General features: G+C 56.2%; 2 protein-coding genes and 1 long non-coding RNA gene across 4 annotated transcripts; 2 read left to right on the top strand and 1 right to left on the bottom strand.

The window, feature by feature from the left end:
* Positions 1 to 74077: 74077 nt before the first annotated feature.
* Tafa5 (TAFA chemokine like family member 5) lies at positions 74078 to 219860 on the bottom strand. 2 transcript variants are annotated; one of them, XM_063243895.1, is made up of 4 exons: positions 219655 to 219860; positions 121687 to 121836; positions 101857 to 101984; positions 74078 to 75100 (listed from the first exon to the last, which is right to left on the bottom strand). In XM_063243895.1, exons 1-4 carry the CDS (start codon positions 219764 to 219766, stop codon positions 75092 to 75094), a joined length of 399 nt encoding a protein of 132 aa, XP_063099965.1. In that variant the 5' UTR covers positions 219767 to 219860; the 3' UTR covers positions 74078 to 75091. The 2 variants fall into 2 exon arrangements, with proteins under 2 accessions (XP_063099965.1, XP_003461991.1); XM_003461943.4 differs by lacking the exon at positions 219655 to 219860 and adding an exon at positions 166252 to 166384.
* A 34112-nt stretch (positions 219861 to 253972) lies between these two features.
* On the top strand, positions 253973 to 268053 carry LOC111758443 (uncharacterized). The gene is made up of 3 exons (XM_063243774.1): positions 253973 to 254309; positions 264531 to 264758; positions 267488 to 268053. Exons 1-3 carry the CDS (start codon positions 254187 to 254189, stop codon positions 268019 to 268021), a joined length of 885 nt encoding a protein of 294 aa, XP_063099844.1. The 5' UTR covers positions 253973 to 254186; the 3' UTR covers positions 268022 to 268053.
* Positions 268054 to 276519: 8466 nt separating this feature from the next.
* On the top strand, positions 276520 to 282698 carry LOC134474842 (uncharacterized). Its single transcript, XR_010045719.1, has 3 exons — positions 276520 to 276722; positions 278941 to 280294; positions 280394 to 282698. It is a non-coding gene; the product is annotated as an uncharacterized LOC134474842 (long non-coding RNA).
* Positions 282699 to 284263: the final 1565 nt, after the last annotated feature.

Genomic DNA, 284263 nt, shown 5'->3' on the forward strand with positions numbered 1-284263 from the left:
TGCAGGGTGGGTCAACAATGCCATGAGAGCTGAATGGGCCCAGATAGACACTGATGGTCCTCACTGCGGCTGCCTGGTCAGTGCTAGGGCAGGAAGCAGGCTTTGTGTTTGACCCTGGCTCAATGCTCTGCACACGTGGGTGCCCCACAGAAGGCTGCACACAGCACGAGGCCCAGCAATGCCACCTCTAAGGACCCTACTGTGCTGCTCTCCTGGGCCCGTGGCAACCCCGGGCCACTCTGGTCTCGCCCTGCCCCCACGCAGCACCACTGGTGGCCTGCAGCCCCAGCCTCTGCTCACCCTAGGGGTCTCCTGAGGACCAGCTGCAGATCCTCCCCACTCACAGGCCCCACGGGCTCTGCACCAGCCCAGCCTCCTCAGCAGGACCACAGAGGCCTTCACGTTGGCTGCCCCATCCACCTCTGGCCACTCCCTCTGCTGCCTCTGACCATGAGTCCAGGCTCCAGGTCCTGGTGGCCTCATTCCAGAGAATTCCCTGCCCTTTACAGACTCCGACCCAACAAGGCAGGAGCCAAGGGGCAGTGTATTGGGCTCCCTGCTCCCACAAGTGTATTGGGCCCATAGTGAATGACAGCTCCCAGGAAGGTAAGCAGCAGAGCCAGAGCCCTGGGTGAGCTCTGAGCAGGGGAGTCTGCAGCCAGGCATACCCAGCACCCTGTCCCTCTGCCTCTCCTCTGGGCCCTGCTCCGCCTGGTACCCACTGGACTCACCTCCCTAGGGAGAGGGAGACCTCTGAGCCTCCATTCTGTTCTTGAAGAAGCAGGCCATGGATAGCAGCAGCCCAGAGCATGGCCAAGCAGACCATAACTGCCCCCCGCTCCCCACACATTTCTGTCTACCCAGGGTAGCTTTCCTCCCTGGCCTTCTGGGAACCATGATCTTGCAGGCTCCTCTCAAATATTCTCTGGTGTCAGAGGCTGGGCAGCCCCATGCCTGAGTAGGCATGAAGTTGACCAGGCCCAGCCACCTGGGGCTCTCCTGAGATCCTGGGAGGATGTGTGCTTGCTGGAATGAAGGGCCCAGCACAGGCGGGAGCATTGGGCAGCAGCTGCAAGGCAGTGCCCACATCATCTCCAATGCCCTGTGCTGTGGACATTACTCACGGTTAGTGGACTGCTGAGAGGCCATTCTGGCCCCTGTGGTGGTCTGTCCAGGTGGGCCATCCTCCTGGCGAGCACCAGTGGGCTCCCCTGGGCACACGGGCTTGGACAGCAAGTCCCTCCATGCCTACATGACCAAGGTAGAAAGATGGGTGCAATGAGGCTCAAGGATCCCTCATCTCCAAGCATCCTGGAGGGTTCGGGCTGTGGGACATCTCAGGTCAGGGCTGTGTTCCCATCTGGCTTCGGAGGCTATGGACAAGAGGCAGACCTTTGCTACTGCCCACTCCTCAGAAGAAGCTGCTGGCTGTGGATCTGGGTCGGCTTGGCCGTGGGTTGGGGGGAGGAGTGTTTCTGGGACCCCACACTGCACTCCAACACGCCAGGATCCCCACTCACCTCTGCTCTCATGTGTGGTGATGCTCACACAGGCGAAGCCAGGCCAGGCTGCTTCCATCACAGTCTCTGGCTGGCGAGGCCTCCCTCTGCCCTGGCTATGCGGTGACCCCGAAGGCAGAGCAGACAGCATCCCACCAGCAGCGAGAACCCCGCCTTCCATGCAGGGTCTGTCTTCCCTCTCGGAGCACAGGTCTCCTCCACACAGGAGGCAGGGATCCCCCATCGGAAGGACGGGTGGGAATGTGGGTGTCTCCTCCGTCTCTCTCACTAGCTTCCCCAGGCTCTCCGCTCAGCTCAAGCAGGAGGGCTGAGGGGTCTGGAGAACTTTCCCACAATGAGGGCCTGGGACAGCCCCTTCCCTCCTGCCCTGCATCACAGGAAGGATCATGATGGAAGGGACGCATTGATTTCTGTGAAAAGGAACACTGAGACTTATTGACCCAGGATTTCCTACCGGAGGTCAGTGTGCGCCCCCCGGGGTAACGGCCACTCGGGGGTCAGTCAATATTTGCTCTTTTCAGGGTGTCAATCAGGCTGTCCATGCTCAAGGTTAATCCAGTCCACAGCCATGGGGAGAACGGAGTCACACAGAAGACAGCACAGTGCTGGCTGTGAGCCTGCAGGGTGAGTTGAGGACAGCACCTGGTCAGCACCCAGGACAGTGCCGTCCACAGGGCCTCCGAGGGCAGGCGCCGCTCTCCTAGGGCCCATGGAGCCCCATCGTCCTGGCTGTGCTCCGCATCCCTGCAGTCCAGCTGCGCGTGCCTCCCGGAAACTCACCCTCCCTGTTCCCATTTTCCTCTGGGGGTCCAAGGCCCCCTGCATCCTTCCTCCTGCTTGGTCTTTGCGGCATCTTCCCGGGACCACTCTTCCCATGGGCAGCCTCGAGAACTGCCCTGACCACGGCCTGGCGAGCTGTGTGCCCAGGGAGCCCCTTGCTTGGCACAGCCCACGCCTCCTCTCCTGGTCTCCTACCCTAGATTTCTTCCATCTTTTTCACCATGACAAAGACTCATCTGCCCCACAGAGGCCACACGCACCTGGACACTGGTCCCGGCTCTCTGTCCCTCCCTGCTTCCTCCTCGATCCCTCCCCGCCTCCTCCTCGATCCCTCCCCCAGGTATCTCCCTCCCTCCGCCTGCTCAGAGGCTCCCCATGGCTCCTTCCTCCTCCCCTTCCAGCCCTGCCTCTCCCCTCTCTCTGCCCAGCGCTCTTTACAACCCAATGCAACATCACGACTGCCCTGCAGGGCAGGCACCATCCTGCTGAAAAGATCCATGGGCAGCTGTGACACATCCGCTCCCCGGTCCCGTCCCTGACCTGACTGCGTGGGATGTGGGCCCTTCGAAGGACCCCAAAGTCCACCCTGGCTTTGGCACAGCCAGGTCTCAGTGCTGACACCGTGGCCTACTGACATCTGCCTGAAGACCCAGTTCCACCAGTGAATTGTGTCACATAGGTCACCGTGGCCCTGATCCCAATGCCTGCCCTGGAGAGGTGGGGCTGCTGGGACCCCACCTGCAGGACCAGCTGTTACAGACCCTCCAAGCAGGGCTCAGCACTGGTGGCTTAATTAATGGACCAGTGACCGAGGTAGCTGCTCAGATCCCCAGAGGGGGCCTGGGTTGGGGCTTCTGCTTGTTTATTATTTACATTTTTTAGAGTAGTTTAGGTTCACAGCAAAGTTGAGAGGCGGTGCAGAGTCTCCCATGCACCTCCAACCCTACACACCCATAAGCGCACCTTCACCAAGCAGCATCCCCCCAAGAGTGGCATGCTCCTCAGTGTCTGAACTACTTCACTGTCACCAGAGCCCATGGCGTGCACGAGAGTCCATGCATGGTTCTCAGAGTGCGTGGTGAGGGTCTGCATGAGTTACAATGGCACAGGTCCCTTTAGCAGGTCACACTGAGCAGTTTCCCAAACCTAAGCACCCTCTGTGTCGCATCTGTTCATCCTGTGTCCCTGTAATTTCTGAAACTGAAACGGTTTTAGTGTCCATGATTTTACCTTGTCCCAAATACTACATTCTGTGGCCTTTTTCGATTAGCTTCTTTCACTTAGGAAGATGCACTTAAGGCTTCTCCCTGTCCTCCCACGGCCTGACAGCCCTTTCTGTGCAGGGCATCTGGATGCATCACCTCACCCACGCCCCTACTGAAGGCCGCTTTCCGGTGCTGACAATCATGGAGAAAGCTGTGTGCAGTCTCATGCATTTTTGACACAAGCTTTCGGCTTCTCTGCATTAGCACTCCGGAGCGTGATTGCTGGGTCACACAGTAAGAAGGTTCTGGGTTTTGTAAGGAATCATCTGCTAAAGTGGCCATACCTGTCGCATTCCCACCAGCCATGCATGAGAGCTCCGGCTGCCCAGGTTCTCACCAGGGTCTGCCGTGGTCTGCATCCCAGACATGACGGATGTTGTGTTTCAGATGTTGCTGCTTTGACCAGCGTTTCAGAGCACACCAGGAAACCTGGTACAGAGTGAGGGTGATGCTCCCATTCTGAAGCCCTAGTGTCTCTGACAGACAGAGAGGTGCTCAGACAGCCGTCATGCTCCATCCTCACCCTTTACCATCATCACCAAGGCCTGTCTGTGACGATTCCTTCATCCTTTGCGTCATGTCTGGCTGTGAAGGAAAAAATTACAAGGCACACTGAAAGGCAAAAAAAGAAAAAAAAAAAAGGAGGACACAGAGCAAATATCAGAACCAGACACCTCAAAGTGGTGAGAATATCAGGAACTGGGTAAGAGGGATTTATCAGATCAAACGGAAATTTAAAACAGTGCTTAACACTCCAAGGACCTAATGGACACAAAAGGGGACTGTGTGGAAGAACAGACAGGTGATGTTATCAGAAAGACAGAAATCTCATGAAAGAGCCAAAAGGAAATTCTAGAAACTGAAATGCCATGACAGACGTGCCGATGAGCCCATCCGTAGCCCGAGTCTGCTTTAGAGAGAACCTGTGAACTCGAAGGTATCTAAATAGAATTCCTCAAATCTTGTTTTCTTAAAAGGAGGAAAGACAAAAAATAGATCAGAATGTCCAAGAGGTAAACATATATGATGGTAAATCCAGGAGAAAAAAATGAAAGTAAAGAACAAGAAATTGTTTGAAATAATATTGAGTATAAAATTCCCCCAAATTAATGGCAGACATCAGTCCACAAATCCAGGAATTTCAAAGACCACCAAGCAGAATAAGTGCTCTGAGATTCCCCCAGAGCACCACACCTAAGAGTACCCAAATGTTATACAACCAGAAAGCAAGCCAGATGTGAGGGCTAGTTTCCTTGTCACCAGGACACAGTCCCCCACACCTGCACCTTGCAGAAGAGGCATGGGGGAAGGGTGTGGAGGGGCAGCACCCTGCTCACCTCACAGCGCCAGCAGGCAAAGAGGGAGGGGAGGGCTGAGGAGGGAGACAGAGCCTCCTGGGCACACCCAGGGACCCGCCCCTCCCAACCAGGTGCTGCCTTCCCCAGCCCCAGTAACCCGACGCATTCCAAACACATGAGGCCCTTTTGGGTCTAAACCCTAACACCAAACGAGAACACAGCTCACCTCGGGGGAAAAGGGGATTACGCCGAGTTCCTCCTCAGGAGCCCTGCAAGCAGGCAGAGCCTGGAGTGAAATAGCATGAGGAGGAAAAAGCCCACAAATCTGGAGCTCTCCACTCTGCAAAGCTATCTTTCAAGAGAGAAAAGATACATGTCATTAAAATAATTTGTGTCGATTCTTCTAAGACTTCTCTTGCCATCCCCCAAAAAACACAAAATGATGATATTTCTTGACCCATTCTCTGAGGACAGCTTTATCAGAAATAGAGAGGCAGGCCCCCACCAGAAAAGGAAATTGCATCCCAGTATTCCTCATGAACACTGGAATAAAAACCCTCAACCAAACACCAGCAAACAGAATTCAGCAGCGGATTGAGAGACAGACACCCTCCGGCCCAGTGGGATTTATTCCCGGCACTCCAGGATAGTGCAGGGTCTGGGAACCAGTCACTGCCCTGTATCACCCAACAGGCTGGAGGGAACACACACACACACACACACACACACACACACACACACACACAGGTGGGCCACGCAGGAAAAGCATTTGGTAGAATTCAGCACGCTCACAGTAAAGACACTCAGCAAACTAGAAATGGGAAGACACCAGTGCTGTGTGATAAAACAATGTGCCAGGGGCCTGCAGAGGGCATCACAGCTGGCAGTGAAACGCTGCGCTGTCCCCTAAGGTCGGAGTGAGGGAGGAGCCCGCCTCCCCACGTCCCTCAGAGCTGTTCTGGGTGATCTGGCCAAAGCTGTTGGGCACGAAAATGAAATAATAGGCAGATCATTGTGAAGGAAGAATTAAAGTTGTCTCTGTTCCCAGATTTACAGCACGATGTGTAGAGAATTTTAAAATCCCACCCTCCCAAAAGCTCTCATGCTGAAAAGTGAATTTGTCAATAGGATACAAAATCAATAGATGATATTTAGTTGTGTTTGCAAACACTAATAATGAACAATCTAAAAAAGGTGGTTATGAAATAATTCCAATTATGATAGCAAGAAGAGGAACCCTGAAGAGGAAGAGGAAGAGGAAAATACTTGGAAATTAATTTAAACAAAGAGGTAAAAGACTTGTAAAATGAAAACTACGAAATGATACTTAGGGTAACTAGAGTAGCCTGTAAGAGATGGAAGCACACCCCACGTACATGGGCTCAGGACTCAACGTCAGTGTGTTTTCCAGTATCGCCCCTAAGCAACTACAGAGTCAGTGTGATCGCTATCAAAATCTCAAAGGGTTTATTGCATAAGCAGAAAATCCACCCTAAAATTCACATGGAATGACCTGCATAGCCAAAATCTCCATCAAAAAGAGGAAAGTTACTGTAAAACGCAATACGAAGCCACACCACTGAAACTCACATAAAGAGAGTGCAGATGAAGGGAACAGAACGGCAGGCCTGGAGCAAAGCCCCGCAGAACCTTCAAGGGATCTTCAGGAAAGGCCGCTGCCCCTCAGTGGGCCGTGCTTGGTCTGCATGGAAAGGACGCCAGGAAATCAGCAGACCGCACGCAGAGGAAACGGTCCGGGCCTGTCTAACGGCGTCTGTGAAATGTCACAAACTTAACAACACGCAAACTCTAAAGCCAGAAAAGAAGATGATGAAACGGTTTCTTAAAGGAAGGAAAAATAAAAGCTCCTCACATGAAAAAAGCCTGAGAGGTTTTGTTGTTAGTCGACTTGTCTTAAAAGAAATGTTTCAGGGAATCCTTTAAGAGAAGGGAATGGTGAACTCAGCGCTCTGACCCATACGAGGGAAGGAGAAACCTCAGAGAAGGAACTGGCCAGGGCCAAATGGAAGGACTGCCTTTTATCATTCTTAATTAACCTGATAATGATGCTCAAAAGATGAGTGGCGGGCAGGCATTCAAAGGCAGGCAGAGACAGGCAGCTGGCGTGTGATGGAGGCATGGTGGGTAGATAGATGATGGGTGGGTAGATAGATGATGGGTGGATACGTGTTAGTGGACACAGACAATAAATACATTCTAGAGAGATAGATAAGTGGCACATGACAATAGAAAGATGGACAGATAGAAGACAAATACATAGACGATAGACAACAAAAATAGGTGAGTAAATGGTAGACAGCAGATTAATAAAGCACAGGCAATAGGAAAATAGGTGATAGATTAGACAGACAGGTACATAGGTACGGACAGACGATAAACAGATGGCAGACAGGTGATTCATAGCTAGACAGGTGATAGATACATGGACAGACAGACAGATAGATAGATAGACAGGTATGCACAGCCCAGCCCTGCCTGGAGTAGGAGCTGGAGAGCAGAACGCTGCCCTGTACCCTCGTTTTTAAGGCTGCCGATGTGGGTGGGCAGGACCAGCTTGGAGACAGCACTGAGGCCATGCTGTGGGCACCTTCTCTCTCCTCCCCACCCACGTCCAAGTGTCAGACAGAGACGGGTTTGCAGATGGCATGGGAGTGGCAGGCCGTCTGGGGGAACATGTCAGAGTGCATGGAAACCTTCAGGGTTCCTGTGTAAGAATAACATGTTCTAGGCGGGGCTTCCGCACCCAACGACCGACACAGGGGAGCTGCAGCCTGACGGGGGAGCAGGGACACCGGGAGGAATGATGGGAGGGACGGAGGTGACACAGAGGACTTCAGGGGGAACCGGGAAGCACCCATGAGGAGGGGAGAGAGCTGCCTGCATCCTCTGTTCTTCTCTGAGTGCTCTGCATCTTGGGGAGATCTTGGTGACAGCAGTGGGAGTGGAGGCCACCCAAACTGGCAGTCCCAGGGTGTGCCCGAGCCCGGGGTGTCACAGCCCACCTTCTCAGAGCCCCACTGCAGCAGGCAAAGTCCCTGTACCCCAGCACCTCAGAACCATCACAGGAACTCAGCCAGGACCTGGCTCTGTGCTGGGGATGGGGCTGTGATGCAGCCCCTCCAAAGTCAGGCCAGAGCCCCTGCCTTGGTGAACCTCATAGCTCAGGGCTGTCACCATAGCTCCCTCTGTCCTCCATCTTTTAACCTCAAAGGACAGGGCGCAGAGGGCTCCAAGAAAGTACATGTCTGACCCCAGACAGAGCAGGGGTGCAGAGGTGAGTGGCCACCATGGAGAGGCTGGATGGTGGTGACCTGTGACCCACCTCTCTGTGACTTCTTTTAGAGGTAAGGCCTGATGCCCACACTACTCTAGGGGACATCAGTGCACAGGGGCCCAGGGGCAGGGGGTGGGGGTCCCAGCAGTCCTGGGGGAGCCCTGCCCATTGTCAGCCTCCAGGAGGAGGGTGTGGAGGAAATGCTGAGACACTTCCATCCTTCCATCAGGATCGAAGGCCATTCACACCTCGGAATCAGGCTACTGGGGCTTCCTGGGCACGGGCACCCAAACAAACCCACCCAAGCTGGGGAGCCGTGGACTGCAGCTCTGGGAGGGGAAGATCAGGCGGCACCACTTGGGGTGTGAGGGCTGCTCCTGGGAAACAGGAGGCCAGATGTGGGCAATAGGGATGGAGCTGACTGGTCAGGCTTCGGGACCTGAAATGAATGGGAACACAGAGCCGCCCGGGGCGGGGCACGGTCGGTGATGAATGGGGTTCCTGGGCCCCATCCATCTCCCAGGAAGCCGGCGGCCAGCAAGGAGAGGCCGGAGGGAAATGGGCCAGAATTGAATTTTCTGCTGGTGCTTACTCTTGAGCAAAGAAACAGGCCGTGGAGAATGCATGATGGACTGCACTGGACAGGAAGCAGAGGACTCGGGAGCATCAGGGGTTGAGTGGGATAAATAACTCCCGTTTCCCTGCAGCTGTTCAGTCCCATGCTGGAGGGCAGAACCGGAACTGCAGAGGCCAAGCCACCCACAGCCATCCTGCTCGCTTGGAGGTGGGGGAGGGGGAGGGCCTGCAGCACGCTGATGCGAAGCTGGCACTGCACGGAGGCTCTGTGCCCATAAGGGGATGGGGCCCACCATGGCTTCCCAGGCTCCACTCCAGCTGGACACTGGACATGGGCCACTGAAGCAGTACGTCCCAATTCTGGGTCTTCAGAGGGCCAGGAGGCAACACCTCGGGTCCCTCAGCTCATCCCCGGATGGTGTGAATCCCTCTGGGGCCAACACCATGGAGGCTACAGCAAGAGACCACAGGAGCAAATGTGGTGGTCAAAGAGCTGATGGCCACTGCCCTGGTGACAGTATTACATTCCCTGACCATCCACCAAGCGCCTGGCTCCAGGCATTTACTGAATGTGCTGTTGTCATCTGTCTGCCCAGCCCCCTCCCGCCCAGCCCACTGGTCCCAGGGGCCTCCACGGCCAGCTCTCATCTCCCAGGATGTGGAGGGGGTGCAGGAGGCTGTGGAAGAGGACTGAATGAGAGGCCACAGCTTGGCCACCCTCAGAGGTGGAGCCCCTCAAGCATACATATACACAGCACTTGGCACACGCATAACCAGATGTACCCACACAGGGGCACGCACACAGGCGTGAGTATACACCTACAGTGCACACGCACTCACATGCACCCACGTGAACAGGCGCGCACATGTACGCACATGCAAACACTCAGTTATGAGCACACGTGTGTGCACACAAGGCTGAATCACGTAGGAGGAGAAGGGTGGGCAGGGTCAGCCCTGGAGGGGAGAGGCTGCCAAGGCACGTGGTCCTGGCCCATCCAGGGACGACCTGAGGCCCTGGGGACCCTCTGAGTCCTTCTGTGACCCAGTTCCATTTCCTCCTGGGAAAAGTGGACATGCTGACCTGTCTCATGGATGGGGTGCCCAGCAGGAGAAAGCAGGAGGGGCAGGGAGCTGCCCACAGCTTACCCCAGCCTCTCTCTGTCTTGAGATGCCGGAGCTGCAGGGACGGTCACACAGGGGCCACAGAGCAGGCTACAGTGCCCCCACTTCCTGGCACACAGCCCTGCCTCTGCTCCATTGGATTCAGAGCAGAAACCCCACAGGAGCCAGGTCAGAGAAGGGACTCTGCTGAGCCCTTGCTCTGTCACTCTGTCCCCTGTGAATCTGAGAACTGGCCGCTGTCCAGGGTCCAAGCAGGCTGAGCCTTCAGCCTCCACCCTGAGCCAGGGCTCCACCTTGTCCCTCCCCGCAGGTCCCTCAGGGAGCCCCATGCCCACCTGTGTGCCCGGCACGACTTACACCCAGCTGTGTCAGCGGCCGGCAGGCGGCGAGCACGGGCTCTGAATCTACCTGGAGAACTGGCGGGTTCCGGCCTGCTATCCAAGACCCACACTCTAGTCCTAATCCACTTCCAAAGTGATTTCCTCTATTAAGGGCAGGACTTTCAGCCAGACACCAGGAGGATTTGGAAAGGAGGGAGCCGGGTCTCTGTCGTTTAAAGAAATCTAATCTCCAGGCTGAATGGGTCCACGCCGGAGAGGGAGGCGATGATGCCCCACAGCCCTCGGGGACACAATGGGAGGCCAGATCCATTCACAGTGGCCACAAAAGAGACAAAATGCCCGTGAATAAATTGACAGGAAGTGTGCGAGACCTGCATGAGGACGGCTTTCAGGCGCACAGGAGGAAAACTCAGAGTATATTCGAGCAAATGAGGTTCTCACGGCCGGGGAGCAGCACCCAGTCACAATAGGGTGCACACGGTTGCCTGAGGTGGGACAAGGCGATTTCAGATTCAAACAGAAAATCAAGTGCAAAGGGAGCCGGAAGTGTGGGAGAGGGGGCAGCCGCTCACTCCTGCCCACGGGTCAGCGCTCCTGCCCCCGGGCCTGGCACCTCTGGACATGCAGGAAGGCTGGAGGAGCCACGGCGAGGTGGGAGCGGACTGCAGGGGAGGCCTGGGCTAGCCACAGCCAGGTGGAGCTCTCTGTGCAGCTTGGCGGGCTGCCGGGGAGAGACGGCCATCCCTGCTGCCCCCAAGGGCTGGACAGGCACTCTCCACAGCTGTCCAGTAGGGCCCAGCAGGAGGCCCCGCTGACTGAGAAGAGCCCCTGGCCCCCAGGAAGGCACAGATCCTTGGGCCAGGGGTGCTGGGCTGGGGGTGCTGAGGATCCTTGGGCTGGGGGTGTTGAGGAGGGGGCTACCGAGGCAGGAAGGATTTTGGGGCTTTCAGTAAAAGGCGCTTCCTGGGACCTCCTGAGGCCTGACCCTTAGGGAGGTCCACAAGTCTGCACATGGACTCCGCCCTGGTGAAGCTTCCACCCCTGGGGATGTGAACATCATGACTGTACCCCAGATCTGCACTCCAGAGCCTGGACAGTTGTGGAGGCACATCGGCCTCTGAGGGCTTCTGGTGGGGGATTCCCATCTCTGCCAACTCCTGGGGATCTCAGGTGCTCCTGGGCTTGGAGATAAGACACTCTGTCTGTCTTCATGTGGCTCCTCTCTGTCTCCTCTCTTAAGAGGATGTGGGCCCCCCAGGAAAGCCAGGGGAATCCTTTCCTCCTGAGATTTGCTTTTTGTTTTGAGTTTTTTGTTTATTTGTTTGTTTGCTTTTTTGATTTTGTTTTATGTAGGTCAGGCTGGCCTTGAGCTCTTTGCAGCCCAGGCGGGGAGCTTGCAGGGATCCTCTTGCCTCTGTTTCCCAAGTGCTAGGATCACAGGTGTAATCTCCATGCCTGACCCTCCTGAGATCCTTAAGTTACATCAGCAAAGATCTTTGTGCCCGCCAAGTGCCCACTCAAGGATTTCCAATTAGGACTCGGGTAAGTCTAGAGCCACCAACCAGGCCATGGGCCGGGTCAGGGGCTGCTGATGGAAAGTCTGTCCCGGGGGCACGAACCGGAAACCACAGGGTCCCAGGAGATCAGAGAAGCTCGTGTCCATGGAGCAGGTACAGAGTAAGGGACCCTTCTCAGGGGTCACAAGGGATCAACCAGAGAGTGAGCCCATGAGTGCCCCAAAAGGGAGAGCCCCGGGACGGAGAGGTACAAGGACCCTGAGCATGGAGGTGAGAGGCGGGGGTCAGAGTGCCCCATGAATCACCCCGAGGTGCACCTAGGAGGAAGCCAGTGAGGAGCTGCTGCTGGGGAGGCAGATTGCCCATGGCCCATGGGCCCCCGGGTGTGCATCCCAGGTGGGGGGTCAGGAGTCACTGGGGAGTGCACACCCCACCTTCTTGCAGCACGATGTGGGATCAGCCAAGTGCATACCTGCAGGGTGACAGGAGAGAAACATGTGCCCAGGTGCCAGGCACTGAGCCGCCCAGAGACGACAGTGCATCTGTGACAGGAAACAAGCCAGGCCCAGAGCCCAGGCAGTGTACGCTGTCACTCACACATGGCATGGCCTGTAGTTCTGCCACCTGTGGGAGCCGAGAGCACCACTGTGACCCATCCACGCCCCGCTCTCTGCCTGCTGCACTTGGAACAGGTGCCATCCCAGCTTCGGAGGTTCATGCCAAGGCACTAGGGCTGAATCAGGACTCGGCTGGGAGCCAGGTGGAGCCCCGCCCGGTCATTTCCCTCCCTGGGTCCTTCTGATGCACACAGCGGTCACCGGAGGTTCTGCGCCCTGGTGATCACTGACTCTCTTTTAGTCACCTGTCTGAAAGAAGGGAGAGGTCCTGAACCTCCCAGAGAACGCTGGGCAGAACCCCAGTCTGCAGACACCCACTGCCCACACGACCCATGTTCTGAGTCATGGAGAACAGGGGAGAAGAGGTGACCTGTTCTCCACTGGGCCTTCTATTCTGGAGGAAATAATTCGTCGTTACTCTTCATCTGTTCTACTCCAGCTGAGTCCTCTGTCCGAGGAGTAGCTGGCAAGAGCTCTTCCCGCTGCTCTCCAGATTGTCTCTCATTCCGTTGGTTGTTAACTTTGCTTTTTAATTCAGTGCGATCCTGTTCACTGATTCTTGATGTTAATTTTTGTGCAACTGGTGTTCTGCCCAGAGAGTCCTTGCCTGTGCCTGTGAGCTCAGGAATTTCACCCATTTTCTTTTCCACCAGGCCAAGGGTTTCTGTTTCCACATCGCAGGGAAACAGATCTTTTGCAGACAGGAAGGGGACCGAGGGATGTGGGGGCAGAGAGGAATGTGACGCAGAGAATTCAGATGTGTTACACACACGGGCCAACTGGCCACCATGGGTATAATCAGGGTGTACTGCAGACATGCACAATAAAAATTAAAATGATCATAAAAGAAGAGAGAGAAGCTGTGCTGCAGCCAGGCCTGAAGAGAGGAGCAGGCCGAGCTGGGTTTCTGGGGGCCCTGGAGGTCCCTCTGTGGAGGCCCCTGCTGATGCTGAGGTGGAGCCAGCCACGGGCGCCACGGCTTCTGGCCTGGCCACTCTGACCGCAGTGGCTGCTCTGTCCTTTCCCACGAGCTCAGCCTCCTGCTGCCTTTGCCGCAGCTGCCGCCCCCTGAATGTCCTGCGAGGATGTGGAGCTCCAGAGAAGCCCTCTCCTGCCCACAGCTGTGTTTTGAACAGTCCCGGCGAGGCGGTGTTTGAATGCGGGCGTGCGTCCCTGGTAATTGGCCCTCACGCTTTGTCCTTCACTGTGTGTGTGCAAACCGGGGAGGGGCTGATGAGACTTCTCTTTAAAGGGTCTCGCGGAGGGGACACAGCACCCTTGTTTGTGGCGGGGAATTAATATCTCGCTGATAGTGTTTGCTATTGTGTATCTGTCTCTCTCAATCTAGCCGCAGGAGGTGACCTCCAAATAAAGTTAATTTAATCTGCAGAAATAACCCCGCAATTGACTTTCCCGAAACTGATATTAGATGAAATCTCTGTTCCGCTGAGTCTGCCTGTCATTAGCTATTCCCCGTGAAAGGCCTAATGTACAGCATTTAAAAACCTCCTCTGATGTTGTCAGGTTTCATAAACACACTCTTTTATTAAGGAATTAGCGGCAGTGTGGGGTGCTGGCTTGGTCATTCCGGGCAGAGAAGCAGGACCTGCCCTGAGCACAAAGGACTCCCCCGGATGGCCTCAGCAGAAACACCAACACCCCACCCTGGGGCCCCAGGAGAGAGAAGGGAAGAGTCACCTCCCTTAACCTGCAGTACATGCTTCTGTGTCAGGTTCCGATGGGGGTCAGGCTGCCACAGCCCTGAACACCTGTCCCCTAGGAGCACAGGACACACACGACCTGCTTCAGCCTGTCCACTGCCATCTCGCTGCTGCCCCAGCCTCACCTACAGTGAGGCACAGTGTGGCAGCAGGCACCTGCACCTCCCGGCTACCCTCTGCTTCTGTCCTGGAGAGCCAGGCTGCTCTGTGCCACTCTCGGAAGACTCTGGACATGTCTGTCTCCAGTTCCAGGCACGAGTTTACCTTTGAATCCCAGCTCACATGTCCCTCTCCCTCTGTGGCCCTGGAGCGACTGAGGGGGCCTAGGGCAGGGCTGGCTTTGGGCATTGTTCTGTCCCCTCCTCCTGCCCCAACCTTGGGACAGCAGCTCCCCAGTGTCTCCTATCTCAGTAAAACATGTTGCATCTATAAAATGGGCATGACAACTCCATGAGACCATGAGGATTCCATGAAGCCATGCTGCAAAAAGCTGAGCCACAGGACACGTGAGGAAGGCTCCCCACCGAGGTGGGACTGAGGTGTGAGCCCCGGGGGCCCCTGCTGCCCTCTCCTTGTCTTATCCACTGGCTGTGCAAAGCGATTGCTTGTCCAGGGCCCTGCATGGACACCTGAGGGGACTTGACGGGAGCCCCTGGCTTCCGGTCCAGCCATTGCCCAAGATAATTCCCACCCACACTTGAACTGTACCCCTACATCAATCCCCACAATCTGGAAGGAAAACAGAAAGATATTCCAGTCTTCAGGGTGTCCTGTTACACTTCACCAGCAGGACAGTAACGGAGAGCTTTCTGCTTTTCCTAAGACATTTCCGTATTCGAGTTATATGCAATGTAAACATTAAATTCTTGTGACTTTTATCAGCACTTCTGTATCCTTGTAAAATACGAGGCCCACAGAGAAAACCTCTGCACTCTGGAGCCAGGTAAAGAAGTGTGTGCCTGTCGGCGGTCAAATGCATCCTTAAGAGACATGTGGGTGGGGTGACATAAAACAGGACCCCAGTCTGTGCTGGCTGCAGGAAAATCACTTGAGATGCAGAGAAACGTGGTCAAGAGTGAAGGGTGGAAAAAGATCTGCCGAGCAATTCACACTGACCAGAACAGACCTGGGGCAAGGCCATTAGCAGCCACGGCCAGGCCACTCCGTACAATCCTGATGGTCAGCTTCACCAGGTGAGGCGTCACCTGTGACCCAGAAGAGCACCTCTGGGTGTGTCTGAGCACCCCCTGGTGCACTATACCCGATCCCTGACCCTTCCCCTCTGGTCTCTTCGCCCTGAGGGCTGCTTCCTGGCCACTGTGAAGTCATCAGTTTGGCTCCACCATCCCCAGCCCTAGGATGCGTCTGCTTTGCCGCTGGCTGCTCATGAACTGAGACCACTGACACTGTGAGCTAAAATGTGCTTCCGCTCCTAGAGCTGTGGGTGCTGGGCATTTTTTCCCAGCAACCAGAAAGCCAAGCAACAAACAGTCCGGGAGACACAACTTTGTACATGCAATATTCAAAAATCAGTCAAAGAAATCTGTCCCATCAACAGGCAGAAGAAGAAAGATGTTACAGTCATAACCCTGGATGCAGAAATTGCCTGAAAAACTCCAGCCCCTCATTGTGATAAAACCTCTCAGCAAACGGGGAATCAGGAGAGCTTCAAATTGATAACAAACGTCAAAATATGCACAATTAATGCTATGCTTCATTATGAGGAACGTGAAGGTTTTCTACTGAGATCATGAGCAGGACAAAGATGTCCCCTCCCACCACGGCTTTGCAAAATACCAGAAGTCCTAATTACAGGCCAGGAAAAGGAAATTTAAAAATAAACTGTGGCATAAGAAATAAAACTGTCGGTGTTTGCAAATCATGCGTTTGTATGTGTAGAAAATTTGAGAGAATTAAAAACAGATAAAAAAATCTTCTAGAACTAGTAAGTCACTATGCAGAGTTGTGTTGGATGAGGTTACTCTCCAAAAGCCAACCTTTTCCCACGTATCAGTCGTAAGCAAGTGGAATTTGAAATTTAAAACAATATCCTTTACTTTAGCAGTCCAAAAATGAAACGTTTAGATATGAATCTAACAAAATATCTGTGAGAGTCATATGAAGAAAGTTCCAGAAGTCTGCTGAAAGATAAAGAAGTGCAAGTTATCCCCTGTTCATGGATGGTAAGGCTCGGCATTGTCCAGTTCCTGATCTCTCCCCCTCGATCTAGTCCGTGGGATCCTAACTACAATCGCAGAAATCGTAAGTGTGAGAAATTGACTAACACTTATATGAAGAAGAAAACAAACTCAGAGAACCCCACTCCGTACTGAGGAGGGACAAAGTTGGAGGACTTGCTGTAAAGCTGTGGTAACCCGGGAACCATAGTGTCCGTGAGAAAAAAGACAAGTGGACCAGGGGGCCTAACCGCGTGCTCACAGCGAACCCACAGGAGCACAATCAGCCGATCTTTGACAAAGGAGCAAAGCTGACACAACTGAGCAGGGGCCGGCTTTTCATTGAGCAGAGCTGGGACAGCTGCACACCCACACAGAAAAGCATGGATGCAAACAGAGTTACCACGTCATGGAGCCAACTCCCAGGCAATCGGGCATGTAGAGATGCAGAACTGCGGAACTCTTCAGACACCCGTCGGAGGAAATCCAGGTCACCTCAAGTGTGCCGATGACCTTTTAGGTATTCTGACCTCCAGGGTGCACTCCATGTAAGAATTTATGATCAACGTTATTAAATTCTAAAAATAATTTGTTCTCTGAAAGACGCTGCCATGAGAAAGAAAGGATGAGAGCACTTGGAGGGATGGTGTGGTTGCTTCTGGCCACTTCCAGACCGGCCACTTTCATCACACCCTGCAGCAGCTGTGTCCCTGTTACCCGCCTCCCGAAACGGAAGCTGCTGTGTCGCTGACAACTTTCTAATGATGGTTAAAACTTGGAAGCAACCCAAATCATTACATGAGTGGGGAGCTGTGGGACATCTAGATAGGGAATATTAACTAGTACTGTGAGTGAGCTACTGAACCACGAAAAGCCACGGCAGAAGCTTGAATCACATATTATACAGTGAAAGAAGTCAGCGTGCAGAGTCCAGGCACTGAAGTGTCCCAACCATGTGGCATCTGGAAAGACAAAACTACAGAAGCTGAAAATCTAGCACTGCCCAGGAGTGGGGAGAGGAACTGCGGGGCACAGCAGGCTGAGGGCAGAGGACAGCTCCGAGTGACCCCACAGTGGGAGTCACTACGTGCTACCACGCTCGTGTATGAAGCCAGGGAATGCGCAGCACCCAGAGCGGACCCAGCGGGAGCCATGGATTCTGGCTGAGGATGGCACAGTAGGGCAGGTCGGTCACCCGTGGCAACACCCCCTGTGCCGGGCAGCGGCAGGAGGAGGCTGTGTGTGGGAGGGGACAGGAGACAGTGGGAAGCCTCTGTGCCTTCCAATCCATTGTGCTGGGAGCCTAAAGCTGCTCTAAAAATAAAAATTTAAACAGGAAAATGCGAGACATATCCCATGATTGTCAAAGCCAATCCACGGATTGAAGGAGGAGATGAGTCCAAGGCGTCCTGTGACGAGAGATTTAAACCTGGACACACAAAAGTAGAAACTGCTGACAACCAGAGGCGCTGAAGAAACATGGATTGTTAGAGAAAAATGACAGCTGACCTTTAAAAATAGTGACAAAACCCTGCTGGCTCGCAGCAGAGCGAGGACGAGGAGGAGGCCCTGGGCTGGCGGATTCAGAGTGGCTCAGGAGCACGGGTTTGTGCACCCGGGAGAAGTGTCCCTGGAGAACAAGAAAGCATGAGTCATATTCAGACAAAGAGAAGAGTGAGGAAGCGACACTTTAGCAGAAAGGTATTTTGTTCCCTTGTCACTTGTCAGCTCATTTAAAAAATGAGCCTTGGAGGAGGCTGGAGACAGAGAAGCAGCGAGGAGCCCTGAAAAGTGCAGACCCGAAGGCAAACCCGCAAGGTATTCACCTCACAGGACGCCACAGAAGCTCTGGGCGGTCTACACAAGCGCTCAGACACACGGCAAGCAGACCTGGAAGCCGCGCACGGTTGGGGCTCAGACTCCTGAGCCCCGCACGCTTAGAGACGGGGTAGGATAGGAGCAGTGTCCTGGCAGGCAGCCGGGAGCTCGCTCGCAGGATGATAGGAAAAGAGGCTGTAAGTCTCACAGGAGAGGGGAAAACTGGAGTAATTAGCCAACCCTAAGAAACCAAGAAACGCACAGAAGCAGGGACACAGAGCAGGTGAGTCACTGATGGGACAGTGCAGTGAATCCCTGGTGCCCCGACTCACAGCAGCGAGAGGAGTCAAACGCTCCACCTGCCAGGCAGCTAGTTTTCCAACAGGGAAAACAGTGACTTCCGTATGTGGAGTGTTTACAAGATAGAGATCTAAAATGAGACTAATGTTTGAAGGAAAAAAAGTGGGAAACAATAAGCCACATAAGACACTCAGCAAAACAAAGCTGGAGGGGTTCTGCTGGCGTTTATAAAAGAAGACTTTTGACAAAAAGATGCGCTAGATACAGAGGCGGCTCTCACCAAGACAAGAGACTCCACTCACTGGAGGATGCAAAATGTCCAGCTTTTCTGCATCTGCCAGTCAAACGGTGCAAATTCCTGCAGCCCTAACATCAGGGAGGGGATCACGGCGTCATCCCAACGCTGTGAAGAAAGAAAGCTTACGAGAAACTCAGAGCAGAAGAAAACCTTCTCGGGATGACCCATGATGCCTTCCTCAGCGGGGAAGCATGAAATAAGCAGGTCAAGGCAGCGAACGGCAGGCAGGGTCGGGGTGGGGATGTTTCAAGGGCTTTCTCTCTGCAGCTGGAGACACAGCAAGGGGACTGCTCGTCACTCTCCTCGTCACGCCCGTCCACATCACTGGAGGACCAACAGCAACAAGTCAAGAAAAATAAAATCCATAAGGGTTAAAAAGGAAAGAATAAAACTCACTACATGCACAGGATATGATCCTATACCTAGAACTTAATAAATAAGGCAAATGCTCCTTAGAAGCAATGTGTAAATTTAGCAAGGTTGTTGGATACAAAGTAAATACACATTAAATCAATTATATTTCTCCATGCTATATTCACAAAATATCTAAAAACATAAAATTTGCAAACAGTGAGTCCCCAAGATAACAGAGAAGCACAGTAGCTTCATGACTTCACAGAGTGAGACTTTACAGACACAAAAGCCAAAGAGCATTGACGGACGGAATGAGGTAACCGGTGCTGGCATCCAGCAGCCAGATCTCCCTGCTGGAACCTCACATCTGGGGACCTCACAGACACAAGGCGGTGAAAAGCAGACCCAGGATGTGCCAGCCCTGGAGACATCCTGTGATGGCCTGCACAGGTGGAGAAGGCCGTGGCTCTGCATGAGAGCATGGGACTTCCGGTGAAGCCATGCTGGGTGGGGACCCGGGGGCATTGGGGCAGGAGCCAGGTCCTCTGGGGCTTGGTGCTAGTGCTCATTTGACGAAATTTAGTTCTGAGATATACTGTATTTTATGTTTTGTGGCTTTGGACATTTTAGTCTTCACAATAAAATATCTAAATGGTACCATGTAAACTGTAGCATAGTTGGAAACATGTGATTTCCTGTGCATCACAAATATTGAAACAAAACTATTATGTCATTATTTAAAATGTTTGCAGTGAAAGCAAGCACCCTGATGCCGAGCCACACCCTTAGCCCCTGCATCACCTCGTTCTCTTATTTGTTTTACAACTGAAGTTGAAGCCAACATACTCATTTTTAAACTTAAGCTCATATATATATATATATATATATATATATATATATATATATATTTTTTTTTTTTTTAACAGAGAATGGAACTCAGGACCTTGTGTTTGTCAGGCAGGTGTTTATGCTGCTGAGCTACATCCCTGGCCCCAGTGCTGGATTTGAACCTGGTTCCCTAAAATCACAGTGCAGTTCTTACTCACTGTGCTATGAAGCTTATGTCTTAAGCTCATATTTCTATTGCAACCCTCCACAAACTTCTACCCTGAGATAACAGAATTTACGTTTCAAAGCCTTTTATACATAGTCTCTGCGTAATTCCTTATCACGGGGTGCACAAATGTATACAAATTGATATGTCATTAATTTCCAGCTTCTATTGAGCTTTCGCTGCTAAAAGAGATTTCTGCTAGGCTGAGTTATTATTTCAATTTTCATTAGCAACATTAGATTAAAACCGCAGGAATGTATTATACATTCTAATGACTAATTAGTAAGCAGAAGTTATTTTAATGCATCTGATAGTATGATGAATGAGATCCCTCACGCTGAAACCGTGTCTCCTCAGATGCATGTAATAGCTAAAGTGAGATGGCATTTAGACCGGTTTTAGTCCTAATTTTCATTTATGTTTTAGACTACCAGACTGAGCAGTGTCCCTGTCCCATCAGTCCTGGCCAGGGGGAGTCACTCGGCCTTACTGAGGAGACAGGACACACTGCCACCACACGGTGACCCTGAAAGACACAGGGCTGTGCCTTTGAAAGCAGCCCATACAAAGGACCCCCCACGGGACCCCACTAGCCTGAGGTGCCTGGGCACTGAGCTTCAGGGGCAGCCAGAGGGATGTGGTCAGTGGGCAGGAGGGGTGCTGTGCAGGGCTGGGCCTTGGTGTGGAGGCAGGGCATCCAGAGGTGACGGCCACAGAGGTGTGACTGTGCCACTGTGTGCCCAGTGACACGGTGGGGTTTATCTTATGTGTTTTCATCTGCAGTTAAACTATAAATCTTAAATAAAAATGTTTAAAACCGTGTTGGTCACTTTTCTCTCATTGCTGGAACAAAACACCCGACACCCAAAATGAAGGAAGGGAGGGTTTATTTAGCTCGCTGCTTGTGGAGGTTTCAGCCCCTAATCAGCTGGCTCCAAGGCAGGGTGGTGCGGCCACACCAGGACCTGGGGACAGCCCAGCTGCCACTGTCGGTCACCAGCCCAGCCTGTGAGAACAGCCTGGGGGCACAGGCTGTGAGAGACGTGACAGGACCGTGGGCGCGGCTGGCAGGATTTCAATGACTGCGATTCAAAACCTGAGCTAGATTGTTACCACAGAGCTGTGAAATGTTTGTAATGAACAGGACTCTGGGATTTGTTGACGGGGAATAGTTTTTTAATTAATTAAGTTTATTGGTCACTCCAGGCTACATGACAGTCACGTCCATCACAGGGCACTCGTCCCTGCGCGTGATACACCTCGGTTCTTTATTGTCCCCGCTCCCCTCCCCTCCCTTCCCCTCCTTACTCATCGAAGAGCTTTTCCATCTTTCCTTCTTTCCTCATTTTTCTTCTCCTTCATGCCTCTCCCTCTCCCCCTTCCCTCGTCCCCTTCCCCTCTGCACATTTCCTCCCTGTACCTGTTAGACATTTTGGTCCTCATTGACACTTCTGGTTTCTCACACTACAGAAGCATTGGGACACATTTGCACCTGCTGAAAGGGACAGTTTGGACCTCACCTGAATCTGCAAGGCGTCTGTTACCTACTCCGTGGACATTCTTCCTCTCCTTCCCAATCTACAATATTTTGAATCCTGCCCAAGTTTGAACCTCAGCATCTTAGAACAGGTGTTAGAAAACAAGTCTGCCTTTCTGTGGCTGGCCAGGGGGAAATGCACTTCACATTTTAAAGCATTTTGTCTACAACAACAGCACAGGTGAGGAGGCTGTGAGACCTGCAAACCCCAAACGTCCGAGGCCTGGCCCTGACGGAGCCTCTGCCTGGCACCCCCGGCCAGATCCATGCCAGGACCTCTGCTCAGCCCGGTCAGGCCCCTTCTGCTCTTCACCTCGAAGGCTGCTGATCCCTGCATCGCCCTCCCTGTCCAGCACAGTGACCCTGGGCGTCTCTCTCTCACCCTGGTGTGGCTGGCATCCTGTGTCCTGCTCGTTCCTTGGGGATGAGGTGGCTTTTCTCTCCGGCTGCTCTGAGCCCCTGCCTGTGGCTGGCACCTGAGTCCTCAGGGCGGAGCTCTCCTCTATACTCCGCTGTCCCAACTGTCCTGGGCCTGGGCATCCACATCTGTCCCCCAAGTGCACATGTCACCTTTTGGCCACTGCCTGACCTCTCAGTCCCTCAGCTTCACTGCTGGAACCCCAGCACCATGAGGGCCCTGGGCACTGGCCGGCTGTGTCTCCTGTCTCCCTGGGGATGCAGAGCTGGCCCTCACTGCTGTCCCTGCCCACTCTCTCTTCTGCAGCGGTTTGTCCAGCATCTTGGCTCTGTCTCTGCTGGTCAGCCATGCCAGGCTCTTCTGCTGCCACTGTCTTTCTGGGTCTGCAGTGGTGCTTCTGCATCGTCCTATAACCTGCCTGGCCTACGGTGGGCAGGGCCACTTCTTCCTGTTGATGCCCCAGTAGGACTCCACCCCTGCACCTGCTCCTGTCCCTGGGTCTGAGCTGAGGCCACCCTTTGAGCTCAGCCAACCTGGGGTGTTAGAAGGCCCTCACCCACCCAGCTGGGGGGAAACAGGCAGTGCAGGGGACCTTGGGTGGAGTAGATGATATTGGGGAAGATGTGCTGACCCCAAGGCCCTGCTCTTGTGGACCCCACTCCTCCACGCTCACCCCATCTTCCCACACACCTTCGAATCCAGGGCCCACACCGCAGAGGCTTGAAAGAGTCCAGCCCGTGGGGAACCATCAGGTGGCAATGAGGGTTTGGGGAAGCTGGATCCGCCACCTGCCCCTTCCCAGGCTGTGCTGGGCTGAGATTCAATCTCCCAGAGTCCCTCCCAGAAAGCAATCCTACCTGCTAATCCCTCCATGCTGTGGAGGAAGCTCAGGCGGGACAGTAGTCTACTGCCTGGAATTCACTCAGACACCACAGATGCTCTTCAGACAGCCGGTAAAGAACAAGGGACTCGAGGGGGGTGACGATGGGGACCAGAGACTCTGCTCTTCCCAAGATTCTCCAGCCCAGGCAGCTCAGTGGACACAGCCAATTTTGGCGACCTGTGGCCCTCAGAGGACACACATACGTGAGAAGAATCCCGAGGTCACAGTAGGGCTGCTAAAACAGCCTGCTCACACCTTCTTCCCTTGACCCCTTCCAAAGCTCTTTCCGGACTCTGGGGCCCAGTTGCAGGCAGTGTGATTGCTGACCCCTTAAGCTCCAGTGTTTAGGCCCCAGCCAAGCTGGCTCCAGCTGAGCAGAAGCAGCTGCAGGTGCAGACGAGGTAGAAATGGCCCCGAGCCCGGGCGGGCTCTATTCCAGAGCAGCCCCGTGCACCCCAATCTGCTCACTGATGCGGACTCCTCTGGGATTTGGAGCCCCAGGGACTGAGATGCTGAGAAGAGGAGAGGGCACCCAAACACCTGGGCCCGGCCTCTGACCTTGGTGGCACCTGTGGCAGGTCCTGCCCACTACTACTCGCTTTCCCTCCTCCAGTAACAGCTCACTGTCCACCCCTGCCAGGTGCGGGAGGCCAGGCAAGAAAGCTGCTGCCCACTGCCCTGAGGGTGTCCAGCCGTGCAGAACCACCAGGGAGGGGTCCCGTGGTGCTTGCACCTGCAGCCTGGCAGCAGTCTGCCAGCCCTGCCCAGTGCAGCTAAGCCTTGCCCTCCCCGTAGTTCCCAGCAGGCAGCTTCGAGGCTCCATTAAACACCTCATTGGTGTCTGAGTTCAAGCTGGGGCAGCACTTGGGAAGTGGGGTCACCGTGAGCACCCCAGCCAGGACTAGCAGTGCTTTGCAACCCAGGGATGGAAGCCCAGCACCCCCAACCCAGCCTCAGGACCCCTTTCTTCCCCACCCGCACTCTCCAGGCTGGAGGTCTCCTTGCCTGGGAAGCAGCGAGCCCGGAAGCCCAGGGCATTGTCCTGGGGCAGCTCTCAGCCCCGTCACCGACCAGCTCCCTATTCCCCTCTGGACTCCCCTGGGCCTCCCTCACCACACCCAGTGCCCTCTTCAGACGCTGTCTCTGTGGCACTTGTCACAACCTATCCCTTGGTTGTCCCTGCCTGCGTGGTCCCCTGCCCCCTCTCTGCCCTGTGTTCTGCAGAACAGAGCCAATGTCAGCTGTATGTGCAACCGGGCGGAAGTGTGCCTGCTGACTTCCTGAGTGGGGGAACTTCCCAGGCTGGTGTCAGGTTGCTCCCATGCACTCACTCTTGGCAGGAACCCTGAGCCCTTGCTGCCTCTCTCTGCCCCTGAGCGCTAGTGGCACGGTTGCCTGGGAGCCACCCCTCCCCGCACAGGCCTGGAAGACTCAGGACCGGTGGGAGGCGGGGGAGGCAGGAGCCGTGGGCCGGCCGTGGGGCCGCCTGGCAGCGCATCTGTCTTTGTGTCACTTTGCCTCTGACAGCAGCCCCAGCACCCACCATGTCAATACTGGGAGGACCGGAATGCAAACGCAGCGCCATGCTGTAATTGCTGCCTGAAATCAGTGTCCGCTGCCTGACATGCGTTTTAACCCCTCGACTAATCATTAACCGATAGTTTGCTGCACGGAGATAATATTTCTAATATGTAATGCAATTTGCAGAGTATAGAAAGTGCTTACGGCACGGAGCTGCTCCGAGAGGTCGGTGACCTGGAGAGAGATGGATGGGGATGGCACCCAGTGCAGCAAGCGGGGTCCACCGCGCCAGCGCCCACGGAGGTGTTTGTCTATGCAGGGGACGTATTTGTAAATCAAGGGGAAGAGAAAATCAATGAATTTGCATCTTTTCTCTCTCAAAAGCCCATTAGATGTACTTTATCTAATGTGAGGCTCATTTGCCGTCCATCACTTAGGGTGGTTGCCCGGGTCAGGACCTACCGATAACTTCAATTCCTAAAAGCACATTTCTATGCTAATTTTTAATTACAATTAGTGCCAATGTCAGCTGTTAGCTTTGGTGGCTGACTTAATGATCGGCCTGAGTTCCACCTCTGGTGTGAGACGGGGAGAGGTTGTCGGGGCGAGGATCGAAGTGAGGAGCAGGAACAGCGTCTGGGACCGCGCTGTCGGGGCCTGAGTACAGTGAGGACCACTTGGAGGAACCCGTGGGGGTCCGTGTGCCTTCTCCACGCTGCACCGTGGGCACTGACCCTCACCTCTGCCCTCTACCCTTGAGCCGGCCTTCCTGGTCCACCTGCAGGAGCTTGCAGCCCCCGATGTGGGAGCAGACTTGGCAACACGGACTGAGGTAGACTCAGCTGGGCCTCGGCAGCTTTGCTCCAGCCTCTGGGGTTCGGGTGCACCCAAGGCACCTCGATTCATCCTGGGCCAAGGCCTTGATCAGCCCTGGTGGTCTCTGCAGCCAGGTCAGGAAGGTAGAGGACCGGGCCTGAGCTGCTCTTCACAAAGAGAAGTCCAGAAACGAATCTGCTCATGGCTGCCAAGACCTGGACTGGAAGCCCCGGCCTGATGGTGCTGAGGACCTGTGAATCAACACAGAGCTGGTGGCCTTCACTGGACTTCCTGTTAGGCAGACTGGAAGAGCCAGACCCCCCAGGCAGGGGAAGCCGGGGCTCCAGCAGCAGGTGGCTGTCCCGTAGCAACCCTGCCCTGGCAAGTGACATGTTGTGACTTGGGGCCTTTGCGGACCCTGTAAGAGTCACTCTTTCAAAAGCGCCTCTGAGAGCAGTGTTTCAGGGGTGGCGTCCAGAGCCAGCAGGAGGCTCTGCAGAGTGAGCTTTGGCCAGCCATTCGCTGAGCGCCTGAGGGTTCCTACCCACTGCCAGGGATGAGACCCTGGGGCAGGCCTGCAGAGACAGCAGGGACATCAGCAGGTGGCGTCCAGGGCCAGGACAGAGCTGCACACTGCTGGCCACTAGCCTGGGACAGCAGTGGCTGGGCTCAGTCTGTGAAGTCCCGGCAGGAAATGTGTTAGGCCTTGATGGCCACGGGGCTCTGTCACAGCTGTGAACGCTGCCTGTGTGTCATCCAAGCAACTGTGTTCCAATAAAACTTTATTTATAAAACAGGCAGACAGCCAGACTGGACTGGGGCAATCACCGGCTGACCACTGGGTTAAAGGACTCATGGAGAGAAAAGAACTAGACCCAATACATCCCTGGAGTCTGGCTGACTTAGACACGGTATGGTTGTGTCTGGGTGTCACCCCAGCCTTGTGTGCCCATGGTGACTGGGTTAGGTAGAGGCAGACCTTGTGGGAGGAGGCAGAGCTAGGAGGTTGTGACCCAGAAGTTTCTCCCCTTCCTGTCCACCATGCTGTGAGCAATATCCCTCTGCCACCGATCCTCATACAAAGCTGAATGTTCTAAAAAGTGAGGGACGCCCACCTTTCCTCTATGCCATGGGTGTCAGGCATTGTGTCCAACCGACTGAGCAAAGGCACAGTGACACTGTGGTGGCTTGGCCACCACTGCCCCGCTGGGCCCATCTGGCATCTTCTGTGGCTGGCATGCAGACAGTGCTGGACCGAGAGCAGCCACGAGACCCCAGAGCAGGAGCCAATCCCATGACTAAGGAGACTCTGGGGCTGATTGGAGGATGCCACCCAGCTGGTTCTCCCCCAGATGGTGGCCTGTCATGCGTCTCTCCACCCTCAGAGCCCCTCTCCCGGCATCAGGAGTGGTCTGTGACTTGACTGCCTGCCAAAGAGGGGAGGGACAGAGGCCTTGGGTGTCCAGGAACTGAGCTGTCCAAAGCTGACCACAGGCTGGTAGGGCGACTCCATGGCCTCAGAAGGTGGAGGCACACGGGAGATAAGAGCCCTCATCCTCTCTCTGGTGGTCAGTGGGCAATGCCCCACCCTAGTGGGTAAACTTCTTGGGTGTATCCAATGGGCCCCACTGAGATGGGGTGCAGGGATATGGACGAAGACCGCAGAGGAACCCTAAGAGATCTGCCCAGCAGGAGAACGGCGGGTCCAGTCTGGGCACAGGTTGGAGTCTGCTTTGTCATCCAGTCATAGGGACAGGAGGGACAGGGCCTGAGTGTGGCCTTGTGCCCGGGGCTTCACTTGCCCCAGGCCCCTGCTGAAATGGGCAGGAAACCCCATGAGAGGAGAAGCTCCTGGACAGTGGGACAAGGAGGAGACCAGCTCCCTTCTTCACTGGCCCTGGGAATGGGGGCTGAGGCTGGGCAGTAGCAGAGAGAGGGGTCCTTCAGAGCGCAGAGAGGCTCGGGTGCCAGAGCCTCCCGCCTCCCGCCAGGCCGTGGGCCTCCCGCCCCTGCCCATCCCTTCAGCGTGGGCAGCTCCCCTTCGTAATAGAAGCTGACAGAATGCAAATGAGCTTCTGAGAGAACCAGCAAAAGTGGCAATTTTTCTCATTTAATGTTCAGATGAGATGTCTGTCTCCTGGGCACACGGTCTCATTAGAATTCGGAGACTAATTTTGTCCATCAACATGAGATTATTGGTTTGAGTCAGGTTTAGGGGTGTCTCTAGAGGGGGAAGAACTCACACACCAGGGCCGCCCTGGGTGCTCAGGTCTGCAGAGGCCCTGGATGCAGCTCGGCCAATTCTGCTGCTGCTGCTACAGAGAGCTGGCCCCCGGCATCCTCTCCAGTGTCCTCTCCAGCGACTTCAGACAGCTGGCTGCCCCCAGTGGTCCAAAAGCCACCAGAGAGAAGAGAAAGCTCTGTGTCCCTTCTGGCCAACCCGAGGCTCCCAGGAACATCCTGGGACCTCCTAGCATCCGGAGCAGGGTGGGTGGCAGCAGCCATTGGTGCTGCATGTCCTCCTCCATGATGTCTGTGTCCATCCTCACAAATCCTTCCAAAGATAAACCCTCTTCCAAAGATAGCTCCATCTCACAGCGGCAGACGTGAAGCCCCATGGTGATCACCCCAAACCAATCTGAAACACGCTTGGAACCCAGATCTGTTGGGATGTGGGGTCCCACAGCCCCAGGCCGCCTGGTGCACTGTTTAGGGCACCGCCTGGCAGGGGGGATCAGGCGTGAGTGTGAGCTTGTGGAGTGGTGGGCGAGCTGATTCCTCCTCCTCCTCCTCCTCCTCCTCCTCTTCCTCCTCCTCCTCGCTCACCTGTCTGTATTCCTGCCTCATGGAGCTCCACTGACAAAAACAACACAGGGGAGCCAGGTGAGTGTGAGCCAGGTTCCCCTCCCTGGGGTTCCCTGCACCTTGTCCCCCCCCCCCGCATCAACCTGAGCCCTCCCCTCTCCGCCTCCACCTGTGAATCTGGTGGAGCTGCACCTGCGCCCTGGCTGTGCCGAGTCGTAGGCAGTGACGCCGACAGGTGTCTCCCACCTGGAGGTGCGTAGGAGAGCAGGCGCGGATGCCGTGAAAGCCACAGCCCAGGGAAGCAGCCAGCGCCAGAAAGGCTCCAAGAGGCGATGCTGAAAGAGGCAGAAGCAACCTGCAGGGCGCTGGAGGGGGACTGGTGAGGGGTGCTGGCTGTGTGCCCCCAGCATAGGAATCTCCTCAAGCCACCTTGGGTCCCTCTACCAGAGGCTGATACCAAGTGCTCGCCTGACTCTACAGAGAGAAAAGACCCAAAAGCTGCTCCCTGCTAAGGGGCCACGCCCAGCAGAAAAGGCAGTCTTCCTCAGTGGGGTGCTGTGGAGCAGTGGAACCCGGGTCATTGAGGGGAGTCAGCAGGTCACACTGGGGACAGAACCTCCCTTTTCATGAGCATGGGGAGCCAAACACCCACCGAGTCTCGCTCTGTGTCCCAGGCTCGCTGGAGGAGCCGGCCATCCAGACCAGAGCAGCAGAGAGCTCCAAGGCTCCACTGCGGCCACCGGGCGTGGCACTGTTTGTCGTCTCCCTGGGCAGCATCTTCTGTCCCAGGCTCAGAGCACAGGCGGTGGGTGGAGGGCCACATGGACCCTGGAGGTTGAGGCCATGTGGACAAGGAGGGAGGAAAGGGCACCCATGTCTGCTAAGAGGAGCCTGAGGAAACTCCCACTCAGACTGGGCACCTCAGCGAGGCCACCTGAGGACTCTGGAACACGGGCTCTGTGGCTACAAGTGACTGCAGGGCCATGGGAAACAGGTAGGGAACTGGGCCAGCCCAAGTGTCTCCACCAAGGTCACCTCCAGAAGGACAGGCACATATCACAAGAAACACCACCTAGGAGAGGCTCCCAGGCACAAATGGCCAGAACCCGGTGCGGAGCAGAGAGCAGACAGGTGCGGGACCAGCTCGCAGCTGCATGCCTAGCTGTAGGGTGGCAGGACCCAGGGCAGCTTCAGCCATGCTTCGACGACAGCAGAGGAAGTGACCCTGTTCCACGAGTCAGGGGGCTGGGAAAACCACCCTGCCCACCGGCACACACACACACCTGCAGCTCACAGGATGCAGGTCTCTTTCAACAGCGAGCAAGAGGCAGTGTGAGACTTGGACAAAAACACACGTGGAGTCACTCACAGCTGTGCACAGCTCTGGGAAGCACAGCGTCAGGGAAGGTGCCCAGAGGACTCAGAGCTGGATGGCAGCACGGGGCCAGGGAAGGGCAGCAAAGCACCCAGCAGGTGGCTAGCAGGTGGAGTGTACAGACCACAGGAAGGGCCCAAGCAACTTCAATACAGAAAAAGCTGATTCCAAAAGGGAGGCTCCCACTAGCACAAACGGTAGACAAAGATTAGCCACATAACTGGGAGAAAGATTAGAGAGAGTGGGAGAGATTTTAAAAATAGAGAAGCTAGAGGGAAGTGTAGCCACAGGGTAGAAGCAGAGAGGATGCAGGAGAGTGACGCGATCCCAACACGCCAGGGACGTTTGCAGTTTTCAGAATCCACCACAGCAAAGGACATGGCGAGGAATCCCCCGCGAAACCTCCCTTCGCCCCAAGCACGCTCATCCAGGGGCCGAGCCACTTTCTGAAGCAGCTCTGAAACCCGCTTTCCTGCCTTCAGTCGAGCCGTCCTGGCTGCCTCAGTGTCCTGAACTGATCCGAAACATTTCCCTTTCACAGTCCCTTTGACTTTGGGGAAGAGTCAGAAGTCACACGTGCCAGATCCGGTGGGAGGTGGGCGAGGACACGGTGTCCTGTGGCCATGAGCCTGCCTTTCCTTTGGATGGCACTCGGCTGCAGCGTTCACCTGCTTGTTTTTAATCACATCTTGTAAAGACCCTCAGGAAAGAGACCTCCAGTCCTGCAGGAGATTGGGACACTTACCTGCAACCCTAGCTGTGAGGAGGCAGAGGGAGGAGGATTGCCCCAAGTTTAAGGACAGCCTGGGCTACACAGTGAGTTCAAGGCCAGCCTGAACTGCAAGGTGAGATTCGTCTCAAAAAAAAAAAAAAAAAAAAAAAAAAAAAAGGAGAAATAAAAAAAAAGCGACAGAATGATGGGATGAGCGTGTCTGAGTGAGGGGAGGCTTTTGAGGGCATTAATGACAATGTGTCTTTTACTGAAATTAAGCTTTTGTTTCTATTTGGCATTGACTCTATTTTGATTGCTTGCTGCATCTATGAACAGAATCCAGAAGAATGGGGCCAGAAGGAGCAGCGCTGAGCCCAGGCTGCCTGTCCTAGGACAGCAACCAACCGGAAACCAAGCGAGACTTGCTGAGGTGGCCCTCGGCGAATCCAGTCCGTCACCCCGGAGGCTGTGTCTAGGCTTGAAGGAAAGCGGCTGCCAGGAGAGCATGGGCAGTGGGGCAAGCCCACTTGTTAGCGGGGTGGCGATGATGGATCCTGCGGGGAGGGAGATTTCTGCGGACAGGGGACACTGTGTGTCTGGAAGTGCGTGGGCCACAGGCTCTGCAGACTCACCTCGGGTGGGTGAGGACACACAGCCACTGCACAGACGTGGAGGAGATGGTGCAACCCCCCCGCCCCCCCAGCCAAGCTGTGCAGGACCCTCCTCTGTGTGACCACAGGCAGCAACAGCCGAAGAAACCAGTGGCCTTTGGTGTCCGGGCCCCAGGAGGCGGTGGGACAGGTGCGAGCCACAGCCCTGCCTCTCCTGTGCATCCTCCCTGGGGACCAGCACCGGGCAGGCGGGTCTGCAGGTGGGTGGCAGCCAGCAAGGCACAGGGCACCCTGCACAGCGCAGCACCGGAAGAGGGCGTGTTTATAGATCCAATGCAGAGCCGACCCTCCGTGACAAGCGTGTGGTAACAGTGTGCTGTGACAAAATAAGTGTAGTGCACTAGTCTGGGGGAAAGTCAGAACAGGGGGGCTGACAGGAAGTGGGGACAAGGGGCTGACACAAATGCCAAAGAAAAGGAGGCAAGAGGAGCCACTGCCGGCTGATTCCACCACGGCTCGCTGGTGAGCGTGAGGATTGGGAAGAACAAATGAATGCTTCTCCGCAAACCCCGGGCTTGTGCAAAGACTCCAGCTGTCCACCATGTCCCTCGTGGTGGACAGAGACCTACTGTCCGGTCCACACCGATGTGTGGATTGAGGGCTACACCCACCACACGGGTCAACAAGGGCGTCCTCACCCGTCACCCAGGGTGGAGTGTGCGTGAGATGGAGGGACACACAGGGACGCACAGGGCACAGGGAGCCAGAGCAGGCATGGGCTGACTTTCAGGATGAGAAAGTAAACAAAGGCATTGAACTAGGCAGGGACAGAAGCAACGAGGGGAGGGTGACATTTCTGCCAGCACTGCGTCCAAAGGCACATCAGAAACCCTAATAGAGAAGCCACAAAGGCTAAAAACTTTGACAAACACAAATCACAACTCTGATGAGGCCGCAAAATATAAAAACACCAGTGAGGACAAAATGCAAGTCTTTGCTGCGGAGAAACGGAATGAGGAGCACGCACTGTGCAGAGGTAGAGAGCCACGGTCAGCGCATTGCAGGTGACAGGGGCTTTAAGCCGCACGGAAACAGCAAGAGAGCCCCAGCCGGCTCGAGCTTGGACCCAGAACTGCTGTATACCAAGTGCACCCCCTCAGGGATGGCCCCTGGGGCCTCCTAACACCAGGAGGAGACGGTCCCCCAGTCTTGGCTGAAGGATGGGCCCGAGCTATGGGCCGCACAGGGTCATGGTGACCCCTGGGGAACAGCACAGACCTCCACAGGGGTCCTCGGCGCCCACCCACAGGCCGGGCCTGGGCACAGGCTGCCAGAGCGGCCCCTCCTCCTGGGTCTGCTGCCTTCGCCACTGACCGGGTTTTGTTTTCTTCTTCTTAATGGTGCGGGGCCTCTTTCCCGACAGCCACCCGTGGCTGCATCAACAGTGCTGAAGGGCGTAATGGGCATGGCGAGGGGGAGATAATCCTTTAATGTTTCCCAGAGGCTTGGTGGACGCAGGCTTGGAGAGCACACCTGAGCGCCAAATCCCGGCTTAGCCTCCACTTAGCAGGCGCTGATGAGGCGGCTTTGTGGTGGCTCAGGCAGGGTTGGGAGGGGTGGCTGAATCCAGCCCTGGTGACTGTTAACTCTGAAGCCAAGGCCCCCACCTGAGCAGAGGATTCCCTGGAGTGGGGAGGGGCTCAGAGTCCAGGCTTTAGAGAATCATCAGGGTGAGGACCCAAGGCTGCCCCTGGACTGGCCCCCACAGCCTCTATGTCCCTGCCCTTCCTTCTTCGGCCTGCAGACCTTCCCAACCCACTTTAGGAGTGTGGGGGTGTGGGTGACCTCCTGGGGAGACACCAGGTGACACATGTGAATCCCTGTGTGACCACAGCTGTACCAGTCACCAGCACCATCACGACAGGACCTCCTGTGGGTGCTGTGCTCCCCAGCCACAAAGGCACTGGTGTCCTAGTGGACGGTGCTGGGAGAGGGTCCAGCGGGAGGAGGTGGATGCTGGCTAGTACCTTTAGAGAGTCTGCCTGGTATCCAGAGGCCACGAAGTGATTAGCCTTGCTCCACTCGGGCATCCACCATGATCCTCCCTCCCACTGTGGGGCCAGTGAACATGGACTGAACCCCTTCATCCACGAACCAGCCTAAACCTCTCACCCTTCAAGTGGTGAGTGTCAGGCATTGTGTGTCAGTGATGGAAAACTGACTGATGCACAGGCTTTGTCTGGCCCCTGGATAACCGGGGCCCAGGACTCAGAGCACTGTGACATCCCTGAAGGTGTCTGTGCAGGGTTTCAAAGCCCATGTGTCCCAGAATAATGAGTTCCTACTGCCAGTCCCATTTCTTTTTCCCAGCAGAGGGAGGATAGTCTGCCAGCTCCCTGAGCCTGTTCATGGCTGTCTCATCTGGAATGGGCAGAGGAGGGCAGTGGACACCTGTGCTTGGCACCGTTTGCTTGTCCCTTGGAGGCGCCACCCACTCTGTGTGTCCCCAGGCTTAGGGCACGGTGTCTCTTCTAGGGAGACAGCATCCTTGCCATGCAAGGTGATCTCAGAGGAGCACCCGGTGGTGTGAGGAAGGGTGCCAGGAGCCCAGGCAAGGCCCCAGCACCAGGCTCACCCCACTTCAGCCCTGGGGCCACACTTCAGTGAGCAGAACTCCATACCTCCCCTAGGGGGCTCATGGGGAAGCTGAGAGGTCAGGGACTGGTCCCCAAGGTGGGTCCCCGAGGATGGCACTGACCTTGAGTGCCCACACCTAGCCCTGGAGGAGATGGCGCTGCTCAGTCTGGTCTTCATGGGCTCAAGAGGTAAACCCTAACTTTCCTGAGAGCACACTCCACTGCACTGTCACTGTTTCTTTTAAACGTCAACATGAAGAACTTCATAAGGAACATTTTCATATCATCAGAGGCCAGGATGGTGGCCATGGGTTCCCAAAGGTCAAGACTGCCAGGCAGGCTTCCATCTGCTCTCCTTTTGCAATGTGATGCTGCCATGTCGGGATGACTCTGGGGACACTGCATGGAGGAAATACCTGCCTCAGTGGCGACTTAGAAAGGAGGTTCGTGGCCCCATCAGGCTGGTGTCTAAGAAACGGCAGCACAGTGGGGCCAGAGACCCACAGCCAGACCTCCACAGCTGCCTGGGTATGGTGCCAGGTGCTGTGCCATGTCAGGACTCTGACAGGCTGCTGTGAGCACTAACCAAACTCATGGGTGGGGCCCTGCGGGTCTGTCCAGAGCACCTGAGCTGTCTGCCCCTTGGAGGACACACCCAATGGGCTCCTGCTGGCCTCCAGCTCCCCATATGGCAGTGAAGATGGGCATAGGGGATCAGCCCCTGGGCTGGACAAATCCCTGCAGCCTTTGCAGTGAGTCCCTGTGATGCAGATGATAGCCCGGATGGAGCCCGTGGAAGGTGTGGGCCAACTGGACACCCACAGGCCTACTGTGGACATGCATGGGGTGAGTCTACACTCACTACCCGACCCCACTCTCCCCTCCCTCACATCAGCAGGGTCTGTGCACTGCTTTGGGTGCCCTGGGTATCAGCACTGAAGTTCCCCATGTGCAAGAGTCACCTGGCTCCATGAACACTGTTTCCTGGAGCCCCCACCTAGCTCAGGCAGGCCCCTGAACCCTGGGCCTCCACATGGATAACCCCGAAGTCCCCCCTCACACCTGCTCCACACGTGGCCTCCAGGCCTGGACACTTGTCCCCAACCCCCATCAAGCAGACTGCCCCTGTTTCAACAGGCCAGTCCTTCCCTGGGTATGGGATCACTCAGGGAAAGGCTCGGTCCTGGGGTGGACACATACTGCCCTTGAAGCAGGGCTTCTGTGTCCCATTTAATCCAGCTGAGTCCTGGCCTTTCAGTCTAGGAGAGGATAGTAAAGTGAGCCCCTAATTCTCTGGGGTCCCAATGCCCCAGCTGGGTGCTCCCATGTTCTGAGGGGAAAGGGAGGCAGGCCTTCTGCTCCCAGGCACCCTTCATGGGGTGCACTGGCTTCCCTTCTTCACGTCAAGCCTTCCCCAAGGCGTCTGCATTCTCCAAGGTCCCTCACCATCCTTGTGCCATGGAGGTGACGCCCAACAGCCGTGGGGCCCCTCCTCAGCAGCCTCATGCCCTGCATTCCCAGCAGCCTTTCCGATCCTTCCCACGGTTTCCTGACCTCCTGGTGCAGTGCGATGCCGCTGATCCCTCCCGCCCCACAGCCGGAGTCCAGGTCCCTAATCCACTCAACCCTCTCCCCAGATTCCCAGCAGAGTGGCACAGACGCACACACAGCCATCTGTCGGCGGCTGGCAACTGTGGAGAAGCGATTACCAGAAACCGCTCAGAACACAGAGCCCAGCGCCCTCCCTAATGGCACTAGAGGGGCAGGGACAGCAGTTTCCCACCACAGGGCAGCCTGCAGCGGGCTCTACACTGGCTCTGCCCACGCAGAGGTCCAGACAGTGGTCATAGGGGGCAGTGGTCATAGGAGCATGTGTGCTTGGCCCCCCAGGCAGAGTGACATGTCCCAGTGGGCGTCTCAGATGACAGACAGAAGGACCTGGGTTCCCCGTGTCCTGGGGGATTCCTCCTGTCTCCCATCCCCTTAGTAGCCTGGGGTGCTCCTGGAGATAGGGGCTGTGACAGGTACACAGTGACCCTGTACTGGGGCTGCTGGACTTTGCTTAGGAGCTTACGGGCACCCGTCCAGCTGTGCCCAGCTGGTGTACATTCAGACAAAGGCTAAGTGAAGTCCCTCCCCCTGGCCCGGTGCAGCTTGGAGCACAGTGCACACTGGGTCTCACCCAGCAGGACCTGGGAAAGTGCTGGCTTCCTACAGAATTGGGAGCCGTGACGGGCTTTTCTTTGGCAGGAGCCACAAAATGAGAAGAATCTTTGTCCCTGGGACATCTCAAGGCAATTATGCAGCTGCCCATAGCTGACATGTGTGGCGCTTAATCCAGACACTGTGTAGTACAGCAGCTCTGGCCCCACATCGAGAAGTAGTGATCGGTCGGCTGGGCAACCGTGGGACCCACGCTGGGCTTCCAGGGAAGACAAAGCCACAGGGCCCAGGAGAAGCCACCCGGCCCCTCACTGCCAACTCCTCACAGCACCAAGGCCACGGGACAGCCCTGAGGGGTAGCCTGGCTGCACATGGAGCATGAGGTGTGCCTTGCGGGTTGGGATGGCTGGGGACATGTGTGGCCACCCACGGGGCATGTGTTGCCACCCACAGGGCCACTAGACTGGCTTCCCTCCCACAGGTGGGCAGGCCAGCCATGAGGGCGTGCAGGGCTGGTGTGTGCGCACATGTGTCCCCCCAGAAAACAGCCCGGCAGTGGTTAATTGCTTGTCCTCTATGTCCCCTTAATGTATTGCCATGTTTTCTGAAGAGAAAAATAAACATTTGCCCTACCTCATGGAGCGCAGCGGCGGCGACAATAACAGATTAGAAGCTCTTTGCAGTAACATACTCCAGCGCATTTATTCCATTAATATACGGTTTAATAGTCTCTCATGGGCAGGAGAGGCACAAGAACAGCCCTTACGGCTGCGGCCCATCCATTCCTGGACAGCCCCAGGAGTGGCCCGCTCCCTTCTGCCCCACCCGGAGCCAGCCCCCAGCGCTGCCTGTGCGTCCCCACCTGGGCTCCTGCTGGCCCAGTTCCCTGGTCCTCCCCACCTGGGGTGTCTTTGCCTGGCGTAGCATCCTGCTTGGCCAGCCCGCAGCTTCTCCTGTGCACTGAGCTCCACTCCTCACAGGAAAGACCTGGGCCAGGTGCTGAGGCAGGCCCTGCCGGGCTATCGACTCCCTGCATCCCTGCAGGGGGGCCGCACAGAAGCAAAGCGTGTCCCTCCCGAATCCCCTAAAACCTGATGCCTCCTGTTGAGAGCTTTGCTGGTTTCCAGTGCCCTTGTACATGTTGAAATTCCAGTCCCAGGAGCTTGCTTGGAAATAGAGTCTGCGCAGATGTAATTAATGAAGACCCTGGAGTGGGACTGGACCCCATGTAAGGACAGGTGCCCACAGAAAATGACACTGTGGACACAGGCACATGTACCATGAGGAGGACAGGTGCAAATGAAGATGGAGACCAGGACAGCTCTGCCACCCACTAAGGGATGCTGCAGGCCACAGACTCACCGGACACATAAGAAGCCTGGGGCAGACCCTGCCTCTTGCCTCAGAGGGAACCGGTCCTGCCAGCACCCTGACCTCAGCCCTGCTGTCCCCATCCTGGAGGAAATAAGTTTCTGTCGGTGAATCTGCTTGGTTCCCCTGCACCTCCTCATGGCAGCTTTGGGAAGCTGATAGACACATTTCTCTGCAGGGGGCAGAGGGAGCCCAGGGCTCAGCTCCGGCGAGGAGTACGGCTATGGTCTCCTTGAAGGACCCCAGTCCCAGCAGCACAAAGCGACACGTTCCCTCCGGAGTCCTCTGCAGTCTGCCTTGAGGTTCCAGCACCGGCTGTAGTACTTGTCCAGAACACAGTCACCGATTCCCGACCAGGGTCAGTGTGTCACTCCCTCGGGACAGCTGCAAGGGAGCCAGGGAAATGGAGCTGGGGTGACAGAGAGACCACCTGCTGGCACAGACGGGCAGACAGATAAGGCAGATGGACGCGGAGACACGTAGGTGATAGATGACACAGACAGTGATAAATAGAGGGTGGACAGTAGATCCCGAGATGATGGGTGAATGACAGATAAATGGATAACAGATAAGACAGAATTAAGCAGATAACACAGTTAATGATATAGAAAACCCAGTTCCGGGAGCCTCCTCAGAAGCCTCCACCATGTGGACGCCACCTCCTCCCCTCTCTGCTTCTGTGGTTTGGACTCCGAGCCTGGGCTGCAGATCTGGTGTCTGGGGCACACTCGGATGCACAGCCCGTGGTCCTGACCGCAGATGTAGGCGGATGCACGCTCCACCCTGTTGCTCTGGCCCTGTTTCTTGCTGAGACCTCTTGGGCACTGCCATGTTGTCCCAAAACAGGTGTTTCCCAGTCTAAATGTATTCCCAGGAGGATGAGCTGGGCTGAGGCTTTGGAATCTTGAGCGAAGGAAAGAACCCGCCTGCCATTTCTGCTGGAAAGAGGTGAATTCAGGTCTTCGGCCTTCCACACGGTGAGCGCAAGTAGAGGACTTCAGCAGAAGCCGGGGTCTCAAGGAAGTCCCACCCAGGCTCTCCCTGTCTAGCTGAGGCCTCCTGGTGCCTTCTCCAGGGAGTATGCAAGGGAGGGGAGTGGTCACTGCCGGGGCGAGGCACGGGCTTCTGGACTGCACGGGGTGGGAGCTGGCTCACATCAGACAGACCTCCCCTCTCACCCACTTCTCTGAATCAAGGACTGCCTGGGCTTCTCTCCCAAGCTCCAGAATATTTTTAATTACGTTAAAAAGATAATAAAATGACACTCTAAGAATGCTGCAACAATAATTTTAATGATCTGGATGACATGGAAAAATTTCTCGGATAATAAATTATAAAATTTGACACAGTATGAGATGGAAAATCCAAATTATCTTGTATCTCTTAAATAGATTAAATCCATAAGGACAAAATTATTCTGCAAACACATTTCAGGGTTTGCTCATAAAATAGGTCACAAATAAGGAAGAACCCCCTGGGGTCTCAGAGTCTCCTCCAGGGAACAGAGCAAGAAGGCACGAGGGCTGGTGCGGGGTGCAGACTCCTAGATGCAGGGCACACATTCTGTCTCCTCATGCCAGGCTCTTACTCACGACATCTCTTAGAAATCCAACCAAAATGTAAAGTGAAAATTTAGAAAACTTCTAGAAGAAAACACAGGTTAGAGGGTTCTGTGTCTGAGGTTAGACACGATCCATAAAGGAAAGTCAGTGGATGGGATTCAGATTAAAATTTCTTTACAAAAGATGCTGATGAGAGGCATAAAGGCAAGCTGTGCCCCGAGAGGAAAGGTTTAAAAGCACAGATCTGAGAGCGAGCACCTGCCTACAAAGGGTATCTGCAATTCTTCCGTAAGAAGACAGCCTGATGAGACAGCAGTGAGCGAAAGACCTCCAGCCACCTCAGCAGAGATGGGTACAGCTGGCAAAGAAGGTTCTGGAAAGATGTCCAACGTCATCAAGACAGATGTGATCTGTGATGTACGTGTAATCGTAAATTAATTGAAGCAGCAGTGTGCTAGTGCCCACTTGCCCAGGAGGAGGAGGAGGCTAAAATCCGAAGCACCAGGACAGCAGTGCCAGCCAGGACACTGGAGCAACAGGAACTTGCCCGGCGCTGGCACAAATCGAAGATGGTGCCACCACTGGGGAAGGAGGTGTGGCTATCTCTTACAAAGCTAAAGATAGGCTCAGTGATGTGGGAAAATTCCCAAGTCAAACCGAAAGGAAGACTTCACACCAAGAGATAAGAAGTCAGCGTTTAATATTTATTCTTCATGCCAGTGGTCTCTTGTGGGATGGTTCCCATAGGCAACAGCCCTAAGTTTGCAGAGAGCTTAGTTTATATAGAATTTAGAAGCAGAGGTACAGAGCACGTGATGAAACCTCACATAACTGGTTACACTCATTGAGTCACATACAGACAGGCAGGCTGGACAGATTTGTTAAAACAAAGGAATTGTTTTTCATAACTAAAGACATTCTAGGGACAAGGGAGGGGCCCTTGCAGGGCCAGCCCAGGGTGCCCTAAGGCACGGACAATTACTCTGACGCAGTGCCCATCAGCGGTGAGAGCCAGGCTGCAGACACTGTGAAGGGCAACTGAGTTCAGCAGGAACTTGGTCAGAGACCTCTAATTGCTCTCTCATTGAATCATGAAATACCTAGAGGTCTGCTATTTTATAAATGTGTTCTTAGGTAACAGCTGTGCCCCAGCCTCCTGTGTGACCCAGCTGCACCCTACGGTGCACTCACCCAAATGTCTCCAATGGTTATGTCCCCACAAACACCAGTGTGCAGACACTTGTCGCAGCTTTCTACATCATCTCTCCAGATGCAAAACTACCAAAATGTCACAGGAAAGGGGCTGGTCCCCAGAGACTGGAAGGGACAGGAGGAGGGCGAGCATACTACAGACAGCTAAGCTACTTAGCAAGATGTCTGGCAGTCAGGTAGGGCTGGCCCTCAAAGGGTCAGTGCAGAATGCAGCTGTGGTTGGAGGCACAGCCACTGGAGGCCAGACTTCAAGAAAGCAGGAGCCACCCCACTTCCTACCCCTCAGGACAGCAGCAGTGACACACTGTAGCATACGCTCTGGATCAAAGGGATCAGCACTGAGGACTGTGTGGGGCAGGGAACTGTGATGTGGGACATGGTGTGGTGCACCTTTAAAATCCTGGTGACTTCACAGTCCCGGAGGGAACCTTTGTATATGCAATTGTAAGCTTTGTATTCTATTGAATATAAACAAGTTGAAATTGCATGCAGTTACAAGGGTGTAGCCTTGATACACACATGCTGGAATCACTAAATCAATCTAATCGATGTATCTTGTTCTGAATATTGTTATTTATGATTTGTTTCTCACTGGGACTTTCTACTTTCTGACCATCATCTCCCCTGGTCCCCTGCCCCAGCCCCTGGCAACCTCATTCCTGGTCTCGGCATCTACGGTTGGATCTCTTCCAATTCCACTGGCCAGTGGGAGAGGTGCTGTTTGCTTTCTGTGTCCGGCTACCATTGGCACAAATGGTAGCGTTTCCTCTCCTTAAGGCTTCGTGGGTCCCCTTACAGATACCCCAGGGCAGAGACCACAGGCTTCCACCCATGCATCCACAGACACACGGGTAACTTGACTCCATAACTTGGCCACTGTGAATAATGCTACCAAAAAAATCAAAACAAACAAGCAAAGAAAAAAAAAAAAGGAAAGAGAAACAAAAACAAATGGGATTACTTCAAATTAAAAAGTCATCTGCACAGCAAAAGAAACAAGAGTGAAGCCAGAACCCATGGACGGGGAGAAAGCACTGGCCCGGCTTAAACCCGACAAGAGGTGAGTATCCGACCCTGCAAAAACCCAGCTTCGTTGCAAGAAAACAATTCGCCTGATCTAAGAATGAGCCTTCAATTCATTTCTTAAGTCATGCAAAGAGGCAACACAGATGTGAAGAAAACTTTCCATAGCTCCATAAACATTAGAGAAGCATAAATTCAGACCACGTTGAGGTATTACCTTACTTCTGTGAGAACGGCTCGCACCAAACAGACAAAAGGTAACAAGTGTGGGAGTGTGGAGAAAAGACTCTTGTGTTCTGTGGTGGGAACGTAAGCTCCACATCCACTGGGGAATGTATGGAGACTCCTCCGAAACCTGAAAATAGAGCCACCATATGATCCAGCACTCCCACTCCTGGGTGCGCATCCAAAGGGTTTTAAATCAACACGTTAAACAAATGTATGCAAAACTTGAAAACCCCACTGAAGTGATCTGAGGACTTCAGGGTGCAAAGCAGACTGTGAGGAGAGAAGTGGACTGGGGACTGACCGGAAGCCACATCCGTGCCCCAGGTAGATGGAGTGTGGGGGTGGGGCTAGGTAACCGGAAATGGGTGGCGTCCACAGACAGAGGCAAAGGAACAGCAGAACCCACAGAGCGCTTGCCTGATGGGGAGCTGAGTGGGTTTCCCCTGCTAGATGTGCTCTGTGGCTGACCAGCTGAGTGTGCATGGCTGACGGAGGGGTCAGTTCTCACTGCTGGCATGGCAGAGGGGTCAGCAAAGGGAGAGCAATGGCTCAGAGCCAGAGAGTCAGTGGGACACTGGCTGGGCCTGAAGCCACACGGAGACACATGTGTCCATCCTTGGGACAGACAGCCCTCAACTCCCCATAGAACCAGCAGCTCTGCCTGATGAGAGCTGGGGCGCACCTGAGGAGCCCCCTGAGGCCGGGTGAGGGGCTCCACTCTGCACTCAGACTCAGGCTGCTGCTGTGTGGTGCAGCTGGTCTGCCTCCAGCTACGGAGCGCGTGGGGAGGGTACCAAGTGAATCTCGAGCAATGGCCACCTACATGGTACTGCCCTGTACACCGGAGGACTGTCAGGGCCACCGAGGACAGCAGAGCCCGAGCACTGGGGAGCCCGAGCTAGAGGAGTCCAAGAAGACCAAAGGTGGCAGAGCCAGGCTGGGGCCAGGGACAGGGGAAGGAGCTCAGGTAAAGCTCGGGAGAGTCGGGGATGCTGAGCCCACCCAGCTGCTTCTGGACAGTGCGGGTCCCTGCAGGGGCTGATGGAACGCCTTGGTATCCCAAGGTTTTCCGTAAATTGGAAAACTGTTCTAACAGCTAAGATTACATTACAAATCAGAGCAAAGACCCAGCATAGCAGCCACGTGTGGAATCCGCCTGCCAGGTGCTGCCGTGGCCGTGGCTTCACAGGGCTTTGCAGGTACTGTGTCACCAGGCTGCACCTGGCATCCCAGCCCTGCCCATCCGTGATGGCCCAGGCACTGCACCCCGACAGGGAGCTGGGGCAGCCCGCTGAGCTGCCTCTTCTCTGGGGCTCAGGCCCCTGCCGGTTCTGAATTTGCCTCCCACTCTGCCCCACCTTGCCCCTCACCTTGCTCCGAGGCCTTGAGGGTTTGGATCTCCGGCCTCAGCATTCTCACTCCTCCAGTTCTTCCTTCTGTGGCCTCTCGTCCTGTCCCCGACTCCTGAGCTGACTCTGCCTCACCCCGGTCAGCCCAGGCCTCCCCTCCACTGGGCACATCTCCTGCTCCCACACCTTGGTGTCCGGCCACCAAAACCCAGGTGTCCTGTCCCAAGGACAGTGAAGCCCACTGTCCCACCCACAGGGCAACCCCAGGCCCTGTACCAGCAAGGTGAGTATGCTGTCCAGTAGTGGGAGTGGGCAGCCAGCGTGACAGAGGGTCCTGGAAGGCCCTTGGCCTGGGGTGGCAGCCTGCGGCATGAACAGAAATGTACCATGAGCGCCCAGAATCTCCATGGCGCTGCTCCCAGCGGGGACCACAGCCGGCTCCTCAGCGCCCCGCAACTGCTGTTGCTCACACAGTGCCCAGCTGTCCACAGGGGAGCACCGGGTCCTCAGGGGACCTGAGAATATGAGGAGCTGTCCTGCCCCAGCCTCTCATCCCATTACACCGGGTCCTCCCCAGAGGGAAGGCGCCACACAGATGCCTGCTAGGTGAGGTGAAGTCCAGGGGAGCCGCAGACAGGAGCTTTACAAGAGAGGATCTGGGAGACGCTCAGCCTTGGGGCCCCCAAACCCTTGGCCTCTGCACCCTAGGTGCAGCCTGGGGCAGGAGGGGAGCTGCAGGCTGGGGAGGCTGAGGCACAGGACATGGTGGTTATGAGTGACCAGGACGTGGCCTGTGTGTGACCTTCCAGGCCCCACCCCACCCCTCCCCACCCCAGGTCCTGGCATGGGTGAAGCTTGGACCCTGCCCTGGCCTGGACACTGGGGGAGGAGTATTCCCACCAGCCTGACAGCACAGATTCGGGTCAGAACTTAGACTGCACTGCAGAGAGTGACAGCTGTGTCACAGAAAGCCTGACTCTGTGGTCTGAGACCTATAGCCACCGCAAGTCCCAGCTGCATATGTGCTGCGTGTGTGTGTGTGTGTGTGTGTGTGTGTGTGTGTGCATGTGCGTGGCTCTCGCCCCCACCCAGACATGCCAGGAGCGAGCTCTGAGACAGCCACATCCTCCAGGGGCAGGGGAGGCCTCGGACAGCAGGGGTCTCGGGTTCTGCACAGGTGCTCTCAGCGTGCCTCAGTCTCCCCCTGAAGTGTGTGGTCAGCTGCCTCCTGGGCTTAAGGACAGCAAGGACGAGCCTTCCCCTCCCTGCTCAGAGCCCTGCCCAGCACACAGCACCCTTTCCCTGGTGGCCAGAGCCCCTTGACTGCCACCTAGAAAACCTCCAGGGACTTCTCGGCTTTGACCTTGGGCCAGAGCTTCGTCCTTGGTCCCGCTAATTCTGCAGCTTCCATCTTCTTGGAGTGGGTGGTCCTGGGTCCTCCAGCTCTGGACTCCCTGGCCTCTGGTCCCAGGAGCTTCCTCATCAACCCTCTGTGTAATCACAGGCATGCTTTCTATTGATCTGCTCCTCCAGAGAACCCTACCGAATGCTCTGTGCGTGGGTTCAGAGCATCCAGAAGACATCACCTAGCAGCGGCCAGTCCCTGGCAAAGAGAGGTCCTGTCACCCTCGCAGGCCTACAGACCACCCCTGCCTCCTGTCCCGGGGGTAGGTCAGACCCTGCCACTGGGGCTGTGATCCTGGCTGCCCAGCACAGCAAAGTTACACTGGCCGTTGAGGTTGCTAAGTGACCCCCAGAGGCAGGGGACAGAGAAGATGACTCTGGTGCAGGGACCTGGTGGGGCCCCCGTACCCACCTGCCTGGCTGCGGTTGGTGAGGAGGCCCTCTCTGCTTTGAGCACCCAGCTGCCCCGCGCCTCTCCTCGCCCCAGGCTGGTCCCAAAGGCAGAGCCCAGAGCCCAGAGCCCAGAGCCCAGAGCCCAGAGCTGCGGCCGCAGCCAGCTTGTCTCCCTCCACAGCGTTGGCCTTTCTTCCAGTAGTGCGTGCTGTACTGGACGACGTGTGCATGGTGGGAGCTGCTGTGTGGACACAACACTTCCTAATCCTTTTCCCATCTCTTCCTCCCCCCTCTCTCCTCCCCTTCCGGTTTGCGCAGGACCTGGCTCCTTGCTTCCTGTCACCTGGCCCTTGTCTTATTCTTTATCCACGCTTTGGGGTTCTCATTTCAGAGTCACCCCGTGCTGCTGAAGCTCCTGTGTCTGGTTCACCTCACTAATTCGGGCTCAGTGTGCACCCGTCTTCCTGCACAGAGCTCCCGTCTGTCCTTCACGGCACAGCAGTGCTCCAGTGTGCAAATACTGCGCTTTCTGTACCCACTCGTCTGCAGATGGCATCACAGCTGCTCCGAGACTTAGCCAGTGTGGGCTGCATGCTGTCCATGAGGCCCTGTCCCAGGCCCACGGCTCTCCAACTCTGAGTGGACAGGGTGCTACCTGCCTTCCCACCCTCATTCCTCACCTGAGGCCAGTCGGGCAGCTGGGAGCTGGGAGCCCTACTCCACAGACCTCAGTGCCCTTCAGTCCCTAGGTCAGCCCAAGGGGAGGACACTCAGAGGGCCTGGATGGCACAGAGGAGCCCAAAGCACAAATCAGGGGCACCCAGGGTCAGTGGGTCAGGCCCCGCACTATGGAGCTGTCACAGAAGCTGGTGTCCTGCGTGACCCTCAGCACCCCTGTCCTCCCCTGCCCTCCCAGAGCCGGAGGGCTGCCTGGTCACATAGCCTGGAGTGATGGCGTCCGCCTGAGCCAGAAGCTCCAGCCTGGCTTGCTCTGTGAATGAAGGCAGAAGTGGGTCCTTTTCCCTGGCTCTCCAGGCATCACCAATGCTGCAGGCCCCTCCGGCAGGTGGCATGAAGGCTTCAGGGGCCAAACGCTGAAGAATTCCTGACTGCCTGGCACCCGAGCCCTGTGCTTAAGTGCTATGTGCGGCCCCTGAGGACAGGGCTCTGCCGCGCAGCTGGCCTATTGCTTCTCTTGGATGCCCAGACCCCGAGGCCCATTCTGACCACACTCTGATCTGCTTGCATCACCTCCAGGGGCTAAAAACCCCACCGTGGTCCTGGCGCAGGCAGAGGCCCCGTCTTGCTGTTTGCCTGATTGTGTTTGCTTCCCGGCTTCCCTACGTGCAGTTGCAGTAAATGAGCTCCTCGGTGCCTCCTTTCTGACTGCCCCAGCTGCCTGCAGTGTGGACGTGGCCAGGAATCCGCAAATCCACAGAAGAGTCCCGGAATCTGCATATGTCGGGCCCCTTTGATTCCCCTGCTTGGGGGATTTGACGGACAGCGTCTGTGACCCCAGCTTTGGTCTGACCCTGGGGTGAAGCTGGCACCTTGTTGTCTTAGTCCCATTTCTTGATGCTGAGATAAAATACCTGGTGCCCACAGTTAGGGGAGGAAAGGTTATTGGGCTCACAATTCATAGAGGTTTCAGTCCACAGTCTGCTGGCTCTAATGCAGGGGAGAACAGGAGATAGGAGAAACAGTTGATGGTGGGCAGGGGTACCAAAGCAGCAAGGGATGACCACGGCTCTTTCTGTCCCTTATGCCCTGTCCCGGCCACTCAGGGTGGGCAGCACGCACATCCTAGTGTCCTTGGTGCTAGCATTGTGCTGTGAATCAATCCCAGCACCACACACTCTAGATCCGGCCACCTCCGAAACAGCCCCACCTATGTCCGAGTGAAACTTTTGGGGACATCTAGACACAGCTGTACCACTGGTGCTCACTGCCATCCCCTGCCCACCGCCTGTACCCTCACCCTGCGAGTCTGCTTTTCTGGTCCCTTGGCAGCTTCCTACCCAGGGCAGCCCATGGTCGGATGATTACTGGGTCAGGTCCTGCGGGATGGAGTCTGAGCTCCAAGTGCTCCTGGTGTGAAATCTCCATTGTTAGGCACTTGATGAGTTTTATGAACAGACAATGCATGTCTTCACCAAGATGATTATTTTCTTAATTTTGAAGTTAATAAGCCAAGATTCCTCTACATATTTTATGAAAAACTCTATCTTCCATTTAATGAGCTAATCAAAAAATAAAGCGTGTAAGGGGGACGGTTTGGCTGGTAACGTGAGGAACAGACGTGAAGGTGAATCCTGCTGGTGCCGACCAGACCATGGGGTTCCTAGGATGGGCTCAGGAGGGCAGGGGGGCCCCAACGCTGGCCCAGATGCCCCGTGGCAGCACACCTCCGAGATGGGTGGCAAGCAACTGGCCTTACCCCGGAGCAGTATGCCCAGCGATCAGCCACTTCATCCACTTACGGGTCCGTGCACTTCAAAGACCTGCACCAAACACAGCGATGGGCTCCGAGTCTCACCGCACCCCAGTACAGGGTGCGCGCTCCTGTGGAGGAGACCAGCACGGGCAGAGTGGACCACACTGACCAAGCTCACTCACCAAGCTCCTGCCTCCTCGTTTGTTGATCACCCATTTAACATCGAGGGCTGCAGAACCAAAAATGTGCCTTCAGCGTGGAGCCTTTTATTCCTTAGCCTGGAGCAGATATTCCTATGGAAATGCAAATTTCTGGGAGCAAGGTCTCCCAAGCAGCCCCCCTATATCCTGCCTGAGAACTGAGAGGGGGTCACACCTGGCAGGGGGAACCAGGCAGCCAGGGTGTCCTGGGAGGGCTGTTGGCAGCTGCCCTGAGCCTGGGCCCAGCGTCCTCCAGGCCCCACCATGGGTGCACTGCTAGCCACAGGGGCAGCCGGGCATTTTAAATGGCCCCATAATGTGCAGGGCCTATTTGCATAAATGGCCCATAAACATAGGAAACCGTGTTCAAAGGCAATAGTGATCAAAGACACGTGAACTAAAAACCACAGAGAGAGTGATGCACTTTTCTGTTTAGCAAAACGGCAAAGATAACAGAGGATCACCATCCCTGCCTGGATGCCCCGCAGGAGTCAGCTGGGAGCCTGCCAAGGTGCGCCCCTGCCTAGAAGGAGCCCCGGCGGCCTGCAGCTGGGTTAGAAGGCGTGGGCCTTTGTGTTTCCACCCAGAAATGCCACCGCTGGGGGCCACTGTGTCCTGAGGAGCCACTGTATGTCCCAGAGTCACCCTAGCTCAGAACCTGCTGGAGGCTTTGCACCCTGCAGTTCACTCTCAGCCTCTCCAGAGGCGGTGGGGAGTCTGGGATGAAGGGGTCCCCAGGGCCATACACCCCAAGGCCCTCAGGTTCTGTCACCTCTGGGACCCCGCATTTCCTCCATCCTCAGCAGGTGGCTATGTTATACCTGCCACAGCCTCCTCCCTCCGTCACCCTGTCTCCAAGTGCCCCTCTCCTAAGACACCAGTATGGGCCTCAGGGTCCACCCTAATTGAGTGTGACTGTGCCCTAACCGAGGGTCATCTGCAAAGACCCCGTTTCCCATCCAGGCCACAATCAAGGTGGTCAACTGCAGAACGTCCTTGACGCTTCCAAACTCCTGCTCTGTGTGTGGGGATCCCGGCCACACGTCACCACCATCTGTGGGGACAGCAGGGCCCCAGTCTCCCTTCAGAGACAGGGTGCTGGACAGAAGGCCCTGAGTCACCCCCACCATGCAGAGCCAACAGCAGGTGGGCAGGGGACTCTAGCCCGACACTAGCGGGGGTTCACCACGGACTCACCCCCTCTTCACCCTCCATGCACTCTGACCTGGCGGGGACCGGCTCCCCTCTTTCCAGCCAGAATCGCCTTGGTTTACCTCACAGTTTCATTGCCCAGGTCAGGAAGCCTGGATGGTAAAGCGTGGCTTCCTCTCGCCCTGACTTTCTAAGGACAGCAGCGTTGCCCGCGCCCCAAGGCTCGGCCTCCTCTCTCCCTGGATCCATGCCAATGCCTCTCCATTGCTGGATGCCAGGGGCCCTCCTCAGCCTGCTCCCAGCTGGGGGTGAGATGGCTGTGGTGTGGCCCACAGCAGGCACAGCCCCCTGTCTGGGTCAGGCCGGGCTGGGTACGGGGGTCCCTCCAGTGGCCCCCACTTTTCTGTGCACTGTCATAGGATTGCGTCTGAGCCTCACTGGTTCTGCCCAGGAGCCCCAGCCCATCCAGGTTTGGCTTGTTTTGTTTTAGCTCACCGTGGTCAAGCCTCATCTCAAAAGGTTAAGTGGAAACTTGCAGAAATAAAAATTCATATTTTAAATAACTTTATGCCAGTGTATCGCTGCTGATCCGTCTTATTATTGGTGTTACTGCTCCTAGCTGCACCTCGTGTGTAAACTAAAGCTATTCACAGGCATGCAAGGGTAGGAGAGGCACAGGACCTTCTGTCCAGCACCCTGACTCTGAAGGGACCTCAGGCAGGGCTCACATCCCCTGGGGGCCTGGGGACAATCCCATGCATTCCGACTTCAATCTTGTCAGTTCAGACTGAGCTAAGACAGAGGAAAACCAGAGAGGAGTATGAGGCCAGGCCAGGCCACTCAGACCCATGGGCAGACACAGTCCAGCCCCAGGACCTTGGGCCACACAGTCACCTGTAAGCCCCACGTCGCCCAGGGCCTGCACACGAGCAGGAGTGGTGGTGGGAGCCTGGTGCTGGCTGTGGGTCTCCTGCCGCTGCCAGGGAAACAAAGGCTCTTGTTCTGGAAGAACAATAGCGAAAGCAGATGGACAGAGGACCCCTCAGGGGACAGCCATGATCCTTCACCCCAATCTCAGGCAGGGCACAGGATGTGACAAGTGAAGCAGGCCATGGTGGCCACGTGACCAGAGTCAGGGGAGCCCCTTCATAGTGAGCCCCCGGGAGGCCGACAGAGACAGAGTCCTGTCTGTCCTTCATACCCGCCTGCTGCCAGGCTGCCCACTTCCTGACCTCAGCGCCTGGAGAAGAGAGAGGACGGGGCCCCTCAGGCAGCCACTCCCACCAGGCAGGACTGTGACCTCCTGGGAGAGGAAATGAGACGGCCATGCAGAAGGATGCCAGAGAGAACACAGGGAGAAGGCAGACTGGACGCCCAGGAGACGCCCCAGGGAGCCTCACTGAGAGGACATAAACGTGACCTGGGGTGGCGGCAGCCCTGCCACTGGGACACTCACACCAGCAGGAACCTCCCGTGCAGCTCAGCCGGCCGCGGTAAATTGTTCCTCCATCAGTCAGACAAGGTGTATTCTTCCCAGTTTCCTCTTTTTTCTTTCTTTGGAACTCCAGGCTCGAGCCATCCTCCTGCCTCCGCCTCCCCAAGAGCTGTGGCTTCAGGCTCCACCAGCCCTGCTCTGGCTTTCTCATTTCCTGCTCTTTCTCTTCCTATTTGTCCCAGGTGCCCTGTGCAGGTGCAAGCTGGAGCTTTGTCCCAGGGGCTGCCAGGGGCTGCAGGCCTCAGGATCAGCTCAGCAGGCGCCAGACGCGACCCCCTGCCAGGTAGCTGACTGGGCACCATGCAGTACCCCACGTACACCTTGCTACCTGTCCACCCGGCCCTAGGAAGAGCCTGTCAGTGGCTTCTGCTCCATGGAAGGGACAGAATGGCTCCTGGTCTCAGTGAAGTCAGCATAAGCCATTCGGAACGCGCAGGGACACGACCACCCAGGGAAGGTCTCCCGCACCTTAGAAGCCAGGTGCAGCCATGGGGCCCCTCCCAGGCTGGCACCACAGGGATCCGCAGCCACAGCTCCCTGGTGCAAAGAGCCCGACTGGACCCACAGGGTCATTGGCATCCGCTGAGCCAGACACTTTGCTGATGCTCAGTTCAATTCCAAGCAAGTTGTGCAGAGTTCTACAACACCCAAGGTTACAGGAAGATAAAGCCAAATGGTCCGATTTATGATTTTACACCAGCCACTACTTCTCTGGCAACGGCACTAGCCACGACAGGCGGATTCACACATCTCCCGGTCAGAGCCCTGCCCTGTCTGTTCCCTTCCGGACCCTCTGGGGGCTGGAGACCTTGGCACTGGTCCTGCGAGTGAGTCTCCAGGGGCCCTGGGCCCAGCCTCAGCCTCTTCCGCGGCTGAGCCCCACAGCAGCCACAGGGCCCATGGTCCTTGCTTAGGGTGTGTCCCTTCTGTGCCGAGCCCAGTGCGGTCCTCTCTGCCAAGCCATGCAGCAGTCCCAGTATCCGAGTCTCTGCTGGGCAGAGCCTGGAAACCCCTCCGGGCCTGTGCTCTGGTCTCTGGCCTCTGTGGCCCTCAGGGTCCAGCCTCTTGCTCTCCTCTGGTCTGAAGCTTCCTAATCCTACAGCAGAGTTCTCAGGGCCGCCCACCTTGGTGTGGGGAGCAGCTCCCTCAGCTCTCACTTCTGGGGTCTCAGAGGCCGAGGGCCCCACTGCTCACTTCTGTGGGAAAAGCTGGCTTCTGGATGCAAAGTTGCAGCTTGAGTCAGGAAGCCATGGGCGGGGGGCAGGGGGCAGAAGGTTTGGGATCCTATAGTCTCTTTCCAGGAAGGGCACATTCCCTGGTGGCACAAAGACTTTCCACAAAGCCCTGCTTCTCCGGGGTCCCCTCGATTCCTCCAAGTGTAACCATGGGAACCAAGTGTTCACTGTGGGCTTCAGGGAAGCACATGTCCAATGCACAGCAGGGATTAAATGTCCCCTCTGGGGGCCTTCCCAAGCTTCCTATCACCCATAGCGCGCAGCCCTGGCACCCACTGCTAACTGAGCACATCTCTTGTTACAGCCCCCAGGCCCCAATATCCTAACCCAGCACCCCAACCCCACACCTGCACACCAGTGCCCCATCCCCGGACACCATCCTCCAAGTCCAGCCCAGCATCTGCACCCAGCACCTTTGTTGTTTTCCTTCTCTACGGTGCTGTTTGCCACCAAACACACTGAAGGATGGAAGCTTCCAGAAAGAGTGGGTCTGGGCATGTTTACTCTATGCTGCATCCTGATCAGGCATGAAAGACCTAGAGGATGCCAGTCCACAGTGAAGTGGGTTCGTGAACAATACAGGAATCCAAGCAGCCAAACTGGTAAATTTGAAATTTAAAGAGCTGAGCTTAGGACTACTCGCATAGAGGCCCCTGTTACAGAGTCCCACTGAGTGGCACTGAACTGGAAAGTTACAGAGTTTTTAAAACAGAAAGCCACAAAAAAAAGATATCCTGTCGGAAATAATTCAGCTAGAATCTTACATTAACTTTTGGTTGACACCTGTATCCTGCTTCTTTTGTTGAGCGGGTTAAGTCTCCTGTAGGTACAGCTTGTTCTGCTTTTCTCTTGGGATTTGTACCCTGAGTATTTTTCCATCCTCTTGAGTCAAATGACAGGGTACTAGTCAAATGCAGGGCTCAAGATGGCATCAGTTATGCCAAACTACAACACGTAGGTGATAGAACAAATGGAAACTGGGTGAGAATCGTCTCTGCATGAACCAAAAGCACAAGAGGAAGCCGAGCTCTGATCAATGTCACATCAACATCATGGGCACTGTGCCCAGACACACACACCTAGGAACACAGCTACAGACACATGGACACACACACAGACACACGGATACATACACAGACACACACGGGTACACAGAGAGCCAACCACAGACATATAGAGACACACACAGATGCATACTCAAACCCAAGAAAGACATATGGAGATGCACATGTAGACACATACACACACACACACACACACACACACACACATTCTAACACACTCACTGACCCTTTAACAACCATGAGCCAGAGGGAAAAGAGGAGCTATTAGCTGAGCACACACAGTGGACCCCTTTCCCACTTTGTCTTTTTGAACACCTGGCCTGAAAATAACTCTCCTCATCCAAACAAAAATAAAAATGACAACACAAATGGTAGCAATATGAAAGAGTAAACAAAGCATATATAACAGAAAATTTTGTCCAGAAAAAGAATGAAGAGTAGAATCACATGGATTTAAAGATCCTCACCTTAAAAAATATTACAGTGAATCAGGAAACCAGGATCTTAAAAACCGGGATATGTAGATACACCAATAGCCCCTGCAAAGCAGTGACAAGGCCCCCAAAATTGTAACAGAGGAGGGTATATTGACGTATCATAAGGATAAACAGTGCAGCCAAGAGGGAAGTCAGCATGAAAGACTCGGGGAAAATAAAATTATTTAATTTTTTATCTCAAATACAACAAACAATGCAATAGCTATTAAAGACAAAGATTTTATACACACACATATTTCTGGATCTACTCCCCTATCTATAGAAAATGTAGTCACTATCAAAGGACAATATTGAGCCGGCTTAATACTTTTATACCCAGCGAAACTATCCTCCCAGTGCAATGTAAGGGATAGGTCTCCTCTCATAGGCAAGAACTCCGTGACTTTTCTGAAGACAACATGCATAGGTAAAATTTACCCGGTTAAGAGCTTTACAGCAAAAGAACCGAGAACAGGCTTCGTATGAAGCCTCCTGAACTAACACTAAGGCTGTAAATTGAGGCAAACCGTAGAAATGATGGATAAGGAGGGCAGCAATTATCCTAAGCTAGAATGGTGTGGAGGTTGCACAATTGAATAATAAGTGGGGGAAAGGAAGCGGAGGAGGGAGGCACACTGAGCTCATCACGGTTCTCAACACGGCAGGCAGGTCAACAGGTGTGTGAAGCTCAAGAATCAAATGGAGACATAATCATATTACCTAGGCATTAATGTGATTGGTGGAATACACGAGAATAATCCTGTCACAGCGATGTTAAGCACATTCTGTTTGCTTCCCAGGCTCCCAGCCCTCTGATTTGCAATTCATTTTGGCCAAGAGGGAAGGGAATGCAGGAGAAGTCAGAGGTGGAGGAGAGAGCGCCTGGGTGCTGACCCCAGCCAGTCTCTCCTGAGAGGTCCCCCAGCTCCTGGCCTTGGTCAGAAGGTCACGGCACCTCCCAAGGGGACTGCCGGACCCGCCATTCTTAACCTCCAGGTTCCAGTGATGCATTTGGACTTAGTGTTGACATCTTTCTGCATGAAATTCAGAGAGAGAGAGACAGAGAGACAGAGACAGATAGACAAAGAGACCGAGACAGAGACCAGAGCCAGAAAGGAGGGAGGAAAACACAGAATCTCATATAATGTAGAGAAAGCCATGCATAAAGTGGCATGTAGAGTGGAACACACAGAATGTTCAAGTGCAACGAGTAACAGCAAATGTAATTTTTCTTAAAAAGGTGTACGCCAAACACGAGACAGATCTGCAGGGTCAGAGAACACTGTTTCAGAGCAAAGGAAAGGACAGTCTTGGAAATGAAGCACAGTGGAGCTGTGGTAGGAGCAGAAGCAAAGCTCTGGGGGGCGAGGGGGGTCCCCTCACAGCGGGAGCCCGATTCCGGGGGCTGTTCTGTGTGCCCACGACATAGCTCCGACTCCTGAGGTTTTCACAGCACTTTCTCAATACATCAAAATGGCAAAACTGGCTTTAAACATATAGAAGATTGAAACAACAATTACAAATCGCACACGTGAAATACAGACTGTAGCATCTCGTGTCTCCAAGTTTCAGGATGTTCTTACTAATGAGGCGTAGACACTTAAGAGAATTGACCTGCACAAACCTGTAAGACAAATCTCAGCCTAAGAAAAATACTATCCGTGGAGCAGAACATATTTTGTGAACGTGACATTGCAATTAGTGGTGAAACACCTTCAAGGTCCCCGTACACAGATGCCCACACCATGCTATGCCCATCCATGGGATGCCACTCTGCAGTCAAAAGGGACAATGATGGAGGTGCCAACTCACATAAATCTCCACAAAAAGCCAGTCCCAAAAGGTGACAGACCATAGGATCGCATTTGTGTATGCATTCATAAGCATATAGATTTTATTGGGTACTATATTTATTTTTTGGGTCCTAGGAATCGAACTCAGGACCTCACACTTGCCAGGCAGGCAGTTAGGCTGCTGAGCTATATCCTTGGCTCTGTATATATTTTTTAGATGACAAAGTTTCAGAAAGAGAAGAAGACAGGTGAGTGGTTGCCAAGGGCTGGGAGAAAGGGTGGCCCAGTGGCTGTGAGAGAGCACACGGTGGTAGAGATCTTTGCGACTGGAACCACTTGGTCTGTGCACTGCATGACTGGACCTGGGAATGCACACAAAGAGTGCAATTATGTAGAACTTGGTCCATGTGTTTCTGTGCCCCTGCCCTCCCCCAGGACAGTGCAAATTGAGCTGGAGATGACTGAGTCACAGCAGCAGATTACATCACTCGGTGTGGTCCTGGAGGAGGTTCTGCAGAACACTTGCACTGAGGGAAAGTGGGCCGGGACTTGGGGGCACCCTCCGTGCCACTTCTCACAGCTGCATTTGGAACCACAATCGTCCTCACAAAAATTCAGTCACGATCCCTTAGTCAAAACAGTGGAAACACACTTTAAGGTGGCACGTGGGTTAAAAAATCAACCCCACCTTAGCAAGAGGTGGAAGGGTGAGCAGTGCAGGACGCCCGGCCCCTGTCAGGCGGACAGGAGTGCTCTGGGAGGAGCAGGGGCTGCAGGGCTTCCTGAGTCCCAGCGCCCCCTTTAGAGCCATTGCCTTGGGATCTAGGCTCCAGCATACAGATTGGGAGGAACCTGTCACGTTGCAACCACAGCAGATGGGAAGAAAATGCCCAAGATTTCGAAGCTGAGAAGCGTAGTGATGATCCAGCCCCAGGCAGCGAGCTGGAAGAGTGTGAGTCTCCAGCTGTCGTCAGCAGTGTGAGGACAAAAGTGGTTTCTCTCAGGGAATTGAAAGTAGGGAATTAACGGAGAGGAGAAAGGAAGGGAGGAAAATAAGCAGGAGGGGTGGGAGAGTGGGAGGGAGGGAGGAAGAGGGGCGAGAAAGGAGGACCTGGCAGCCGGAGGTGCTGCCCTGGCCAGGGTGAGGCTGGAGGCTCTGGCTGGAGCTGCCGAAGCCCGGTGCAGAAGTCAGGTTCCAGCCTTTCTCCCGTGCCCACAGTTTCTCCTCCACAGGTGGATCTGCTGAGGTCTGAGCTGGGGTGTCATTGATGGCACAAGTGACACGTGGGTGCGATGTGCCCACTAAAGGTCACTTCTGGGGAAGCCGATGACTCCCAGAAGTAATGCCTAGAGAAACTGATGGGGGAGGAGGTAAGGGAGGAATTCCCCAAAAAGGGCTCAGGGAAGCATCCTGGGGTTAACGTTCGATCAGCGACCAGCAAATTTTTGCCCAAATTGCCAGGGCTCCCAACAGGTCTGCAGAGCCCTGCTGCTAACTACCAGCCACCTCCCCGAGACTGTCAGCGTAGAGACAGAGTCCAGCACAGAGGACAGGAGCCCGCCATGCAAACAGAGAGGGTCACTTGGAGGAAAGCCACAGGGCAGGGGAAGCAACTCCCCAGACGGCCTTGCCACTCCAGAGGGAGAAGGAAATGGTACAGGCACAGAGCAAGAACAAGACGCTCTACAAAACCAGAGGAGCACTGATAACCCCACAGCTGCTGGGAAGGGAACACCTCTGCGGACAGTCTGTCAGGCAGAGCTGAGCTGTCACAGGGAGCTGATTCTCCAGAAAAGCAGCAGAGAAAAGACAGGAAGCACGGGAAACAGGCAAAAGCAGAAAGAGAAGACCATGGAGAGGCCTCGGGCAGCCCGGGGATCAGGATCAGGAGAGAACCCCGAGGCGGAGGTGAGGGGCTCACGGTACGGGCACCAGTTATTCAACCCAGAATGGCCCACGGGAAGCTCACAGTGGAGAACTTCAAACCAGAGCACAGCAAGACATTCCCGGCCTCTGCCTGTGGAAAATGTCAGGCACGAGGACCGAGGCTCCTGGGCTTGGCTTCTCCACAGCAGCACAGGGACCACAGTTCACGGGAGCGCTCCCCCAAGAGGGACGGAAACGATGTCCAGCCAAAGGTTCTATCCCCAAGAAGACCCCCAGACGTGCACCGCAGGAAACAAAACACTGGAGAAACAGGGTCCCTGAAATGGCCTCCCTGCACTCTTCCTCCAGAAACCCAGTCAATCCTGAGGAGGCCAGGCCAGGCCTCGGGCCCCCAGGGTCCCCATGCGGTGATGGGATGGCCAAGGGACGTCCCACAGGGACAGTTTCTCCAGTGTCCACTCATCACCACTGGCACACGTCTGAGATGCAGATATTTTATAGGCACAGAGTAAGAATGAGACGCTCTACAAAACCAAAAAATAAAAGATGAGGGCATCCTAGGGTCAGCCATGTGCCCGGCCAGGCCCTTCCTGTGGGGTGCTATGGCAGCGTGCTCACGGGTCCCCTTCCTCTCCATGACCAGAGGTTCAGATCAGCTGAGTGGATGCTGCCTGTGAGCTGGCGGACAAGCCCACTGTCCATCCTGTCACTCCTGATCGGCAGACAGCTCCTGCTCAGATGGACTCCCAGCGGTGGGTCCAGGCTGTACTGGCCAGCTCTCCGGCCTGCCTTGCTCGGCTCTGGCAACTGCACAGACCTGTATGGCTTTGCTCTGTGGAGCTACTTATGTGCCTGAGGCTCTCATTTCAAACCAAATGACGACCTATCGGTGTCAAATCTGTGCGTGCATCCCTAGACCTCAACACTGGAAAGACACGCCAAGAAACAATTTGTGAAAATTCAGGACAATTTTACCTCTGGAGAGAGGGAGTCCAAAGATGAGATTGGTATCAGGACATGGGACTTCTAAGCTGATGTTGGGGTCCCTGCTTCATGCGGGGCCGGTGGGGAGAGGAGTACTTCATTCCTTTCTCTTTTTACAACTGTTCGTGTATGATTCTGAACGGATGATAAATTTTATAAGGAAGACCGTAAAGATAAGAGAACTAATTCTACAAGAAAATTTGTACCAATACATGGAAAAACTTCATTAAACTAGAAATAGTCTTGGAAAATTATAACTTAAAATGACCCAAAAAGAAATACCGAGCCTGAATAGACCTATTACCATCAGAGCAAGAGGACCGGCGTGGCGAAGCCCTCGGTGTCATATCTTGAATTTCCGAAGGCATGGGTGGTTTTATAGGCGAGTTCCACCAGTCGGCGCCGAGATCATCCCATTTCATAAGAAATTTTCCAGACAATAAAAAATAAAAGAACTCATTTTATGACAGGAGTCTAATGTGGATTCCAAGCCAGGCAAAGACAGTATAAAAAAGGGAAATTGTAGGTCAGTATAATTTGTGAGCATAGACTTAAAAAAATCATAACACTAAGACTTCAAATGCAGTAACGTACTGAAAAGATTACCCATCATCAAATTATGTTTTCTTACAAGGATGTGCTAACACCAGGACTCTAACTCACTCTAAATACCGCACAATTGCTGGGCTATGAACCATTGAGTTATTGATATGAATTATTGGGACTGAAAATACTTTGTAAAAATTTTATACCATTTTTAGTAAAAGTTTTGAGAAAGCTATGAGGAGATAACTTTCTTAACCTGATACAGGTCATTGTCAAAATTTACAGCAAGCATCAAGCTCCAGGATAACGCTCCAGGCACTTTCTCTTTAGAATTTGGCACGAGTTGAGGATGTTCCAACCCAGTGGAGTAAGACAAGAAAAATAAATGGAACCTGAAAGAAAATCATTGGCATTTTATGGCTATCAGCATATTTAAATTAATAAAGCATTCCAGTGTTCCTTTGTTTAAAAACAAAGTGAACAAAACCTCCAGATGTGGATGTCTGTAGTGGAGAAGATCCACCTGAAGGAAGAGATGCACCACCGTGCCACATTTCCTGTGTCCAGGATGGAATCCAAAGCCAAGCTCGTATGTAAAGAACTACAAAAAACAGCAAGAAGGTGGGAGTTCTGTGTACGCCTCACCTACCAGTGGCTGAGCCTGAGATCAACTGTTATACCCCGAGTTAAAGGCAACAGAAAGTGCATTCGAATTAAACAAAAAGGTAGGAAATCTCAGAAGATAAATAGAAAACATTCTTAAAAGGATAAAGCCTACCACCAAAAAACCTCTGAAATAAAACCTCACTGGATTACAACAGAATAAAGGCAATAACACAGGAAACTGTCAAGATAAATCAACAAAATTAAGAAGAGAGATGTAGAAAGTGAACAGAGCCTCAGATAATTGAAAGCAATATGAGAACCTCTAGCACCCATTCTCTTGGAATTCCAGGAGAATAGAGGGAAATTTGGACAGAAGCTCGTACTTGAACACTCAGAGGGCAATAACTTCTTAACTACAGTATTTGAAAGACTCAAATTTACGGATTCAAGAATCTCAGCAAATTGTAAAAGCTGAATTTATTAATTCAAAGAAAACTGGGTGTAAATGCATCAATAAAATTTCTGAAAATTAAACACAGATTCAAAGAAAGTCTTGAAACTAACTAGAGAAAAGTGATGGATTGAGTCAGGGGAAAAAAAGTAGATGTAATAACACGCTTTCATCAGAGTCGACAGCAGCCCGGAAACTGCGTCTTATCATCTTTGGAGTGAGAAAAACAGGGAAAGAATCTCAACCTGCAAACCGCTGGCCTTCAGCAGTGGCCTCCAAGAGAAAAAGCAAGCTCAGGGTTTTCAGACACAGACAAAGGAGAACGCACCATCCCTGCACCCTCCCCTAGGACAGGGCGAAGAGCTGAGATGAAATAGGATGGGGATTCAGGTTCTCCAGGGGCAAATGATGAGCATTTGAAGTGACAGATGCTGGGTAAATATTAAGACTCTGTCCCCTTTTTTTTCTTTAAAGTGAATATATAGGATCATATAAAGTCAAAATTATTGTATTTGCCTTAAGGGGTCCGTGATAGTCAACGATGTAGTACATAAGTCAGCTATAACCCAAAATTCTGTGCTGAGGGAAACAGAACGTAAATCTGCAGGAGCCCTGGTTCTCCAAGAGCTCGATCTGGAGCAGACTGTGAGGCAGGAAACAGATTGACTCTGATCAGCAACCTAAGAACACAGCGATGCCCTCAGAAGCAAAGGGTAACGGGAATTAAACCCTAAAAGTGCTTTTCAAAACAGAAGAGAATGCAGGACCAGAGAGCAAAGTAACAGTGAATAGACCAAAGGAAAAGGGACAGTGATAGACTGACGTCACTAGCTGTGTGTCGGGGACACGCTGACCGTCAAGGTGGGGCGGCAGGAGCGGGACCCAGGCCGGCGTCCTGCCTGCAGAGACACTCTGTCCTACGGCGTCGGACAGTGGGCAGAAAACGGATGAAGAAAACACAGCCTCTAAAGGATGACAAAGGGAAACGGGCGCGGCTGTGCCAAGCAGGCAGACTGACTTCGTTCACGGCATGACTGGAGAGGAACACGGGTAACAGCAAAGGGTCCGAGGCCAGGAGGAGGTGGCCCTGACCCACCGCAACAGGATGCTCAGCTCCGTGAGACCAACGGTAATAAAATGACCAGCGTAAATGCACAGCCCTACCACGGGAGCAGGGGACTTCGGGACCCGATCCTCGGCGATCCGTATGTCAGAAAAGGAAGATGCATCAAGTCAAACAATCAGGCAAAATGTTTTACCTACTTGACATTCAGAAGCATTCACAAAAATTGGAAAAACCACATCAAAATGGTCAGTTTTTCAGTCCCAATAGGTCTTATCATTTTTCAGAAATGCAGTAAAGACAGAATATTTGAAGAGTGTTATCAGCCGCCCTACCGGACTTGACATTCATAAGACACTACCGTTCACAATTAAAAATACGCATGCATCCGTGGTTCTCCACGATCATACAGTGGGCTGTGCGACACTTAGCCAATACACGTTTTAAAATATTAACACGAAATACTTTCTCTGATCACAGTGGAATCAATTTAAACATTGCTGACTTTACATACCTGGAAAATGTCCCAGTGCTTGAGATTAAATGACAATTCAAGGACCACAAAGAAAAAGAAATGAGAAAATTAGAAAACCTTTTGTTTTATTTTGTTTTGCTTTTGAGACAGGATCTCGCTGTGCAGTTCAGGCTGGCCTTGAGCTTACTTCGTAGCCTGGCTGCTCTTGAACTTGCAAAGATCCTCCTGCCTCAGCCTCCCGAGTGCTGGGGTTACAGGTGTGAGCCACCAGGCCTGAGCATTTGTTTCTCTATGTTTCGAGGCTTCAAGTTCTTCTCTTCTAACTCGTCAGAAAATAAACGGTAGCTTATTGGGAGCAGGGCTCACCCCGCTGCGCTGTGCACCGGGAGGGCTCGGTCCCCCATCTGACTGTGCTCTTCTCCAGCAATCTCTGTTCTACATTTCAATAGGCCAGGTTGTAGCTTCCAAATATTCGAGAGAACACATGGTATTTATCTTTTTGTGTCTGGCTTCTTTCACTTACCATAATGCCCTGCAGCTCCACCCGTGTTGCTGAGAATGACGACATTTTATTCTTTGGAGGCTGGATAATATTCCCAGGTGGGTAACAAACGCTCATTTTCCTTCGCACCCAGACTGGCTCCGTATCCTGGCTATGCAGTGTGGCGCTGCCATCGTGCAGGTGAGCAGGTAGCAGTCTGAGGTGCTGGCTCGCTCCTCGGGAGTCACAGCCGGCAGTGGGGGAGCTGGATCACGTGTAGAGCTATGTTTAGCTTTTAGGGGAAACTCCACACGTCCTCCAGAATGTGCTGATTTACATTCCTCCCAGCAGTGACACACGCTGTTCCCTTTTTTCTCCACTTCCTCAGCAACATTGTTCTTTGAAACAGCCATTCCGCTCCAACCGGGGAGCAGCACGTGCCCACGGTGGGACAGATTTGCGGTTCCCTGATGGGGAAAGACGCCAAGCACTTCCTCACTATTTCAGCCTCCTGTGTTTCTTCTTTCAGGAGACACCTGTTCAGATTGTTTACCTGCTTACTGTTTACTGCTTACTGTTTACTGTTCGGCTTTCGGTTGGATTATGTGGGAGGTTTTTGTTGATGTTTTGAGTCCCTTGCACATTCTGGATCCTAGTCCTTTACCAGTGAAGTAGCTAGAAAACAGTTTCTTCTTTCCTGTGTGCTAGGGATTAAAAACTGTGAGCAACTTAATGCCAGCTGAATTAAATCGGCATGGTGCTGCGTGTAGATGGCCCAGATGAGGCAAGTTCCAGCACAGAGATACGGAGAGGAAGAGCGGGGCGCTGTGGGTTCTCCTAAGTGGTGCTGTTTGAGCCGTCGGTTCTCCTGGAGGAACTTGTCATGTTGGCTTCTCCAGTGTGAATTTGACAATTTGTCATTGGAGGAGCTCAGGACCTTGTGGTGAGAGTGACTGCTGTTCACTTTGGAGGAGCTCTGGTCCTCACATTGAGCATCGCTTCCTGGCTCCAGAGGGGAAGATCTGTGCTGTTTAATCTCCAGGAGAAACTCGTCACGCTGGCTTCCTGGCATGTACTCGACTGTTCTCATCGTCAGAGGAGCTTGGGGCCTCCGTGTCACTGAGGATGGCTGTGGTGCTTTTCAGGGCAGCCCTGGTTCTTACTTGGAGCATGACTTCTTGGCTCCAGCATAGAACCCTCATCCCACCAGCACAGCTCCTTCACCCCACTGGCCATAGACTTTCTGTCTTCCACGGCTGACCTTTGGGCCTTCCGAGCACAGATCCTTAAAACAGACTGGTGTGAGTCCTTCTTATGGGCTCTAGACCCCCAGTTGGACTCGTGAGAGGCATATTCATGGGCTCTAGGTCTTCATCTGGACACATGCAGGGCATTGCTGTGGGATCCAGGCCCTGGGCTGAATATTCTGGGTCTGTAGTGCTGTGGACAGATTTCGCGCACTTTCTTGTGTTAACTCTGGGTGACTATCATAAATAACACTATAAACCCTGTGCCCTGATTGTGACTGCCCTCACAACCCCTGAGTACCGCACTGTGTGGGGTCTTTTCATCTGGAGCTCGTGTCCTTGCTCTGCAAAGCTTGGTGCTCAGTGCCGTACCTTGGTCTGTGTTTGTCTTTGCCAAAGATTTCCTAGAAATCATCGTTTGGGCTGATGTCTGGAAGTGTTCCCTGTTTTCTTCTAGTAGTCCCATGACTTCGGGTCTTGCGTTTTAGGTCTTTGATCCATCGTGGGTTGATTTCCCTACAGGGGAGGGAAGGCAGTAGTTTCCATCTTTTCTCTTGGTTATTGGGATTGTTCAGCACAAGCTGATGAAAACTCTGACCTTTCTCCCCTTCGTTTCTGGAATCACTGTTGAAAATCAGTTTGCTGCACATGCAGAGGCTGTTTCCTTGATGTCCACTGAGTCCACTCGGTCTCCTTTTTATGCCAGTCCCACATTACTTAGAGAGTGCAAATCTGCTCCGTTTTGAAGTGAGGTGTTGTGATGGCACCAGGTGTTATTTTTGCTCTGCCCGCCGGGAGGTTTTGTGTTCTGGGATGAAGGTAGTGCGTGAAGAATGTCCTTGGTATTCAAAGGAATCGCAGTGGAAGTTCACGTCCTTTGGGAGTAAGATCTTCCAATTCACAGATGCGGGAGGTTCCATTATTCTTGCGTATTCTTCAATTTCTTTCATCAGTGTTTTGTAGAAGCCTTTCACTTCCTTGGTTAAATGTATTCTGAGCTATTTAAATTTTTTGTAGCTATTGCTAATGGGATTGCTTTCAAGATTTTTTTCTCAGCAAGCTGTGGATTACAAAAGGCTACTCATTTCTGCATGTTGATTGTGTACCCTGCAATCTTATTGAATTGCAGTTTATCAGTTCTGATCATCCTTTGATGGAGTTTTTGGTCTTTTCAATCATGGAGTTGTGTCCCCGGCAATCTAGGATAGCTCGGATTCTCTGCCTTTCTTCCTGTGGCCCAGTTGTTCTGGCTAATAATTCCCACGAGAGCAGTAATGGTAAACAGCCTTATCTTGGTCCAGATCTAAGCAGAAATGTTTTTGGCTTTTCTCTGTTCCATAAGATGCATGTCACGGGCTTGTTACACATGACATTTGTCATGTTGAGGTTCTATCCTTCCACACCCAATGAGCTCAGCGTTTTTATCTCGAGGGTGTTGACTTGTATCAAATGCTTTATCTGCAGCTGTTGTGGTGATCATTTGATTGTTATTCTTCCTTCTGTTGATGTGATAGATTACATTTATTGATTGTCATAGATTAAATTATCCTTAAATCCCTAGAATGAATCCGCCCTGATCATGGTAAATCTTTTCAGTCTGCCATTGGCTTTGACTTGCTGGGGTTGTGTTGAAAACTTTTGCATGTACGTAGCAGGGTAATGCTGGTCTCATTGAATGAACTTGGTAGTTACTTACGTATCAGTATTTTAATAACTTGAGAAGAATTTGGTGTTAACTCTTCCTTGAAATTTAGTAGCATTCAGTGGTAAAGTTACCTGGTTCTAAGGCAGACTTTTTTTCTTTTTTTGAGGGGATACTGGGAATCGAACTCAGGACCTTGCACTTGCCAGGCAGGGGCTGTGCCGCTGAGCTATAGCCCAGGCTCTGGTTCTAAGATTTTCTTGGTTGAGATACTTTTTATCATGGCTTCATTTTGTTATGTATTATTGGTCTATTCAGGTTGTGCAAATCTTCACGGCTTCATTTTGATAGGTTACATGTGCACAGAAATTTATCCACCTCTTCTAGGATTTCCGATTTATCGGCACGGAGCTGTCCCTAAAGACTGCCTGCTCCCAAGGGCGACGCTTCTTTCCATCCTCGGATTTTGTGTCATCCTCGTTAGCTAGCTAAGCTTTGTGTGTCTCCTCACTTGTTTGCAGTCCTGGGGCCTGAAGCCAGGGGCTCTGGACTGCACTGTACCCAGGCCTGTTTCTTTCATTTGAGGAACGGTCTTGCTAAGTTGCTTGGGTTGGGCTTGAACTTCCAATTCTGCCTCAGCCTCCCAGAGGCTGGGATTGCAAGTGTGAGCCACTGAACCTGATTACATTTTTAAGAAGTTTTTTTGTCAATCTTTTTTCTAAAAACCCTCTTCACTTCATCAACTCTCATTTATTTTACCTCTATTTCATTTCTACTCTGATCTTTGTCCTTTCTTTCCTTTAGCAATTTGGATTTGTCTTCCCCTCCTTTTTCTAAATCCTTGGAGATAAACAGGGTGCTTGAAATCTCCCATTTTTTTGACGAAGGTGCTTACTGCTATCAAGCTCCCCCTTAACACTGCCTTTGCTGTGCTCCTAAGGTTTGGCTTGCGGTGTTCTCGTTTGCAAGGTTTCTGAACAGTTTACCAAGCTCCTGTGAAGAGGAGTGTTTGCTTCTTTCTCAATGTGTTCACTGTTAGTGCACAGGATGCTACTGATTTTTAATTTGGTATCTGCCACTTCGGTGAATTTGTTCACCAGCTCTAAAAGTCTTCTGATGGTGTTTTTTGGGTTTCCCACGTAAAGGATTATGTCTTCCACCCAGCAGGACAGTCTGATTCTTTTCCAGGCCCTTCTATTCTTCTCCCTTGCTGACTGCTCTGGTTAAAACCTCAAGTCTCTCATGCAGCAGAAGTGGGGGCAGCCCACACCCTTGCCAGGCTCCTGATTTTAGAGGGAAGGCTTTCAGCTTTTCCCTATTTAGTGCAATCTTGGCAGCGGTTTTGTCACCAACAGATTTCATCAAATTTCCCCTCTGATTTCAGCACAATCGGGCAAGATGAAAGCTGTTTTGATTTTTTGAGTTTTGCAGTGCATTACATGGAAAATTCCCTTGCGCCCATGAGAGGAGTGTGAATTCTGCAGCGTTTGGACAGCATGTTCTGTTCAGAAGGGCCTCTGCGGTCCAGCTGGTCTGCCATACAGTTTAACTCTGAGGGCTCTGCTGATTTCTTGTCTAGACACTCTGTCCACGATGCAGATGGGGTGCTGACATCTCCGACCGTTACTCTTTTGGAACCTGTGCTTCTCTTTAGATCTATCGATACTTGCTTTGTAAAAGTGGGTGCTTCAGCACTGCGTACATTTCCGATTGTTCTACCTTCATGTGGAACTGACCTTTCTCGTATCTCTTTGAAATTTTTGCCTCGAGCTTATTTCCTTATGGAAGCACAGCTCCGCCTGATCATCGCTCGCTTCCCCTTGTGTAGAACGCCTTGGACCAGCCTTTCCTTTATCTGCCTAGGTTTCAGATCTTGTGCAATTATTCAAATTGAAGTATTTTAATTCATTTAATTGGTTATATAGAATTTAAATTTTTATTAAAATTTTGTTTAGAAAGTATTTACAAATTTAAGGGTTTCCCCGATATCACTGTCTTTGATTTCTTGTTTAATTCTCTTCAGTTCTCATACAGAGAATGTACACTATGTGAACTTCATTGTTGCACTGAGATATGTCTTTTTGACGACCATGTTGACTATTTTAATTCATCTTCAACATGACTTGAACAGGATACATACAGAGTTAACACCCTAAACCCATTGAGATGACGAAAAATAATAAAATCTGCTCAGACAGACTTGTCATCACCACTTTGGAAGAAAACTGGCTTGTGTCTGTGTGTCTCTACCATGGAATCCCGGCTCCCACCCTGATGTTTTCTACCATAGCTCGTAGCAAGCTGCAGGCATAAACTTAGCACCTCAGTGGACGCTGTCCACGTCATGTACTCCCTGGCCTCTGACCCTTCTTTCCAGGGATCCTCCCAGGGGAACAAGGAACCCTCTGTTTTCAAGGACAGGCCATCCGGTCTTCCTTCCCACCTGTCAGCTTTGATTCCAGTGTTCTGGAGCTCTGTTGTTGGGTACACACACATGTATTACTTTTATGTGCTTGAGCTTTATTGTGGTTGAATGCTCCTCCTCCCTGTAGTGACATTCCCTATGTGAAAGTCTATTTTGCCTGATATTAACAGCTGACCTAGATTTCTTATGCTTATCATACGCACGGTAGCTTGTTTACCCGCTGTCATTCTGAGGCATGTTATGCTCTTGCTCTTTAGCCTGTCCTTCGATCCTGATGTTTTTGCTGAGGGGTCCATCACCTTCTAGCATGCAGCTGATGAGGCGCTGGGATGTGTGTGCTGTCTTGCTGCTTATTTTCATTTGTGTTGGTTTGCACACTCAGTTCTTTCTTTCTGCCTTGTTTTGCTGTCATCCAATATTTTTAGGTAGTTTTTGGAATCATTTTCTAATGCTATGGATTGTAGTGCATGATCTCAATCAATTTAAAGTTAAATTCAATTAAGTCTAGTAAAGAACAAGACACTTGCAGGGGAATATTTTTTCTTGACTCACCTATCATTTGGGTTGCATGCTTTTGCTCCAAACAGTGGTGTGTTCTGAAGAAATTACGAGACTACACGTGGACATACATTTGTATTATTATGTATGTTTTATATTTATAGTTACATCATCCTTCAGCGTTGCTTGCAGTTCAGTATTACCGGCTGCAAATGTTGTCAGCTTCATTTCACTGGAATGTCTTTGTCCCCTGCTCATTCAGAGGATACAGCATTTTGGGCTGATGTCCCCCACAGCCCTTTCTGTGTGTCCCTCCAAGTCTCTGAGAAGTCTTGCATCGTGCTGTCTTTCCCCTTGGGGACGTGCATCACTTCTTCCTTGCTGTTTCCAAGAGCTCATCTTCCTCTTTGTCTTTTGGAGATCTGACTCCGTGGGGATGGATCTGAATGGTCTTCCGTTATGTTCTCGTTGTGTGGGAGGCCTTTGTCCTGTATTTCTTCAATTATTTTTTCCATGTTGTATCTTCCCTGCACTCTTTCTGGGTATCTGATTACCCCATGTTGGACCTCTTGCTGTCCCAAAAGTTTCTGAACTTTTAAAATTTTTCTTCAATCACTTTTCCGTCACTGTCTCAGACTGAACAATTGTGCTGATATATATTTGGGTCTACTGACTGCTGTCTTCAATCTACGGTTGAACTCATCAGGTAATTTTTCAATTTATTTTATGATATTGTGTTTGTTCAGCTGTAGAACTACTATTCTTTTGCTATAGTTTTTATTTCTCTGTTGAAATTCTCTGCCTACTTGCTCATGAACAACACATTCTCCTTGAATAATTTGGCCTAGCTTGCTAATAGTGTGCAGACTCTCATAGCTTTGAGCCTCTGGCTAAACCCAGCAGGAAGCTGACTCACTGGGTTTCTTTCCGATGTTTCCCCTCGGGAGCAGCAGGTGAGGGCTCTGCCGAGGGTGCTGCCACCAAGGGCTGTTGTTTGGGCCCTTGAGCTAATCTCACAGCGGTGCTGACTGTGGGGCGGTGCTTTTACTCAGATATTGGGGCTCTCAAGGTGTCTCCTTCTGAGACGGCCCCTGCGTTTCCCAGTGGTTTCTCCTCTGATGCCTCAGCCTCCCCTCTCTGCGTGGACTGCACAGGTTGCAGAGTGAGTGTGGCGGCCAGAGACCAGGACTCCTGCAAGCAGAGACCTGCCTCCCTCCTCCCTACCCCACGCTTACCTGTGTGTTGTTCAGCGGTCAGCTGCGCAAAGTTGCACTCCGAGCACACTCTCAGCCTATCTGTAAGCCTCGCTTACAAGGTCCCCTTATATTTCCAGCTTTTCTGGGTTCTGTAAGGCTGCACCAAAGCCGGGAGGGCCGAGTCTCCCCGTCACCACAGGTGGGGTGTAAGGAGCAACCTCAGCCGAAAGCCCAGAGTGGCAGCTCTTCAAGCTGCAGCGGCAGAGGAGCATGTTCCTCTGTGTCCTCGGCCTCTGCTCACTTTCCAGTGCCTTCACGCAGTGGCTCTGAAGGGCCGCATTTGGACGGCACGGTTGTTGCCCAGCGATTCCTTCCTGGCCCCCAACATTCACTGCGCCTGGGTCAGCCTTTAGTGTTTCCTAGGGTGAGTGTTTTCATTTATTTTTCTGCAAGCATCTTTACCCTCATCTAAAAAGCATCTCTTTGCTAGATGTAGAATTTTTAATGGGAGAGGAGAGACTTTTCTTCTGCAGAACTTTTAAGACACGCAGCTGCCATCTGGCCTCAATAGCACCCCAGTCCCTGCCCACGGTCGCGTGTCCAGCCTCCGCCCCCAGTCTTCAGCGTGGGCTGGGCTGCGTGCCTGGCCGTCAGCGGGCTGCCTGGCTGGAAACCGGCTGGCTAGGGAGATGGGGCAGGGTTCTTTCCTTTGCTCCCCACAGCACTGCCTGGGCTGGTACACGGGGTGTGGGTGAGTGCATATCATGGCAGGGAACTCCCTGGCAAGCTGGGATCCTCAGGCCTGGCCCACGTCAAGCTTGCGCCATTGGCTCAGCCTGAGGAGGTCTTACAGTCCGGTTACCTCCTCGTAGGCCGGGTCAGTGCCATTCACTTGTGCCCAGGACCCTGCTGGCCTGCCCCATGGCCAGCGCTCTGCTGTCCCATCATATGTGCACTGAAACCTTCCAGAGCCCACAGTCTGAGCAGAGGCAGGTAAACCCACGTAGTGCACAGGGAGGAGGCCTCCCCCTGCACCAGAGCCCTGCAGGGCCCACGCACCCCTCCTGTGGCCATGGTCACTCCACTCTACTCCCACCTGCTCCTGGGCAGCTCGACTTCGTGTCCTCAGTGATTTACTCTGTGTTACTGCTGCACCCCAGGAGAGTACACGGGCACCTGACCACTCTGCCAAAGCCGCCCACCCCATACACTGAAACCCACCCATTCCTTCTGCCGCTTCCCCTCCCTCCCCACCTGTCCAGGCTGCAGGGACAGCAGGGGACATGTAAGGTTTCTGGAAGAGCCCTGCCCATGCCCCTCCGCCTGACCCTCCAACCTTGTCCAGTGGGCCCACCTGAGCCCCGAGGGCCATACCACCAAGGACAGGAACAGCGTCCTGAGCGTGGTACACAGCCACTTCCTGAGGACGAGAGCTTGGACCAGACAGTGCAAGGCAAAGTTCCTCTGCAGGCTAGGACTGACACGCAGAAATGCACACTCGTGTGTACACAGGCATGAGACACAGACTCGCGGTGCACATGGAGACACACGCAGGAACACACACGCAGACACGGAGACACAGCAGACACACACCGACAGAGGTGCACACACGTGGAAACACATGTGCACACACGCACGCATGCAGCCTTTGAAGCCAGTGTGGAAAGTGAAGGCGCCCTCTCATGATTGCAGAGGGAGATGCTGCTCTCAGCAGGCCTCACTCAGTGGCCCCGCAGGACTCCTTGACCTGCGCTTTCCCGCTGTCCTGGGCCTGATGCCCGGGCGGTCTCCCGAAAGATCTGTGCGTACTGTGCTGGGAAGACCCAGCCCCACTGGCTGACCATGATGGCACCTCTCCTCACAGCGGGGCTGCCCTAAGTCCACCCCACACCCACATCGGAAAGTGGCTGTCCTTCAGGACCCCACGGAGGGAGGCTCAGAGAGGAGCGAGGCTCTGTGCTGGGCCCTGGGCCCTGCAGGGTCCCTGACACACTGGCCAGGCCCTGCTGGGTTGCTGTGGCTTCCTCAGGGAGCAGGACCGGTGTCACCTCCCAGCAGGGCTCTTCTTCCCCTAAGCTCCAGGACTCCATGGTCCTCCAGACACAGGTCAGAGGCTCACAGGGGACACTGCCGTCTTGGCCATGCTTTGGTCAGGCCTGGGACGTGCCTGAGAGTCCCTCTCTTACACTCCTCCCCACACCATGCATCCCTGCCCTCCCCAGTGGCTGAAGTTATGCATCAGAATCCTTTGTCCCTGGCCTGCACACCTGTCACAGAAAGATCTCCTTGTGGACCCCCCAGTCAGGATGACTCTCCGTCCACACTCACCTCTCAGAAGAGGACAGTGCTCCCTCAGGTCACTGTCCCCGAGACTGCTGGCCCATGAATGGTGAATGCGCCCATCTGCGCTGGCCTGGGAGGAAGCCACATGGGGGAGAAGGGCAGTGCCGGCAGGTCCACCTGACCGCCTGGCTGCTGGGGAAATTGCTCTCCGACAGTGCCAGGGAAGGGGTGAGCCAGTGGAACTCGACAGTGGACAGATGTTATTCCAGACTGCTTCCCTGTGCGAGAAGGAAGAAATTCGCTACATTTAGGGTGCGGGATCCCTTAAAGGAGCTGCAGAGACCAGCCAGCCACCGAGGGGCCAGCGGGGACTCCTGGGCCACTGAGCTGAAATGGGTGCCTGCAACCAGCAAGAGGGCAGAGCCAAGCTGTGACAGGCATCCCGCAAACCACTGCAGACTGCTCCAGCCTGGGGCCAAGACGCAGCTCTATGGGAAGCAGCCTGTGTGCATCTGCCCCAGGGGCCTAGAGCCAGGGACAGCTCTGGGAGACAGTGTGGCACAGGGCAGCACCAGCCTGTGTGCCACTCGAGCCTGTGGCCCAGGCACACCTTGGTGGTGTGTCCCCTCTTCCACCGGCAGGGGTGTCCCCGGGCCAGAAGGAGCTGGAAGGAGCCGTGAGCTGCATGGCTTGTGCAGGCTGGGGGCAGGTAAGAAGGAGAGGGCTGAGGGGGCAGCAGGGCTGGGTGCAGGGCTGTCCTGGTCACCCGAGTCCTGGTACTTGCTGAGCAGACTCCTCTCCTGGCACCCCTGAACCCTGAGCAGGTTCCTCTTCTCTCCATACTGTGGCTCTGCTCTCCAAGACTGAGGGAGGGCAGTGGCCAGGGCCCTGAGGGTGGGCCTGAGGAGCTGGACCTCTGTCCAGCCCAGCTTCAGCCCGGTGACCCCAACAAGCTCAGAGTGGGTCCTCCCTCACCACACAGCCCTGAGGGAGCCATGACCTGGCCTCTTCTTGCTGGGCCAGGCACTCAGGGCCCGAGGTCTCAGCTCTGCACAATCAAGGGGCAGAGCTGAGAGATGCAGCTGCCCACACGCCCAGACAGCGCCAAGAACAGGGCAGCCGTGAATCGCCTCACAGTGGGCCTGGAACAGGGAGAGCCGGGGAGAGGGGGAGCAGGGGCTCACGATGTCCCCGGGTGACAGTGATGTCTCCTGTGCTCATCATCTCTGCCACTGTGTGATGGAAGCCTTGGGTGTGACCAGGGGCCACACCGCACGGGGGCATCTTGAGACAAGGTTCCCTGAGAAAGGCACTGGGCACTCCAGGGCGAGTGTGCATGCTCACACTCATACAGGGTCACACACACACTGATACACACGAAAGCATGCAACCACACATGCACGCGGTCACATTCACATGCACCTACATTCACACACGTGTGCAGAGACACCCATACACACAGACACACTTCTACACTCACACAGACATCTGTGATCACAGGACCACACGGTCCTCTGCAGCTGCTTCCGGCATGGGTGGCCTCTCCCTGCATGCCCCCCTCACCGCGTGCCCTCACCGCCCCGGCATCCTCTGCACACTGAGCTCATCTCCAGCCCAGAGGGGGCCTCCAGGTGTAACAAGGCCCACAGGCTCCATGTGGGAACTCCTGCCCTGGCTCTTCAAGCAGGCAGACACACCCCTCAGCAGGTATGGTCACCCCACCGGGGCCAGGTGTGTCCCTCAAGACGTGCGGTCACCTTGCAGGCCGACACTCCTGTGACCCTCTTGAGACGTGAAGCTGAAGCTCAGTGAAGCGAGTTGTCAGGTCCCAGCCCGGCAGGTGACATCCAGATGCCCCTACAGCCAGGATTCGAGGTGGCAAGGGCAGGGCCGCAGGTTTACCTGTGCGCCCTCCCTTCACGTGCCGCATGCCCTGCATGCCCTCTGTCTCCAGAGAAGCCTCCTGACCTCCGCTCAGTCCTGTTCCACTGCACAGACTGAGGCCCATGGCGGAAGTGTGGTTCAGTGCATCCCGCCATGGAAAACAGCGGAGCGGGGCCTGAGCAACTCTGTACCACGATGGTCCACACCACGGGCCCAGGTGGAGTGGATGGAACTGGAGTCCTTTTCACTGGACTGCAGAGCTGGCCACCCGAGGACAACACCTCCAGCTGCTGTGTGGCCCTGGCACCTGAGGGATAGAAGGGCTTACCTGGCCCCTGCAGAGCCCCAGAGGGGGTGCCGTGGTGACTGCCCACCCCTGGGCAAGGACACTGAGGACCACAAGCTGGAGCCGTGAGCAACAAGATGAAGACGGTGCCCCCCTCTCCTTCCCGTTAACACCTGGGACAGAACAGGCTTGCAGCTGGTGCTGGACCCCGAGATCCTGCAGGAAGCCTCCTGGGGACCTGTCCCAAGAGCAGCACCCCAGGCCCCCTCTGTGGCCAGCCCTGCTCATTACACAGCAGAACCTAGGCCATCCTGATCGGCGGGGACCTGCTTTCTCTTCACCAGCTGCTGGATCCTAGATTCAGTCAGAGGAAGGAGGCGGACCCGCCACCCCACCCTGCCTGACTTGGTCCTGACCGGAGCCCTGGGTAACTCACCAAGGCAGAGCTTCTGCAGAGGGGCCCTGGGTGGACAGACAGGCCATGCCTGGGCTCTCGGGACAGCTACAGCACACTTGGGCTGCCCCTCTGCAGGTCTTGTCCACCTGCTCCCATTGCCCAAACACCAGTGATGTCTCTGAATCAACCACAGGCCACAGCTGTCCAGGTCAGTGCTTCTAAAGAGTATCTGGACTGTGACCTCCTGGGGAGGGCCATACGTGGGGACCTGGCAGCACAATGCTCTGGACCTCAAGGTCCTTCAGTCTCCCCTGGGAGCCCCAGGGCCCTGAGGGGGGTTCCAGCTCCATGTCCTGAGCTGCATATGGTCAGCTTGCAGCCCCAGGGCACAGGTGGCAACACCCAGCATCTACCCTCCCTTGGGCTGCCTGGCCACAGGAGAGAAATGAAGTGCCACCTTCTGCCCAGCCAAGGCACTCTGAGGTGTGGGGTTCACACCAGGGACGTGGGCACCCCATCCTGTCCACTTGCTTCAGAGGTTCCCCTGTGGCTCCGTCCTTGCACTGCGGAGGGATCTCTGTGGCCAGGAGGCTCTGAACCTGTGAAACTGGGTCTGTGTCACCTGCTGTCCCCACCGGCCACTCGGGCTGTGGCCCTCTCCCAGGAAGCCACGGCCAGGGAACAAAAGCCATGCTTATCAAAGGACTTTTTCTTTATTTTTATAATTTAGCTGAATCAACACAAAATTGAATACTGTAAAACAAGGGAAAATATGCTGTCACATCTTAAGTCTCCCGGTCTGTGCCCCAGCGGGGTCTACACCTGCTTTCCGTAGAACAGCGGGGAGGCGGTGGAGACCCTGGCAGGTGGGCATGTGGGGACCTCGAATCCTGTCTCTGGAACAGGAGCAAGGCCGGCCGATGGAGTGGCACACAGCGGGCAGTTTGCTTCAGTCACCTCTTCTGCGGTGATACCCACTCGCCACCTCCCCTCTGTCCAGCACAAATCCCTTCACCATGCGGTCACTGCGCTGAGCAGGGCCGCAGTGTGGCCAGCACTTAGAGGAGTGGGCCTGCTCCCCCGGGGCCTAGCCTGTGGGTGCTGGGACAGCGTCTACACACATAGTTTATGGTTCTTGTTACTTTTTATTAGCATAGGTCTAGCATATACTCGTGTTAATTGGACTCATAGGTAGTATACTTCAGCAGACGTCAGGAAAAGGGAGAAAGGAAGCCAGGGACCATCAGTGGGGTGGGGGATCAGGCCTGCCCCTTCCCCTCGGCCAGCCCCGCAGTCAGTGCCCGCCTTGCAAGACGAACACAGCGGATGGTGTCTGGGCCCCCGTACCCTGCTTCTGTGCGTCCTGACGCGGACACAGAGGACTCTGGGCCCCCGCAGGAGGAGCAACAGGCTGCAGTGGGCCTCGAGACCTCTGAGTGGCAAAGGAGTGTGGGAAAGGGAAAGAGGACCTCCCAGAAGGGGCACAACTAGATTACTGTACGCGCACTGCCTCCCAACACACAGGGCACGGCGGGGCCACACCGCCACCCCAACCGCGTAGAGAAACCGCTCTCCTGGGCAGTGGCCGGGAGCCCACAGGACACGGCCGTGGTCCTTGGCTGCCTCTCCTGCAGCCCTGCCCTTGTCTGCCGGAGCCCTGGGTGCCATGCAGCTCACCACAGTGTCTCTGCAGACACCAGGGTCCAGCCCCCAAGCTGGGGACCGCTGGGGCTCCCACATTAATGGTTAAATAGGATTTTTCTACAAATATACAACATATAAAAACTGTTAAATATATAACTTTAGGCTTTGCAAAATACATTTAATGATCTCTTTCAAACAAGTGTTACTTCAGTTTCCTTTAATTTGCTTTCTGGAGCTAAATGGCGTATCGGATGAGACAGCAGTCACGGGAGACCCAACATGCTCTTGGCGAATACTGGATTATCCAACTATCAAAAATGGAGCTGTAGAAGAGGCATGTTTAACTGTTAAAACAGAAAGTGATTTTAGTATGATCAAGTCGGTAAGCACGGAGGAGGTGGAGGCGGAGGCGGAGGAGCAGCAGGCCCGTGTGCCCAGGAGTCTGCGCTGTCCGCGTGGTGGCTGTCGCCGGCGGTGCTCTGGCCGGGTCCAGCAGGGTCTCCGCGGCGCTGTCCTCCCGGCCTCGCCATCCTCCTGGGGCGATGCCGCATTCGTGAGAGGGGGCCTCGCCTCGGCCACGGCACCCTCTCCTCTGCGGTGATGCCCGCCAAGAGCCGCCCCAAGAGCCGCTGCAGGTCTCTGCCCGTGCCCGCCCCGCCCGCCCTAGGACTCTGACAGTAAGGGCGCGTCCACGTTAAAATAGATTTTGCTCTTTGGTCTATTGAGTATACTGAAAGTATAAGAAAATAAAAGCAATTCAGACAGTCTGGGGCCCAAGGAGGGCGGCTCCGGCGCCAGACAGTCCCGGCCCGCGTCGCGGCTCCGCTGGCTGTACCGTGGCTTCCTCCGGGTCCCGGTCCTCTGGTCCTCGTCCTCCTGCTCCGAGGTCAGCAGGGCTGCTGCAGGGCGGGCGCGGCCAGGCGCCACAGGCCGAGTATTGCTGATGCCCAGCGCTGCCCTCACCTGAGTGTCCAAGTCCTGACCTCCTGGGTGCGGCCGGGTAGCCCAGGGTGCCGCGTGAGTGCCAGGAATGAGGCTGTGTGGCACGGGTCGCAGGAGCCAGTGGGCGGGCGGCAGAGGATGGGTGACATCCGCGGAGGAGGGGGCCTTGGCCGAGATGCGGCTCTCTGGGGAATGGAGACCACTGCTGGGCCCGCAGGGGCTGCGTGTGTCAGGAGACCTGGGGAACAAGGAGAAGAGCATCAGCCTCAGAGGACACTATGGGCCTGGAGACTGGCCCCAGGGACAAACGCTACTGGGAGGCTGTCCTCGGTGGGGACAGTGTCCTTGCACAGGGCTGGCCTCTGTCCTGTGGGGAGTGCAGCGGTGTCACAGCAGCCCGCCTTCCCGAGGTGCCTGCATGGGCCCTGCCATAGCAGCTGCAGCCCAGCGCTCACAGAGCTGGGAAGAGGTCTGCCCAGGGACCAGCACCTCCTTTGAGTGGCAGCTGGGCCCTCAGCAGCTGAGTTCCAGATCCCAGGGGGACAACAAGGGCCAGCAGGCCGGGTCCTGCTGCCACAGCAGGTCTTTGCGTGGGGGCTATCACTGCAGATCCGAGGGAGGCTGAGGCCCTCCTGGCTGGAGGCCACACCTTGGACTCTGTCTTTGCAGGTCCTTGTGCCCAACCAGCCATAGACCAGATGGAAAGGGTCTGGATGACCGTGTGTCTGCGTGCCGAACACGCATGGCCTTTTCCTCTCTTGTCATCGTGCCTGTAGCGACACAGGATGGCCAGCACCTGCAGGGCAGGCTCACTGTGTCACACCCTGGGGCGACTCCCAGCGGGTGGAGGAAGTGTGCGGGTGGACCCTGCACCACCTGTGGGAGGGATGTTAAGTGCCCTGGGGCCTGGCATCCAGGGCCCCGCAACGGGGCCCTGTGGACCCTGGGGTACTGTGCACACCACCGAACATGCACAGGGTGCCCACTTGCTGCCCAGAGCAAGGGGTCACAACTCATTTCCTGTCTTCATCCAGGGCCACTGAAGCACCAGGGTGAAGGGACTGTAGGTGCTGAGCAGACCCCCAGGGGGGCCCGGGATCCCACCTAGGAGCTGGCCCATTCCTTGTCCAGGACCACTGCGCTCGTGAGCCAGATGGCCCATCCCTGGTCCCTGGAGGGCGCTGCAGGCTTGGCAGCTGCAGCAAATGGGCAGGGAGGCCCCGTGGTCCCCACAACGTAAACCTCAGCCAAGAGCCACAGGAACAGGCTGGGTCCTTCTGGAAGGTGTTTTGTCAGGAACACGGCTGGGCTGGGTGGGGCACTGTCTGAGGTGCCCAGAAAGCAGCCGGAGCTGTATAGGTGGGGAAAATACGTTGGTTTACTCCTCAGGAACTTGCTCTTCCTCAGCTCTGTCCTGAGGCTCCCCCACCACCCCCATCACCCTGCACTTTTTGAATGTGCACGGTGAGTGGATCCCAGAGACTTGTGCTGCAGACACGCCTCCACTCACAGCTCCCCAGCTCAAGAGCTGCCCCAGGCCCTACCCAGTTCAGTTCCAAGTGCTCCCAGTGCCCTGAGGCCACTCCATGCTGAGGGGCTTTGCCCTGGCTGGGCCACTGGCCTCACCCACTCTCTGCTTCCTGTGGCCTGGCCATGGCCACTCCTCCAACAGCCACCAGAACTCTCCACCTGCCTGGACCCCGTGTCTGTGCCACAGAGCAGGGCCACACAGCCTGGTCCACGCAAGCCAGGGGCCTGCACGCACAGCTTGGACACGCCATGCCGTACCATGGAGTCAGCCATGGCCTGGCTACCACTGGTGGGGCTTCTTAGGCCCAAGTGCCCTGGGGCTGCTGCAGGTGAGAGGCACACGCAAGGCACTGCTGTACAGTGCGGTTCTGTGGGCAGAGGTCTGGCCTCAGGCAGGCAGGGTCATCCAGGCCTCTCTGAGCTCGGGTTGGCCATGGTCACCTGGCAGCTCTGTGGCCTGAAGCTGCGTCCCCCGATAGCCTTCTCCCTGGGTCTTGGTCCCTCTGGCTCTTTGGCTCTGTCTCTCCTTGGGAGCCTTAATGATATTACATCTGCAGAGACCTCATTTCCATGCAAGGCCCCCACTGGCCTGGTGGGCTTACCTTTGGGGTCCTTACCCAGCATACCATGGGTCCTGCCTGCCCTTCCTTCCTTACCCCCAGAATGGCTGAGCTGTCCCATTTGCTCCTGTTTCTCACCACCGGCGCTGACACTGATCTCCACAGCTCACCCTCTGCCTCCTGCTCCCTGGGCACAGCCTGGAGAGCAGCGCTGCCCCCGTCCCTGTTCCATCCCCCGGCCACACTGCCTCCCTCTGAGGTGGGCACTGGTACACTCACATGCACTCCTGTGGCCCATGGGCTTCAGGAGTTACCGATTTGCCTTTGATCTGCACAGTTGTAGAACTGCTCCTTTACAGAACTACGGAAATACGGAAGCGTACACACACACACAACCAATGTCCACACATCTCCACACCTACGGTGCAGCCGACCACGCACTACTCCTCCCCCGTCAACATGACTGTGTGTGTCAGGAGAGGGCCAGCAGCCGGGCCCTGGGACCAGAGGATGGGGTGGATTCGGGCGGCCTGCAGACCGCACCCTGGGCAGTGGCTCAGCGTGAGCGCTCGGTCAGTCAGCACTAGCACTGCGCAGTCTGCCAGATGCACAGCGTCCTCCGGCTGCACAACCGCGTTTTCCTGTTGCTCCCTCTTTGTGTGTGCATGTGTGAAGACAAAAGCACAGTAATTGTCCAGCCACATTTCCAGCCACTGCCACGTGGCTCCAAGTCTGTGTCGTGCACTCGAGGGAGTCCTGCCTGTCTCCCTGAGGTGGCCCACAGAATGTCAGGCCACCCCGCTTGTGCCTCGAGTGTCTCCTGAGGATGCTGCAGGCCTGTGTCCAGCCTCTTGTGTTTGTTCACGCGACACAGGATGTGGTGACGCCTTTGTGTTGTGCAGCCACCAGTCTCTCATGTGGCTTTCCCCCCTGTGGACAATCACTCGATGTGTGTGTTCTGGTCATCTCCCACTCGGCCTGGCTCCACCTGGAATCTCTTGCTTCCCCCAGCAGCTGCCAAACCTCAGCCACGCTGGGGTCACCCCACCCACCTCGGCCTCTCGCCCCTCCTCAGCCTGTGAGCCTGCCCTCCTGCTCCGGGATGTCCCGTGGAGGGATAGCCACCAGACATGGGGTGAGTGACCCCAGGTTTTAGCTACTTAGGTCGGCTAAGCCTGGAGTTGAGGGTCAGTGGGATCTGGGTCTGTCTTCTCAGGCCGGCTACCACTGAATGTCCCACCCAGCTGGACAGAGACGCCACCTCGAGTCTGGCTGCATGGGGACAGGCATGGTGCCACCGGCATCCTCCTGCAGGCTACAGGGCAGGGAGGACCAAGAGCCTCAGGAGAGGGTGGGCTGCACTGGCCAGCAAGGCTGGGAGCATGAGGACCATTCATGCTTACATCCTGGAGTCCCCCAAATGGGACCTCAATGTCCACAAGGCAGCTTGGAGTGAACAAATGGGGGAGAGACCAAGGAAGAGAGGGACTGGCAGAAAAGCTCGGCAGACACTGAGTATCATCCCCAGAAACCTGCCCTCTGCCCTGCTGTCCTTGCCGGGGTGGTGGCTGCCTGCTGTCTCAGGCTTCCCCTGCCCATGTGCACGCTGGGCAGGGCCAGCTGAAGCTCAGCGGCCGCCTGACACCAGCTGCCTCGAGGCCCTGCACTCAACCTGGCAGGAAGTCCGCCCTGGAGCCCAGCACTGCCGAGCCTCGGTTCACGGCAGGCCTAACCAGGGTAGTAGGGAGGCTCTGCAGAGGCCAAGTGTTTCCAAAACCCTTGGGTACCCTCAGGGCCCACGGGTCTCTGCACCCGGTGCCAGGGGCAGCTCTACTTGTGGGCCCACTCAGTCGGCAGCTAAGCCCTGAACTCCCACTTTCATGCCAAGGCAGAGCATCCCTCTGAGGCTGACCTTTTCGGGCTACCTCCAGCCTTCCCGCTCTCTGGTTTCATGGGTGGGGTCCTGGGCACAGTCCCTGTGACACTTTCCAGCTGGTCCACTAAGACACCGAGTGCCCAGTGACCCAGGCCCTCAGTTTATGGGCTGTGTCCTCCCCATCTGTGGCTGGTACTTCGACCTACACTGTGGTGCTGGTCAGAACTGGTCCAGATCTGCACACTTGGCTGCGGTCTCCTGACACAAACCCTTCTACCATGATGGCTAGCGGTGTGGTGCTGGGTGACATAGACAAGAAGGTGCATTTGGGGAACTTTCCTAGCTGTGAGTTCTGTATGGGTCACTCAGCGACCTCACTGAGGTGGACGACAGTGGTCCTTGTGCCTGGATGTGGCAGAGTGCCACCCAGGTGCTCCTGCCTGTCCTGTGCATCCCTTGTTAGATGCCCCCTTGATCCTGAGGTCAGCTGCACTGAGGCACAAACTGCTCTGCACCAAATGTTGGCCAGGGAATCCCCACATCAGTAGGACAGATGAGCACCAGGGCAGTGAGGACCCCGTGGTCCACCTGGGCAGGGTGGGGTATGGGACCGGAAGTGCTATCCCAGGGAGAAAGCAAGCAAAGGCAGGAGCCTTGGGGACCTTTGCAGTGGTCACTGTCTGGCGATCTGAGCCCATCTCTGCAGGTATGGGGACATACAGGCCACCCTGTGTGGACCCTGAATTCAGTGCACCAACCAGGGCTGGGCTGATCATGCTTTGGGGCACTGCTGTGAGGACACGAGACACCAGCCTGCTTCCCAGTGTGTCCCAGTGGAGGTGCAGGAACTCCCACGCCTCAGCCCCGTGCCTTTGCTCCCCTCGCTGGTGCTCTCAGGGACAGACAGCATGCAGCCACTCTGGCTTCTCCAGACCCAGCTGCCCTGGGCACTGCTGACCTGAGCTCCAGCCCTTGGCCGTAGCTGTGACGTGCACCAGCTTCCCCCCGATCCTGCCCCCTGCTCACAAAGACCATAACGGGCACAAGGCGCATCAGCCACCAGACAGTCTCTGTCCCAGTAAGACACCTGCTGATACAAAAACCTGAGGCAACTTCCCTGGTCATTTCCTTGGCTACACTGAAGGCAGGATCTGCAAATATGGTGATGCACACAGCTCATGGAGCCTGGTGACCAGGGGCCCATGGGCACGTGGGTCACCCCCTTATTGTGGAGCCCAGCGATCAGAGGAGCATCAGCCAGATGGGTCAGCGGAAGGCATTTTCCCCGGTGCTGAGCTTGTGCCTTAAGAAACTGGACTTGCAGACTTGGTTCAGTGACCTGGGAACTCTATAGGAGGATGCTCCTAGAGAGCACTGGACCCCACCATGCCCTCTGGCCACAAGAGAACTGAGCAAGCCGAGTTAGGGGCTCACAAACTCCAGTCTATGGGCACATGGGTGTGCGCAGGACGCAGAAGCCGCAGGTGTGTTTAGGACACCTCTCTCCAATCCTCAGGGCTCTGTCTGCAGAGGGCTTGGCCTGGAACCCCCAAGGGTAGTTCCCCAAAGCCCAGCAGTAGGGAGGAGTCATGCGGGGGGGGGGCTGGTTAACACCAGGCCTCAGGCCTGAAGTCCACACTTGGCATGGCCCAGGGACGGCACCTTGGGGACCTCTACCGTGGTCAGGCACTTCCAAGGCTCAGGTGTGAGCTCCACCTGCTCCTCCAGAGATGATGCTGCCCCACAGCTGGCCTCAGGCTGGAGCCGTGGGGAGCAGCAGCCCCACTCTAACATCTGGAATCAGCAGCCTAACCTAGGGCACAGGGCTCCCCTCAGTTTTTTGATGCCACCAAAAAGCATCAGGGACTAAGAGACACCACAGGGCAGCCCCTGCCCGAGGCCAAGGACCTGGATTCCGAAAGTGCACCTGGCCCAGGGTGGCCTTGCTGCAGGGCAGGATGGGGCTTTTGCTGCAGACAGGACCTGTGTCCACAAGCTGCCTGCTGGCAAATGCCAGCCCTCGTACACAAAACTGCCCCCAAAATCAGCGTGCAAAATACTCCCAACTAATCAAAACGAGTGCTGTGTCTGGTAAGATGGAGCACACTGCGGGGAAAGCCTGCTTGGCGGCTGAAGAGGCACTGAGGTGGCGGTGTTGGCTGAGGGCCACCCCCAGGATCCCTCTTCAACCATCAAAGCGGCATCAATCTCCCTCATGCTCCGCTCCCGCACGGAACAGTGAGCTTGGGCAATGCCCGCTGCAGGAGGGGGTCTGCCAGGCTCCCTCCAGGTGACTCTTCCTGTGGGCCCACAGGCGCCAACTGTTGCATTCTCCCCAGTACCCCTCGGACGACTGGACTGGGCTTCATTCTCTCTCTGGACCGGAGGACAGGACGTTACTTGGAGGCAGTCCTCACCGGTATAATCAGGTTAGGATGCAGTCATAGCAGATTGTGGGGGGCACTAATCCAGCAACTGGCATCCTTATGTGAAGCGAAGACCTGACACAGAGCCAGACAGGGTGTCCGGGTGCAGGTGAAAATGATGCAGTCCTCACCAAGGGGCATCTGGAGCCACCAGAAACTGGAAGAGGCAGAGGGACCCCTCCCAGGAACCTACAGAAGGAGCCGTGCTCCATCTCACTGTCCTGTCCTGCCTGGACCACCACGCCTCAGGCTGAGACTTTCTGGTCCCAGGACTTACAAGAGAGGAGTTTGTGGCTCAGGCCGAGGTGTCAGGCAACCTCAGGGAACACATGACCTCCACCTCCACCTTGCACGCCCTGCTGGAGTTGGCTGGGATTCATGCTGACAGATCCTGCATCTGGGGCTTGACACAGGAGTCTTTCGAAGCTTTTCTTGACTCTAGGCACAGAGCTTGCACAGACGATGGTGTGAGCAGGGAGCACGGAGCCCACCCAGCCCCCAGCTCCCAACACTGCAGCTGGGTGGGGCGCAGGGAAGCAGGGGTCTCCTGTGTCCCGCGGAGGTAGCTGTCCATAGGAGGTGTCTGCAGGCCCTGACCCTGCTGCCTCGCTGCCTGTCCTGCTGGAGCCCCGGCTCCCCACCCATCTGCTGGACATGACGGAATGCTCTACTTCTTGAGTGTTTGAGGGGAACTGGCAGTCAGGAAGAGGCAGACCCCGAAGAACCAGAGCAGGTAGGGTGTCTCCATCTGTACCTGGGGGCACAGCCAGGCGAGTCCTTAACCCTTCCCTGTACCTGCGACCCTCAGCCCTCGCTGCCCAGCCTCTGCCCCCAAGGGACCCCCACTGTGGCATCTGGGGTCCCACAGTTGTGTCCAGCAGATGAGCAGGCAGCCCTGAGCTGGCCTAGCTGTCTGTGGGGCCAACACCTGCTCGTCCCAGCTCAGTGAAGGGCTGAGAGCCGCTCTCTCCCAGGGAGGCTGAGGGCCCTGCAGCTTCCTCCATGGAGGGGACCTGGGGACAGGGCCAGGCCTCTAGGCTGAGGCTGTGCCCTTGTCACTTCTCTTCACCCTTCACGTGGTTGTTCCCCTGGTTCAGTGCCACCCGGCTGGGGAGGCCCCACCGTCCTGCAGCCTGGGGCTGCCTGCATCAGGGCTGCTCTGCTGGGGATCCATCTGCCGGCCCAGCAGCTGCCCCCAGGAGTCTCGACACAGGAACAAGGAAGGACACAGCTTTGTAGCTCCAGGTTGCTTCCCTTTCTGTCCTCTGCCCTGATGCTGCTTTGAAGTCCCAGTTGCTTTACAGGCACTAATCCTGCCCAGCCTGTGGCCCCTCTGCCAGCCGTGATCTCAGGCCCGGCTGGCACCCCTGACAATGACTCCGGGGGTCTGGCCAGCAGCAGCAGCTGCCTCTCACATCCCCAAGTTCACAGGCGGCTGTGGTCAGGGGACTTGAGAAGGCAGAGACAGCAGAGAGCTGCGTCCTGCTGTGGTTTTCTGCCGCCCTTCAGATAGAGCTGCGTCCTGTTAGGGCCTCTGGGCTTCTGAAAGCAGCGCCAGCCTCTGCCTTCCCAGGCTGCTCCTCGTGTCCAGGTCCACTCTCAGGACACACGGACACTCTACATGGTCATCATCACCATGTGGCTGGGCTCTGCGGGGAGGCCCAGGCAGTAGAGAGGGCACATTGCGATGGACCCGCCAGGCTGCCCATCAGTGACAGCAAGATCCTGAGTCCCAGCCTGCAAGATTCCAGCCAAACTTAACACACAGCAGGGCCTACACATTGCATAGGCAGCTGTGCTGAGGTGCAGCTCACAAGCTGCACAACTCAAACTGTCCCACCTGTGGGGCAGTGTGCTCACAGCAGGGCCTCTGTTACTGTCCTCATGGGACACGCCGTGCCGTGGGCGGCTGCCCAGCCTCTCCCAGCCTCTGGCAGCCCTGCCTGCTCCATCTCTCCAGATGTGCCCCTTCGGGGCCTTGCATGGAAGCAGCCTCACAGCCCACACCTGGGTCTGCTTCCTCCATTCTGCATGATGTGCTCCAGCACACCTGTGGCAGGTGGTCGGCACTCCACTCTGCCCAGGTGTAGGCTGCTCAGGGCTGGTGCCTGCTGTGAGCATCTCCACCCACTCTCTGGGCATCAGTGCTGGCGCAGGCGTCAGGTTCATGGTCTTGCTGGGCAGAACTGAGAGTGGCGGGGCTGGGATGTTGTAACCTGAAGTCTCAAAGTAGCCTGCACATGCCCCCTGATGCCACTGCCGGCCACTGCTGAGAGGCCGCCGGGAGGAATGAGATGAAGTTAACCACAGTGGGACCTGAAGGGCAGCCCCTTGCCGCCTTGCGGTGACTCCATTTTGCATTTAGGAATCTGCATCAAGCTTTGCCACCCGGCCTTGTGCAGAGTCCTCGCAGCAGGCAAGAGCCCGGCTTCCATCTGTGCCCAAGTCCCCCTCCTCCTCACGCCGGATCCCTGGATACCTGTGGCGCTGGGAAAGGCGGGATGTATTCAGTGGAGGAACACATACTTGGCATCTCCTCTCTAGGGTTCTGGGGGTCAACCTAGGGCCTGTGGGTGCCAGGCCGTGCTCTGCCTGAGCTACTACAGATTTCTGTGCTCTGCTCTTTGCCTGGGACCATTACGAACCGCTCCACATCTTGGTGCCACAGCTCCCGGCCAGCCTTGTGGTCTCGGGGACACAGTACGCTTTGCTCTGCCCTGCTCTGCGCTGAGTGGGGGCATTCGGGGCCGGGGCACCCAGCACACTTCCCACCTGGGGCATCTTCCGTTTTCCAGGAGACCTGTGCCTGGTGTTGTCAGCATCAGCCGTTGGCTTCTCGGGCTGAGTTTTGCTCACTGACTTATGGCCTTGTTAAATATTCACCTCTGCTTCCTGCTTCCTCTCCCTCAAGTCTCACCATCAGGTTCCGGTCTGTAACCTCTAAGGAATTTAATCTGGACCTTGCAGAGGTAAGGACCTGGCTTGTAGTTTCCCCGAACACAGACTGGTTTCCCCCAGCACCTTCTACTGGTCTGAAAAACACCTGCATTTCAATCGATTCTCATGCCCATCAGGGCACACTCCAGAGCTTCCCAGCCCACCTGTGGGTCAACAGGCAGAAGACTACAGGCACAAGAGCGGAGTCTGTCCTGTTTCATTTCTGTGCTCCGCATGACCTCCACCTCCGGAGGAGCACAAGGGCAGGGCAGAGAGCTCAGGCCTGGCGCAGCCGCTCCCGACACCCCTGCTGCAGGTGGACACGTCTACACCGTGGGGCCGGACACAGGTTACACTCCCTGCAGTCTGCTCTGGGAGGAAAGTCCCTGAGCTCCTTTGAAACCCGAGGAAATGCAGTTTAGTTTCCATGGTATTAGCAGGCTGCTGAGCTCCATCCTTTTCTCAAGCTTTTACTGTGACCGGGGTCTCTTGAGTTGCCAGTGCTGGCCGTGAACTCACGATCAGCCTCAGCCTCCCGAGCAGCTGGAGTTACAGGTGTGCACCGCCAGCACCTCTGGAAGCACAGACACCCTCAGGACAGTTAACCAGGCCCCGTCTTGTGGTGTGGCATCCTTTCATCTATTTGCTCGAGTTTTTTTTTTTTTTTCTTCAGTTCTCCGGGTAAGGCTTTGTGTCTTGCAGAGCTGCCGGCCACTTCTTACTCACGTCAAGCTTCTTGTGCGTTTTCCGTTGCTGTGAACAGTGCTCTGTCTCCTCTCTCTCTCTCACTTTTATTTTGCCCATGTATTTTAGATGAAGCGGTACATTTCCATCCCGTCTGCCTGCAGCGGTTCCTCCGTGGTGGACGTTAGCATCCTCCTAAAGCCGCCTGTGGAATCTCTGGTTCTCGTATCCAGCACCACCGTGACTGTGCAGAGTGGTCAGTGGGCTTCAGCTCTGGTCCTGCAGCACCATGACACCTGCAGGGGATGCTGGGGGAACAATGGGCAAGGCCACCCCAGGAGGCTTTGGCTACCAAACAGCTACGGGATCCTGCTGATGTTGGCTGGGGGCAAACACCGCTGCAGAGTGCAGGCCGTGGCCATCTATGAGAACCTTCAGTGCACTAGGAGGAGACAAGCCTCCACGGCCATTACTGGCCAATCAATTCTTTTATTAGCATCTGGGGCATTTCCACTGAGTTTCCGGGGCTCTGCACACCTGTCTGCCTCATCTGTGACTAGTAACAGATCATTTTCTTAGAGTAAACACTCACGTTTTGCAATCACCCAGAGGGCCCAGCAGCAGTGATGACCACAGCACTGCCCCGGGCTGGACCCCAGGAGCACGCTGCTTTGGCTCCAGATGGATACTGGTCTCCGGGAAAGGCTGCCCTGGCCTTTGAATCAGGTGAGGACAGCAGCTGCTGGCCTGCCACATGTCTCTGTTTAAGGACGAAGTATTCTGCCGGCCTGCTACCTTCTCCGGCATGTGTCCAATCTGACTTTTGAACTTGCACAGTGTGTCACATCACCCTCACTGTTTGGGAAGATTAAAAGGTGCTCCATCTCCTATGTGGATGGTGGCCCTGACATTCTTCTTCTGAAGGAAGGTAGGGTTCAGGGTGCGTTGTTTCCTGCAGGGTGACTTGTGTCCCAATCACTACCCACCAGGAGAGTGCGCTGGGGACAGGGCCCCAGGGATCTGTGGCCCTTGAGATAAGGCAAAGAGCAAGGCCTGGGGGACACTGGGTGGACTCAGCACAGGGCCTGAGACACAAAAGTCCCTGTGGAAGGAAATGACCTTGCGGGTGCTTGTTACCTCTGTGGACACTTCTGACATCGGGCTGCACCAGCTCCCCAGAATGGGGTGACTTTCCACACTTCCTGCTCCTTGGGAAGAGACACTCTCCAACTGAATCTGCCCAGAATGTGCCTATCGAGTCACCTGACTCTGGAGATTTGATGGGAGGATATTAACAACTTCCCACTTTGTCAGTTGTTTTTGGTAATTTTCCCCTTAGGAAAATCACATATTTAACCAAAATGTTCGGCAATTGCACCAGCTATGTACGTATTTCAAATAGTTCCAGACCCGTGGTACGCTGTGATTTTTCCTTTCTCCTCTCAGATTTATTTTCTGACCTTAAAATAATGACAAGAAGCAGAGGTTCAAAAAAAAAAAAAAAAAAAAAAGCCCACATTTTACAGAACCATCGAAGAGGCAATGGTAAATTCTAGAGATTTCTTCTGCAAATGTATTAATACCGCAGTTTGTTTCATCCTTACTTGCTATTTTGTCTCCTCCTTGGAGAGTGGCTTTGCCCTAATTTAGGATCATTATTTTTGTTTCGGATTTAAAGACTGGGCACGTAAAGACACACAGGCGCCGGGCGTGGCACCTTTTCCCGTCTGTCAGATGCACGGTGCCTCATTCCTGCTTCCTGCCAGCCAAACAGCTGAGCTGTCTGTTCCAAACCCTGCCACTTTCTGCCCACTTGGTCCCTGCAGCAGCCCCCGTAGGCGATGTGGGGACCACTTTATCCATGGAGAAACCAAGGCATAGATAGCTCAGGTCACTAAGCCAGGAGCAGTTGCTCTCCCAGAAGTGGACCCCAGCAGATGGACTCCAGACCCTCATGTGACCCCGAATGGGTGTGGCTCACTTTAACCCAGGGGTTGACAACCATCAGGTGAAGGTTCATGGCGTGAGAGGAACTGGGCCATGCAGCACCCTTCATCCAGCTGCTTCCCATGGCCAGCATCGTGCTCTGTCCAGATCAGCACTGGCATCGGTCTCTTTGTTCGTTCATTCCTGTGAGAAGCTAATTCCTGAGGGTCTGAGGTGGAGCTGAGGCTGGGATGCTAGAGATGGGAAGCGGCTGCAGAAATGGAGCAGCAAAAGGAGATTGCAGAGCAGACCAGGCACAGCAACCCACTTGGTCAAAAAAAAAAAATTCCATCAATTCCAGACAGGACCATCTAGCTGCAGAAAAATGTGTGGCAGGGCTCCCACTGATTCTGCCCTGTGGTGAGTTGTATTTATTTCATTATATTGCAATGTAACAATAGTAGAAATAAATGCACAATAAATGCAATCCCCCAATCCATGGAAAAACTGTCTTCCCTGAAACCTGTCCCTGGTGCCAAAATGGTTGGGGATCGTGTTCTACCCAACACATTCTAAGTGCTAGCTTCTAAGCCTGCACTTGTCATTACAGTCTGGATATGTGTATAGGGTGGACTAGAAAGTCACACACTGATTCTTTAGGAAGGTTTAACTCATGACTTGGTGTACAGATATTTTTGTAGAGATTTCAAACGTGGCAGAAAATTAGAAGCAGTCTTGTTTGCCATCGTTTCAACCGATGACTGCAACTTCACTCTCAGGGAGTTTAATAATCACAGTCTTTTTATTACTGCTACTGGTAGTGTTTACTTGATCTTCACACACATTTGAGAGTTAACTTTCAAACTAAAAGTCGTGTTTCTGATCACATGATTTGGCACTGCCTGGGTAATCTACGCTCATCTGAGCTAATCTGCGCATGCAGGCGCTCACTGCGACACTTCATTACTCTGGCTTAATAGTTCAAGGTAATGCATAAATATGTAAATAGTAAGTGTCAATACGTGATGTCACATTGTGCTCCAGAATAAACACATGCCAGTTACTGTATCAATGTGTGACAGCCCATGTAACAAATTAACGTGTTTTCTCCTGACTTCCTTTCCATTACTTCTGCCTGGTATCTCTCCCTCTCTCTTTTGCTTGCTTGCTTTTAACCTCTTTATGTGTAGAGTGTCCTTAGAACACGACTATTCTAAGGCTATTCTGCACACCCGCTCTGTTAGTCTTTGCCTTTTGGTGACAGCAGCTAGCCCGTTGCATTTATTGTGGTCAGTGATACTGAAATCTTGTCCTGCACACCGTGTTCCCCCCTGATTTCTGGCTGTGCTCCTTTCCTGGTTTATCTCATCTCTTCCCAGGTGCATGGATTCTATCTGCCTTTTTGACTGCAGTGGTTAGTGTGAATCACGCCTGTTCCCGCACACTGCTGCTGCAAGGCCACTGCTCTGAGGATGGAGCCCGTTATGGGTCCTTCTGACTGTGCAGAGGTGAGGTGTGGCGTGGTCTGTTTCACCCTGATGCTGCTGTCCCCTCCACCCAGCCCTTGTTAATTCCACCAGAGGGTACGAACCAGGGCATTATTGCAAAAGATCTGCTTTTTACAAAGTGCAGAATTTATTAAAAAGCGATGCTGTGCATTTCGTATTCACTTTTGTAGTCATAGCTACGGGAATTATTTATATCCAGCCGCCTGCACTTAATTGGTATCAGCAGTGACCATTAATCTTCTTACGTGTGACCTTTTCCATCTTTGGCTTTCGCGACTGATGCCTGTCTTTGTTGACTTGAGTGCATCTTTTCTTTCCCTTTTCGGGGCCGGTATGTGGGTGGCATACTTTCTAAATCCTTGCAAATCTGCTCTGTTCCCTTTTATCAAAACAACTAGGAACAGGGCTCAATTCCCCGGCAAAACTACTTTTCCATCAGACCCCTGGAGGGGGTCCTTCCTGTCCCTCCTGAGCTCAGAGGACTGCGTGTGGTGGGAGGGTCTGCAGATCCTCCTTCGAGTATCTTCTGTATTCTCCCCACCCCAGCTGGGTGCAGCCGCCCACAGCTGCATCCCTGATGTCTGAAGACGCCACGTGAGACACGGGGCCAGGAGGACTGGATATTTCCCACTGGCGTCCCTGCGGCTCGGCAGACAAGAGAGACGCTCTCCCGCCCGTCTTCCAGCCCTGCACTTAGCCTGCCTCGGCCACGCGGCCTCATGAGCGCCCACATGCTTGGGCCGGACATCCACCCCGTGTCCTTGAAAGCGCCTGCTTTCCTCCCTGGGTTCCATTTCTCTGCTGTTTCCGACCAATTATCTCCTGGTTTTAAGATTGGTCTCACGTCACTTCTGTGATTTTCCGCATGACAGCTCTGTTATGTGTAACCTCCAGGACATATTTAAATTCTTCTCCTCTGTTTTCAGCACCCTCATAGTGTCTCCTGCTTCCCCTGGCAGGCCTTCGGGCCCGTCCTGTGTCCAGGCTCTGCATCACTGCAGCTCCCTCAGCCACTGGGGCACCCAGAAGCTGCAGCGTCCCAGAGGCCGCAGGGTCACCATCGGTGTGAGGGACGTCTTCAGGGCCAGGCTCCTTCCTGTCAGCAGTGTCCTTTGTCTCCGGCTCTTGGCTCAGTTTCAACTTCGACACCAGCCTGGAATCCAGGAGGCTGGGGAGCACTGAATGCTTCCACCCTTGGGCCTGTGGTTGGGGAGGGCTGACCTGGGAGCTGGGGTGTCTTCAGGGACCCCAACAGGTTTCCACCCGTGGGAGAAGCCCTTGCTGCACTCTCTTGGTGAGGCTTCTGTCCCCCTGTGGGGATTTATGCTCTCCAGGGAGTCATGCAGGTGAGGGAAGAGGCTCTGGCTGACCACGCCCCTTCCAGCCACGCTCACCAGCTCTCCTCCCCGCCAGCACCCAGCGTCTGCAGGATCTCCTCTGCCTGCCCGTACGCTGCCCACGCAGTCACCAGGTCCCACAGCCAGGCATAGACACAAGGAGGGAGCAGAGACGTGGGCAGGACTGAAGGTCACTGTCACAGCCACACTCCGGGACACCCACTGCTATCGGGCCCAGGGGCATCTACCCATACCTTAGCCCGTGTGTGTGCCTCTTTTCAAGTCCGATGGGAATGGTGACCATCGTTTCCAAAGCACACCGGCACCTGGAAGCCGGCAGAGGCTGGGAGGCAGCACTGTCACTCCTGTGAGCAGGGGACCATGGGCTCTGACTGGCAAGTGCCACCTGTCTGTGGTGCAGCCCTGGAACAGGCACCTCATCCCATGAGGTGAGCCAGGCTGCGGTGGGGTGGGGTAGGGGGGGGGGACACCCAGGGGACTTGGCTGCCGACCTGTGATGTCCGAGAGTGGGTGAGTGCATGGCTTGGGTGCCCTATCACCTGCTTAAGCTCTGGTGTAATGGGGAGTCGACATTTACTGTGACAACCTTTCCATTTCATTTTTAAAGACTGGTCCTTAACACGCATCTCTGCCAAATGATGTGTCTCACCCCACTGCAGCACACAGGGGCCATCGCGCTGGTAGCTGGCAAAGCCCACAGCTGGGCACACCAGCCACAGACACAACGACACGAGGTCTGCCGGCTTAGCAAGGAGCAGCCTGGGTGCAAGGATGCCAGCCCTGGCCCAGGGTCACAGCCTCCGGCGGGTCAGGAAGTGGCTGTGGACCCTACTTCCACCACGTGGACACTCGTGTCCCCACCTGACACACACGACCTTATTTTTCCAGCACAGCTAAGGATGGAGTTTACTTTTATCCTTCGTGAGAAAATAAATCACTGAGCAATTTCACCTCAGTTATAAGGACATCCTAAGCCAAAGGAGTGAAATGTATCTCAAACATCTGGCCAACTCCACCATCACGATGGGGCTTCCCAGCCTCCCAGACCGGCAGCCACTCATAGGTAGACACAGCTGGTACAGACACCTGGACAGACACAGCTGGAAGCTGCACCTGGGCAGACACACCTGACCTGGGCCTGGCCAGCAGATGGCAACAACCACAGGGTTCCTTGCAGAGATCTTCACATAGGTGCTGACTTTGCTGCAGAAGGTGACTGAGCCCACGGGACTTGAGCAGCATCCTCTTTAGGCAAATGGAACATCACCTCCCATCTGTCTAGGGAACACTTCAGATCTCTGCCCCACGCAACCACGCAGCCCTGCAGCATCAACTGGACCCACCAAGATCTAAAGCTGCCCCCCCAGGGACCCTTTTGGGGTTCAGCCATTCCCTGCGATCAACAGCCATCTGCCTCAGCCCTGGTGCCAGCGTACACCAGCCCGGCCACCAATCCACAGAGAGCAATCACGCTGCACGGAGGTGGGAGAGACTCAGCACACGACCCAGGCCCTGTCCACCCAGCCCTGGCCCTGACCTCAGGGCCATGTCCAGGAACAAGGCTGCTGGGGACCTCTGTGGCCCCAGGGACACCCTTCCCACACACCCTGAATGACACGGCAGCCTCTGACTCCCACGCCCCACTAGGTCAGCTTCCCTGAATGTCAACTATTTGCCGTTTATGTATTTAAAATGACTGGAAGAACAACTGCCTTAAGGAAAATTGAGACTAATGCAGCATGATTACTGCAAACAGCGAGCAGCTCAGAATGTCGCCATTACTAAAAGTGGCTGCAGAAACACCGTGGGCTTGGCCAACCGGCCCTGTTGTTTCTGGGCTCACTTCTGCCGAGAATGTGAAGGATGCTCCTGCTCGCAGGGCGGCTGTGTGGTGCCGCACACACGGCTTTGTTTACTCACCGAATCTATTAAAGTGTCCCGCTATTATTGTGGTGATGAATAGCAGCGATTCAAAAGAACACAAAATGGATTGCAGACAGGGATCAGAGTAATGACTTAGTGTTTTTCATTGTTTGTGCGGAACAAAGATTAGTCTGGGAGCAGGTCTGGGCTCCCGGGGACGGGGCACCCCTCGCCTGCCTTGTCTTTCTCGTGTGGCTCTCTAATCCTCCGCTGCTTTGTTCTTGGGACGTCACATTTGGAGACAGTCTCCATCGATCCGCAGGGCCAGGTCATAGGTGCAGTGCCAGCCCTGGTCCGCTGGGGACCAGAAGGGACGGTCCTCCCCCTGTGCCTGGCGGTGTCTTCCCGTGAGGTTTTCTGCCCCGTGAGCTGCCGCTGCTCCCAGTCAGTGTGCTGTGCCGTGGACGAGAGGTGTCCTGTTTACCCTGGGAGCAGCTTCCTCTGGGCCTCAGCTGGGGCCCCTCCTCAGGTCCCGGAGGACAGGCAGCCGAGCAGGTTCAGGAATCCTGGTTCCCAGGTGTGTGTTCAGGCCAGACTGGAAGCTTAGGGGCCACGTCTACCTCCTTCCCCACAGGGGGTTCCCATGCGAAGTCCCCAGGTGGTGCCCACCTATTCACATAAGGAGCATCGCTGCCCTCTCCTGCCTATGCCAGAAGCACAGTGACATGTACCGTGCCCTCGGGGGCCATGGCTCAGTACAGGGACTGCTCCTCACATTGTCATCCCACAAGCTGCCTGGAGATGGTTCCAGGGTGCTCCTTCCTGCCCGGCTCCTCCTTGGGTTCTGCAGAACTTCCAGAGCCCAGCTCTGTCACCTGTGTCCCTCTGCTGGGCCCCAGGAAGAGGCCAGTGTTAAGTGACTGGATTGGCCCCTCGGTTACCTGGACGTCTGAGAGCCCAGACCTGTGCTCTGCCACCCTCTCCTGGCTGCAGAAAACTCCCTGGAAGGCAGTGCAGCTAGAACCCTGCTCACAAATCCACGCTGGCTCAAATGTCACAGAGAAAGCAGTCCAGGGACTGGTGCTTGGTGTGGGGTGCTCGGTGTTCCCCATCTGCTTCTGCTGTCTGCTGTACCCAGGGCCATGGCCTGAGTGGTGGGGACTCTGCCAGGGGTGGAGACACCTGCCTGGCAGGACAAAGGACATCTCAGAGATCTTCAAAGATGCTAAGCACAAAGGACTGGGCGGCGGATGCTGCAGGTTTCAGCCCAGCGAGCCCCGGTCCACCTCGCTGGGCCAGAATCAGCTCCCTATCACTGGTGCTTCAGGGTAGACCACGCTGGAGTCTGCAACACAGGCTGGGGCAGCTCCCTGAGAGCAGAGTGCGCATCGCCACACCCCAGGACTCTTGGCCGGGTTGCCATCTGCAGGGCTCACAGCAGAACAGGACCGCACGTCTTCCTTGCTGGGAACACAGCCACCAGTCCCAGCCTTCAGGCATCTGGCAGAGGCCAGGCATGGGGAGCACGAGGCTCACCATGATGAGTCTGAGGAGTCCGAGTTGCCATGAACAGGAAACAGGCTACAGCGTCCCTGACCACAGCAGAGGGAGGAGAGCCACCTGGGGACTGAGGAGTGGGGGGTGGGGGTGCACAGCAATCCCATCCATTGAGAAGCCATTGGCCTCCACTTCTGGGGTGGCCCGCAGGGCTGGGAGGGCACCTGTCTAGGGCTGGGGCCAGCAAGGTGGGGAGGAGGAGAGCCCGGCAGGGCGGACGCTGGGGTGTGGTTGGGTTCAGCAGTGGCCGGGGTGCTTGCCAGTCTTTTTCATGTCCTCCCCAAGGGTCCTATTCATCCTTGGGAGCCCTGGACCTGCCAGCTGTGTGGGGACTGGATGTGACTTCGGGTGGCCTGGGGAGGATTTAGTACAGGCCCTCACACAAGCCCACCCTGGCACCTGCCTGTGGCATGGCCTTGTCACCGAGTCCAGATGCCCTGTTCTCTCTGATGCAGCGCCCTCTGCAGTCAGAGGACACATGCTCCTCAGCCTGGCTGGACTCCCGAGGACTCAGCTCTCCACAGCATGCAGGCCCACTATGCTCCAGTCGCCAGCACCTTCCTCCCAGCCGTGTGCCCCGCTGGCTGGAGCCTGGCTCATTCCCGGCAATGCCCTGGGCCCCCAAGCTCCTAGGAAGCCAGCTCTCTTAGGCACGGGGTCAGAGAACAGGGCCTGTGTGTGCACCCGCTTTCCTGTGTATAGCCCGCAGCCCTGCTGAGGACCCATGTGGGGCTCAAGAGTGAGGACTGCGCACCTGGGAGTGGAGAGAAGCCAGGCTGAAGCCAGGCGCGCTGTACACATTCCCAGGCAGTTCAGGGACCGACTTGCACTTTCCTGGGAAATCGTGCATTTCCCTCCGTGACCTCTCAGGCAGTTGGAGTTCATGCACAAACTCCTGATAGGAGAATGCACAGGGAGCCTTTTCGCTGGCCCTGGGCTGTTCCATGAGCCTGGGGGATGCCCTCTGGTCCCGGGCCCGTTTGTCTTTAACTCTGCCCCGTTCTTCTGGAGGGACACCAGAGCCTATCATGGGACTCCGGGAGTGAAGCCTATGATGCCTTCACCCAAAGGACCTTTCCAGGGGCTAGGCATTCCCACACAGGAACTGTACCTGAGTGCTGCAGGACCTGGGCCTGGAGCCCTGCAGCTGCAGCCCCTGCAGCTGGTCCTGGTGGGGCAGGTCCCGGAGACACTGTTGCATGCTGAAGTCTATGTCTTTGTGACCTACTTTTTGCTTCTGAGCTTTAGGACATTTTCCCATCCCTAGCGGCCTGAGACTTCACGCAGAAGCTTTTGCAGGACTCTTTTCATTCCCTTGGGCCCGAAGTGCGTGCTTTCTCTCGGGAAACCCACGGCTTTCAGAGCTGGGATTATTTTTAGAAAATATTTCTTTGATAGGTTTTTCCTTTCTTTTTCAATTTTTCTCTATTTTTGGATTTTATATCCTCCAGACCTCCCAAATCTATCTATTTTTTTCCTTTTTCTTCATTTCTTTTTTAAAATAATCTACTGTCAGATTTCTTCAGTTTCATGTCCAAAGATTCAACAGGAGTTTTAAAAATTCTGCTGTTCTGCACACTCCTATAAGTGTACCACAGGTACACACATATGTGTGCATGTGTGTATACACACAAACACACACAGATACACTTCCCAAAAGTGCTTCCCAAGGCTCCTTCCAACAGTGCCCTGCGCCAGGCATGTTCTGCCATAAACTGTGGCCTCACACAATCCAGGACTTGGGCAGAGCTTGGGAGGCCACCTGGGACCTGGGGCGCAGGGCTGGGCCGGGCTGACTTGGGCAGCTGGGCAGGATGGAGAGGGTGGGCCAGCGGCAGAGCTCTCTGCAGCCTCCAGCACGGCAGCCTTTGGTAACCCCACTTCCCCTCTTGGTGCAGCGGTCCCAGAGGCAGCATCCAGACACCTGTCCACCGGTCCGGCAGGTTGCAGAGGCAGCTGAGTCACAAGGAGGGGAAACAGGTGCCAGCACTGCAGGCAGAAGGGCAAGGGCTCTGTGGCACCCTCAGTCTCTGTCCTCCTCTTGTCCTGGACTTTCTCCTCCCACCTTTCCAGGGGCTGCGGCGCTGGTGTAACTTCCTGAGCTGGTCCGAGCCATCTTTTCTCCTGCTTCCTGCTGCCTCCTCTGCTCCTGAGCTCCTGCTATCTTGTCTCATTGTCTTCCTAACCAGGCACCCTTGGCTCGCCCTCCATGTTCAGGACATGGCACTAAAGGGCCAATGGGTGGCAGCCAGGCAGCACAGGAGGGCCCGTTGGTCCCCAGCTCACAGCACCACAGGTGTGGGCGTGAGTTTGGTGGGCGGAACAGTGTCCCCCACAATTTGCATCCACACGGAACCCAAAATGCTGACCCCATCTGGAAAGAGGGTCCTTTGGATGTCATCAAGGGAGAGGACCCTGTCCTGGACTTAGAAGGACCCTGAATCCAGCCACCAGCAACTTAGCAAGAAAAGGTGATGATATCTGGCACACAGGAGGCCATGTGGAGATGGCAAAAGAGGCTCAAGAGACGTGGCCACCAGCCACATCCTTTGAGGCCACCAGCTCCATACCCCGGGAGCAGGCACACAGAAGGTCCCTGCCTAACCCACTCTTGGGATGGGCCTGTGGACCTCCAGAACTGCATAAATCCTTTATGGGAAGCCACTCAGCAGGTGGCCATCACTCACAGCAGGCCCAGAACAGGACACTCACACAGGAAAGTGTGCAGCACTAACCAAGGCTGCATCTTCTGGTTGCTGAGTGCCTCTTGCATCCCGGAAATCCATTTTCACTTGAGGCCTTGGTTTCGAGACCCCTTCCAGGCCCTCTGTGTCGGTGTCTCAGGGGCTCACGCTTAAACTCAGGCTGCCAGATTCAGCCTCTGTGGCTCAAGGTGGGAAGGGCCAGGTCTGTGCACAGGGACTGGCCACCTGGGCGTCGGTCACCCACTCCTCCCTTCAGACCAAGCCACTGGTGTTCCATCTGCTGATGCAAGCAGATGTCTGTCACTTCCCCATGAGGTGTTCCCATCACCTCACAGGCAGCTTCTGAAGGCAGGTGAGGGCGAAGTGAGGACCCCGAACCCTCACCGGGGCCTGGTGCGAGCGTGCCACGACGGCTCTGACAGGCAGTGTTCCTGGCTCAGGCCCAGTGGGCTCTGGCACCTCCAGCCAGTAGGTGGACAGAGTCAGAGCACCTGCTGGGTGTTCTGGAGCAGAGGTGCCCAGCCTGTCTCCACAAGTGGAGAGCGCCCGAGGCTCCACGTTCCTTCCTGTGTCTTTCCTGGGACCGGCCCGCCCCTGCTCTGAGGAAGCTGCAGGAATCACTACAGCTATTGTCCGCTGGAACTGCTGGACAGGGCAGGGCCCTCCCTACTCCAGCCGGGCTCTTAGCTCCCACCCAGGCAGGGAGCCATGGACGTGGATGGGTGCTGGGCAGTGCTGGCAGTGCTGTCCAGGCAGGTCCAGGACAAACGTGGTTTTGCCAGCTGATTATTCCTCAGCTGGCCTGACCTTAGGGAGCCCTCTACGCTGGCAGGCCGGGGCTTGACTAGCACACAGATCAGCAGCTGGCTTAAGGTGCAGTGGGGGCAGAGGGCAGAGGGCAGAGGGCTGGCTGGGCCAGGGCATTTCGGGGTCCAACATGTCCTCAGGACAAAGCCACAAGTGGCACCCCAGTGCACTCTGGGACCTTGGTTGGGCCACAACACAGATATCCAAGCTCAGGCTTCCTAGGGGCCATTGGGGGCTGCATGTACCCCAGCACCTGCCCAGGAAATGTGATTGCACCTTGACATGCGAGATGATACCTGATCCTGAACCAGACTCCCCAGAAACCCTGCTCCCCAAGACTGTTGTTTCCGGTCATGTGGAACTTAAGTTGGGCTTTATAGCCTATGGGAAAAGCAGATGCCAGTCTAGCTCGTTTCTTCTGAGTCGCAAGATCGAGTGGCTCTCAGTCGAGCACTTTGCGGTCCGCAGCACTGCAGAAATGTGCATGGCAAATACGATGGGGTATCTAAAGGCCCCCCAGGGAGCCCCTTCACTGACCTCCCAATGGCCAGGCACATGGGACCGCAGTGCACCTGGGCTGCCAGCCCTGCTACCAGGACCAGCAGCGGCCAGAGCAGAGTGGACTACGACAGAAGCAAGTGTAGGGGCCCGAGGACCATCCCCGGGACTGGGAGCTGCCACAGTGCAAGGAGGGGAGCTGCTCCCGCCCTGGTCACCAGGGTCACATCAGACAGTGCAGAGATGTCCCCAGGACTGTGGCTTCCCATCTCCCATGTGATCCCAGGCATGTGCACCCCGCTCATTAGAGGGACTCCCCCGTGACCTGACTCACTGGGCTTTAATCCATTTCCCCTCCTTTCAAATGCTGATCACGAGTCGCTGAATTACTTTCACGACCCACTAATGGGGTGAGGACCTGCACTCGCAGAGAAGCAGTGATCTCGGAAATACAGACGTCAGCGTGTGCCCGTCGGGTTAATCAGTGAGTCCATTCATCACGCTACTTATGCGGGCCGGGAGGGACAGGGTAGGGGGCTCCGAGGCACAGGCAGGCCTGCCCTTGAGGGGTGCCCCCTCCGGGGACACATAGAAATGATGGGGTGACAGGAGGAGGTCTGGAGTGTCACAGCAGTGGGCTCCCTATGGGTGGTCACAGCCAGGATGGGGAGCAGTGGTGGCCGGAGCGGGGTTCTGACCCAAGCCCTGGGCACTGCAGGGCACTGGGACGGAATCACCAGGCTTCTTAGAACCAATTTATGAGAAAACCATCAACTCTCGGAAACCCAATTTATGAGGACAGGGAAGTCCCTCAGCCCTCATTTACTCAGTCTAAGGGGTCAGGAGGTGACCGTGGCGTGGGATGGTGAGTTTCAGCTCTACGTGGCCTGGCTCCAGAGTTCAACCTGGCTTTTAGAGAGCTGGCGAGCAGGGCAAGAGGCCCAAAATCTGTGTGAGCCGGGTCCTGCAGCCCCTGAGACAACTACACTGCCCATGCCCCTGGCCCCAGGGTAAGCCCACTTGGGGACACATCGCCAACAGTGCTTGGGGGCCAGACTGCAGCAGGAGGGCCAGGGTGCAGGAAGGAAGTCCTGTCCTCTGAGGATTCCCTGCCAATGCGAACCCCGCCTTCCTGGCCTTCCAAACAACTGGCCATCATGGTCACTCAAACTGACTGGCTGCAGCTTCCATGGCTGGACTTAGCAGGCCTGAGAGGCCACGGGAAGTTGCCCAGCAAGTGTCCACAAGGTATTCTGGAAGTCAGGCCCTGGACAATCACAGCTACTGCCACCACCCTCCGGGGTGCCTCCTGGAGGCTCGCAGTGCATCCAGGATCCCGGGTGGCAGCCAGCCTTGGCCTCACACCCCTAAGAGCAGGAGCAGGCCCAGGAGCTCCTGAGGCAGGGAGATGGGCCAGTGGTCCTTTTCTTCCCCTTGATTGGTTAGGAGGAAGACTCGGTTAAAGGACTCACACAGCCAGAGAAGAGGCCACAGGCACGGGGAGAAGACAGGGGTAGGGGGAGGCCGAGTCCCCATCCCGGTGTGCAGCAGTGTGAACTTGATGGTGCCTGTGGCATCCACTGGGCTGCACCAGGATGCCCGAGCCTTGTGTAAAACAGTGCTGTGTCTGCACAGGACCCTCCACACCCTGCCACAGCAGCACAGCTGGGCAACAACACTGCTGACTCTGAGGACATAAAGGGCTAGCTGCCACTGGAGCCCACTGACCATCTTTCTCTGGTGGCCCGGGAAAGCCGCTTCCCATCCCTGCACTTTTGGGGAGGCCTCTGTACCCTGGAGGTACCCGATTGCCAGTCTGGAGGTGAACCTGGATTAGGGTCGGGAAGAATGAGCTCCTGCCTATCAGGCTGGCTGGGAAGCAGTGACTTCAGCGAGGACCCGAGTGGCGGTCACCTGCCCTGTGAACGCACAGAAGCCAGCTCACTTTACGACGGGGCTTTGAAGCATGGGGACCTTGGCATGGAAACTGGACAGGGGACCCCAGCAGCCTGAGTCACATTGCCGTCTGTCTTGGGAGTGGAGCTGGGCTGGGCCGAGGGGTGTGACAGGTCCTGGCCCTCTGGTACTCCAGCAGGGCCCGCATCCAGCTAATGACAGCTCGTGTGGCAAGTGGAGGACGTCGGTGCCCTGGGAGTGAGACCTCTGCAGTCCTGGGAAAAGGCTCAACAAGCAGTGAGACAGAAGTGCCTCCCTCCCTAGGTCTCCAGCTGGTGGCCGGGCTCAGGGACACAGGAGCCAAGGTTGTGCTCGATGGGGTCCACGGCGCTGCGGGCAGACTCGGGGCAGAAGTGTCTGACCACGGTCCCTGGCTGCGTGCGGCCCTGGACAGCTGGTCACACAGCCTTGGGACGGCAGGAAACTGCTGCCTTCCCTCCCTATGTGACCTGGGAGGTATTTTTCACAACTCCATCACCCCGTGCTTGAGCGTGGACTGCAGAGGCCATGGCAGAACCTGTCTGAGAGGACACAGCCCCACATACACCCCTGAGTCCGAACCCCTCTGGATCAGTCCTTACACATGCGTATGTGATTGCACGGGTAAAAAGTGGGGTGACCGTAGCCGGCTTCACCCTGCCTACACCTCTGCGCCTAGCTGCTGCTAACAGGCGGACCGTGAGGCTTCTAATTTGATGATTAAACTCAGACCGGCAGCATTAAAATGACAATGCTGCGTAGAAGTGTAATGGGCCAAGTAAGCACAGCTCCCTGGATGGTCCTGGTACTACAGATTTTATGGTGGCCACAACAACTCCCCTTCCCTCAGCTGGCCCAGGCCAGGCAAGAGGGCGGACACATCACAGAGCCCCGGGACACCAGGAGGGGACAGGGCCCGGAGGACAGCATGCTCCTGTGTGGGCCCTGGCCTGCCCCCTGCAGTCCACCGTCACGACCCTCTGCCCCCACGGTCCCTGGGCACAGCAGAGCGAGACCAGGCAGCAGGACAAGAAGAGGTGTGGGGCCCCGCCCACCCACTGCCACACACACAGGGGGCTGCTGAGGACGACTTCATGCCCTCTGTCCCAGCCTGACCTGCCACCTGGCTGCTGGCCTTGCGACAGTCCCAAGCCTGGCTGAGAAGGCTGGGGAGACCCCTCACCGTGACGCCTTACTTCAGGGCACGGAAGCATGGCCCACGTTCTTGGAGGGGCCAGAGGTCATCCAGGCTTGTGATGCCTTTATTGCTCACCGGGTTCCCACCATGGAGGGTACAGCCTTTCCACAGGGGCTGCAGGGACCTCCCTATAGGGGCCACAGGGGTCCAGGGTCCTCTCGAGTCTCACCTCCTCTACGAATGAATTTGGGGGCTGCACTGACTTAGCAGAGAGGCCGGCTGCAGTCATGGTCCCTGTGTGTCCAGATGCAGACCCCTGGGCCCTCTCTCAGGACGGGCCTCCCACTGTCTGGGGCTGCTTCTCACTGGTCCCTGTCTTTCTGGAAGTACTTGCATGGGCAACCCTGGCCTGAGAACCCAGATGCTCTGGAGGTTACCACCTACCTCGGGAGCTGCCAGCCAGGAGTGCCAGGGTGGGAAGGAAGCAGGAGGAAGCCTGGATGCAGCACTGCCCCGGGGGCAGGGAGACCCTGGATTCGGCACTGGTGTGCACTGGACCCGGCATGGAGCCAGCTTTGCTCACACTGTTGTGCGGGAGACCCAGGAGCCTAGTGGGCTGCGCCACTCCCAGACAGCCACAGTTAGGGAGGAACTCCCGGCTGGCACGGGCTGAGGGAATTGCCCCCACAGCAGGATTCGGGACAACCCACTGGACCTGAGGCTGCAGCCCTGACCTCCAGCTGCGGTGGGGACACATGCTGTGGCTTCACAGCCCCATTCCGAAGTGTGCTCAGAGCCAGGTGGTTGTGGCCCTGCCTGGGTACCTGCAGCTAGAGTAGCCTCTGGGGTACGCGGCTAGGACAGGCCACGTGGGTCTCACACAGGACTAGGCAGAAGGGGTGGCCTTAGCAGTGGGCTGCAGCCCCAGCCTGTGCAGTCCCTGAAGAGGACTCGGGTGCTTTCTGGCCCCTTCCTAGGGCTCTAGGGCTCTTGCCACCACAGAGACTGATCTGGCAGGGGGACGGGGGTCCAGTCTCACCTTCTCCTGAGGGGAGAGCCAGACTGGGGTGGCATTAGCCACTAGAAGAGGTCAGCCCCGCAGCCTGGCACTGGAGCACCCAGAGGCACCCATTGGATATCACAAGGGAGAACAGCTCACAGCATCCGGGGAAGGAATGTTCGAGAAAGGCCCCAGAAAAGGACCCCAAGCCAGCCACGGGGGAAGAGTGCTTCCGGGGACCCAGTCAGCCACAGTTTCTTTAGAGGAGCTAACAGCACCTGGCCAGTGGGATGAAGAGGGACTAAGTGTCCTTATGGTCAGCAGACAGCCACCACACCACACCTGGAGAGCAGAATCCTGCAGAGCCCAACCCAGTCCTGGTGCTTTAGAAAGGTCTAGAAGCTCCTTCTCAGGTCGGGGGAACCTGACAGGTCCCCCACGTGAACCCTGATACCAGATACCCTCCCCAACATGACAGCAGCCCTCCTGATGGTTCTGGGTCCGCTGCCCTGTCCCTGAGGTCACCAAATGATGACCGTCTGATCTGGGTCAGGCTGCTGGGGCCACAGTCCTAGGGCAAGGCAGGGAGCAGAGGAGATGATGGTTCTGCCTGATGCGTGGCCACTGCTGCCGCCTGCCCGTCACAGGCCCCTCCCAGCACCCACAGCCAACAGCGGGCCACGTACCGTGGTGGTCTTTATCCGCCCTCCAGGCTGTGTGCACGTCCAGCCGGACCGGTTGATGAGCAGGTCGCAGCCCTCCCCCTCCAGGCAGGGGAGCATGTCACACCACTGCTTGGTTCTGATGATGCGGGCTGCGGAGAGAGGAAGGACACAGCAGTCAGCATGCTGCCCGCCTGCACACACGGACGGCCTCGAGGGCCTGAGTCCCGGCACCGGCTCTCAGCACTGGACATCTCCGGAAGCCCTGGGCAGCTCCTGGTGCGGCCTCATATGCCAGGTTCAGTGACTCCAGGGACAGGCAGTGGGAAGCTGGCCTGATACTCTGTCCTCTAGATAGGGGATGGTCTCCCAAGCTGGACTTTGCTGCCCTGTCACCACCAGCACGGAGCAACCAAAGGTCATGGCAACGTTTTCAAGGAGCAGCTCCAAGGGCCCTTCCCTGAGGGTGCCAGGGCTCGATGCCAGGAGCCAGGCGGGCAGGACCTGGTTGAGTTCACAGTGACTGTGTCCCTACCCTGCAGCCATGCACTGACCCTAAGGCGTGGTCCTTGGGGCCACAGGGCAGGGTGGAACTGGGCATTGGTGAGAGACAGGTCTGTGGGAGGTGACCACTGACTTGTTAAGCCCAGGGACCCTGAAGCCCAAACCGACTTCTTCCCTGGGCCTCCTGGCCCAGGCACAGGAAGGCCAGAGATCAGGTTGGGAAAGGAAGCCCGGAACGAGGAGCCCACAGCGCGGCCACTGATGGCTTCACTGTAACCTTCTGTCCAGAACCTCCCAAGAGCACTAGGGAACTCCTCACACAGGGAAAAACATCACCTCCATCTGAATGGGCCTCTAACCACCTCCCCGCATGATTCCCAAAGCAAGACCCACAGAGGCACACTGGACCCTAGAGGGACGCATGCCAGGGCTGCTTCTGCCCAGGGTTAACTCAGACACGCGTGCCTGCACTCTTTGGCTTCTGCCCCCAACTTCAACTGCCAGGTCAGAGAAGGGAGAACACAGGAAAATAACAAACCATGAAAGCCTGAGACTGATGCCACGTCAGAGGAGGTGAGGGTGGCGGCACTGGTGGCCACCATGGCTCACTGTATCTGGTAGGCATCCCCGTGTGGAAGGGCTGTGAGCTCCCACGGCTGGGGCTCACCTGTTTCTAGCGCACACTTGAAATTCCTCTCCTCTGGATGCCGGTAACTCAGGAGCTGAGAACTTCCCGCCCCCGCTTTTGAGTTCCTCCTTCTTGGGGTTTCCTGGCCCTGGCCTGGTGGTGCACAGAGCCCTGGGAGGCTCCTGGGCCCCACAACTGCCCACCCTGCGGAGACTCTGCTCAGGAGAGAGGGGACCAGAGCCCCTCACTGCCTGGCTCCAGCCCGGTCCTCTGGCAACTTCCCAGGCTCCTGGGATCCCACCCCTCTGGGATGCTCTTTTCTGCTTCACTTTTTCCTTAAAATAAAATAATAAAAGCCACAGGACTCTCCATTTGCATAAACTAGAGCTGCAGTTCCGCAGGACAGGTGGTTACTAAAATTTCTTCTTTGATTTCTCCCAGCAGGAGAGGGAGGGTCGCTACACAAATGCCTGCAACAGTGTGTGAACCCTGCAGACACCAGGCATTTGAGCAGCTGTACAGGGCTCCACTCATGAGGAGATCCCCACTGTCCCTGTGCCTGGGAAGCCTTCATTTCAACCAGCAACCCTGGGGTTCCACTTTACACCAGGTCCTGCCTCTGGCCCCTGACTCAGGGACCGCCCCGGAGGAGCAGTGGGCTATGGGTGACAAGAACAGGGACAGGCCTGCGTCATCAGGTGACATCGCCCAGCAAAGGCCTGGAGTTCTTATGGGGGATGGGGTCTGGGAAGTTGCAGATCAGCCTGGGTGGTGGAGGGAGGGACCTGGCGGCCTCGCCTGGGCCCCAGGAGCAGCTGCAGATGCGTGCAGAGCACGGGCACCTCGGGGTGGGTTAGCTACGCCTGCTAGGTGCAGCATAGAACCTGAGGACTGTGTCACCCACCCCACCTTGGCACCTTCACATCCATGTCCAGCCAGCTGGGCCCTTCACAGGCCCCTGCTACGCACGGGTGCAGGTGTGTACACGGGTACCTGTTGTGTGCACGTTTATGTGTGCACACACGAGCCTGTAGGTAGGGCGCCATATGTGGCCATGCATCCTGGCTGCAGCATTGTGGCTCAATTCATCCCTGACCCACGGCCCCAGACCCTACCCTGGTTCTGCCCTCTCAGGCCCAGGCCTTGGCACTGCCCTGCTCAGCCCCAGCCAGGCTGACTAGACAACCAGGCCCGCTCTGTGAGTAGCAGGCTCAGCATACACCCTCCCTCACACACGCAAGCAGCTCTCATGATGGGACGGACAGGAAGGACCACTGGCCTTGCCCAGCCTCCAGACAGGGGTGCGCCGGAGACCAGGCCTAGGGGATGCTGGCCGCAGTGCCCAGCACTCAGGTCCTCTGTTAACCTTGGGGTGCTGTGCCCTGCCTGGCCACTTCCTGCTGGAGGCAACAGGAGGCACAGCACTGGGCCACCAGGTCCCTGGGACAAAGGGCCTTTCATGCCCACGCCTCACAAAGCCATGTCATGTGAGGACAGCAGAGCAGGCCCCCAAAGTAGCAGCGAAACTCAGAGCAGGCCGAGCTTCCTGAGGACAGGCGGGAAAAGCTGATGGCAGGCTGATGGCAGGGCTCTGTGGAGACACTGTCACATGTGACAGCCACCACAGCTCCTGCGTGGACAGTGTCAGGAATGGGTGTCTCCCATGTCTTGCGTTCTCTCCACTGGTCCTCAGCCTGGGCACAGCAGCGCCCAGCACCTGGAGGACAGAAAGAAGGGAGCCCCATCCTCAGAGGAAAGGAGGCTGCAGGCGAGTGTTCCGGCTGGCCTCCGGGGCAAAGCGCATGGGTTCTGCCAGGCCTGTGTCCACCAGCCCTAAAGGCACCGCCAGGTGCGCTGCACAGGCCTCTACGATCTGGCCACAGTCGGCAGGGAGCAGGAACACACACATATTGTGCACACAACACCCACCACACACAGACTATATATATACCACTCCCAAAGGCGCGCACACACAAGTAGAGCACATACACAATTGCACAGCAATGCACACGTCCACACGTGTTCTCAGCCATCCACACGTGTTCTCAGCATGTACTTTTGCAGGCAGCAGCTGACTAGATGTGAGACCCTGCCCGGCCTGCATGGCACACCCTCGGGGCACAGTTGCTGTCAGCGACCACAGGGCAGGGAGAACTGGCCGGAGTTGCGATCTGAGGCCTGTCCTCAAGGGAGGGGCAACCCACAAGATACACTGGCAATGGCCACTGAGGAGGGCTGCCCTGCACCCGGGGTGGGGCCCTGCTTCTTCTTTCCTCCGATACTGGAAGCCTGGTGACTTTGTCCTCCACCCTGGTTGGTTCCATCACAGGAGAAGGCCAAGCTCCATGTCGGGCTGTGAACTTCCTTCCGAGTTTTCTCCAGCGAACTCAGGGCCTGCCGTGGCCTGGAGGTTCTGCCCTGGGGCCAGTGCTCTAGGCGAGAGATCCTCCCCACCTGCCCTTCCGGAGAGTGTGTGGCCCACAGCAGTGACCAGAGCAAAGCAGGTGTCTCCTGTATGGTCCATAGTGGGCCCCTGCCCCTCCAAAGCTGTGCACACCACCTGTGCAAGCAGAGGATGTGCCTGTGCACACAGGTGTGCCTGGGGCAGAGGTGTGTTTAATCCCAGTAAGTGGGGACCCACCCATTCCTGGGACCTGAGGTGAATTCCAGCAGGATGAGGGGGGCCCAGCTACACTGCTCCAGGGGAGGCCTGGGTCACAGTACCCAGCATGACATGCAGCTATCTCTCCCTCCTCCCTCCGCGCCCAGGGCAGTTCATTAGCAGTAAGTGTGCAGTAAACGTGCAATGAAATTTCTTTCTGTTCGCAGCCCCTGCAATAATTGGATTATTCCCGTTCAAAGCAGCGCCTGATCCTGCTACAAGGCGAAGCTGTCCTCACACAAATACACAGGCCAGTAAGCAAGTTATCAGAAAGCGCCACAAAACATGCCTTGTGGGCTGGCCCTGAGTTAAATACAGACACAGCCACAGAACGATTAACATGCTTTCAGGCCACACCCTCCGAACGTGAGCCAGGCGTGAGCTGGGACATCCACACCGCAAGGCAGCAGGTACTCCTGCACCCTGGGGCCCAATCCCGGGGCCTGGGTCTCTGAGAAACATCTGCCTTGTAAAATTAATGCTGCAAATTTAAATTTTATTGGTTTCGCTGTTTTGTTTGTGTTTAATTTGTAAATGGGTTTCAGTTCATTCCGGTTTTATGGTCTGGGAGGGCTCCGATCTGCATTCGTTCATATTTGCAAGGTTATAATCAAGACAATGTAGGTCAGCAGTGGCTGCAGGGCAGGGAGGGACTGCGCTCTGAGGGGCCTGCACACTGCCTGAGTCCCAGGCTCTGGGCACCTGCCTGCTACCAGGTCACAGCAGGCTGGTCAGTGGCATGGGGCACCGCTGGTGTCTGCTGCTCGCTGGAGAAGCCTGGCCTGCTGCAGGTGGGGCACAACCCTGCCGGCCCAGGCCCGCAGGAGCCCAGCTGGGAGGCAGCCTGGGCTGCAAAGGAATACACAGGAGCCACCTGCCTGGCACGAGGAAAACTCTGGAAGGCCCACATCTCTGTCCCCACCCGGGGAGAACACTGGCATCCGGGGACAGTTCTTTCGGGCTCACACTGCTGATTCCCTGCGGCAGAAGCACAGGAATTGGAGAGCAGGCATTTGGACAAGGGTGAGGTGCGGGCAGACAAAAGACACTTGGTTTCCTATGGAGAAGCGGTGGCATCTCCACCCCTGGACTCAGGACTTGTAGTGGGTGCCATGGGTAAACACCCTGTCACCTGCAGCCTCCTGCAGTGAGTAGACCTGGGTCCCAGGCAATCAGAGCACAGAAATGGGTTCTGCACGGTTTTCCGCCTGTTCACAGCTGGAGTTGGTCAGCTGCCTCTGTGTCCTTCAGCCAAGTGGGGCCCGAGAGGACACAGATGGGCAGAGGCTCAGGAGGGCACTGAGCCCAGAGCTGCTCTGCCTGCCCCGCTCCACAGAATGTATTCCTGAGGCCTCAAAGCCTGAGGATCAGGTTGCAAAGTCGCCTCTGCTTCCCATTCTGTGTAGAATCCCTGTGTAGGTCCCAATAGGACCAATCCAGCTGCTTCCTCTGCAGCAGCCAACTAAGCCTACAGATGCTCTCCCCTCATTACCATCACCACCCTCATCACCACCTCATGGTCACCCTCACCCTCACCAGCATCACCACCACCATCGTGACCATCATCACCGTCACCACCAGCATCACCACTGTCTTCACCGGGGTCAGCAGCAGCTCTCTGGATGGGCTGCTTGCTTATGCCAGGTAGGTGGGCTTCCTTTTTTTCTCCACACTCCAAGGCGGCCCTCATAGTGTCTGCAGTGCTTTGGTTTCTAGGTTTTGGGGCACTTTGCTGGCATCTTGCCACCATCCTCAGGACCAACCTCAGGATCTGCCTACACACAGGGGCCAGGCTCCCACTGACCTGTCAACACCAGGAAATGCAGTGGCTTCTTCCTGTCTCTCCAGGGAGCACAGTCCTAGACTGCACCCCTGACCCAATTTGCCTCAGGTGCTGCAGGCTTTGCCCTGGGCTTCGGAGGTTTGAGGCAGCCCGTGGTAACCAGGGGCAAGGGAGGGCCCCTGGGCTGGGCCACAGCCTCAGGGCTCAGTATCTGTCCCGGACCTTCAAGGAGGGGGGAACCTCTGCACACGACACATGGGGCCACACAAACTGACCCTGGGCGCTGGGGCAGGTGCTGTGCCATGTTTCCAGCTCTGAGGGTCTCAGCTGGCCTTGACCTGGCCAGACCTCCCAGGCCCAAAACCCTGGAGATGAGACACAGGGAGAGGGATGGGGAGCCTCGTTCAGATGGGCTCCAGATGTGGGGTTCCTATGTGTGGGCCCAGGGAGGAGTTCGCACTTGTCTCTCAAGCCTGGGCTTCTACACTGAGGACCTCCTGGGGGTCAGCCCTGCAGGAGGCAGGCAATATGCAAGGTTCCAGCCTCCAGGTCTCCTCAGGTCCAGCAGGGTCCTGCCTGACAGGACACGGCTCTTTCCTGAGGCTCAAGCCTCTCCCTCAGCATCACCCAGAGAGCCACATCCCCAGGGCGAGGGAAGAGCCACAACTCTCCCCACCGTAGGTGCCACACGGAGGCCACCACGACTCGAGGACCAGGAAAGCCAGCAGAACAGGGCAGCCTTCTCTGATTCTTGAAACTCAATGCTCAGTTTTTTAATCACTTAAGAAAAGAAAAATCTTCAAAACCCGGATTACATCTTAAAATTAGACAGCATTTTCTTTCTACAACTTCTAGACAGCATAATTTAGTGAGAACAGTCCCGATAATTATTTTTTCTTTAAATAGTTACAGTAGAATGTATTAATTTTCAAGATGGTTCTCTGATTACAGTGATTCATTAGCTGCCTAGAACTGTCCCCACCAGCCCTCAAGAACGGGGCCTGCTTTGTGATTAGCACAGCGCAAAACACTCCAAATTCGGGTAATCAAATTAGATGAGAGAAGGAGAAAACCCAGCCCTGCTGCTGTCACGAGCTACCTGTTTCATTATTTCATTAGAACGGAGACACGCAAGAGGCAGGAGGAAAAGACTCTAATCATCTTTCTCCAGCAAATTCCTCAGAACTGACAGCGGCGGGTGAAGAGCGAAGACAGGAGAGACAGCAGTTTTCAGTCTGACATTCACGCAGAGAAGCCGCTCCGGCTGGTTCCGGGGCCCCAAGCCCATGGCTCGCGGAGCTGATCTGTGGGAGGGTGGTCTCCACGGTGTGGCCCACACAGTCACGTGTCCCCCACGCAGACAGGACACTCTGCCTTTAAAGACACAGCCTAGGCCAAGCCAGGTGCGTAGAGGGCTGGTGCTAGGTGTCTTTGGGAAGGGAAGAGGACAAGACCCAGAGTGAGGACCTGCTTGCAGGAGGATGGCCAGTTCCTCTGGGAGACACAGGCAATGGACACTGAGGCTCAGAGTTCTGCCTGCTCCCGAGGGAAGCGGGAGCCCTCACTAGGACTTAAGACTTGTCATGTTTATGGGAGCTTCAATGGCAGGTGTGTGAAATATCCATCCACCCATCCATCCATGCATCTATCATCCATGCATCCATCATCCACCCGTTTACTCATCTGGTAATCCATCATCCATTCAACCACCCGTTCACCCATGCCTCCATCAGCTGTCTGTGCATCCACCGAGCCTCCCGTTCAGCTTTCTCTGTCTTCCATCCATCCATCCATCCCCATCCATCCATCACCCTTCTACTCATCATCCAGTTCTCTCCCACCATCCACCCACGTTACCCAACATTGATTGATCCTCGGGTGGGCACTGTTCCTGGGACAGGGACGGATGAGACAGTGGGTCTATGTCCTGACCCCCCGGCTCTGGCCCAGATGTTACTCTGTAGGAAGTCACTTCTGCAAACTAAGCCTGAGCTCCTACTCTGGGAACGAGGCTGTTAAAAGCCCCTACTGAGAGTAAGCTGAGGCCGAGGAAGAGGGCTCTAGGGCAGGCTACCATGGAGCTGTCACCCGGGGCCAGCAGGTGCTGCTGTCTGGTGCTCTCCCAGTGCTGACCACCTGGTTAACTTTCCAGGTGACCATCAGCCAGCACACTTGCCCATCTGTGTGTCTCAATGACAACCTGGCATAAGGCAGCTACACCCATGGCCTGTCCATGATCACTTATGATCTCAAGAGCTCAATGTCCTCACACCTCGGGCTGCCCACGACAGCTGGTAGGGTCACTGCCCATGAAAGGCTGAATTATAACTGCCCACAGTCCCAAGGGATGGTACAGGGGGGAAGGTGAGAAGCAAAGAGATGACACGGCAGGTCCAAGTGGACTGGAACTGTCAGGGCTGCGCCCCCCAGGTGTCTCCACACCAATGATGTAGCCATGTCACATCTGAGTCCAGCGGTCTGGAGAGAGGTGAGTGTTCTGCAGGTCACCATGAGGAGAGGGGTGGGCACGGCGTCAGCAGGAGCAGGACTGAGTGGCTGTGACACAACCTGGAGGCACAGCTCTGCATTCCAGAGGAAAACAGACTGCCCCAAAATTCTATACCCAGCTGAGGTGTCCTCTGCCAGGTGATTTCCACACACCGACTTCTCCACCAGCTTTGGGGGAGGGGCTGTCATTGTCTGGTGACCAGGGCTGGGGATGCCCTGAACCCACCTCAGATATCAGAGCCACTGCTGCCCTGTGTCCACCTCTCTGGATCTGGGTTAGCTGCAGTGTGGGCCGGAATGGCCGGTTCCCCTCCAGGAACAGCTGTGGTAATGCCTCCATGACACAGGCATCCAGAGGTGCTGCTTCTCTAGAAAGGCTGAGCAGGGATGAGGATGTCAGGACACCATGATGCCTCAGAGAGAAGCAGCCACTGGAGTTTCAAGCCACCCAGATAAGTACCTCTGAGCACCTCAGGGGGCCTTCAGGTTGGGATCACCCTGAAGTGAAGGAACGGTTGGCCAGGCTCCGGATCAGGGGAAAGTGTCACCCTGGGCACCAGCGGGCACTGGCTGAGGCCCTGCCCTCCCGGGCTGCTGGCTGCAGTTCTTGCTGCTGGGGAGCCCCACACGGCGTGTGTTTGCAGGGACTCAGTGCTTGCTGCTACGGGCTTCCTGAGTCCCTGGGGTGAGCAGGGGCCTCTGGTGTTTCCTCATCAATCCCCAGGGTGACACACCCCCCCCAATTTATGGGTCATGGCAGCGACGGTTTGACTCAGCAAGTTTTAGGGTTCTTGTGCCAGCAGCTGAATGAGTGCGCCCCGTCACAGCTTCTGGAAACGCTGTTTCCTGGACGCATTCATCACACAGAGCCGGGTCACCAGAGGCCCATAAAGCCTGCTGCGAAGACACTGCATTTCCTAACAGCCTCCATCACATGAAATGGCCCTCATACAACTCAGGAGATGCTGCTGCGTCAGGGCCCTGACAGAAGCCTCCGCCCAGCGCTTCCCTGCATGCCGATGAGGCGGCAGAATCCTCAGGCCATTAAGCAGCTGCTCCTAAGTCCTCTGCTGTCGGCAGCCCCGACCTTGGGTTCCTCTCTGCTCGGGCCACACTGGCTGCTGTCCTCTCCCTGTCCCTGTCAGCAGAGGGCTCATCATGGGTGGTGGCTTGGGCAGGGACTGGCACGATGCAGGCCACCAAAAAGCAATGCGAGTGTGTGCTGACCAAGTGCCCCAACCTGTCCCCAGCACCTCTTAAGGAGTCAACATGCAGCACGCTCCCCCGGCGGGAGCCTGAGCTGAACGGCACACTCCAAGTTCACTCTGTAACCAAATCACAGTGACCTCTTCTGAGCAAAACTGCCCTAGGTGAAGGAGTTGTAACAAATACTGCATTTATTTACTATAAAAACCACTATTAAGGATGGCCAACTTGCACAGCGCACACAGTGATTATCGGCCAATTACAAGATTACGGGCGGCCGGAGCCAGCCCTGAGCTGTCCCCAGGGCCAGCCCGGAGCTCTCACGAGCTCCTGCCCCTGCCCCCCACTACACGGTGCCCACACTTGTTCTCAGCTTTGCCCTTTGCCCTCCTGCAGAAGGGGCTCCTGCTGGCTTCATGGCCGGTGGGGTTACTTGCTTTGTGCCATGTCACCAAGACATGGCCAAGGACATGGAGGTGGGGCCAGAGGACAGGGTTTGGTTTTTCTGCTTCCAACTGACTGACTGGAAAAGCCAGCTCAGGCCCTGACCCAGCCTGGCCTGGGTCTCCAAGACCTTGGCTCTCGATGAGGAGTCCTGAGATTACTGCCGGGCTCTGGGCTTTGGCTGCTCCTGTATGAAGCAGGAGACACAGGGCTGGAGGATTCTGGGAGAAGGTGGCCTGCCTGTGTCGGGGATGCTGCCAAAGGGACTACTGCCCTGCTGGCACCTGGCTCTGGGCCACTTGGGGCAACACTGTACAGGGAGAAAGGACACTGCTCACCTGGGTGGGAAAGGAGGGCCCCTTTCTTGTGACAAACCCAAGAAGCTACAAAGGCAGGGTGCTCTGGTCCTGTGGACAGCTCTACGGGAGGACTTTCTGCCTCACGACTGGACACCTGTGGGCCAGCGATGCGTGGTCAGGAGGTGTCCCTGTCCTCCCCAGGGCTGCAGCATCACATGAAGGTTAGGGTTAGGGTTAGGCTTAGGGTTATGAGACCTGGCAAGACAGGAAGGCGGCTGCCTGGGCTTGCGAGGAGGGGGGGAATGTGGCCGAGCCTTCCTCCAAGTGGGTCTCCCCACCTCCAGCAGGTGAACCCTGCGGCCAGGCCGACCTGCAGCTGCACCTCATTCCTAAGCACCCTAAGTTGAGGCCATGCCCGTCTCAGCCCACTCACACTGCTGGACAAACACTGCCGTCTGTGTCTCACGGGTCTGAGCACCGGAAGTCCAGGGTCTGGGCACTAGCAGAGCTGGAGTCTGTTTCCCAGAATGCTCCTTCGGACCACATCCTCGCATGGCAGAAGGCTGAAGGGACTGTGCCCTCTTCTGTAGGGTGTTGCTCCCCTGGCCCAGGCCCCCTCCTAAGGCCCCACCTTCTGCACCATCTTTTGGGAGGCCAGGGTCTCAGCAGGTGCATTTTGGGAGGAAACAGACATGCAGGCCACTGTGACGCCCACCTGGATGGTGAGGTCTTTTTCTCGCTGTGACCGATCTGTAAACTGGGAAGGAGTTAACCCAGCAGCAGGCTGGGCTGGGGATCACTCCCCCAGGATGGAGCTGGAGACCGGAACGCAGCAGCCCTGGCAGCGGGAAGCCGATTACTTCTGTCAGGGGACTTGGAATGGAGGAGAAATTGAATTAAGCGGGCGGCGAGCCACAGTGCAGTGTGGGGTCCTGAGCGGCATCGATATTCAAGTGAAGCCTTGAGATAAATAAATATCAACAGGAGAGAGGCGCGCGGGCGGGCAGGGGTGCGAGGAGGGGAGACTGCCGGTCTCTAAGGCGCTGTGGCCGTGTCAGGACCAATAAGGCGGCAAATGCATCACGGTCACAGTTACAGCTATTTCAGGAAATGTAATTCTATGAGAAGTTTTGCAATCTTTCCTCTCTTCTTCCCGGCCCTTCCTCTCACCCTGGACAGCGGCCCTTCCAGGACAGGATGCTCCCTTCTTGTGGGTGAAAGCAGCAGGCAGGTGGACAATCACGCATTAGGCAGCAGTAACCAAGCCGACAGCCGCGGCTGCCAGCCTGCCTCAGCAGGCTGCTCCCAGGCCGTAGCCGCCAGATCTTTGCTGCCCGGCTTCCGGTCCCTGTGCCCTGCCGGCCTGGCCACGCACCATTTCCAATGAAATCTTTCATGCCACTGAAGCTTTCCAGAGGAGAGGGGTCCCTTGCAAGACTGCTCCCTGAATTCCTCCTTCTCACTCCTTGTGGGGTGGGATGGGTGGACCCAGATGCGTGGCTGGGTCCTCCTTCCAGGAAAGGCTCAGCCGAGGTGGAGCTCTGGGGCTCTGGGTGACGCCACCCTGGTGACTTGCAATGCTGCATGAGTGGCGAAGCCCAGAGCACTCACTGCACTGAGGACCCTGTGTGAACTGTGACCTCAGCTCGTCAATAACACGAGGGTTCCAGCCCTCCGTGCCTCTCCTAACGGAAAGCACAACTTCTCAGGAATGCAAGGTTCTGAAGCACACAAATGCACAGCTCAGCTCCAGGTGGACACTACACAGCCAACCGCATGGCCAGGAGCTGCTCCTGGACTGTAGAGAGAGCTCAGTACCCTTCCCTTTGAGGGGGGCATAGCCCCTGGGGTCCTCCCCTGGCTGCTCACTCACATTTGATGGGGACAAATCTCCTGGACAGTTCCTGGGATGTTGTGGGCTCTGCCTCCCCAGGGGCACAGTGGTCCCTGAACTTTCTCCCACAAGGCCACAAGAAAGGCCAGCAGGCCAGATGACCCTCGAGATTGTGGCAGTCCCACGCCCTGTGGAACTAGCCATGCTTCCCAAGATGGGGTGGGAGGTCAGGGCTGAAGGGACAAAGCAGGGGACGGGAAAGTGGGAGCAAGGCCACCTCCCCGCAACAGTCCCACCTTGGGAAATGAAGCGGAAGCAGAATCCCATAGTCTCGCTGTTAGCATGGGGCGGGGGTATACATAGCAGTCAACGTGAGCTCAGCCCCAGCTCCAGCTGATTAGACAGGGCGGAATGATTAGCTAATTAGCCGGAATAGAATCGGCGAGCAGTCCCATCTCCATTCTGCCTCAAAAAAGCGTTTCAGACCTCACATAAAATCACCATGAGTAACGGCTGGAACTTTGCAGTAAATGCTGCTGGGTCTGTGGGATGCCTGCATGCAGAGCAAAGGAAACTGGAGAGTGGTCTCGGACCCCTGAAACACGAAGCCCACACAGAGCAGGGGCGAGAGCTCGGAGGAGGGCAGGAGGGGTGCACGGCCTTGGGGTGATGCAGCTCAGGACTCTAAGACATGGGTGTTGGGGCTGGACCTGCGGGGGTTAAGGACTTCTGCTTGCTCCATGCACCTCACTCTGCAAAGGAAAAGGGAGCACAGAGCAGGTGTGGATCCAGGTGGCGGGGCTCAGAGGCAGAGGACGGCGAACTCCTGCCACTTCTAGCAAAGCGATGGCAGTGGCAGGGACCCAACCGGCAGGACACCAGCTTGGTCACTGGCTCTGTGTTCAGGATCACGACACCGTGAGGGATGGGCGCCCAGCAAGGTGCGAGGAGCTCAGCCTGCTCCCCAGCCCTGTGCAGCACAGGGCACGCACACCTTGGCAGCGTCGATGGAGGCTGATGCACAGCTCTGCCGTATGCAGACGCCACAGGTCACCGTGCAAGGCAGTGCGAATGCCCTCTGCATGGCTGAGGGAAGCCACGGGAGGAAGCTCTCAGACCGGGGAATCTGCAGGGCATGGCGGGACCAGCCAGCGGCACGGAGCTTTGACGTCGCCCTGTGTGTGCCCAGTGCACGTCAAAAGTCACAGGTCTGTAAGAACAGACCCTCCCTCATTTTGGATTCAGTGTAGATCACCCTTGGCTGACTTGTCCATCACAATACAGGAAAGGAATGCATTGATTATGGGTCACAGTGAGAAAAGCGTCTACCCGGATGCATACTGATGCAAACTGCCATAACAGTATTTTTGATCTGAAGTTGGCAGAATCCAGGGCTGTGGGGTCGAGGACAGGTGGTTAAGCTGTCTCTTAGACAACAGGTGGTGAGGCCTTCATCTTCCAGGGCAAAGCAAGCCCGGGCCAGCCCAGGGTTGCTAGGGCAGGGATCTCCACGTCCACAGCCCCATGTGGCTTCATCACACTGGGGGAGTCTGGAGACCCCGAGACTCAGGTGATGGTGCTGGTAGGGAGGCGACCGGTCCACGGTCACTCGGGCAGCGAGGTGAAGGGTTTCAAGGACAGCTGGGTAGTCCGCAGCCTGCCGAGCAGAACACAGGCACCCTGCCCTCCTGCAGCCCATGCATGGACAGAGCAAGCAGCCCGGTGCTGCCCGATCCTTTGGTCCTGGGTGTGGAGACGCCGTGTCTCTCCCTGGCTCCCTGGGTCCGTGCATCCCATGGGCCTTGCCCACGCGGCCTCGAGTGGCCACACACTGCCAGCTGTCTGCAGTGCTGTGGGGAGGCCTCTGCCCTGGGCGCTGCCTGCCCTTCCTTTTGCTAACAGCTGCCCAGAGACCAGGAGGGGGAAAGGACGACCCCTCTGTGGCCACTGACTGTTCCACCCTGGGCTCCGCGCCCTCGGCTGCCTCAGTCTCCCCCAGTGACTCGCTGCAGGCCATCTCCCTGTCTTGCTGACAGCCCCAGCCCCACTCCTGCTGGGCACCACGCAGAGAGCCCACGGGTGAGCTCCATTCCTGGCCCTGGAAGCCCGAGCTCACGGCTGCCCCGCTTCCTGTCCGCCCAGCCAGAGCCCGGTGCCCTGAGCTCCCCCAGCATCAGGCCAGCCTCGCCAGCCGCTGCCCAGGGCCGGCTCCCAAGACCACACCAGCTCAGCTCGCTGCACCCCAAGCTTTGGATCCCGGCCACCTCCAGAAGGACCCAGAACGCGGGCCAGCCCCTCGTCAGCCAGCTCAGCCTCATGCCATGTCACGCCACGTGCCTGCCTCCTCACTGACACGCGTCTCCACCACCTCTTGCCTCGACCCAGGCCTGCAAGGCTGGCTTGCCTCAGGAGGCTGTGAATTGCAAGCTTCTTCCGGCCATGCCCCCATTGGGAGGTCCCTCTCACTCCCTTTCCAGCCTCCTGCTGAACCTTCCTGTGGGGCAGGCCTGGGCATCACCATGGACTTGGGAACCCCAGGCTGCATCCCCTGCTTGGGATGGCACACAGGAGAGTTCCTTCCCTATCCAGGGGCCAGGCCTGCTCCATGGGGGGAGAGAACCTAGCACCGGACAGGTGAGGATGCCACAGGCAGGGATGACCCAGGAAGCCCAGACCTCATACAGGTGGGCAAAGCTGTGCCAGGCAGTACTGCAGGGTGCTGACTCTGTGGTCTGTGCCTGCACTCAGGGCTGCTGTGTAACCTCAGCAATGAGGGTGGCCAGGCCCATGGCCTCTGTGTGTCCACGTGGCTGTCAGCACTGATCCTCCCTGGATGGATCCGTCCCCACGCTGCAGTTCTGGGGCGGGCGCGCTCGCCATGTCTGAGGCCTGGACTCCTCCCTGAGCACCCCAGGACTGGATCTGACAGAACCTTTGAAGACAGAGTGATCCCTGTGGGTCCCAGGGTGCCCGAATCGGGACAGTGTGCCCTCCCCAGGCAGCTTCACAGTGGCCAGGGCTGGGAGGAGGTCGGGCCAGGCCTTTGCCCACTTTAAAACCTCTGATCAACACAGCAATGAGATCAAATGAGACTGTTCGTCTACACCAGCCCTGGCTGTGGTTCATTTGTCATCAGTCATTTAAACCAGACCGAGATGCTGAGCAGCGTCAAAGACACCGTGGGGTTTTCCCTCTACTGAGCGGTGCGTGCTATGCACAGCGGAGGGCACAGCTGCAGGTGGCAGGTCCTGGCCCTCGGGCAATGCACAGCAGAGCCCTTTGCCAGCCACCAGGCTGAGAGCCTTCCCACTTACCGCAGGGCTCGGAAATAGCACGGAAGAGGGACAGCACGGAAACACTGCTGCCTCCTGCTGGGAGGACACTGCTGCCTCCTGGGAGGCTCCCTGGCTTGGCGTCCCATCCACCCTCACTCACCACCTCACTCGGCTCCTCAGGCAGGGGCTGTGGACCGGGTGGACACAGCCCAGGTCCCTCTGTCCTCTCCTAGAGAGGCCAGGACAGTGGGTCAGGCAGCAAATTTCTCCCTCACAGCTGGTCCACAAGATTTGGAGTCCCATGGCTGGATTCCAGCTGCTGGGGTTCAACTCCCCATTCATCCAAAGCCTGGTGAGAGACAGAGGCCGTGGCTAACACGCTGGGCGGTGGATGTGCTCACCAGCAGGCTGCTGCCTACGTCCTCTGCAGGCATGGGGCACAGCCCCAGGCTTGTGGGCTGGGAGGTGCCCTCCCTGAGCAGGGCTCCCAAACACCACCTGACTGAGGATGATGGGCTCAGATGCCACACTGTCCTGGATGCTGTGACCCCTCCTCTGGGGCTCTTGTCACCGTGCCCTGAGTCCCCAGGGCACCCCAGTCCTTCACGCCACGTCATGCCCCCCCCCACGTCTCCCTGAATCTCCAAGCGTTTTTTTCTCCTTGTATATGGATAACAGGTCTGGAGCCGCTCAGAGCTGCAGATGCATTTGCGGGAGGGACAGTGGCTTTCTGAGTGGCACCTGGCCGGCTGGTGCTTCCTGGTGTGCACCATCCCCACAGCGACAGCCATGCTTCCCTCAGCCCACATTTGGGAAACCACTCGGAAGCAACACACCGGCAGCCCCGGGGCAGAAGCTGGCACCATGTGAACCTGCGTGCGCCAGCCTCATTGAGCACGCACCACACTCTGCCATCTGTGGCTGCCTCCGAGGCCGCGGCTGTCACCATGCTCATCCACCGCGAGAGCTGGGGCAGCTGCTGAGCACTCTCACAGGGACTGGGACGCGGTAGCAGGACCTTGCTCCCCTGATACAAGGACCCTCGTATGCCCTGTGCCAGGTGTGGAGTGGGGCAGAAGCATCTCAGTGCTCCCCATCTTCACTCACTCTTCCTAGGGTGATGGGAGTGTCCCCACAGGGGCTGCCACCGCACGCCGGGGCTGTCAGTTCTTGGTTTCCTGGAGAGAATTGCGTCAAAGCCTCGCCACAGCTGTCTCTTCTCAGAGATGCTCATTATGCTCGCTCCTGATTGAAAGCGAAGCTGAGGGAGTTGGTGGTATTACATCGGAGCGCAGAGGGCATGATGCACGTCATCGATACATCAGGGTGAGGTGTCCCTCTCCTTCCTGGCAGCCCAGGGGACTGAGGTCCCAGTCAGCAGCACCTGTCATGCTCCTGATTCAACAGACGATGTGCCCGTCTCCCCTTCCACACGCACAGAGCTCACGCTCTGCGTCGCTCTGAGGGCGTTCTCTTCTCTTCCTGGTTTCTAGCAAAGCATGTCACAGTGGTTGACTGTCGGACAAAGTCCACCCAGCCCTGGTGTGCGGCCCTTCTCTTCCACTATAGGATTTTGCTGAAGTTTTCTGGTGGTCTTTGCTGACATCTCTGGTACTGGGGCAACCCCAACCTCACAGCCTGGGCTCTCCGAGAGGTGCTCCCCACTCTTCCATGCCTGGAAAACTCCGAGGAGGACTGGGGTTAGATTTTTAAGTGTGTAGTCCAATTCCTCAGGGGAGCCATCTGCTCCTTGGAAGCTCTGATGACCCAGGGCGCTTCCCATCACAGGACTACGCAGACTCTCAGCTTCTTCCTGTGTCAGTTCTGGCTGTCTCTTTCCAGCATGACGCCCGTCTCATCTCCGTTACCTACTATGTTGGTAAACAGCTGTCGTATGCCTTGATATGGAGGATTCCTGCTCTCTCCTAGTAGTCATGTCAGCCTCTGTCTCCTGGGTGTGGACACCGGAGCAGAGAGACCTGGGCTGCAGAGGCTGTGCAAGCTGAGTCTTGTCCTCTCTGGGGCAGCGTGTGGCAGGTCCCCCCGTTGCTCATGCAGGTACCTGGAGTGGCCCACGTGGTACATCTGCAGGGGTCCTGGGGCGGGGAGACCCACAGCAGAGCTGGGGGCCACAATGCAATGCTGGAAACTACCCTGATGTTAACTGAAAGAGACCTTCAGTAGCCCGCCCTGCCCCAGACTCCACGCACAGAGGAGGCAGTGGGGGTGATGTGGGGTCTTGGCACAGCCCCTCCAGAGCTGGTCCCTGCAGCACCTGCCCAAAGACGTGTGAGTGCAGACGGGTGGTTTTCAGAAGACTTTTCCAGCACCTGGAAGGGCATCCAGGTCTTATACCTACATGCCCGGCGCTGGCAGCCCCAGCCCCTCCCTTCTCTAGGTTTGTGCTTCCTGTGCCTCTCATGTCACTGTGGTCAGCACGTGGCTCCCCTCACACAGGTCCTTGGGTGGTGCACAGTGTGGCCAGCAGGTGTGGGGCTCGGGAGACACACTGCATGGGCACCGGGCGCAATGTGCCCACTCCCAGGCTGTCACGGCCCGTGTGGGCCTGAACTCCCCAGCCTGCTCTGTGTGGGCACCAGCATCCTCTCCCTCCGTCCTGTGCCGTCCCTGTCCAGACCCTTGTGGAGCAGCCGGGCTGGATCTGCCCCGTGCCACGGACCCCGCCAGCTTTCAGGTCTGCGCGGATGCTGCTCTGCTTCCTGTTTGGATAAAGCCCAGTGCATCCGCTTTCCTTTCGGGCTCACAGCTGAGTGTCTTCCCTAGACACAAGCTCACGGAGATCTGGCTGCTCCTGCTTGGAGGCTGACAGCTTTGGGTCTTAAGATCTCTGTCCTTGGTCCATCCTGAGGTAACCGGCAGGCAAGGTGTGAGCCAGGCTGGCTTGCTTCCAGCTTGCTTTCCCTGACAATTGTCAGCTGGATGGACTCACACACACTGCTGGGGACTGGTGACCCAAAATGCTCCAGGCCAGAGACAAGGCCATGGAGGTTAAAGCCCAGGAAGTGCCTGTACCCTTCTTCCACAAGAGAAGCTTTTCTGGTGAGCTCCTCTTTATCCCTCAGTACCCCACTTAAATGTACCCCGTGCCAAGGTCAGTCAGGAAGCGTCTCTACTCCAGTATCCTCAGCACTGCAGTTCTCTGGGTCAGGGACTTTGAGAGCTGATCTCCCTTACATCCCTCCAGCCACGAGCCTTACTCGAATGAATAGAAGGGTTAGCCCATTTATGCACAGCTAAGAAGCCCACAGAGAAGGGAGTAATCAAGTCCACAGAGCTAGCTCGCCCCAGCCCTTCTTGCTGTCGTACTGTCAGAGTCCCCAGAGCCAGCACAAACCATCTCGAGCTCAACCCGCCTGCCCCTAGCTCTGGCCCAACCTGAGGCGCCGGAGCTTTCTGCAGGCAGCAGACACCATCCAGGGAAGTTTACGATTCACATAGGGCAAGAAACAGGAGCAGAAATTAAATCAGACGGTGGCCTGGAAAATGCCCACAGTGCAGAGCACGCTGGCTGACTGATTTGCTTGGTCTCCCTGGAAAACAGCGAGGTTTTAATTTGGGTCTTTGGATCTGGGTCCTGCGGCACCCGGAGCCCTGAGAAAGGGGCGGACGTCACTCGCGAAGGCAGGGAACTCACCACCCTGCTGCTGCCCTTCCCAGAGGATCCCTATCTCCAGACTGCTCCCCAGTATCCCCAGCTTGGACCCCAGCCCTGACTCTGGTCCTCAGGAATCTCTACCTTTGCTCCCAATCCAAGCCTCGGCATCGCCCACTCTCCCTCACATCCTCCTGGGACTGGGAGACTTTTTCAACCAAGGCTGCTCCACACCAGGCATGGGGTGCCGCACCCCAAGGCCACCTGGACTGGCACATGCTGCTGCAGCTGGCCAGGCACAGAGGGCACCTGGGGCCCTGCCTGCTCTAGTCACAGGGCCCGGGGTTGGCTCTGATGCCTGATCTGATATCACCCTGGGCCTGACCCAGCCGGCACTGGGTGCGGAGTTCCTGGTCTGCTGCTGCAGCCCTGTCCTGTCTGGTCAGCACCAAGTCCCCCCACGTGGCCACCAGTGCAGCCTCCTTCACAGGCACAGCTTACACTCGAGGCGGCAGCCAGCCACAGTTTCTGTCAGGCACCCCCGGGGTTCTGTTTCCCGTCAAGGTTCAGGGCAGTGCCTCCCATGGCACCAACACAGCAGGGGCTGGAACTGAGGGGCCCAAAGTCGAGGGCCTGATGCTACCACCAGACTCAAAGCAGTGGAGCCTGAACCCAGCTGGACAGAGACCGAGGCCCACATGCTCACCGGCAGCCTTGGCCAGAGCCACGTGCAGCAGACGTCATGGGCACTGGGGACCACGATGGTGGGACACCTCCACTGTGCTCCCTCCCCTACGGCAAGACCAGCGGGCCCAGCCACAGTCCTATGCCCAGCGAGTGTGGCACGGAAACGCTACACAGCCAGAGCTGGATCCTTGCCACCAGGGCACCCCGGGGGCCTCCATGGTGAGGAGATGGGCGCGCTGCCCACGGGGACAATCACCCATGTGGGAGCCCGAGGCCAAGGCTGTGCACAGAGCCCAAGCCAGGGCAAACCTGGAGCCCCAGCGTTGGAAGGCGTGGGCCAGTTCTCCTCTCAGGAGCCTCTCCAGCATCTTCTGCCCTCCTGTGCTTGGCACCTGCGGCCGGAGCTCTTACCGTCCACGCAAGCGGGCCGTGCCCTCGTGGTCCCTGCAATCTGCCCCTTCCTGCACGCACAGCGAGCCGTCTGCCGGGCAATCGTCCTCCGCGGCTGACTGCTGTCCCGGTCCAGGGTCACAATCTCACAGGTGCCAGCGGCCAGCTGACCTGCAAGAGAGAGGTGAACTGTGGTGAGCTGAGTGGCTGCAGAGGCAGCTCCCCAGCCTGAGGCCTCCCCAGCATCCACTGGAGACAGAACAGGGCCGAGAGGCCTGGCCCTGTAGAGAGTGTGCTGCACAGCCCGAGTTGGGCCGGCCACAACCAGCCTCTGCACGTGCCCTGGTCTCGGGCAGTCTTGGCTTGGCAGACAGGAAATTAAACATGGCCCCAGCTCAGTGCCGGCGGAAATCAAAGGGCCAGATCACAGAGGAGGAGGGAGCCGTCCCCCTCCCCATTCAGGGCTGGATGGGAGGACCTGACTGTAAAGTGCTGGGCTCCAAACCAAGTGGTCCTCTGCGTCAGTGCCCACGCCAGTGCGCTGCCTGCATAGCGCAGGTTCCGGGAGTCAAAAACAGGCCACAGAGCCAGGGAGGGCCCACTGTCCCCCCTGCCACAGGTGGGGACCCAGTGGGGCTCATCAGCATCAGGAGGTCCAGGCTCCTTCCACGTTCCAGAGCATATGCAACAGAGGGGGACACAGTGCCCAGGTGCTCACAGGCACAGAGGACTTGCCACATGCCAGGGAGTGGACGCCGCACTCATGGGTAGAGGAGCCGGAGCACACACGGGTGTGGTCTGCACACCTCTGCAGACACCAGGTACACAGGGGCACGCGGGTGCCCAGAGGCACACACAGCCCAGGCAGGTCACCAGGTTGTGCCCACCCAGACACCTAGGAACACCCATGCACCATGCCCTGGTCAGTGTCGGCACACAGAAGAGCCATGTTCCCTCCCGAGGTGTCACTGCAGTGGTTTTCCTGGCATTCCTCTCCCTTCTTGTCTCCCGGGGACAGAAAGATGCACTCCACCACCGAAGCCTGTACCCCGGGAGCACAGAGGCAACGCCAGGGAATTCCAGTGGAAAGGAACCCCCTCCAGTGTAAACCATCGCCTGCCACAAAGTGTGCCTGGCACCAGCACCAGGGGCTGAAGAGTGGCACTGAGCCATGAAGACAGTGCAGTGAGCAACAGTGGGCTGTGTAGATGAGAGATGGCCGCTCTGGGGAGGACCAGGGTGTCCGCGCATCTTGTAGGCGAGGTCTTAGCATTTGCTTCTGCCGGGGGGCATGAGGTCCCGAACACACGGCTCCATGACCCCAGCCTGTCACTTCTAGAGCCCTGCGCCCCCATTCACCACACCCTCTCCCTTTCACTCAGCCAACAGCAGGCACATACCGCTCGCCAACCCCCATGCAGGGCATGGCAGAGGTGCTTGGGGCTGGGGACTCCTGCTGGCTCATGGGGCCACACAGAGGCACAGCGATAGGACTAGGGGGTCACACTGAAGCTCAGCACGGGCGATGTGGAGACCACGCCACATCTCCGCCTGCCACTCTGCTTCTGCCACCACAGATGACCTCACGTGGACAGCCAGCGCCTGTGTATACCTGCCTTGCTGAGCCCTGTCTCCTGGCCCAGGGGGGCCCAGCCTCGGCTGCAGCAGGCATCTCCCACACCAGCAGGGGCAGCAGGCAGTGGATGCCCAGGTCCTGCAGCCCAGCCTGGGGGCTGGGGTTCCCATGTCTGGGGGATCCGGGAAGCCCAGGTTTTCTCCAACGGCCCTGGACATGCCCAGCCCAGCCCTCTGCCCTGGGTAGAGCTGTCCACAGTGGACAGAACCTGTTCCTGCAGTGTGTGAGTGATAGGTACACACTTTCAGAGGACAGAGGGGGCAGCGAGGGCTGCCCAGGACACTTCTTATACTGTCCCGCCCAGCAGAGCCCCCACCATGGAAAACCAGCACTGCCACCTCTTGGGCTGTGGAATTGGACTCCCCCCATCAACCTGCATCCACAATTTATCCTCTGGCCAAGGAGCAGGCAAATAATACATATATCAGCAAGTGGATGGTGAATTCAGTGGCAGCAGGGTAGGGACCATGAGGCTACCTGGCCTGGCTGGAGGTGACAGGCCACAGAGCAGGTGCATGGGCATGTACTAAGACGTCATAACCCAGGCCACATGTCCACCTGACAACCTGCAGACCAGCGCCTTGCAGGGCCCCTCTGTACCGAGATGCTGTCTTGGGCTCTGTAGGCTGGCTTGGGGTCTCTAGCTGGACCCAGATAGCTCAGCAGAATGTCACCATGTCCAGGTCCACTGAGAGCCAGCTGCCTCCTCTGAGCTGGGACCAGCCTGGGCAGCCCTATGAAACCATCCATCATGCTAACCAGCCCAGCAAGGACTTCCTGGGTGGCACTGTTGGGGTTACCACTCAGCCCAAACATGCTGGTCACCTGTCCCGAGTCTGTGGTGGCCGGCAGTCTCCAGCGTCCTTCGCCTGCAGCAGTTTGGACCAATCTCTCCCTATCACCTGGCCTCCTTGCCAGTGTCCCCTGCCTTCTTACAAGGACATCGGTGGCCCTGGATGAGGGCTCTCACTGACTCCTGTGATGTTGATATGATGTCTGCGGAGACCCTGTCTCCATGCCCACAGTTCCTGGGGTAACACGTGATCTCACCTCACTGGGCCCCAGCTCAACTTGTGCTGGACACAGAGCCAAGCTCTGAAGACATAGCCGGGTTCTGTCAGGACCCAGCCAGGGCGTACGCCTGCAGGGCACCCCCCGCACCCTCCCACCCAGTTCCTGCCTGTCTGGGTTTATTGCCAGCTTACAAGGGTCTAGGGATATGTCCCAGGCCTCCTGACCAGCCCACTCTCAGCACTCTCATCACCCTGTACCCCACGCTGCCCCGTGCCTCCCTAGAGTATCCGACCCAGATCCACCTCCACCACCTCCTATCTGGGCTGCCGCTGGAGCGTCCTTCCTACTGTCCTGGACCAGGGCACCATGACCACCCTGCATGGTTGTGCTGCACCAGGAACAGTGGGCACTGAGCCTTGAGAACCGAAGGACAAGCACTGAGCCACACCTGCTGCTGTCCTGGGGCCCTGCCTGGCTGCCCTGGACACAAGACTTCCGCATCAGGCGATAATGCCTGCAAACAGGCACCTCCTGCAGAGGCTCAGGGGGAAGCAAAGGCCAGGGTGGAGTCCTGGGCAGGGTGCGGACACAGGGCCCAAACAGAGCCTGAAGAAGCCAAGGTACCTGGGGATGCGAGGCAGCAGGTGTCCTGAGACACCCGATGGACATGGCCACGCCAGGGGGAGACACATCCAGCAGGCCACATGCTGGAACGTGGCTGGAACATGGCACCAGTGCAGCCAGGTGTGGGGGCCAAAGCCAAGGACGTGGGAAGAGAAGGAGGGGACTGTGAGGTCTGCTGCTGGGCTGTGGGAGCCAGTACTGGCCTGGGGTACTGAGGGGTTTCACAGCCTGTCTAGCCGCTGCAGGGTCTGCTCCGAGCACATGAAGCAGCCCCATGGGCACAAGGGAACGTCCCCTGCAAAGCGCTCGCCTGGGCTGTGGGCTGAGCTGAGTGGAGGGGTGCCTGCAGGAAAAGGCAGCCCCTTGTGGGGGACCCTGAGGGCCTTGGCCATTTTGATAGGGGCGGGGGCAGGGCCAGATGCTCAACATGGCCCTGCAGCAGCCTCACCGCTGGGCGCCCTGTGTGTGAGATGTGTCCTGGAGGAAGCCCAAGGCTGCGGCAGGGGCGTTCTAGGGCGGTGATGGACAGCCACCCGGGTGTTCTCTTCCTAGAACTGCAGCGGCGTGGCCTGGTAGTGACAGTCGGAGCGCGAGAATAAGAGGTAGGAGAGCTCTGTCCCTCGACAAACCCTCCCGGGACAACCAGGCTGCATTCGGGACCTCCTGTGTCCCCTAACCAGGCCGGGGACACCCTTCCTCCATGCTGTGTGACACCAGCTGCTCTAAGGGAGCCAGTAACCACCAGCTGCACTGCCTACTGTCCTGCCACCCAGTGGGCATGCCAGGGTGGTGCCAGGGTGCCATCAGGGCCCCTGTGTCAGGTGCATGGACATCCAAGGCTCGAGCTGGGTGAACCACCCACAGGGTGTAGTGTCCCACAGTGACAGAGATGTCTGCGCAAACCTGGACAGGCAACCATGGCCCCATCAGATGGGTGAACACCTCCCTTCCTTAAGGTGCAGTGGCCTGCGGCAACACCGTGGCTCTGGCCTGGCATGGGCAGGTGCACATCTACCCCCAGGCAGAGTAGGCACAGCACTGTCCTTGGTCCCGGCCACTGAACAGGAGAGGCCTTGTCCCCAGGTAGTGGTGGGCAGTCTGGCACAGTGACAACCTGACACTGGGGCCCAGTGACAGCCTGGCTGATGTCCCGAAGTCTGAGAAAACGTCCCAGGTGGGACCCCTCTGCCTCTGCTTGGTTCTGTCCTGGACTCCAGGGCTATCACTGAGCTACAGGGAAAGGTCTGTCCCCTGAAGCCCTGTCAGGCATGCAGCCCACTGGGTCTGAGATGAGGGGCCTTGCTGTGCATGTGGGCTGAGGGGACTCCACAAGACTGTTCACAGGCTGTTAGGGACCTTGTGGTCTCCGGGACCCTGGTGGCCGTGAGCAGGAAGGCTGCTCTGTTTCCTCAGAGGAGGAGGCAGTGCCCAGGGACACAGCCAGGTACAGGGCACACCACTCCATGGGTGCCTTGGAATGCCCAGTGTACCCAAAGCCAGGGCCGCAGCAGGTGACAGGAAGGACCAGAGAGGGATGGGTGTGCCAGGCCCCTTTCCAGGCAGCAGGTGGCAGGGCAGTGTCCACACCTGGACAGGGTTCCGGCGAGCACAGCCCATGCCATGGTGCCAGGTGAGGCAAACAAGGGTGGACCTGTGCAGTGGCATAGGTGACAGGGAGAGCACGGGGAGCACGGCCCAGGCAGCATCTTCCGCCCAGGCACAGACAGACATCCATTCCATCCATCGTGGCACAGCATAAATCAGGGACAGTGTCCAGCAAGAGGAATGATGGGATAAAGACTGAAAACGAGTGGCAGGTGCAGAGGGGGGGTGGCATTTATCCCCCACAAATGTCAGCCTGCATGTGGATTAGAAGGAAACCAAGGTGCACTGGGGTGGGGGTCAAGGGGGTCACAGGCTCTGGGGCACAGGCTAGTGCTCAGCAAGAGGACGGCTCTGGCCGTCTGGAGTCACAGGACAAAGCAGTTCCCGACCATGCTGTGGCCCTGTGTCAGATGTGCCAGGAGGTGCACACTCACAAAGGTGCACATACACGCACAGTTGCACACTCATACTCAACATGAGCATACCTGTGTACCACGTTCGCTGTGAGTGGCATGCACACGGAGCTGCCATGTGCCCATCCCCTTGGCCCTGTGTGCGGCCAGCCTTTCCTGCCCAGTGGCTGCTGCAGCATGCACTGCAGGGCCTGTGAATCTTGGCTCCCTCTGGGGTCCCAGAAGTCACACCTGCTCCTGCCCGTGTCCCAGTGTCCAGAACCTGCCCTTGCTGGTCCCTGTCCTGTGTTGGACACCACCATCCCTCTCCCCCATCACCCTACTGTCCCCAACACCCGCACTGGCCTCAGAGCTCTGCCTCCCCTGCGGGCCCCGTGCTGACTGTCACTGGCTCGTGGTGGGCACACTGGGGGACTTGGGGTTCCGCGGTGGCCGGGGCCCTGTAACTAGCAGGGATGGCGTCAAGGCCCGACACTCTCCACCGCAGGACTCGAGGAGATAATGAAATAGTCAGCTGCTGACAAGGTAAGTGACTACTACTCAGTTTTATCCCTGATCCTATAGACAGACGGTACAAGGATTAAAAGCACAGGAAGGAACGCGCCTTAAGATCCAGTGAAGTATTAAACTCTCAATATTTGCGTTACAATGCCGTCGAGCTCCTATTAAAATCCCGTATCTAATTCTCCATCACGGCTCAACTTCAACAGAGCCAATTAGGTTCATGCGGGGGATCAGGGAGGGAGCGAAGCCCTGCATGGGCAGGCCTGACCAGGATTATCCCAGCACGACAGTGTGGGAGGCCAGATAAAGAAATTAAGTGAGTCTGGGGTCTGCAAGAGGGCTCCCCAAGGCCGGGACCCACGCCAGCCCCAGCTGCTCTCCCTATGCATGCACTGCCCTGGCATTGGGGCCCAGGCCATGAAAGATGCCAGGGTGGAACAGGAGAGGACCTGGGGCGGGGAGGCCCTGGTCTTGCTCGAATGCTGAACAAGGGTCAGGCAGATCCTGGCCTGGGGCTGAGAGGGGGACAGAGACAGAGAGTGACCGATGAGAGAGAGGAGAGAACGTAGCAGAGAGAGAGAGAGGGGGGGGGCAGGGCCCACAGCAGTTGAGGTGATGCCAAACAATGTGGGGGCACAAGCCTCATCTCCCCAGCCTTGGGGGGCAGTCTGTGTGCACGGCCACCCTCCTGACAGCATAGCGTCTCTGACCTCGGGCTCCACGCCCACAGGGCCGAGTTCCAGAGTAAGACAGCGGCTTGGAAAAAGAGGGTTCCAGACAGCTCCTCCATGCAGGGGTGCAAAACAGGGCCCAGACAGCTGGAGCGACTGCAAGATGGTGTGACACGCAAGTGGCCGCCCCACTGCCATCCACATTTTGTCCCACAGCACCGGCCACAGGCAGGAGGCTTTGAGCCTCGCCCTCCAAGAGTGAGCAAGCTCGAGCGCTCTGCTGTCCCTGCCAGCGCCGGGAGCTGGGGACTCATCTCTCAGGTGACTCATGCCCCGGAGTCCTGCTCTGGCCAGGAGCCTGCTCCATGCTGGTGCGTGGCCTTCTATGGCGGTGGTGGCAGGGACGGGGGCACTTTTACTGTTCTCCTTCAGGCGGATGGAGCTGCATGGGGATGGCCACTGCCACTTGCCTGGGCTGTCCAGCTGGCTCCCCGTCAATTATCCCTGTTAATGTGCATGCTAACGAGGCGCTGCCCGCCTGGCTGGGCCCAGCAGCGGCCCCAGGGCCCATCCATTGCAAGCTGGCCCAGAATGCTACTGGCACAACATCATAAACACCTAATTACACCTCAGTTTACGACTTCATAAAGGTCAATAAAAGGCACCCCGCATCCCCTTTGCAGGGCACAGCCCACAGCAGTGCAGGAAGGCATGGATCAGAGCCCATTGCATCCCGCCAGTAATGGCAGGGAGCAAGGTAGCGCCTTGGCTTGGGGCCTTGGTAACCTGGAGTCCCCACCCCTCCCTAGTGGCCACCACCATAACACTGGGCAAAGAAACAATGCTGCCCATCAAACTCTTCTCCGCCAGAAACAGGCCCATGGCCTCGTGTTAGAGTGCCCGACATTCCCATCCCCTGACCCCATCCATACACAGCCCCACCAGGTGGCCCTCAGCATACAGGACAATCCCTGTTCCTGGCCGCCCCGGGCTTCACAGGCAGCACTGAGCCCAGAGAGGGCAGGGCTCGAGCAGAAGTGCCCAGCTCAGGACCCTCCACAGGTGCCCTGCACATCTCTGCCAGGGCGTCCAGGATGGCTCTGGGTGTGGACAAAGGGGCAGAGTCTGAAATCGCCCAGGGAGTGACCCAAGAGTGGCCACAGGACAAAGTGGGTGCTAAGGGAGGGCAGAGACCGGGGAATCGAGGCCAGGCTGGGCCGAGGGCCCACTGGGTGGTCCATGCATCCAGGGCTGCCTGCAGTACACACCCAGGACGCCTTGCTTTCTGGAACAGTGTCCCCGTGATCTTCAGTGCATCCTTTTGTCCCGGAGCTGTTTGTGGGTTCTAGGGGTGCGGATGGAAGTGGACTCAATGCAAGCTCAGCAGCAAGGGCCTGAGGGGCAGGGATCTGGGGTGTCAGGGAGGCCACCTCGAGGATGGCTGTCCAGCCCCCTCCTCACAGGTGATGTGGGTGCTCCCTGTGGGCCAGGCTGGGGGTGAGGGAGGGCCCCTGCCTTGCCAAGCTGCCAGGTGCTCCCTACAGACCCCAATGGTTTCCCTCCTCAGGTTCTGCTCATGTCAAGAGAGGCGACACATGTGGCCCCGGGGCGCTGGGGACACCTGCTGCCCAGTGACGCAGACACCTTCATTTCCAGCGCCAGCGCTGCAGGGCAGCTGCTTCTGTCCACGTTAGCACCTAGCCTGGACTTGGAGGGCGAGCAGAACCTGGACCTCTGGCCACACAAACGCTGGGGGCAAAACTGCCCCCGAGGTGGCTCTGTCTTGCTGTCTTGGAAACACTCCACGAAGGGACCCAAAGACGTGGCTGGAGACTGCCACGTCTGTCACCAGGCTGGGCTGGTGGAGCAGGAACAGGGCTCATGGAGGGAGGCCAGGGGCGGGCTCTGCAAATAGAGGGACAAGGACTGGCCGGCCCACGGGGCTGGGAGCTGGTGTGACTGGGTGCGCTGGGGGCACGGGAGGCTCCCTCATGTCCCCAGGAATTTCCCCCAGGCCACTGCAGAGGTCACCCAGTAACATGTGCTGACGAAGGCCCTTTGCCCTCCTCGAGGCTGGGTCTCAGTGTCTGAGATTGACCTCACTGTCAGTCTCGACCTTGGGGACACCACTGGGGCTTCAGACCCAGCCTAACCTAGCCAATACGGACACTGCTTGTCTCCTTGCCATGCCAGTCCAGTCCCTGGGGACAACAGATTCCGACCTGTCCAGCACCATGCCTTCCACTCTAGCTGAGCCTCAGTTTCTCTGTGTGGGCAGTGGGAGTAACAAACTGAGCCTGTGCACCTGCCTGCCAGGTCCCCTGGGTGCACACAACAGAGATGCCAGTTCTGGGCTCCCCTCTGGACCACCCAAGCCCAGGTGCAGCACCAGGCAGCCTTGGACCTGACCAACCTTACTTTGCCCAGGTTGGGAGGTGGGCAGGACAGCTTGGGGTGCAGAGCTCCTGCCCCAGCTCTCCACGGGTGTCTGATACTTTGTTCTGGGGTGAGCTTAGGAAGGAGCCTGGGGGCAGACACCACAGGGCCTGAGGCCAAAGCTGCAGTTTCCATTCTGCTGCCCACCTCTCCGCCTGCCTGCAGGGTCTGGTTCTCGGGCCCCCACATTCTGTGCTTGGGGTTGAGTTGATGATTCAAGGAGGCCACCACAGCATCATGGCGGGAGGGGGAGGGAGAGGCGGCAGCTAGCACTGCCACAGCCTATGCCTGGCTCCTTGGGGACAAAGCATTTCACACCCTGGGCTGAGAAACCAGCACCTGGCACAGCACCTGCTCAGCACCTGCCATCTGCGGGCACCTGAAGCCCTGCCACCACCCTATTTTTATGGAAACTGAGCCATGTCCAGAGGTCTCTGGCTGAAGCATCTCAGACATGCACAGTGGTGCTGATGCTGAGTAGGTGGGCAGTTGTGTTTTGGAGTCTTGGTGATGACCCTGTGGGTCACAGGGTCGCTACCTGGGAGGGAATCTGGTGCTGTTCCCCATGAAGGAGCCCTATAATGGTCCCCAAAACACTGCTTCTGATCACAGTGCTCGAGGAGCTCGGGGTCTGCAGGTGGGAACAGAGGAGAATCTAGACACGACTGCACAAGCTTCACAAAAATGAGCTCAGAATCTACCAGAAGCGCAGACTTCTAAAAGTTACACAGGAGAAAAATGTGACTTTGGATGTGGTGATGAGTTTTTAGATAAAATACCAAATGTATAATATGTGAAAGAAAAAAATGTGATAAATTAGACTTTACTAACATTAAAAACATCTGCTCTGCAAAGATACTGTTAAGAGAATGAAAAGACCAGTCAGAGCCTGGAAGATATTTGCAAACCACGTATCTGATGAAGACTTGCATCCAAAATATACCAAAAAAAAAAAAAAAAAAAAAAAAAAAAAAAAAAACCCTTGAAAACTCGTCAATATGAACACGGTGACCCAATTAAAACACAGGCAGGAGATCACCAAAGATACTTCACCGAGAAATGGCAGAGAAGCACAGGAAAACATACTCAATGTCTCTGCCATCAGAAATTTTCAAATTAAAATAACGAGACAAACGCCATACACCTCGCAGGGTGGCTGAATTCCAAAATCCCCAAAATAGCGGAGGCTGGCGAGAATCCGGAGCAACAGGAACTCTCGGTCTCTGAGGGGGTGACACAGACGGCGCGGCCTCTCGGGAGACAGCTGGCAGCCTGTGCAGTCCCTGTCTCCTACCGCACGACCCGAAGCCACGCTGCTCTTGATTCAGCTGGTAGATCTAAAGACTTCCTCAAACTCAGGAAACCGCACCTGAGTATTGGTGGATTTTGTGATAATTCCCCAAACCAGAAGCAGCCAAGAGGCCCCTCCCAGGTGAACGCAGGGCCCCAGTGTGGCACGAGTGACTCAGAGCTAACAAGAAAAGGGCCCAGCCACCAGGTGAGTGGGGAGCCGGCCTGGGTAGCTCTGCACTGCACGGCATAGCCACGGCACTCTGGAAAGACACCACGACAGGGACAGGAAGATGACATGTGGCCACCACTCAGCGGGAGGGGAGAACAAGTGGGGCTGGGGACAGCAAGGCCCTCTGTGTGGCGTGGAAATGCTGGGCCCCAGCATCAGAGGTCGGTCACGTCCCACGGCAGGTGCAGCCCGAGTTCGGAGCTCAAGCGCAGCGTTTTCCAAATCATCGGGACCCCGAGGGTGGCACTGGGTTTACACGGCCTCAGAGGGATTCTGACTGCGCTGTAAGTGGACAGGGCTATCGCACTCACTGGGTTCTGCCAGGAGGACATTAAGGTAAGAGGCACGGTCCCTAGCCCAGTACATGGGCACACAGAGCTGCTTCCCCCAGATCAGTGCCAGGCGACCCAGCGCTGTGACATGCATGTGCTTGTCTACCCAAGGGATGAAGGGCAAGCCACAGGGCCAGGTTTCCAGGCCACAGGGGGAGTTTGCGGATAAGGGACAGGAGGGCATGGAGGGTCCCGGGGTGTGGGGGTCACTGAGGGAGCAGTCAGCATGAGCTCCTGTGTGGCGCGATGCGGACACAGATGGCCACGCACCTGCGCATGTGTGTGATGCACGCTTCATCGTGCACACATGAACACTTGTTCCAGCTGCCAAGAGGGCTGAGGTGCAAGGCCAGCCCCAGGGACAAGGAGTTCTAATGCTGAAACCCTGGCTGGCTTCCCGCACCACAGCAGGAGGGACTGGGGCCCCCTGGAAAACGCCTGTTTACAGGGCTAAAGGAAGGAACGTGTGGGAGGAGCCTGGCACACCTGACTGTGCCAGAGAGGAAAGAAGTGTGCAAAAAGCAAACACACTGTGGTGATTGTGTCAGAGGGACACAGGTGGACGGATTCCCAGCAGTCCGAGCTAATGAGTAAGGCACTGCTGGGTTAGAACCCAAGTATAAAAGATGCACATACGTATCAACCATGTGGACACAGGTACGTGAGTGAATCAGCGAATTCTGGGGACCAGCAGAATTCCACACTACAGTCACTTGGCCCCCAAGGAGGTGATCTGAAATCCCTTGTCGCCCATGGTTCAGGCTGCACAAGCGGCTTCCTCCCAACGTGCATCACGTGGCTGGAGGCAAAATCAGCCTCTCGGGGGAAACCTGGTGACCGTGGCTCACACGGGTCACTGAGGATGGGTCAGCTAGCCCAGTGCCTGGACGTGATGAAATGGGAAGAAGAGGCAAGTCACGTCTGCAGCCTTCCCAACGCCCCGCAACCCCAGGCCAGTACCAGCAGAGGGACAGTCCCTGGAGCACCTGCCCAGCACTGCTGGAGATGTGAAGGTCATCACGGATGGAAAGAAACCAGGAACTCAGGCCGGCGGGTCCAAGAAGAGCAGGTGGGTGCCTAAGGCCACGTGGCGTGGACCCTGGGCAAAGCAAGGGCAGCAAGTGAGAGGAAGGAACTCTGAGGAAGAGGGGCTCTCGTCAGTGACCCAGCGCAAGCCCTGGCCCCTCGGGGGAACCCCGGGCAGCCTCTCACCCAGTCACCACACTCATTATCGAGGTACATGGAGAGGCTGCGGGGTGGGCCGGACTCCAACCATCTCCTACACATCTCTCCGTACAGCTAAAACTTTTCCAAGAAAAATAAAGTCTATCACGAAATCTCTAGGAGACATGAAGAATGATCCGCCCTGCTAATGTGCACACCGAGGGCCTCGCAGCGCACGGTGCCAGCCTCCGATGCGGTGAAATGGGGCGTGCACACGCCCGCTGCTCTCTACCCTCCTCCCACCTGTCTCCAGGTTTTCCAAGAAACACTCCAAGCTCAGGGAATTTCACATCATTCCCCGCTCGCTCAACAACCGACCACCTCCCCCCCTGTGCCGACTGACCGGCCCTGACCTGGAGAAGGCTCCTTGGGCTTCAAAGAGCCACTCTGTGGCTCCTCCTACAGTCCCCTTACAGGGACATCACGGGCACGTGCTACCAGGGAGCAGCCCTACAAATGCTCCTGTCACCAGCCCTGCAAATGCTCCTGTCTTCCAAGGTCAAAGGCAGCAGCTGCCGTTCGAGCTTACCTGGGCCCTGCACGCTTCCGGAATGGGCTTCTGTGGGTCTGGGCTTGCTGTATGCTGAGTAATGACAGGGACACTGTGGTGGGGGGAACAGCTGGAGATGAGACTTTCCTCAAATGAGCAAGGCACAGAATGGGGCAGAGGTGGTGTCTGCAGGCCAAGTCATGAGCATGACCTCTGTGCCCGCCTGGCGAGTGGCACTGCTAGAGGCCTCATCCAGCTCTGGGGCTGGGGAGGGTACCGCTGTGGTCAGAACAGTCCTGTATGAGACACCAGGCCAGGGCAGGGCAGGCCCTGGCTACCCTCTGGCCCTAATTCCTCTGCCACCTGCTCCCGGAGGCCTCTCTGGGCTGCACCATCTGTAGGCGTTCACAGCATCCTACCACCTCATGTGACAGGGGCCTCTCCTGGCCACCCGTCAGTTCCCCTGAGCTTCTCCTCGAAGCCTGGTCTGCTCCGCGGGACATTAAAAAGCTGACTCTAGCAGGACGTGGCTAGGCTGTGGGGGCGGGGGCTGTGCCCCTGGAGCAATCAGGTAGCTGCTGGAGCGAGCTGGACCCCGCAAGGCTCAGGCCTCCTGTCCTACTATGCACCTCTCCCACCTGCCAGGCCACGCGTCTGCCGAGACGCCGAACCTACAGCTAAACAAACCTCGTTCCCACACATGTCCAGCCGGAGGGACTGCGCCAGGGCCATGCAAAGTGGGCTGAGGGAGTCAGTGTCTCACCCTAACCCTGCAGGCCCTCGCCCTGAGTCTCCCTGTCCTTTCTCCCTGAGCCTCCTTCCAGTTTCCCTGCTTTTAAACAAGGCTCTGGGGCAGGGTGTTTGTTTGTTTGTTTGTTTGTTTGTTTGTTTGAACACCTGAGTGCCAGAACACAACCCTTGTAAGAGCCCAGGCTCTGGCCCTAGCGGAAGCACCACTCGCCACTGCTCCGTGTCCCCTTATCTGAGCCGCTGAAGGATGAAGACGGTAAACATTTACAGCACCCACAATCAGCAAGGTTTTCAGTTCCTCATCTCGAAAACCACTGCTGGGCTTCAGGCTGTCCCCCCGGTGGAGTAAGAGGGTCATCAGGAGTTTCTGGGTATTTTAGACTACTCCCCTCAAAATAATAAGGGAGGGTGTGGAAGGACATGCTGTGCTACAGGGACTCAGAGACTCCTGGGTCTTGGCTTCCAACCCCTGGTCCTTTGTGGGTGGCAGGCATTTGACTGGGTGGATGTTTGGTAAGTGGAATGACAGATGGAAGGATGGGTGGATTGGATAGAAGGATGGATGGATGGATGGATGGATGGACAGAATGGAAGGATAGATGAATGGAGGAAAGATGGATGGATGCATGGAAGGATGGATGGATGGAATGGGAGGTGGATGGATGGAGGGGCAGATGACTGGATGCACAGATGAGTGGGTGAATGGGTGGAAGATGGACCAAATCAGAGCCAATCTAACAAGGGACTAGGGGAGCAGCTGACCAACAAGTGCTCAGGAGTAGGAACCTCTCTGTTTTTATTTCCAGTTAGGTCCTGAAATTGGACCTAACTGACTGTGGGTCCCTTAAGGAGATGCTCAACTTCACTTTACTTTTTAAGAAAACAGAGAAAGTAGCAGTCCAATTGCTCCCAGAGGTTGAGTTTCCCTGCCTCAGCTTGCAGGCGAGCCCCGGCTCTAGTAAACACACTCATGCATGTTCCTTCTCAACCCTGGCTAGATGCCAGAGACCTCAGAGGGCCACAGGTACTCAGCCTCTCGAATCTGGATGGCCAAGTCCATCTGCACATCTGCAAAGTCCGCAGTCAAACCACGGTCACATCCCCACTTTGGCCCACTTCTGAGGGCATGGCCTGGCCCCAACTCATGTCATAGCCAGGGACACTGAGACCTGCCATGGAGGTGTCCCAGGCTGCTCTGTGGAATGGTCCTGGCACCTGGTCAGCTTAGCAATACATTCTTCCTGCCTGGCCCCAGCCCCAGCACTGTCTGAAATGCACAGCCAGCCTGCACACCTCTGGCCTGGCACAGGGAATGGGTCTGTCCTGAGCTCCAGCATAATGCACATCCATAGTGCCCCGTTGGCCTGCATGGGGATCATCTGAAACATGGATTGGTTGGGTGGCAGGGAAACCTGTGGGTAGATGTTTAGATAAGTGGGTAGATGGATGGAAGGGTACACACCTGGGTGGAAAGAAGGATGGATGGATGGATGGATGGATGGATGGATGGATGAGTGGATGGATGGATAGATGGATGGATGACTAAGGGGAAGGAAGGATGGATGGATGGATGGATGAGTGGATGGATGGATGGTTGGATGGATGACTAAGTGGAAGGAAGGATGGATGGACAGATGGATGGATGGATGGATGGATGGATGGATGGATGGATGAATGGACTGATGGATGGATGAGTGGATAACCAGGTGAACAGAAAAATGGATGGAAGGATGGATGGATGAGTGGATGACTGAGTGGAAGGGTTGATGGATGGATGAGTGGATAACTGGGTTGACAGAAGGATGGATGGAAGGATGGATGGATGAATGAGTGGATGATTGAGTAGAAGGATAGGAAAATGGATTAATGGATGACTAGGTAGAAGGACGAATGAGTGGGTGGATGGATGAGTGGCCAGATAGAGGAGCGAATGACTGGGTGAATGAGTGGGTGAAAGGATGGACTAAAAGTGTGGCAATGGATGGGTAAATGAATTGGGTGGATGTCTGGATAAGAGGGCTGATGGATGGATGGTGGAGGGCACCAGTGAATGGACAAATGGGAGGAAGAATGGATGCACATGGTGGGGAACAGCTGACCACCAAGCACTCGTGGGTAGGAGCCGTTCCATTTTCTCCATGTGTCTGAGGTTGGTGAGTAGGTGTCCCTGAAGCAGGTGCTTGATAAATAACCACACATAGGACCAGGATTCAAACACTGCAGGACGGAGACACCTGGGTGGCACAGACATGGGGTGTGAGGGAATAAGCCCAACATCCCGTGGGCTCCAAGTCACACAGCTAAGTTGCTGCGAACGCCCACTAGAAAGCCACGGGCAGGGCTCTGCGACACTCACTTGGAAATCAGATTAAATTGTTCTCAGCAAAAAAGAAAAAACGAAACAAAAATGGGGAACAAGGGAAACTGTTCCCTTCTCTGAGGAGGCGGCCTTAGCAGAGCTGATTAAAAACCACCTCCCAGACTTCTCGAGCATCAGAAAAGTCCAACTCCAAATTGGGCCATCTTGAAACAATGAGACCCAAGTACGGGAAACTCTATGCACAAATAAGGGAATGGAAAGGAGGTGAGCCGCTGGCGAGCTGCAGAGGGCTCTGCAGTCACAAGAACAAGGTCGCTAGATTGGTGACCCGGGAGGGACAGGGTGCATGAGACACGGGGCTGTCTGAGACAGGAGGGAGACAGGGGTAGGGGCAGGTGACAGTGTTGGAGCAGAGGGTGGGCAGATGTCCCTGAGCCCAGCCCAGCATGCAACCTGGGACCTCACCCCAGGCCTGGCCAGGGCAGCTGAGAAGGGCACGCCCTGTGGGAACACACCATCCTTCTCAGCAGGGGTCACACTCCACCAGAGCTTGCTGAATGACTGCGTGATCCCTGACTCTTCCTAGTACTCCCTTGGTACCCAGAATTCCCAGTCCCGAGGAGCCCCTGGTGCACTGGGGAGGAACAGCAGAGACCCCAGCAAGCACCATGAGCAGTGTACCCCCAGGACCCTTGCAAACCAGACCTGGGTGCAGACAGTGGGAACTGGGTGGACTGAACTCGCACAGTGGAAGGGGCTGGGCTTCAGTCTGAACTCACTCGGAACTTTCTGGAACTCTGGCCCAGATGCCTGGCTCAGGAGAAGACTTGTGGGTCGCATTTTCACTGCAGGACCAAGTCAGGCTCTTGTGCTTGGCCTGAGAACAGGCAAGAGGAGGAATGTGTGCAGGTCCAGCAACAGCGGGTGTGGCTTGGGGATGGCAAGGGACGAGTCGAGCCTGCCTGGTCTCCCCTGCCACCCAGGTGTCCCCTAGCCGGGCCCAGCTCAGTCTGGACTTGGCTTGGTCCTATGTGTGCAGAGCTCTCCCTAAGGGCTGTGCTTGACAGAGGCCACAGCCAGGGCACAAGCAGGAATGGAGGGGACCCAAGATACACAAGTGGACAGGCTGAGCTGGGGACTCAGGAAGAACGCTCTGCAGGGGACGGGGACCACAGAGGTGAGGGCAGAGGAGACAGCAGAAGCTTCCTTCTGGCCCCCTTGCCGTCCATCCAAGGTCCCATGTGGGCCACAAAGCCAGCTGCTTGCTCCCTGCTGGCCACAGGACTCATGAGAAGCCAGGATGCCCCACTGTGCACAGAAAGCCCCCAGGGCCCCCAACTCCCTGTGGGTGGTGGCATGAGCTGCCTGATTGCCAATGATGAACATAAGGTGCCAGTCGGTGCCCAGCGCCAGGTAAAGTTGTCCCGGGCATCTTTATGAGCAGGTAAATCCTGATCTGGTTCCATAAAGCATTTACAAGGGTGGTTGTTTCAAACTGCATGCAGAGCCTTCCCCACTCGGCATCCATCTGCAAAGGTAAACACCAAGTCATGTGTGGAGCCCACTGTGGGGTGCGCTCTGGTCTTGAGGAGGCCGAGCTGGAGAGGCCTCCAAGCCCACCCCTACTAGCCTCTCTGCAGCTGGGCATGCGGCCCTGGCAGGAGCCAGAACCACCTCCGAAAAGCACAGATGCCTGGCACTTCCTGCCAGCTTCCCAGTTTCCACACAGCATGGTGTCTCCACACCCCACCGTGGCTGCAGATCCCTGGGTTTGATTCCTGGCACAGCCACTTGCCAGAGGCCTCCAATTGTGGGCCTGGACAGTGTGAGGCAGCAGCTCCCGGCAGAGCTTGCAGAGCCAGTGCCAGAGGAGACACCTTTATGCAGGGGCTCACGCCAGGGTCCCCATCACCACGCACCCAGCAAGGACACACTGGACCCACACACCACGCCCTGCAGTGTCTTCCTGATACAGCCCACCTGAACTTTCCATCTGCCTCCAGGAGGCCCCCAGAGCAGCCATAAATCCCCAGGACATGGTGACAGGCAAGAGCAGCAGCCTGTGCCACGCTCCACTTCTGCCTCTCTTGTGGGTTCTGCAGCCTGCATGGTGATGCAGTGAGCAGTCACAGGACTTCCATGAAGGGTGAGAGCGCTTGTTGGCATCCCAAGAGGGACAGCACCTGATGCTTCCATCCATGGTGGCTGAGGCCAGAGAAGGCCTAGTGCCTGGTGTGGGCTGCCTTTGCAGAGCTGAGATCACGGGGTGGCTTCTTTCCTGCCTTGGACCCTTCCTTGCTCAGGTCTCTGGACAGGCACCCTGCAGGACTTCCAGTTTAGAAACCAGTAATTCCTCCAAATTTAAAACAAGTGAGTCTCACCAGCAACAGTATATCTATGAGTACAAAGTAGTTAGCAGAACAATGTATCTACGAGTGCAATGTATCTATGAGTACAATGTATTTATGAGTTTGATGTATCTATAAATGCAATGTATCTATGAATGCAAAGTACCTACCAGTACAATGTATCTATGAAAATAACATGTCTATGAGTATAACTATTCATGAGTATATCTGTCTAGGAGTTCAATGTGTCTGAGTACAATGTATCTGTGAGTACAATGTGTCTATGTGTACAATGTGTCTGTGAGCACAATGTGTCTATGAGCACAGTGTTTCTGAGTATCACCTGTCTATGAGTACAGGGTATCTACTAATGTGCCACGGCCTTACGGCAGGGCCTGCCAGCTGCAGCTTAGGGCAGACAAGGAAAGGCTGGAGTCAGGTCATCAGAGCACAAATGGAGGAGTCAATGCTGCGCAGACAGATGTGGGAGAGGGACGCAGTGCACAGCGTGATTACCAGCGAGGCCTGTGATGCCCCGATGTGAACAGGGGAGCAAGAGAAACTTGAGCACCTGCCTTGCAAACCCCAGGCTGCTTGAGAACCATCTGCAGGGAGAGCCTGACTACAGCAAACCAGGAGCTACTATCCAGCAAACACACAAAGATGCAGAGATCACTAGCTGGGAATACGGTGGGACAGGGATGGTGGTGTCATCGCTTGCAAACATTCAGTGTGTGTCACAGTCACATCAAACCAGAGCCAGCCCGGAGAAGCAGGCTACCCTTCATTGTGACCCTGTGCCTGGCTACCCTCTGCTCACTGTCACAGCCCATAGATGGCTGGCCGGGGTTCTTGTAAGGGCCTTACGTGCCACATCAAGACATCCATGTTCCACAGAACACCAGGAGGTGCCAGGAAAGGTGGAAGGTGGGATGCAGATGGCAGGATTTCCAGAAAGACTCAAGGGCACAGCAGGCATATGGACATACACCTTCCTGTCACAAGAGGGCCATACAGGCTGTGGAGGGGGACCCCGCCCAAACTGAGGGCACAGAGGTCACCCTGCATGGGAAGGTGGCTCAGCGCATAGGAACACTGCCAACTGGAAGGGGCAACATGCGATCCAGTGCCTTTTGAGCTCCCTGAGATGTACATGGACCGTGAGGATGATTGGCCATGGTGAGTTTTACACTCTCACTTTTAATTACACATTAAAATGCAAATAACACAGCAATACACTCATGCAAGTGCGTACTGAGAATCAACCTAGTTCTCAGACTGCATACTTGTTCGTGCAAAGATTGAGACTTGTTAAGGAGAAACAAACACATGCTGAGAAAGCACTGCCCAGGCCCCTCTGGAAGAGACTGCGGACTCACCCACCTGGAGGCTCTGAGGGGCACCGATCCCACCCACCAGTGCTGGCCATGCCCCAGTTCCGCTCCCTGGCCCCTGTATGCCCAGAGCAGGACCATGGTCACCTGAAATGGGCCTTGTGCCCAGTACAGGCCACACCCACTGTCCTCTCTCACAGCCTGAGGGTTGAGTGTCATCACAACTGAGCCCAGGACTGGGACCTGCTCTGTGGGGCTCAGTGTGGGAATCTAGGGGCCTTCAAAAGCTTGAGCGCCTTCTAGGAGTAGCTTGGATAGGAGACGGGGCAGCCTGTGCTGCCTCCAGCTGGATTCATATTTAGTACCCACCCTTTGGGGCAGGGTGGATCCTTCACTTTTATTTTACTTTTTTTGAAGATGGAGAAACTAAGGCACAGAATGGTGTGTGGCTGTGAATGGCATCAAGACTCCATACGGTTTCTGATACCCGAGCCTCCTTTTCCCACGCCTGGCAGCTGCAGGTGCCCACCAGGCTCCTGACCCTTGGTGCTCACAGGCCATGCACTGCACTGTGGAGCTGAGCCTCACATCCGGCGCAGTCCTCTTGCTGTGTGTGACCCTCACTCAGCCCCGGTGTGCGCACCAGCCGGACAGGCCTCTCCCTGGGAACCCGGGGCTTCCCACTCACTGTCTGTAACCTCACACTGATTCCACGCCCTTCTCAGCCTCGGTCTCTGCTTCTAAAAGCCAGGGAAGGGTGTGCATGCAGTGTCTGCCAGTCTACACATGCAGGCCCATCCCACACACTTGCTGGTCCACACAGAAGCCTGATTCACACATCTGCTGGACCACGCACAGAGGCCTGAGCCACATAATCACTGGATCCACGCATCCACCAGTCTGGGCACAGAGGCCCATTCCCATGCCTGCCAGGCTGAGGCACTGAGGGAGGGGTCCCAAACCTCAACTTTACCAACTGCCAGGATGGCTGGGGGGCCACTGCTCTAGGGTGGAGTGGACACCAGCCACAAGGGATAGAACCCAGCAGGGGTCAGGCATGACATGCAGAGACCACACTGGTAGGACCCAGCTTCCTCTGCCTGGCAGGTCACTATCTAGCTGGGTTTGCATGTGGGCCTTCTGTGGACAAGCAGGTTTCCACAGCCAAGGGCATCCTCCTAGGGTGGCACTGCAGCAGTACCCCAGGAAGATCACCAAGGACACCCCGGACAGCTAGTTGATAATTACTCCCCCCACACACACACATACCAGGAAAGGCTGTTAACAAAGATGGCTGTCTGTCTCACACGCATCGCCTTTACTGGTTTTAGGAAGACCCCTGAATGGCATCCCAAAGAGAATGAATATGATGGACCCTAACTAGTAGCAAGTCTTTAAGATCTAGGACAAACGCGTGGTCATGCTGTGAAGTGACCACTTCAGCTCCCTCTAAATGAATGGGGCATGGGAAGCCCTGCACACAGGCAAGTCTAAAACAGCCCGGAACTGCACCTTGGGCCCCCCTCCATGAGGGACCTGTGAGTCCCTTGAAGCTGCTCAGGGAGCCCTGGGATGGACCCCTGGCCGCCCTGCACTGAGCGAGCAGGCCCTTTCTTCCTCTGCTCCCACGCTGGCCCTCCTGTATGTCACACTCTGTCCTCAGTCACCATGAATGCCAGGAGGTGGGCGTCACTTGCTCACCTGGGGGGCAACCTCCTCCACCGTGCCTGGGACATTACTCCAGCCACCTGGCGGAGGCACCAGCTGTTGCCAATGTCCCCGATTCACACAGGCTATGCCCCTGTTCTCTGCTGGCAGTGGGACACCTGTGATTAACCCCATCCAGGTGCAGCCCCATCCCTGGCTGACTCAGGCTTCCAGGAGGAGAGGCTGACAGCCCAGCCCCCACATCCATGGTCCCTCAGAGCCATCTCTGCTTGTCCCAGGACAGAGCCTAGACTCAGGTGCTCAGTGCAGGTAGCCCACCACCGAGTCCCAGCTCCTCAATATGCAGCCCTCCTAGGATAGGCACTGCCCTGCCTATGACCAACTTTTCCCACGCTGGGCCTCACTGCCCAGTGAACCCACATGGTGCCTGGGGCAACATCCGCCCTGGGAGAGTCACACTGCAGGTGTTCACTGAGGGGTGACGCAGAAAAAAGCAGACATCCAGCCACACTGACACGATTGGGACCTCACTCAGCATCCGGGACAACCTAAGAGATGCAGAGCTGCAGCGCATGACACGGGCTCCCTTGGACCCTGGGAACAGGGCTGCTGGGTCCACACCACAGGCCTGGCTTTCCCACGCAGCCTCAGATGCCACCAGGCACGGAGAGCCATGGTGCCCGAGAAGCTCTGAGACTGGTATGCCTACCGTTCTGCCCCTGCTGAAGGCACAGATCTTAAGAGGCAGAAACGGTGCATGCTCTGGGGGTGAGGGATCAGTGCAGGACCAAGCGTGCATGAGAAGGGAGTGAATCAGGCAGGGAACCGTGCTTCAGGACGGGCTGGGAGCAGCTAAAGAAAGTTCTGGTAAATGACAGCGCAGAACCACACAGCACAGCGGGCCGGGTGTGGGGCCGGGTCTCGTTCTGAGGCCTGTGAAGGGGGCACAGAGGAGGGCACGGTCGGTGGGCAGCCTGGCTGCTTCCTCCTTCCCCACCCACAGCCTCCACAAGCACCTGCCACTAAAGCCACTAAGATACACAAGGCCTGTGGGCGAGATCTGGCCCTGCTGAGTCCCTGCTTGGGAGTCACCTCTTCCCTTCCCTCACGTCCCTTCCCTCCCCTCCCCTCCTTCTCTTTCCAGGCTGGGCACCTCCCAAGCCAGCCCTGGCGCCCACTGCGTCCGAGAGGACTGACCTCCCCAGACCTCCAGAGGTGAGGGTTTGCTGTGGGTGTGAGGACCCCTCGGTGGCATCCGTGGATGCTCATGCACCCACACCCAGCGATACATAGCACAACCCTGTACTCTCAGGAGAACAAGACCCAAGCCCAGGTCCACAGAGACCCAATGCCACACGATCTGAGCAGGAATGCCCCACTGTCTACGCAGTGCAGGTGACCAGCTGAGGGACACAGCCCTGGCTTGGTCCTTCTGGACTGCTTCTCCCTGCCAGCCCCAATGTACTGACCCTAGCCCTATCCAGGGCTCCACCCAAAGCAAGTGACCCCCTTCTCTTGCTTTGTGTCTCCCCACACTACATGTTGAAGCCTTCATACACGGACCTCTACTCATGACCTTGTTGGAGACAAGGTCTTCACAGATGTGACCAGGTTCGGTTGAGGTGCTAAGGTGGATCTTAACCCAGGATGATCGGTGACTCTGTAAGAAGAGGCAACTGGGACCAGACACATGGACGGGAGACAGACGTGTGCAGACAAGCAGGGACAGGAGTGGTGAGGTTAAAAGCCCAGGGACAGCAGAGCCACCAGCGCTGGACAGAGAGAGGCTCAAGACCAATTCCTGCAGGACAGCCTTCCCTTCTGCTCTGGCTTCCAAGCCCAGGCGCCCCAGGACACTCGCAGCATTCTCGGGTGGCTGCTCTCAGAGCTGCGTTGCTAGTGGCAGGACAAATGTGGACGAATCCGTCCTGGGCCCAGAGCTGACACAGCCACAGGGGCAGAAGAGGGTGGTGCATGTCTCCTCTGACTCCACAGGGTCCAGTGACACAGCAAGGTCCACCAAGGTCACTTCAACTAGAAACATGACCAATGTCACCAGTGACCACAGCCCCTAAGACACGGTGCAAGGTCCCTCCACAAGGTCCCCAGGAAATACTGGGTGAGCACCCCTTGGGAAGGCTTGCTGCTGCCACAGGCTGGTCACGTGCTCGGCCTGTGTGGGCCACCCTGCTCCTGGTAGTGGCTGTGACATCATCACAGCACAGTGCTCTCAGGAAGAGCACTCAGCAGATGAAACTCAGGTCACACAAGAGCAGGAAAGAGGAGCCCCACTCCAAAGCAGGGCCAGCTTAGCCCTCGTGTCCACACTGGGAAGACGAGGTTTCAGGACAATGTCCTACGGGGATGCCAGCCCAAGTGCCCGAGGGTGGGTGAGGGGGGAGCACACCACAGTGAGAGATCAACAGGGACTCAGGAGCAGACACACATGGGCCCTGGCGGGGGGGTCTAAGGAGAGGCCAGAGCCCTCTACAGTCCTGGGAACTGCAGCCCTTCTCCTCCCATCCCAGGCCATGCTGCCCCTCCAGCCCCAGCCCCATGCTGCTCAGGCCATCCTGTTCCCTAGGCCTGGAGCCACGAGTGTTCGGGGACTCCCCAATCCCAGGAGGGGCAGAGTCCCCCAAAGCAGTGACGATCCACCTCCCTCGGGTCAGTCCAGGACATCAGTGTGGTCAGGAGACAGCAGAACTCCCACCCAGCACTTCGGGGCGGAGCGGGGGAACAAGTTTTGTTCTTTTTTGTTTCTATTTTACTAAAAAGGTGGAGACAGTCCACAATTGACCTGGAGTGGTGGGGCCCTATCGGGGAGTCTGGGCGACATCCCACAGCCACGCTAGCTGCCCCTGCCTCTAAGAGGGCCTCACCCCTCAGACCATAGTGTGGGCCTCTCCTGTATCCCTAGAACCGGCACAGGGAGCCACACAGCTCAGACACAAAACCACAGCTTCCTTGGAATCTCAGGAGCTGGTCCCATTGCAAAGTGGCCACAGCTCCAGCTCCAGTAACATGTTTACTCACGGTGTGGCTTCTGCTGAAAAGCAGCAAATCTGGCAAGAGAAAGTAAATTGCAGCACCCCTCCACTGCCAGGCAGGCCTGTGAACCCTGGGGTCTGGACTCCACTCCCCTCAGCACGGACGCCCCAGTGGCCCTGGGCTCACCGTGCACCTGCTTCAGCCACTCCCTCCAAGCCGGGCACATCACAGACTTGCTCAGCTCTGGCTGGTTCCCAGCAGCCCGGGGACCCCTCTGACAGACTCAAGCTGCTTCCCAAGGGTGGGCTGGCCCCACCCAATGGTCCCCGGCTGTCCCTCATGAGGACGTCTATCCTTTAGCTCTCTGGATTGTCCTGTGATCCAGGACAGTAATGGGTGCAGTTCCCTAGTTTCTCCATGGCCCTGGGGATGAGGGGCTCGAGTAACCTCCAGAAGGTGCAGCAGAACACAGTCCTGGCCGCTGACCAGGAGTGGATGATGGGCGGTGGCTCTCAGGGAGGTGCACCTGCATCCACACGGAGTCCTCGGATGCTGCCTGAGCTGACTGGTCAGTGCTCTGCTGCCTCTACTGGCCCGGGCTGTATACCAGGAGCACTGAGGGCCCAGAGCCCTGCGAGTCCCTGGCCAGGCGCAGCCTGGTATTAGTGCCACCCACCTCACCTGTGCATGGGGACCCAACACGGCGGGGGCTGGGCACTGACACTTCAGCCTTGTGAGCAAATTTTAACACAACCAAATGTGCTTCTGGGTCAGAAAGGCACGGCCCAAGTTTGGAGTCGGAGCAAGTTCCAATTTAGGCATCTGCCAGGCTTAGCTCTAGGCCTGGCCAAGGTGTTAACCTCTCAAAACCTCAAATATCCCACATGTGAACTGCCTGTCTAAAGCCCAGAGGGGCTGTCAAGACACAACAGCAGGCTGAGTGTAAGGCACTCAGACACAGAAGGTGCTCCTTATCACAGTGGTGATCCAGCATCATCACCACCACCGCCACCATGATCGCAATCATCACCACCACCATCGCCACCACCATCACAATCACCACCTTCACCAATCCCCACCTTCACTAGTATCTCCACACCATCAACATTACCTCCCTTCCCACCAATATCCTCCCACTACCACCACCATCACCAACACCCCCGTCATCACAAAACGACCGTCACCATTACGATGCTCTCCTCACACTGTCACCATGGAACACCCATCTGCTCATCTCCAGGGCCAAGCACACACATGCTCTCTACGCAGAGCAAACCCTTCCACTCCAAACACAGGGGCTTCCAACCCAGGCCTTAAGGGGCTCCCGGCCTGACCCAGCCCCTCAATCATCCCCCAATCCTATCCTTGCAATCATTAGTAGAGTGGCAGGAGGCATCACCCCTGGGATACATGAAAGCTGACAGCACCCAAGCTGCAGGTGCCTGGCCACCTCCCAGATTCGCTTACCCTCCAGGAATCAGAGACAACAAGGAAGGAGACCCGACCCAAAGTCAACCAGCAGAGGACAGACAAGACAGAGCCAGAAAGAATCCGAGTGCAAGCACCCAGCTGGTGCACTCAGGGTGCCCATGTGGGCAGGTTAGACAGGGCCTAGGTCCTTCCTGGATGCAACCTGCCTCCCTGCATCCCATCATCACATCCCCTGGCCCACAAGTCCAGGTACCTGGAACACCACGGAGACTGCAGCACTACACCGGCCCTGTGTGAGCGCTCGAGAGCCCCATACCTCCACCATTTGACGCACGACAAGTCCTCAGACACACGGGAGGGTCAGGCAGGATGCTGCCAACCAGGAGGAGGCCACTCTGCCACCCAGCACAGAAGCAGCTCCATCAAGTACACCTCAGAGAAGCAGCGGCCTCAGGTCCCCTGGCACTGAGGACAGGGCATGGCAGCATGAGAGGAGAACAGGATACAGGACCCATGTGAGGCACTGCCCACGAGAAGCCACGCCAGCGGCCAGGAGGCTGTGCAGGCCCTGGCATGGCTGTGTGGCCGTTCTCACGTCACCCAGCCACCCGGGCCTGGAAAGGAGCAGGCTGGTCCTGCAGACCCACTGCCTTAACTACCCACAACACTTCTGGGTGGAGGGAGGCCCTCCCCAGGTCTCCTCAGCCTCATGGGCATCATCTCGCACCAAAGGAGGCTCCTGGGACTCCCTCATCTGGCTGTCTTCACGTGACACTGAGGAGCTGCAGGATGTGGACCCCGGTGCCTATGTATAAAAACCTCACTTCGTGCTGGACGGACTCTTGGCTGAGTGGCCACGTGGGGCCTGGCTCTCACTCCTTCCCAGGTCCTCAGGCGCCTGCCTGTGCCAGCGCTGGGCAGCTATCTGATTCCATAGCTGTGGGAGGTGCATGTGATCCCCTGGGAAGTGGCCATAATCAGAGTCTGAGAGACACAGGCAACTAGCAGATGACATCTGTCCTACAGCAAAGATGGGCTGGTATCAGAGGAAAGTGTCTTATGGCCTAGATAAGATGGTCCCGCAGAGAACAGTTCCCAGAGACTAATCCCCTTTCCCACTGCTGGACACAATCCCTGCAACTAATCTGGCTCATGGCCTCAGGGGATTCAGTCCACGGTCGTCTGGCTCCATCCGAGGTGGGAGCAGCAGATGGAAACGTGTGGAGGAGAAGGCTGCTTAGCTCGCTGGGGACAGACAACTGAACAAGGCAACAGTACCAGAGAGGAGGGGGCAGGAACCAGACATAGACACGGGGTCACACCTCCACGCCCATACAGACACACCTGAAATTGTGCCTGCCTCACTAGTCCCCCGGGCAGCCCCAAGCCACTCATGTTGACACAATCGAACTGAACCACCACAGCGAGGAAGAGGAAAAGAACAGAAATTGTCAGTGTGTCAGCACAGCAGAACCTGCACAGAGAGAACCTACCACCCGAGATACTGACTGGGGGCTGCGGGTGCAAGGGCCTTACTGGAGGGGGCACCCGGGGCTGTGAAGGCTCATGTGGTCTCAGAGCCTGTGGCATCCTTGTCCTGTGGTGCTGCCCACACCGTGGGCCTCAGAGGCTCTCAGGGGACTCACAAGACACATTCCACCCCCTGGCAGACTCCATGCAGCCTCGATGCAGCACACACAACGGAACAGCGGGCGGCTGGAAAAAACGAACGAGGGCACTTCCTGCCCATTCTGCTTGGAAGAGAGTCAAGACGGGGACCAAAGTGCAGGGCCTGGGCAGTGCACAGCTGCACGTGTGCAGGTGCAGGGCACAATGCTGCTCCCAAGAGGGGTCTAGTATGTCCCATGTTCCCAGTTGGAGAAACGCAGCCATCGGTGCCCAGAAGGTACCGGGCAGGGATGCTGCCAGCCTCCTGTGAGCCTGGGTGCCCTCAGCAGAGAACCACCCAGCCCCACCCTGCAGCAAGTCCAAGCTGAGCACACCTGCTCCGCAGGACACACAGGCAGCTGAAGTAGCTGCGGGCCCGGCCCCTGCAGCACCTGGATCTGAGCAATCAGGGACAGCCCGGGTGGCAGCAGCAGTCTGCCCACCACGCACCCTGATACTCCATACCTGGGAACACAGCCAATCCCACCTTAGGGTTTGGAGTGCTGGTTCTGCCCTGCAAAGCTCAGAGAGCATCGTGTCCAGTCTGGCCAGGATCTGCAAGAACGCCCAGGCTGGCCTGCCCAGGACATGTGGACACCCTACATCCCTGAGACAACGCAGGAAAACAGACTCTGTCTCTCTCTCTCTCTGGCTCTGGGATGTGGCTACTGTATCCTTGTCATCTGCAGGGTGACAAGAGTCTTCTGGGAAGGTGGCTGGGCCCAGAGAGCTGTCACCAGAGAGCAAGGGAAGTTCAGATCCCTGACCCCACCTCCAAGGAAGGAGCGGCAGCTGGAGAGGGGTGAGCACAGAAGGCTGTGACTCAGCCAGCTATGCCCTGTCATACCCCGCCCCGCAGATCCATAGCAGGGCACCAGGGAGCCAGGGTTAGTGAACATCCTGAAACCTGGGTGCTATGCAGCTTGATGCCAAAGGGGGCTGGGCCCCCGGACCCCATGCTCTGCACCTCTCCCATGTGACTGGCGCTGGGTTCATCTTTTCCAACCAATGTTCAACAGGAAATAAAGTTCCCTGTACACCAAAGGCAGAGGGAGGAGTGGCGGGAGCCCTGGTCAGGCCAGGACGGGAGCAGCAGCGACACGTCTGCACATGGCCACCTCCTCTGCGGTGAGTGTCCGAGCTGCACTGACCGCATGGCAGGCGCTGGCATCCAGACGGTTAGCGAACAGGCCTGCATGGGATCCAGGAGGTCCCGTGAGCAAGGGGGGGCACTCTGAGGAGTCCCACATAGCTGTCTGCGGATCAGGACTGGGCTGGGCCCCGGAATAGCAGGGCTCCCAGCACTGGCACTGGGAGGGGACAGCCCTCTTGATGGCTTTTCCTGGCCCGTGCTACTGACACCGTGCACTCTCACACCACCAGCCCTTCACCACAGCCACCCTGGAGCCACCTCCATGTCACAGTGCTGGGTCCAACAGTACTGCGTGCCTTAGGGTGCTGCCCTGACTGTTTCCATGGGGACGGCCACGTGGATCTGGGCTCTCCGCAGGGCAGACAGCGCAGCACATCCAGGATGAGGGCTGAGGCCCCTGAGAGAGCAGCCCCTCAGCATGACCCTGGCGGAACATGTAGCCCTCAGGTCTGGGACTCACACCTGCCAAAATCCTGGGCGCGGTGATCCAGAAGGGTCATCTCTCCCCCACACTTCCGGTTGGTTTGGACTTCTGCAGAGCCCTGGGAACCTGGGGGACGTCTGCCCCCTACGGAGGGCCATGGACTCCTGCATCACCCCTGTGGGTATCCTGGCTGAGGGGAAGGGTCTGCAGTGCCCATCAGACGTCATGGGGAGGAAAACGAGGATGAGGACAGTGGTGACGCCCAGATGCAGGAGTGGGACTCAGAGCTCACATGGGGGCTGGGACAGCCCACAGGCAGCAGGGGCAGGAGGCCTAGGTGAGGTGAGAGGATGGGAACCACAGATCAGCAGCCCAGAGGGACATGGTGGACAACTCAAAGGGCCAGGGCTGGCCATGTCCACCCCTCAAGCAACATGGGAACATTGCTGCTGGTTTAGGAGGATTAGAAATTGAATACCAGTTTTTACATCAATGTTAAAAAAAAACAGGTTATAAAATACAGTGAGGGACTCCTGGCTGTATGCAATCTGATGTTATAAAACCATACTGCAAAACACAGCAGGGTGAGTGACCTGGCCACTAAGGACGGAGGGGCAGCCGAGAACACCCTCCAGCCATATCCCTACCCCGGTGGCCCCAAAGTACACACAGAGTTTGCAGGGCTGGTAGGGCAGAACACGTGAGTGAAGTCTCGGGGTGTGGCACCCAGCCTGCAGAGCGCCATCAGGGCCAGTATCACACAGGACTCCTGGAGGTGATGTACATGGGGCAGGGTCAGCCGCTCACCCCGATGGCAGCGCAGAGCTCAGAGCCCACAGCCCAGAGCCAGCCAGGCAGCAATGCCTGCAAGGTCCCCAGGAAGGCACCTTGGCCTGAGCCCCAAGGCTGCAGCTCTGCCCACTCCCCTCACCTTTTCTGATACAACTTTATCAGGGTAACGCATAGCAAAACATTGTTTTAATTAGGTAGAAAAAACCTACTGGAACAACAACCACGATTTCTACAGATTAGCCGAGCTTTGAAGAGCTCACGATCCAGGCTTGTTAAACCTGTGAAATCCAGGCGCTGCGTTCAGATCCATTTCAAAGCTCCGGAACACGCTTTTGCAACACAAAAGTTGAGCTTGAAAGCGTAATTCCACTAATTCCCCTGGAATGGAGCTTAAGCAGAGCAGAATGAGAGATAATGAATGTCCTGTTACAAATCACAGTGAAAGCTGCATTATCATACTTAACGATTTCTTTTGCATAATCTTGCCACTTAATAAGACTACAAGGTATCATGTACGGGAAGTTTTAATTTATTCAGCTAGTAACTCAGCCGCAGTAGAAGCAATCTCAGTCCTTAAAGGATTAGCACACGGTGATGTCCGCATGGCCCTTTGCAGGCACTAATTCAACAGCACGTGGGGGCCTCAGGGCTGGGGGGACAGGGAGAGACCACGTCCCCTGCCAACTGGGTACCCTGGTGCTGGGCAGGCTGCCGGCTGCCCACCTGCACTTGATTCTGGTTATGACTTCTCCTTGGCAGCGGCTGCCCCAGGCACCTGTGCCCGGTCTCCACAGAAGCCACCTGGCTGTCCTGTTAATCCCGGAGCTCCCAGCTGGACAGGGTGCAGTATGGACCTGTCTAATACATGTATCTCCTGACCTTCACTGAGTGACCAGGGCAGTCCGCCGCTGTCTGCTGCACCGGCTCCTGAGAAACTGGCTGAGGCCCAAGAGTGACTGCACTTGGAGAAGGCCCCTGAAGTCTCAGCCCATGGGCAGTGCCAGCCACGCCCTCTCCTTAGCCACAGCAAGAGCAGTGAAGTGTTCTGCTCCCAGCAAGCTTCCCTGGGTCCTCAAAGCTGCAGATAGAGCTGGGTGCACAGCTCCTGGCATGCTGGTCCAATTCCAAAGCATGGCTCTGGGCTCACAGAAACTGACTCCACAATCCAGCGTGGACAGGGGTGCTCCAGGGCACATGGGGTGGAGGAACCCAAGAGATGCCCAGGGCAGATCACAAAGTGCTGGAGGCAGAGAGAGCAGAGCATGGTGGTCATGACTCCACACAGAGCCGTGGCCCACCTAGACAACAGGAACAGAGGCCCAGCTGCCGTCACCACTGCCATGTTCCCAACTGTGACAGGTGGCTGCTCCCGGGAAGCGGCATACACATGTATGAGTACCCGTGCACGCTTGCAAGAGCACTTGGTGCTGGGAACACAGATGTGAGTCTCCCTGGCTGCACTGGGTTCCTTCTGGGTGCTCAATGCAGGACCAGCTCCCTGAATCCCCGGCAGGACAGCAGACCCCATGGGCATACACAAACCCAACAGCACAAGGGTTTGCAGGCCCAGGGCTGTAACCAGAGGCTTCCGCACCCTGGCAGTTTCATGACTGGCCTGTCCACAAAGTGGAGCAGTTTTAAAGTGACTGGGCGGGAAAGAAGAATCACCTGTTACTGAAGGGATAAACAGAGTTGACCGGCACTGGGTGATGATTTCTGGATGACTCCAGCTTCCAAATCATGGCACTGAAGACCTCAAGAGGAACGGTGACAGTGGCCAGGGAAGCTCAATTTTGAGTCATTGACACCAGCATGTCACCTGCAGTGCTGAACCACGCATGGGCCCTGGAGCCTTTTCCTGCAACACAATACTCAACTGGCACGGCCCGCAGATGCTGGCCAACCCCAGTGGCCCCGCCATCCCTGCGCAAGGCCCCGGGGTGCCAACCCCACAGCCTGGCAGAAGCCCCACTAGGTGCAGGGCCTGAGGTTGCCCCACCTGAAAAGCCACTTCCTCCTCCCACGTCGAACTCAGAACCCAGGTGGCCAATGTAAGTCACTCCCTGCCCTGTGCCTTGGTTTCCCCAAGGGCCACATCTGATGCTCTTCTGCCTCTACAGCCGTTCACCTGTGGTGTCCTGGGGAGCCAACCACGAGGCTCTGCTTAATAGAGTAGAAGCCACCCTGGTCTCTCAGGGCTGCGGGCTGCAATACGGCAGGGAAAGGTCTCAGACAGCCCAAAGGTGACAGGGCTCTGGGCAGGACGCTGAGCGCCCACCATGCTGGGGCTGCTTCACTGCTAACAAAGGGACATTGCACCTCATGAGGCTGCAGGCTGTGAGCTGTTCCTCAGCTTCTGCAGTCCCCTATTCCATGGTCACGTCAGTCCCATCATGTCTCCCTAGATCGGGGGCTCATCCACAGTATCCACTGACCATGGCAGCAGGCACATGATTCTTCTGATGCTCCAGGCTGGCATGTGCCGGGGTCACTCAGCGAGTGACAGACACCCTTGTCCTCCTCATGGGTCTGGCTCTGCATGGAGGACCTGCAGGGCCCAGATCACCCCCACAGCCCTGGAGAGACTGAGGTAGGAAGCACACAAGCCCTCGTCACACCCCACCATGAAGAGAGCTGAGACTGGACCCTGGTCTGTCACAGGGAGTGGGTATCAGGGACCTCTGGACAGAGCCAGCAGGCCCAGGAAAGGCTGTGAACCCAGTGCCCTGAGCACAGAGTGCACAGCAGTCTCTAGTACAGATCCAGGTGCCAGGGGCAGGGGCCACCATACTGGACCTGCTGGACCCACCAGAAAGAACCTGTGTCCACATCCAGACGGACACTTATGGGGCAGTGGTCCCCTGGACCACAGTGGATGTCACCACTGCCACCACCTTTGCCAGCTGAAGGACACTCATGACCCTGAGTCAAGGTCAATGGGTTGTGGTCAGGCCAGGGTTCTGCCTCCCGTGCTCCTGTGCCCCACCCTGCAGGCCTCCCTGTCTACTCCCCCTGGGCCTCTGCCACTGCTTCGCCCACCCAGTGTCCCCTCCCTGCCCCAGGAAGCAGCCCCTCCTGAAAGCAAGGCCCTGCCCCGACCTTCCTGGGGTCAGACGCAGGCTCCCTGGCAGGGCACCCCTCGGCTCCCACTCCTTCCCAGTGCCACCGCGGGAGCAGTGCACAGTGCCCAGCATGGTGTCCACTGCTGCATCACTGACCAAGAGAAAAGAGCAATGGCTTGGTTTTGATTAGCGTGAATTAACAGAACAAGTAAACTACAGGAGCCCGAGTTAATAACACACTGGCTAAAGCGGCCACAGTGTACTCCAAGGGTGCACTGGATGCCTTCGGGGGCTCGGACACAAATGTCAAACTGCTTCCCACGATTTCCTTTCCCAAAACAGAGAAGACATGCAAAGCAGAGTTAACCTCCATGGTCACAGGGCAGTGGGCTCCCAGAGGCACCGCTCAGGCTCGTCACAGGGAAGACCCAGGCCATGGGCTCGGCCCCAGACAGCAGGCTCAGTGCGGGCAAGAGTGACCATACCAGACTGGTGCTCAGGGGCACCTGGAGCTGCAGTGTGGGAGGCCCTGGCAGAGCCTCGAGCAGAGTGCGGGGCAGCTCCTCCCTGCCTAGGGCAAGAGCCTGGTGTGTCCGAGAGTCCTTCGACTGGAAGCCACCTGAGACCTGGCTGTTACGTGAGCAACTGAAGGGAGGACCCCAGGGCCCAAGGGGCTGAGGTCCAACCCTCAGAGCAGTCCCCCCAGGAGAACGCTGTTCACACTGACACCAGGTGTCCCGGCGGCCAGCCTGGCCCGAGACTGGGGTCCTTGTTCGAGGTTGGAGATGGAAAGAGGCACGGAGGGACCGAGGACAGCTGTGTGCGGCAGGCAGAGACCCGAGTGACGCAGGCCCAGCCAAAGACAGGCCCAGCCTGCTGGCAGCCCCTGGGGCCCGGAGGGAGGCCGGATGGACAGTCCCATGCTGGGACACTCTCCTCTCCCACTGATCCTGGCCTGGGCAGAGACGCGCTCCTTCGAGGGAGGCCCAGTTGGTGGCAGGTGTCACAGCAGTCCCAGGACACATGCCAGCTCTTCTGTCCTCAGCACCAGGGTCTCGTCACCCTCAGCTCACCCCTGATGTGTCCTCCACAAGCCAACGCCTGGGGACCCCTTGTCCTGTCCACAGCACTCCAGAGCACCCACTGCCCATCATGGCCTGTGCCCGCCTCTCTGTCCACAGCTCCACTCAGTCTGACTCGATCACCGGGCACTTAGTGGGTGCTCAAGAAACCCATTCTTGAGCACCCACTGCTGCCCCTTGGGCAGGCTAAGCCTCCCGGAATTTACCGTCTCCACGCGTCACCTGACTGCGAAGACGACACTTTCCATCACCCATAATGGAAAACCGCACCATTGCCATAAATAGAAGGTAACCATAAAAGTAAACACACAGCTATTAAAATGAAAAATGCCCCTCCGCGTCCCGCATAAAACCTGCTTGCAGGCCAACGGTGGCGCATGGCCCTGACAGGGGAAATGCTGAATTTACGGGTGCGGGGATGTCACGAATTTCCGGGCTGTCCACCCCGGTCCCTGACCTCTGGGGAAAACAGCTTTCACCTGAAACCCCACCCTCAGGTGGCCACGTGCGAGGGATGTGGGGTCCCAAGGGAAGAATTGAGGCCTCAGCTTCGGGAGCACTGGAGTCAGTAGCCGGAGCCCTGAGACAGGAAGCAAAGGGCTGGGGCCCCCGCCAAGAGCTTCATACTGGAGTCACACACTCGGGCGGGGCAGAGCCCTCCCTCAGGGCTGCAGGTTCCACTTTCCTTGTGCCCACTACTTCCCCTCGGGGCTCCCGGACGAAGCCCCACAAACCCACTGTGCTAAGGACAAGCATCGGAGGTCAGAAGCTGAGCCGGCGGCGTCCCCAGGCCCTGCTCCTCCCAAGGCTCTGGGTGCGGGTCCTTCCTGCTCTCCCGGCTCCCGGTGGCCCCAGCAGGCACCCAGGGCAGCCTCACTCCAGCTCATGCCCCGCCTCCTCGTGTTCCTCCCCCAGCCCGTGTACGCTTGAGTCTGCCTCTCAGGCCCAAGCTCTAGCCACTGGACTCTGTGTGCACCCTAACTAGAAAGACCTCACCTGGAGATCCCTGGCTGTGCCCAAAGACCTGTTCCCCAAAAGGGGACTCACTGAGCTTTTGGGTGCAAGTGCCTTTGGGGACCTCTGGGCAACCCCTAGGTGCCCACATCACACTTGTGCAGGTATCCCAATTCCTTTTGGCTTTTCATGTATAATCGTACCAAGGAGTTCCCCCGCCCCCGTCCCTTTCCAGGCACCCCACTGCCATCACCAGCCCTCAGCCCAGGCCTGGATACAGCAGGCGCTTAATACATGCACACCAAATGGAGGCAGGAATGTCTATCAAGGTTGTCCCCACGGCAACGGGCAGGAGGAGCAGGAAGCTGTCACCGTGCAGGCGAAGGCGTTCCCGGGGGACTGGAGGTCTGAAGACATTCTGTGGCTCTGCAAAGCACGGAGTTATTTATAAGCGAGGTCTCGGGCTCTCCTATCAGCGGAGCGAATCACAGGGCCCGCTCGGCTGCCTCTGTAATCGCGGGGAAGGGAGGTAATTGGCTAATAAAATCTGCCTTCTCCGAGGCAGACGCTGGCTCTGAAAAGAGTGTGTTCTAAAGGCTGCGTGACCTCTTCTAAATATACCTGGGAGGATCACATGGGCCCGACTGGCTCCACGCAGCCCAGCAGGACAGGCTTGGGGACAGGTCTCCCATGACTCCTGGGCTCCTGCCAGCTTCCTCGTAGAGGGTGCCTGGCCTGTCCAGCCCCTCCAGGGGCTACAGAAAGGAGCACCCAGGGGAAGTGCAGAAGGCACGCACCGTCACCCATGCCACGCATCCTGTGGGGAAGGGAGACCACAGCCCAGGGGCCAGATGGGCACCGAGGGCACCAGCACTACCCAGGAGGACTCCCTTTGAGCCCCCAGAGGACCGGGATGGCACCCGACCCCTACTCAGGACAGCATCCCTGATCAGCTGATGGCCCAAAGATCCCCCCTTCCTGCAGACACCCTGATGCTGTGTGGTTCTGGGGATGTGTGGCAGGGTCAAGAGAGGGCCCAGGCCTCAGCTCACAGTGGTCTCAGGTCCCCAACTCCCAGGACCAGGGCCAGGACCTGCATCTCTGACTGGGGTCTCCTCCAGGGCAAAGTCCCAAAACACACTCCCTCTGCGGGCAGACTGAGGACAAAAGGTGACAGCGGAACACTATCACCACGGTCGTCACCCTTGTGGGCCACCCTACCCCAACCTGCGCTGACTCCAAGTACCTTAAGAATAACACTGGCCTTCCTGGACCTCCAGTGACCACCAGGCAGGACTGTCTTCCCGAGTCAAATGACACCTGCAGAGCTCAGCCCCAGGGGGTGCTGCAGGGAACCCACCTGCCTCAGCCTCACCTCTGTGCAATCAAGGTCAGCCCCAGGCACCAGGTCCCTGGCCACACCGAGGCTCCAGCTTCTCTGGAAGGGGAACTGGCTCTCAGAGGGGCCGCAGCCTGGAGGGAGCAGACCAAGGCCTCCTGCATATCCTTGGGCCCCTGAGACCGCTGAAGACCAGGACTTGTTTTCAGAAGTTCCAAAGTCAACGAGGGGCAGACAGAGGGTTCTGTTTGGAGCATCTGCATGGAGTGGGTGAGGGGGGTCTGGGAGCGAGAGGAGCCCTTGTAGCTCAGCCAGAGTCAGGGAAAAGGTGCCACCCCAAACCTCCATGAGAACCACAAGCTAGAGGACCTGGTGTCCCGGGGCTGTTCCTGGTGACGCCAGACCCTGCAAGTCTCCAGCCACGGACAGGGACTGCAGAGTCAGCCACATACAGGGTAAGCTGCTGCCGCCTTGCTGGAGCACCGTACTGACCTTCTCCAGCGCCTCCCCAGGGCCACAGCTTTCCTGGCAGGGAGGACAGGACAGCCGCCCGTGCAGCACAGGGTCTGCATGAGCACCAGAAGTGGCGAGCAGGACAAGCCGGGGGCCCTCCTGGAGCAGCACATTGCTACTCATGTCCAGGGACTGCGAAGGCCTGCAAGAATCCCACACGAGACCCAGGAAGACCAGGCTGCTGTGCACAGCACATTCCCACTGCACAAACTGGCCACTCTCGGGAGAACTACATGCAAGGATCTAAGTGACCTGCACATAGCACGCGGCAAGGGGACATCGCTGACAACACCAGGGCAGCTGGCATCCAGACCAGGACCTGGGACAGCCTGGAGACAATGTCACTGGCACTGCCCTATCCTCTAGGGACAAGCCACCACCCGGCTGGGAGTGGCAGGCCTGGCCACCTCAGGATCCACTCTGCCCCAGGTCCCCAAGGCATCCGGGAGCCACACACAGGATAAGACCGCAGGTTCTGAATCCCTGTCCTGCTTTCTAGGAAGACGATACCTCCATGTGGGGAAGGAACCTTGAAGTGGACTGGGCAGGGTCCTGAGGTCTGTCAGGAGCAGTGAGCCTCCTGCGCTTCCTGAGACACCGTGCATGGACTGGGCTGTGCTGGAGGAGCCAGCACTGGTCATCTCCTGTGCATCAAGGTCACTGCCGTGCAGAGCAGAGCCAAGCTCGCACCTTTGGGTCCCACCAGGGGTGCCCAGCTGAGTGCCCAGGACCTCGGTGGGAAGTGGGAAGGATGGAAGGGGTCTCTGCTGGCTGGGGATCATGGTCCTTCCCACAGAGGGGTCCTGTCCCCAGCCCCTTGGTGGCACACAGTCAAGCCTAGCACCTGAGAAGGTGGGCCCTTGCATTTGTCCCGGGGACTTACTGAAGAAGTGAGGTATCCTCTCCGTCCCCCCTCCTCACGCCCCTCCTTCCCCTGCTGCCTGGCACAACCTCGCTCCCGGGCCCAGCCATGGAGGTGAAACTCATCAGCAGCATCCTCAAGGACGCAAGGCTCCTGTCGTCTCAGCACTTAGTAACCAGGCAACCACCTGGAGGAGTCGAGGGGTCCTTCACTTGGCTCCCCAGGCCTACCTGGGGGGCCTCCCTGGACAGCAGGAGGCACTGACAGTGGGTGAAGGATGTCCCCGCCGCCTAGCACTGAGAACTCCGCTGGGCACAAGAAGCCTGGGAGCCCTGGGGCCTAAGCTCTCACCGCCCATGCACGCTTGTGACTCCTTCCGGCTGCCCCTCCAGGAGCAGGCCCTGGCCCCCAGGTTGCCTGGCCACATTCACCTCCTGCTGGGCACAGAGACTCACACGTTTTCTGTGAAGTCCCTCTGTACAGAGGAAGTTCTGGGAGCTGGGCCACCTCCAGGACCCCAGCCCAGTGACAGCACAATACAAGCTGGCCAATCCGTGCTTGGAGGACAGGAAGGCAGGCTGGGCACCCAGGCCCAGGCCGAGCCCTGAGAAGGGCTGGGTTACCACTGACAGCCCCAGAAGAGGTGCCAGAAGCCCGAGCTGGACATCAGGCATGCTGTGAGGGTGGACAGGGCAGCTGTGGCTTATGTCCTATCCCAATGGTGCCTTAGTGGCTGCAGCTCAGCTTCCCCATACCCCTTGAGACCACCTGGGCTTCCCCAGTGTGGTGTGCCTCCAGCATTCCTGGACAGGGCAGGACAGGGCAGGATCAGCCACCGAGGCTCAAAGCCCACCTTCCACGCCCTCCTCATCTGTGGCCTCACCTGCCAGCCTTTGCTCTCTCCAGGTGATACCTGCTCATCTGTGGACATACTACACATACAGCACCCCACTGACATCACTCACGAACACATATCACACCACACCACAGGTCATACACCCACCACACACCCGCCCTGCTCCTGCCCTGCTCCTGCAGAGGGGAGGTGCGGGCCCCGGCCACTCCAGGGTGCAGAGCCATCTGGCAGGCTCAGCACTCACAGTGGCAGGGACAGGCCCACCCTGGGGGCAGAGGACTGCCCTGCTGCAGGCACCCTACACGTCCCTCCTGCATCATGGGGCTGGGCCACAGGTATGCGGTGTGCATGGCCTTGGTGTGTGCATGACGTGATGCACGTGGGTGTGTGGTGCATTTGTGGTGTGTGTGTGTAAGCGGTATGTATGTCGTGTTCCTTAAACATGGTGTCTGGTTGTTAGGCACTACAGTGTGTGTGTGTATGTGTTATACATGTGTTGCATGCAGCATTGCACATTAGTGCCACTTGTATGTGCAGTGTCTATGCGGGCTATGCGTTATATGCGTGTGTGGCATGTGTTTAGGCATGGCATGTATGTGAATGCAGTGTGTACATGAGGTGTGCATTTGCAGGCCATGTGCATGCATGTGTGATGTGTGTGCTGTACACATATGTGTTGCACTGTATGCATATGTGTGGTATTTGAGTGTGGTGTGTACAAACCTAGTGTGTGAATGTGTGTAGGGTGTGTGCACCTCTGTGATGGCTGTGTGACATGTGTGTTTACACACAGCATGCGTGTGGTGTGTGCATGCGGTATGTGGTGTCTGTAAACGTGACATGTCTATGTGAGGGGTGTGTAGCCGCGTGCGGGGTCTGCCTGTGTGATACCTGTGAAGTGTGGCCAAAACACACAGTGAGGGTTCACCAAATTTTATTGTGTATTACAGTGAAAGAAGTCGCCATGAATCTTCTGGAAACCCTCTCCCTTGCTTGGACACTGCCCACCGTGCTGACATCTTCCTCAGCAGCTCTGGAGTCCACTTTCCCGAGTCTATGCAGTTGCAGGGTCTGGGCTGCCTCCAGGGCTGGCACTGAAATGGAATGTTAACTCTTCTTAGTCCTTTTAACCCTGGGGAAGAGCCAGAAGGTGCCTGAGGCCGGAGCTGGTGAATGGGGTGGATGAGGTCACAGGGTCGTGTTTTATTCCACAGAAATTGCTTTCAACATTTTTAGTTGATTCATGTCACTGAGGTAGCTGTGAAGGACACTCGTGAAAGACAACTCCTCCACCAGCTTCAGAAAGGGGCAGGAGCTGCCTCCCGTGCCCAAGCCAGGGCCACTCTGAGGAGGGGGGCTCACAGCAGAGTGTTTTTCACTGTAGCAAAAACCTTCAGTTCCGTTTTCACTTCGTATTTGTGCTATGCACTTTTGCAGGAATAACTATATACTTGCCGTGGGCAGCTGGTCCATGTATGTTACACAACCTAGTTCTTTCTATGTCTTCTTTAAGCAGTCACAGCTCACAAACATGGCACGTGCCATGTAACATGTGTGGGAGGAAAGTGCACTGGTGTGTGCAAAGGAGGTGTGTGTGGCTGTGCATCTGAGAGGAGAATCTGTGTGGTGTGCGTGTGAAATGTGTATAGATGTGGAGTGTATGTTGTGCCTGACGTGTGTCCCGTGGTCAGGGCTCCAGCCCTGGGGCCCTGGCAGAGTGGGTCACCAGCAGGCTATGCCCACCAGAGCCTGGCAATCTCTCAGTGCCCAGCAGCCCGGTGCCTACTGTTAGCCAAGACGGGACCCAGGGGCCCAGATTCACTGGCGACCTCGGCTAAGGGCAGCCCCTCCCCGAGGGGCTCATGTCTGACAGCCCTGGCCACGCTGAGACTGCCCGGGATCCAGGGACATGTACCCAGAATGCAGGGGTGTGTCCGCCCCTCATGAAGCAGCTGTATTTCAGATCGAATTCAGTTAGGTAGCTCACACGCAACTGAACAAACACCTCCGAGTGTTTAACTGCACAGGACGCCGTGTGCTCCACACAAATGTGCAAAGAAAGACGCCAGCAGCCAACTGCTTTGATGCCCTGGGGGGCTACTCCTCCAGGGCTGGGGGTGCGACCGCCTCTACCCCGCTCCCTGTGACCCTGTACGGTGCCAAGAGCCCAGAGACGGCAGAAACCGCAGCGTCCTGAGCCTCAGTGAGCAGCTGACGTCCTCACCTGGAAGGCTTCCAGACACAAGTTCCAGGGGAATAAGACACACGGACGGGTCTGCCCGGTGGTGCTGCAGGGCGATGGCCCAGGGTCACAGAGCAGGCGGATGCGTGGTCCGGGCCCTTGAGGTCTCCCCCGTCCTGTGCTGGCAGCCGGGCACTCAGCTCCTGCTCCAGCAGGCTGCACCAGGCGGCGTGTCTGGAAGTCACCTCGATTACCGATCCCTTCATGCTTTAACTTTTACAGTTGTCAGACACTCAGCTGATGAATCCCATCACGGTGAGTGTGGGTTTTATTTAGATTCTGTGTCACACAAGAAGCGATAGTAAACGATGATAAAGGAGCTGGTTATTTCTAACACCTTCCCAGCGCCACCCCTGCCTGGCGGCCGTTCACTCGTCTGGCCTCTCCACATGGTCTGTGATCAGAAAAAGGCCACATCGGGGTCACAGTACCCGTCTGCCCGAGTTGCTCAAGCAGCCCTGTCCTCAAAAGGACCCTGCAGGCAGCAGCTGAAACCCCTGGGCAAGGCTGAGGCCTCTATTCCTGCAGCCCAGAGTCGTGCAGGCACCAGGCTGGGTGGAGCCTGAGGCTGGACAGGAAGACGGTGCTGGGTCCAACTCGGAGCTGGGAGTGGGACTCCCTCTTCCCTGAAGGCTCAGGCCCGGAGCCATCCTCCCCCCCTCTCCTTCCACAGCTATCTCAGGCTCTAACAAGCTGGCGCAGCCTCAGGCCCCCACCAAGAACAACCTGGCTGCTTCACACAGGCTCGGGGTTCTCTGAGTCTGCACCAGCCCGGGATGGTCCCCCACGAGGCCCTGGCTACTGCCAGGCCTGACTCCCCAAGATGCACACAGGTCTATAACAGGAGTGTTCTTTATTGCATTTGGTGGACATTATGGACTCTTGGTGCTAGGAACTCCGCGATGTCACCAGAGTCCTTCGTCTGTATTTTAAGAAACAGTCTGGTCCATGTGACAAGTATCCGAACACTCGGCGCTGGCTGCTAACCTCATAAGGTGGCACCAATTAACAGTCATTGCGCAGAACCTGCCCAAGCACCGTCCAGGTGCCCCTGCTCACGTGGCCCTGGAGGCTCGTAGCTGACGCTTCACTCCTAAAACAGTGGGCTCGCTAAATAAATGAAAGTTGGATCCTGTTTACTCAATCTCAGTCTGCCCTCTGAGCAGCTGCTGAAGACCAGCACACCAAGGCGACACAGACAATGCTGAGGAATGGAGGGGCCAGGCGGCCAAGATGCAGACACTGATCTTCCCCACGAGCTCTGGGTTCAACACGCTAAGGAGGCTTTTGAGTAGCACACTCGGCCCAGGGAACTCATTCCCTGCCATCAAAGGATTTGCAGAGAGAGTTAAACCTCAAACCCACAGCTCACATCAAGCCCTGCACACACAAAGGTCCAGCCATCGAGCTTCTGACCCTGTCTGTCTCCCCCGATACCCTCAGCCTGGGCCACCTCCGCCTGCCCGGGTGCCTGGCTGTCAGCTGCCTGCTCTTAGTACGGTCGGTCCTATGCCTCCTGTCACACAAAGTGGCCACATCAAGGCTCGGCAGAGTCCTGGTGCACAGGACTCAAAGACTTCAAGAGAAAGATGTTAAAGTCTTTGGAAGACGGCGGTGGAAATCTGTATGCTTCAGCTGTTGCCGTAAACTCACGATGCGGTCTTGAGACTGCACACAACTGAGGAAGAGAACGGCCTCCACCCACCCCATCCCGTTTCACTTGTGCCCTGCTCCCCTCCCAAGAGACTGGCTCACAGGACAGCATCCCAAGGTGCCCAGCCTGACCCCGTCTTTGCTAGCTCACAGTCACCTATCATCTGCACACTTCTTCCAGGAGCACAGAACTGTTGTCCTCCCCAAGGAGAGTCAGAGTGTCCCAAGGGCCAACGGCAGCACCGTCCTGCTCAGGCGGTCTGCCCTTGGGTCCCCCACTGCAGCCACACTCTTCCCAGGCGGCCAGCTGCCTGCACGGCCACACGGCAGGCAGGACCTGTTTTGATGGAGCCTGGACAAGCCGAGGCTGCAATTAGGACCACAATTGGCCTCTCCGGGTTTACAGCCCTATTCATCTTCCCAGCCAGGGAGACAGAGCAGCCAGGGGGGGACCAATTAGCCGAGGGGTGGCTGCATCTCCACACAAAAGGGGAAGTGTGGGCAAAGCAGCTCCCGGACCCCTGTTCTTTGCCCTGAAAAATCAGATTCATAGAACCGGCTGTTTAAACAGCTTTTTCCCGCTCCATCCCCAGGCAACAAGTCACACTTGTCCTCGCTGCCCACTCCCTCTCTCCTGCTGGCCTCTGGGCAGTGGGTGTCCACTGAGAGCCACCTCCCAGCCTCTCTCCAGACCCCAAGACTGCCCCAGGGCTCCAGCACACTCAGCAAACACAGACTGCTGCCCCTCCCTGACCTTTCAGACTGATGCTGGCTGCCAAGGACACTAGAAGCAGGCAGCAGAGCAACGGGCACAGAGTGGACACCAGAGCTTGCACGGCCGGAGGGCACAAACCAGCTTGGACTTTCCCAGACTGCTGTCCAGAGAAACCCGGGCCTTCCCAGGCTCTCTACAACCCAGACCTAGGCACACACGTCTGCCCACGGCAAGTGCCGGGGCCCTGTGTGGGGGTCCCACAACCCACTCTCAAGCAGCACAGCTCTCCAGGACCCTCTGGCTCACAGTGCCTGACACCTGGCCACCATGAGACAGGACCTTTGCCCTGCATCAGAGACAGACTCCCAGAGCACTGCCTGCAGAAGACCTTGGACCCTGGGTCCCCACAGGGCGGGGACTCCTGCCCTCAAGCAGCCAGGTCCTCCCTGGGTCCCTAATACACGTCTGTCCCACAGCAACATGCATAGACGCCTGCATCTGACATCCTCGGAGAAGTTCTGGGATTGATGAGGAGCCTGCTCTTTGCAAACAAGAACACCCCAGAAAAGAATAGGCAGGAGAACAGAGCAAGGAACTGTGACCCAAACTATCTCCTGAAGTATAGGGACACCCCCCCCCCCCCACTGCAGAGTACCAGTCACCTAGGGTTTAGCAGACCCTGGCTGAAGAAGCCCTCTGGGGACAGCTGGAGGAAATGCCTCCTTAGCAGGGAAGACAGCCACCCCAGCCGGGGTACTACCACCATGGGCAAAAGGCACAGCTGCCGAAGTAGGTCACCAAGCCGGCAGAGGCCTGGCCTCCACTCCAGGAGAGGCCCAGGGAGCCTCGGTACCCTCAGTAACCTCGGGCAGCCTCCTGTGTGCACGGACGCACAGCCAAGGCCTGCACAGGCCAAGGGGCACCGGCTGGGAGCTCACCACCTACTTGCTTGAAGCAGCCTGCAGCTCATTAATTAGGCGAGAAGCGGCAGAATGTTGCAAGCCTTCCTCTGTAGGAACCCGTGGCTAATGAGAAGGAAGCGCCATCCTTAGCAGGCCAAGGCCACACCAGGCAGTGCGGGCACCACTGTGGGTAAGGGTGCCATCCACACAGAAAGTGGGTGCCACCCCAGGAGCTGGGCATCTCACTTCCTGCTTTCTACCTGGGCAGGACAGGGCCAGCCCAGGCCTCAGGGCAGCCCCATCTGTGAAGTTTCCAGTAGGGTCCTCAAGGCGTCCACCAACTGCACCAGCCAGCACACCCCATGACAAGCGCGGGGAACAGAGCTCCCCAGCAAGGGTCCAACCTTCACCATTCATGCTTCAATGGCGACCCCAAACTGGGACCAGACAGCCCCGCAGTGTGGAAAGGACCAGAACTCAGTGGGGGACCTGCACACCATGGATGTAAACACCCTGCGCTCCTAAACCGAGCCCGAAGTCCTGACCAAGGGCAGAATAAGGCTTGGGGCACAGAATGCAAGGAAGCTCAGCCCCTAACACCCATTCGTCCCCAGATGCGCGCCCACCAGCTCCGCTGGCTCACAGCCTGCCCCAGCCCAGCCTGCCAACGTGTAGCGCTGGTGCCATCTACCGAGGGTCAGCGGCGTGCAAGTGAGCTCCGCGGCCACCGAGCGATGCAGGTCAAGGGACCAGGCTCCGGGCGGCGGGGAAAGAACCGAGGCCGCAGAGCGCCTGGGCCCCGCGCCACATCCGCGGCCCCAACGCCTTCCTAAACCACACCAGATGCACAGCGGCGAGTTCCGGGCCGGGTCCGAATCCGAGCCCGGGAAACGAGTCTGAATCGAGTCCAGGAAGCCTCGTGTCTCCAGTCGCCGGGCCCCGCAGTGAGATCCGCGGAGCCTGGACTGAGCGGCGATGGAAAGCGCCGGAAGCCGCGGGTCGCCGGGGCTCCGCGCGGGGGACAACGCCGGGGACCGGACGCGCGGGTACATTTACCTTCTTTGAGGAACTGCGCGTGGATCACCAGGACGAGGAAGCAGCAGAGCGCGGCCCCTGCGAGTGCCCAGAGCGCCTTCAGGAGCTGCATCGCGGAGTGCCCGCTTGGCCGACGCCCCCGAAGCCGCGCAGCGAAGGTCCAGGCGCCGCATCAGCGCCCCGCCGGGTGCAGCCTCCGCGGCCGCCGGCTCGCGCCCCCCATGCGCGCCGCGCCGCGCTCCGCCGCGACTGGCGGCGCCACTCCGGGAGGCGATCTCTGTCTTTTCGGGCAGGGGGAGGGGAGGGGAGGGGAGGGCGCGGGGGAGGGCCCGCGGAGGGGGCGGCGGGCGCGGGGGCGGGGAGGTTAGCGGAAAGTCTCGGGCCGCGGCGGCCGCCGCTCCTGCCACTCGGCCACCATCGCGGGCTGCGGGGCGCCGGGGGCCGGGTTGAGGGGGGGCGGCCGCCGCGGCCCCATGAATCGGCCCCACCGCCGCCCAGAGCCTCGCGGCCGGCAGGGCCCGGACGGCGGGCCGCGGATGGCGCAGCGGCCGGCGGCGCGGGGCTGGGGGGTCCGGTGCGGCCCGGCTCTGCTCCGCCTGTCGCCCCCCGCGCGTTTGGCGTCGCCTTCCTCCTCCTCCTTTTCCTCCTCCTTTGGGTCCTCCTCCTTCCGCGCCGCCGCCGCTGCCCGCGCTCGCCCGGCCCGGGGCTCAGGGGGCCGCCACGCCGCCGCCTTCACCGGCTCCGCGGGCCGGGGTTGCTCGCTGCGCGCCGGGCCGCCGCACCATCGCCGCCGCCGGGGCCGCAGCGACCCAACTTGCGCGGCCCGGATCTCCGCGCCGCTCGCCTCTGGGACGGGGCCTCTGCGCGATCGGGAGCCCTCGCCGCCGCCGCCGCCACCACCACGGCCGAGATGGGTCCGGGCCCTGAGCACCGGGGCCGCCTGCGCCGGGGTCGCCGCGCCGACAGGTGGGGCCGGCGACGCTGCGCGCCTCGTCGCCCGCGGGACGCCGCCGCTCTGGCCCCAGGGCGCGCGCCCGCCGTTCGGCTCGGCTCCGCTCGGCGCGGCCCCTTCTGGAAAGGCGGCGGGAGGGGAGCGCCGCGCGGGTCTCCGCCAGCCCCAGCGCAGCGCCGCGACGCCTCGGACTCTGGCCCGCGCGCCGCCGTCTGCGCTCCGCCCGGCCCGCGGAGCTGCCGATGCGCACTGGGCCGCGCGGGGGACCCCGGGGACCCCGGCCGCCGTGCAGCGCCCCCGCCTGGCGCGCTGGCGGGTCAGGTGGGGCTGGTCCAGCCAAAAACTGCGGGTCGGGCTCCACCTAGGTGCGCAGGAGCCTCACTGCAATGCCGGCCGCCGCTGGCTCTTGGAGAGGGAGCGCTCGGCCTGAAGTGGCGCCCAAGCCCTAGTACCCCGCAGTTTCAGGAGAGTCCTGGCCCGGAGCTGACTCGCAGCTGGACGGGCTCAGAGCAGGATTCTTTGATCACAAAACGCACATCTGCCTGGAAACGCACTCGCGCGCGCACATATGTGCACTCTGGGCCCTGCTGTGTGCCATCCTCCTCCAGCAGCCCCAAAGCAGACAGCTGTGTGTAGATGGCCACCAGCTGCTGGCAGGGAGCACTTCGGTGCCGCCCCCCTCCTCCATTGCCTGTGCACCTCCTCTAGGAAGAGCCTGTTACTTCTGGCAAGGATCCCTTTCCTTCCCACCACCACACCTTAGAGTATGGGCACTGGGATCCGCGGGCGCTCAGCTCCTGAGCCAGGTCAGCAGGCCTCAAGATACCTGCAACCATATTGAATTTCAGTCACCAGCACTGGGCAGAATTGGGGTCGGGCCCCTGCCTGAACCTGTGCCCTGGTCTTTCTGGGGCGTCCTAGAGTTGAAGGTCCCACAGGGCAGCAGCCTTACTGAGAGGCTGTGACCTAGCCTGCAGGTGGAGGTTAAAAAGCCAGTCCTGAAGGGCTCTTAGAGGTCAGAGCAATTGAACCTCTCACAGTACATGGGGGTAAACTGAGGCCTGCAGAGGCGTCATACCTGGTACAAAGTCAACTAACAATTCAAGGGCAGAGCCAGGACTACCATCCAGTGTGGCGCTGTTTGCCTGACCTGACTCAGTTGTGTGTGCACCTGATCAGACAGAAAGTGACTGAAAAGCAGTTCTTTACCTCTGGATGCCTTGGCCCAGCCCCATGCCTTGGCCCAGCCCCATGCAGCCAGCTAGAAGCGACAAGCCCAGACCCGGAACCCTGCCTGGAGAGGCACCCCAGCCTCCAGCAGCCAAGCAGCGCAGAAACTCGGGGCTTGCCCTGGGAGGGCCTGCAGTTCCCTCCTTGTGCAGCCCCTCTCCAAACCTCACTTCCTGTCAGTGCTCCCTGCCCCTTCACCCCCACAGGATCTGCAGCAGAGCTCCCCCCCCCCAGCCTGCAGGATGCTGTCCTCCCTGGCTTGCAAAGCCTGACCTCCACCAAGGTCGCTGGCCTGCCCCAGAGCAGGCTCTGCACCCGCAGGCTCAGAGCCACAGGAGTGCTCATCCCACAGGCACAACCTTGGCCCCAAAAGGACCTCAATCAACAGAGGAGCTGCCTTTGCCATCTCCTTTGTCCCCAATCAGGCACATATGATCTAAAACCTGGAAAACCGAACAGTATCTTAAATACACTAGAGGAACTCCTAAAAAACTAACCATTAGGAGGAGCCTTCTGTAAGGGGAACTGGCAAGAAGAGAAAAGAGGTTCATGAGGAGAAGCAGGCTTGCTGATTTAATTTCACCAGGTGGGATGTGTGGCCTACTGTCATGGAGACTGAAAGTCCTCGACGAGGAAAAGGAAGTCCAGGGCAAACTGGAGAAACCTATGCCTGGCACCCTAAAAGCCAACCCAGAAAGCCCGGCACCCCTTTGGGCAGTCAGTCAAGGTGACAGCATGAGACCTCAAGTGGAGGAAACCAGCACAGGCTTCCGGGGGGACACCAGTGCCCCTGACCAGAAGGGCTGGATTGTAAAGACAAGAAAGCCGCGATGGTGCTGAGAAGAAAGTGGGCAGCCAGGGCACAGGGCACGAGGGCCAGGCACTGGTGCTGCGTGGGGAGATGGGGCCACCGGAAGGAGCAAGAGGGGAAGACACATCCCTGTGACACGGACAGAGGAGAGGTGCGGCTGGGGGCATTGCAGGAAGCTGTGTTCCCAGAGGTCCTCCTGGGCAGGTGTGCCCGTGCCAGGTGCTCACCAGGTCTCTAACTGAAAGTTGCTGTGGCTTTCACGAGGTAGTGAACACAGTGGCAGAGCCGAAACTGTGACTGTCCCCAAAAGAAATCATGGGTATCTTCCTATGACACCGCAGCTCTCATCGTTCTCAGCATTCTGCTTAGGTCCTGATCACTTTGAATTACAGTCATCTTACCGACTGACTTTAATGTGATGTTTTAATACAGAAGCAAACATTCTTATATCAAAATAGGTTGTGTAACACTTGCTGTGTTTTAATACAGTTGGCTTTCTTGGTAATCTTACACATTTTCAGTTTATTCTGAGAGTGTCCGGGCTTTAACAGATGGAGAATTATTCCCGAGATTTGCTGTCCTAGAGAGAAAACACCCAAGAGTGAGCCAGGCCACGGGGCCTGAGGACCTTGGCCCTTCATGGGAAGCAAGGCCATCAGCCCCACGGTGGCCTGAATCTCTAAACCAGGACCGAAACTGAGCGCCAGCCCATCCCCGGGGGCCCTGCCCAAGAGCCCTGTGCCTGCTCCCAGGGGCACTTGCTCACCCACGTGGCCTGCCCATTTCCAGAGAAAACTGGTGGGAGCCCACAGGAATCGCAGTCCCCATGACCCCTGAGCTGTCCCTGCACACGAGCGTCTGTGCTCGCGTTCAGATGGGGCCCACACAGGGGTGTCAGGCATCTGCAGAGCCGGCGCCTGGGAGAGGACAGGCTGGGGTGAGGGCTCTCTGCGCCTGGTTCTGAGAGAACACAAGCATTTTGGGGAAAAGTAACTAACTAGCATCACTGGACACCATCGGAGAACCATCAGCCTCCTGTGAACAGCAGGAAAGCAGAGAAGACGGGCTCCGAGACCAAGGGGACTGGCCAGCTTCAGAAGACGGAGTTAGGCAGAGGCGTGAGTGCGCCAGGTAGAAAATCGAGTCTCAGAGCAAAGAGCTCCCGGAAATGCGATGAGAGGAAACAGAGGTGGAGGCTGCACACAGGTGTCCGGCAGCCTTGGGCAGAAGTCATCGAGGAAACAAAGGCAGCAGCGAGGGGAGCCCAGATAAATGGGCTCACACCTGCAGACTGCAGGGCCGGAAGTGCTCGGAACAGACGGAGGGCAGATCTGGATCTGGGCATGACTCGAAAAGGCCACTGACCAGTCTGTTCCTTCTGTGAAGCTCGACATAAACAGACCTGGGGCTTCTCCTCCACAGCATTGGCTTGTGGGAGCAGCTGGCAGTGACCAGCATGCCAGGACCCCTGGAGCATGACCTTTATTTGTGCCTCGGCAGACAGCGCCGAGAGCCACCTTTCTGTCACTGACCCCACGGATGCCTGCCCAAGGCTGCGGCCTGGCAGAGAAGGGAGTCCGGGATTGGATGTGGCAGTGGCATTCAGAGAAAAGTGGCTCCCATGCCTGCTGAGAGGAGCCAGGGAGACGCACTCAGCTGGACAAGGAAAGGGTCCCCTCCACCGATAAAATGTTCACTATAAAACCCCATCATTGCCTTCTCCACAGTCCAATCACAAACCGCACTCACGGACCAGTGCTGTGAGGGACACTTGTTTCTGTCTGAGTTCTACAGCCAAAGTGTTGACAAAGCTCCAAAAAGCTAAATGAAAATTCTCCAGCCCTGATTATTAAAAACACTGTGTATTGATGGGGACATTTTCTTTCCTTCTAGAAGAGAAAATAAGGAGGGGCCGACCAGAGCTGTAGGTCACAGAGGAAAGCCATGTGTACCCCGAACTATGCTCATTAGAGATGAAGAAATCAAAGTCCCTGTGGTCACCATCAGAAGGGGCAGCAGGCTTTAACCGGTTTGCCCTTAGAGAAAGGTTGGGTATGGGGGCGGGGCCAAATCTTGGTTTTCATCTGGACCCGTTTCTGCTTGTGTATCGTGGGATGTTCTGTAATTTGAGAAAATCTAGAATCAGAACGAAAGCTACGTATTGTGCGCACATTGGAGAGAACAAGGAAGTAGGGTTCCGGAGTCTGCCAAAAATGTATGCATCAGGAAAAGGAAAACATAAATGTTTTAATACTAGATTTATAGAGGCATCGTGAGGTTAGTGACAGTTACCTTTGGCCTCTACAATTATAAGAGGTGCTCACAGTGGTGAGCCTCCAGACATTTATTAGTAGGGCGAGCTGCTGAGGTCTGTATGCACTTTCTGGCAGTCTCTGTATTTTGGCAACAACAAAGCGAAACCCCCGTCTGTGTAAATGGGTGTGAATGAACACACATTGTGCATTGCAAGACCACAGGTGGGGGTGGTGGTGACCAGTCAGGGAGGAGGAAGCTGCGATGCCCCAGGTTGTCCACTGGGGGCCAGGGCACAGAGGCAGTTGCCCGGACACTGGGGCGGCCCTGGAGGCTGCTAGCAGTCCATCATCGACCTCCAAGTCCACTGACAGCCAACCTACTCCTGAGGCATAGAACAGGAAGGTGCCCAACTTGCTGAGCGCCGGGGACACTGCTCACTGAACTGACATGGTGCAGGGAGGGAGCGGGCAGGAGTGGGCCAAGCCAGGCAGACTGCTTCCCTGTGCCACCCGGCCGGTGCTCGGAGGAGGGAGCAATCAGCACCCACAGGCATGCTCTCTCCGCAGCCCTGTCCCCTGCCACTGGCCTGGAAGAGCTCACAAGAGGGCAGTACACACCCGAGAGGGCCGGATGGCAGCCAGGGCTGCTGGAGTTTTCCATGGAGGTCAGGTGGTGCTGCTTCAGGTACCTGGCGTGCAGGGGCTGAGGCGGCAGTGGACAGCGGCACGGGCACCTTCCCGTGGGAAGCCGTATCAAGGACCAGCGCCCCTTCCCGCAGGGCCAGCTCCATGAAGGAGGGTGCCATCCGGGCTCAGGACAAAAGTCACCACTGCCAGGCATCAGCAACTGAAGGTGTGCGATATGCATATGTCCACATGTCCATATGTGGATTTTACAAACTGGTTACATATTGTGGCCATGCCCATATTTGTGTGTGAATGTTTGCATGCATAGGGATAGAGGTGTTCGCATGGTCATGTATCATTGTACGTGCTTATATGTGAATGTGTACACTGACTATACATAGGAGCGTTTAGTGTGCATATGTGTATGTCTATGCATGTGTCTGTACTGTGTTCAAGTGTGCATGTGGGAGTGTTTGGGGGATACATCTGAGCATGGGTGTGGGAGAGCCTGAGTATACATCTCTGTTAAGTCTGTGCATGTGTGTGTGTACCTCCCTCGAAAGCCACCAGGAGATGTTTTCAGATAGGATTCTCAGGGGACTGTGGTCTCTTCTGCAGCTTGTAGTTTCAAAGATGGGTTTGTCAATATCAGTGGAATAAAATCTTTACTGGGATTGGGATTGTACACATATGCACACAAACACGTTCACACATGCGTGTGACCGCAGTACATGCTCATGGGCCACCTGCCAATGCTGCCTTACCCTGCCTCTGGGCTGTGACCCAGGTCACCCCTGGACAGCCCAGTGTCCAGAGAACACAGTGGACTTGGGGCCTGTGACCCACCGCACCCAAACCTGGGCCGATCCACAGCTGCTGCCAGCCAGGACCTCCCTTTGTGACACACAAGCTCAGGGACATTTAGGGTCTGGCATGGGAGAGCCTGGGGGTCACTGGGCAGCCCTGCAGTTGGAGCTCACAGGCCAGGGTGCCAAGCACCCAACTCTGTGAGCCAGGCTCAGCCACTCGGTCCCTCAGGGACTCAGTTTCCCCGTTGCCAAAGGGGGCTCTGGTCCTGCTTGAGCCACGAAAAGCAATGCAGTGTCAACCCTCCCCGCCCTCAGGGGAGCCCCTGCACCTCCAGGTTGGCTTTCTGGGGAAGGTAGGAGGTGGAATTCAATCTTCCTGTTTTGATTTTTATTTCTAGAATGCAAATTAGTGCAGCCATTGCAGGGAAACGAGGTGAAGACTCCTCTAAACAGTGAAAGCGGCACGATCCAGCTCTCCCACTGTGGAGAGGCACCCAAAGGACACATGGTCAGTACATCCAAAAGCCAGCCACACAGCCGTGTCCACCCAGCACTATTCACAGCAGCTGGGACATGGGGTCGGCCAAGCGCCTGTTGGAGGATGCATGGGTGAGGGAACAGGTTGTGTGTGTCGTGGAATACTACTCACTCTTTAAAAAGGAAGAAACTCTGTGCATTGCACCAAGTGAAGTCAGCTGGGCGGGACAAGAGTGCATGATCTGACTCTCATGAGGAGTATAAGCAACATGAACTAACGGAGTGCCCAGTAGCCTGTGGTCAAAGCATCAGCTCTGCGGTGCACCAGACCCCTTGAGACCCTAGCACACACTGTGGTCCTCCCTGTCCCCACACCAAGAGAGCTGGCTGCACTGTGGACCTGCCAGGGGAGGTCCCTTACCTGCAGGGAGGACTGAGTCAGTGGGGACTCGTAGGGGACAGACACGCTTCCTCCTCCCCATGCAGTGCCAGCTCTTCTTGCTGGGCCCTGCCCCCGCCCTGGCAAATCCCAGAAGCCCCTGGAGCGGCTCTTACCCCCAGCCATGACCAAGGTTAGGTACTCCCCCCCTCGAAATGTTTGCTTCGCACACCAGCACACCCTTAGCCAGACCTGACATCCCATTTGTGCAAAGGGGTGACTGCCTTCTTAGATACTTCTATAGGAGGACTGGGTGGAAACCATTGGTCAGCGAGATCGCCTGGCGGCCACTGGTCCTTAGAAGCAGGTGTGGGGACACAGAGGCCTCCACCAGTGCCCATGGCAGAGGACCGGACTCGGAGACCTCCTAAACCAGGTACGGCTGCCCCCCACCCCAGAAGCAAATGCAAACATGTTTCTGTTTAAGAACAGTGATCCACTGCTCAGGTATCCTGGCAGAAACATCGTCAAGCTGAGGGTGTCCAGCCCCAGGACACTCTTCCAGGCGGCACTTGTGCATGTGGAGAAAGGCCCTGTCCACAAACACAGAAGACCAGGGACAGCTCGTGTTTTACCTGGGGAAGGGGCCCCAGGAAGGTTGGCACAGGAGGGACCACTGGCAGAGGAAGAGGAAGCAGGCCTGACATCAAGATCTCCTGGCTGCAGACCCGCCCTGCAGACCACGCCCCTCTCGGAAGAAGCCAGGATATCTTCGGAGGCCCCTTCGTCTCTCTCCTCATCCATCTGCACCTCACCACTCACCACCCGTCCTATTTATCCATCCATCCATTTCTGTATCGTCCATCTCTCCACCCATCATTCTTCATCCATTCACCCACCCACCATCTACCCACCCATTCATGGGTAATTCTGTGGAAACACTTCCAGGATGAAAATTATTACACCCATCATGGACAAATAATATGAAGCCTCCTCTAAAAAGCTAAAAACAGATCTGCAAAGGTTCCGGCTCTCACCTCAGGGCATGCACCCAAAGGGAAGAAGGCCAGCACCTCAAAGAGCTACCCACACAACCACGTTTATCAGCACTGTTCATAACACCTAGGATGGGGAGTCAGCCAGTGTAGGCAGCATTACTGAATGAGTACTTGAGGAAATGTGGTGTAAACATAGTGGAATAGTATCCATCCATTCACTCAACTATCCACTGATCATCTACCCAGCTCTCCATCTGTCTGTCCCTCCATCTGTTCATCTGTCTCTCCATCTATCTTCTCATCCATCTATCCACTTATTCATAGTCATCAACTATCCATATACCCATGTATTTACCCATCTATCCATCCATCTACCAACCCATCTACTCATGTATCTACCCATCTACTCACCATCCACCCATTTATCTATCCGTCTCTCTTCTCACCCATCCACTCACCCATCTAGTCATCCACCTATCCATCTACGCATCTGTCTATCTATCCATCTATCTACTCATCCCATCCCTGACTTTATATAGGCAAGGAGCATTCAGGAGAATAAAGTCAGGATCTGCCATCCTGAGCTCATTACCTGAAGGAGGCAGAAACTGCTTAGGACATTTGTGCTCCCAGGCCAAACTGAGAGAGAGAGAACAACATGTGGGTTTCTGGGGTGTGCCCAAGGTGGGTGGGATGGGGATCAGGAGACCCTGTGGTGGTCTGCAGCAGTGCAGAGCTCTGAGGCAGTAGCTGGTGTTCAGGAGCAAGGACCAGTGGGTAGCAAGGCTTCTCTGCAGACACCAAAAGCCTTGTTTTCCCAGGACCTGAAGACTGCCCAAAGACTGCCCAAAGACTGCCTGAAGTGGGCACAAGCCCCCAGCTGAGCAAAGCAGAGTAGGGTGGGCAGCCCCAGAGACTTTTCCATCTTGAATGCTGTGGGAACTGGGCCTGGTGCACTGCTCCGCCGCTGCTGTCTCAGCAGGGAGTGATGCTCTTCAATGCCCAAGTGCCCGGGGTGGGCATGGGTACCCACAGCCCCTCCCTGGCCCCTGAGGGAAGAGCGTCACATCTGCTACGTGTTGTGGGATCAAAGCCCCCACCCTACAGGTTCTTGGCTGTGACATGGTCCCCTTGCTGGCTCCCTGGGGCCATGTGCCCCTGGTGCTCTGGGGCCCTGGCTTACCTCCCACACCTCTGACACCTCCTCAGGGAAGTTCTGCCCAGTGTACCACCATTGCTGCCATCCCGAACACCAGGAGGCTGCATGGCCAGGGCAGAGCGCAGGATTCATGCCTGGGATTCCAGTCCTCTTCCTCTGCCCTTCTGAGCCATGGACTCAAGCATGAGCCACCCTCTTCCACAGGGCGCTGTGAGGACTTAGGACACTGTGCAGCATAGGAGGTGTCCCGTGGCTCAGGGAGGCTCCAGGACCTTCCAGGACAGCCTCGCCCACCATGACAGTCATAACAGGACAGCAGTGCCAGGGTCTGACCCACAGGGCTGGGCCTAGAAGCTGCCTCCCGCTCCTGGCCACTCTGCCCCTGGACCATGCTGGTGTCAGGAGCCACACCCGCTCCTGAGAATCCCTCAGCCAGTGCTCACCAAGGGGTCCAGCCTGCCTGGGAGGGGAGACCCAGGGCTCCAGCTGCACCTTCCCCAGGCACCCTAGTGGGCTGCCCTCCAAGTGGACATGAGATAATAGCTCTGCCCTCCCAGGCGCAAATGCCCAGCACAGGTCTAGTAACCCCCACTGCTGCCTCATAGCTGGCCCTTTGTCTGCCCCAGAGCCAACCAGAGAAAGTCACATGTGCCCTGAGCCACCACAAGAAGCCTCATTCCCAGGGCCACCCTCATTTCCATGCTGAGACCCCTCAGTCAGTTCCCCTGTCCTCTCCCACAGTTGGGCAGCACGGACCTCTGCTTGTTTCCCCCAGCTGTCTCCTTCACATACACCCAGGTAGAGTTGAGCCTTGGTGATGAGTGACCACCACTGCCCACTCTGACCCACATCCCCACTTCCCATGTACATGATGGCCAAACTCAACAATCCCCCTGGGGGAGTCTGCTTTTGGGGACCTATGTGGATGCTGCCCTGCTGCCCGGTGCATGCTTTGTAGAAAAATCTGGTAAGAAGGACTGTCCCCAGCTTAGATGGCTCCAAGTTCTGGGGAGAACGGACCGGAGGACCCCAGCCAGGAGCCTGCCTGGTTTGGAGATGAGGGCTGGCCAGAAGGGCTGGGCTGGGCAGTGTGAGCAGCAGCCTACAGCAATGAAGGGTCGCCGAGCCAACTGGACACGAACCTCAGAAGCCGGTGTCTTCCCAGCACCCCTAATCTCCTGCTCCCCTGCTTGGTCCAAAATATGTTCTTCAGAGGAAAGGGCCACTCCTGCAGCCCATGGGACACGGGCAGCTGGGGTGCAAGGAGAGCATAGGGGCTGCAAGCCTGGCTCCTCCCTGCTGCCCACGGTGACAAGCAATCCTCCCCTGAGAGGTGCTGCAGGGCCCTGGGGCCAGCGTCCCCTTCCCAGGAGAGCACCGCCCCACATCCCATATTGAGGTTAACTCGTGCATGGCCGGTGCCACCTTCTCTGTGCCCGAAGAACACCGGTGCTCAGCCATGGTGCTGCCCGAGAGGCAGACAGAGCATTCCTATCTGGACGGAGCCCAGCCCTCTGATCCTACAACACAGATGCCCCCGCTGTTCCCCTGGGGAGATGCGCGGTGAACATGCAGAGGGGTGAAGGCACCCGCCTGAGGCCTGCAAGAGCGGCAGCTGGCACAGTGTGCTGAGGATCGGGAGTGGCCAGAGCTCAAGGGCTGGCTGCTCAGGGAGCGCAGGGAGTGGGAGCTGCCCGGCGCCATGGGTCACAGCAGGGATGGCCTTGGCCTCCAGGAGGGGAGGGAGGCAGCAGGTACAGCAGAGGCCCGGTGGGGTTCTTCTGGGTCCGCAGGGCCCTCTTGCTCTGTACCTGGCAGGTCTGTCCAGAAGAGTGTTGTCCTCCCTGCCCCATTCCCTGTCCATCTCTTGATCACGGGTGGCCATGAAGGGAGTAATCATGACCTGGCCGTGTCCTCAGACTCCTCAGGGCTTTGAGGCTGTCACTGACCCTCGTAGTCCCTGTGGGCGTGGAACCTCGGCCTCCTCGCCCCAGATGCCCCTGCTGTGGGACAGTTGAAGCTTGCTCGGGACCCATGGCACCCCAGGAACTGGCCTCACTGCAGCCCTGACACGTGGCTATCATTCTTAATCCTCGAGAAAGGAAACTGAGGCAGACAATGCTCAACGACCTGTGCCCAGCAGGTCAGCCAGGGGCTGTGAGCCGAGCTGCTGCCCTCTGGTCCAGCCTGTGCCCTGCAGCTGCAGATGGAAATGACTTAGGCCCTGGGTGACCTTTTCCTGACGTGGGTGGCCCGGACTAGCCAGCAGCCTGAGCAAAGCTGGGCGGGCGGGAAATCATCCACTCTCACCAAGGTCGGAGCTCAAGTCGGTTCCTTGGGTCTGCGGCACCAGAAATGGCTTATTGATTTCCAGCTCCGTGGGGGAGCTTTGTTTGTGGAAGTAGTTCATCACCGCTGGCCAGCGTCTGGAACTTTCTAACGGGGATCTGGGTCTGCACATCGCCATCACCCTGTGGCCACAGTGAGGTCGACCATCTCAGCCCTGAGGACACGGGAATTGCTTTGGGGACAGGAGCACAATGGCCAATGCTCTGGACACTGCAGTGCCCGGCCCTGCGAGATGGACAGGGACAAGGGACAGGCCTGGGTTTACTTTTGCCCCCTAGAGGTGGCGGGGCAGTGACTCCGGTGGAGACTGCGTCCTGTCCACTGCAAGCCTGCAGGCCAGCTTCTGCTGCTCACCTCTGTTGTGGTGGACAGCATGCACCGTCACCACAATCCCAGGGTCTCCTCAGCCCCGCACAGCTGGGCCCCATGCTGGATGCTGGACACCAGAAGGAAACAAAGATCCTTTAAAAACACCAAGGGGAGGGGGGCTGGGGATTTAGCTCAGCGGCATAAGCACCTGCCTTGCAAGCAGGCAGTCGTGAGTTCGATCCCCGGTATCAATAAAAAGGAAAAAGACAAAAAAAATAATAAAAATAAAAATAAAAAAATAAAATAAAAACACCAAGGGTTTTCCCTCCCAGGACACTGCACCATGAAAGCAACCACTGCTCTGCCCCTCCCTGGGTCTGCTGAACAGAAATGTGTGGGGTCCAGTGACCAGAGCCCCAGGAAGCTACCCTGGATGGCCTGCTGGATAGGCTGGAGATGCAGGTGGCCCCAGGCAGTGAGAGGTCCCACCCAGGAAAGGGAGGGGCTCCAGGAATGAATTGAGATGGACAGCACCTCCTGCTAAGAGCCGTCAGGCCCCTGACCATCAACAGGATGGCTCTTCCCTGCCAGTGGGGTGGCCTGCATCCTGCACAGCAGGGAGCTGTGGCCTGGGCTGGCTGTGGGCCAGGCATGGCTCCACCAGCCACAGAAACAGGACCCTAAGCCAGGCGCTGCGGTCCTGACCCAAGAGGGTCAGGCCCAGCACCCTAGATAATGCCCACTCTCCTTTCCCCTTCTGAAGGTCCAACACCCATCACTTATCAGCAGCTATCACCACCAATGATGGCCTTGTGCCTGGGCCCTCAGGACCTTCACCACCCCCTGCACACTCGCCTAGTGCCTCTGGAAGTCCTGCTTGTCTTCAAGGTCAACCTCCAAGGTCATGTCCCTAGCTTCCCTGGACAGCACAAACCCATGCCAAGCCTCTGGACACCCTGGGCGGCTCCTGAGTAGACAGAGACTTCCCTTTCCACCACGGTCCAGGCCCAGGCTCAGAGCAGAAATCCTGACAGGCATGCTCATGGCACCATGCAGGGTGGTAGCAGGTGTCATGGAGACCTTGGGACCTGGATGCTAACCCCCTCCACCTGCCGGGCATGCTTCGCAGGCCACCTCTGAGCTGTCTCACGGCTTCTCACACAAAAGGCGACCCAGGCAGTGTGGGGCCTAACAAGGCCCACAGGCTGAGCACCGAAGCCAAGGTGCTGGCCAAGGACATGGCAAGGGTCTGTTCTTGGGGAGCAGATGGTGCCTTCTGCCTTGATCCTTACCCAGAGAGGGAGGGGAAGGGGGGGAAGGGAGAGACTGACAGAGGCACAGACGGACGGAGACAGACGGAGAGGGAGGCAGACAGGACCAGCTTTCTCGAGGCTGCTCTTCCCACGGCGCTAACCCCAAAAGGAAGGGTCCACATTGAGATCTGACTTGCTCTCCAAAGACTCCACCTCCAAACACTGTCCCCTCCTTCCTGGTTAAGGAACGCACTGGGGACACTGCTCCAACCAGGGCGCCTGCTCCCCACATTCCCTGGGATCCTGGCGGATGACTGGATGCCCGGGGCTGGACCTGGCCTCATCCCTAAGCCAGGCAGGTTGGGCACTCAGTGTCTCTACCCACTGAGGCACTTGCTTGGGCCAAGGCACCTCCCTGTTCACCGGGACATGGCTAGTGATGCACCTCCCAACACATCTCCCTGCTTCCTCCCGAGCCCCACAGAGGCCAGAGCTGGGTTTTCAGGGAAAGCCAAGGTGAGGCCTGGCTGGTGCCCGGTGTCAACCCATCTTCATTACAAGCACGGAGGAAATGGCCCTGTAGGTAACCCGCCGCTTGCTTGCAAATGCAGATGGTGGCCAGCCCAGATACCCAAGAGGCGCACTGGCTATTAAAACACATTACGTCGGTTCCGGAGAGGGACGCATTCAAAAACAAGATTTAATTTGTCTGGGTGTAAAGCCCGTACTTTAAGCACACCCAGGGCAAGCAGCAAATGAGTGTGTGCCGCAGAAAGGCTGGTGACCATTTGCTGGCTCCCCGCAAATTGAACATAAGCTGGCATCACGATGCAGCCACAGAGCACAGGGCGTAGTAATGACGGATCGGGATGTGGGGACAGTGCGTGGCGCGGGGAGCAGGGGCACAGCCGGCCCTGGCCCATCTGGGAGCACACGTGCCCTCCTGCTCCTGGGGCGAGTGCTGGCCCTCCGGATGTGCAGAACCCAGTGATGGTGGCCGGAACAGGGCCGGAGTTCAGGAAGCTGGGGAAGGGGTGGCCCTTGTGACTGGACCTGGCCAGGGCTGGGCTGGAGAAGACCCCTGTGCCTGGAGGCAGCTGTGCTGCTCGGGGACGGTGGCTGGTGTCTGTGTGTGCCTGCTGCTGGCTGCATCCTGGGGACCCTATGCCTGGAGGGTAGGGAAGTCCAAGACACTCCCAGCCTCCGGGGATGTGGATGCCACCCTCACACTACCCTGGTCACTTAAGCAAGAGAAACGCCGCCCCTGGTGCCTGGAGGCTGAGGTTATTGGGGTTGGGGTTTCCCCTCTCATGTCTTCTGAGGCCTCCAGTCATGCTGGGCTGGGGTCAGCACACATCACCTCGTTACCTTCATTGACACCAGACAGACCCTGCCCCACACAGAGCTGTGGGCCGGGGTTAGAACCTGAGCATGTGGCTCCAGGGCTTCACATCTCCGACACCACCGCTGCCTGCCTCACCCTGCGCCCCCAGCCAGGCTCTCTCCCCGTGCCCTGTGGGTTCTCCCAGATGACACATGTGGCCACAGGAGGCCCTGCTGGAGCCCATCTTCCTCTGTCCAAGCTGTCACTGCTGGGTCTCCTGGGACTGGGCAGGAAGAGACACAAATGAGCCCCAGTCCCTGAGGCAAGGTGTCAGGGGCTGCAGGGGCTCCTAGATCCCAGGAGAATGAGTCATGGACAGCAGGGGCTGCTGGGTGGCATCCAGGACCCAGGCCTTCTCTGCTGGGACCCCAGCAGCCAGCTCAGGGGGAGCCCTGGGCCACAAATGGGAGGGAGCACAAAGGGGCAGACCTGAGCAGCACCATGGGCAGCCACAGGAGTTGGCACAAAGCCTATGTGGTGCCTGGGTAAGGTGACACCCACCAGAGTATGCTGGAACCAGTGTGCTGACCAGTGGCGCCCATGCACCTAGAATGTCTTACACCAACATGCAGGCCAATTCCCCACGGCTGCCTTGGCAGAGAGGGGCGTGATGTCCTGCCATTCAGCCTGCATCGGAGCGTGTACCTTGGCCCCAGGGACTCAGCCAGCAACACTCACAGTGGGACTCTGGCAAGTCCCAGTGTCCCCATAGCATCCTGGATGGTCTCCTTGGCTAGGGCTGGTCCTCGAAGAAGCCCCCGGAGCCAGGCAAAGCAGGACCCTGGCAGTCCAGTGCAGCAGGGAATGTTGTGAGGTCTACCCTGCTGCTCCTCATTCCGTTCTGGCCGATGCTCCGGCCACAGCAGTGCCTGAGCTGTCACTTCAGCCCAACCAGTTCCCGAGGTGTGACCCAAAGAAGTGACTGCAGACCTCACACCTGGACATGCTTCAGGCCTATCACCCTGGCACCTCACCACCCAGCACAGGGACAGGGCAGGCTGGATCTCTGCAACTTGTCACACACAGTTCTGCCATGACCTCCAAGAGGGTGAACTGTGCACAGTGACCCCTACAATCTCACTGATGCCCGGTCCCAGGGACACTGAACAAGACAAGCGTGAGGGGGCTGAGACCTGCAGGGTCTCTATCAAACCCTCCGGGTCCCCTAGCTGCAGGTGGTAGCCAGTCCTCCCTCCCTGCAGTCAGATAGGAGACATTTCCCAGGCACACCTGGCGTTCTTACATGAGACCCGCGCTCACTGTCTGTGGTCATAGCTGCATCGCCAGGTGCTGTGGATGCCCTGGGTCCTCAGTGTCCAGCCAGCTGGGGGCTTCAGCTTCCTTCTCCCAGGGCGAAGGTGTGCCAGTGTGGGCTGGGCTGAGAAGCGTTTCTCTGGGCTGAACGCAGATGGTGGAGGCTGATTTGAATAAATCTATTAATTATCTGCAGCTTAGCATGCATGTGTATGTGTGCACTCTGCAGCTTCTAAATAATGTAATTTCGGAAGCCTCAGCATCTATTACATTTAATTACTTCTCCCCGTGGTGTGTAGGATCGAGATGCTGTGATAACAGTGCCATCCCAGGAGCCCAGCGAACCCCATGGGGCCACTCTGCAGGAGGGCAAGAGTGGGGGAGGGGGGCCCAGCCCTCCCCAGGGACCCCCCTGTTCTGCTGCCCCCTGTGGTCTCCCCACTGCATGGCACGCTTCCATCCTCCCCTCTGTGCCACAGGCGGGACCTTGGTAAAACCACCAGGCCCTGTTCTCCACCAGCAGTCCATGGCATTGGCCAGAGACCCAGTTGAAGCTCTCTGTGGACCCAGCCGAGAGCCAGCACCTCCCAGGTCCAAGGCAGCGGTCAGGGATCAGTGGGCAGGTGGGGGGAGGGCAAGCAGGGCAGCATCTACCCCCTCGGAGGTGGCCCCAGGCTGTGGATCTGGGGAAAGCAGCTCCCGAGGGGCCCGGCCTCACCTTGGCAAAGGCACCCTTGCTGGACTTTAGGGGCTGCTGACTCGGGGGTACCCACCTGGCGGGGGTGGGGGACAGAGAGGCACTGCCAGCACGTCGTCGGCGTTCACTAACCTTCTGCCATCTCCCACTCTCTCTCTCAAGACTTGCATGTTTTGTTTTGTATTTTCTAAGGCAGGAATTGAACCACACCTTCCCACTGGGCTACATCCCAGCCCTTTTTAGCTTTACTTTGAACAGGTCTTACTATACTGCTGAGCTGCCTAGGCTGGGGCTGAACTAGCAATCCTCCTGCTGCCACCCCAGGGATCTGCATTTCTGAAAACACAGAGGCTCTTGGGTCTCTCCGTGTGGGCGTGAAGGAAGCACAGAAAAGGCCAGAGGGGCAGGGTGGGGCCCACTGCAGGCAGGGACCTCCCTGCCACCACGAGGAGGGCAGAGAGGATCGGCTTGCCCCGCTGGGCACCATCACAGGTGGGATGGGGGGTGGCCCGCCCATCGCTCACCTCGAGCACCCATCTGCGGCTCCCTCGGGAATGGCTGTGCTGAGCCCTGGGCACTGTCCAAGAACCCTGAGGATGGAGTAGACACCTCTTGGTCCAGCACCTGCCAAAAAGCACCAGCATCCCCGACTCCCTGAGAGGCGACCCTGTCATGTAGCTCCTGGGGACTGCGGGGCCGGCGTCCTCCTGGGCCATGTCCCTCGGGGAGGACGGTGGCCCAAAGCGAATCTCTCCATTTATCATTCCTAAATTATATTCCAGACACCTGGGAAATTTTCAAATAATAATAATTTGGAGGAGTAATCTGTTAAACAATAGCTTTTAATATTCATTTGTTACTGGCCATGAGTGGCCGTAATAATCTGATGATTAAGCCAGGGTGACCTTCACTGAACCTCAACAATTCTCATTTGCATCCTCATTAAAACGACAGTTTCAGGCTCATTCTTTGAAATCTGTGAGGCTCTTTTTCCAGAATTTCCAGGCCTCCCTAAAGAGTAATTAACTCGTGTGATTAAAAATGTAATATGTTGGGAATATTTTTGACTTGACGAAGGTACCAGGTTAAAAGTTTTAATATATGCTGTATTAATCATAAATCGCTTTGATTTAAAGAAAAAAACCTTAAGAATGAGAGGTAAATGGAAAAGCCTCGTTGCCAGAGCGGGATTATGCTAATTCCGCTCCTATCCTAAGTTTTATTAATGGGAAAAATGATGAGCCAAACCAGCTGTCAAACCCGGGCACCTTTGAAGTGACCAGAAATGTGGCTCTCGAGGCCCAGGTGAGGGCCTTGGAGCTACCAAGTGCGGCCAACCGAGCGTGATCACATATTCAGCGCACATGAAACCAGAGTGGAGAGGCCACTCGTGCTTGCCCCTGACATACGGGACTATCTGGTGAGTGCCAGGTGCTTGGCTACCCGGGCAGCCCGCCACCTCCACACCCTGAGGAGAGGTGAGGCCCGGGGGCCACACAGTGGGTGACGACGTCCCGCCGGGCTATGGTGGGTGAGGGTGAGCCCAGAGATCTGCAGGATCCTGCTGGCAGGCCGTCCTCACCTGCCCAGGCTGGGGGAGACAGGGGCAGCAGTAGGGAAGCTTGGGATGGGGGGACAGGAGGGACAGGATGGGCCACCCCTCTTGAATCTCTGCTCAGCAAAAATGGGCGCTGGCCTGCCACCCTCCTATGTGAAGACCACAGAGCCTTGTGATTGCCCTCCAGGCTCCCCTGCGAAGCACGGCTCTCCGGGAGAGGTAGGGCACCTGTCCACTCCATCTCCCACAGCGCACCCCTGTACATGCACCCTTGGGCCCCAAGTGCTGTGTGGATGGAAGCCAGTTGTCCCCACCCCTACCCACTCCGGCTCCTCAGGCTCACTGCCCAGCCATCCTTGGCCATGGCCCCTGGCTGCTGTGGGACCTGGCCCAGCCACAGGGCACCTCCCACGGCAGCCATAGCACAAGGGATCGGCATGTGTGGGTCTCCATGAAAGGGGAAGCAGGCCAGGCAGAGTAGGAGCAGGTGACGTGCTCATGGTGGCCTAGGGGACATGGTAGGATGGCACTAGGAGCCACAGAGACCCGAGGAAGGATGCCCTGGCGGAGGCCTCAGCAGGCCAGGCGGGCAGGGAGGCCTAGAGGAAAGGCTGGGGGCAGCACAGTCCCAGAGGTGACGAGGGTGCAGAATGTGAAAAGGTCCCCTTTGGACAAAGAGGTGGTGTCTGGAGCTTGCCTGAGCGGGACAGAACTAGGCAGGAGAGGGGACAGGTCACCATGCTGGCCTTCCATGCAGGGTCAGTGACAGCCCAAGGGGCAGGGACAGGCCTTCCTGCCACATGTATCAGGATGACCTGCAGTCTGCCAGCCGGCGTCTCTCCCCAGGGTCACACACAGATACCTGCCCCCAGCGCAGGGCCAGGCCTCGGCCTGCGGCTGTGAAGACAGTGTGTACCCCAAGCCAAGGAACAGGGAAGGCAGGGACAAGACAGGACACCAACGGCTGGGGCTCCTTGGGCCACGAGCAGGCAGGCAGGCCCTTGTAAGGATGATAAATATTTATTTAAGGTTTTTCCAGCTGTCAGTGTGATAAACGGACCTTTGACAAAATCGATGACTCAAAAAAGCTGAGTTAATCTGCAGGGGACCCTCTGAAAGGGCGTCCCAGGCTGCCAGTGACACAGAGCCCCCCAAGGGAACTTGGGGTGATCGATCCAATTAGGTCAGAGCCAGCACAGCCGGTTGGGAAGACGCAGCATCCTCAGTGAAGGGCCAGACAGACGCCTCCTGCCTGGGGTCCGCACATCTCGAGGGTCAGCTCCTAGAGGCCCAAGCCTCATCTGTGCCACGCTGCATGCCCACTCTGTCCCCTGGGCCTCTAACTGGCACCGTGGCAAGTGTCACTCAGCCGTCAGGCCACCTCTTCCCTGGAGCAGTGGAACCTGGAATCTTCTCCCAAGAGTCCAAGTCCATTCCTCTGTCCCTTCAACCAGGACAGCAGCTCTACCCTCTCCTCCTCCCTAGGCTGCTGAGTACATTTCAGGACGTCACCAAGTCCAGCCACTGAGTCCTCCTAAGTGCAGTGTGCACAGGCCAAGCTCTGGCAGGTTCAACACTGCTGTTCCATGGAACTGCCCAGGACCAGGCGTCCTGCAAGTGTCCAGCCTGACTTGTGTGCCCTGCAGACATGGCCAGCAGATCTCCGTGCCCAGCCCAGGGCTCCCAGGCAGCACGCTGAGAGACTGAGACTGGGTCTCCAGGGCATCCTGTGTATCCGATGCTCCCTTGCCAGCCCGGGAAAGGGAGCAGACACTTCTCCTTCCTCCTTAGGAGGAGACCGTTCTCCTCCCAAGGACATTTTAGGGGCTTCTTCCTGACATTCTTGGGGTGCTGGTCCCACTCCCAGGTCCTGGGGAAGTCTGAGCCCACGTGGAGAAGTATCCAGCCCTGACACAGTGACATGTCAACTCCACCCACACTGGCTGAGCGCATAGAGTTCCAGGTGCTCCAGGAAGTCGCAGGCCTGCCCCTGCTGTCAGGCTCCCCTCAGAAGCCCACCTGGAGTGGCCATCTCCAGAAGGGTGACTAGTGCCAGCCTGGAGGGACAGGAGCCAGGGCAACCCAGGAGGCACCTGTGCCCGCTTCCCAGGGAGTCCTGGAGCCAGCCAGGTGTCCCTTTTTCCAATACCACGGCATGAACAGGATGAATAACTTTTAAATTCAAATCAGGGCCACTCTGTGAAATGCACAGGCATCACTCACTGTGGCCAGGTTCAGATGAGAATGAATCTGGAACTAGAAACCCACCTCCTGCTCTGTGGCGTCTGCCTGTGCCCATGGGCCAGGGATAGTGAGTCTGCAGCCTGCTGTGCACCGTGCTGACAGCGGGTATCAGACTGGGCCTGGGCCGGAGGTCCTGGGGTGCAGCCGCAGTCCTGTGGCAGGCACTCTAGCAGTGGTGGGCAGGGACTTGAGGTCAGTGTGGGCCCTCAGACGTGTGTTACCTACATCAATCATGGCCATGCAGGACACACTGCGCAGCCTTTGCACTGTCCATCAGAAAACTCTTCTCCAGGTCACTCTGATCTACAGAGAATCTCTGGCCAGACGGCTCCTGGCGGAGTGGGTGGGATGGCTTCACGTACTCCACTCATGGAAGGCGGTGTGTTCAGGGACAACAGTCCATGTAGGTGGAGAGGAAGCCAGGCCTGCAGCAGCACCCACTGCCTGCTAGGTAGAACGGGGGTGGGTAGGGCTCCGAGATAAGGGCTGGGGTGCCCCTGATTGTCGAGAAGACTGTTGCTCCTCCTGCTTCTGTGTCCTGGGCCCCAGCCACCTGGCTCCGTGGCCAGCAGGACTCACGGTGCACAGCACCAGCCGGCCACATACTTCTGGAGTCAGGCCTGTCCCTTGGGAGCAGCCCCACACCCACCCTCAGCCTCAGGGGGCTGAGATCAGGAGAAACCAGCAAAGCTGCACCCTCCCCTGCAGGTGAGCCCTTCCCTTCCTGCTGGGGCTAAGCAGGGACCCACAGCCAAGGCCACCCCAGCCACCCAGGCACAGGGGCACTGTGACCACGGAGTCTTTGGTTTATCACAAAAGTCTGTGACTGCAGATGACCAAGGCAGGCACTTAGAATACTGTACCAGCTGGCTGAGAAAGGACCAGCCTGACTGAAGGATGTGACAGGCCACGCCCACTCAGTGTCCTTAACCACGCCCACCCAGCCCAGCCACACCCATTCATCCCTCAGCCACGCCCACTCATGGTTCCATGAGCCTCAGGGAGCAAAAGAGATGGATGGTCCAAGGAGATTCCAGAACAGGGTAGTGCAGTTTGTTCCAGCAAGAGTGCCCTTCAAGGACCAGGCCCCCAGGAGTGGCTGTGGGCTGCAGCAGGGTATGGCACCCTGTGTGCTGTGTGGCCCTCTCGGGTCCCTGCCCGGACTCACCACCCCCTCAGAAGGTACAGCCCCACAGACCTCAGTTTCTCCCTTCTCTGCCTGCACTTGTGCACGGGGTGGAGGAGAAGCCTGCTCCCTCCTCCTATCGCCTTCTGTCTCAAACTGAAGCAGCAGCGCCCCGATGCAGACAGGGACACCGAGGTCCCCCAGGTTCCTGTCAGCAGGCCCAGGGCAGGACAGAGGCACTGCTGAGGCTTTCAGGCTCAGAGAGGGCGCGAAAGCAGCCCAGACGAAACCTGTGCCGCAGAAGGAAGTGCAGTCCTGGGGTGCCTGCGATGCCTCCGGTCACCTGAGATCAGGGCGCATCCCTTCCCCTGCCCCTGCCCCTCACCCAGGTGAGGGCTAAGGGACATCACAGGTAGTGCCACACTCTCTGTCCCGCCTGGAAGAAGCTGAACACGGAGCACAGGCTGATTAGGGAGGCCCCAGAGCTCCAAGTACACCTGAGGGTTCCAGCCAAGGGCCTGACCCCCGGGGCCCCCATGCTGGACGGTCCCTGTGTAGGTGAACCCAGAGGCCCCCAGTAAGGGCAGTGGCCAGGTTTTCCTGTGAGTGGTTCTGCCGAGCCGCCTCTGCCTCTCACGGGGAAACAGAGATACCATCAGACATTTTGATCGTTTCTATTTCTGTTTCTACACTTCAATTTTGGCAGTCTTCTCTTGGGAGCTGGGGGGAAACACATTTTTCTCTACCATTTTTAATCTTCTTTTATTTATCAAACTTAGCTTCTCTTTTCGTGAATTAAAACAGCGACTTGGACAGAGTCTGGAAAAACAAACTCTTTTCAAACCAGACTAAGATTGAGTTTGGCTAGCCAATGACTCCGGTCTTTCCTGAGCGGCCTCCGAGGGTGACCTTCCTTCCTGAGGCTCAGGGTCTCATCCTGCACCTGGACTGGAAGCCTCTGCAACCGAGGCTGGTCTGTGGGTGGCTCAGTCTGTGGTCACCCCCTCTCTGCCCCTGCACCCTCAGGGAGGTGAGCTGGAGGGCAGGAAGATGAGGCACTCCTCCCTCTGCCCTCAGAAAGGGGACAGCATCGTGGGGGCCTCAAGGGTCTCCAGGGCCACTGCATCTGCTGGCTGAGGCCAGTTCTCCCCAGCCCTGCAACCCTGCACAGGTGCACATGGTGATGGAGCAGATAAGGGATCCCACACAGGCAATGCCCTGGGCACTGGACAGGACAGGACAGAGGGCCCGGCACTGCCCACCACCCGTGCAGACCCTAGGAGTACAGCTCTCCTAGGGCAGCCACTTAGCATCACTCTCATACACACACTGCTGCAGGCTACCCACCCAGGCCCAGGCACAATGGAGGCCCAACTCTGGCCTTAAGTGTGCCTGGCCTGTGTTACTCTGGCCACCAGGAGCCTCAGGGCAGCTCTCTCAGGCAGGACGTAGTGTCTCCTCCCACTCCAGGTGGAGACAGCCACAGGACATCGCATGGCACTCATGACCCCAGACAGCAGCGGGGTACCCTGCCCTGGCAGACTCAGGGTGCTGTGGACAATGTGCTTCTAGAAGAGACAAGTCAGAGTATGGGTTTCCCCCCTCCCCCTCCAGGGATCTGTAGACTCCGATCCTCACCTCCTTCCTTCGCTCCAGCCACTGGACCATCTGCAGTGGCCTCCAGAAGTTCTCCCAACTCCGCACTGCATACAGCCCTTCTCCCCAAGGATGCCCAGGCCTGGACGTAGGGACCCTAAACACTGCACGACTCCCACTATCAACACAAGACCCTCGACTCCATGCCAAGAGCACTAAAAGGCAGCAGCTGGCAACCAAGCGAGACAAGCGTGGTGGGAACATCCCACGGCTTGTTGGGATATGCCGGCTCTCAGGACCTCAGAGTGTGACAGCTGCTGTCACCGGAGACAGGAGCAGCCCCCAGACAAGCGCCACCAAGCCTTTGCACAAGGACGAGGGGTAGCCTCCAGGAAACCAGTGAGGGAACCCCAAGACCAAGGGCGCCAGGATCAATGGTGGCCACAGCCCAGGCTGGAATAAGGGACCTCAGAGAGCAGATGAGAGGCCAGAGGAGGGGACAGGAAGGGGACAGCACAGTCCACACACATAAACCATTTGCTTACGACAGCCACTGGGACAGGAGACACCACCTCGCCACTTGGAAATCTCTGCAAGGGGTGGTCACCTTCTCTGTGGGACTTCTTGGTCCTGTTGGTGGGCTGCTGGGGGCTGCTGGGCAGCTGCCCTCACCAGGAGACAAGTAACTCCAGGAAGGGTGGTGGCCTCCTGGCTTCCTGCTACTGGCTGTTAAGGAATGTAGTGATGTCCCCAGCGGGCTCCCAGGCAGGGCTTTGGCAAGGTGAGTGGATCGCTGGGGCTCAGCGCAGACTGATGTTGGAAGTGGAGTCTGGGGGGAAGCGGAGGTTCCCCGGGGTGTGACATGGAAGGTCCATCTCATTCCCTGCGCCTGTGTCTTCTGCCCCCTCTCTCTTCTTCCTGTGTTCCATGCTGTGAGCAGCTTGCCCGCCATGCCCTGCTGGGGAGCCAGCCAACCACCGTCTGAGACAGGAGCCAAAGTAACCTCCTCCTTTGACTCGGGGGTGTCAGGTCCAGCATCTCAGCAACAAGGGAGGCACCTGGGGCAAGGAAGGGGGTGCTCCACTCTCCATGTGCCCCTGGACACACTCCGGCACTTCCACAGCATCCTCAACCCAGGCCACGTCCAGTGATTCTGGTATGTCTGGAACTCAGGAGCACCCTGGTATTGGCCTCCCCGAGGCCCAGAGGGACAACAAGACTTAGAGAGGGAAAGGAGCAGGAGCACTGGACACAGCTGGCACAGTCCCCTGCCCTGGAGGAAGCTGGCCGGTGCTAATGGAATTAGCACCCCACTTCCTCTCCCGGGGGGCTGCTGCTCCTTGGACTCCAACCTCACATTAGCACTTGGGCACAGAGGTCTGTGTATTCCTGTGAAATGTCGCCTGGTCACATGGCTCTGTGCCGGGCACTCTGAGGGCACCTGCAAGCCTAGGACAGCTCCAGGGTGAGGAGGGAGCCTGGAATGATCCCCAGGCCAGCACCAGTTGGCATGCTGCCCACCACCCTCCCACAAGCAGCCATTAACTTGGGAGACAATGCCTAGGCCCCGAGGTGAGGAAGAGGAGGCCCTTGTTCTGTCGCCTGGGGACATCAGCATTCGACCTGTCCATTGTGACCCGGGGTGACCAGCAGTCATTCAAGGTAGAGGGATAGGAGATGGTCGTTGGGTCCAGGGCTCCATGAGCGACATGACTCGGAAAGCCATGATCAGTCATGAAGACTGGACTGATAGGTGGGCGAAGGGCAGGAGCCTGCTCTCCTGACCCCAGGAGCACTTGGTGTCACTCCCTGTGCAGAGCTCGGAGCCCAGCGAGCTCAGGTTTTGGGTCCCCACGAAGCACTCAGGGGACCAGCTCATCCCTGCACATGGGGCTTTCTCCAGCTGGGGTCACCTAACAAGCAGGTGCTCACCTTGGGGGAAGCCAGCCTGTCCTGGCTTAAGTGAACCCCGAGGGTGCAAGTGTCCCCCAGGCTGGGCCCAGCTCAAGCCCAGGACAGACCAGGGGACAGAGTGAGGGTTCTGTCAGGATGGGCCGCTGTCACCCCAGGAGGATGTGCACAGGAGGCTGTGGGTGGAGCTGGGGTGGTCGGGTGCCTGGATGACTGAGAGGCCAGCTGGGGGTGCTGCTCCCCGACAGTGCCTTTACCACCTGCTCTTCCTGGGCGACATCTTCTCCAGAGAGGCTGCAAAGGTCACTTCCCCTCCTTGCAGGCCAGTTTCATAGCCACAATTATGTTTTATGATCCTTTTATGAAGATTTTTATCTTTCAGTTCCACAAATGTTATTGCAAAAAAAATCACTGGAGCCCCAATCTGTCCAGGAGGGGATGGGCTTGGTCAACTCGAGCTCAGTGACAAGCAGCATGCCTGACTTCTAGGGCAGCCGAGGCAGGCTGCAAAGCCCGGTTCCCCTGAAGTGTTCAGGGGTTGTGGGCGCTTGTGCCAGGGCGGGCGTGGAGAGGAGGTGCTGTCCCCCAGTCCTCTCCTGTAGGATGGCATTGCCACACTGCCCAGGAGGTGGGCAGGGCCCTCCCAGGGGCCTCTCAGACACTTCACACAGCCATCCACTGCAATGCCAGCCTGCACACAGGTGAATTCGGGGTTTGGGGACAGCCCAGAGCCCAGCAGGGAATGGTCCATGGGGAGCTGTTCACACTCACAGCCTCCAGAGGTTAAAAGAATACAAAGGAACAAAGCAGCCCTCAGGCCGTGCACACCACCCAGGCAGCCCAGGTGGGAAGTGCTCCAGCTTGCCACGCACCCATCCAGGGAATACAGGGTCCCAGGGTCCCCATTTGGTGCTGCCGACAGGCTGAGTCTGCAGCCAGACTTCCTGGTCCTCCAGACCAAGTGCTCTTGGGTGCACACTGAGGCCTGGGCCCCTTTTGTTCCCCTGTTTGAGCCCCACCACAGGTTCCTTCGGGGCTGGCACTACAATGCCTCAAACAAAGCCTGTGGTGGGCAGGCACAGCTTGGATGGCCCAGCTGACAAATGCAAAGACAAATCCATCACCTGAGGGCTGTTTTCCCCAACTGAGGTCTCACAGTGCATGAGGGAGCTGAGTGCTGGAGTCATGAGGCTGTGTAAACAAGGGGTCAATTTGGAGATGATTTTAGGGCAGCCACCTGAGCAAGATGCACAGGAGGACATCGAGACTGGGGTTACTGTAGAGGACACACTGGGGTGACCAAAGTGGAACCCTGCATAAATCTGCCATCCAGAGCAAACAGAGAGGTCAGGCAATGTGGTGGTCACTCTCATGGACTCCAAGGAGCTGGACCTAGTGGACTCAGGGGCTCCAGGGCAGGCAGTGCCCACGCCACCAGCCTTCTGAGGTGTCCTGGCTTCCGAGAGACACCTGCGCTTCCCAGGTGCCTGTGCACACAGCATTTTCTGTCCAAGCCACCACCACCTATGTAGGTTGCAGCTTCCTGTGGGAAAAGCCAGGAACCAGGTCCGACAGCACAGTCCTGGTGCTGACAGGCAGGGACACCAGGGTGAGAGGCTGATGCAGAAGGGGCACTGACGCTGAACGCTCCCCTCAGCTGGGTGAGGATGAAGGGTCAGTTCAGCTGCTACTTTCGGTCACAAATCTCTCCAATTCCAGTGCTTTCTGGGGCTCGGGTCCTGGGAGTCACGTGTCAGTGGGGATGGAGAAGACCCGGTCAGCTGCACTCCTGGTCCGTGGCCAGCTAGCTGGTGGCCGGCTGAGCCTCTCCTGTTCCGGGGCACTTCTCTCTCCTAGAATCAGCCCAGCCCCCTGTCCCCCTCCGGCCCCAGAGTCCCATGCAGAGGGTGGCCTGGACCTGAGTCCTGCGTGGCGGCAGCTTTGGAACTTGGAGGGTTCTCCTCTGCACCCCCCTGCTGTCCAGTGTCAGCTGTCCTGTCACTTCATAGAAGTGGGCACTGGAGCCGTCCTGCACGTGCCTGCCTCCCACGGTGTCTGTGATGGGCTTTGGGGCTCAGATACCCAGCAGGCGATGGGCCAGGTGCTGCGTTCCTCTGCCAAGTCCCTCGGGCTTCAGTCCTCACTGCCACTGGACATTCACGGCCATCATCAGCTGTCCTTGTGCAAGAAAAACTCCACCGGGTGGAGAACAAAGCTGCACTGACAAACTGTCTCTGCGCAAACCTAACTGTGCGTGTAAGAAAAGCCCTCACGATAACGCTCTGTTTCCTCCCAGGTGCCAGGAGGGAAATCAGAGAGGTTTTCCTGCCCAGGGATGACGGCAGGAGCCGCTCCCAGGGTCCTCAGCTGCCAGCACTCTCCGTGCAGAGCTGCTGCAACTCGACAGAGGGGCCCACATCCCATCATGGCGCTGTGATTACCTGCCAAATAAACCAATTTGGGAGCTCACTGGGGTCTTTCTGGCCACCTCTCTGGGGTCCTGGCTGAACTGGCCTTATCTCCATTTCCCTACAACCAGCCTCCTCTGAGAGGCAGAGAAATGTCATTACTACCAAGAAAGCGAGGTCGGGAAGTGGCAATTACTCCACAGGACGGCAGAAGGTCCGGAGGTGCTGCTTTGATGGAACCTGGCCTGGGTGCACCGCAGGCCTGAGGTCTCCACGCCGCACATGTCCACACCCCTGCTTTCCAAAATCACCAGGTAGTCCCCCCACGATAAACCTGCGCACACCTACGGGAGACCTGCTGCATGCTATAACACACACCAATGACACACAGAGGAGGATGGGGTGAAGAAAAACCACTCAGTGTGTTCTCCAGTGACCCAGCTGGACCCCACACCACCTGACCACATGTGCAGGCAGGAGGGTCTATTACTTGCCCTCTGACATGTGGCCAAGCCTGGTGACTGAGTTTGGCTGGGGAGTGTTGTGAGAATGACCCATCATAAGCCTTGCCTGAGTGTGTGCATTTACACCTGTTATCAGGCGTAACTGGTATCAGGACAAAACCATGTCAGAGGGCCGCTAGCCGAGGGCAAGCTGGAGAGGCAGAGAACATCTGAACCCCCAACCCCTTGTATTCTGGGGCCCAAACAGTGGCCCACCTGCATACCCACACGTCAGGAAATCCATGCTGCCTAACCAGGATTACTTGTTAGGCAGCATCGCTGTGACAGTGGCTGACTGTTACACTGTTTCAGACCCTCACTCCACCCGGGTTCTGCCTCTCACAATACCTCACAAATAAAACTGCATTCCAGAGTTCAAGAGCTAGAGGCAAGCCAGGACCAAGGACTGAGCCGCCAGCCCTTCCTGCCACGCTCTGCTCTGACCCAGGTCCCAGAGTGAAGCAGAGGAGTGGGGACGGCTCCAGGCTCCCCTCAGCTAGAAAGGCCCCCCAGCTCCGAGGCTGAGAAATGGTGCTCACATCCCTGAGTCAGCTCAGGCCACCCCACCCTCCCCAGCCCTAGCATCTCACAGTGAGCGGAACCCACAGCCCCAGAACAACGCGTACCACTGCCACCGCCTGCCCGCACCCAGCCATCTGGCTCCAACCAGCAAGGCCCCGAGTCCCGCAGCCTGGAAGCCAGCTGGCTGTCACTTAGGGGCAGCTGCTCCCTGACCACAGCCACCACCCAGAGCTCCTCCAGGACAGTCCCCAACCAGGCCTGCTCGAGAAACTCCATACCCCTTTCGGCTTTCCTCCCTCCTTACAGACGCGTGCAGGACTGTGTACAGGCGTGAACCGTCCTGGACCGCGGGGAGACGCTGGTGTGCGTGTGCACATTGCGTGTGTCCCTCAGCTGCTGCACACAAAGACACTCTGTCCTCCCAAGGCGCAGGGACAGCAGGGCCGGAAGCCGGGCGGCAAATGAAGACAGGCACGCGTTGACATGGAAACCCAACAGTTAAAAATTCTTCCGGCGGCTTCGAAATGTCAGACTTTGATAACCAGGTTGGAGTCCTTGTTCCACCATCGCGCAGTGTTTGGCAAAACAAGCCCCTCCACGATCACTGACAACGTGTCAGTGCCGCGCGCAGAGCCATCTGTCCGCCCCGCCGGGCGTGTGCTCGTTACCGGCGCCGGGCCCCCGCGTGGACACGCTGTCAGCTGTGAGGACGGCGCCACGTTATGGACACGGAACTTGTTGGCGAACAAAGGGGGAACGCTGGTGTCCTGGTGTGAGGAGGGAAAGCCCTCTGACAGACGATTCTCTCTCTCTGTTTCACCACAGAGCTCAGGGCTGCTGGCATCCGCCTCCAGCCAGACTCCGAATTCCAAGTCCTTGCTAATTAATTGAACTGCGTGTGTGTGTGTGTGTGTGTGTGTGTGTGTGTGTGTGTGTGTACATATGCATAAGCAGGGCTGCACGGAGAAACAGCCCTGCACCCACATATGGACGGTCGCCTGTGCCCTGAGAGGGCCAGGGGCAGGCAAGCTTGGTGCTGGAGGGTGCGCTGGTACAGTGGGGCCACCAGCGGGAGACCCAGGGCATGTGTGCTGTGGCCTGGAGCATGCAGGTCAAGGGACACGTGCATGTATGCCTGTGATGCGGTGGCGTGTGTGTGTGTGTGTGTGTGTGTGTGTGTGTGCAGTGGTGCGTCCCATGTGTGCACACATGAGTGTGTATGTGGTGTGTTCCTGGGCCATTCATGTGACTAGCACACACATGCACGCTTGCACACTTGCACGCAGTCACCTGGCCTTGGTACGCATGTGTGTTTAACCCCAATCTCACAGAACGCGGAAATCTGTCACCACTCCTGAGCACAAATGTTACTGATTCCCTTTCGTCTCACTGTTCTGACTATACGAGCCATAAGTGTGCATCTCACATGACACATGGGCACATGTGTGTGTGCTACAAGAGACCTACCTTCAGGACACAGGCTCAGAGAAGGGCTGTCATCCCCACATCCACCCGTGGGAGCACCCCACTCCCAAGTTGTAAGTGCACACACAGCATCCCCACGAGGATGTGGCCCTGGAGCTGACCCTCAAAGGGCTTAGGACCCCAGATCTGGGGGTGTTCTAGCCATGCCCCAGAAGGACCTGCATGGCACAGCTGGAGACGAGCCACTCAGCCTCAGTGTCCACCAGAAACCTCCCACTCTCCCAGTGGTCCTTCCCCTCAGATGTCACAGGCCAAGGCCACCTCATCCCTTCCCTGAAGGCCCCACCTTCAGCCCAGACCTTCCCCAGCTCCCTAGCATTCTGGGGGCACCTGCCGCCCTGCTCCAACCCAGGATACAGAGCAAGGTCCTCAATGGGGACCTGCCCACCGCAGTAGGGAACCAGGCTTCCTGAGCCCTGCTGTGGGTCAGGACCCAGCCAGGACACTCTCCCCAAGCCCTGGGACACACAGTGCTGCCAGCCTGGGACGGGACACTCCAGGAAGCAGGGGGGTCCCAGCATCAGGCAGGCTTCCCAAACCGAAGCCCTAGCCCTGCCTAGCTGTCCCTGGGCCCCTGACATGCTGCCAGAGCTGGCCATGGTCACCCCTGCAGAAGTCCTCAGCAGACCCCAGGGGACCAGCTTGGCTCTGCCTCCCCTGCCTGTCCTTCCCGACCTAGCCCTGTCCTACTGCCCCTCACCTGGTCCTGCTACGCCCGCATTCCTGCCCCTGCTGGGAGAGGCTTGGCTGGGAGTCGGGGAGCAGCCTGTGATCACCCTTGGTGCAGAGCTGCCCCCAGCCCCTGCTCTGGTCCTGCTGCTCTCGGAGCCACTCTCACTGCCTTGACCTAATTTCGTAACCATGTTGCAGGACACGGGCTTCTGTGCCCAGTGAGGAAGGACAGGAGGGGGAGGGACAACAGTGAGGGAGGAAAGGCAGCTTCCCTGGGCCTTGGGTCACACAAAACCTGCTCCAGGCGGGCTGGGGTGGCCGGAGGGTGGTTGTGCATCAGCAGAGGGCACTGGCTTGGTGTCACCTCAGGGCCTGCTTAGGCTATGGGAGTGACACCAGGCACCAGGCCCAGACCCAGGCCCGTCCTTGACAGCTTGGCTTCCCTGTCTTCCCTTGACCTTCCCTGCAGGAAGGTCACCCCCAGGGTCAGGCCGCAGGGACCCAGGCCGAGAAGGCCAAGGTGCCTCACAGCTGCCTGAGGTTCCGGCCCTGGCCAGCCGGCGCTGGGATAGACTTCTGGTGCCAGGAAGAAGAGGGGTCAGGGGCATGGAGCAGGGGCAGATGGGGACTCGTTTGGGCAGTGGAGCCAGGAGGGGCTACACCACTAGGGCTCAAAGCCTTGTGCTCCACAATCACACTTGCAGACATACGTGTGCACATTCGCAGGCACACACATACATCCTTGTCCATGAGCAAAGGCACATGCACGCACACATGCATGTCCACAGTCAGGCACACACTCATAAGCACACGTGTGCTTACACACATGCCTGCAAACACACTCCCCTGCAAATACATACACATACCTCCAGGGGTGCAGCACACATGTACACACTCACATGCCCACACATACACATATACAGTCCCATACAGTCCCTGTAGGAGTCCCCTCAACTCCCCAAGGGGCTGACATCAGGCCCTGAGCACCTGGGTGCATGGCTCCCCTCCAGGGCCTGGGCAGGCATCGATGGCCTGGGCTGCCCTGGACACCATGGGGCATAGGAAGCCACCCTTGGGGGAGCCAGGACTGGCAGAGGGGGGATCCTGGAGGCACATAGGGAGCCAAGCCCCCTGGGGACACTGTGCATGTGACAGCCTCGTGTCCCTTGTCACTCCGGAAATGCAAGACTGAAGAGGAGATCCTGGCCTTATCGTGCTGGCTGGCCGGACCTCACTCTCGGGCAGCTGAGCTCTTGCCACACCCCAGCTTGGGCCCTGGGTAGGCCTTGGGCAGTACGGACACCTAGGGACACGCTGGTGGTGCTGACGATGACAGGGAGACACCCAGCACCCCAGCCCGGAGGCCCACGCACCACACACCTATGCAAGCCTGTGCCTCTTCCCTGGGCCTCCTGGTCTTTCCAGAAGGCCTTGGACCTGGCGGGCGTGCGGCCTGGGGCTGCTCAGGGCCTTTCCCCTGTTTGTTCCAGGAGCCTTCCTGGGGCCCACCCTGCTGCTCGGACTCACCCTGGGGTTCCCTCCTTCCACCCTGGTCCTGCGGCACCTGGACCCTCCAGGCCTTCGGCCGCTCTGGCTCATCAAGTTCCCCTCTAGACCGTGTTGGGCTCTCGTGTGAGCTCACGTGGCACAGCACCGTCCCCCACACACCTGGCCAGCACAAGGCAGCGGTTGCTACATCACTGCTAAGGACACTGGCATAGCCACACCTCGAGCCTGGCAGGCAGGACCCACAGGTGGGTGCGGCTCCCTGCTCCTGCAGTCGCCTTCCTCCAGCAGCCATCCTGTACACTCAGCTCATGGACACAGACACTCGCCATGTCCACACAGACACCACACCTGCCCTGTGCAGGCTGCCCCACTTCCCAGCATCCTCGGGGCAGCAGGGGCTGGGTTCATAGGCAGATATGCTCGGACTATGGCCAAGCCCCCGCCAACCGGGTCCGAGGTCCCACTCCGTGCTCCCTCCTCAGGAGGGCTGGGGGCCCAGGCTGCTGCTGACCACATCTCTAGTCCGATTTCTCCCAAGCCACACCTGACTTTGCAGAGCAGAAACAGCCAAAGTTAAGATGCACCTCGTGAGGGGTGAGACCCAAAGGAAAAGCCAAAGGAAAAGAAATCACTTTAAAAATTACAAGGACAAGGCCACATCTTGTCCCTTTCAAGGCACGCGGGCCCGTCCCACCGGGGATGTCATTGTTAATTCTTCCTAATGACACATTCAAGAAACAAAGCAAAACAAAAGAACCATCAGCTCAGCATTTAGGACAACATATTTTGACAGTGTATTTTTAAACTAATTCCTCTCCTCCAATGAAAGTGCCATCCTGCAATCTTTTTAAGTCTATTCAGTGTATACCAACATGATTATCTCATTCTTCTCCCGATAAAAACTCCCTGATACATAATGGTCGCGTGATCAACATGCAGATGCATTCACAGGACACTGTCTCTCCTTGTAAGGACCAGGGAGGAGGGGACAATGCGGGACATGCCTGTGGCGCCCAGGGCGGCCAGCCTGTGTGGTCCACCCTGCCAGACCAGCACAAGTACCACTGATGGGAGTGGGCCCTGCACGGATGGGTGCTGCTCCCCAGGATGCCGTCTGGGCCGGGGATTCTCCCAGCTCTCGGGCTCTAACCGCGGCTCCCAGATGTTGATGGGACAGCACAAGCCAGGCTGGGCCACCTGCTCTCTCTGTACCCCGGAGGGCTCTAGAGTCAGCCTAAGGGACCCCATGGGCAGGTGGGCCACTGTCCCAGCCATGGTCAGGTGCAGGAAGATTCTCAAGGCACCGTGCCATCCACAGCAAGGGAAAGCAGGGCAAAGAGAGGCCAGATGAGCACATTCCCCTATGTGGGGAGCACCAGGAGAGGCCAAGGACACATCTCTCGGTGTCCCTTGGGTGTCCCTTCACGAGCCAGTGGACAAGTACCAGGTGCAGTGGGTGCAGAGGCCCTGATCCCACAGAATCAGAGTTCAGACACACACCCCTGGCCAGTGGTAGCACCCGCTGCAAGGGATCCCTGGCCCTGTCCACAGTGCTGGGTGAAAGGGTTAGGGGGTCCTTTTCCTCTGAACCTTCCTTGTGGGTGTGAACGGTTACCTGAGTTGCTTGGGCCAGGCTGTCCCCAGCCACACAGGGAGAGCTGTGCCGCACACCTCTGGGTTCACAGGCCAACACGGGGAGGCATCCTCACCATGACACAGGTTCCCACCCCTGTGCCTCCCAGCTCTACGCTGGAGTGTTTACTCCACCTGCATTAGAAACCCGGATCCCAAAGAGACAGAATTCCTGGTTCCCACAAAATCCACCAAAAATGTTCGGCAGCTTGGTTCACAATCAGCCTCTCACGGCTTCAACAGAGCCTGGTCCACGAAAGCCTCTCTGCACCCCAACACTTACGCTCCTCCAATGCCCCACAGGCTCCATAGAGGCAGAACGAGATCTCACCAGAGCCCACCGTGCCCCCAAAGCTGCATCTTGGCCAGGCCCCGTGCCCCTAAGCCCTCAGTAGTGAGGGCATGTGGGTGGCACAGGCTGGTCCCCCTCTTCTGGAGATGTGACAGGTTCCTGGAAAGGAGGCAGGCTGGGCTACCCAGGAGCCTGGGTCCCTGAGGGATCTGCCTGTCCCTGACGCAGACCCTGCCTTCCCTTACGCCATTCTCAATCCCCTGGCCCTGCTTCTGGCCTCTGCTTTAAGGACAAGAACTTTGCCTTTGGAGGAGCAAAGGACCACCTACCAGACAGACCCAAGTCTACCCTGGGCATCGGCCTCCAGCTGTCACCCCCCCTCTCCTCCCTCCTCTGCAGGGCTGTTGGGCTGTATGGCCCTAGCTGGACAGGACACCAGATGGCCCCAGGATGAGGGCGGTTTGACCAAAGGGTGACACAGCAGCTCATGAAATGCAGCCCCTGAGGAGCCCAAACTGGACTGCTGTGCACACTGAGGAGCCTACGGGCCAATGTAGCTGACTGGGGGCAGCAGTTAACCCAACATCGACGCCTGCAACCTGAGTAGAGGAACCAGACTCAAACATGCCCAGTGGCCGAGGCCCCAGGGCAGCCTGCCAATGGTACCTCTGGCAGGTCCTGGGGTCCTAAGCAGAGTTACTGGGGAGACACGGGTGAAGTGGGGCATGGACGGGGTGAGGACAATGGCCAGCCCTCAGAGGGGCGGGGTGACCTGTGGGCAGCCACAGATTGGAGGTGACCTCGGAGACAGGCCCAGGGGAGCAGCAGCACAGTAGAGGCTTCTCTGGGAAGAGGGGCACTGTCCCCTGTGTGGGGACTCCGCCTCTCATTGCCAGGGGCTGTTGGGAAGCTGGTTGGAGGTCTCAGGTCCTCACCCCAGAATGGCCAGTGCCTCACCTGGCATCAAGGGCTAGGACTGGGTCCCCTTTAAGAATCAGCCCTGCACTGTCCCTGGGCCCTGCAGGGTGGGCTGCTGGAACTAGGCTCAAACCTGGCTGGTCGGGGGCTGCCACTTCACCGGAAGTCCTGCCTGTCCCTAAACACCCCAAAGGGTGCTCTTCCTCCTAGCCCAGGAAACACAGGACAGGGCCCCCATCTACCCCCATGATGCCAAATCCACTCAGGGTGGAGACGATGCCTGGCAGAGATGGCGCCCAAGCCCACTCCACAGCAAAACCAGTGGGTTGTGAGGGAGAGGAAAATCAGGATTCCTCGGACAGCAGGGAGCAGGGACTAAAATAACACCAGGACAATGAGACTCGCAGTTTCATGTGCCCACCCGTCTTCCATCAAAGGCCGCCAGGCGCCCTGGAGCAGGCTGGGAGCATGTGGGCGGGGCCAGGCCACAGTTGAACAAGCCTGGCCTCTGCCCATCCTCCACCCTGCAGCCGTCCCTTGGTCCACACCCAGTCTGGCTGGACCCACCCCCTCGGCCTGCTTGCAGTTGCCAGGGGTAAGGAGGATGTGGGCTGGGCCCTTTGCAGTAGCCTGGGGCTATAGTACCCACTTCACCCCCAGTCTCTGCCCAGTACATGAACAAGTCACATGGATGCCCCGAGTGGCACGGGCCGACTCTTGGTTCTGTGGCCCAGTCCTACACTACATGGACTTCAAGGCAAACCAGGTCTGGTGAAACCCTGCACGCCCCAGCACTGCTGGCCAGCAAAGCACTTACTTTCCTGGTCACCTCTGAGAGCCAGGATCCAGCCTGACCACAGAGAACTATGTGCCCAGTACATGAGCCCCTGAGGCTCTGTTCCACAAGCACAAGAAGGGAGACCAGCAGGCCCACTGGATCACCAGCCCCAGGCTGCCCCGTCCACCCCGAGCCGTGGTCACCCTCTGAGGGACCGCAGGGCTCTGGCCTCCTGCTGGGAAGGAGCTTGCAGGCACCATTGCTCTCTGGGCTCCCACTCGGGGCTCTCATCTAGGCACCAGGCAGCCCACCACGCCAGGGGCTTTCTGACTGAGCCCGAGGGCCAGGCCAGCCATCCCATGTCACTGTCACAAGGACTTGTGGTCAGGTGATCTCTCGACTTGACCCTCGGGCCCAGGAAGTTGTGGAAGTGGGGACACCCAACAATTCAGGGTGCCAGGCCCTGCAAGGCTGCAAGATTCCAAGTGGCTGCCCTCTGCTTCCCTGCAGGACACGTGAACTGGGGCTCTGTGGAGGGACCTCAGGTGGCCTCGCAGGCCTTGTGCTCGCCATGGGCAGCATCAGCACAGCAGGAAAACCCTCTCCAGGGAGGGAGCAGAATCCACGCTGCCTGCAGCAGGTTTGCGGCTTCTCATGTTGCAGGGCTGTGCCCAGGCCTCCCCAACCTGGCATCAGCTCTTCACCCAGGGGCAAGACCTGAGCCAGGAGTGGCTGCTCATGGCCACACAGGGCTGCTGTGTCCACCTTCCTCCCAGCCAGCAGATGCACGGTCCGGAGCTGCCACAGGCTGCCCACGAGCTGGAGACCCGGGGATCCCCAAGTGCAAGCCACAGAGGAGTTCACAGGCCCCAGCTCCTGCACAGGAATGACAGCGGCCCATTGCGCACGCTGCCCTGGCCAGGTCTCTGGGCAGTGCCAACTCAGACTCTCTGAAGGGCAAAGGCAACCATGGACAGGACAGGCAGGAGCCAGGCCTCTCTGCACCCACCGCCCTGCCCTCTGCAGAGTCCTTGCAGGCAGGAGGCTGCACTCCAGATGCGCCCTCCCAGCTCTGGCCTTTACTCTCTGTGGCCACAGCCTGAGGAGAAGCAGAGACCCTGGTGCAGAGCTGGAGAATCTGGATTCGCTCAGCAGTGACCCCACCTCTCCCGCTGAGGGCCTGCCTCCTGCCTGGTGCTGCTGTCTGGGATGGATCCCTGCACCCCACATTGGTAATAAACACCGTTCATCGCAGACACGACACCCATCCTAGAAACAGTGCTTTAGAATTTTCTGTTTTGTTTTTATCGCTGGCTTAATGATGACTAATGCCTGGGTGATTATCTTGTGCTTTTTCGGTGTGGCTCCGGGAACAAACAATATCATTAGCATTGCAGAAAGGGAGAGGAACAGGCAGGGGAGAGGGAGAGGTAGGCAAGGTAGAGCTGAGAGAGTCAGGCCTGACCGCTGGCCCAGCAGCACCTGGCCAGGCAGCCCCGGAGGCCTGCTGGCCTCCATCGGGAAACTTCCACGGCTCTTGGCCCAAATCAGAGAGCTTCCCAAGGCATGCTGTTTAAAAAGCGCCCAGATGTGCACTTAAGAGCAATGGCCTGGTGGGTAAATAAGGCCCGAGGAGCAGGGTGAGGGGGAATCAGTGAGCCGGGCAGGGCAGGAGGAAGCCACGGCGGCCCTCCTTACGCACCCCGATGCTGCCCCATTACAGCTGTGGTGGGAAGCATTCACCAGGCAATTAGTTTCCAAACAAAACTCTGTCCACCCACGCGTGCCTCGCCCCACAAATGGGCTTTTCTGGATGGAGGCAAACCCCACTGGCCGCCCAGGGCAGCCACACAGGAGGCAGCAGGAAACACACAGGATCACACTTGCTTGACGGGTCCTCACCACACCCCTGCACCGCCCAGGGCCAACCCCACTGTGGCCTGATCATGCTAGCAGGACCCGTGGCGTGGAGCTCTGATGGGGCCAGGATTCTGCAGATGGCCTCTCCCAGGCCCATGGCCCCAAATATGAGGCAGGAAAGTAGGGGTAAACCTCTCTGACTCCCAACACCTGGGCTCGTTCTCTCTGCTCCGCTGGGGGCCTTTCTGGAGTGTCCTCGGGCCCTTATACCACGTCCAGGCCTCTCTCCAGGACCCTGCTTGTCAGGGCCACCTGCCTGGCTCTCAGGTCCCAGGCCTCCCTGACCTCATGGCCCCCACAGTGATGCTGACCCCGGCCCATTCCCGCTCCCCCCATGGTGCTCATCTCCTGCCACAGGGGAATGGTCACTGCAATGTGGAGACTGCCCTCCCCACACCAGCACCACCTCGCTTGGACCACAGGCTGAGGGCACAGCAGGGCAAGGAGGGACGGGGGCAAATGGATCAGGCACAGCTGTGGGCTGTCCGGGTGCCAGCACGCTGGACACTGGTGCCTGCCACGGGCTCAGGTGCTGCCCTGGGCTGGAAGCTTGAGCCAGCGGCCTGGCGGGTGCTGGGGGTCCACCTCCTCCAGGGCTGGTGCTGTGCTGTGTGTGCTTCTGGGCTTGTGGGTGCAGCACTGCAGGCCCCGCCTGCTTCCCCCGAAGGCTTCTTGGGGCCGCCTTTTCCTCTCCAGACACCAGCCACTGGGTGTGGGGCTTGCCCCACTCGTGCACACCTCCCCTACTTAACCACATCCACAGCAGCCCAGTTCCAACACCCACTGCATCTCAGCTTCCGTGGCAATAGGTGGCTATCCCAGTTCATGGCACAGCGAGGGCAGGCGACAGGTCCGTGGCGGCACAGTGGTTTTGTGGCCAGGAAAGAATTCTAGGGCTGGGCAGCAGGAATGGGGCCCGGCTCTTCCAGGTTACTCTCGCGGAAGAGGCTGCGGCTGTCCCGGCTCCATGCCATCCCTCCTCGGGTTCTGTGGAGCACAGCACCCAGGTCCCGGCTTCCGGGGAAGACGCTTCTGCCTTCACCTGGAGCTACACCAACCAGGCCGGGGGCCGGAGTCCCCGACCGCAGGCCATCCCCTGGGACGAGCCCTCTTTGGGGACCTGAGGAAGCTGGCTCCGGAGAAGCCACCCCCTGCACAGGACTGCATAATAAATAGATTAGGGCGTTAGGCACCAGAGTTATTAAAAGCGAAAGATTCTCCAGGAGAAGGCAAGGGATGCTTGGAGCCTCTATCTGCTACAAATATGTAATGAAATTTAAATTGAATCTGGTTTAAAATCATTTACCTTTTGACATCATGTATCAGTACACTAAGCATCGGTTGAGAAAGCAAATAACCTTTCAAGCTGAATGAAAAATTACTCTGTCTCTTTTGATTCCATGTTAATTTTCAAATTTAAACTACCCCATATTCTCCGCTTGGGGTCTATCCTGAAGGCTTCTGACTGTGTGGGGGGCAGGGTGGGCAGGCAGAGGCCAGGCAGTACTGGGGCACCCCAACCCCCGCTGGAGACCCCATCTTCCCTCTGCCCCCAGCGGCTGACTGGTGGGCACGCCGTTGTCCAGCCCTGCAGGATCAGGCCCTGGGAAAGCCTGGGTTCGTCGAGCTGTCCCGGCCTGCCTGGGATTCAGCAATGCTGGAGACTGGGCTGGAGGCCGGAAGCCCTTAGCACTATGAGGCCTGGGACTCTTTTACTCCTGGAAGGCTCCGTTCCTCATTAAGAGCCACTTGGGTTCTCTGGAGCCAGGAAAAGGTGCGAGGCTATGCCTGCCTGGGGACAGGGCGGGGCAAGCCCTCTGCTCCTTGGGGAACCTTGCGAGCATCTCGAGGGGCAGAGGGCAGCCTGGGTCCTCTCTGAGCTGCTCTCTGCTCTAGCAGGTGCCCTGCTAGGAACCAGCTACAGGGCAGCAGTGCCACTGTCTAACATCATGGCAGGCACAGGCTGGGTCCCCAGTTGCACAACACAGACTCCTAATTTGGCAGGAGACTGATGCCAAATTCCCTGCTGTCCCCAGACACACGAGGCACGGTACAGGTAGTACGACCCTAAGGTGGGCCCGGGGTCTCCCGTGAAGTCAAGGGTTGGTCACACTGCCCAGCCCCTCGGGACGATGGCTGGCGTCCAGTGACGACGAGGGGCCTGGGACCCCGCAGATGCCTGCTGCTATTTCTTAATTAGTGCGCAGAAACAAAGAGGCCTTTCACAGCGCCCCTGCTGTCACATGCCAGTGTCTCGGGCTGAGGAACAGGGTGCACTGTGCCAGGCCTCTCCCCCATCTCGCTGTGCCTGCCCAGAAAGACAGAAGTGGGGGTGAGCATGGGGACGGGGGAGAGGCAGTGGTCAGGCCCATCGGGTGTGGTAGCCAAGGGCCCAGGCTGGGAATCACAAGCCTGTGGACACCGCACACGGAACACAGGAGTCAGGCAGAGCAGCAGCTGGGCTGGGTCCTGCAGCACCAATGGAGAGGGACCACAGGACAGTCGTGGGCCTGCATTGGCCCGGAGCCAAGCCCACGGTCAGAAGCCCGGATATCCATGCACTGGACAGATCAGCCCCAGCGTCCTGCAGAGCCAGGCGGGCTCAGGCCTGGGGGCCTGGCAGTGCTCCTGGGGCATCCTCTCAGGCACACACCCACTGGGGGCCTCAGCACCTCAGGGCATCAGGAGGTCAGATGAGCGGCAGGCCCAGGTCACAGGGCTACCCCCACTGGCCCTTCAGGCTGCTGCTTGGAGGGCCATAGGCGGACATTTGTCTAGTGTAGATGCGTCTCTACAGCTTCCACTCTAAAGCATCTGTGGGCTCCGGGGTTCCAGGCAGAGGGGCTGGGGCAGGGACTGTGTCACAGGTGCCAGCTCTTCCTGGGTGGGAGGCGAGCGCGTCTGGGGTCTGGTAATCCATGGTGGCATAAGCAGACACACTTGCAAACAGCCAGTTTGGTTCCGTGGCTCTCACCTTACTAAATAAAACACAGGGGCAGCCAGCAGCTCTCTACAGGGCACGAGGCGGGCTCCCTACACGAGGCAGGCCTGGCGCTGGACTTCCCAGGCCACAGCACAGTGTGGCTGTGAGGACGGCATGCTGCCTGCTGCCCACTGCCAACCAGAGCCCTGTGGAGCGTCCACTCCTTTGTCTGAAGGTGGTGGATCCTTAGAGGCCAAAGCTGCTTCTGAATCCCGGTCCCCAACTGCAGATATAAGACAGCAGTAGACAGGGGACCAGGGTGGGGGCAGCGCCCACAGCTGCACCTGGGGGAGTTCGTGGCCATGGACTCCCACAGTGTCCGTCCCTGGCTCTGAGAAGTGAAGCTCCAGCTTCTCTTCCTGCTGGATCCCAGGAAGTCACCGGCAGGGTCTTCGGTGATGCCCGCACACCATGGCTCCAGTACAGGGACGGGCTGGGCTGGGAGGAGTCACACGGGGCAGAGGCGGGCGGTGCCGGGACCTCCAGCAGGGGTATTAAGGAGAGCCGTTAATATGTAGTTAAAGCGTCCTCAATCTCCACCAGCATATGCTGTTCCACCTAATTTTGATCAACTTCAATGTAAAAATGTCTCTGCGCCTCCACGCGGGCTTGCGCCATCTGGTTTAATTAGTCCTCGGGTAGCGCACCATAAAGTTAATGGCAGGAACATCGCCGGGCCAATCAGCGGCGGCTGCCGGGCCCTACCTCACCGAGCTGGTTTCTCCTCCACCCGCTGACAGCAGAGGTCAAGGCTGAGGTCCTGGGCTCCGTGGTGGGTGGGTGGGTGCTGGCTGGGAGGGGGAGCCTGGTGCGAGTGGGCGCAGGCCCTGGCATCTCCTGGCGAGGCTGGGGCTCTCTGTGCCAGGCTACCTGTGTTCAGGACACCTGCTTGCTCTCAAAGATGACGGAGACATCCACACAGCCCTACCAGGGGTCTAGGGTCAGGAACTCATAGAGGCCTGTCCACTGGCAAACGGTGCTTGTGATGCCTTCCATCATGCCCAAACAGGTGCCTGTCCCACCCACAGCCAGGGACCCTCCTGCCTGTGCAGCTCCTTCCGGCCTCTGATTCCCAGGTCCTGCAGAGCAGAGGTCTCTGCTTCTCGGGATGAATGGAACACTGTCCTGTGGGCAGGGGATGGTGCAAGGCGCAGGGCATCCCAGGCCCAGCACCCAGAGGTGCCCAGCTGTGAGGAGGACCAGGCAGAGGCTGCAGGAGCACCCTTGGAATGGGTGGCTGGAAGGTCAGCGTGACCTTGAGCAGAGATGTCCTGAGGGAAGGAGGCCCCCAGGGGACAGAGGAGACCCCGGGAGACTGGGTAGGCACAGGAGCGAAAGCCTTGTGATCTGCAGTTGCCGAGCTGCAGGAGAGGCGGGTTGGAGACAGGGGTGACTGTGGTCTGGGTGACTCCACCAGGTGCAGGCCACACCTGGCATGACGCTGCTTGCACCAGCTCCTGTGGCCTCTGCTTGCTGCGGCCAGCCTGGCTGAAAGCCATGTGACATGTCCAACACGGAGCCTCTGTGGTTTCCCCGTGGGGTGGAAATGACAGCGGGCCCTCTATAGATTTGTCAAAGTGCCACCACAATACCAGAGCAGCAACCCACTGGGGTGGTTTCAGCATTTCCAGATGCTCGAGATCATGACAGACCTCAAGAGCCACGCAGCCAGGGGTTTCCCCTTCCTGCCTTGTCCACCAGGAAACTCAGCGCTAGAGTCTACATCAGGGCCAGTGGGTCTCTACAGATGGAGCTGGCGGCCCTCATGGGCCGAGTCACCTGCTGACAGGGCAGACGTTTGGCTCAGGGAGTTCGGTCCTGCCCAGGATCTGAGGAGGCCATCAAGTAATTCTCCACATCGCTAAGAAAAAGCTCCCTGGATTCTGGCAGTTCCTCAGAGCTGCCAACTCCACTCGATGCCCAGACAGCACCCATCTCAAAAGGCATAGATAGATCGTCCTCAGCTTCCCAAAGTAAATGCACTCAGAGGTGACAGGATTTTCCATGAACTCAGTCTGACAACACTGAGGTCTGAAACATGACTAGGGCCAAGGCCGGGGCAGCCGGAGCCCACCTCATCCTCTAGGGCGCATGGTGGCACAAAACGAGAAGCCCCAGTCAGTGACCCGTGGGCTCCCATTCCTTCCCCACAGCCCCCACACACACAGAGGGCACACTCAGCCCTGCAGGGGGACCCGAGGCCGCACAGGAAGGGCTGAGGCGGAGGCGATGCCAGCAGATAGGGCAGGACGGACCTCTGCGCTGGGCACTGTGTGGCAGCTGCCCACGAGCCTCAATGGTCCTGAGGGTGTTTCCAGTGCTGCCCCAGATAGCTGTGCCCAGAGAGGCTGAGGGGCAGCCCGACCCAACAAAGTGATGGAACCGAACCTGCCCCCCAGTCTCCAGAAAGGGATCCACTGTCTCTCGCCCTCCAGGAAGCCCTCCGAGGTACAGGGTCTTGGCTGGGGCCAGTGCTGGCCCTGAGCCCACAGTGGGAGTATCCTGAAGACAAGGGTGACCACAGGGAGGATGGAGAAGATGTCGTGTGGCTCCTTGGCCTCCATCCTTCGCCCCTGCAGCCCAGGCTCAAGCTGTGTGAATTAGCACAGATTCCTGAACACATACAGAGTCCAGCTCAGTCCATTAGTGCTGGGCTGCTTTTGGGGAAGTCTATCAGGTAACCGATGCTGCGGGAGAGCTAATTTAAAAACAGACGAGTGAAGTATCTTAAAGTGAGAGGGAGAGGGAGGCCAAAAGGCAGAGGGAGAGGCGCCACTTGTGGGAGGCAGCGCTGCATTTCAGGCGACCTCTGATTCATTAACATTTTAACTGCTAAAAGATCAGAACAGGAAAGCCCTCTGGAGCATGCTCAGATCCCCCCAAAAACGGAACGCAGAGGCTTCAGGCTACGGGCACGTGCTAAAGCAACTTGCCTGGACACTCAATAAAACACAGCACACAGCAGCTACTGAAAAGACAGCAAACCCGCTCCTCTCCAGCTCAGCCCTAAGCCCAGGAGGAGGAGGCCCTGAGCCAGGGGGCGGTTTGTCCTCAGCCCCAGGGCCAGGATCCTCTCTCCGCTCCTGTGATCCATGGAGCTTACAAGCACATCAGGGAACACAGCCTGGTTAGGGCTGCTACAGGCCACCTCACACGGGAATGCCGTTTGGTCTCGGCTCTCGGGTCATTAGGGGTGACTCTGAGCAAGGCCACCTACGGGATGGGCCAGCCCCTCCTGTTTAGAATTCAAGACCCCAAGAGCAGGCGGCCCAGGTAAAGGTAACAGGACGTCCCCCAGGGTAGCCCTGCGCCCCACACCTGGAGCTCCTGTCCTGTCTGTCCTCGCGGGAAAGAACCTGGAGACCATTGCCAGGCTGCATATGGATACAGCAGGAACCTGGGGTGCAGAGGCACAGACAGGGGAACGGCAAAAGAAGCACTTTCTGCCCCACACACTTGTGGCCTGGTGGGGGCCTTCCTATCGCTCCCATCACCCACCCTGTCAGACCTCTCGGGCCCTCGAGGTGCCCAGCAGGTGGCAAAGGTCTCTGCCAGATGCTCCCCTCAGCCTGGTGCACTGAAGGTACCTACCCATCTCTACCCCGTTCCATGCCCAGCACTGCAGCTGGGAGAGGAGCCCACTGCCCAGCACTCCTACGCCCCAGACATTACTGGGCAGCACTTTTTATCCGCATTATTCAGCCCTCTCGGCCATTCCCGCCTCGGCCTCTACCTCTCCACCATCCCAGGAACCCCAGTGCTCCCTGAGGTGAGCCTGGCCTGGGATAGCACCTTGTAGGGGTGCAGAGGCAGCCAGACTTCCACTGAGCGCCAGTGGGCTCGGTGTCAAAGGCAGAGACTTAGTGCCAGCACAGATGAACACATGGGAAACCGGACACTGAATGGGTCTTAGGCTTCCTGCCCAGGACAGCCCAGCTCACTGGCCTTGCACAGCAGGCATCCTGCACGTGGCCCCAGAGCCACATGGTTTAGAGTATGAGCCTGAGCCCAGCCGCAGCAAGAGGACGAAGGAGAAGGCCCCACATGGTGCGGCAGGGTGGGCAGGAGGCAGGACCAGATGCCTCGGGACACCTACCAGGGCTCCTGGGGCAGGAGATCCCCAATGGGAGTGACAGGGTCAGAGTAGCAGTGCCAACCAAGGATAGGGTCTCTTGTACCAAGCGAAGATGAGCCTGACCTTCTGGGCTGCGAGGCTAACCTGGCCCTGAGCACCCCTGTACACGCCCCTCTTCCCAGGGCGCCATCCAAGTGAACTGTGAACACTCTGCACCAGCGATGGCTCAGCCACAACCACCGTGCAGGCCCCTCCCGGAACCTCCAGTCCTGGCTGCACACGGCAGTTGGCTCTGGGGACACAGGGCACTGTCACAAAGAGATGGTCACAGGGAGGAGGACACAGCAGTGTGAGCTCCAGGGGTCACTGCAGTTGGCACTGCTGGCCACCACAGCGGAAGAGTAAGGGGCACTGTCCACCTTAGCCTGGATGGGCAGGGACCGCATCAGCCTCAGGTGATGACCTCTGGGTCCACGCCAGCTCACCTCATATTGTGGGGGAGCTGTGGTTTCTAGCCTCTGCTGACCAGTGAAGAGGATGGGCTACCCCTCTGCTTCCAGCTCACGGAGTAAGACCATGTCCCACAGGGTCCCTTCTGGAATGATCGAGGCTCCCTTCCCCTCCTGGTGCCAACTCGGGGCTTCCACAGATGCTGACCCGGAGGGCTGGACGATGAGTCTGAGGGTGTGGTCACACTGTGGTCACAGTGCTGGGAGTTACCAGCAGGGCCCTGGGGAGTGTCCAGGCTGAGTCATACTCTGTAAGACATGTGTGCAGTCCTGTGCTGCTAGCCATTGAGCGTGGCCACACCATGCATGACCCAAAAGCACAGGAAGCCCCATCTGTGCCTGCGCCCTGAAAAGATAGAAACCAAAAACTCCAGCCCAGACGAATGTTGGTAGAGGTGCCTGTCAGGCAGGAATGTGAGGGTGCTGGGTGGGTCTGAGCCCTGACCCGTGAGGAGCCCTCAGGAGCCTGAGCTCAGCCAGGGCAGGGACAAGGCCAGCTGTGTGCCACTGGGGTGCTGGGAGGCAGCAGTGGCAGCACAGGATGGGAAGCAGCCTCTGGAATTTCCTCCCAGACTCCAGACTCCCCCGAGATCCAACTGACCCTAAGGGCCTCCTGGAGATGTGAGTGTCGTCAGGCAAGTGGGCTCAGGAGGAGAGCAACTGACGGGCTCCATTGTACCAGGAGTGTTCGATGGCGTGCAAATGGCTTCATCACCCTTGACGACGCTGTACACCGCACCGGCGAGGACAGAAATAAAGACACCGGTGCTTCCTCCTCCAGGAGGCACATCAGGCCCGTGGACACCTCCCCTCTGCAGAAAGCCTTTCCAACATCTCAGGCGGCCAGGAGCGCTGCTCAGAGCTGGCGGGGACGGAGACCCCCTGAGACCCCATGAGGCCAGTCTGCTGGGGTGGAGCCCAGGTCAGGTCTGGATCCCAGAGCCAGGAGGAGCAGCAGCAGGTCCTCGGGGCACCCGCCATCAGGACACCCACGAGGCACACTCTGCCTCAGCCCCCCAGCGGAAAGATCTGGGGGAGACACCACAGTGCAGCTACAGTAGGAGAGGGGGTCCCCATGGGCTGCTCAGCTGGCCCCAGATGCACGGAGAGGGATCCATATGCCACAGCACTGTGTGAGAAATGAGCCAGAGGGCAGCAGGATGGACCTGCAGGGAGGGAGCCCAAGGTGGGCTCATGGGAGCCTTCTCACCCGAGGAGCTGCCAGGGTGCCTCACACTGCAGCCAGCCTTCCATTATTTGCAATGAGATCAGAACCAGAGGCCTCCTGCCACCCAGAGACACTTTCCAGAGCTCACACCCTCCGTTTCCCTCTCCTCCAGCAGCGGCAATCCAGCCACGCCCCCTTTAACCACGCCCCCCAAAGCCTGAGTCAACCCCCCAGAAGGCCATGCTCCCAGTACAGGTCCTCTCACCCAGGTCCCACCAGGAGCTCTACTTCTTTCTCTCCAGCTTGCTGACTACAGAGATGGAAATGCCCCTTCTAGAATTTTCTATCTGTGCACACAGGAGTTGGGGGAGGCCTAGCGGAACCAGCAATGAGGCAGCTATAGTGTCTCTAGAGGGAGCCTGTAGGATAGGATCCCTGTGGCCAGCAGGTGCTGGCCTGGCTCCTGTCCATCGCCTCACGGCTTGCATGTCTGACCCTGTATAGGAAAAAAGGAGGCCTCAGGACAGAGCTCCCCCCTCCTATGGGGACATGGCCACTTGAGAGGGTGAGACCCCACCCCAGGCCCGTCTGGGGTGACCCCATGCTTCCTCACAATTTATTTATTCATGGGACGCTAAGCAGGCTCTTCCTTCTGTGTGGGACGGCCCCCACCAGCCCTTCTCCAGCCCACCTGGGCCACAGCTGCCCAGTGGACGCCAGGCATGGGCACACTGCCTGTCCCTGTCTGTGCCCATGGGGCACAGAGAAGCCCTGTACTGCCTGACTCAGGCAGCGGTGGGGGACAGCAGAGCACGGCAGGCCCTCCCCTGCCCCACACCTGGTCAGGTGCCCCTGGCTACCATGTGCCCTTGAGCCTGTGGGGCTGGGGCCTCTGCAGATTTGTTTCAGTTCACTAAGGACAGGGGCTTGGGGTACCATCACACCATGCAGCTCGCAGCCCAGAGGGCACTATGGTCAGGAAGTGTTAGCCTAGAGGTTGGGATGGGCAACAGAGTCTAAGGTGAAGGCCATCAGAAAAGCAGGACAGGGCGGGCGGGGTGGGGCCGTACACTAAGTGCGCAGCACAGGGGCCGTGGTTCTGGAAGAAGGGAGGGAGTGTTTCTTGGGGCCACCCCAGGAGACGGGTCCAGTTCACTGCAACTGTGCCTAGCACGTGATGGAGGTGAGTATCACCATCAGGATTATACCTGTGAGCAAGGCAGGCTGGGACATTGGGGAGAAGCTTCCAGAAGCCATCACAGAAGCTCCTCCCCCAAGGACAGGTATCTGGTGGGGATAGGACTTTGTGCTTGGGTTCCTTCCGGCCAGGACAGAGGGGCATGGCTTCATACCTCAGCTAGAAGGTGCAAGCTTGGGAGACCCCTAGCATGGTGACAGGAGCCAAGGGCACGGCACAGCAGTCACCCTAAAGGAAGCCAAGGGGGCTCGGGTGGTCACCCTGGAGGAGAGAAGGACTACCAGGCACAGGACACAGGGACAAACTGCAGAGGTGGCTTCAGACACGGACGAGATCCAGGGCCAGGGTGGCAGCCAGCAGTCAGGTGCAGGGTCCGCAAGCACCCAGTGCTGGCCAGGGTGCTCTCCCGTGCGCTCAGCTCTGCTCTGTGCCTACTGCCGCCACCCCACTGCGAGACCCGAGCTCCAGGACAGCAGCTGTCTTGCCCACATTTCTGCCCCAGGGCCTGGCACCTGAGAGCTCCCAGCCTCCACCGTGCCTGCCACTGGGCCTGCCGCTGGTTCCCTCCAGCCTGGTCACCTCCCCATTGCCAGGAAGGACAGCCGCAGAGCCATGTCCCTGTGAGGGATGACGGGCCTTCACCCAGGACACTGTCTGCCAGGCCCGTGCTGCCACTAGAGCAGCACAGAGTTGGCGGATAGTGATCCCAGAGCAGGCCCCAGCCCCGCCTGGCTGGAGATGAAAGCATCCAGCCAGCACTCTCAATCGGTAAGCAGACATTCCGGAGCTCCCAGGAGCGATGCCTCGCATTCCCTGGACGGAGGAGGAAGAAGGGCAGGCGCCTAGAGCCCCGCAGCCAGCCACCCAGCCTTCTGGGGAAGCCCAGCGCCCAGAAAGCTCCATCAGCTGCCAGGACTGGGTTAGCACACATTCCCAGCAGAGCACTCTGGGCAGGAGGAGCAGCATTTGGGGGACTCCAGGGGCCTTCAGGCCTTGGGGTATCGCAGGGCCTTCCCAGAGATGCCGGAAGAAGGCCCTCAGCGGCCTGCAGCGCAGCATGGGGGAAGGGCAGCCACCTGCCCTTGGGCCCTGCTGCCCAGCACCCTCAGGCCCTGACCCAGCAGCCAACACCATGCACCCCGCACCCAAACCCCAGGAAGTCACGTGAGCACTCCAGAGCTCGCCATAGCGGAGTCCCTGCAGCCGCGACCTGTCCACTCCTCCCGTGATGGCTGGGGCTGGGCTGTCATCAGCAGTGCTCTGGGTGACAGGTGGCAGTCTGCCGAGGTCATTAAGTCCAGAGTGCCACATTTTAATGCAAAAACGAGTCCTTCTCAATCAGCACAGCTGGGATGCTATATAAAGAAACGAGGATTTTAATGTTTTGCTTTCCTTTCCTTTCCTAGTGCCACATTATCATAACATTTCCCCTAATTACACCCATAAAAGTCACCTGAAAATACTTCACACCACAAAAGTTGATCTGCATATTTCACGCCATGGACACAGAGCAGCAGAGTCCAGAGTGCGGAGTCCCGGGGACCAGAGCCACCGGGCTGAGGCCCTTTCGGGGTTTGGGTTCGAGTGTTGCCTGGCCTGGCCCAGGGAAAGTCCAGGGGCCAGGAGGAGGTCGCTGTCCTAGAGGCGTCTTCCCTCGGGAAGTCCAAGAAGACAACCCGCCTGTACCGCCATGGTCCTTGGACACCCAGCTCAGCTAGTAAAAATCCCACCGGGAGAAGGAACCTATCTTTATGTCCTTGTTAAAAACGGCACATGTTGTGCCAGAAATCCATCAAATTAAAACACAGTAGGAAATTTTTAAAAAATGGAAAAAAATCCCAGACAGTATCCCTTCATTAAGGCTTCACCATTTCTACTTTACCTTTCCAAGAACACCGGAAATAAAAACTGAGTCGCAAGGAGATGCTTACTCTAATCTCTCTTAAATATGCCATAAATTGTATTTATAAAAGAAATGCCGCATCGGAGTGCCTATGCTTGGTTAGTATTCTAATGGATTAAAAACAACTCCAAAATTGTTTATAATTTCTCCTCCTAGTTGCAGCTGAGGACAGGAGATTTAACTGGAAGACACAATTCCACGCTGAAGGGATTTATTTAAGAAAAAAATGCACCAAATGTCCTGGTTGCCTGTCCTGCTCCACAGGGCTCCCTGGTGCTTCGAAAGGAGACTGTCCCCACCACTGACCTGCCAGAGTGTGTCCCCCACAGGGCCGGTGCTGTGAACACTAACGCACAGAGCTCTTCGCCTAGGAGTTAAACACTGCCTGCAGGTGTCAAACCCGAGGCTGCGGTCACACGTCACAGCAGCGCAGTCTTCTCCACGGTCCTCACAGGTATTATGTCCAGCACACCACAGCCAGCAGGTGAGGCAGAATCTCAGGGACCAGCACAGCAGGCAGCCACCCTGGCCCTGGCACAGAGGCCCCTTCCCACTCGGGAGCTGGGAGCCCGGTCCGGACCGGCTGGCCTCTGAGTCCTGCACACTGGAGGTCGTCAGTGGGTGCTGGCTCCTCCACACCACCACCCGAGTAGTCCCAGGCCCAGAACAGAGCCCAGCAACTTTTGCCTCAAGCTTGTCACCTCCTAAGTCCACTCATGCAGGCTTCTGGCAGCATCGTCTGCCAAAGAAGTGGAGCCTGTGGCCAGCGCGCTGGACACGCACCATGGAGCGTGCACTTTAAAGGAAACCACGCAGGGCCCCCTTCCCTTTTTGCTTTTCCTGGCAATTCTTCCCCAATAGGAGAAAATGACAAGACTGTGTCACCATAGCAACCAGCCTAATTGGTGGACTGCAGGTCTTTCTCTAGCCAGAGAGTGGCGCTCAACCCCTTAAATGTGAATCTCAGCCTCAGGCATAGAAGGAAGGACTTTAAACCCGGCCAGAGTGGCAGAATTCCCCTCAGAGAAACCAGGCCAGGAACTAATCCGGTTTCCTCTTAGCATCACCAGGAAGTGAACACCTCACATACTGCGGAGAAACACAGAGTCAGGAGGCAGGAGGACGGGATCCTGTGTGATTCTTATCACTTCCCCAATTAATCCGATACAAGTACATTTGCTCCATAACCCGGGAACATGCGGGGTAATAAAAAACGCTCGCTGATAGCAAAACAATTTACAAACAAAGATGTGAACTATTTTCCTGCATCCTAGACATCCTGGGTGAGAGGATGGAATGCACAGGAACTGTTCATCATTTTATTTGCTTTATCAATTCTAAGAGAAGAGAATTTTTGTTTTTTCGGTAGGCTGCAATTCCAAGCTGTAAATTACTATTATGTGTACCCTGTATCTCAGTGAAATGTTTTAATTTCTCCAAGTGCATTCCTGGGGTAATGGGGTGTGTCCAAAATGTTATCTTATTGTCAGCTAACCCACTCCACAGAGCGGGGAGGAAAGAGCTGTCAAAACACAGCTCACCCAAGCTGCTGTCGCCAAGAGCGGCCGCGCTGGACATTTCTAACAAATGTCCTTGCTGTGACAGCAGAGCAGCTCTCGGCGTGGCGGGGCCCTTGCAAGACGGGCTCTTTCTCCCTCTGTTCTCCGAGCGGCCGGCAGGGCCAGGTCTGCACTCCGATCCAGCTCAGGAGAAGAGGCAGCAGTCTCGGACAGGTGTGAGCCATCCATCGGGGACAAAGTGACGGCGCTGGGATCTGGGCTGTGGCCGGGGTGGGGGAGGCAGCGCTGCCTGCGCCTGGTGAGGGGGTCGGGGGCATGTCCTGGCTGGCTGCGGTGCAGGGCTGAGGCCTCGGGCTAGGTGGCATGTTCTTAGCAGCAATTAGCATCTGGCTTCTCTGCACCTGCCCAGCTGCCTTCCAGGGGCCCGCCTGTGGTTCTGGGTTCTCTCAGAGCAGGCCCAAGGACACCGTGCCAGAACCAGGGAGGAAGCAGTTAGGGCAGCAGCGGGAGCTCCCGCAGGACATGGTCCTCCCAGCACTGCTGACCCGGCCCCTCCTCCCATGAAGCCACTAGGAAGTGCATTCAAAAGCCACCTCCTCAGCTCTAAGAGTTTACCTGCTGTTAAGCCGTTCCACATCACCAAGGGATGTGGACCCCATGCTCAGGGGTCCACATAAGGAGCCCCTGAACGCCTCCCCCAGGACTGGGGGAGGGGCACAGATTCCATGTACACCCCCAGGCCCAGCAGCCAGCTTACCAAGTGTGATAGAGGGGTAACCCCGAGAGCAGAGTCCCCATGAGTAGCTGGGTTACAGCTCCCCTTGCCTGACCCTCCCTGCCTTGGGGACCCTCCCCAGAGGACCCACAGCAATCACATTGAACGCACAGCCCAGGTCAGAGAGGACAAGATTTCTGCTCAGGGTCCTTTGGTGCCCTGGACTCTGGCAGCCGAATCTCAGAGGCCACTGCAGTCCCACTGCCAAGACAGCAGAAGGCTGAAACCAGAGGAGGCTGGAGATCCGTACTCAGAGGTGGCCCAGCCCAGGAGGCAGAGAGAGGCTCAGTGCCGGCCACTCTCTGTCTCTGTCTGTCTGTCTGTCTGTCTGTCTGTCTCTCTCTCTGTCTCTCTCTCTCTCTCTCAGGAATCCATTTTCCCATCCCTCCTGCACCCATGGGCAATACCCTGACAGGTGTCTAGGACCCGTGCTTCCTCCTGGGATGGAAAGGCAGCGGCAGCCCCGTGCCCAGTGGTCAGGAAGCGGACAAGCCCCCTCCACCCAGCCAGAGCCTGTGCCCACCCGCCCAGAAGCTGCCAGGACGCTGATTACCCACCCCAACTCTGTGCCCAGCACAGACCAGCCCTGCACTCAGCCCCCAGCTGGGAGCTCACCCCCACTGCACACCCACCCAACCCCCAACCCTGGCCGAGGGCCACGCAGACCCTCTGGCCCCAGCTCCGTCCCACCAGACCCTCTCGCATGCCTCCAGGGTGGCGGGTTTCCTGGCGCCCCCCCCCCAACTCCTCCCGTTCGGAAGGCACCAGGAGCGGTTTCCCGGACAGACAGAGGCAGTGCGGGTCCAACCAGAGCCCGCGACCCCCCAGGAGCCCGCTGGGGCTCAGCCACCGCGGCCCAAGTCTCCGGGAGCGGAAGTGCGGCGGGCCGCCAGCGCCGGGCACAGCGCCCCAGACCCGGCCGAGTCGCTCGCGTCCGGATCGCCGCCGCCCCCCGCGCACCGCCCGGCCGCGCGGCTGCTCGCAGGGCCGCTGGGCCGGGAGTGACGGCGACAGGCGACAGGAGCCGGGCGGGCACGGTGGGCACCTCCGTGCTGCTCCACCCGGGCCTGGCGCGGGGCCCTACGGGGCTCGGAGGAGCGGGAGATGCCACCCCAGGGCGCCGGGAGCGGGGCGCAGAGCCCAGCCCGGGCCGGCGGGCCGAGGGGCCCCGGGAGCGGCGGGGACAGGGACGGCGCCCCGCTCCAACTCCGCGCCACTCGGCGGCCGGGGGCGCAGGCCGGGCCGAGGGCCGCGCGGGGCCGGGCGCGGTACTCACTGCAGTAGGCGATGAGCAGGCTGGCCAGGATCATGAACGCCCAAAAAGTTGAGGACATGCTGGGCAGGGCGGTCGCATCTTGCCGGCTGCTGGTCCTGGGCGATGGCGCCATTGAAGCCGCGGCGCCCGCGCGGGGCAGCTGCGCGTCTCAGCAGCCGGCCCGGCCCGCGCCCCCGCGCCGGCCTCCACGTGCGGGCCCCGCGCGCGCCATCGTCCTCCGCCGCCTCCGCCGCCGCCGCCGGGCCCGGCCCCGCGCCTGCCGCACGCGCCCGCCCGGGGACGCCGGCCCGCGGCTCTGGGCGTCGCTGCGCGCCCCGGCTCCTCCGCGGCCCCGGCTGCAGTGCGCGCGCACACGGCGCGCGGGGCCCAGCGCCGGCCCGGGACTGGCGGGGGAGGCGGAGGGACCGGCGCGCCCGAGCTGTGCCTCTGGATGGCGACAGAGACGGCCGGGCGCCGTGTGGACAGGTTGTGGAGCGTGAAGTTTGTGGGCTCGGCCTGGCAGGCGGGAACCTAGGCCTCCCCTGGGGTGGGATCCTGGCCCCGGTTGGAGTTTACTCTAAGCAGAGCCTGCCTTGGGCCCTCCACGGAGCACTGCGGCTTGGACCCGCGGGTCCTGAGGCCCTGCGCCATGTGAGATCCTGCACACCCGGGGTAGACACTGCCGGGCATGGAAGCCCATGTCCCTCTCATCCTCTTCACCGGGGACACTGTGCTCATCTCTGGCGATCACCTCTTAAGTGACTCCACTGGTTGCTTCTCTCCTGGAGCCCGGACAGGTCAAGCTCCAGTGGTCTGTGGTTTCACAGTGCTGGGCTGGTAACAGGGTTTACAGTGCGCTCCATTTGTGTAATTATTACCTGCATCTTGGCTTCATTGCTATAAACAAGCTGTGGGTGGACACCCTTTGAGACCACTTGCCACTGTCCACGTCCCATCCCTGAGACAGCCCAGGGGATAAACTGCCAAGTCCAGGTGGTGCTGGGGCCTGGGCAGGTGCCTTTCCTGTGGATGCCCACTCCCAGGGCCCATGCCTTCCTTCCCGGCAGCTGGGAGCCCCTGCTAACAGAAAGCACCACTTTGGGGTTCCCAGGATTGCCCTGTCCTGCAGGAGCAGAGAGAACTTGTGCCCCAAGAGGTCTTCTTGGACCTGGAAAGGCAGCAGGTGGTCACCAGCATAGTCCCTTCACTTGGAGCCTTGGTCTGCAGACCATGCCGCAGAGGGGCACATGTGCACACATGCACAACACCTGTCACACATGCGCATTGCACACTCAAACACGCTCATGCTGTCTCTCATTCACAGCCATGCTCACCCAGAACCATCCCAGGACCCCAGGGGAGCCGAGGCAGTGAAGGGCTCCTGACAGTGTCCTCGCTGTGAGGTGGCTGTGTCCCCACAGGGTTCCATGTCCTGCGTGGATGTGATAAAAATTTGGTCCAATCATCTTCCCAAGAACGGCTTGACCCTGCTCCCTTTCCTGCAAGGAGGACACTGCGGAGCTGGGCAGCGCCTCGGAACAGCTCCTGGGGTGGGCTCCAGGGAGCCCACCGTGGGTGGCCAGATCTCCCTGCGCAGGTTCCTGGCTGTGGTTTCGGCCTGTTTTCCTGCTGGTGAGAACATGACTGTAAAATGCCGCATAACCCATTCCACCCTGTGCACCCCAAATTCCTGTTCCATGCCAGGTGCTGCTCACTTGACCTGTGCTACCGAGAGCCCACTGGATGCCAGGCACTGGGGGCCTGGAGGCCACAGGACTTGCATTTCCTGTCCCCAGGAACTTGCCATAGATTTGAGAACAAGGAGCAAAGCAATTGTGTACACTGTTGGGGTATTTGGCCCGAGATCAAATTCCGGGGCCCAGCAAGGAGTGTGTCGCAGAGGATGTCCAGGAGACTCACTGCACATCACTCGGTGTCCTCCTCAGGACCAGCACTCACATGCCATACATGAGTCCACACACAGGCACACGCAACGGACGCAAAAGCCTGACAGGACGGTTGCTCTCACAGCACTCTCGGTGTTTTCCACCCGAATTCCATTTTTAACCTGCTGGCAGCTCACCTGGTAAGGGGTTTACCACGGTTTTCTGTTCTGGCATGGGCACGATGTATGTTGAACGGGGTAGGGCACCGGGGAGCTGTGCTGCCCCCAGGTGGGTGGGCGGTGGGGAGAGGTGTCTAAGCAGGGGGAACATTTGGGTGTGGGAATGAGGCCAGGGCACTTACGTGGCTGCAGCCTGAGGGCCGCTGGGGCAGGCTCAGGGCACCAGAGATCATCTGTGCCATGCACCAAATGTTCCCACAGGAAGGATAGGCATGAGGCCTTTGGTGCTGTGACAGAACGCAGGACAGTGGGGAGTGTGCAAGCCAGGGAGGCCGGGAGGGCCAGTCCTGCATCCCAGAGTACCAGTGGGCCCCAGGGCTGGGGGAAGAGAGGAACCGCAGAGCTGACACAGGTCCACCTGCTGCAGAGACCACATCCAGGGCTCATCACAGAGATGCTGCCCAGTTCCCAGCTCACTCAGCTCCATCCAGACCTCGTTTCCAGGGCTCTGGTGAGACAGACCAGGGGGGAGATTGAGGATGGGGATGAGCAGAGCGCTGAATTCTGTTGCTAGGAAACGGAAGTCTTGGTTCTGGATCCCAACACGCACTACCAATCGACAGTTTGTTGTTGGTGGTGACGGGCTGGTTTGATTAGCAGCCGGAATTAACAGAGCCCTGCGCATCAGAGCGCACTGCAGTTTATTGGAGAATTACACTGCCACCGTAGCCCCAAGTCTGAAGCACAGGGCAGCAATTCTTGAGTCCTAGGGGATGTCCTCTGGTCTTGGGGCACCTAAGTCACAGTAGGTGCTAAAGATACCTGACTAGGGAGGCCACCCTGCCCGGCGGGCCATGCAGGTTGCCCATGGAGAGTAGAGGGAAATGGGCATCTCCCAGAGCAGCTGGGCTGAGGTGGGAGGTTGCCCGAGGTGCACACTGCAGTCCCCCTCCCTGAGCTGGCAGCTGGCATCTATGTGAGACACTGGGTTCCCCTGTTGAGATGACGTATCTTATGCAGAGGAGGTTGCTGGCCCTGTTCTTAGGGAATCTGGACAGATCTAGGTACAGCAGGTTGCTCAAGGGGCGAACTGTGTCCCCACCACCTGTTCCTTCTCCTGGCACAGGCACAGGCTTCCCATGAGGTCTTTACCTCCCCACCTGTGTGCCGCCTCAGGGAGAGACTGTCCTGTAGGTTCAGGGGGTGCCACTTTCTCTCCTGACTGTGAAGATGGGGCTAGGTGAACTCAGCAGCTTCCACAGGGGTGGCCCTGGCACAATGTCCTCCGTGACCAGGCTTCCAGCTGGGGTACTGGGGATGTGACTCTGATGCCCGTTGCAGTGGAGTGGGGCTGGCTGCGAGGCACACCTCAGGATCTGTGGGATCAGCCACCAGCGAGCTTTTGTGCTCAGAGGAGAAAGCCTCCTCATGGCTCCAGCCCCAGACACAGAGCGGCAGGCTGGGCAGGATCGGGCTGTGGAGCAAGCAGGGTTGGTCCTGCCCGCAGCACTGCAGCCCAGACTGCTTCCTCGAAGAGTTAGCAAGAGAAGCAAACGTGTGCCACAAAGGCAACACATCGGTTGTTATCTGTCATATTGATTCAGTCTTAATACTAATAATTAGTAGTGTTTTCGCGTTCCATGTCTAAGCCAGCCCTCGCCCAGTGGCCTTACTGAAGGTACCTGATTCCATTGTCCCAGCGGAGCTCTGGAGTAAACCAAACCTGGGTTTGTACCGAAAAAACCCACACAGGGAGAAGCAGCAGGTGAGGCTGGACCCCAGCAACCTGGCCCCCGAAATGTGCTGCTGGGCTTCTCCTGATTAAACTGAGCTCTTTGTAAAAATGTTCCGAAATGGAGACAACCAGCAGAAAGCAAATAAAATGTTCCTGTCTTCTGCTGCTCAGAGTTAAGCGTGCTGTGCCATCTTGTTGGTATCCCTTCTTTCAGAGGAGCTCTCTTTCCGCACGCTCCGCAGTGTTTTCCGGCTGCTGGTGGTTGTTATTTCTGTGGAATCTGTCTTCGCAGGCCCCGGATGGGTGTTCCTGCCATGTGCAGGGCTGTGACACGGGAACACCACGTCCATTTCTCCGGTCTACTTCAGGACGGCTGGGGCGGCAGGCGCTTCCTCTCCCCAACACCTCCAAAGCGAGCTGGCTTCTGCTGAGCCTGTTGGAGTAGTTACAGTTATTTATAGAAATAATTATAGAACTGGAATCATCAGGTCAAAAGAAGGACGTGTTTTAAGGCCTCATTCCAAATGAATTTCCCAAACTGCTGATATTAACCGGCGTTCCTGCCGACGGCTCTGTGGCAGGACCCATCTCGGTGGTGGCCATGTAACAGGATCCCTGACGTGGGCGGTTTCTTAGGTGATAAAGTCAAAAGGAGAGGCAGGTCCTTATTTGCATTTATGCTGCTGGGGACTGACCAGACCCCAGATACCTGTGGGGAGAATGGCCGGGAAGAAAGAAAAAGGTAATATTCAAGGTACGAGGGTGGGCGGGAGGAACCCGGCTCCAGTGGGCAGCACAGAGGTCTCCACGGCTGACCCCTTTTACCAGCAGGCGAGGAGCGCAGGGAAAGCGCAGTGTCCGGCAACACAGTAAAAATGGGGCAGTTAGTGGAGACCGCGTCCTTCTCCCGGCCTTGCCGTGCCTGCCTGCTCTAGGTCGCCCTCCGCCGATGCGGTCTCGCCCCGGGAAGGCTGCGGTCAGCAGCTTTCTCTGCAGCCCTCTGCTTGCTTCTCTGCCCTAAAGCAAGGACGCTCCAGGCTCGAGACCGCGGGACCCGTCTCACAGCCTGGCCCCCCACAAATCCATCTTCTAAGGGCGCAGGGTTTCACGCGTGTCATTTTAACATCTTCTGTCCTTTTCTAAACATGTCCTGGTGTTTCGCCTTTTTATTATCGATTAGTGAGAACGCTTTCAATTTCTAAACTTGATTTCTTAAGTTCTGTGGCATTGACAGCCAGAGAACCATGTAAATAAGACTGACAGCTGTCACCACGTCTCCCTTCACACTCCGTCCTGTTTCGTTCATTGTCTTTGTCGTGTCTCTGGTGCCCGTTGTTGTCGCGTCTGGAGATGAGAGCACATTGTCAGTGCCAACCTGGGTTCTGGCCTTTTGGACCTTTTGCTGTTACGAGCAGTTTTAAAGGCTAAGGACAGGTCTTGTGTGGAGCTGGCTCATGCTGCAGTGGGAGGGCAGGTCCAGTAGGGGGCTCCCAGGGAAGGCTGAGGGGCTGAGACCAGGAATGGGCTGGTGCTGTGGCCCTGTCCGAAGAGCATCTCCAAGCAGAGCGTGCTCTTTCTTGGGCCCTACATCCTTCCTATTAAAGCCTTCACCTGGTGAGCGAGGTGCACCTCATCCTAGAGAGTCATTTGCTTTACTCAGACTCCACTGATGGTTTTCCTCTGTCTGGCTTTGGCTTTTGGAGATAGAGTCTCTGTGTAGCTCAGGCTGGCTTTAACCCACTACCCTCCTGCCTCAGCCTCCCAAGTTCTGGAAGTACGGGTGTGCAGCACCACGTCAAAACAGATTCTATGGATTGAGGTGTCAGTCGCATCTGTAAATGACCCCATAGTGACATCCGGACTGCAGTTTGTCCTGCACATGACCACAGCAACACGGCCATCACAGAGGAACAGTGGTGCTCCTTCCACCCGTGTACTTCACGGGGACAGTTTGGCAGGTCTGACGTGTGTGTGCAGAAGCCTAGGCATGATCAGGATGTGCAGAGACCCACGGCCACCACTGATGTGTCCATGGTCCTGTGCTGTCACTCCTGCCATGTCCGGCTGTGGTCTGCCACTTCATGCCAGCTTGCAAACACTGGTCAGCTGCCTCTGGGCGTGCACCGCCCAGCGTGAGTGCTCTGAGACCTGGCCATGCCGAAGCCTGTGGATGACCCCTGGCTTCCCACTGCCCACCGGGTGCCACTCCGGGGATGTGCTGCTGTGTCTGTGCTTCGACGGTGGTGGATATGTAGATGGGTACAGTACAGGCTATGAACACCCACGCACACGTGTCTTCCGTGTTCTCGCCCTGCCGGGTGTGGCTTGTCACACTCTGCTTACAGCATCCTAGTAAGTGTGAGGAGGTATTCTGGTGGTTTTTACCCGTCTCTCCCTGATAACTAAGCATACTAAGACTTTACATGTTTATGTGCCTATCTGCACTTCCTATCAATACCAGCCTCTTTTATGGAGTTGCTGGCTTTTTGATGTGGGGAAGTTCTTTCATCACAGGTCTTTTATCAGAGAGGTGAATTGCGAGTTTTCTACTGGTCTATGACTTGTCATTTTCCATTCTATTGACAGTGTCATCAGAAGACCAGCAGGTTTTGATTTTGATGAAGTCTGGTTTACCCGTCAGTTCCAAAGTGATCTCATCTTTTCATGACCTGCTTAAGAAACACTCTGCTCCTCCGGGGTCATGAAGTCACTGGTCAGTTTCCACCGGAAGTTCTGGGGCATCAGCTTTCACACCGAGGTCCCTGAGGCACTTAGAGCTGGCTCTGGTCCTGCCGTGAATTACAGCTACGAGTGTAGCTTTCCTGAGTGTGGATTTTCAAGGCTTCCGGTGCTATTTGCTTGAAATAGTATTTTTCTCCACTGAATGACCTCCGCGCCTTTGTTAAAGAGTCGCCACGCCTATTTGGGTAGGTGCAGTTTTCTGTGTGTTGTCATGATTACCATGATTTTTATAGTAAATACTGAAATCAAGTAGTGTTGAATCCTCTGTTTTTTCTTATAGCGTTTTGTTTCTTCCTGATAATTTACGTTTTCATGTGAATTTCAGAATCCACTTGTTGATTTTTATAATAAACCGCTGCTAGATTTTCAATTGGAATTCCATTTAATATATGAATATTAATTTAATATTCCTGTGAAATGACCTAAACCCTGAATCAACTTGAGTGTGGATTGGGATCTTAACAGTTGGAGTCTTTTGACCTATGGATGTTGAATCTCTCCATTTCCTGGTCTTTTTCTTTCATTTCTCTCAGAAATATTTTGTAGTTTCTAATCTGTGGGGTCTTATCAGCTTCTGTCATCTTTGTCATATTTTCTGCGTTATTTTTAATGCTACTTTTACATAAGTCTTATCTCAGTTTTTATTGTTTCTGTTGTGTGGAGGTACGTTGGACTTTTCACATACATTGTTTCCTGCAACTTCGATAAACTCAGCTCTTAGATCTAGTAGTGTTCATGTTGCTTGCATCAAATTTTCTACACAGTCCTAAAATCTCTGAAGAGATTTTCCTTTCTGATCACAGTGCGTGTTATTTGTTTTTCTTGCTTTATTGCACTGGCCAGAATCTCCAGCATAATGTGGATCATCGGCAGTAACAGCAGACATCATGCTTGCTCCTGGTCGTAGAAGGAAAACCTTCAGTCTCTCAGCATGAAGCGCGCTGTGAGCTGCAGGTGTCCCACAGCTATCCGTGTAGGTGAGGAAGCTCCCTCCATCCCGGTGTTTGGAGAGCTTTAATATCAGGGATGGCTATTGAATTTTCTAAATGCTTTCCCCATATTTGCTGAGATCACCCCATCGTGTTTTAGGAGTGTTTTCATTTCCATTCACTCATAAAAGACATGTTTGACTTCTCTTTTGGTTTACTCTTCGATCCATAAATTACGTAGAAGTGTGTTGTTGTAGTCAGGGGTTGGGAAGAGAACAATTAGAATCAGGACATGGAGTTTATAATATTGTTTTATAGTGGTCACCCAGAGTTAACACAAGAAAATGCAGGAAATCTGTCCACAACACCAAAGACATAGAATATTTACTCAAGGGCCTGAATCCCACAGCAATACCCCACATGGATCCAGATGAAGACCTAGAGCTTATGACAATGACTTCCATGAGTCCAGCTGGAGGTCCAGAGCCCACAAGAGGGACTCACGCCAGTCTCTTAGAGATTCGTGCTGGGAAGGCCCAAAGTTCAGCAATGGAAGCCAGAAAGCCCATGCCAGGGGAGTGAAGGAGCTGTGCTGGTGGGATGAGGGTCCATGCTGGAGCAGAGAAGCCACACTCATAACAAATACCAGGGCTGTCCTGAAAAGCACCATAGCCGTGCTCAGCGACACGGAGGCCCCGAGCTCCTCTGATGGCAAGCACAGTCGAGTATGTGCCAGGAAGCCAGTGTGACGAGTTCGTCCTGGAGACCAAGTGGCACATGTGTTCCCCTCTGGAGCCAGGAAACAGTGCTCAATGTGAGGACCAAGGCTTCTCCAGGAGAACCAACGGCTCAAGCAGCAACATGTAGGAGAACCCACAATGCCTTAACACCTCAACGCAATAGTTTCTTCTTCTCCAAGTCTCTCTTTATGCTGGTAACTTTCCTCAGGTGGAGCATCTACGCTCAGTGCCATGCTGGTGTAATCCAGCTGGCATTAGGTTGACCACCAGCTCTTAATCCATAACGTGTATCATTCTGTCTCTAAATGTTTGGAGAATTTCCAGGAGACTTTCTGTCATTGATTCCTGAGTTCCATCTCGGCCAAGAGCATACAGCATGTGGCATGGCCTGAGCCCTTCAAAATCATTGATTTGCTTCACACCAAGAGGGTGGTCAGTGTGGCCGGTGTTACGTGCGCACACGCGGTTCCTGGTGGAGAACCTTCACATTCCTGTGAGACTGAGCTGAGCCCGGTGCTGCCCACATCCTCTGTCTCCTCAGCTGTGCTGGCTGGTCCTGATGTCAACTTCAGTGGATGAAGAGACTCCTGGAGCCGTGATTGGACAGGGAGGCCCTTCCTGTATCCCTGGGTAACTCACCGGTGATTCCAGCCAAACTGGCCCCTGGGAGGCGGGCCTGTGCAGGGAGTGTGCCATGTACACCTTGACTTGGAACACTCGCTGGTCCCCGCCCCTTCCTCTCAGGCTTTCCTGCTCTCTGCTTCCTGGCTGCCGTGAATGAAGCAACTAACTGCCCCTCGGCCAGCCAGCCTGCATGGCATTTCTGCCTCAGAACCAGCGAACCGTGAACAGAAATTTCTGAAAATAAACATAAAGTTAAGTTGCCAGTGTTGAATATTTTGACCCAGTGGAGGAAACTAACCAGACAGCAGGGATCTGCTGCTTGCTTGATCTGTCAGCCATTGAGAGAGGGTTCTTCCTGTCCTTGCCTATAAACCGGGGACTTGTCTGTTTCTTCTTACATTACGTGGGTCTTTGCTTCAAACGTTTTGAAGTCTGTCCTTAAGTGCAAGACCATTTCTAGTTGTGTTCATTTGATGGAGAGTTTCTGTCACTATAAAATGACTGTATTTGTCCTTCCTAATATTTTTAGGTGAAATCTACTTTGCCTGAAATTAATATATTTCTGCCTTTGTATATCAAGTCAGTGTCTATCTTTATCTGCTGTTAGATTTGCGTTCATGTTTGAGATGAGATTTGCAGAAACAAGTTGAGTCTTGGTTTTTAATATAGTCTCCTTTTAACATATTATTTGGACAATTTGCGTCTAATATTGATTACTTAGATGGTTAGATTTAAATCTACACAGTGGCAACTAGTTCATATTCTGTAATCTTTTCTGTTTTCCTCTTTACAACTTTCTGGATTCTTGTAGATTAATATTTTTATGATTACATCTTATGTTTCCCTTGACTTATCCACCGTGACTCTTTTATTATTATTGTTTGCTTCTTACCTCTAGATCTGTTGTACAAGCTGAAGGCATATTACTGTATCACTTTACTTAGAGTGAAAGTAACTCATGTACGTATCATTTCTGATAGCCGCATCATTTGCAGTACAACAGGTTTCTTCCCTTTCTGCTCAAAGGACTACTTTAAAACTTTTCTTGTATAGCAAGCCTGCTGGTAATGAATTATTTAATCTTTTGTATATCTCAAACATTCTCATTTCACCTCATTTTTTGGGAGACACCTACGATAGGCACAGAATTCTCGGTTGACGTGTCCTGACCATTTCAGGGCTTTCTGAAGCCCGGTCCACTCTCTTCTTTCTTGCATCATTTTAAAAAAAAAATGCTGTCTTTCTTGTATTTTTTCTAGTATATATTACATGCTCTTTTCCTCCAGATATTTAAGATTTTTCTTCTTTTAAAATTTTTGTTAACACCTAAAATTGTGTGTGTTCATCATGATTTCAAATGCTCAACACAATGGAATGGTTAAAGGAAGGCAGCATGCATTTCCCTCGCTCAGTTTTTGTTTTTGTGTTGAGAACGCTTAGTACCTGCTCTTAACATCCGCCCTCAGTGTTCTTCAAGCGTGTTATTCACTATACTCAGCTTTTTCTACGATGCAGCCCTTGATCTACTGCTCCCCTCCAACAGAAATTTTGTACACTTAGCCCACATCTCTCCAAGCCCCTCCACTGCCCCAGGCCATACACCACAACATTCTACTTCCGTGAGGTTTTTATTTTTAGATTCCACATATACTTAAAACCATGCATAACAGATTGAAGAAACAGCCTTCAGAATGGGAGAAAATATTTCTAAGCCATATATCTGTTAAGGATTAATAGTCAACATATATGAGGAACTCAAACAACTCAAAAGCAAGTAAATTCATAGCCTTGTTTACAAACGCACTGAGGACTGAACAGATACTTCTTCAAAGAAGACACAAATGGCTAACAGGTGCATGAAACAATAGTCACCATCACAGTCATCCGGAAAATGCAACTCAAAATCACAATGAGGCACATCGCAGACCAGATAAAACAGCTGCCATCAAAAGGTCAAAACTGCATTGTGGAGGGAACACACACGGGTTCAGTCATTGTGCAAATCACTGCAAAAGCTCTTCAGAAAGTTAAAGACAGAGTTACCGCATGGTCTAGCTCAGCACTCCTGGACAGATATGCAAAGGAAGTGAGGTCAGTATGGAGAAGAGACACTGCTCCCCGTATTCACGGGGGCCCTATTCACATTAACCAAGGTCTGGAATCGGCATAAGTGTCCCTCCTGCACAAGTGGGTACACGAGAGAACACCATGCAGCCACAAAGATGCAGAAAAGCCTGCCACTGTGGTGAGCGGATGTAAAGGAGGTAATCCAGGCACGGAAAGACTGTCCCTTACTGGTGGTCTCAATGAATTGTTTGGTGTAGTTTTTGTTCACATTTCCTATGATTGGGGATGTTGGAACCTTTTTAATTTGTGGATTTATAATTGTTGTCAAATCTGTTCTCAGCTGCTATTTCTTCAAATGCTTTTCCTGTCCCCACCACAAGGACACCATTCCACACTGCTTGGAATTATTCTCAGCTCTGGATAATGCCCGTTTGTTATTAAAATTACCTTCCCTGTCTGTTTCCTTTGGAGTAGATTGTGCTGCTGCCTTCAGATCCACTCGTCTTTTGTCCGTTTTCTGACTTGCTGTTAACCCATCTGTGGGCACTTTTCTTAATGTTGGAAGTAGCTTACTCCTGTGGAATTTCTCCGGGACTTCATATCCCGTGTCTCCAGGTTAACACTGCGAATGTGCGAATCATTGTCTCCCTGTCTTTTAAGATGTCTTTGCCTGCTGGTTCAGTCATTTCAGTCAGTCTTGAGTTAGTTCCGATGGCTTTATCTCCTCGTGTGGAGATTTCCGTGGAAGAGCTCTGCTGATTTTCCCCCCGCGCTGGAGACGGGCCCTCACCTACTAGGCAAATGCTTTCTACCGCGCTGACTCCAGCCCCCGATTTTGTATTGGACGTCAACAGTGTGATTTTCCCGGTGATGCTGCCTATACTTGATTTCTGTAAATCTTTTTAAAGGTGTAATTTCAGGCGTCTTCCATCATCCATAGAACAGTACTGAGTCTCCTGATTACCACCTCAGAGCCTCGAGGCACCCCTCAGACGCCCCTTTGTTCTGGGCCATTTGCCGCAGCCCAGAGTACCTTCCTCTGCAATGCAGTCTCCCACTCTTTTGCTGTCTCTGGCTTTGTCTTTTACACAAACGAACGTCAGTATTGAAAACTTTTATTAGAATATGTTTGCGACGCATAATGAATATACTAATTGTGGAGTGTAAATCTTCTTGGGCCTTGCTGTGGCTGTCACTGACTTTCACAAGCTGCACGGCTCCACTGGGGGTAGCCCAGCGGAAGAGAGCCAGGGAACCAGGGTGGTCTAGGCTACCGTGTCCACACTATCTGTGACCTTCCCATGGCCTCATCTTCTGGTGCTGTGTGCACATTTGGGCCTGTCCCTTCTGGGCCTTCTGAGTGGCTCTGTCCCTGGCCTTCTCGTGCACGCACCAGCTGGTCCTCAGCTGACCCTATGAGCAGCCCGTGCGAAGCCAGGGTCCTCTCTAGCCAGCTCCTCTTCCTGATGCTCTGCTCATCTCCGCTCCTCAGCTCAGAGACTACCGGGCAGCAATGGGCCCGCTCCTCCCCGTGTCAGCCTGGACATTTTCCAGGGAGGCGGGGTCCCCAAGTTTATTTCTACCTTGGGTGTCACTCTCCTCCCTAGAGTGATGTCCTCATTCCATTTCTATGAATCACCCTCTTTGTGTGGCTTTAGGAGGGAGGGGTTTTTCTTCACTGTAATTTCATCATGTTTGGAAGCAAACCCCTCTGCCATGTATATATGTATTTTTTCCTAATTAAACATGTGTTACCCTGTTAAATGGATGGTAAGTGGCATCCACTCAGTTACCCAAAATTGATAGATGTGGCAGAACTGTCCCCTTGCTGGCTGAAAGGAGACAGAGCAGAGCCCTGCCTAAGAGTCCTCAGTGCTGGGGACAGTCACGGGGAGGTGACACGTCAGGTGGCATCCAAGGCTCAGCTTAGGCATGGGCTCCAGAGAGGGGCCAGGGCCATCTCTGAACCGGGGAGGGAGTTTGGGGAGGACTGAGCTGAGAGGGCTTGCAAGGTGCACAGATGTACAGTGTGTGGCCAGGTCTCAGAGAGCTCCGGCGGGGTCTGAAGTCAAGGAGTGTGGACAGGAGCTGTATACGAGGCTGAGCCCCAGTCATGGGGGTCACGGGCCTGCTGGATCCCCGGGAGGATGGGCCTCTGCTGAGGTTGGGCTCAGGACTGGGGAGATGCAGGGTAGAACCCAGTGCAGGCCACTGACCCCAAGGGTCCTCTAGGCCGTGAGCAGGACGTGGGGGTGGCTTTTTAGGTTGTGCCTCAGATAGGGGCTTGGGCCTTTGACAAGTACTGACATGCGCGGACAGGATGGTGTGGACGGGTGGCCTGCTGGAGGGGGAGTTGGGACGCCTTCTGCTCTGGACAGCAGCTTTAGGCAAGGACCAGCAGCCACTGCAGGACTGAGGGGAAACGCAGGGATGGAGAGGGGGCCCAAGCAAGCAAGGGGACCGGTGCGGAGATGAGAACCTAGCAAGGGTGACAGAGAGTCATGGAAGGAGTCACAGGCACAGAGGGACAGGACAGCCACAGATGACAGGCCCTTGCCATGGCTGAAAACACCAACTGTCAAAAGACAATTGCTAGATAATTGGGGAAATCTTAGTCTAGACTGGTTATTAGATAATATTCTGGAATTATTGCAAGTGTTGTTAGGTGTGATAATGCCATTCCAGTTGCATAATAACCGTGTCTATTTGCTGGTGCTTACATAGTGCTTAGGGGTGAGTTAACGCAAAGGGAGGAGATGAACTATGCACAGGTCCAGGGAAAGTGACCAGGAGCAGGGATGGAGGGAGAGAGAGAAAGACGGAGCCAGCTGGGAAGGGAGCGAGGGAGGCGAGAGAGAGGGCAGTGGCAGGGGACAGGCTGCAGGCCATCCAGGTCCAGGCTGAGCTCACTGGGCCCTCCTCAGGCCTCTCTGCCTGCCCATGCAGGAGCGTGCAGCCGCTGCTGCCTGGAGGCCAGCTCAGGGACGCTGGGCTCCATCCAGGTTCCTAGACAATGGGACGCCTCTGATGGGGCCGGCTCCGCAGGAATTCCCTTTCCAATTACATTTCATGTGCCCTTTACAAGCACCCTCTAATTTTAGAACTTTCGGGAAATGGTGAAGGTGGCACAGGGATGCCTGCAGCCAGCACGAGCATCAAGGGGGCCCCCGGGAGGCCCTGAATTCCTCGCCGAGATCCATGTTCTCCAGGTCTTGCCCACCGTCTTTCCCTTGTCTTTTCTCATCACTTTTGTTAGGTGTCTCACAATCCACGGTTTCATCCATCTGCCCACCTGTCTGCGTGATAGAGCAGGAGCGAGGACCCCCGGGGGACCCCGAGTGTGTGGATCCCGGGAGGATCACGGGGCTCAAGCTTGGGGGCTGGTGCCTGGCTGTGATGCCGCTGGATTTCCTGTCCTTTTCTTCTTGCTTTTTAGGTGCTGCAGAGAGAAGCACTGGCTCCTCACCGCCAGCTGGTGGGTGAGCCGCTGGTCACTGCCCTGGGATGTGACCCTTGGACAAAGGACTCCCAGATGTGGGCCCCCAGAAGGGACGTGGCTTTCACTCTGCAGTAATGGACTGGTGGGGTTCAGGGCAGGGCTCTTGCCTTGCAGCCCAGAGCGAACCCTTTCCAGCCAGGGCTTCTGCCTGCTGTCCCCCGGGGAGCACAAAATGGCAGCGGTGAGGACAGACCGGAGGCTCTGTGCAGGCCCTTGGCCCTGGACATCTCTCCTGCTGCCCAGCTGTCCCTGGCCTCTGACAGCCCCACCAGGAATGGATCTGGTGCCTTTGCCCGAGCTTTTGGGAGCAGACTGTCCATCCCTAACTCCAGGGTCCCCAGTCCTCCTGCGGGCTGGCCAGTACCGTGATCCAGAGAAGCCGACTCTACGATTTTGGCAAAAACAAACAAACAAATAAAAAAAAAACTATTAGGAAAAATCTCTGTTGCCCACTGTCACCGAGAGCTGTGAGAGTCACATGTGGGACCTGCCTCAGTAGGGTGTTGGCTGCCCTGGGTCCCTAAAACCAGCCCTTTGGGTTTTGTGGGAGACTCTTTTCAGGTCTTGTGACTTTGCTTATGCTTTTCCAGTAGGAGGATGTGGGTTTGCATGTCTCTCACTCACCAAGAAAGGTCCACAACAAGATCATTGACCCAGGACATGCTCAAGGACACAGCAAGATGCCCATCCACACAAGGAGTGGACAGGGCAGCTGAGGTCCTCATAGGCTGGCACAGGTCCCTTCCTGAGGAGCCTCTGCTGCCCCCACAGAGACGTGGCCCTGACCAAGCACGGTGACATGCCTGTGCCTCGTGGTCTGGACAGCGCCCACCAGATGAAGAACCACTCCAGACACAGACACGGGCCATATGCTGCTGTGCTTGGGGTAGATACTGGCCCCCACCAGGGTACCAGCAAGGTCTGCTCCCTTCTCGAACCTGAGACCTGGGTTTGTGAGTGGTGTTTTCCAGAGGAGCTGCCTTTTGAATTATCACGTAATTAAGATGCTAATGGCCCTTTGCAGAGCCTTCTCCTGGTCCTGGCTTCTGGAAAAATAAGGAACGCCCCGCCCCTTTGTGATGGTGCAGACACCAGCCTGGAGCGCAAAGCCCTTCACTAAATCAGTGTTTGCATCTTGGTTCCTCTTAGCCTGGAAGGAATTTATGAATGCACATTAATTTTCTGTTGTGCATGTAAATTTCAGGGAATCCTGCTCACAGCCCCCTTTCCTCTATTCCTTCCGGGGTGTTGGTGGGTGCCCAGCAAACCACTTCTTAATCAAGATGTTAAGAACTTTGCAGATCTCACCCAGAAAATCACGGGGGTACCCTAAGACCCCAGCAAGGCCTCTGCTCAGGAGTCTCCAGCAAAGCTGCACCCAGCCCACCAGGAAGGGGTCTGAAGGCCCCTGTGCTGTGCCTGGAACCATCCCACTCACTGTCCAAATGGGTCCATGCCAGGCAAAGCAGCATCAGGTTGATCCAGAGCCGCCACAGGCAGGGAGAAAGCCAGTATCTCCCCACGGGCCTGCCACAGGCCGAGCTCCAGCTGCAGGCCCGTCTGGTTAGAGAAACTCTTCGCTCTGTGCTGGGCATAAGTCTGGGATTTGGGGTCCAGGAACCCAAGATAAGACTCTGCTTTAGGAAGGTGAGATAAGCAGGACATGGTAACACATCCTTGGAATTCTAGTGTTCTGGGAGGCTGAGGCAGGAGGATTGGAAATTCAAGCCTAGCCTGGGCAACTTATCCTCCTAACTAGCTAGTGTGTCAAAAATAAAAGGTGAAAAAGAAAGTGCTGGAGATGTAGGTCCCTGCAAAGACTCTGGGTTCAGTGCCCAGTCCTGCAAAAATTATTAAATTAAATTAAATTAACAAGGTAAGATGGGCACAACCAGCAGAGGACAGGAGCCAAAGGCTGAGGGCTGCTGCCTCTGTAGCAACGGGACCTGCCTCCTGTAGCAACGGGAAGCTGAGGGGCCCTCTACAGACCCCAAGGAGGGAAGAAAGACAGGGAAGGGGAGGGGAAGGGGCGCTCAGGGGGAGGGGAGGTGATGGGAGGGGAGGGACGGGAAGGGTGCCAGCCCTCTACCTATGTCTGGGTAAGGTGCACTTCTGTGCCCACAGATACAGGCACTCCCATGGTGAGGGAGCCCAGACTCTTCCTCCCATTTGGGGACACACAGGGCCACTGTTCAGAGAGGGCAGGAGCAAGGTCCTAGGGTCCGGGACAAGATTGCAGGCCGTACCAGCCCCTGACCTAGGCCTGCGGGAGGTGAGGGATGAGGCTGACCCAGCATAGCTGGAATCCCAGCTTCCCATTCTGTGTGAGTATGCCCTGCTGGAGGCGGTCACCAAAAATGTGCAGTGGCCCAAAATCTGCCATGGAGGAGGCGGAAGCCACTGTTGGCACTGCTCTGCAAGGGGTCGAGCTTCTCATCCGGACTGGTTCCCAAGACCCTGGGCCCAGTGACAGCACAGCTCTTGCCTCCAGTGGGAAGAAGGCTCCCCTGTGGGTCACACCCTATATTCTGGGTCACCCCAGGCCCCTCAGACCCAGCTGGACATCAAGCAACCAATGCCTAGTGCCTGTCTGAGAAACCTTGTGGCTTTGCTGACTGTTCCCAAATGCTGTTTTCTCTGTGCAGTGTTAAAGTTTCTGTGTGTTTGTTTGTTTTCTCTTGCTGTTGTTGTTTGTTTTAGTTTTGTTTTTTCATGATAACTGCTCAGATTTTTCTAATTGGTGGCCTCACTGCCTGCAGACTGACCTATGTCCTGCAATGGGAAAAAAATCAGCTAACCTTTAAATACGATGCTTCTTTCATTCTTTTTTCTCCGTCTACCAAACAATTATGTCCTCTTGATTGTTCTAACTTTAGTCAAAACAAGGATCCAAGAAAAATTACCCAGAATCCTGTGGCACCTAAAACTCTGTCTCGTTTCCCAGTGTCCTCTTCGGTCCTTGTCCCTGTGGATGTAGAATCCTGCACGTTTCATGTTAGCTTGCAATTATTCTTTCCTACTTAATTCAATGAAATAAGTGATACTCCTCTTGCTCTGCGGTCTTCATGATCTGTTTTTATTTGAAGATTTCTGAACAAAAGACGTAAAGTACTTGTGGCTTAATATACTCTCAGTCAAAAACAGCGCCCAGGGCATCCTGCCAAGCCAAGGTGGGAGCCCAGCGTGCAGGGACCCTCAGCCCCACACTCGCAGACGTGACAATCGGTGTGCAAACTGGAGAGACCTCAGAACCGCATCAGCCACTGCCAGACACACAACCCCGGAGTCCCCAGAGAGGACACCAGGCCCGGTGGGTCCTCAAGTCAGAGTCGGGCCACGTGGATGGGTGGACTCCTGCTCAGTAATGGCGACCGCAAGTATGCAGCTGGCACCGCCTGTCGCCAGGGGCACAAGGAAGAAAGAAGGCGTTGACTCAGGAGAAGCCCGGAGACTGCGGTGTGGGAAGCCTGTCTGGCTGGCCTGGAAGACCAGAGGAAACAGATGTGGTATCTGGGATGTCCGCAGAGCCTCTGGCAGCTGGTGGGGACCTGGAGGGGACTGTGAGGGGGATGAAGGAGTCTTGCTGTCCTGAGACCCTCGCCATGCAGCAGAGGAGGAGGAAGAGGAGAGGAAGGAAAGGAGGGGAAGGGGAGGGGGAGAGGAGAGAAGAGGAAGGGAGAGGGGAGGAGGGGGGAGGAGAGGGAAAGAGAGAGGGAAAGGGAAGAAGGAAGGAAGAGCAATAACTTCCAAACTGCTCCACTTCAATTTGCCTGAAGATCAAATCAGAGAAAGGCATAAACAAAGAGAATCCTAAGAAATATCACCAATCGCACCAACTCTTGGATGCAAATTGGCTCTGGGTAGAAATTATCCATTTCTTCAGACAAAGACAGAAGCTTCCAAATAAATATGTTGAAGGTGTTTAGAGAGATAATTGAAGGTAAAAATATATTTGCAAATGAATAAAAAAAAGCAGCAAAGTAGACAAAATGCTGTAGCTGGTTTGGCAAAGAGGAGCTCCTTGGAGAGGAACTGAAAAGGAGGCGTCCTAACAGATTTAGCGGAAACAGGGCTGGTGGCGCCCTGGCCACCCCCGGGCAGCTGTGGAGAGAGCAGCTTGTGGAAGACAGAGCCGGGAGACTGTCCGAGACAAGCAACACCAGAGGCGGGCACAAAAGGTGCCCCTTCGGAGGTAGGGGAGAGGGACTGGGAAGTCCACATGACAGAGGGAAGTGGCCGTGCAGAAGTTCAAGACAGTGCTCAGGAGTCTTGGGGACAATCTTCACCGAGCTCAAGGTCAAATGATGCCAGGGCGGTGATGACAAAGTGCAATTATGAGGAAAATCTTTGAAGAAAACCACTGTTGCCTTCACCTTTGTCCTATAAGCCAGGTACTTTGGCACTCTGGGAGGCTGAGGCAGGAGGATTGCAAATTCAAGGCCGATTTGGGAAACTTGGTAATACCTGTCTCAGAATAAAACATAAAAAGGATTGAGGATGTAGTTCAGTACAAAGGCCCTAGGTTTAGTCCACAGTACAACAAAAAAATCAAAACCAAAACAAACAAACAAAACCCTCCAAATTCCCGTAGCTAACTTTCCCATCCCCCCTCACCTACCCCATCAGCTCTGGCGCCCTCAATCACTGTTCACGCTCAGATCCTCTGAGACTCACCTTCAGATTCCACGTGCGCAGTAAGGCTCCTGTGGGTAGTGATAATTATGGTATATTTTTAACGTGCCAGAAAAATGGATTTTGAATATTTTTGCAGAAAAAGTATGTGTTGAAAAGACAGACACGCTTACCTTGAGTTGAACACTGCACAGTCTGTTCATTCTCCAAGCCATCACACTGTGCCCCGAAGTATGTACACTTTTTAATATGTCAATCAAAAACAAATCTTACAGAGCCAGCCCTGCTCCTGCATGCGTGCAGGGAGCCACTGGGACCCTCCTGTGGGCAGCCGCTGTGGGCTGCGAGAAGCAGCCGCTCTCACCTTGGAGAGCCACGTGTGTCTGGAGAAGTTTATCCCTGCTCCACTGGCTGCCGAGGTTAGGAGAAACTCGGATGCCTGACCCGTCCCCTACATCGTGGGTGGGGAGCCAGTGCAGGAGGCACCTGAGAGCACGCAGACGGCTCGTCCAGAGGACGCAAGGAAAATGTCCAGAAGAAGGAGCAAAAGACAATCTCAGGGCGCCAGCCACACAGAACAAGCCCAGGAGACAGGGACGTGGAGGAAAGTGGGAGCCGCACACCTGAGATTTCTGCAAGGATGGAAACTGAAGTCAAGAGACTCCTTACTGAGGCTGTAAAAGAAATCAGATCAGAAACGACATCTGAGGTAAAAGAAGAAATGACAAAAATAGTGGCAGTGTTACTGAGCGAACCTAAAGAAGACACAGATAAAAGAAAAAGAGGAGCATGGGGGAGGGAGGGAACCCTTGAAGGAGCAACATGGAGAAGGACTGGAATGCGTGAGAGAGACTCAAAGAGACACCCAGGAAATTAAAAACGCCATTGAAAGTGGCAAAGCTGCTTGAGAGAAACTGAAGATGGACTTCAGACCTTGAAGACAGGATTGCAGCTAGAAACTATGAAAGGAAAGATCTAAAAATAACAAGGAACCAGGAAATCACAACTCAGTAACTGTAAGGTGATGCAAAGAAAAATAATTTAATACTGATGTTTCAGCAAAAAAGCAGAAGTCAACACAAGTGACATAAAAAGACTACTGACAGAAGTAAGAACAGAAAACTTCCCAAGCATGGCTAAAGGACCTGACATACAGACAAATGAGGCATACAGAACTCCAAACAGCCATAGCCAAAACAAATCTACACCCAGACGTATAATAATCGGGATCGCAGAAATTCAACACAAGAACAGAATATTAAAAGCTGTTAGAGAAAAGAAACAGAGCATCTCTAAAGGAAAACCCATCAGAATCACAACAGACTTCTCATTACAAACCATCATTGAGTTGAGAAGAACTTGCAGTGAAGCGTTACAAATTCTGAAAGAAAATAACTTCCAATCCAGACTGATATAGCCTCTGAAACTATCTTTCAAAATTAATGCAGAAATAAGATACTTCCATGGTAAAGAACAACTGAAGGAATTCATGACTACCAAACCAACCTTACAAAGAATGCTGAAGGATATTCTAGAAAGAGATGAAGATGACCAGGATTCCAGGAACAGTGGCAGAGGGGAATCAGCAAGAGGGACAAGCAGTTTAAGGGAGGGCAGTGTAGGGAGCCAATTGCAGGAAAAAAAAAAACAAGGCAGAGATGAGCTAGTGCATGTTGGCCATAACCATTAATGTGGATGACCTCAATTCACCAATAAGAAGCAAGACAGGCTGAGTGAATCAAGAAACAAGATCCATTAGTATGCAGTATGCAGGAAACATTTAACTTGAAAGGAAATTCATAGACTGAAAGTCAAAGTGGAGAAAGCAATGTTCTATACAACAGGAAACCAGAGAAAAACAGAGGTGGCTCGCCCATCAGCTGCAGAATGGATAAGAAAGATGAGACATTTTTACACAATTGAAAGCTACTCAGCCATGAAGAATGACAATTCACAAGGCTCTTGTAGGTAAATGGATGCAACTTGAGATCATGCTCTTGGGGAATGTTTCAGATTCACATAGGTGAACACTGTGTCATCCCTCTAGTATAAAAAACTGAAGGAGTTAGTGGGATCCAAAATATACAATAGATATCGTGAAGAAAGAGGAGGGAACATCTAAAAAGGGAAGATGGTAGCCATTATTAATTCCCTATTGTCTTGTTTGGAAGCCCTGGATTATTTTCATTCTTCTGTTTTGTTTGATTTTACTGTGTTTCATTTTCTTTGATTTTATTATATCTGACGATATGGGCAGTTATTTCAACGATAACAAGATATATTAGGGTACCCACTGTTGGTTTCCTATTATCCTGTTTTGGAGATCATTTCATTGCTTTGTTTTGATTGGTTTTATGTTGTTTTGCTTTGTTTGCTTTTACTATGTCTGATGGTATCAGCAGCTGCTTAGAATAACAAGAGGAATTATGAAAACCATTGTTGACTTCCTACTATTCTGTTGTGAAGTCTTGTTTTCACTGTTTTTATTTTGATTGGCTCTATTACATTTTATTTGGCTTGGTTTCATTCTCTTTATGGTAAAATAAACAAGTAAATAAATATTACAAATTTCCATATAAATGTTGCCTCTATCTATCTAAGAAATTAAAGCCATAAAAATAATTGAAAGAGGGTAAAAAACATGTACTAAAAAGTGAAGATCAAGTTGGAAGTATCCCTTAGCATGGAGAAAGGTATCTCCCACACATAACCAAGAGTCATAGTCAGAGATAAAATTTTAATACATTCTTTCTGAACTCAGAAATAATATCAAGAGACAGCTTCAAGTGCTTACTTTTAAATTTTATTAGATTGAAAACTAAGCAGTAAGGCAAGAAAACACTGAATTCAGAAAGTATAAAAAAATAAAATTCTGTTAATCTGCAGAAGACCTAAGTTGCATACCTGGACAAAGAAACAAAACTACCAAGACAGTTTGTGGCTATACAGTTTTAAAAACATCAAAATTATTCTGAAACAACAAAAGAAGTAGGCAATACATCAAAGAAAAAGCTTTGCCCTGTCAGTACAAACAAGGTTTTGAACTGGAAAGAATATGTACTTAGATCCCCACTGAGGTCAAATACACAGAGCTGTGGGAATTCTCATTGGTCTACACACTCAGTCCTCTTCAGTCTAAAAATTAATGTGGTTCCAGCAGAATTTTACTCACTACCTAAGAGCTTCTGTGCGCTTTCAACTCCGAAAGCTCCTAGCACCTCCCATAGTGCTATCGGGAATCAGACCTTTAACACGTGAGCCTCGAGGACACTCCAGACGTGAGCCACAGCATAACCCATGTTCCTAAGTGCTACAGAAGCTCATGGGCTTGAATTTGAATTTCTTATACAGCACACTTCTTAAAAGTGGTTCTGAGTTCACAGGGCTTTCGGGTCCTGGTGGAAGGCAGTGCAGTCTTTCCTATAGTTGACCCACAAACCAGGTCAGAGTCTGCCTAGAATGACCCTTTGAAATCACCCTAATCCCAGAGGCACAGAGCCTTCCATGGCAGGGACTGGGAGCTGCAGTTCACTGTTACCCCCACAGGGCCAGCAGATCTCTGTTAGCATGAGTTGTAACACGCGTGTCCCATATGCTTATGTTTAAGAGGGACCAGCACAGCTGGGCAGGACACGATATCTAGACATTAGAGCTTAATTTAAAAACTTATTTAGTAGGGGCTCAGTGGCATAAGCGCCTGCCTTGCAAGCAGGCAGTTGTGAGTTCGATCCCTGGTACCGATAAAAATGAAAAAGACCAAAAAAAAAAAAAAAAAAAAAAAAAAAAAAACTTATTTAGTAGCCAGAAATGGAAAGTGTAATAACTGAAATGGAAAGCCAAAGTGATGGGTGAGGTAGTAGAGTCTGAAAAGGGCTGAGCAAAAGAAGCTCTGAGCAGGTGCATGGTTTCCAGTGTCTTGCTTGGATTCCACAGATGCCGGTTGGGACAAACCAGTCCACAAACAGCAACCACTGGTGGGATCCAGAGAGGACTCATGGAGCCCTGAACTGTCACTAAGAATCTAGCCAGGCTCTCCCTGTGCAGTGACAGGTGTGTCTCCAGGAGACAGGGTCATGGACATCCAGAGACCACCCATGTGAGATCCCAGCCCAGACCTCATAGATCTGGGGCTCCTTTGGTGAAGAGTACACACTTTTATGATAAATTTTAGATAGTAAGTGTCATGGTTTACATCAGTGCCCCCCAAGCCTCATGTAATTATAAATGACCAAATCTAGCATTTGTGATTGGTTCGTTGTCTAGCACTCAGATTGGTGGTGTGAGTGTTTCACCTGCCCAGGAGTGGAACCAGGGTAGGATGTATTGGGCAGAAGAAGGTGTGTCTCTCTCTCCTGCCAGTTCATGCCTTGCTGTTTGCAACCAGCCATGCATGGTGCCCCACCCCCTCCTGCCACCCTTTCTTGGAGCTAGCTGAATATGGACTGAAACCTCCAAGAACTGTAAGAAATAAACCTTTCCTTCCCTAACTTTGGGCATCAGGTGTTTGTCTCAGCGACAAGTAAAAAGTAACTAAGACAGCAAGATACACTGTACAGCAAACTATGTTCCTAGGTTTTACGTATTCTTAGTACAAACCCCACGGTAAACGTTCATTTTAGTGGCAGTCTGGATTTTGTTTAGTGTTTCTGTGAGTGAGTGGGGACTGCCCAGGACTAGTTGTGCACCCTGGAGGCAGTGCTCAGCACAGTAGCCACAGGACCACAGAGAGCAGCTTCCCCTCATGCATGTGTAGATCACTGGCCAGCTCATGGGGAAAAGACGGAGGCTTTATTCCTGCAGTCTTTATGTGAATCCCATTGATTGTGAGTAAGACAGTCTCTTCGCAAGGGTTTGCTTGCTTCTTTTTGCTGGAAATCACTGTGTATATCTTTGCCTGGTGTTCTTTGGGTATGCTTGTGTCTTATTTTAGATTTGTACAAGCTTATTATAAAGTAAGGACAACTATTCTCATGGATCTTCCAAACATGTCTGTGTTTTCTGTGGTTTTTGACATTTTCAATATTTTTAAAAACAACCTTTTCATGTTTCGTGTCATTCAGAAAACTGCTGTCTTTCCTTCGTTGCATCTCCCTTGGCACCCCTGACCCCATAGCCGGGGCTGGCTCTGCCCCCCATGCTGCTCCCCAGATCCATCCCCACACATTTCCGTAGGTCCAGCACCTCCTCCAGGACCGCTGCCGGCGAGCACATCTCTCTTCAAGCAGTGTCCTTCCTCCAAGTTCGCTCTGCTTTCCTGTATAAATTTTAGTACCAGGGAAAGAAGTACCTGCTGGCGTTTTGAATACTAACTTGCCGGCCACTTTGTACAAACTCACGTACTTACTGTGTTGAGTCTGTTTATGCCATGAGTACGGTGTCTCTTCTCACTTATGCAGGCTTCTTTGATTTGTTTTCTTTCATTCTTCTCTATTTTTAGTTCTGGGACTTGAACGCAGGGCTTTCACACTAACCTATGTCTCCAGCCTTTCTTTTAAATTTTTTTTTGAGAAAAGGTTTTTCCATGTCACTAAGTGTCTGCAAGGCTGGGTTCAAACTTACGATCCTCTTGACTGATTTCTTCACCTTATGCAGAAGGTTATACATTTCCGTGCACAGAATTTCACATTGACTGCTATTCCTCAGTAGCTTACCCTTTTATTTCTTTCGTAACCTTTTAATTTTCTAATCTTTTAACTTTCAGTTGTGCATTGCTAGCATATGAACATCCAGTTGATTTTGTATATGTGTCTTGTATTCTGCAACATTGCTGGACTCACTGATTAGTCGAGTGGCATCTTCTATAAACTCATTCTATGGTGGTAACTTGGTTTTCAGCTCTGTGTGTCTGAAAAAGCCTCTTCTGTCTTCATTTTGAAAAGACATCTTCTCTGGATGCAGACCTCACATTGACACTTTATTACTTTAAAGATGTGGCTCCGGCTTTGTGCTTGGATGGATTCCGATGATGAATCTGCTGTCATCCTTACCTTTGTTCTTCTGTGTATGATATACTTTTTATCTGACAGATTCGAGACTTTTTCTTTGTCAGTGATTTTGAACAGCTTTATGAGGATGCACACTGTAGTTTTCTTATTTTTTGATCTCGGGGGTTCATTGAGCTTTTGGAATTTGGGGGATAAAATTTTCCCGAAATTTGCAAACAATTCAGCCAGTAATTTTCCTTGTGTGTTCTTTTTTTTCACTCTGAAGACAAAGTGTGCATTTATGCTGCTTTCAAGAAGTTTTTTTATAGCTCACCAATACTTTATTAGCTATTTCATGCTTTTTCTCTTTCTAGTTTCTGTTGAATAATTCTATTATTACTTTTTCAATTTCACTAATATTTTCTTCTACAACTTCTAATCTACCATGCATCTACCCACTGTGGGTCTCATTTCAGTTTCCATGGTGACTTCTGTGTTCCTCCTTAACGAGCTCTAGCTTTAGTATTCCGAGCATATGACAACTAACTATAATAACTATTTTTGTGTCCTCTGTTAATTCTAATTTCCATGACCTACATAAATGATTATTTTTTTCCTTCTCATTTTGGGCTGAAATTTTCTGATCTTTTGTGTACTTGGTAGATTTTGGTTAGATGCCAGACCTTGAAAAGCTTACCTTGCTGAGTGATGGGCGTTTTTATATTCCAAAATTATTCTTGGGTTTTGTTCTGCTGTGATGTTGTTTACTTGGAAACAGTTTAATTTTTCCTCTCTGGAATTGTTTTCCACATCTGTGAAGCAGGAACAGAGCAGCGTTTGGTTCAGGGCCAATTTTCCCCCCTTCCTGGCTCTTGGACTCCTCTGCCCAGCACCTCCGAATCAGGAGTAGCCCAGGTAACCGATGTGGATGGTGTGGTATGAGTGCTGGGTTTTGTTCCCCTGATCTTTCTGGGCATTTTCCCCTCTATTTGGGCTGCTCGCCAGCCTTATTCTTTGATCATTTTGTGGAATTCTGCAGCACGAGGGAGGCCCCTGGAGAACCACAGCTCCTCCTGAGAGCTCTGTCCTGCAGACCCCACAGGGAACCATGAACCCTCAAGCCTGGTGACTCAGCCCAGAATCCAAGAGGCTCCATGTGGCGTCTTATGGACAGTGGACTGGGAGGACTGTCCACACAGGGAGCAGCTAGGAATGACCCTTCCACCCCCTCTTTCTCTTATCTTTGAGGTGTGCCACCCCTGTCCAGCATTTGGTGTCTTGAAAACCATTTTTTTCCTGTATCTGATCTGGCTTTGTTATTTCAGGCAAGAGGCTGGATCTGGTCCTGCTTATTCTATCTCAGTCAGAAGTGAGCAGCAACTCTGTCTTCAGTACTGAATTACAGGAAAAATTTTGACAATGCAGAAAATAAATATGCATGAGTCCATGCGATATAAATAAATGAGCAAATAAACAATCGGGCAAGGAGAGCCAAAGCTTTGTCATGGAAGAATTCTATGATGCTATGCACACCCCTCTCCGCACAGGGGTTCAGGCAAACGTGCTTCCCTTACCCCAGCGGTGGGCTGAGCATGGTGACTGCTTTCCAAAGAATGGGCTCAAAATATGGAGAGAAGAAAAGCAGAGTTCTCCTCCTGGGCAGAGGGGAAGTGCCAGGAGCCACCCCAACAAGGCGCAGGTCAACAGCACTCTGATGCTTGGGAGGCCAGGACCCCAATATGGCACAAGAAGAGCCCATCTCCCACCATGGTGTTATTTACAAAACTCAGAGACTGACACGGCAGGTGCAGGGCCAGTCTTCAGGATGTGAGCCTGCGCTCCCCAGACTATCACAGCCATGTGAATAAGGAAGTGGGGGGTGGGGGCCAGGGTGTGGAGACCGGCCCCGGACATGCTGTGGGACCCTGCTTAGCTGCTAGGACAGAAAGCAGACACTAGTGGGAAAACTGGCGAATAAGCTGGAGTCATAGTTTTTAAAAAAGATTTGAAACAAAGGCAGACTGCAGCCCAGAAAGGACAACACTGACTCGTCAATAAATGGGGTGCCATCAATTGGATATCTGTATGGAAGAGATCACCTTGATCCCTTCTTTCCGCCTTACCTAAGAATCAATTTCAGATGGATTACAGGTCTAAATGTGAAAACAAGAAAGCTTTTAGAAGAACGCAGAGGAGTGTATCTTTGCAATCTTAATGTAGGCAGACGCTCAACAAAACCTGTGCTGGGAAAACGGGCGAGCGGAGTTACATTAAAACTAAGAGCCATCGTTTATCAGGCCCCTCCATCACCAGGGGCTCAGGAGAGGAATGACAGAGACGGGAGGTATTCACGGCCCATGGATTCCACAGGCAGCAGCTGCCACATCATATAAAGAAACCCAGATCAATAAGGATAAAAGACAAGTGTTCTAGTCACCCTCTTGTCACTGAGACACAACCCCTAGCACCTGCGGTTTCAAAGAGAAGTCTACTGTGGCTCACAGATTCAGGAGTTTCAGTCCATGGCAGATGGGCTCCAACATGGTGGAAGGGCCTGGTGGAGGAGAGCTGCTCACCTCATGGAGGCCAGGAAGCAGAGAGAGAGAGAGAGAGAGAGAGGAGGATCCAGGAGGGAAGCACACCCTTCCAAGCCACTCCCACAGTGACCCACCACTTCCGGCTAGGCCCCACCTCCTCATGCAAAAGTATAGTGGCCCCCGTGGTCCAATTCTCTTCCAAAAGTCCAGCCTCTGAGTGCAGGATGCCTTGGGTGATGTCTATGACAACAGAACACAGGAGATGTTTGACTGTGCCTGTCACAAATGAAGCCTGTCTCACAGGCCTGTGCCCTTGTGAACCAGCCACAGTTGTCACCTTATTTGCAGGAACAGGGAACCTGGGAAGCACAAGGGGCAGGGAGGATGAGGAGCAGCTCCAGTCCCTCATGGTGCCCATGGGGTGTTTGTTCCCAAGCTTGGCATGTGGCTGTCCATTCTCAGGCTAGATCCTATAGGAATGGGTCCCCCAGAGCCAACCTTAGACACTCACAGTGCCATGCAGGTGTCCCGAGGAGCCCCCTGCCTTGCTGGGCAGTAGCACAGTGCAGAAGCATTGGCACACTCAGCTGGGGACGGAGCCACATACAGCAACAGGGACACAGTCACAGCACCACCGTGGAGGAAGCTCAGGCACCATGGAAGTTGGACACAGGAGACACACTATCATTCCATGACATGAGGAGCTGATGGGGCCCAAGCAGCATGTGAGGGAAGGGTGGGCTTGGTGTCCCCCTTCAGGAGACAGATAGTGGTGGTGGTGTGGAGGGGGGCCTGGAGACTTCCAGGGACAGTCGGGTCCTTCATTGTATGGCTGTGCTCTATTTTCAAGAATTCCACAAGCTGCACCCTGGGGTGCACCCCTGCCCTGCAACCGAGAGTTGTGATGAGAGGTGTAAAAAATACACCATGTGTGGCTGTGGTAAGGCCAGGTGGAGGACCCAGGGTGATTATTACCTTTCCTCTGTGTTCTTGACTTATATTTGAAATCATTTTTTAAAAATAAAATGTGTCTTTATACAGTGGGGCGTGAATATCTCCTACCTTGCCCGCACAGGTCCCCCTTTCCCAACTGCTGATGTGAGTCTTCTGTCCCAAATTCCATCTTTCCTTCTGGAAGATTCTGAGCATTTTTCTAGAGAAGTTCAGGACCAGGGAATGCCTGAAGAATTACCCAGCAACAGTGACGCCTGGAGCTGACGTTTTCCAAACTAGGTTCCGGATGTTGGGGTGCCCTTTTTTCCCCCACAGCCCCTGCACTCTGTGCTTGACAAGAGGCAGTTTAGAGCCATAGTTAGAGAAGCCACCCCAGATCCATGCCTGGCCCTGCCTCTCCCCACCTGCGAGGAGCAGGCTGGGTTTCCAAGCTGGCTGTGCCTCAGTTTCCCTAGGTTCAGAGCTGGCTGCAGTTCCCTGGACAAAGTGGACGTGCACGGGGACAGCAGAGTCGGGTCTTTCTCTGGTACCCCAGTCACCTGCCTGGCAGTGCAGTGACTCCCTTGCTTGCCTGTTGACTCGGGGCACGAGGAACCCAAAGTGGCTGGTGGCCTCTTAGCTTCCGGTTCAGGGCTTCCCCGGTGACCACAGTCCTCTCTCCAGAACTGAGACATTGGGATCAGCACAGCACCAGCTCTTGGAGACAGGAAGGGACATTTGCTGGTGGATCCTGAACCCTGGTTGCTGCAGCGAGAGCACTGTCTCATGGAGAACCTTGCCCAGGCCTGCAAGGCAGTGCCACCCTGCTGGTGCTGGGCTGAGCCCTAGAGCCTCTCTGAGTCCCGTCTGTCCAGCCAGCTGCTTCAGGACAATGGAGAACATGACAGAGCAGCATAGCCCAGGAGCACGAGCCCACCGCCACAGTGCACTGATGCCTGAGCACCCCCACAACGGTGCCAGCTTGGCGCAGAGGCTTGGTATCGGCTGTCAGCAGATTGGGCATCAGCAGTGACGGCAGGCAGGTCAGCCTCAGCAAGCGAAAGTCAGGTTTCTGAGTCCATGCGTCACCCCCATCCCTGGATGGAGGATGCTGTAGTGAGCTCCAGGCCTTCCACTGGATCTCCGGGTCTCCCAGCTGCAGGCCCTCTGCCCACCTCCTCATCCGACTGAGTGGCTATTGGAAGCCAAGCCTGTAAATCCCTACCTATTTGTGTATCTTGTGTTATATCAGTTTCTCTAGTAAACACTGACTGATACAGTTCATAACTGGCTGGCCCCAAGGCGGGGTGGCATGGCACAGGGACACAGCAGACACAGGGCATGGCACAGGGAGACAGGGACAGCTGCCCACGGGTTGGGGGACAGGAAGCAGAGTGTGAAGAGAGGATCCTGGAAGGGAGACACATGTTTCCAGTCGCATCCACAGGGACCGCCTCGTCCAACAGCAAGTCCAATCTAAGCCCCGTAACCCATCACCTTCCCAAAGCCTGGCCTTCGAGTGCAGGAGGCTTTGCAGAGACGCCTGATATAAATCGTAGCTGCAGGGACAGCGCCACAAGCCTCACACCACTGGGCTCCAGGAAACCTGAGACAAAGCCTCCGAATTCTCATCAGACCCTCCCGCCTCTGACAAGCAGCGGCCCTCCAGAGTCCACTCAATGGCTTCCTCTTGCTCACCAGGAGCCATCAGTCTGGGGTCAGCAAAGTCACCGACCAGGGTGTTACCTGGTGGACAGGGAGGGACAGAGGCAGGAGGCAGACAAGTGGCTATGGACTGAGCACCAGGAGATGCTCCAGCAAGGAAGACACATCCGGCACAGCAGCCACAATGCAAGTGGCCCCTGGTTAAGCCTCTGGGAATCCACTGCCATTCTCCTGCATCCACCTGTCATCTGCAGGCCTGGAGAGGGGCCAACAGGACAGTGTGTCCACCACCACCTGCTTCCTTCCAGGCCTCAGTGGAGGCACCGACCTCTGCAGTGTTCACAGGAAAGTGACACTGGTGGCTTCCCATTTCCTCCCCTCACCTTTCTGACCATTGCAGCCCATGCTGCAGGTGAGGGGACCAACGTGGACTCTACCGGCACCATAGCATGGATTCACTCAGCCGAGGATGTCTGCTCCAGGGACCCTTTGGACACCGGGAAATAGGCACCACTTGATCTGGGGGCCCTCTGGAGCCCTGGGAGATGGGGTGAGCCAGCGCCCTGTTGACCTGGCTTCCACAGCCCCCCGTCTGCCTGGTGATGCAGGGAGAATCACAAGAAACACAGAATCTCGGCAATGGGGCCTGTGCTTCCTGCAGGTGATCGGGCCTCCTGATCTTCAGGGCTTGAGTCTGGGAACCAGCTCGATCCTGGAGACTGATTGAAGGGCTGTGACTCTGTTTGAGTGATTCAGATTAGGCTAGTGCACTTGACCTGGAGTCCTCCACTTAGGCAGATCAAGCGCGTACTTAGCGGGCTGCCAATCTCCTTCTGCTTCACTGCTCGCACTGTGCTCTCTGCCTGTCAGTCTGAGGTTGCTGGACCTCTGCTGTCCACCACAGCTACCAGGCCCATTTAGGCGCTGGCTGCTCACGGCTGCCCCTTGGCCCCTGCCATACAGAGATCCAAAGACTCTATTGCACTTAGGTTTCTCTGTCAAGAGTCCTGCGGAAGTCCCCACCCCAGAGTCTGCCCCACAAGGCGGGCAGCAAAGCATTTCTTCGGCAGTTCCGCTCCCCTCACAAATCCACTTCTCGGGGCTGTGGCGACAGCTGTGTCCTCTGGACCCTCCCTTGCTGGGAAGGCAGGCCCAGTGTTCAATCCCAGCCTCTAAATCACTTGCTCTGCCCTGAACCAAGCTACTGGTTCAACCCTGAACTGGTTCTGACTCTCCCTGTGGTCTGGGCTTCACCCACCCAACTCAGTAATCAGTGCGGGGGGATCCCACATTACACTGCACCCCAGTATCCCACAGAAGCTGTGACCGTCCACTGTGCTGCACCAACTCGCCTGGCTTTAGAGCCACCCGGTGGATTAGGCGAAGCGCTCCGGCTGGGTCTGAGCGGGCCATGGAGGTGTAACCTGGGCCTATGTGTGGCCGCTGGCACTCTCTTTTCTGGTGCTCTTCCCTTCCTCTTTTCCACAGCTGCCATGAGCTAAGTCAGTTTGCTCTACCAGGCCCCTCTGCCATGATGCCTTGGAGCCGGCTGACCAGGACCGGACTCCCTGAAGCCCTGAGCCAGGTCACACTTCTCCTCTCTGAGGATGTGGGAACTGGCACCCAGCTATGGCGAGGTGATACAGGTGTGCATGTCTCTGACATGACGTAGTGTGGCACGTCATGATATCGCTGTACTCTTCCGTCCGTCTGTGCAGGACTTACACGTCATGCAATGTGAATACGTTGTACAGAGTTGTCACACTGTGCTGCTTAGGGAACAGGGATACAGAGTCTTCCTGTGTTTGGCAGAGATGCAAGTGTTTCGGCCTAACAACACCTTTGGTGGGAGGTTGGTTGGATCTGTAGACGGGTTGCCCGTGGGCCCCCAGGGCTGAGTGCCGGGACTCCAGGAGCTCTGCCTACTGAGCCTAATCAGCACACACAGCCTCACCCAGCTCTGTCTTCCTGTTAGACTGTTACTCACATCCTTGATACCCACTCTGTGTTTTCCCAGGCTTAGAAGACTGCATGTGTGCCTTGTCCTGGGTCATGCTGTGGACTTCACCCTCAGAGGCTGCTGGGTCTCCTTGAGGATATACGGGAAAGGGGTGGACATGGCCTGAGGAGGAACAGCACCAGCTCCCAGGCCACTGCCTCCTTCTCGGCTACCCCTGGCCCAGCCCCTGAGGACAGGGGCTCAGTGAGTGCCTTGCTCGACCCCTTGCAGGATGGGGCTCTGGCTTGGGTTTCTGGCGTCTCCTTTCTTCGGCTGCAGGGATGAGGGCAGACTTGGAGCTCACACATCCTTATGTCCTCAGGCTCAGCCCTGGAGCCTTGGGTCCCACCCTGAGCTCCCCGTATCGCCTCTCTCCTCTGTGCAGCAGCCAGGACAGCAGCCAACCTCAGGGCGCTCAGCAGGCGGTGGGAACATTTTGAGGCCCCACATGAGGACCCCACAGTGATGCATACGCATCTCTGGGCACAGCACTCCACAGCCTCCTCCCTGGAAACAGCCATTAGTGCTTCCAACAAATCAGGCTGGAGGACAATTTGGAAAAACTGAGAGAGGAGAGCAGTTTAGAAAACTAGAAATAAAGAGGAGGGGCTGGGAGAACAGTGGCCGGGCGGCTCTGGGGCTTGTGACAAGGGTCAAGGCTTCCGGGGAAGGAAGAGGCCGGAGTCCAGGTGGACATGGCACTGCAGCCTGGGGACACAGCATCCCCTTCCTCTTACAACTACTTACCCAGCTGACTACGGAGACCCCCGCCCCCCACATGGTTAGGGCAGGCTGCTCTGCTCAGAGCCAGAGGCTCGCCGTGAGCAGTGATACCCAGGGTACCCCCTGGCAACACCTCCGTCAGTGTCTCTCTCTCCGTGTTCTCAGAATAAAGGCCTCTTTTGTTTTATACTTCTCATCTTCTGGATATAATCCTATCAGGGAGACTTCAGGCACTGAACAGGGAGAATCCCAGAAACCTTTGTGGCGTGGCTCTGGCATGATGGGAAGAGATGCGCCTGGGTCCTCACCAGGCCTTGCTATGAGTTGGGGAGCAGGTTCTGTAAGATCTATATACTGCCATCCTGCTTCTGCTCTTTTTTGAGGACTGGTCCTCCTCAGATCCGGCTTTTCACACCCTTGAGTTCCAGGGAATACAATGGGATGTGGGATTTGAAATTATTTTGCGTTCGGTAAAGGCTTTGTGAGTTGATGCTTTTGCTTCTCTCCTGCTGTGTGTGTGTTCGTGTGGGTATGTGCTTCTGTGTGTGTTTGTGGGTTCGTCTTCCTCCCTGTATGAGCTGCTTAATTAGCAATCTCTGTTGGTCCTAAGCTGTGGGCTTTCTAGACCATGCAGTGAGAGTTACTGGGTTTTCTTGTCTGCAGTGGAGAGGAGTCCTTCCAAGTATCCCTCAGCCAGCATCTTGTAACCTGTGGCTTCTCCCCTACTTAACTTCTCCGCCTGCAGGCTGGTGATCAAACTGACCGCTTAAGTACCCTGGGGAGTCGGACCTTTGAAATGCAGAGTTGATGTGTGTTATGGAAGCATCCTAATTTCTTCAGGTAACCTTGGGCAAGTCAATTAACCCCTCGGGCTTGCCTGTCATCTGATCTGGAAGACAGAGGGTCTGTGTGAGGGTGTCAGGGCCTCCCCTGCCTGGAGGCTCCCAGGCTATGTACAGTTAGTTCCCTGTGCAGTACACAGGTTGAAGCCTCCTGGTATAGGGGGTGCACAGGAGAACCGCAAAGTAATCGTTCAAACAGGAACATGCTCTCCTAAGACTGATGCATGTTCTCAGGTAGAGAATAATTACTATCCTCAATGAACAAGAATACCACCCAAATTATATCAAACCCAAGCAAATCCCTTGATTATGAAATACAGAATGTGATTCAGTCCAATCCTAGCTGCAGAGTGCTGTGTTGTTGGGGTGTGGGGGTGACAGCAGAGAGTCTTCATTGTGGACTCGCTGTGTCGTGGAGAGACATATGCGTCCTGGCATCACCTCCAGCCCTCTGAAGGAGCTGTGTGGGGAGATGTTTAATACTGAGCCCTAATAGGATTCTGTGCTCATTATTCAAGAGCAGGCATGGGCTCTGGCCCATGGTAATTATTAAAATCATGTTTATGCCAAGTAATGCAATGAACGTCACCTATTTTTGACTCGCCTGCACACGGAAGGTGGGGGAGGCAATGTTTTACATCATATCAATTGGATTTAGGGAGTGTTTGTGTCCAGCAGGAGCAGGAGGTTTGGCATGGTGATTGGTGGCACAGCCAGTGGACGGTTGACTGATGGGCTGCTGTTGCCTCACAGAGCCAAAGGGACCACCACTCTTTGCCACCCAGCCCAGTCTGGGGTGCAGGGGTGAGGTGGCTGTGGCTTCAGGATGAGATCTGACTCCCTGGCCTGGGCTCGGGTCTGCAGGCTCCTGCTGGCATCGGATCAGTACTGGCAGATATGAGTGGGGCACTGAATTCTCATGGTGCAGGCGCCTGGCCCGGATGGAGGTGGGAGAGTCAGGCTGGGCCGTGGGAGTGCACGAGACCACACAGGACGTGTGTGCCTGCATCCCAGGAAGGGGTAAGAGATTGGGTTCCTGGAGGGGAGGATCCGATGGCTCCCATCTCACCCCATGCCTGGCACCTTCCCTGGGAGTCCCATGGGTGTTACCCTGGAGAGGGGCAGCCACAGCCATCTGCACAGGGGTCCATGGCCATTCTAAACCCTCCCAGCTGATGGTGCTAGGGGCCAATTCTGCTGGCAGCGGGGTCTGCCCCCATCTTGGGTTGCGAGGGGCACCGAGTTCCCCACTGCTTCCACAGCCTGACTGCTCACTGCCCTTTGCCAAGGCAGAGAGGAGGCCTCTCTGCTCCCACGACCTCCATCCTGGAGGCTGCTGAGTGGGCTCCTATGGAATCAGCAGCTGGACAAGCCCTTTCTGGTGGGCCTCCTCCCGCTCCCCCTCTCATGCTCAAAGCACACGCAGTGGCCCTTAGGTGGCCCCGCCTGCAGAGGGCAGGGTTTCTGGGTGCTCAGACAAGAGTCCCAACCACAGCAGGAGGGAGGAAACCAGGGCCTGGAGGACCTGCAGGGGCTTGGTGGGACTCCTCTATACCCCGGGGCTTCACTACGCCAGGATCCGGCCCACACAGAGCGTCCCCAAGCCCTGGGTGGCACTGACACCCTGAACAAGCCGCTCTCATTATTCCAGGCAGCTGTGTACCTGATAAGTGCAAACAGATTTCTCTCAGTAGAAAGGCCGCTCGTCCATGGCTTCAATGCCTGTGTCAAACGCTTCTGTGGGAAGGCTCCCAACGTCATGGCCCACCTGGGGCCGGTAGGCGGCAGAGGCCACCGTGTTCCTTGTCCGCAGCAGAAGTCCAGCGAGGAAGACACAGAGTGGGGAGTTTGCAGTGAGAAAGCCAGGAGGCCAGGGCCGAGCTGGACGGCTGCTGACCGGCTGGGCGGCTTCAGGCGGCTGAGCATCCCATGCACAGCGTGGGCCCTGTCCCCACCACAGGCTCTGCAAGGACTCAGGCTCCAGATCCCATAGGCGGGCGTCACCTTCCCCGAATGGGGGTTGAGGGTGCGTCGACCCCAATGTTCGCTCTTCGGTAGCTTCTCCCCTCCTCAAGGAAACTTTTAATAGGAAAAGAATATAACAAAGCAAAAACTCAGTGCTAACTATAGAAATCAGATAAAAGGCAAGTAATATTGCAGAGCTGGTTCTTAATCAGTAAAAAGTTCAAAAATAGATAAATATTATACATCCCGTCAAAAATTTAAAATTAATTACCATTTTAGTATCATTGAACTTGTCAACGAATTTGATTACTATTCTCAATTATAGATTTTTGCAAATTATCCCCCCTTCCTCAAAGTACAAGTGACATTTCTAATTGCAGATCTAAGAATCTGTCTCCCAAAATAGACGGAGAGGACAAAAATAAGGGTGGCAGATAATGACAATTCATCACACAGCGTCAGGCACATTGTCCAGGGCTGCAGGCACCCAGAGTGGTGCTTAGGGACCTCCCTCAGCTGGCCTCTCGTCCCTGCTCACTGGAGAGGGGCCTGGGGCCAGGCCTGCCTGCCCCAAGCGAGGGCCCTCTGCAGACCATGAGAGCAGAGGGGAAGGCAGAGGGATGGGCTCCCCAGCTTGGCACACACAGAAGCGCTAAGTACCTGCTAAGCCTCTGACTTCAGCCTTGACTGTCAGTCGGAAATGGTGCCTACTCCACCTTGCCCCAGGCAGAACAGAAACCCCTCCTTCTGGGCCATTCCAGAAATGCTCCCTACCCCTTGGGGGACGCCTTGCTGGAGTGCTGACTCTCCCCGTGTGGGCAGGGTTCCCTTCATTCTGCACCAGGAGCTCCATGCCAGGCACCCCCACGCAAGCTCCCATGCAGTGGGTGGTCCTCATAGGCAGGGTGGGCACGAGGAGGAGGATGCCTGAGCCCAAATTCTGGACCCTCCACTGCCCACTCAGTGAACTCTGGCATCCCAGGGGAGGTGGTCCACCTGTGACACGGAGAACTTGATAGGACCCTCCTGCCACTGACAGTGTGGGGGTTACAAAAGAAATGCAGAGTCAGGGACCCCAGCACCATCCTGCGGTGGGGGGCAACTGAGGATGCTTCTTGAATGAGTGGAGGACGTGGACAGTACACAGCTGAGGTGTGAGGACACCCAACTGTCCCCACAGCCTCACGTTTGAGAGTCCGTGGGACTTCCTCAGTCAGAGCTGGCAAGCTACAAGGCAGGCCTGCAGGTCCAGGCTCCGATGCTCCTGCACTGTTGATCCCAGGGCTCCACTGCGCACCTCACCCGCACTGCAAGAAGGTTTTGGGGACAGTTTCTGCTGTGATGGAAAAGGCAGCTGCATCCCCTGGTCCCAGTGGTCAGAAACATGGGACAGACAGTGCTTTTCAGATCTGGACTGGCGTAAGTTCCCTAAACTTAGTTCCTTCTGGCACGGTCACCCTCGTGGGCCAGGGCCTGACCAGCATGCCAACCATCAGGCTGTAGGACAGAGCATGCAGGGGAAAAGGCTATGTAGGACTGTGGAGTACAGCATCATGGGAGGAGGGGTGTGTGGGGCTGTGGGGTAGAGCATCATGGGAGGGGCCTGTGGTGAAGAGCATCATGGGAGGAGGGGTGTGTGGGGCTGTGGGGTAGAGCATCATGGGAGGGGCCTGTGGTGAAGAGCATCATGGGAGGAGGGGTGTGTGGGGCTGTGGGGTAGAGCATCATGGGAAGGGGCTGTGGTGAAGAGCATCATGGGAGGAGGGGTGTGTGGGGCTGTGGGGTAGAGCATCATGGGAGGGGCCTGTGGTGAAGAGCATCATGGGAGGAGGGGTATGTGGGGCTGTGGGATACAGCATCATGGAGGGAGGCCTGTGAAGCAGGGCATCATGAGAGGACGGCTGTTAAAAGCTAAATTTGGGCTTGTATGAAATCTGTGAGGAGCTGAGAATTCAGGAGGCAGCCAGCAAGAGGAGGTAGCAATCCCCCTACCATGGATGGAGTGGCGACCATGGAAGACTGCATGGGCTGGGTCTGCTCTGGGTGGCATTTGCTGGGATCATCTCTAATGTTCATTTAGGTTCTTTGTGTGTAGGCAGCCTAATGTGATGGAGTCCTTAGCAGGGAACTTGCCTGTGTGGAGCCCACCCTGCCTCTGTCCCACATTCATGGCTGCACGCACTGGTGAGGAGCACGTCTCTCTGGACATCAGCTGTCCACACCTGCACAGGGAGGGCTTGATTCAGCTCCAAATCATTTGCGTGAACTTGGTTTCCTAAATTTTCAGCTTTTCCCTTTCCATGTACCCTGAGCCCTGCCCAGGTACCCAGCATGTGCCTGAGTCTTCCTTGGTGCTGTGAGGCGGGGCGGAGGGGCTGTGTGGGCAGAGCCCCCTGGGAACCAGTGGAACCAGCCCAATGGACAGACAGACTCCAGCATGCTCAATGACCAGCGTGCCCAGCAGGATGGAGAGGCAGGTGCTCAGTAGTAGCCCCACCACCTAGTCCTCTCCCAGGGAGGACACGAGCAGCAGGCATGTTGGAGGACAGCTGTGTGGCGAGGGTGAGACAAGGATGGTCCAGGCTGAGACAGGGCCTGGTCACGGATTCTTGCGGTGTGAGCAGCCCACTGTGGGAGTGTTGCCGGGTCCAGGCTGTGGACTTGGCAGAATTTCTGGTTCCAAGGGACCTCGCCACGTTGGTTGCTGGTAGGCATGAGGGAGAGAGATCCCAGCGGGGTTGAGGGGTGTGGGAGGTGAATCCCAAGGTCCTGCTTTCCATGTCTGCACAGGCACTCTGCCCAGGGCACCATATTCCTGTGCCACACTGGGCATCGCCTACCAGTCCTGAGGACCCTGCGGTATCATGGGTCTGGGGGTGGCTGTCCCCATGAGGGCATGGCTCCGTGTGCAGGTCAGTGTGGCCCAGGGGCCCTGGCCTTGCACCTGGGCCCTGGCTGCCAGGGAGGCTCCAACAGGACTCCGAGTCTCAGAGTCACAGAGCAGCGGCCGAGGGCAGCCGCCGCAGTGGACCGGCAGACAGTTCTGACTTTATTACTCAGCCTGGCTCGGCCATTTCATTAAAAATTAGAATTCTTGCTTAATCATTTTTGTGGCTCTGACTCACATCTGATGAGAGATTTTCATGATCACCCATAAATTTGAATGCTTATTTAAGAAAAAAAAACCCGCAGTGGAAATTTATGACAAATTGCGTACATTTTCCAGCCCAGCCTCCTGCTGCCCGCACACGGGAGCCCTGTCCTTAGCAGAGGCTCCGAGGCCACAGGGTGGGTGCGAGCCACCCAGGCCTTCGAAAGAAGCCTCACTTTTGGGGTGCTGCTGTCACTGTGTTTCGGAGCAGAGGACATTGCGTCTCTCCAGGTTCTGGCACCCATACCGTCACCATCTAGGGGGCTGGGTCAAGAAGACCAGCACAGTCTGTGTGGACCGTAGTGACTGGTAGTGACTCAGGGGTAGGGCACAGAGGACCATCCGACCCTGGTCCCTGTGGGCTTCCATGCTGTCATCCTTTGTCCCGGCCTTCATTTGCCAGCCAGAACTGTGCCATGAAGAGTGGGGTGAGCCGGGTCCCCTCCCTCGGTGGCCCCAGCTGCTGGAGGTGTTGGATGTAGCCTGTTGCCCTCAGTGCCATGGAGCCCTTAGCCAGGCTCAGGGACCCCCCTCTGGGTATGGTATGGGGACAGCATTGCGTCCCCCGGGGTGAGGGGTCTGCACCCCGGAACCTGGCTTCAGGTTGCAGGAGCAGCAGACCTTTCTGCTCAGCCGGTGTTTGCCCCTTCACGTGGCAGCGTGGTTTTACTTCTGTTTGCCTGAATCCTTTGTCTGCTCCTCTGGTGTTCATGGGTTATGATGGACAACTTGTCCCATTTTCCCCAGGACTCGGCTTTAAAACCTGAAGTCCCAGGCCAAGCAGAGTGGTCTGCCAGGCTGTCTTGAATACAGACATGAATCAAGAATGTCAGGGTGGGCGTTTTCTGCCATCTCTTGGGGACACCTGTGCTCTTGTCAACCTGCAGGCTGCAGTCTTCAGGGTGGCCTGACTCCGGGAGGCTGCCGTGTTCCAGGTCAGTCACGGGGACAGAGCCCCACCATGTAGATAGGAGCCCATGGGCTTGGTGACGGCGGGGAACAGCGGACATGGACGGGACACCCATGGTGCTTGGCGTTCTGCTGGCTCCTGGAAGACACAGCTCACATGGGAAAATGGCTATGGGTCCCAGGAGGACCTGGGTGGTGCTGGTGGCAGCGATGACGTGGGACCAGCCCAGGCTGCTCTCCTCCTCACCACAGGAAGCTGTGGGCGGCCACCCTCTCCGTGTCTGGGGTCTCCTCCCTGTCCCTCTCTGTCACCGCCAGTGCAGACCAGGTGCTGCGGGTGGGAGTGGGAGTGACACCTCTTCCTGAGTGTCCCTGGACCCCAAGGGCCTGGAGTTGCTGGCTGGGGCACTGTGGCTGTCTCAGGGCGGGCTCTACAGTGAGTGAGGCCATGCTCTCGGTATGTGGGCATGTCACCACCTCCTAGAGACAGGCGTGGCACACCTGCAGTCACTCACTGAGCCCCCGAGTCTGGTGGGTCGTCCAGCAGCACAGCCTGTCCTCCCTCAGTGTCCTCGGACCCAATGTCAGGAAAGCATCCAGGTGCAGCAGGGGTGAGCCGGTCCAGGACACAGGCTGCCCCCCGGGATCCCAGGGGTGGTGAGAAGATGCTGCGGAGCAGGACGTGCAGGGGACCGCCACCCACTTCCGGTCTCACCAGACAGTGGTCGTGTGGTCATCCAGGCTGGTGCAGCTGCAGAGCCAGCACCCTGGAGCTGCCCACTGCTCTGTGCCTGGGCCCAGCCCGATCGCTGGCCCCTTAACAGGCAGGGTTCAAGCCGGTGCTGATGGGACCTGATGGTGTTGCTGATACAGGGCAAGTTTGCCTCGGAAGCAGGGCCAGGCCATTTTTCATTAAGTAACGTAATTTGTGGCACTGGTACGTGGGGACAAATGGCTCTGCCGCGCTGAGAGCCAGAAAAAAAGTAATGTAGTGTTGATATTCATGGGCTCGTGCCACGCGCCAGGAATATTCCTCATTTTGACTTAAATGTATCTTCTGCCCACTCAAAGCAAATGCAATTTTCCTTTTTATGACTGCAGGTTATTTACATGGGGAAAGTTTAAATAAGGCCCGCACCTCCACGGCCGCGCTCCTGCCACGCTGGAGGACAGGTCCGGCCTCCCGGCTTGGGAGGATGGGGCACTGTCTCCTCCTGAGGGATTCGGGGGGACCCCTTCCTCCTTCCTCTTCTCTTTCCTCCTATTCATTCTTTCCTCCTATTTTTTCTTCCTCCTCCCTTCTACCTCCTTTCCCTCCCTCCGGCCTTGCCTTCCTCCTGGCATCACTGTCCAGCTCTTCAGTGTCCTGGGGGCAGTTCTCTGGGCTCTGCAGAGACCGGGAGAAGCACAGGTCCCTCTGAGAGGCCAGGAGTGGTGCTGGCAACCAACTTGGTCACTTGGGACTTGCGTCTGAATTGGGTCCTGTGCTTCCCTCCCGTCACTGGGGGTGCTGCTTATGCCAGGGGCAGGGCAGCACCTGCCACATTCTCTGGTGCACCAGAGACCAGGCCGGCCCTGCCAGGGGTGCCTGCTATAGCAACCTGCCCTCCCACGGCACAGGGGCCTGGCCAAGGAGGGGTGCGAGCCTGTGCCCACCCTTCCGGGCCAGAGACTGGCAGTGAGGACCAGGCTGAGCTCAGCCCTTCCCTGACTGCAGGACGGTGTCATTTGCTCCTGACCATGACTATGGGGGAAACTCAGGAGAGGGCAAAGGTCAGTGGTCAAGACTTTATAAGCAGCAAATGGCGAGGCTCATTTCCCTGAAGGCCCCAGTTGTCCACACAGGCCATGAACGGGAGACAGGAACTAGGCTCAGGGCTCAGGACTTAGAGCTGGGACGTGGCACTCAGGTCTTCTCGTAGGGAGCCCTGGTCCTCTCTTGGTGCCCAGGCTGCCCCTGACATCTGCCTCCACTGTCTGTTGGGGCTGCAGGGTGGGTTTGGAGTCCAAGGACCTGCGGTGGCCTGGGCAGTGCCTGGCAAGTTGCTGGAGCAGACAGAGACACCTTGGAGCCTCACAGCCTTTCTGACGAGACAGCACAGGATGAGAAGCACAGGAGGGGTTGTGAGGAGGAGGAGAGGGAGGAGACCAGCATGCTGGGGTCACAAGCTCTGAGCAGGGCCGGCAGCATGGCTCTCTCTCATTCAGCTCTGTCACCAAGGTGGCTACTTGGAGTGAGGTCCCCTTGGACAGCAGTGGGACTCCCTGGGCAGAGTTGGTTGTAGCAGGTTTCAACGAGGACACAGGGTGACATTGAAAGCTCCTGAGACTGTAGGGGACAGCCGTGTCTGGCGAGGAGAGGCCAGGATGCCACTAACACCCTGCAGGCCCGGAGAGCCTGTGGCTCACCTGATCTGTCCTACAGTGGGCAGTGTGGGCCGTGGCTAGAGGGGGAGGCACTGAGTGGGGACAGAAGGGACCAGCTTGGGCCAGCAGGATGTATGTCCTCTGCCACAGATCTGCCCTGATCTCAGAAGGGCGGCATGTTCTTAGAGGCCTCAGCAGCATGGAGGCCTCAGGACGCCTTTACAATGTTCAGGAAGGGCTGGGAATATAGCTCAGCTGGGCAAAGGGCGGCTGCCCACGATGAAGCTCCACAAGCAGCAGGGCCAGCACTCCAATCCTACCTGTGCCATCCTGAAGTCACTTTGGAAGAGCCACTGAAGGGTTCCCACAACCTCACTGAGAAAGTTCCGCAGGGCAGGCCATGCAACACAGGGACCTGTGACCAAGGGGGTCTCTGCGTGATTGGCTCCGGGGACCATGTGCTCTCCAGAGACCCTGACAGTCACTTCCCGGTCCTGCAGGCGAGCACGGACGGGAACCTAGGTTGTAGGCTGCTGTGCAAATGTGGAATCTGCTGCCTGTGTGGCAAATATTTCCCTGGTCAAGGGCACCTGTTTGCTCCCTTCCTGCCCGACTGGCCACTCTCACTGGAGCAGATGCCCATGGCACCCTGGACAGAGTGGCTGTTTGGAAGTCCAGTGGAAAGCTGTGCATTTCTAAGGAACAGGCCGGTCAAGGGCCATCGGGAACGGTCAGCACGGAAGGGGAAATGTGGAACCGAAGCTGCCCTGCTGCCCTGCCTGCTGCCCTCATGGCGGTCCCTTTGATGCAGGAGTCACAGCTCTTGGATGTTCCATGGCTAGAAGGGTGTGTTCTGCTCCCCACTGCTGGGCCCGCACTGCATCCCCAAACACACATGCTGAAGCACCAGCCCTCAGGACGTCGGGAGGTGGCTGGACTTCAAGGCAGGGCTCCCACTGGGGCAACATGGTAACTGAGGTGGCAGGGTGGGACCTCATGAGAAGAGCTCAGGACACAGCCATCGGAGGGACAAGTTTGTGCAGACACAGCAGGAGGACACCCTCAAGGGAGACCAGGTCTGCTGCCACCTTGACCTTGGACACAGGGCTTCCAGGACAACTCGGACACTACTGTGTGCCCAGCAAGGACAGCGGGCTCAGAGCTCAGGCCTGCACCTGGCCCCACTCCTGACAGGTGGGTAGGTAGTGACTCTACAGTCAGGCACGGCCACCCTCTTGGATAGAGTGCCCTGGAAGTGTCCACTCTGATCAGAGTGTCCAGTGTGCCAGGACCTGGCTATGAGGAAAGCGACGGGACCCTCACTCTGTGGCAGTCATGATGGGTGCAGGACAGGTGCTGCCTGTGGGTGAGGGCTCGAGCAGTCACTCTCTGTGAATAAGCAAATCCCGTGATCGAAGTTCTCAGAGCCCTGGCTCAGGGGATCTGTGATTTTCCCTCCCATAGAACAGGAATTGAGAGCCCAGCATGAGCCTGTCTGTGAATTCCCACGAGAGCCTCCTATAGTACGGACAGCCCTGCCCTTGTCCCTGTTCTCCAAGGGGACACTGTGGCCAGCTGGACTTCCTGCAGAGCTGGGCCTCTGGAACCCTCCTCTTCTGTGGGGTCAGCTGTAGCCCAAGCTGTAGGTGGAAGAAGTGTCCCAAATGGAGGGCCCTGCAGCCTGTGGGCAGCCAGAGACACGGCCAGGCATGGGCTGGGGTGAATCAGAAGGGAAGGGGTTGGGGGAGCAGGATGTCCACTGTGGCATCTCCGGGCTGAAGCCAGGGTTTGACATTCACAGCATGGCTTGGGGTGTTTGCCGTGGGCTTGAGCCCTGGGGCCCGATCCCTCTCAGGAGGAAAGTGTGTCCCAGACACTGTGTGGCCCCAGGAAGATCCGTGACTGACAGCAGTGTCCTCCCCTACACTGGAGGACCCCCAGACACTGTGCCGAGGACTCTCCAGTACCCTTCCTCAGGGAGGCTGAGGTCTGAGTCTGTGGCCTGGACCCACTTGAGAAACGGGCCAATCCCAGCCTGTGCCCCTCCAGGACCTGGCAGCCTTGTGTCTGTGGTCACTTTTTGCCCAGCACATGTGGCCCCTGGAGCGGACTCACCCTTGCTCTCTACAGGCCTCCAACACTGAGGACTCAGTGGACAGCATCCCGTGGACCTTGTCCTGGACCTTATGCCACCCTACCCCTGAGGTCCTACAGTTTCTTCTGTCCTTCCCTCCACCGTGTGACCACCTCCCCGCTCCCCATTCTATGTCCTGTCTTTTGCACCCTGTGCCCCTCACCTCCCAGCCAAGACCACACAAGTTTCGTTGAGGAAGTTCCTGGGGCCCAAAGCCCGAGGGAGGGTCAAAACCACACTGTAGGAGAGGTTTGACGCAGGCCTGCATACTTACTGGGGTTTGGGTCTCTGGGGGACTTGGAGAGTGGGGGACCTTTGTCTGTGGGTGTCCTGACACAGCCGTCCTGGCTCTGTCTGCTTTCTCCGTTCTTGTTCCTAGGTTACCGTCCTGTCCTGGTCCTTGCTGAACTCACAACTCCAGATCCTCCTTCACACCTGTGGGCGGGTGGGCCCAAGCCGTCCCTGGGGGTCAAGGTGGAGCAGGACAGATGGGGCACCTGGGCACACAGTGAGGAGCAAACGCCACTCTTATGTCAGAGAATCTGGGAGACCAAGTGCTGGCCTGCCGTGAGCCGGCACAGAAGCCCAGGGAGCAGCAAGCTCAAATGCAGGAGGAACCCGTGAGATCAGACCGAACGCTGATAAGGCCGCTTGGTGGCCAGCCCACGTGTTCTGTTCCCACCTCAGTGACTCATGTCTGTCACCCATGTCACAGGTCACACCCCTCATGAGGGAGGGTGCACAGAGGTGCACAGAGGCTGCGGGACTGATCCAAGGGGGAGAACCGACACCAGCACGAAGCCAGGGGGACAGTGACAGCAGGGCTGGCTGTGTCTCCCGGCCCCAGGGGCTCCTGCTGTGGGCTCCCACCAGAGAGCCAGGCTCCAGGACAGCACCCAGGCCCAGGGTGGGGGAGCCAGCAGAGCTTCAGGAGAAGACACAGGTAAGACTGTAGAGGGCTCCCATCCTCGGGTCATCAGAGACCAAGCTGTGGCCCAAGAGCCCTGGCCTGAAGGAGGGTGGGGAGCTGTGTGATGCCCAACCAGTGTCCACTCAGCTGGATGCACCAATGTGGCACTGGGTCTCAGGACACTGGGCAGCCACTCCCCAAACCCAGAGGGTACCCCAAAACTCAGGACCGGCAGGGTGGGGTGCAGCCCTTAGCCCGAGGGTCCCAGGCCCATCTGCTCCGCCCTTTTGCAGGCAGTAAATGATAGGCCTCCGTTGGGCCTGTTTCCTTTAGTTCTAATGCTCCTGGGGTCTCTTATTTTATTTTTGGGCAAAATTAGATGAGAAGAAAGCTCCTTCTGTATGACAGTCACTTCTGCAAGAAAAGGCAAATCAAATTATTCCTAGGAGGCTCTGCTCCTTTCACGAAAGAAAAAATACAATTTGTACAGAGTGTTCCCTCCCTGAGGCTGGACACCCTGCTGCAAAGGAAGGGCCTTCAGTCACTGGGGAGGGCTCCACAGCATCCGTGACACCGTCCCTACATGCGGAGGCATGGTAGTGTGTTCACGTGCATGTGTGTGCCTGTTCACACGTGCAAATGAGTGTGACCCCAGTACGTGTGCATGAGTGTAGGTACGGGTGTGCACATGCCTATGTGAGTGTGTGTGTGCCAGGCTGTGTTTGCAGGTGTGGAAAGGCCTGAACATCTGTGGAAGGGCAGCAACCTGAAGTCCGGGGATGCCACTGCCCAGAGAAGGGAGACCCACGAGAAATCTTCTATCTGCTTTGTAGCAAAACAGAAAAATAGAAATTCCAAGTCTGCTTGTTAAGTCAGATGACAACCCCAGCTCTAAAACAACTGCAGTGGGGACCCGAGTGAAAGGCGAACCCCGACATGTGACCCCCAGTAAACGCAGGATGAGCCCCGAGGCACAAAGCACCTGCTCAGGGCTTGGTGTGGCGCCCATGCCCTGTGCACAAGTGGGTCATGGCACTGGCTGGGACGCTGCTCTGTGCGGCCCCCTCTGGTACTGTGGAGGAGCCCAGCACCAGGCCTGCCTCTGTCCTCAGCAGAGCCAGGAGAGGGCAGAGCACAGCTTCCAGCTCAGGCCTCCTAGGTGCTCCGAGGGGCACAGGCTGGCTCTGCCCAGGCAGACAGGGTGCAGGGTTCTCCCTGCCTCCTTCCCAGCAGCTGCCTCACCCCCCCTCCATGCTGTGGCCAACCAGTGCCCAGAGGCTTTGCAGTTGTGTGACCTGGGGTGGAGAAGCCGAGCTCAGATCTTACAGGGACTGTGCTGGCCCAAGCGATGGAGTCCCAAGCACGCGGAGTCGGTAGTGAGTGGTCCTCCCCAGGCAGGCTGCCTGCACCACAGATGCACACTCTCCTCCCCTTCCTGAGGTCCAAAGCCCCGGTGGCCCTTTGCCTCCTGACCAGCTGGAGCTCAGAGCTCTGAGCATCTCAGTTTCCTGGCATCCTCAGGGTCTCCTACCTGGGATCCTCTCTGCCCAGCAGACTCATGGAAGCTCACAGCTTCCCTGGAAGCCAGGTGCAGCCCGGGCCCAGCTGGGTGCCTGCTGACCACCTTCTCTGCTCTGCTCTGCAGGCTCCCGCCCTCCATCTCTCCTGGTCCATGATGCTGATGTGCCTGGGCCACACTGCTGCTGTGGTGGGGGCCCCTTTACTGTCCAGATCTTCTGGTTCCCACTGAGGGTGCCAGGAAGGAATAAGTCCTCCTCAGATGCTTCTCACCATGGGAGATGTTATTTTTGCTAAGTACATCTGCAAAACACATCTGTTAATTTTCTGTATTTGTTTATCCACAGTAAAAATCTGAATTAGTAAGTGTTTCACACTGCAGCTCACAAATAAACAGGAAAGAGACAACACAGCAGAAAGCTCAGGGCAAATGGGCTGGCATGTTCTTAGGCAAACGATCGGACAAAGAATAGGAGGAGAAGACATGAAGTTGGCTTGGCCAGACCACGTCCCCCAGGAGAGCAGGGAGCAGGGACAGGGAGTGGAACCCGGCTTGCTGGGCTCCATTGTGCTGAGGTGGGAGCCCTCTGGGCAGTAAGGATCACAGAAAGGTGGTGACCACAGGCTCTGGGCCCAGCTGCTTCCAGTGAGAGTGGCGGGACCTGAGCCTCCCTGGCCCAGGCTGATGTCTCTGTCCCAGCTGTCTCCCCCTGGTCCTGTCCAGTGGTACCCACAAGCCCACCTCACAGGAAACCAAGGCTGGCAAGGAGGGGAGCATGTGTTCATACCTGTGTACGTGGATCCCAGTTACCAGGATGCTTGGAGAGAAGCATCCTTTCCACACCTGCACCGGGTGGCAGAGCCTGAAGGACCCCGTGGTGCTGCCCCAGGGGCTTGGCGCTGGTTGGGGACGATGCAGGTTGGGCCCCACTGGGTGCCCTCCCATGAGGATTGGCCAGGAATGTGTGGGACGTCCCCCAGAGCACAGCCATCACACAATGTCCACGGCCAGGGTGACACAGCCCTTGGTCACTGGGTGGAAGGTGCACACCCACTGGGCAGGGGAGTGTGGCTTTGAGGGTTGTCACCTCCACAGACCCGTGTGGTGGCAGCTGAGCAACAGGAGAACCTTTCTCTCTATATGAAGAATTACACATCTGCAGAGCTAATGACAGGATGCTCTGTCACCCTGAGATTAATAGTGAAGGGACATTTTTTTCTTTTCTTTCTTTTTTTAACTACAGATGAATGCAGGTGAAGGAAGAGGCCACCATTCTTCCCAAGGAGGCAGAGACAAGCTCTCCAGCACCGAGGGCGCAGAGGGACACAGGGTCACAGAGCGAGAGGCAGGCAGGAGGGGGACAGGGAGCTGTGGTTCACGGAGACTCTCCTGGCATGGATTCCAGCCAACCTGCCTGCTCCTCGAGCGGCCAGCGTGTCCTGGGGTCATGGGGTTGTCACTCCTGGCCACCTTTCAGGTCCAAGCCCAGCTGTCCCCTCCCGTGCAGGCCAGGCCGATCCTGTTCCATCCTGTCTGGCTGCAGAGTCCTCCCATTTTGAGGAGAGCTTGCTGTGCTGTGGCACCAAGGCAAAGTCCCCTTGTTCATCAGGGCTCTGCACCCAGCCTGGCTCTGCACGGAGCACAGGGCTCAGGAAGCAGCAGGACCCCACCCCAGGCCCAGGCTGCAGGGACCAGCGTGAGTTTCCCACAGCTGCACAGCACAGGGGTGATGGCCAGAGCATTGAAGCCTCGATCGGTCCCACAGGAGTATGTGTGATGTTGGTGGTTCGTGTATCCGTTAAAAATCAATCAACCAATCATCAATCAACAGCCTCCTGGCTCTGTGTCTTAGAATCCTGAAATGCAGGCGTGGGCAGAGCTGGCTCCCTGGGCCCAGAGGTAGTGTCTCCTCCCTCTGAGGCCCCATACTCACCCTCCCTCTGTCATCTCTTCCGCCAGCTTCCTCTGCAGGCTCCTTGGGTCAGGTCCTCCCCACTGAGGCCTTCTAACTGTGGTCTCTGCAAAAGCCCTGTCTCCAATGCCCTCAGCTCCAGAACCTGGAGCTCAGGATGCTGAGGGGAGTTTTGGGGACACGGTCTCACTCATCACAGCTGAGGATGGTCATGCCGGCTACTCAGGTTGAGCTGTCCACAGTGGCACATGGGCAGGGCCACCTTGGGCTGAAGATGGCAAGGCTGGGGACATCGACAGAGACATCTCAGGAGGAGGAGGGAGGAGCAGGGGCAAGGGGGAAGAGGAGGGGAGGAGAGGGAGGATGAGGAGGAGGAGGGGAAGGAGCTAGAGGATGGGGAGGAGGAGGCATCACTGCGGCTGCTGTTCAGGCAGGAGCCAGTGAGGATCCCCACGCTGGTGACGCTTCTGCTTCTCAGACAACGTACTCTCGCGTGTGCGTGCCATAGCAGCCACCGAGTTACCAGATTGTAATATTAGATCTGGCCCCTGCAGGGATCCCATCATCCATTACATAAACAAATAGCACAGACTCATTAAGTTATTAATATCATATGGAGGCACAATCACCCTGTTTACATCTGTGAACAGATTTATGAGTAATACCACCATAAATCACCCGGAAGCCAGTGCACGCTGGGATGGGAGGGCTTCCCGGGTTGGGGCCTGGGCGGCAGCCTCCTTGTGGACTCTGATGCCCACCAGCACCCACCTTGGGTCCCGGGCCTCCCGGCCACCCGCCTCCCCACCACGGCACTGTGGTGGCTCTTGCCCTGGCTTCTGGTCACCTGGGTGGCATCTCTGTGAGCGGATCCTTGTGTGGAAAAGACAGCGTGTAGGTGCTTGGGTCGCTCCTTCGGGACTCATGTACTTTTTAAAATATTAAATTCTAAGGCCGTTAATGTTGTGACAGCGGGGATTCCGATCGTGGGGAGCTGATGGCGTATGTGACGCCTCTCCACTCTGCTTCTCCCCTCCTGCTCCCCGGCATCCCTCGGTCCTCCCGCTGTTTGAGAAGATCCACCTGCCTTGTCCTGCTGTCTGCCTTTCATTTTGCTCCTTACTTAGAGTTTGGGTTTCTCATGGAAGAGAAACCATACAATATTTAAGTGTCCCCGTCTGATCTAGTTCCCTTAAACTCCCAGGTCCAGTTGTACCTATTTTCTGTGCGTGCCAGGGTGCCCATGGGTATAAACACCACGCTCTCTCTGTCCATTCATCTGTCCATGGACACTCAGCGCTGTTCAGAGGGGACCTGTGCCAAGGGCTCCCACCTGGGCTTTTCCACACTCTCAAGCCAGGCCTCAGTTTACCGTGGGGGGGTGCCTCTGGAAGGAGCCCCTCCCAGCCAGTGTGGTCTGGGGACCCTCCTGACACTCTGTCACTGCTGCCCAGTTCACAGGAAGGTGGCCCTGTGCGTCCTCAGCCCCACAGGGTGCGTGGACGCCCGAGGCCTCCTGGACAGTGGCAGGGGCACGGGCTTTGCCCTGGCAGGGGCCCTCTGTGGTATTCCGACTACCTGGGGATGGGTTCCTGGTGACAGGGGGTGACTCTGTCACGCTGTCCTGCCTGCCCAGCCTCCTCTCCCTTCCTGTCACCCCTGCCAGGCCTCCTTCCCGGCCCATCCATGTTTCTGCCTCTTCTCTCTACTCGAGAGGTACCTGTTCCTTTGAAAAACCTGGATGCCACCTCCTCTCACACTCACAGCCGACTCCACTCCACTGTGGGTGCCTCTGGTCCACCTGAGCTCCCCAGGCACGTCCCTTCCTCCAGGCAAGACGGCAGGGTCCCTGTCACCCAGGACCCCTTCCTGCAATGGAGGAGGAGAAGCCTTCTTGCACCTGACCACTGCCATCCTGAGGACAGCTCAGGGCGGGCCTGGGACCTGGGGCTGGATGGCCTGTGACAGGCAGCGGGCTCACGAGAGCGACAGCCGGTGCTCACCGAGAATGTTCTTCAGAATTCAAAGGCAAAAACCCAAACATTCGGTTAGTGCCTTCCCGGCCTCAGTTGGGTTGGTGCAGCGGGGTGCAGAGCTATCAAGGCCCCTGGCCGGCCCCGCCTGGCTGTGTGAACAGGGCGGCTCATCTATCATCCTGCTTACTCAGGGCGCCAATTTAATTACGCAAACCTGATCCGAGCCTTAATTAAATTTTTAAAAATGTGGCCTGTTCTCTGCGGGAGCAATGGGGATGTCTTCCCCCGCTTCCTGCTGAATCGGCTCCTGTGAGAAGCAGGCTTGGGGAGGCATCAGCACTGAGGGTCACCAGGCGGGGCCCTTGCAGGACGCTAGGCCTCATTATCCCAGCACTCCAAGGCCCTGCGCACACCTCTGACAGTCGCCTGAGGACCAGAGATGGCCAGGACAGCGGCGCTGTTTGTCAGTTTAATATTGCAGAACCAACAGCCTGAATCTCTGTCAACAGCCATTATGTGGAATTGTACTGTGTTCCCTTTCTGTGAATCCAGCTCATTTCCCCGTGTGATGGATTCGGACCCCATCCTACTGTTTGCCTTCTGGGGTTCAGCCAAGGACTCCCCCGTCCAGGATGCGGTGTCTGGACTCTTCTGCAGGGGCGCCCAGACCCCACTTCTGTCTGGGAGGGATGGAGGGAGCCCGGGAGGGACAGAGGCCCGGGTCAGCACCCAGTCCATGCTCCCAGCCCCATGGGTCACTGCAGAGTGACCCATGAGCCACCAGAGGACCCACTAGTCCCTGAGCCCCGAGGTCCCAGCGCCCCTTCTGTGTGGGTCTGGCTTCCTACCTATGATGGACCTCAGGGAGCACAGGATGGGGAGACCACACCCACGGAGGACTGATGGGCCGCCTGTCCCTGGTCTTGTGGATTGTGGGGTCCTGCCCCAGGGGGCCCACAATGCTGTGGGCTCCTCTCTGCCTGGGATGGTGAATCACCAGGAGCTGGGGCTGGCCCTGGGCCCTGGGCAGGACGCAGGAAGCCAGGCGGAGCTCAGCCTGGCCACAGCAGACAAACAGGGGAGCAGTGAGTGCAGTCCCCAGCCGGGAGGGGCAGCTGCTGTCTCTGCAGCCCCAAACCCCCACAGCCCCTGCTCTCTCTGAGGCTCTGCCAGGTCCCTACAATGCCCTCAGAGTCCAGCGCCTCCCTGCCTTCATCCCACTGCTGTGCACCTCCCTGCCATGTCCACCCGCCCCAGGACCTTCGCTCCTGCCCTGCCTCCACTTGGCATCCTGTTGGCAGCACTTTATTTGGGTTCAGTGGCTCCGTTCAAGGGGTGCCTTGGTTGCCCCATTCACAAGTGCACTTCTGATCCCACGGCTGTACCCGGCCTGCATCACCTGTCCGTCAGCACTATGGTCTTAATCATTTCCCTCTGGCAGGGACAGGACACCTGACACCCACAGTTCAAAGGAAGAGAGGTTTTACTGTTTGGAAGTTTCAGTCCTTGCTTGGTCGGCAGCTCCAGGCAGCGTGGGAAGGGTCTGGCGCAGGAAAGCAGCTCACCTCATGGCGGCCCAGAAGCAGAGAACAAAAAGGAGCCAGGGAGGGAGACAAACGCTCCCAGGTCATCGTCCAGTGACAACCTCTCCCGGCCATCCACACCTTCTGCCAGCATGTCAGCCACCCATGCCCGTAATCTAGCTACCACCTCAGGCCCTGAGTGTGATAGCAAGAGCTTCAGGGAGTACCTGGACTAGGCCACCGCAGCTGCCCCTCCGCCCGTACCACGGTCTCATGTCCCTACAGAATTCACTGTGAAACTGAGGTCCCCTTGGGGCATTTTTTCTGGCTGCAGTGTTGGGAGCTGGGACATTCTGCAAGTGACTTAAGTTAAATGAAACTGTAAGGGTGGAGCCTTGATCCAGTGGGACCACTCGATAGCCTGCGTCCACTCCTGGCCCTGCAGAGTATCCCCATCAGCAAGAGGGAGATGCCAAATGTGGCCCTGACCTCTGAGCGGCCTTCAGCTCTGCCAGCCCAGTGTCCACCCTGTCCCCCAGCCTTCTCCTCAGCAGGGAGGGGCCAGCATGGGCACTCATGAGGGAGGTTTCTCTTGGCTCAGGGGGGTTCGGGGGTGCAGTCAGTGGTCTGTTGGCCTGTTGGCTGGGGCCTCTGCTCTGGGTGACACAGGAATGGATGTCACATCCTCAGCCAGGGCAGAGCAAGGGAGGAGAGCTATTCCCTCCCAGGGCAGTTTGGGGACCTGGCTTCCTCCAGGAGGCCCCTGCAGGGCTCTGCCACTCCCAGTAGCTACAAGTCAGTGACCGAGCCTTAATATAGGCCTCTGAGATTCTTGGGGCTCCCAACCTCTGGCCTGCTCACCTTACAAACCACAGTCTGTGGCACTGTGCTGACAGCAACAGAAAACACCCCGGACTCTGCACGAGCAGGTCCCACTGGAAGCAATTTCTGCAAAGACGAAACGGGCTGCCCGTCCTGCCGTGGAGGGAGGCTCCAGGGTCCTGTCTGTGCGCACGGAGGGCCCCGCTCTCCAGGCTGTAAATTTATCCAATAGCAGAGTTTCTGAAAGTATATAAAGCAGAAATAAGGCTCCCTCCAGACAGAGGAGCCGTGCAGCAAAAACGAAGAGCTCCTTCCATGCGGGCCTTTTATGGGAGACGACAGAACCCGCCGCCATCTATTCCAACGCGCAGCCTGGATTCTAAATCACTGGCACGGCGAGACTGACACGAGTGAGATTATTCCCGTGCACTTTCAACGAGAGATGCAAAATACGTGATAATCATTATTGTAATGTCACTTGGGCCCTCTTGGTCAAGCAAAGATATTTCACAAGCTGCATGTCCAAGTCAAAGCTGGCTACAAAATATTTAGGGACTCTACCACGGAATCGCCACCCCATGAATCAGCGCCTGGAGTCCCAGACAGGGCTGGAAATCAGAGGGAGATAAATTTTCATTTTTTTCACTCGCTCCATTATCCACTCCAACCGAAGTGCCCCAGCCCTGTGCTGTCCCTGGCACCAGTTCCAGGGCTTGTCCTCGCAGCCAAGCTGTCCTTGTGCCATCAATAATTACGGGGGCCATGGCAGTGGGGGTGGAGGATGGCTGTGCTCATCCAAGCAGGCCGTGCTGCCCGCAGAGCCTCGTGCTGTCCGGTTTCCTGGAGACCTGGACACGTGCATGAGTGCACGTGGGTCATCTGTCTGTGCTGCGAGGCCTCTGCACAGCCAAGGGGACTCTGAGATGTCACACGCTCCATGGATAAGCTCAGAGGGTCCTAGACAGGCCCTGCCTGGTCTGGCCCTCAGCTTGATTTTCAAACAAAGTTTTATTGGTACACAGTCCCTCTGCAGCCACTTTAAAGCTAGAGGCGGGTGGGCAGGAGAGTTGCCATGGAGACCACAGGGCCCTGGCAGGGCAGGGCTGGAGGTGTTTGCTCCCCCTCTGCAGCACAAGGGCCTCTTCCCCGGGTCAGCAGCTTCCACTGGAGCTCCGTTGACCTGGGAGCGTCCCGGGAAACCCTGCCGCTTTGACGTCAGCTCCTAGCCCCTCTGCTCGCTGTTTCTGATCTTTAAAAATCAAAAACAAAAACCTTGAACAACCCTCAAATTCTGAAACCAAACATAACCCTCCCAACTGCCAAGAATGTAAATAGAGCCTGAACCAAAGAGCAACTTTGGAACATCTGAGAGGAGTTTCTCACAATTTTCTTTGGAAATAAGAGAGACATATGGACTATCCATTTTATTTATTTCATAATGAACATTGCTGGTAGAAATAACACAAAATAAATGTGGCAGAGAAGAAACTTCACACAGGAAAATGTATTATTATCATTTTCACAAAATTTAAATATGGAAAACTTAACTAGGAAAAATTTGAACTATATAAGAAGTTTATGCACTTAAAAAGGAAGCTCAGTGTTTATGGCTGGTGTAACTGGTAAAACCTGGTGACATTATACGAATTATTGAATCAAATATTTGTAAAAGTTTTGTCCAAGTAGTTCATGCAGACAAAATAAATTTCAGCAAAATAAAACTGAAAGTAAAACTACTTATCTGAGTCATATAAAAAATAATTGAATAATTATATTAGTGTAAAAAGTTCTATTTGAATAAACCTTAAGGTGATGTATGATACTATTTCCAATATTTAATTTATTAAAAATAAATCAGATGTCTATATGGATTTAAACTGTCCTAATCCTATATGCTCATCGGTTATCAAGATATCCAACCATCTATCCCATTCCTACCTTTTCTTCTGTCCACCTACCGTTCATTCACCATACCTCCACCATTCATATACCCATCCACCATCCATGCACCACCCATCTCCCCATCCACGCTGCATCTACTCACCCATCCATTTATCCACCCACTCATCCACCCACCCATCCACCATCCACCCATTCACCCACCCACCCACGTACCCTCCCATCCACCATCCATACGTTCATCCACTCATCCACTCACCCATCCACCCATCCACGTATCTGCCATCCATTCATCCGTCCATTAACTATCCATCTATCCATCCACCCACCTAAATATCCACATAGCCATTGAGACAATCAACTACTCTTTAATTCACTCCACAAAAAAATCTTGAAATCGATAACAGAGAATATGTGATAAGTAAAATAATGAACATGTTAGAATCTAGAAAATATTATCAGAATTGGAAGCCAAACCGTGAGAAGATGGAGAAGAAGACATGAGGTGATCAGTGGGCCTGATCAGCACCAACAGGAGCCCACACTCAATTCCAAGCTTCTTGGCGGACAGGGCAAGCCCACCCAGTCACACATCCTTCCTGTGTGTGAGAGGAAAATGCGCCACTGCTATGAGAAAAGCAAATCCTGGCTTGACACTTGGGTCCAAGCACTTACATCAGGGACACTTCATTGGGGTCACAGCAGAGGACAGTGTCCTCTGGGGCTCACCCAAGGACATGCCAGAGGGGTTCTTCTGCAGCTCTTGAGACGCCAGGCTTACTGTGCAAAGACGTGGAGACAGACTGGGAGGAGCAGTCTCTGGGCTGTGTTGGACTTGCTCTGTGAACTCAAAGAATGCAATTGCATTTCTTTGTAAAATGCAGTAATTCAGATGTTCTAGTCTTTGAGAGCAATGATTTCAACAGAAAGGCTGAATCTGACATGAGAGAGACTGACGCCCTCTATCTGGGGTTGTCTTGTAAAACCATGGCTTAGTTAGGGATCAAATCGCATAGCCATATGCAGCGGGTTGAATGGTGGTCCCCAAACTGTGTCCCCTGACACTCTGGAGGTAACCTTACTCGGAAGCGCCCGTGCAGATACCTCTAAATTGCAGAGCTCAAGAGGACATCACCCGATGAGCCTACACCCGAGGGTGAGTGTTCCTGTAAGAGACAGAAGAGGAACATCAGGGGCATGCGCAAGTGGAGGAGGGGCAGAGGGCTTGTGTGAGGAATGCTGGGTGCAGTCTGCAGGGCCCCGGTGACGGTGTGGAGCTGGCTGCCCCAGAGCCTCTAGAGGAAGCCAGTCCCCCCAAGCCTTTGCTTCCAGAACTGCCTGGCCTGGGATTGTTTGTTATGAGAACTCTCGGAGATAAGCATGTCTTCTAGCCTGAATTAGCCTCAGTTAGCCTCATCCGGGGAGAGGGGTGATTGATGCCCTTGGATCTGGAATCCTGGCTTCCTTCAAAGGGACTTAGAAAACGGTAGCTGTCTTCTCTAATGGACTTGAATTTCTATAATAATGGATTTATAAAATAATTGATATGTTATCAAATGAATGCAGAGATCTCTGTATGCAAATACTCTTCTTCCCCCACCCCCACTTATCTTAAACAGGAACAGAGATCTAGGTAAGGAGAGGTAAGGAGACGGTCTCTTCCAACAGCCTGGACACAAGGCTGGCGTTAAGTAATGACTCTCGGGATGGGTCACATCCCTGCCTGTTAGAAATTCTTAAAGTTGGCTGTTTGGCCAGCTCCTGCTGGGCACAAGGTGAGGAAGATGGGACCTGAAAGTGGGGTTTATTTTTGCAGGAGAAACTGCGGTGACAATCTCATGAAATTTGAGACTTCAGATAGAAATTCCGGGAGCCTCAAACTTTCTGAGTGCGGGTTTTCAGCACCCTTCTTCCTCATTACAATAGAAGGCGTCTTTGTCTCTTGCCTGAAGATTTTTCCCTCTGAACACTCAAAGCTCTGCCGAACCAAGCCTTCCATCCAATTATCTCACTGAAGCTTAATTTGACTGTTCTGAGCTTCTGTTTCTGGAACCATGTACTTTTGTTGCTAAAATTATACTTGGCTATCCTGAACTTGGTTGCTTCAATTATAATTCTCACTTCTGAAGATTTATTTCTTGCAAAAAACCCTCTGAAGCTGCATGGAAATGTTCCCACTCCTCCTCTGTTACCTGCCGGGGCAGGACTTGTCCTTACCATGGGGACATGGAGCCTGGCTTCCTTGGGGAAGTTCGAGAGACCCAGGAGCCCCCCAGCAAACTCAGATCCAGTGACAGAATTCACAGGAGAGCTGACATGTTCCTAACGGACTCCCAGGATCCACTGGTAAGCCTGCTTCTCTTCCTTTCCCATCTTCTCCAATTCAAACAACACGCATCAGCAGTGAATCCATGTTTCTACTCAGTAAGTGGGGCTGGAGGTGGACCCTGCTTTCTGGCACATGCCTGTGTTGTTGTGTCTCCCGCATGGCCCTATCTACTGCGGACCTACTGTGTGCTGGATTCACACCACTGACTCTGACTCCAATCTCGCCCACCAGACAGAGATGTTGCCCTTTCTCTTGATTTCCTGAGAAGGACTTGAAAGTTTGGAGTTCAAGGTCGTACAGATGCAGTGTGGGGAGAAGGAGTTCACCCCGGGTGTCTCCCCACTGCGCCAGAGGGCTTCACGGAGAGGTGAGAGCTCACTGGACACACCCCAGAGGTGTCCCACTGAGGTGACCTATGGCCTGGCTGCCTGGCCTAGCTCATTTGTGAATCAGAGCATGCACCTGGTTCTTAGAGTTGCACAGCTGTGTCTCACGAGCTCCAAGAAGTGCTACTGCTAAAAAAGCAGTTTAACTCCCCTGAACCCATGATTTAGTCATTCCTTTCCAGAATAAAACTCCCAAGCAACTGTCCGAGGGTCATGCTTGGGGACTTGGTGTACTCCAGAGGGAACTAGTGACAGACCCCAACCCTGCAATAGCCCGGTTTTGGGGAGTCCCTCTGCACTTCGCTCCTGGCTTTTCTCTCTGTTTGATGTAGGAAACCGGCCAAAATTCACTGTCCTGATAAAACGACACTTCAACCTTTCTCTTCCCAGTTTGCCAGCCCAGGGTACTTGCACACCTTAACTTCTAAGCACCGTCTCTATGGAAAATATTTGTAGGCGGCCCTTGATGGACACAGGGGTGTAGGCCACCTGCGGCAGGCTGGGAGCCCAGCAAGGTGCGAGGAAGCGTGCCTACAGGGTCTGCTTGGGCCCCAGTGCTGCTTCCGACCTCCAGGAAGCTTCTTTCAACCTCTGCACCTTCAGAGAGTCCTCCCTGGGGGAAGATGAGTGGAGAGCAGGCCTCCCTGGGCCTTGCTGGCAGAATGCCCAGCTCACAGCAGGCTCTGGACCAGCTGAGCACTTTGGGCAGCCACTCAGATGAGCCTTGTCCCACCACGGCTCACCCCACAGGCAGGAGAGCCCCTAGCTCCCTCCCGGGGCTGGAGAATTACCCGGAATGGTTCCCAATCGGCTCCTGCCCGAGCACCTCTTTGCTATTGATTCCCGGCTCTGCTCTCCCTACTTGTGGGCTTGATGGATGCTTCCTAGCTGCTCGGTTTATTAACTTGATGGGGTGACCACTGTCCCCAGCCCTACCCTGACAGATGCCCTGGAGATGCTCCGACCATGCAGCCAGGGAAGCCCAGGCCCAGCCCCATGGGGATCGTCATGGTCATAGGTGCCTGCCTTGTCCTCGGCTCCCAGAGCTGCTCAGGGCTCATCCTTGTGCTGTCTGGTAGAGGGACATTGTAGCTACAGTTCAGGTGACACCAGCTTCAGGAGACACGTGGAGGGAGCTGCCCCTCACTGCTGGTCCTGGATCAAGGATTTTCCCCTCTGCCCTTGACCTGCCAAGTACCCCAAGACCAAGTCCATGCTCAGCATTCCATAGCTGAACACTTTGCTGTCCCCGGGATGCCAGTGGAGGAGGAGGGAGAGCTGCTTGCAGGCCAGGGGAGAAATGTCAGCTTACGTCAGTGGAGGAGGCTGTGTCCTGTCCTGTGTGTGTCTTCCCTCTCCTGAGCTCCTGGCATTGGCACAATCACAGACTGTAATCACCTAGCTGCTGATGAGTCCACTCAGTGACCACAGTCTGCTGGAGGCTCTTTCGGGAGGTGTTGTTGTCAACACTGGTTCTCCAATGCTGCAGAAAACCAGTCCCAGGTGCTTGCTGGGGCTGCCCGATAAATACAAGGATGTGAGCCTGGTTGGGTGTCATCCTTGTCACTCCTCGTGAACTCTGGGCCCCAATGGGGCTGTGATGAGCAAACCCAAAGCCCTGCATGCACACTGTTCTCATTTGCCCTGTGAAAGCCCAGTTCCTGCCGAGTCTCCTTACCCACACAGCTGCTGAGGCTGGGAGCTGACCTGCCCTCCCCAGTCCCGCAGGCTGAAGACTTGATCTCTACCTTCAGGAGGTGGGAATTATTTACAGAAGGTCTCAGGTCACAGGGATGCCTGAAGGGGACCGCAGGACCTTGTCATCCTCTTCCTTTCTCTTGCTTCCCAGGTGCAGTAAGTGAACACCCCCCTCGGCCCTGTGTGTCGGCTCTGATGTACTACACACCTCACAGACGTGGAGCGGTAGGACCAAGAGGACATGGACTGAGCCTTCTGCAACTGTGAGCCAGAGTATGCCTGAAAGGTGGCCACGCAGGGTGTGAGCCCTGTGACGTATACTCACTAGAACTTCCCGTTACCCTTTTGGCAGTCATAGGAGGTGTCACAGGACACCTTTCGGTTGGCAGAGGTAAAGCAGGAAGGGCACAGCTGATATTAGCCGTTGTGTTTATGGGTCCTCAGGCAAATCTTGAGGATGCATGAACGCATGGGAGTCTCCTGCCTTACAGGCATCCCCGAGGCTGGTGTGTGGGCGTAGGAAGCCTTGAGCGACTCTGTGGACGCTGTAAACGCCTGGCGTTGGGTTTCCAGCAGGAAAACAGGCAGCCCGGCCCTGGAGTGAATGCCAAGACAGGTAGACAGAGCGTTTGGCTTTGTAATTCACAGCTATTAAACTTCTCAGAGACGCGGCGGGAACTTTTCTTGGGGTAAGAAAGTCTGACAAAAGATGAAGAGAACTTAATGTCACTTTGAGACCTGGGCTTGGGTGCAGTCTCTTAACGCTAAGTGATGAACGCCTGGCCTCCAGAGTTCACACCTATCAACCCTGCAGCTCCTCGGATCCACCAGGCCCCAGGGATGCCAGGGTGGGAAAATAAACCCAGGCAAACTGTGAGGCTTCCTTGGCTCCAGGCCCAATGAATAATTTCATTTTAAGAGACATAAGGGAAATATTTTTAAAATGCAAAATATATTCTTTGGTTTTTGGCAATCCAATCACTCAGTTAGTGTAAAAACATAAATTCAAATATCAAATTGTGTTTCGGAAAAAAAAATCATGGCAGTTTCTCTAGAGACATTAACACAATGGATCGGATACGTTATAGAATTAAAGTGACTGAGCCTGGGGGTGTCCAGGGCCACCCGTGTCCAGGCAGCTATGTACTCTCAGCCTTGTGCTTTTTTGTCTAAGTGGTGTCTGTCCAGGCAGGAGACAGAGGCCTGACAACTGTAGTGGACCTCAGTGCATCAGTCCCCGCCCACCCTGGGGCCGGCCCCAGCCACACAGGATGCTGTCTTTCTCTGAATTTATTTGGAAAACAGCCATGCTCTGACTTAGATATATTTTGGATTCACATTTCCTTTCTCAGAGAAATCTCAGCTCAGCTCGATACACTAACTGTGAGAGATGCCACCGGGACACGTAATTCAGATGTTTCGATTCTTACCTGAAGTTTCTGGGTGAACAAAAGGATTCCGAATGTGCTCTTGATCTTCATTTAAATAGAACCACTCGGCAAGATGTGAGTGTGAAAGCAGCACGTTCTTTCAGACAGCTTGGAAAGTAGTTATCACAAAGATGTAGAAAAAGATTTAATTTTTCTCTCTTGTTGTCTTGGAAGATGTCATGAGCAGTACTCGGATGCCCGTGGAGATGCCACACTCCTGACAGCAGGAAGCTCCTGGAAGGCTTAGACGTGACGCTTTGGAGCCCTGAAGTAAGAGGACAGAAGAAGGCTCGTCCACTTCACATCTGAACAGCCGGGCTGGGAATCTGTTCAGTGGGTGACGTTCTAACGTCCGATCCTCAAGGCTGCGCCCTCAGAGTGACCCACGTCACGCTCGGGCTTTTTGTGTCTTTCCAGGAACATGGCCACACGCGGAGATGGTGTCCACTCTGGGAGCGGGCCTGTGGCCAGGCTACTTCTCTTCCTCCTGTAGCTCTGTCCTTTGCCTCCAGGGCATGCGCGCCCAGGACAGGAAGAAAGAGGCCTGTGAGCCCCGGAGTGTGTGTGGGCTGGATGCTGGGTCCTGCATGATGGGAAGTCGGGGTAACAGGCCCAGAGGAGGGTTCAGGAGCAGGGACAGCTGAGGTGTCTCTGAAGTTCAGGACTGAGGCTGCTTCTGATTATCCTGAGAGAGCAGTAGATGACCATTGTCACAGAGAAAGAAGCCACAGTGAGTGTGGGCCTGCGGCTCCTGACCTCAGAGACTCTTTCCTTCCCTATCCTCCACCGAGATGGGGAGCAGCTGGGACCCCAACTCAGTGCAGATCCTTATAAGACTCCAACAAGTGGGAAAGAAACCAGAGGGGACAATGTGTGGTTGTCATCTACTGTGGTCCTCTGTGGGAAACAGCACCCCCAAAACTGCTGAGCAAATTCTGAACATAGACACCCTAGATGAGGGCATCTTTGAGGAAGAAGGGAGCCCTGACATCCAGCCAGGGACCCCTCCCCAGGAGCCAGGGTTGTGTAGGGTGTGTCCCCAGGGATGGAGCCCTGCAGGGACGCTGTGTGAACATCTCTGTCCTGGTCCCTTCGCCTCTCCAGGGGCTGGAGGCAGAGGCAGGATTATGGCGTTGAAGAGCACAAAGCTTTATGATCACATCGCTTCAGAGAGAGCCAATTCTAGCTTCTCTTTGCACTCATGAGGAAAAATACGGCTGTTTCAGTCCACCCCCCTTAACGTCAAATATTATCTTGCTAAATTGCCAATCTGAAAGATGAAAAACGTTCCGTAATTGTTCCCATTTGCATTTGAAAATGACTTGTGCGGCTGAGTGTTTCTCCAGCTTTGGCGCTCAGGTGACTTAAGTGCCCTTGTTTGTCTCCCTGTGTTCTCCTCAAATTCTCAGGACACTAAGGCCTCCCCGCATTCCCTGCTAAAACTTTTCTCAGTGTGCTCTCTGACTTCAAATGACAGAAGAAAAACGAAAACATGACTTTATGACAATAAATAACAGTGAGCTAAGGTTTCCTGTTAAGCGATAGAGACTGATAGATTAGCGTAGAGTGTGGAAATCATTTACAGGAAGTACACAGAAATAAAATGGCAATTTGCTGATCTGTATCATAAAGGAAAACTCTGCTCTGCGTGGCATGAAGCCTGCTACCCATTTGGGGAAGCAGTTCAGATCAGACTTCCCTCCCCCAGCTCTCCCACATCCCAGCAAGGGTGGACGGTGCCGCGTGCGTGACATGTTTTATGAAATATTCAAAATACCTGCCTGAAATCTGTCTTCTGGCCTCACAGTGTGTGCTGTTCACTACCAAACTGACCAGCAGTGGACTCTAAATCTATCGTCACATACGGCGACCCTGGGAGTAGCTTTCATTGCCCCTAAGTTGCAAGTGAGGACACAGGCTCTGGGCGTCCCTGGTTTCCTGAGAGGTATAACCAGAGGGGAGGAGCCCCAGTGAGACCAACACTAATGCTGCCTTTGCTGGAAGTGCCGTGCAGGAGACAGGAGACGCGGGGGCCTCAGGAGCCTGGTGGTGAGCAGAGCCGGGGAGCTGGGGAGGACCGATGGCCCTGCCAATGTAAAACAAATTCCAATTCAAGGCAACAATCGTCGGGTGGATAACAAGGGACATCAGCTGATAAAAAGGATGTGGCTCAGGGAAGGCATCTCAGTCCTGAGCATTTGGTGCTAAATACCAGCTTCTAAATAGACCAATAAAACACTTTTAGAAATAGACATATAAGTGAGTGGAAGCCCATTCATGGGAGATTATGCGTCTCATAGGCTTTGATGGAATAGACAATGCATAAATTAAGGGTCTAATGAATTTGAATAGTCTAACTAACAATGTTGCATCCACACATTTTTATCCAGTATCGGATCATCCAAAATTATTAATTCATCTTCCCAAGCCACTATGGAACATTTGTAAAATAGTGATTATATGTGATGCCTTTAAATAATGTGAATGAGAGCTAATGTATTAAGCTAGAAATAAAAATTTAAAAATATACACAGCAGCCAGCCGTGGTGGCAAAAGCCTACAATCCCAGCACCCTGGGAGGCTGAGGCCGGAGGATCGAAATTTGAGCCCAGTCTGGGTAACTTGGTGATTCAGTGAGACTATCACAAAATTAAAAAAATAAATAAAGTGAAACAGGGCTTGAAATGCAGCACAGTGTAAATGCCACATATTCAATTCCCAGCAACACAAAAACAGACAAACATCACAGAGTGGACTGCTTATGAAGTAAGAGAACTTTGCATCAGAAGACATGTACAGTCAACCAGGGAGATGAATAGGTCAGAATCTCAGAGGTGCCCCAAGCAGAAAGTCAGGAGAGGAGGAGCCCAAGGTGCATTGACAGAAGAGATGGAGAGGGTCCCCTGGGTTCAGCTCTGCCCTTTGGAGCAATCCTTTTCCCCTCAGCCGGAAGCCTGTCCTGATCGGGGTGGCCCCACTTGGACAGCACCAAGCTGCAGTTATGTTTTGGGGTGACAGGCGGCCCTTTGGTAACAAGGCCTTGACCTTCGTCTGGAGCAAGGGTGTCCTTCCCCCAGGGCAGGCCCTGCCAGGGTGGTGCTGACTTTTGGAGGGGCAGACATGTGCCGGGCAGCTTCTCAGTGCAGCAAACCACAGAGAGGAGAAGTTCTTTCTCCCTTCGCTCCCTTTGCTAAAGGAAACTTCCTGGTGTTTCTGACTCTCTAGAACCTGCAAGATGCAGGAGGTGACCTGGGCGACTCGGCTTGAATGCACAACATGGCTTCAGCATTGATTAAACCAAACCCTGTCTCCGTGTACTATGCACAGAGCTGGCTGTGCTGTTTGTTCTCTTCCACTGGCTCTAAGCAATGCAAATAGGCCTAGCTAAAGTACTGACATGTAATCCTTGAGGCCAGCCCACAGTGTCCTGTTTCCTGGCACCTACACTGTGTTCCCTCTAAACGGTTGAGCACAGTGAGATGGCAGAGCCACATAGCTCAACTCGTTTTGAGCCACAAGATAACAGGCTATGACTTCCCAGGGTGCAAAAGTTTACATATTGGAGACTGAAGCGGCAGCCTCCTAAGCCATTCCAGTGCCACCTCAGCTGAGCCACGTAGACCTGCCTTTCCGCACGCCCTCCTCCCTGCACGCTGCAGGGGCGCCTGCTCTCCACCTGGCTCCCATAGCTCACATGATTCCCATCAACCTCACAGTCACACATCCTTGAGCCATTCTCTTCTTCATGAGAAAATAAATTCCATGTGAGGCTTCAGATCAAGGCCTTGGTCTCGCGCATCCTCACCTGGACCGGACTCAGAACCCCTTGGCTGCCCGTAACTGTAAGTATGTCTCAGTGTCTTTATTCTTGCCTTGGGTTGCATTTGAAGCGGTAGATTGGAATTAACTTGCCAGCATTCCATTAATGTACTCTTAGGATTACAAGTACAATTTTCCGGACTTCAAGGAGGACAGGAAAAGGGATTACAATATTACCAGGAATTATAGTTGGGTTTACAATAGAAGGAACTTCCATGCATCTCT

The sequence above is a fragment of the Cavia porcellus genome, unplaced genomic scaffold, assembly GCF_034190915.1.
Source record: "Cavia porcellus strain 051 isolate PalLab524CR breed Dunkin Hartley unplaced genomic scaffold, mCavPor4.1 scaffold_40, whole genome shotgun sequence".
Lineage (NCBI taxonomy): Eukaryota > Metazoa > Chordata > Mammalia > Rodentia > Caviidae > Cavia > Cavia porcellus.

Excerpts from the sequence above, each read along its gene's own strand:
- Tafa5 (XM_063243895.1), bottom strand. The coding sequence starts at position 219,766 with ATGGCGCCATCGCCCAGGACCAGCAGCCGGCAAGATGCGACCGCCCTG. Across the intron at positions 121,837-219,654 it reads CCTGCTCATCGCCTACTGCA|GTCAGCTGGCCGCTGGCACC; the intron begins GTGAGTACCGCG and ends TCTCTCTTGCAG. Across the intron at positions 101,985-121,686 it reads ACGGCCCGCTTGCGTGGACG|CCCGCATCATCAGAACCAAG; the intron begins GTAAGAGCTCCG and ends CTCTCTCCGCAG.
- LOC111758443 (XM_063243774.1), top strand. The coding sequence starts at position 254,187 with ATGAGTGGGGCACTGAATTCTCATGGTGCAGGCGCCTGGCCCGGATGG. Across the intron at positions 254,310-264,530 it reads TGCCTGCATCCCAGGAAGGG|GTCACACCCCTCATGAGGGA; the intron begins GTAAGAGATTGG and ends CCCATGTCACAG. Across the intron at positions 264,759-267,487 it reads AGCTTCAGGAGAAGACACAG|ATGAATGCAGGTGAAGGAAG; the intron begins GTAAGACTGTAG and ends TTTTAACTACAG.